The sequence below is a fragment of the Lampetra planeri genome, chromosome 6 (genome assembly GCF_965212315.1).
Source record: "Lampetra planeri chromosome 6, kcLamPlan1.2.h2, whole genome shotgun sequence".
NCBI classification, from domain to species: Eukaryota; Metazoa; Chordata; class Hyperoartia; order Petromyzontiformes; family Petromyzontidae; genus Lampetra; species Lampetra planeri.
Window position 1 is genome coordinate 6853017 of NC_136112.1, and position 244145 is coordinate 7097161.

The 244145-nt window shown below is 44.9% G+C and overlaps 5 protein-coding genes across 13 annotated transcripts; 1 reads left to right on the forward strand and 4 right to left on the reverse strand.

The window, feature by feature from the left end:
* Positions 1–1642: 1642 nt before the first annotated feature.
* LOC144719464 (dual specificity protein phosphatase 14-like) lies at positions 1643–14730 on the forward strand. Its single transcript, XM_078595394.1, has 3 exons — positions 1643–1941; positions 9485–9659; positions 13589–14730. The coding sequence occupies exons 2-3, from the start codon at positions 9535–9537 to the stop codon at positions 14073–14075; spliced, it is 612 nt and encodes a 203-aa protein (XP_078451520.1). The 5' UTR covers positions 1643–1941; positions 9485–9534; the 3' UTR covers positions 14076–14730.
* Positions 14731–29125: 14395 nt separating this feature from the next.
* SYNRG (synergin gamma) lies at positions 29126–57871 on the reverse strand. 8 transcript variants are annotated; one of them, XM_078595398.1, is made up of 25 exons: positions 57742–57871; positions 54342–54379; positions 53478–53635; positions 52794–52903; positions 51841–51967; positions 50970–51072; positions 49824–50243; positions 49502–49591; positions 45186–45382; positions 44281–44592; positions 43829–43941; positions 42647–42780; positions 41730–41792; positions 39021–39443; positions 38725–38885; positions 38181–38619; positions 36777–36919; positions 35598–35783; positions 34875–35046; positions 34068–34234; positions 33897–33950; positions 33424–33520; positions 32054–32214; positions 30944–31054; positions 29126–30542 (listed from the first exon to the last, which is right to left on the reverse strand). In XM_078595398.1, exons 1-25 carry the CDS (start codon positions 57807–57809, stop codon positions 30411–30413), a joined length of 4179 nt encoding a protein of 1392 aa, XP_078451524.1. In that variant the 5' UTR covers positions 57810–57871; the 3' UTR covers positions 29126–30410. The 8 variants fall into 8 exon arrangements, with proteins under 8 accessions (XP_078451524.1, XP_078451525.1, XP_078451521.1 ...); XM_078595399.1 differs by having other exon boundaries at positions 32066–32214; positions 49502–49594; XM_078595395.1 differs by having other exon boundaries at positions 49502–49594.
* Positions 57872–83056: 25185 nt separating this feature from the next.
* On the reverse strand, positions 83057–86749 carry LOC144719674 (interleukin-17F-like). The gene is made up of 2 exons (XM_078595809.1): positions 86335–86749; positions 83057–83316 (listed from the first exon to the last, which is right to left on the reverse strand). The coding sequence occupies exons 1-2, from the start codon at positions 86490–86492 to the stop codon at positions 83073–83075; spliced, it is 402 nt and encodes a 133-aa protein (XP_078451935.1). The 5' UTR covers positions 86493–86749; the 3' UTR covers positions 83057–83072.
* Positions 86750–94007: 7258 nt separating this feature from the next.
* On the reverse strand, positions 94008–141952 carry LOC144719466 (nitric oxide synthase 1-like). The gene is made up of 26 exons (XM_078595404.1): positions 140739–141952; positions 139995–140117; positions 136246–136403; positions 133782–133944; positions 130150–130241; positions 128484–128625; positions 124697–124836; positions 122761–122935; positions 118853–118954; positions 118282–118476; positions 116367–116452; positions 114641–114785; positions 113982–114086; positions 112433–112491; positions 111249–111365; positions 109550–109724; positions 108703–108841; positions 106905–106983; positions 105610–105803; positions 104073–104242; positions 103470–103680; positions 100744–100831; positions 100268–100389; positions 99506–99654; positions 97197–97391; positions 94008–94395 (listed from the first exon to the last, which is right to left on the reverse strand). The coding sequence occupies exons 1-26, from the start codon at positions 141207–141209 to the stop codon at positions 94306–94308; spliced, it is 3885 nt and encodes a 1294-aa protein (XP_078451530.1). The 5' UTR covers positions 141210–141952; the 3' UTR covers positions 94008–94305.
* A 5729-nt stretch (positions 141953–147681) lies between these two features.
* On the reverse strand, positions 147682–198726 carry LOC144719467 (kinase suppressor of Ras 2-like). Of its 2 annotated transcripts, none has more exons than XM_078595406.1 (22): positions 197277–198726; positions 181495–181635; positions 177501–177654; positions 176166–176515; positions 170818–170954; positions 169480–169661; positions 168148–168217; positions 167654–167737; positions 166870–166931; positions 165041–165141; positions 164013–164199; positions 163346–163384; positions 162399–162465; positions 162245–162299; positions 160313–160501; positions 157459–157640; positions 156258–156354; positions 155535–155668; positions 154978–155109; positions 154123–154252; positions 152750–152883; positions 147682–150839 (listed from the first exon to the last, which is right to left on the reverse strand). In XM_078595406.1, exons 1-22 carry the CDS (start codon positions 197439–197441, stop codon positions 150833–150835), a joined length of 2799 nt encoding a protein of 932 aa, XP_078451532.1. In that variant the 5' UTR covers positions 197442–198726; the 3' UTR covers positions 147682–150832. The 2 variants fall into 2 exon arrangements, with proteins under 2 accessions (XP_078451532.1, XP_078451531.1); XM_078595405.1 differs by having other exon boundaries at positions 163346–163387.
* Positions 198727–244145: the final 45419 nt, after the last annotated feature.

Consider the following 244145-nt stretch of genomic DNA (forward strand, 5'->3'; position numbering starts at 1 on the left):
AACCAAATTTTGCTAAGGGCCCCCAAAGGTCTAGGGCCGGTTCTGATTCTGACGTAACAAGCGGACTCCACTGAGCTATAAATGCATGTATGTTGAACTTCTTTCGCACCGTACGTAGCCTACCGTGGTAACCGGGAGGTGTGGGGGAATGGCAACAAACTAAACACAAGAAATTCGTTTTCAATTCATAGGTTCCAGTGGCTTCCTAATAAATACAATATTCTGATAAAACGAGCAGTCTATTCCACTCAGCTATCACAAGACTCAACGCGTACTCTGGTGGAACAAGCCGACTCCGCTCAGCTACCTCGGATGCAATGGAATGGCTCACAACATCCAACATACAATTGTAGCCTGGTGTTTTTTTCCAAATCCCATACGAAAGAAAGTGAATCCATTATTAAAACGGGCAGACTATCTGTAAATATAAACAAACGTTTACATTAAACATTGACTAAAATATACACCAAGTTCAAACAAGCACTGCACTTAATTCTAGATTTGAAGCTTTCGTCACTGCAATGATTCATATTCTTAGGTTTTTTCGGTAAAGTCACGTAGGTAAAAACATTAAAAAGTAAAATTAAATAAAAAATAAAAATCACGACGTATCAAGAACAGCTGTCGTGGCTGTGACGGTACCACCTGAAGACGGAAGCTTGTGTGGCCTCCGAAACGTCGTGATTTTATTTTACTTTTTAATGTTTTTACCTACGTGACTTTACCGAAAAAACCTAAGAATAAGCACCGAACTAACAATCGTATTGCATAACTACAAGTCAGCATAGAGGAGACACTTTCAAAATTACTGCACAGCACACATAATTGGCTGTTAAATGTTAAACATAAATTACCAAACCGTGTGTCGATCGAACAACTAGCATACCCGTGGATTTACACATCTGGACGGGACAGGCTGGAGTGGCGGTGGATTTAAGAAACTTGCTCATCACTTCAACTGCATGGGAAGTCATAAATAATTGCACCACGTCATTAGCCCTTGTTTCTGTGTAGACAGGCAAACGAGCAATTTTTGTAAAAGTATATTTTTTTAGTGGTCCAGGGACTTAAGACCCTCGGCTTAAACCGTGACGAGGCAAGCCCGCCGAGAGCTACCAGTGGGTTTCGCTTACATTTCCATTCCGAGACACTCGTAGCTAACTGGACCAAACAAACCGTGTTAAGTATTCTACACACCGAGCCGTGTGCTATTATATCTGAACTCGCCCCACCTATCATTGCCGACGTTTAGCCAAATGGAATCGGGGGGGGGGGTGTCGGTGTCTATCCCCTGATACTGGCACACGCTCGCACGGTTGGCAACCAGGTGGGTGGGCAAATTGCAACTTGGTAGTGAATTTCCATTTGGCCAGCGTGTAGCTTGCGTGTGTACGTGTGTTGCTAAGAAGACGGCGTGAATGAGCCGACGTGTGTTGCCAAGGGGGGGGGGGAAGTGCAAGTGGCGGGCTCGGGGGGGGAGGGAGATCGAGAGAGAGAGGGAGAGGGGACGATCGCTGAGAACGCAAAACAGACGCACGGACGCACGCACGCACAACCGCGTCAAGGCACACGGGGTGGGGCGCGCGCCACGATTAGAGGGCATAGCCGCCGTCGGGCAAACATCACCACAAACCACCACCAGCACCACCACTAAATACCATCATCTCCATCCTCCATATCCCATCGCCCATCACTCTCCATCCGGCGGAACGGCGCATTCGCCCGGCGTGCGTGAGACGCGTGCGTCCGTGCGCCCGTCACCAGGGACACGGCAGTCAACAGAGCCGCGCGCTGGGATTGTCATCCGTGTCGCTCGGTTCGCCTCTCCTCCTCCCCCCATTCATCCACCCACCCACCGCACTCGTCAACCCAGCCTCGGCTGCAGTCGAACTGTGGTGGCTGCGTAACCGTCAAGTGGCCCGGGCAAGCGCAGTGATTCAGGTAAGAAGATTTTGCGGCGTTGTGTACAAGGTTATTGTTCTTCTTGGTTCCTTTCGGTAAAGTCACGTAGAATGGTCTTTCCGACAGACCTGAGGACGGCTGCTTGCGTTGTGGCCGTAAACGTCGTGAGAATTATTTTATTATGTTTTATTTTATTTATTTTATTATTTCCCTTCTACGTGACTTTACCGAAAGAACCAAGAAGATGAATCCCTGCAGTCACGAAAGCTTTAAATCGAAATTTAATGTTATTGTTGTTATTATTATTATTGTTGAATGGAACGTTGAGATTGGCCGTGCCTGTCTGTGCCCATCACGAGCGGGAGGTGATATCTGAACCGGTCCTGGCCTCCACCCCGTGTGTGTTGAACTTCTTTCGCACCGTACGGAGCCAACCGTGATAATCTCCTTCAGCAACTCACGCCGATCAGCGTGGTGAATATATTCTTAGGTTTTTTCGGTAAAGTCACGTAGGTAAAACATTAAAATTATTAAAAATAAAATAAAAATCACGACGTTTCGGAGGCAACACAAGCTTCCGTCTTCAGGTGGAACCGTCACAGCCACGACAGCTGTATCATATATCTGTATCATGTATCATATACAGCTGTCGTGGCTGTGACGGTTCCACCTGAAGACGGAAGCTTGCGTTGCCTCCGAAACGTCGTGATTTTTATTTTATTTTACTTTTATTAATTTTAATGTTTTACCTACGTGACTTTACCGAAAAAAACCTAAGAATATGAATCCTTGCAGTCACGAAAGCTTCAAATCTAGAATCAGCGTGGTGAAGAATGGTCAAAAACCATCATGACTGGCACTTTGGCGAGGCCCTTCATCCAACAGTGGATTGACAGGTTTTTTTTTTATGCCGTATATATACTTTTAAAAAATTACCAATACGCCTTTTTGAGTATAAGAAACTGCAATAAAATGTACATTCCTTAACAAGTCATGGGATACACTCACACAAAATGTAGGCCTATTCTATGAATACATGCAGGCGTGGTATTAGCATTAGTCCAGCTTCGGACAGGGAATGCAAATCTAGATAGGCGTGTGAACGTGCCTTGTAATACAATACATACATTCTGGCGTGGAGACAAAGCGCGCATGTTATTACGCAGTTTACGCTGAACTCCACAGTTTCGGGTTTGGCGCAATCAGCTCCATTTCTGTTCGTGTGCCGTTTCTTCTTTTGCTCACACGCACGCCGTGATGTGGCCCGGCGGTCGATAATACAGTGTGTGTGTGTCCAGACAACTCGCTGCTCCAGCACCTACACATGGGGAGCTACATCTCGGTAGTGGTGTCCCATCTGACAATATTCCCCCGGGGTCTTAGAAATATGGGATTTACACCGCTTAGCTCAGGGACGTAAACGAGGAGATGGACCACCACCCCAGTTATTTGCCCGTCCCCGACACCCACCGTGAATTTTCCTGGCACGACAACTGAACAATCCTTGGACGGTGCAATCGGAAACCGGAGCGACCAAGAGTATTTCACGGGGCCCCTTTGTCAATAACCCTCCTGAATGTTGGCCACCGAAAAACTTGTGGTCTTGGTGGGGGGAGGGGGTGTTTGGCCATACTTCACCATACTGGTCTGTGTGGGTTGGTGATGGGGGTTGGTGACGGGGGGTGGACCCTGAGCCAGATTTCACTGACAACTGATGTTAGCCGCGACTAGGAAACACAAGAAAGAAATGCAGGTAGTCGAGTACGTAGCGCAGCACACTGACCACCACTCCACCACCGCATCGATGGACACTCGCTCCCAAGTGTCATCGCTGTCTCTGAAATCGCTTTTGTGTTCATCCCAGACGCTCACCGTGTCCCTAAAAACCTTCTAGCTTTACACATAAATTATTCACAAAGGTGAACGGATCGTACGCGGTTATCAGGTTTCCAGCTTATTTGTGTTTTGGTTTTATTTCAAACTAGTTCATGAAGCCTGTCTTTTTGCCAGGCAAACGTTTGCAATGCATATAGTAATGAACCTATGATGTTTTTAAAATGTTATCGACGATCGGACACTAATGTGTATTTTTCCCATAAAAAATAATTGTTGACGACTTGATTCAACTTGTTATATTTAAAGACGTATCCACCGGAAACCGCTCAGATTCCATTCTTTTTTTATGAGAAAGAACAAACATCAATTAGCTTAATAGTCTATGGGGGGAAGCTCCTATATTTTACCGCTTTCGAATTATTCAGATTTGAACATGGTAAAATGTGTATTTTTTTTGTTAAAATCCGCTTAAATCCTAAATATAAAAAAAGATGGAACAATGTTTCTCGCTTTAATTGTATTTGCTGTTTAATGCTCTATCAAACTACAAAACCCGCAATATTATATTTTGAACGGTTTCTGAATGACATGCACAAACATGTTTATGGGGAACTTAAAATCGAGATTTGGGGGCCTTCAAATGAAAAATCTCTGATTTTCAGATTATTCCTGTTCTTTGTGTCCTAAAAGCTGCCTATGTACCAAATTTCAGCTTTCTACATTGTCGGGAAGTACCGTAGAGGTTTTTGAGACATACAGATGAAGTTATTTATTTATATACATAGATGACACCAACTTATTCATTCAAAGGTCTTTCATTTAGGGACATCTGAAAAATATATAACATATATACAGGGCATGTGCATTTTATATTTTTGTAAACATTAGAGACATTTTTAGATACGAGATTTCGTTCATTGCGCGTGCCATGCTCGCAATATGATAAGCGCTCCTGCCTATTTGATACCAATGTTTATTTCGTCATTTATCTTCCAGGATTGCTGGTACTGTATTCCCTTTTGCAATAAAAGAATGTTTTTCCTTCTTAAAATGATCACAGAGTCTCAAGGCTCTTTTCAGGAGTCCTGCATTGGGTTGTTTGGCAAATGCCACTCAACGAGCGTTTTGTATGTCGGAGGAAAATAACATCCGCCATGAAAACTCACGCATACGAGGGAGTAACGACTCAAAGGCCCACGCATACGGATTCACAAAACCATTTGCTATGCTGCCATCTCCCTTCCACCTCTCAGTGCGGTTGCTACAGGTCTTGATTTTCAATAAATCGTCTTTTTAGGCGGATGTCCTGGGTCATATGCAAAAGTGTGCCTGCGACATTACAAGGCCCGATTTCTGTCAGTTGTGAAATAATATAATGCGCCACTCATGACAACGCATCAACATTTAGTTCTCCCCTCTTCTGGTAACGTGAGCTTTCAATCTCCCCATTAATTTCCCTGGGTCTCTTATTTTTTTGCACCTCAGGAGTTGGCAACCCACCCTTTCAACTCGACGGTTATGGGAGTCTCAACATTATACTTGACCTTTTTATTTCTAAAAATATTTTACTTGCAAGGGTTTCCAGATTTTCAACGGTGATCCACCAATCCTTGCCTCCAAAGCGCTAATCACTCTCAGAGAGAGGGAGAAATGAGTCGTGGAAAAAATAAATCACAGACGAGCGGCAAAGGTAGCCAAGACCCGGCACCAACTATTGTCCGAACTGTGTGGTCCTATATTGGGGATGTTTGGCCACATCCAAAAATAAGTGTGCCACCACGCTTAGTTTCAACCAAACCTTCCCCTGTGGTCCGGCACGGCTCTAGCGCCTTGCAGAGTGAAATTGACGAATAACATAATTTGCCTCCGATTGCAGCCTCGCGGTGAAGAGTGGCAGTTCCGCCCACACAAAACGTGACATGTTGCAAAGGTGCTGACGCCATAGGCACCAGCGCTCTCGCGCGCAGCCCCAATTATAAATCAGCGTGGCTGAGGAGCGCTAGAGCGGAACGTTAATAACTGCAGCCCGCCGCTCTGTGGCCTCCGAGGCTATGCCACGCGACCGCGTGATGGAGGTGTCTGGGTCTCTCTGGCCGAAATAACCATATGGACCTTGTACAATGGGTGGTTGAACAATCCGTACGCCCGGTGTAGAAAGCAATGACTGACCTTGATGGGAGAAAAAAAAACCAGCCCACGTATCTCGACATAATTCCCTTGAAGTGCAGTGCACTCGGTCCGTTGATGTTCAAAGGCTTTCATTGCCACAAGAAATAATGAGTTGTCAGGAGTTATTTTATTATTTTCCGATCCAGATTTCTATGCAAGCTTTTTTCCCCTCCACATTTCAGTTCCCATAAAAACTAAATTACGTTTTTAAACACCTAATAAAATAAAGTAAAAATACATTTATTATTTTCATTTTTTTAAATTTCCTATTTCCGTGACTTTACCGAAAGAACCAAGAATATGAATTCCTGCAGTCACGAAAGTTAAGTCAAAACCTCTAAATTAATGACAATTGTATAATATATCGATGTTAAATTTGGTAATTAAATCAATAATTCCCATGCATAAGTGGAGGGGGGGGGTAGAAACAGAGCATTTTGTTCGGAATTGTCGATGTACTTGCTTCTGATGTGAGAAAAATATAAATAATGAATAAAAACATTTACTTACATTTTTAACTGATTTTTTGTTTTGTAGAACCACACCTTCGAGGTTGGGTCATGGAATTGTCAAACTCAATGGCCCATCGTAGCCATGGGATACAATGTGTAGAATGAGCCAGCTTGTGTGTGTATTCGTTAAGTATGCCCGTTGTTGATTCAGTGCTGCAGGATCAACCGAAAACAAACCGACTGTGGACGTGCAGTAGCTTTCCAAGTTCTCTCGCACAAAGCAAGGGGCCACACAAACGTAGACGGACGGAAGTGCAGAACACACATCCTCTGTGTTAGCTGACATTGACGTCCTGATAAACAATGCCTGCCGATGCCAAACGAGTCACGTTCAAGGACATGTCGGCCTATGCTAGTGCTATATGAAGGTATACCGCCCTGAAATATCTTGCTGACGCCACTGCCGATGGTAGGCCCCTCCACTACGAGGAGCTCGAGAGGGACCCCCTGTGTGGGATATTTTGGCTAACTCTTCCACCCACTTTTTGACGCAATCGACTGTCAAAATCATATCCTGGCACCACCGTCGAAATGGCGGGTGCGTCTACTGAGATCGGATAACAGCCGAAACGTATTTAAAACACGACGTGCAGCTAAAAACGGGCAGCGACTTTCATTGTTGCTCCCACCGACGGCATTCACTATGGTCATCGATATTGTTCTGCTGCGGTGCGATTTAACGCGGAGCTCTGCATCATGACACATGCCGGGTGTGCATGCAGCTGCCTCGCGATTATTTATAGGTGTGTGCTAGAGTGCGGTTTGCTGACGCTCACTTTCTGGGACCGTGAGCACTGCATGGGGGCGCCGCGGCGCCGCGGTGGCGAGATGTTAACTACCTCGCCTGGTACACAAGAGGTTGTGGGTTCGATCCCGACCCCTGACCCCTGACGTCTGTATATTTGAAATTTGCATGTTCTCCCCGTGGTCGCGTGGATTTTTCTCCGGGTCCCCCGGGTTTTCCCTCCACATTTAAAAACATGCGTTTGGAGTATTTGGTTGAAAAAATGTCCACCTGATAAGCCACTTAGTCGAGCTATCATTTGTGGCCTAATCGCTTCTGAAAATAGCTATATAGCTATATAGCTCAGTGGGCCTTATTAATAAAATAAAAAATAGTTTAATGTAGCATGTACGGATGAGGCTGCCTCTTACGAGCCTGCATCATTCCCAATTTTCATGGCTGGCCTTTGGGCGTTTACTAAATGTGAATTATAAAAATAAGGAACAGTCACTTAGTCAATCCACAATCATGTGGGCTGTTTGACCATACTTCACCACACTGGTCAGTGTGGGTTGGTGGAGGCAGGCAGCATAGAAGTGGGAGCAAGGGAGGCTTGGCTACACCTGCAATAATAATTATTTAATAAACATATCGTGTTGTATATTACAACGTAAAATACAATAACGTTATAATACATCAACATAATTTAGGTTTTGTAGGTCAGGCGTAGCCCAGGTACCAGTTCAGAGACCACTCGCCCACTAAAGTTGGCCTGGAATCGAACTTCGAGTTCACATAGCAAAGTGCGTGAACCTTTCGGCGCCATGAACGTGCTTAAAACCCTCCAGACGCGCGCTCCCACCGACTGGTGACACTCCACCCAGACCCAGCCACGTGACAGAAGAGAAGCAAATATTTACGATGATGACCTCATCTCAACAGCGAGCCTGCACCCAGTGACGTCATTCACCGGCACACCCAGATAAATACGTATACCCCAACAGTAATAATTCATAGGTGTGTGTCTATGTAATACGAACAATCTAGATTTGAAGCTTTCGTGACTGCAATGATTCATATTCTTAGGTTTTTTTTTCGGTAAAGTCACGTATGTGACGTCACGTATGTGACTTTACCGAAAAAAAAACCTAAGAATATGAATCCTTGCAGTCACGAAAGCTTCACGTATGTGACTTTACCGCAAAAAAACCTAAAAATATGAATCCTTGCAGTCACGAAAGCTTCACGTATGTGACTTTACCGCAAAAAAACCTAAAAATATGAATCCTTGCAGTCACGAAAGCTTCACGTATGCGACTTTACCGCAAAAAAAAACCTTAGAATATGAATCCTTGCAGTCACGAAAGCTTCACGTATGTGACTTTACCGCAAAAAACCTTAGAATATGAATCCTTGCAGTCACGAAAGCTTCACGTATGTGACTTTACCGAAAAAAAAACTAAGAATATGAATCCTTGCAGTCACGAAAGCTTCACGTATGTGACTTTACCGGAAAAAAAACCTAAAAATATGAATCCTTGCAGTCACGAAAGCTTCACGTATGTGACTTTACCGAAAAAAAAAAACCTAAGCATATGAATCCTTGCAGTCACGAAAGCTTCAAGTATGTGACTTTACCGAAAAAAAAACCTAAGAATATGAATCCTTGCAGTCACAAAAGCTTCACGTATGTGACTTTACCGAAAAAAAAACTAAGAATATGAATCCTTGCAGTCACGAAAGCTTCACGTATGTGACTTTACCGCAAAAAAAAAACTAAGAATATGATACGAACATCTCAAAAAGTGGTGCATGACGGACAATGGTCATCTAAAAAATGCGAGGGGCGGGGCGGGGGGGGACAATTGTCCACCCCCACACTCCCTTCCCGAGTGATGCCTCTGATGTCATTTGTTGAGAATATGACCTCGAAACAGCTGCGATGCCTCGTAACTCAAAATGGCAAACGCCATTGGTTTAATTGAAACGGCAGATCCACAGGAGCATTTTAAACCGGGGGCGTCATCCGTAAATCTCCTGCAAAGAGGAGGGGGGAGGGGGGGGTCCCGTGCCGTCCAGCCACTCAGCCGACCTGGAGCCTCGAAACCCGGTGCGCCCCGCAGCTCAATTGCAAGCCTCCCAAGGGCACGCGGACCGAATATCATCCGGCAGCCCATCTCATGGTGTGGCCCACCCGCGTTTAAATCACGCGAGGCATTAAACATCCCTGCACCCTTTTTTGTTGTTGACGCGCGCACCTAGGAGCTTGGACAACAGCTGACCGCTTTATGGCGTACGGATGAGAATAGATGTAGATGAATAAATATGTATTCGCCGACAGGTCACACAATGCTCTGCGGGGGAGTGGAGTGAAACAGCCGGCTCCTGCCGATGTTACATTGGCGCCTCGGCGGCTCGGCATCGCATCGGGAAAGAGAAGTGAAGCTTCGGCAACGACACAGCATGGCGAGCCTACCGAGCATTGCACAGATCACACCGAACCTCTACCTGAGCAAGTAAGTTGTTGGTGTGTTGCACAAAGACCCAAGACCCCCCACCCCCCCTAACCCATATAGGCTTAACAGACTGTTGGGGCAAGTGCTGTTTAGCGAGCACGGCACGCGACGGGGTGGGTGGGCCAGCACCACGCCCGGCCGCCTTTGTCTTCCCAGTGGCGATGTTTACACATCGCAACCAGATACTCGTTTGAGACCGAGTTGACCGAGGGGGTGGTTGGAGGCAGGACAGTTGCGCTCCCGCTCCCCACACACGCCGCTCGGGCAACCCTGTAAGATGACCTTGTTTAAGGGGTGCGGGGGGAGGGGTACAAACACTCAAGGGGGTTTGACACGATGTTAAACAGACTTCGTGTAACGCTGAACAGAATGGGTGACGCTAAAATCTGCCTTTGACTCTTGTGGATTCTGCCCCAGCTCACCCCCACCAATCTCCCCAGTGTATTTGCTGAAAGGCTGCGTGCCCATCGCTTAAATTGTTCGACATTTTAACATTTTGTACCAACAATTTATTGACTCGACGATCACAATTTAGCATTGGAGCTGAGCTTTTGGCAGTTGGGGGGGGGTGGGTTGGGGGGGGGGAGTGGTAGCTTCAACCCCCCCCCCCCACCGAAGCGAAGGGGCCGACTTCGGGGACGATTTAACGAACGCATGATCACCAGGTTGTACGCTTACTTGATCTAAAGACGGAAACATCACCGACTGCGGTCAGTGTGGAAGAGATCAGTACATCCCGATCTCTAACGCATTTGGGGGATGGGGGGGACGGCACTTGGGTGGATCCGCTGGATTTTTTGCGCATTCCGCGAGGAATGGACCCCGGGCGTTCACAACTCGCTCTCGGAAGAGCCTTCATGTCCTTGCCAAGTCCGCGTTTAAATCAGGACTCCGATCAATCGTGGCTTGGCGTCGTGCACATTTTGCATTTCCCGTCAGCGAGCCGGGGAGCGGTGGGGGCGGTTGGGCCGGGCGTGGTGGCACTGGCCTGCAATTCAGCGTTTTGGGAAAAAGTGACGAAGAACGTCGATGGGGTTTTAGGTTTATTTGGAAAACCCCAAAACGTTTGCTTGTTGTCAGTGTCGACGGAGAGATTGGTCCCCTGTTTACTCAGTGGTTCTTCAACCAGGGGGGGGGGGGGGTTTACACGGACCCCCTGGTAGAAACGTGGCAATAATCCCAGCGGGTGCGTGAGGTGATTTTCTAAACGTGTGAAATGATACGATACGTGAGAGTCATCGGTGAATAATCCTGGATGAATCTGCCAACATGAAATGACTACGATAACATTTTAATCCATATGTTAACCTAGCACAATATAAAATACCTCTAACAGACTAATTGATAGTAAACCATTTTGGTTTCGTAGAGTAACTAGTGAGCGTGAACACATCACATCACGCATGCACAGCGTCCGTTGAATGTTGTTTTATTCGCTTGCAGTTACTAGCAAGTCAGGATCCCTCACAAAATGGACAACTGGTTAAAATGTTGATGATCATCGATTGCACATTTATTTCTCAGAACCATGCTGGGTCAGGCAAGGAGGTTTACTCGGTTGAAACAAAATTTAACGAAGGGGGTACAGTAGCCAACAAAAGGTTGAGAACCACCGCTGTAATTAACCCGCTGGTGGGTTAATTAATTTCCACCCCCCCCCCCCCACATTACGAGGGCACGTCTCACTTCACCACCGTCGCCTCGATCTTCCCTTTCATCGCCTCGTTCTCTGCCGTCTTCTCCTGCCCTTTCTACCCCCCCCCCCTTCCACGCTCGTCCCCATTCCCTTGCTCAGCTCCATGGCTCCTCCTTCCTCCTTCCCCTTCACCTGATGACGGAGACTTGTGTTGCCTCCGAAACGTCGTGATTTTTATTTTTATTTTGTTTTATTTTACTTTCATTAATTTTAATGTTTTACCTACGTGACTTTACCGAAAAAACCTAAGAATATGAATCATTGCAGTCACGAAAGCTTCAAATCTAAAACGTGGCAATGGCGAGATGGCGGCACCGTACAGCAAGCAAGAATTATAATTCATCAGACTCTCATGTCTCGCTTTCATTCTTTCCAGATACTTTAGTTTGATGTCCTCTAACAAGAGAAAAAAATTTACCTTAAAAAAAGGAACTGGCCAAATAGAATGGGCCAAATAAAATAAATGTAAGTGTTCTTCATTAATTTTCAGATGGGATGGGGGGGGGCACTTTTGACGATAAGACATCAGCAGTGTGAGGACCGCTACACATTTTAAACCATTGGAGTTTGACAGCACGATGGAGTGGTTTGCACATTCGTGCATTGTCGGGAGCCACACGTCAGGGCCCGCACTAAAGGCCACCAGGGCCCTGCCAGTGGCCCGAGGGCCTTGCAATGAAGAACCCTGCGTTAGCGTATTATCATTGTTCAGGCAGCTCAAAGCCAAAAAATATAAAACTAAGCAGCTGAGCATCGCAGTACTGTATTAGGGCCGGCCGCGGTCTCACGCCCGCGCCTGGAGTTTTGCGGAAAAGGAGTTTGCAGAGCGCGGAGATGCACGAGTCACTTCGGAACATTCCCACTGCTGCTGGAAAGCAGCCGCAAGTGAGAGGACGGCGAGGGCCACGGTCTGCGGCCTGCCGGCCTCTCGCGAAGGGAGTGGCCGCTCCCTTAACACGCGACCGGGCATCGACCGCCCGAATCCACACATTCCGCCCCACGTGACAGATCGCCCAGACGCAATTACAGCAGCAGCAGCACTCTTCATAATTGCGTCAATTTCTCTCGATGAAATCTTTATGGTTTTTGTTTTACATTATCCCAGAGATTCCATGGCCGGTGATTTATGAGCTGTCTTATTTGAATTCTTTTTTTTTAGAAGGGGATTTGTTTTGGGGTTAAGAAAATAAAAATTGTTTCATAGGGGTGTTGCCGGATTTTGTTTTTTTAAATGAGAATAAAAAAAAACACAGCATGTTCTGGATAAAGCGTATTCCTACGAGAGGGGCCGTTAAGGCAATTACACTGACAACACCAAACTCATTAAAATAGCTTTCAAGAGTAGGCTACACGTCCAATGTGGCGTCATTACTCATTACGCACTCGGTAATGCTGCCATTTCACTATAAATAACGTTCACGCTCTCAGGCTACAACTGCACGACAACATCGCATCAGTGTTAACTCCCACTCAGAATACGATTAGCGGCGGAGGAGTGGAGTGGCGATTGCCGAGGTAACGAGATCGGTGCGCTTTAAATACATATCGCATGTGCTTGCACTGGTGTAGAGCGTGCTGATTTTTTTTTTATGTCATTTTATGAAATGCAAATTGAGTTGAAATGTGTATGCAGCACATATGGATTATATATAAGACACACACATTAATTGCCTTGATTAATGCTATGAGTGTGCACTCAGATTTTTTTATATTGCTTAAATGTGCTGTATAATTCACTTACATAATCGCAGTCATGTTATTTGTCTATGGCCAACGTCTGGCACAAGTGTTGCTGTGAATTAATTGTTTCCCTCCATCGCCTCCTCTCTCCCCAATCCCTGTGTTGCACCGACATTTGCTTGCACGCGCGCATGGCCCACGATCACTCACTTCAACACTGGATCCTCCCTGCCATCATCTCCGCCACTCCCTGCCATCATCACCACCACCACCACCACCCACTCCCTGCCATCGCCACCATTTCCTCCCTGCTTCCATCACCGTCATGACCCGGCCACCACCATCTCCTCCCTGACATTAATACCACCGTGCCGTCACCAACCACTGCTTACCACCATCATCCACTTCCTGTCACCACGGCTGGCATGACCACCACCACTGCCTGACACCCATCACGCACCACCACCACCACAACCTATTCCCTGCCACAATGCGCTTCCTCTCTACCACAACCACCACCACCACCACCACCCAAACAAAACTAAACAATCAGTGGGCGCTGCGCGTCCAACGCGAGCCTACTGCGCGCGCGGGGCATCACGTGCGTGGTGAACGCGTCGCTCGAGGTGGCGGACGCACGCCTGCCGGGCGTGCGCTACGTGCGCGTGCCCGTGCCCGACTGCCCGCACGCGCCCATCAGCCGCTACTTCGACCCGGTGGCAGAGCGCATCGCGGGCGAGGCGAGGCGCGGCGGCCGCACGCTCGTGCACTGCGCGGCCGGCGTGAGCCGCTCCGCGTCGCTCTGCATCGCCTACCTGATGCGCGGCGAGGGCCTCGTGCTGCGAGACGCGTTCCGCTGGGTGCGGGCGCGCCGGCCCGCCGTGTGCCCCAACTCGGGCTTCTGGCGGCAGCTCATCCGCTACGAGCGCGAACTGTTCGGCCGCTGCAGCGTGCGGCTCGTGCACCTGCCCGCGGGCTGCGAGGCGGCAGACCTGTGCGGCAGGGGCGTCCAGCAAGTCATTCGCCTGCAGGAGATCTGAAGCGGTCCGTGCGTTCAGCCGGTCGGGTCGCGCGGTTCGTTTGCCGTTGCGTGGCTGGAGGCGCGCAGGCAGAAGAGGCTTGCGAGGGTTGCGAGGTCGCAGCCTCTCCGCCGCTGGTTAGCCTTATATAGCGTAGAGACGTGAGTGCCGTCACTGATCGTGCGCGCACGCACACGCACCGTACGTGGCCCTGTGTTGGCCGAGGTTTAATTTTTGATTTATGGGTCTAGACCCTTCCAGAGGTTGTGTTCAAGATTAGATTGAGACTGTGTGGGGGCCCAATAGAGATGCTACCCTCCAACAATGGAGAATAAGTTTCGGTGAGTCTGATGTCCCCCCCCCACCCACCCCGCTGATCGTAATTTTGGATTTAGGGTGAGGTGTAGGTGTACTCATATACCGAGTTCTCACGCCTTCCAACAGGATTTCGGAATTGAAATACATTCTGACAGTTTTTAAAGAACAAAGTCACGTAAAACGGCAAGTCAGAGGCGTTGTTTGATCTGCATGGCTGGCGAGACGATTGCTTTTGGGAGTCTGGAGAGAGGGTGGGGGCTCTCCACTGAAGTCGATGCCCACTTGAGAGTCAACAGTACATACAATTATAAACAGAAAAGGGTCTCTGTCGCCCGTCAATAATAAAAAAATGACGACGTCTTGGTCCTCTGATGTATATTTGGGTTGTACCGCGCGCTGTTTTCAAGGAACTCTCCAAAACGAATTCTCGTTCGTGAAAGAAGCTCGCAGCACGTGGAGCGAAAACGTCGTGCGTAACGCCGGACAGCGCACGTTCCGACCCGAACACGCATCTCGGGGCTAGGCGGCAACAACGGCGAAAAACTTAGCGCCAGTCACCATTTGGTTCATCGGCCTATTGGTCTCCGGGATTAAATATTTTTCGAGATGGAATGTTTTCCACCAGTCAAACTCTGGACCAGGTTTGGACTTTCAGACTCGTAGAACCGTGGTCTGTTACGCAAGAGTTTGCCTGCTGAAAAACATTCGTTGGGAGGTCGTCGTAGAAATGGCGAAACGAAATGCAAGTTTATTTTTCTTGCCCGCGAAAGAGACCCATGTGTGTTTATTATTTTACTACCCCACACTCCACCAAGGTGGCATGTATAACATATTGTGTATCAATTTATAGCTGCATAAAATGTAACGACACACTTTTACGGAATAACTTACAACCTACAAATAAATGCTTCATTGTAAAGCATATACGGATTACTGAGTGTTATTCAAGAATAAAATAATGACACTTTATCAATTATTATAACAGTATTAGAAACAACAATACAGTACAGGTACAATATTTAGATTTGAAGTATCGTTACTTTGATTTTTTTGCTAAATTATTCCAAGATAATATACAGTACATATATTGAAACAATCCTTTGTGATAAGTTGAGTGTTTAAACATTGGTGGAGTGGATCTCAACGTTTGAAATTGCATTTTTAATCAACACCGAGTCACGAACTGATAAGCATGATGCTCAAAGATCTCAGAAACTCTAAGGGGGCATGAATTTTACTCTTTTTTTTAGTCAATGATCCACAACCCCAAATCAGCCAAGGTACATAAAACACCCCTTCAATGTTGCATATTTCCCTGAGACTACCCATAACAGAATGCTGCTGCAATTATTATTCGAGTAAAAACAAAACGCAGTGGAGTTGCTCAGACATCGAAGATGGTCAGCGTGCCGAGCTGATGACTTTTTTTGCACAACGTATTGAATTTTATTTTCGCACTTAATTTGGCCGACTTCTTGTCGAGAATGTCGATTATTGATCCCGACGGTCTTGCGACAAACATTACTGTCATATGCACAGTGGGTGAAAGGGATTTCAGAGGGAACTTTGTGATATCCGCTTTCGTGGTCCATTCTCTACTCCGCACGAGATCCAAGTGGCTTCAATCTCATGACATGGGTGCCGATTGTACAATCAGCATACAGGACACTTAGCAGTAGTGTACTTGGGTGTCACAGCCAAATTAGCCGAATTTATTTATAATACGCATTTTAAGGTTATCCCTGCTTCATTGAACAATCGATATGAGCAATAAATAAAGCACCCCCCGCCCCCCACAAACACGTCTCTTGTACGTATATCACACACGGATGCGAGGCTACGGCGGAAAACGGCAGAATTGCTTTTCGTGAAAGTTTTCAAAACGTCGGCCCCCAAAGCCCTCCAACCAGAGCGGCGGTCAGCAACAGAGAGCGTGCAATGATCGTGGCATAGCGGTTACACACGCGTTTCTTGAGCCGAGAGCAAGCTTAGCATGGGAGGAACTTGGGGGGGGGGGGGGGGTAATGGATAATTAATTTGATGAATTTCGATTTAAAGCTTTCGTGACTGCAGGGATTCATCTTCTTGGTTCTTTCGGTAAAGTCACGTATTTTATTAAGTAAAATTTTTTTATTATTTTATTATTTCCATTCTACGTGACTTTACCGAAAGAACCAAGAAGATAATTTGATGAAGTTTCAAAGCCGAGCAGCGCTGGGCACGGCCGCCCCCCCCATGGACGGTCTTGATGCTTGGAAAAAAGGAAAACAAACTTGTGACTTAAAACTTTCGTGACTGCAGGAATTCATATTCTTTGGTTCTTTCGGTAAAGTCACGTAGATAGAAAAATAATAAAAAATAAAGTGAATAAAAGAAATACTGTAGCCTGGTTCTTAATCGGAATGAGTGTACTGGCAGTCTATAATGTAGACTGTAGCAATGGCTATTAAGCTGGGTGAGTGTACTGACAGTCTATAATGTAGCCTGTAGCCTGAAAAATTACATTATTCTCATATGCAAAGTGCCTGAAAAAAAATCATAATTTATTTTTCAGGCTACAGTCTACATTATAAACTGCCAGTACACTCACTCCAACTAAGAACCAGACTACATTATTATTTATATATTTTATTTTTCTATCAACGTGACTCTACCGAAAGAACCAAAAAATAAGACAAGATTGGTTGTCTTGCAAATGTGGTGGTTGGACAAAGTGTGGCTGAGAGAAAACGTCTCGTTAGAAATAAACTCCTTAAAAAAAGTTTTTTTCTTTTAAACAACGCTTGTTATTCACAACTTCGTTTAACGTGGATGGTGCCTGGAACTCGTTCACACAGAGCAAGCGCGTCTGAGACACGTGGCGCCTGCTTCTTGGGCGAGGCGATTCGAGAGTTTAGGGACCAGAGTGTTTTTGACCTACACACAAATATATATAAATAATAAGGCGTCCATACAAAATGTTAATTGCTTTAAAGTAGCGAATTAATTGATTAATTGATGCCGATTTTTTTTAATACAGACATGATTTGTCACCGGATCTGAGTAAGTGTGCAAAATGTGGAATTGATTGGACAAAGGGAAGTGGACGAGATTTTGATGACAAGATTTGACCCAGACTAACAGAGGAGTCAAGTTCAGTAAAACCGTTGAAAAAAGGGGCTTTTTTGGGACACGGGTGGAAGTATAAAGATGTTGACGCTGACGGCTACAAAAGACGAGGTCGTATTAATAAAAGCGCCTGATAAGGAGGCGCCTCGACAAAGGCAAGATACAGATTGATACGATATCAGTGATCACTTCCTTAAAAGAGAAATCAGTTATTTTACACAGTACTGTATTGTACAAGATGGTCCAGATGTCTTGCGACTCCCATTTAATGCTGTAAAACTTAATCATTTTTTAAAGTAAGGTTTATTTGAAACATAAATTAAAAAAATATATTTTAGGGGCAATTAATTGGGGGTGAGAAGACAATTGCACCACTCTGTACATCAAAGACAAAGATGCCCCGTATAGCCTATAGAGGCTGTAGGGGCAAGTGCTATTAGCGAGTATCTATGAAGAACGGCATGGCACACGAGGCTGAGTCGACCTAGGGGGGGCCCGGGACCGGTTCAAATAAATGTCACCGGGTGTTGGCCGTGAGCGGGAATCGAACCCAGGTCGCCAGGTTCGTAGCGTAGCGCAGCGCGCTAACCGCTACACTACCGCTCCCCACACTCTGTACATCACCACCCCAACCACCACCACCACCATATCTCAAATACAACGTTAAATGATTAAATCTGTATTCTTTTGAAGAAAGGAGGATTTCTCCACAAATATGGCTGTCGCCTGATGAAGCTAGTTGTAATTACTGGCGAAACGTCGTACTCAGATTGTAAATGTTGTGGCTTGGCTCTCCAACACACTGGTGTGCTGTACTGGTGACGAATTGTCACGTTCTGTTTACGTGACAAGCCTTACTAGTTGGCTGTGTCGGGTGGTGGCGGGTTTAACGACACATTTATATATTTACGCGATCTAACCCCAAAAAAACCACCTGTATTATGGATATTGGTCGCGAAAGCCTACGCGTTAAACTGACGTATGCACCACGTTTGTTGAACTTCTTTCGCACCGCACGTGGCCAACAGCGCCAATCGTGGAGGTGCGGGATGAGAAGCGCAGTGATTACATTGGAATCGCACCGTATGATACGTAATTAATGAGCGAATTAACATTTTACCTTAAATCACACCAAAGCGCGGTTATAATTACTGACAACTCCATCACAGTAGGCAAGCAATGCTGGGCTCAACGTTGACATGTGGATTGGATTCGTTGGAACAACGTTGAATCAACGTTCCATCTTTATATAAAAAAAATCGCAAATCTGTCCGTCTGTCTGTGTGTGTGTCTGTGTGTCGCCGGACCATACGCAGTTTCATTGGACGGCGGTTGCCCCTGGCAACGGGTAGCGACGCATTCGCTGCCGGGTGGACGACATTTTTAATTCCCGTTAAAAATGTGCGCACGCATTAACACGCGACTCTGAGGTAAATTCATCAAAGTTTCACGTCCTCTTCACTCCCCTCCCACCCCAATGTGTGCAATTACTATTATAGGGTCGGTAGATAATAAAATTATAGCGATTACACACTATTATTGTAGCGCGGGGGGGAGGGGGGAACGGCACCCGTACCCAGCCTCAGCCGGGTGGGCTATTTAGGCGAGGCCGGAGGCTCTGCACGGTACTAGGCCTCGACACCCACCACGCGACTCTGAGGTAAATTCATCAAAGTTTCACGTCCTCTTCACTCCCCCCCCCACCACAATGTGTGCAATTACTATTATAGGGTCGGTAGATAATAAAATTATAGCGATTACACAGTATTATTGTAGCGCGGGGGGGGGGGTAACGGCCCCGGTACCCAGCCTCAGCCGGGTGGGCAATCTAGGCGAGGCCGGAGGCTCTGCACGGTACTAGGCCTCGACACCCCACCCGTGTCAAGCGACGACTTTGTGGTATAAACTCGATATACCCAGCGTTGCCCGGGGGGAAAATACATTTAAAATCTTATGAAAACTTTCAAACATTACATACCAATGAAAAAACAACTGTGTAATTACTTTTAAACCCGACGCGCCAAGAATCGATTCTCTGAATCGCGCAAAGGAATCGAAGGTTGTAGATTCCTTTAGATTCGGACGATTCCCGTTTACTATAAGTTGGTTAAAGTCGATATAAACTGCTACGAACGGGAAATATCCGGCATTGACCGGGGCAAAAATGTAATTAAAAACTCCTGAAAAAAAAAATAACAATGAAAATGAAACTCTATCATTCAAAATGTAAACCCCCAACATGCCAGGAATCGATTATTTGAATCGCAAAAAGGACTAATCGAAGGTTGTAAATTACTTTAGGATCGCGCTTCCTGTTTAATATAAGTTGGTTATAGAGTTGATATAAACTGCTACGAATGGGAAATATCCGGCGTTGACTGGGGCAAAAATATAATGGTGAGGGCGGTTGTGAGTGGCGATTGTGAGTGGTGATTAGTGAGTGGTGAGGGGAGGTTGAGTGGTGAGGGTGAGTGGTGAGGGTGAGTGGTGAGGGTGAGTGGTGAGGGTGAGTGGTGAGGGTGTGATTGGTGAGGATGAGTGGTGAGGGAGAGTGGTGAGGGAGAGTGGTGAGGGAGAGTGGTGAGGGAGAGTGGTGAGGGAGAGTGGTGAGGGAGAGTGGTGAGGGAGAGTGGTGAGGGTGAATGGTGAGTGTTGAGGGTGAGTGGTCAGTGGTGATTGGTGAGGGTGTGATTGGTGAGGATGAGTGGTGAGGGAGAGTGGTGAGGGAGAGTGGTGAGGGAGAGTGGTGAGGGAGAGTGGTGAGGGAGAGTGGTGAGGGAGAGTGGTGAGGGTGAATGGTGAGGGTGAGTGGTGAGTATGTATTTAAGGTTATTAAGAAATATATGTTTCACCCGGGCAACGCCGGGTACTACTGCTAGTATATATATATGGGATTATGCCTTACTTTGGTGAAGTATGGTCAAACACCCCCCCCCCCCCACCCTCCACCATGACTGGCCCTATATTGTACCATAATAACACTCACCACCAACAATATCGCCATCACCATACCCCCGGGGATTACGATGGGAAACGACAGGAGGGCTTCACGAACTCCACTGCCCGCGTTCTCCCAAAGTCAACAGCACGGTTGGCTACGTATGGTGCGAAAGAAGCTCAACATACGGTACAGTACACAGCAACAGATCTCCGTTCCCAAGTAACAAACGAAACATCGTCATGGTTTACACTATGAGATCTCATAGTGTAAATGCTTACCCCGAGCTCTCAATACTCTGATATTGCACTGTGTTTGAGTTGTACGCCTTCTGGTGTCATCTGGTCCAACACCAATGGGGACTAGGCTCTAAAGAAAGCCGTCTCGGGTGTGGACCAATCAACTTCAAGGACAGTGCATATTATTATCATTATCAGAGTTGCTTCTTTTTGTTTGCTTTTTTGACTACTTGTGTTGTGGTTATTGCAAACATGATGCCTTGAATAAAGGTGTCAGTTTTGTACCAGTTTAAAAGGGTAAAAACCTACTACTTTATCGTCACGGTTATTGGTAAACACGCCACGTGATGCACGAGAGCCGATGAGTACACTGTGTAACAAAAAATAGATTTTTTGTTCCTGGGTAGTAAGTGTTATTTTATAATTGCATATGCCTCAAAAGTACAGAAAATGGCTATTATTCCCCACAAACGTTGCTTTTATGACCAGGACATAAAAGCACAGTTAATAATGCACTCCATTAATAACACTGTGTAATTAAAAAAAAATTGTTCCTGGGTAGTAAGTGTTATTTTCTAATTACATATGCCTCAAAAGTACAGAAATGGCTATTATTGCCCACGAACTTTCCTTTTGTGACCAGGACAGTGATATTTTGAAATTTACCTATTTTCAATGAGAAAACGCGGTGTGCATTTGTGTCATTCCTTCACATAAAGTCCTGGTCACAAAAACAAAGTTTGTGGGGAATCATAGCCATTTTCTATACTTTTGAGGCATGAGCAATTAGAAAATAACACTACCCAGGAACAAAACTCGTGTTACATAGTGACGTATCAATACATCGGTTTGAGCGCGTGGGGAGCGGTGGCGCAGTGGTTCGCGCATTTACGATACGAACCACGCGATGTCGATTCCCGGTCACGGCCAACGCCAGTGACGATTATCTCAACCAGTCCAGTTCCTCCCCATAGCGCGACTCGGCCTCAAACTGAATACCTGGCGCGGGGTGTACATCGTCAGCATTGGGGAGACAAAGGCGGCCGGGCGTGGTTGCTGGCCATCATCCCCCTCGTGTAGCATCCCGGCCTTTTTAGGTACTCGCTAGCAGCACTTTACCCACAACAGCCTCTTCAGGCCAGGGCCGGATTAAGAGTTTGTAGGTCCCTGGGTTCCAGGCACTGTGAGGCCCCCGTTAATATTTTCAAAAGTAACACAAAGTTAAATAAAAATAAAATGTATTTTTTACAAGGCTAACAACAAATAAAATTAACATTTTCTCCTCGCTGACTCGTTGCCCAGGCGTTCCCAAACTCCAGTCTCGCCAAGTTCACCAATTTTCGATTTAAATACACATTAGGGAACGTCGTTACGCGCTGCCCGCGCCTGATTGTTGTGAAACGCGTTTCACGTGCAGTGGCCCAAGGGAGCACTGATTAAATCGAGTCACCTGTCACAATTTACATAACATGAATCAGCGCTGCCTTCATTGTCCAGGACCCACGCGTACACCCACGATCTCGAAATAAGGCTGCATTTGCACCTGATTCCAAATCTGGCATCAGTTTTTGTCTATCACATCAGGTTTTTGAGATATCAAATATTGCATTTTCAATAAAAACTGCAGAAGAAAAAATATTAAATAAATGTGGATATCTACATTAAATGATATTATAAACACACTATCCTATAAATACAGCACCATATTTTAACACTAAAGCAGTCACTGACTCGCAACAACTTGCAATCATAAGTGACAGAGTTAATTTCGGGTAAAATAAATGAAAATGGGGTATGCCGATAGCAAATCTGAGATCAGATTTGGAATCAGCACACTGAAATTAGTTTAAAACAGCTGCAAAAGTCCAGGCCAGAAAGAAATGTTTTTTTTGTTGACCAGTGTTATCACGGTTGGCTACGTACTATGTGTAAGAAGTCCAACCATACATATATTACTGTGTCGCCTGGACCAGGGCTGGATTAAGGCGTGGGGGCTTTAGGAGCTGTAGCCCAGGGTCCTTTGTCAGCTGGAGGGCTTCCAGAGATTAAGTGAAAAGTTAGTTCATTTGTGAACGCTGAATTTTATTTGTTGCTAGCCTTGTAAAAATACATTAAATTTTTCTTTAACTTTGTTTTCCTTTTGAAAATATTACTGGGGGCCTCACAGTGCCTGGAGCCCAGGGACCTACAAACTCTTAATCCGGCCCTGGCCTGGACAGGCTGTTGTGGGTAAAGTGCTGCTAGCGAGCACCTAAGAAGGCCGGCATGGTACACGAGGGGGGTGATGGCCAGCAACCACGCCCGGCCGCCTTTGTCTCCCCAATGCTGACGATGTACACCCCCAGGTATTCAGTTTGAGGCCGAGTCGACCTAGGGGAGGCCCAGGGCCGGTTCAGATAATCGTCACTGGCGTTGGCTGTGAGCGGGAGTCGAACCCGGGTCGTCAGGTTCATATCGCAGCAGTCACACACACACACACATAACTACCGCATTATAAGACGCAGCCCCCTCCACCCTACCCAACTTTTGTTTTAGAATACGGAGAGTGCGTTATATAATCCGTGGATTGAGTACTACTGAACATGACGGACGTACGAGTATGATTACTGAATATTATGGTATGCTTATTAGATTACTAAACGTAATTATAGTAATTGGATTCACTTTAGACGGCATTGCGATGTAATTTACCTGCCGTGTCCTGCAGGCTACCTTATTATGTGATCCAGTTGCCGCTGCTTCATCAGTGAAGTGAACGTATATACATCAATTAACAGGATAATTAAATGTAGCAGGGTTTAATTACTGCCACTCAGAGGAAATGATTTTGTATTTTTTTAATTAACTTCTTACTTTACGGAATACGTTGTTATTCAACGTACAGGTGTGAGTGCCTACGGGGGCAATGGTAACAATTTAAAAAAAATATATAATTGTGACAATAGGGTGGATTAATTGACCCACTATCAAGCAAGGGTGTACCCCAGCCGTGGTCGCATTTAATACGCCACGGTGGCTAGGAGATGTTACCTCCCTCGCCTGGTATGAAGGAGGTCGTGGGTTAGATCCCAACCCTGACGCCTGCTGCCTGTTTATTTGGAGTTCGCGTGTCTCTCTCCTCGTGGTCGTGTGGATTTTTTTTGCCTCCACATTTAGTATTTGGCCGTTTTATATTTCCACGCGATAAGCCACTTCGTTGAGCTATCAGTTGTGTCCAGCTCCCCTTGTGGAAAAAAATGTAAACTTACACAGCTCAGTGGGGCTTTACTCGGTATGATACAAATAAAACATAGTTTAGTTTAATACCAGACTCCAGCTGCTAGACTTGTATAGCCACTCCAATTCGGAGGGAGTAACAACAATGAATGAAGTAATCAATCGATAAATATTGATTATTATGATCACGATGCACAGTTGTAAATAGCAACGTGGGCGGGGGGGGTGATGGGGTGGGGGGCGATTAGAGGATGGGGGGGGGTCAAGAAATGGGTGCGTGGGGGGGGTGACTAGGTGGGGGGGGGGGGCACAGGAGAGGGGCACAATCCGGGGTGGGAGGGGGGAGATGTTGGGGTCTCGAGGGGCACCGCTCAGCCACGGGCACTTAATCTCGGAGTTACAAAGACAAAGGTCCCCCGTGAAATTTGAACAGACTGTTGGGGCACGTTCTGTTAGCGGCACGGCACACGAGGGTTTGCCAGCACCATGCCCGGTTGCCTTTGTCTCCCGATAATATACGGTGTTTGACTGTTTGTTGACCATTGCACAGAGCTCACAACTCGCACAGCTGAGTGCACACGAGGCCGCGTGACTGCCGCTGAGCCCAGCAAGGTTGGATCCACATACATTCATCAGTCATCATTATCAGCCATCATCATCCTCCCCCCCCCCAAGCCGTCGCCACCCGTCACGGGTTTTTGCGATGCAACAATCCACCGAGAAGCAGCTGGACACGAGCTCGTTCCATCGCTTTATCTCCCTCGGTGGCACGTTTTCTCGGACGCGTTTCATCCACCCATCGTTCCCTGCATTCCCATCGCCCGCATTCACATGGCAATCACGTCTACACGCCGCACTGCAGCACAGATCACGCCACGGCTCGCGCAAATTCATTTTGCCTCCCGACGGCGAGCGCGATTGCGTTGTCACGAGTAACAACAATAGCAATGATGATGGTGATGATGCGTCAACAATGAACGCGTCCGTGAGCACGTGTGAATCGCGGAGATGGAGCGATGGAATCCAGCTCGTGTACACGTGGCGGGTATATAGATTGTCGCATGGCAGAACCGTGGGAGATGGCGATGCATTGGCGATGGATTGAGCGTGGCTGTTGATGAAGAACACCCGTGTCATTCATGTACCGACGCAGGAGAGATTCAAACTCATGAACAGTTAAGGGCCAGCCACCCGACCCCACTCCACCACCTGTGGCCTATTCGTTGCTCTGCAGCCACACACGTTGTTGGTTCCATCTCTGCGTGATCCGTCAACCCCACGTCCCACGTTAACGTATAAGCTCATAGGCGTGCACGACTCTTAAGCCGCATTTGACATTGCAATGCAACTTTTGTCCCGAAATAATTCGCTGTGGTCCATATAATTGTGGCATCCCGCACATTGATATTTTACTTTGAAAATCTCAACAAAATATAGATTTTTTCTTCTTTTTTTTTAGAGCAACACATCTTTGAAAATGTTCAACCCCAATTTACTAGTGTTCGCATCAGTTAGCATGTTTTGCTGGCAGTACAAGGTGAGGCCGTTAATCTCACGGCCGGCATTGATCAATGTGATCGTTTGGATGTCCTTGGCACATCATTGTTCAATTGTATGCATGTAACTCACATTAGCTTCCATGGCTTTCTGGATTTGGAAAAATGTATGTACCGTAGTTTAAACGTATACCAACCCATTAGTTACATTACACTAATAACGATTATTTGCCATTTGGTTTGTTATTAGTTGGTTGCTGCCAGAGCTACATTTTTCAGAATATATTATGGGTTGCTGGTAGATTGTAGTAGGCAATTTAAACGTACTGTATACCCTGGAAGCGTATTATTAAGTAACTAGGTTGTTTGGGGGTGCCTGTGGTGCCCCTCAAACCCATTTACGGCCTTCGGCCAGGAAAGTCACAACATTTGCACATGAACGACGCATTCACGCAAGCACCCGATGCTCCGTTTTGAAGTTTTGAAATGAAACATCTTTGAATTTAATGTTTTGAATTCGAGAATGTTATTTCTTCATTAAAAGCTTATATCATTTTACATCTGGAAGACTTCATTGAAAATGACATTTCGTGTGAATTGTCTCTCGTCGTTAAGTAAGATGGCCTTGCTGGAGGTTCGGTTCGATGCGGACTTTCACCTGGTTGGGATTGCGGGATCGAGATAAGGCGACAGAGCTGCTGGCCGTGCGAAAAGACCGTCGTCTGCAGATCTATGCCAACGTAATCGAACGTCTGTCCCTGCGACTTGTTGATTGTGATAGTGGCATATGCGGGGATAATGGGAAATTGTCGTCGTCGAAAAACAAATGGTAAAGTCGTGTCCGGTGGTGGCCAAGTCGATTCTGGGAATGGATTCTGTGAATCAAAACCACATCGCCTCGTTCACTCTCTCTCAAGCGTTCATCACAGATAAAGTTGGGCTTTATATTATTAATACATCTTACAATTTTGTATAGAGGAGATACACACTAATGAACTGATGACTAATCGATTATATAATGACAATACCCCTCCCCCGCCAACGGATCTCTGCACCTGATTGGGTTCAGTGATGACCGTCGTCCTGCTGCTGCTCTATTTAAGACCAGAAGCAGGTGGATTGCTTCACGATTCTCGCAAATTGCCTGATGATGCTGGATGTAATTACCAGCGAAACGTCGTACTATTCAAATTGTAAATGTTGTGGATTTACTCTCCAACACACCGGTGGGCTGAAGTAGTCACTAACTGGCGTTTTGTTGACGTGACAAATCCCTGACCAATTGGCTGTTGGGTGGTGGAGGGTTACGACACATGTATACTTACGCGATCTAACCCAAAAACCTTTGAGTAGTGTATACCCATTTGTTCCATCCATGATGACCAATATTGATATATACTGGATGTGGTGTGCCGGGTGCCTAATTATTTCCCGGATCACTGACTCAGCGGAAAGGTTCGGCTGAAATTAAGCGCCGATTACTGCCCACTGGATGTAAGTCGAGACAATTCTAAAGTGCAGTCATTCAGCTTCTCGGTAGCAAATGTCAAATTCTCGGCCGAACATTAGATTTGTACACATAGGCAACAGTGACTTGCGAAGGCTTGTCGCCACATGAATGTCAATATTGCAATGAGTTGAATGCAGCTGTGACAGTGTGATGCTATTCAACAGATGGCTTGCTCATTTACAAAACGCGTGGGGGGTTGACGTTTGCGTGGGCCCATGACAAGGATTAACAAATCGGAGCAGACAAACACATTCCTGCGGAGGGAGCTGGTAGGAACGTTGGGTTGCTCGGTCAATGGCCAGGGTCAACGGCGGCGTGGTGTATTCCGCAAATATGCCCGACTGTGAGAGCGGGCACAAGCCGGCGTGAGTAGGTTAAACGTTGAGTTTTATAAGGGCACCACGGGGTGACCAGCCCCTCCCCAGCCAGCCCCACGCCTCCCACCCAGCCCCTCCCTCCCCCCCTCCCCTCCCTACCCAGCCCCACCCCTCCCATTTTTGGATGCACGACGGACGGACACAATAATCCCCTGTTGGCTGGTGGAACCACGTAGTTCCTACCAGTAAGATAGTTTGCTTACCCATGCACGTGTTGTGTGGCAGGGTATTGTTCACATCACGCATGTTCAAAAGGTTTTCCATTGTGCCAACATTTGGTTATGATACAACACTTGTAATCGAATTAATTATAAAACCTCTAATGATCGAGAAGGGCTGGAGGAAACACATTTACACATTTGATTTAAAGAAAAATTACAGCGCCTCGGTATGTATTTTTTTTACTCTGGACAAATTAAGATTCTAAATAGTTTTAAGTACCGTATCAAGTATTTACAAACATATATACAGATGTCCACTCTGGACTGACACTGAAGCCAATAGAAAACAAAGCATGCCGACAGTTCCTCTTGTATATCCTTAGTACAACTGGTACTTTCAACATAAGAGCAAACAATTCCGCATAGTACTATATATCTCATGACCAATTCAATCAAGGAAGCTCGTCGCCTGCTTATTGCTCTCCCTGGGATATATTACATCCGTCTGTCGCTTGCAGAACACCGCTGTTCACAGAAACTCCAAACCCCCAAAGCAAATCCTTTGTAACTTACAACAGCTTACCAATTACTAGTATTAAGTTTGTGGACAAATGTGTAATTACGCCCATGTGCTTACTTGTTTGTGTGTACATGTCTCGGTACAGCATAATCTCCTAACAATGCAGATACCATCATTGGACTAAATGCAAGCTTGTTTCGCAATACAAAGCAGAGGTTTGTTTGGTATCCACATTCATTCGCCATTAGGTGGCCTTGTAAGCCAACACCCACGGATTAATAATGCATTACCATCGAGTGAAAGGTGACATTGCAATAATATTCTAGTATCAAGGCATTCAACCCATTAATGTTTTATTGCATTTGTTCTCATCAACGGTATATGCGACCTTAATGGATGTGCGCCATCATTTACTTGCGAGCGTGTTCATTCCTGTGCGGATGGTGTCATGGTGAATGCAACTGGACTTGCACTCCAGAGGTCGCTAGTCTTTGATTCGATATACCAGGGTGACGGCTGAAACAATGGGCAAGTTTGTTAAACCCCCCTCGCCTCTGTCCACACAGCAGTAAAAAATGGGTGCGCCAGTTTAGTCAATTTGACGGTCGCATTTGGTGGGGTAAAGTGTGGTTTAAGCACTTTAAACTATACAATTCAACATGTTTTTTTATTTTACAAGGTAAGGCCCATTGAACTATATAGCTAATTTTCAGAAGTGACCTGGCCACAAATTATAGCTCTACGAAGTGGGTTATGTGGAAATTTATAGCAGCCAAATACTCTAAAAGCATGTTTCTAAATGTGGAGGGGAAAACCGGAGGTCCCAGAGATGGACACATGCATGCCATTGTATAACCCGATTTGCACACACGTGAGACGAGTTGAAAAACTATTTTAAATTATCACAATACAGTACACGGTAACACCAGTGTTTAAAATGTTCAACGTTCAAGCGCACGTGAACACACAGGAATGGAAGCAAGGTTCTTGCATGGTGTTGATGTGCATTTGATTAAGTGCACACTCCACGTGGGTACGTGGTTGAATTTACAGTAACTAATACTCGAGAGAAGTACAGCCTTGTCTGCAGGAAACAAGTCAATGTTAAAAGTATTTGAAAGCAGCCTACACCGAGGTACAAGAACGCACATGGCATTTATGCAGGAAAGAAAATACTATTGCAAATCATACCATCAAACACCCATTTATTTGAAGATTCCTAAAGCAGAGGTAACACATTCACAGCTGTGGACCAAAACAAATTATTTTAGAGAGATGAAAACGCATCACAGTACGATTCACGGAATGTCATAAAATGAAAACCGTAATATACGGCAGTCAAGGACTATACATACACGTTCAAGTAAGCACACACCTTACAAATAAACATATCAACCAACCTTACTGCCGCAATGTGCTGATGTTAATGCATAACTATTTATAACATACCAATATTTACATAAATATGGTCGCTCTTATAAAGATGCAACTGATAATGCGGTGTGGTGCGCAGTGTCGATAAAATTTGGTCTATATTTAATGAGGCCAAAATATAAAGCTTAAAATATCGAGAAACACAATACATCAGACGTCAGAATACACACTACTGGACTAAATTCTCAGAAAAATAATGCAAGTATATTATAATTTTACAGATATACAAATACGCACAGTGAACCAAGATGGGTGCAATTCATTTTTTTTATATCGTTAATTTGGCTTTCCTGAATGTTTTTTCTCTCAAAACATTCATCCAGCGTAGCTACTTAAAGCCAACGATTGTCTGTAAAGGCTAGTTTGATCCTTAAAAAAATGTGGACAGTATCATTGATGTAGCACACGATACAATGCTCTTGTGAAATGTCTAAAAATATCTTTGATGGCAAATATTAAGAACAATGACGCGTAACACTCCATATTCAGTCAGAGAGAAGGCATATTTTACATTGTACCTTCAATAGTGCACACATGGCTGGAGAAAAAGCACAACCTCATGATTGGGATAACCATAATAAGCAAAACCAACAATTTTGCCATGACCAAAAAAACCAAACACAAATACATCGCAATTTAAGCAGAGATTGCCAGCGACGGGAATAAAATGCAAAAGATCAAAAACAATTCCTGCATTTCAGTGGGGAACACGATACTTATGAACATCTGTGTTTGTTTCTGTGTACTCGTCGCTGGGTGCAAACACAGCAGATTACTTATCGTGTGCTTGCACACTGCTATATATCATACATTTTTACGTTTTGTATAACGCCGTTTAAAATGCGTGAAAACAGCATTTCATACCGATTAGTATCTGTGTGTGTGCGCGTATACACAGTTATGTGCTCTATTCCCAATTATTGCTATTGCACCAATCGCACGGACGTACAAGTGACCTTCGTAACAAGACCTTGCAGGGCACCAGCAGCGCCTGCACAGCTGCCGTTTTGACCGAAGGCGGCCGCCGCCGCTGCTGCTGTCACAGCAACTCGGGAAGGCTCAGTCCGGGTGGTTTGGGCTCCACGCAGTTGATCCAGAAGTTGGCGCAGCTGGCGTGGTACTGGTGGCCCCCGTACACCAGCTTGTAGCTGTCCAACTCGGCATCAAATGCCTGTTTGTTAAATACAAAAATCAAGATAGAGCGTCATCTGCACACCTGGCATTATCACCAACACCACTTTTTATTTAATTTAATTAATAGCAATATTGTATACAGACATATATGAGGACGTGAATAACTCTCAATTCATACGTTTTTCTAACAAATGTGAAGGTTCATCAGCAGAAACGTTGATAGGAATATAATAAATGCAACCATCTCATCGGCCATAAATTCTCACTCGTAAGGAAAATGCAAGAAAATAAAACAGGCCCACGCTATGTGCAGAAACTTGACAAGTACGTGGGGTCAAGTTGACAGGAGCGATGTCATGCTGCATTTAAAAGCAGTGGGAATATTGACTGCAAGATATAATGTCCTAAGACAAGTGATTGAAAACAAGGCTGACTGACCTTGCTGCGAGCCTCTACATTGAGCAGGCACACGCCACATGCCAGTTGCTTGGCATTCCTCGTCCCCGCCCTCAGAACGCAGGATGAGAAGTCCAACGCGCTTTCGTCTGGCTGTTGAGAGAGTGAGAATGAAACACGCACCGTTTTCGGGGACACACACACACACAAAGTCCAGGGCAGCGATTTCATTTGGACAAACAAATGTGCGTTGCGTGCCGCATCTCAATAGGCTCGCAAACATTTTATTCCGGAGAATTAAGAACGGTACACGTATGAATGTCATGGTGGAGATGACGTGGAGAAAATAGATGAGAGGAAGCAACAGGGCGAATCTGTGATGCGTGAATTCGGTGAAGACGAAATTGATTACAGTATATATGATGAATGGATTGAATGAATGGGGAATGAGTAATAACCATATGATGGTAATATGAAGAGGGAACAGTAACGGTGGTGGTGAGAGGAGATTAAGGGGCCGTGGGGTGAGATCGGGAAAATAAGGGAGCTTTGAGTGAGGAGCAGAAACTAGAGAGCGACCAAAACGATGGGTAGATAATTATTCCTTACCTTCTTTTTATTGACGATCAAATCCCATGTGTGCAGTGGAAAAACAAAGCATATACTACAATATAATACTGTTGCGTGGTTTGCAATTGATATACTTGATAAAATCTAATTCATTGCTGGATATGAGTTTTCATTACTGAGTAGTATGCTCGTTAAAAATATTCTGCCCCCAATGAGTGACATTACAAAATGTTTAAAGATTGAGCGATGTTGATCGAGCACACACTCACCGATGCTACTGGCCAACATAGCTAATGCGTAACGCTCATCCTTGCCCATTTGTGTGCGTGTACGTGTCAAAAGTCAGTTAACCAATAACACATTGGTCAACCCTTGACCTGTTGCCAGCAAGCATTCGACACGTCACGTGGCCTCAACTTGCATCTAGCCTGCGACAACGTCCTGTGGTTACGTCACCGTCGCCCGAGCAGTCAATTGCCGGCCGCTGTTTGCACGCATAACCGTGTCCACAGGGCATGCGTCGGGACAGGAGTGTGCGCGTGATACCCGCATGCAGATGAGGGGCGGGTTTGTGTGGCTTACCAGGAGACTCACCGTGGCGGTACTCAAGGACAGAAAAGCCATGAGGTTGTGCCACACCAGCTCGATCTCCTTGAGAAGGCCCTGCAGCTCCCCGCTGCACACCGCCGCCGCCTTGATGCCGAGCTCGACCCGCTTGGCGACGCGGTAAACTTCCACAACGCCTGGCAAAGCGACGTGCGCGGCAAAACACATTCAACTCTGCTGGCTCTCTCATTACAGTTGTTTAATATTCCGAAAAAAAGTAGACAATACAAAAATCATCCGAATCATTGAGAAATGCACGGGAGGAAATTGTTGTGTCCTACGTACTGTGGTTGAAATGGCAGATGGCCAGAAAGGGGGAAGTGTAAAAATGGACTAGCGGTTATCGTACAGCATCCCAGAGTGGGGTGGTGCAACGGCGAGGGAGGATGGGGATGGTTGGTGCTGATGGTTTGAGATTGCACACCAAATGTATAAAATTCAGAACAGGAAGGATTCAAAATGAGCATTAAAAATGTCTCCGAGGAAGAGAAAAGACATTTTAAAAATATTCATAATGTAAGTATATTCGTATGTTTTAGTTTTACTTCTTTAATTAAAAGTGCCTAAATGTGCATAAATGCGTTGAGATAAATGCTGTATGCTCCAAACATCCCAACTTCTCACAATCTGAACTGCATAAAATTCGAATTGACTTGTTTTTACTCTCTATTTAGAAATGTTAATAATCATTACATTTAAAAGCAAACTGACAGATCATATCTTGTTAATAAATCCTTCCAATATCATAGTTGTGTGCGAGCACTCAGATGCTACAATACGCACTTTTCTGGCTGGATGCAAAACAATAAATGCAGTGTTTTGTTATAGCAAGCACTGAGTGCACCGAGTGCTTGCTATAACAAAAAACTCGGTTGTCAATAACACTACATTCGTCAGGAACAAATATAATTGGCTTTATTTTGGACAATGACCCTTCATACCATTGCCTGAAACGTCACCATTTTGTTTTCCTTTTAAGGCCACCGTTATTGATGAATGTGTTTGGATACTCTTAGTTCTTTCGTTAAAGTCACGTAGGTAAAAAATGAAATTAAAATTAATAAAAAATAAAAACAATAAAATCACGACGTTTCGGAGGCAACACAAGCTTCCGTCTTCAGGTGAAACTGTCACAGCAAAAAATCTGTATCAAGTGGAGAGAAGTCCCAAGTGGTACGACCTTATTGTTTTTATTTTTTTATTAATTTTCATTTCATTTTTCACCTACGTGACTTTACCGAAAGAACTAAAGAGTATGAATCCTTGTAGTCACGAAAGCTTCAAATCTAGAATTTATGTTTGTTAATTGTGAACCACTGCTACGGTTGTAGGTGCTCGAAGCTGACCTGTCAGATACTCCATGCCTTGCTCAGACTGGATGACTTCCGTGCACACTGCAGAACTGCTGATGCCATTCAGCACAGTGTTGGCTTTCTTAATCACCTGCCAAATACACAGCAAGGCAGCTGGGTAAGATGCAACAGCTGCAACTTAAAACAGTACTTCGGAACATTTTGTGCCAACACATCGTATTTAAATAGACTTCTGAAAGTGCCCACATTAAACGACATTTTCTTTTGAGTTTTTGAAGTGAGGAAGATCTGACTGAGACAATTTGAACAGTAATATTCTTCGTTCATATTTTAGTTTCACTTAAGAAAGTAATGTGCTTGAAAATGACAATTTCTTCAATGACTATAATCATACTAAAGCATTTAGGTTTTAAGCAGCAATGTCAGCAGATTCCAGCTTGGCGAAGCCTTCACATTCAGCATCGTGACAACCGTGGCCGATGATGATAAACACAAAGCAGCCCTACCTCTTTCGCACTCTTAAGGCACCGCCGCCACTCGTATGCGTAACGTTCACTCTCCTGCGAAGAGGTGCAACGGCAAAAAAAAAACCGCGTCAGCTTTTCAAAAACAGTGACGTTCCTGGTGAACATTGAACAAATACGTTGGCGGTGCAGGGACAGAGAGGTCACTTTTACCTCCACCTCCCCTGTGAGGTCCTTGTATTTGTCGCGGATGATGGGAAACGCTGGTTTTTCACTGAGCGTGTTGGAGCGTTCGCGTGGCATCGGCTGTGGCTCAGGGGCAGCTGGGATATGCCCTTCCTTCTCATCCAGACTCAGGCTGCGCTTGTGTGTGGCACCAGCTGTCGTAGTATTTTGCCAAATGACACAAAAATTAAGAACGTGAGGGTACTAAAACGTAAACGGTGCTTTGAACGCTGCTGAACAGTAAGTCGCTGAAGCTTAAAAAAAAAAGATATCTGGCAGACAGAGAGCCATGAGGAACTTTCACAATTATTTTTGTTTAATAGCTGGGTAGAAATAACTTGTTGGGCAAACTTAGACATCAGCTTTAAAATTATATTGTCAGCAGCAGAAACTCTTGAAAGTGGCATCTATATAATGAACCGATTTTAGTGATGAGTCTGCATATGGTACCATTCCTATATGTATTTAAAACTAAAATTTGCATCTATTCTTTATAACAGGCTTCTTCTTTCATTTGGCATGTAAGCAACAGTTTGTACAGATTAAATGTTAAGGTCCTTCAACCAATCCAAGGCGGCAGTGGATGCTGTATGGATTGCAGCGATACCGCCAGGATGTGCATGGATGTCGCACTCATCGGTGATGTGTTATATGGTTTGGGCTTTACCAGTCACATGTTTATAACAATTAATCACTTGCTCATCTCTGAAATACAACAAAAAAAAACGGGGCATCGAGGCCACCCTGTCAAGTCAGAGCGAGGCATTTGAGCTGTAGGGGAACTTCACCGCCTACCTTGCACAGCCAGGTCGAAGGTCTCCAGCTCGCTACGGATCATCTCCTCGCTTGACCGCACGCGGAGCTGACCGGCAACAGCCAGGAAGTCAAATCTGCTGGCGCGGCGGCCTTCCTCCTTCACGCCATCCTCCAGCTGAGTAGTAGGGGCACCTGCCTTCTTGCCTTCCTGCTTCATCATTATCAGCAAAAAACATGTTCAGTTAAGAGCCTCAAAAGCATCAGCGATATGCAACCAAATGTAAAATTGAATACTATGGTAGTAGGCAACAATGATGATTAATAAAGTTATCGAAAGCTAAGAGATAAGAAAAATAGCTTTCAGGAAATATTTCTATTTGAGGCAGAACAATTTTATAACATTGGGAGGTATGGCTGATTATAAGGGAGCAGAGGTAAAAGGCCTAAATACATGATACTAGTGAGTCTACAAAATGGTAAGGACATCTTCAGCATATTTTACACGTGTAAACAAGTATATATAAATAAAATAAATTCCAGCCATCTCAACCCACCAATGGTTGAAGGTCTCCCCTCGGCATATCAGTCATGTATTTTTTTACTTTGCTGATCAATGTGAGGTATATTGTTCTTGAAAAAAAAAAAACTGATGCAGGAAAGAATGACCCGATGTAGCTGATCACCTCCAGACAGAGCACTGGGCCTGGGATAAGTGAGCCTATTCGGTGCAAGTGACAGCTTTGGAGCGTTGCGTAAACACACCGTGCTCGCAAAGTCTCCAAACTCGTCCTCAGCACCGACTGGCTCCGTGACGGTCACCGTCTCTCCAGCGCCACACGCTGATGGGAGGCTCTCATTGCTGCTGGCGGTATGCAGCGCCACGCCAGTGCGCGTGGGCTTCTCTGCCCCCATAAAAAACTGGGGCTGAGCCTTCCGCCCCTCGGGTCGCTGAAAAGGAACAACACGATTAGCGTGTTTGGCTACGTATGGTGCGAAAGATGTTCAACATGCATGTGAACATGTCGTGCACATGTCACCAATAGCTATAGATAAAATAAAACACTGACAAGGTTTTCGATTTAAAGCTTTCGTGACTGCAGGGATTCATCTTCTTGGTTCTTTCGGTAAAGTCACGTAGAATATAATATTATTTTATTTGTTATTTGATTATTTTATTATTTCCATTCTACATGACTTTACCGAAAGAACCAAGAAGACTGCCAAGATTCTGAGCCTTTGTGTTGAAATTATAAAATAGCAGGCTTTTAGGTTTGTTTTAAGTCACTATCCGTGGATTGCTGTTGACCCTGGCAAATGGAAAATTGGCACCATCCTTTTATGAAATTAAATGGGCAGATAATAATGGATGTAAAGTCTGTGTAAGGTCTTGTGACAGCAGCTGGATGTAAATCCTGAGTAGAGACATGATATTCTACAACCACATAGTTTGGCTGTTAAAATGTTGGAAATCAATCGTTATTAATGGCAGAGGTGGGACAAAGTCATTGTTATGCAAGTCCAAGTCGAGTCGCAAGTCATCAAATTCATGACTCGAGTCTGACTCGAGTCCAAGTCACATGACTCGAGTCCACATCTCATAGGTGGGACAAAGTCATTGTTATGCAAGTCCAAGTCGAGTCGCAAGTCATCAAATTCATGACTCGAGTCTGACTCGAGTCCAAGTCACATGACTCGAGTCCACATCTCTGATTAATGGGCACTGGGCTGTGAGTGGCATTTGGAGGATGGTTAAAGATAGCTGCAAGGCCAGAAATAGCAAAGAACAGATTGCCTTTTTTAAGTTGGGGAATTTGTGATGAGTAAACAACACGTGATATTGCATTTTCTGCTGACGTTTAAAAAACAAAAACACGCTTCAGTAATCGATAAAAATGTTTCTTGACGATCAGTGTTTTTTACGCGAGCACCCACCAACCCTACCTCAATTTTTTGTGCGTGCGTCTTGTGCCGGCTGTGTGTGGTCACATCCTGGTGCTCAGACCAGTCATAGCCAGTCAGGCTGCTGGTCCCAGACGATTCACCGCCAAAGCTCCCAAACGGATCAAACCGCATCTCCTCCAGATCTGTGTACAATGTTCACACGTCAGATCATTTAGAGTCTACAGAGATACAGTATAATGGTTAAAAATAGCAACATCTTTGCTGTTATTGTATATTTAGCAAAGGAATCCTCACAATATTTATACTGCTAAGTGCATAACACATTAGATTTGTACTATTAGTTTTTTTTCGGTAAAGTCACGTAGGTAAAAAATAAAATTAATAAAAGTAAAATAAAAATCACGACGTTTCGGAGGCAACACAAGCTTCCTTCTTCAGGTGGAACACTCACAGCACGATTACTTGATACAGCAATCGTGCTGTGACTGTTCCACCTGAAGACGGAAGCTTGTGTTGCCTCCGAAACGTCGTAATTTTTATTTTACTTTTATTAATTTTAATTTAATTTTTTACCTACGTGACTTTACCGAAAAAACCTAAGAGTATGAATCCTTGCAGTCACGAAAGCTTCAAATCTAGACATTAGATTTGACCAGGTTGGTCAGGTCAGAGTGCCGAGCCGCCGCCGCTGAGATGCTGGGTTCGAATCCAGGGAGCCGCCCATGAAACTGGACTGAAGTGTCGTCAGTTCATAGTCTCTGCCTCGCCATCAATTAGACAAAAAGACATCAAATTTAATTTGGTTCTGCAACTTAATCTGGATAAATTCCAAGTTTGGAGAATTCAAATATCAGTTTGATTGTCTTGTGATGGAAATTACTCTCACATGACAAAAGTGAATGGAGAAGTGCTGCCCTCTATTGTGTAGATCAGGTCACTTTAAGGGATTTCAGAGGTAATCATCCAATATCTGGTTCTGTGGGCACTTCTCTAACATGCATTGCACTTCTTGACATTACACTGACATCACAATTTGGAAAAAATTGGGGAGAAAGTAATGTGTACTGTATTACGTTCATATATTGATGGTGTATGCTGAAAACACAAGTTATTTTTCAACATTCTGTACACAAAGTGCATTCAAATGTAAATAAATCACGTAAAAATGTCACCTGGCTGCTCAAATTAAAATAGTTTTACCTCCTAAGTCTTGCACAAACAAACTAAACGCTAATAGAGTAAAAATGTGCCAACACCATAATCTGTTAATTGAAATTCAAGCTGAAAAATATGGTCAAATAAAAGCTGTTACCAAATGTCCATGTACTCTCGGCAGGCTGTAATGAGCCACAACCTGTAATGAGCCACAGAACGGTGGTTTAATTTTAGTTTCCGATGTCATATCAACAGTATAAATTGGCGCACAGAGTGATCCCCCGTTACCCGTTGAGCTCTGCATCTGCTGGCCGGGGTTGACCGTGGCTGGCAGGTCGAGCGAGCTGTCCGACGTCACGTGGCGCAGGTCAGCCAGCGAGCCTGACGCACGGGGCTCGGAAGACGACAGGGAGGCCACGTCATCCGAGTCGTCGCGCCCGGCCAGGACACCCGCCAATGGCGGCAGCTCCAGCGACTTCACCGAACCGCTGTCCTCCCGCAGGCACAGACGCGCCATGCTGCCGCCTCCAACCAGCGCGGGGGCAGAGGACGTGGCAGGTGGCACCGCGGCCGCCGACGAGACGGACAAAGCGTCGTCAGAGTCGTCACGTCCCACCGACGGCAGCTCCAGAGACTTCACGGAGCCGGTGTCCTCCCGCATGTTGAAACGCAATGCCACCGGAGTTCCGAACGGCTTGCTGGACTGTGTGGCATCAGGCAGTGGACCCTAAGCAAGTGAGTAATTGTAACACAGTTTCGATTTTAAATACAGAACAAATTGAAACTACGAAACAAAGTTGTTGCGATGGCCGACGCACTTGAAAATACTTGCCTGCATGTCTGAAAATTCGTATTCTTCACTGCCCACCATGGCAATGCCGAGTGACTCTTTAGTTGGGTCCTCCACAGATTGAGGTGTGTCCTGGGCGAGCTGCCTGAAAATGCTATACTTGTCTTCAGCTTCACCCTGCCTGGGAAGCACCTCCCGGAAATCTTAATTGTTGTAATATAAAAACAAACATGACTTGTAGCATATACTCATCATAGAAACACTGAAAAAATATATAGTGCAATGAGCCATACAAAGCAAAAAATGGATAGTGCAATGGACAAAAGCTACATAATTACCTTTAAAAGCTGCGAACGAACTTTCCTCCTGAATTTGTTCATTGCCGCGAAAGGCAGAAAAAGACGTGAAGTCGGCAAAACCATCGCTCGACGCCTTGGTGGAACCGTCTTTCACTTCGGATATAAGAGGGGGCGTGGCAGTGTCCGAACGATGTCCAACACCACTAGCAGAATGTGACACCTGACTTGGGGGAAAAGTGGAAAAACCTGACATTTGTGGTGCATCCCACACTGGTCTTGTGGGCGGTGACTCTTGGAAGCAGTCAGCGGTCAGGCTGCCACCCTTCGCAGCTGAGACCGCGGCTGGCGTTATCCTCGATGGTGGAGGATTGATGGATGAAGGAGGGGCATCTACAACGCCATGGAAATCGGCAAAGTCTTCTGAATTGGCAGTGGGCACTGCTGTCACAACCGGGTCTTCACCTTCACAGCAAAATGACAAAATATCACTGCGGTGACGACGTATTACTGCCAGCTAGTGATATGCAAGCACAAATTGTAGGTATTGAATATATGCCAATACAATAATGAAATTGACCTTTCAGGATAAATAACTTTTTTTTTCAGAATTTTAATTCTGAAAAATGTTACGACAATAATCATGTTTACCATTATTAATAAAAATGAGCCTTTATATTTAATAGGCTTTCTTTAACCTGTATATAGTTGAAAAAGCAGGAACATATTACCGTATGAAGTAATATCATTGTAACATTACATGAAACTGGACAATTATAATATGAATTAAAGTTTAAATATTATAGACTCAATTGCCAGCTTGCTGAAAGACATTTTGCCACATTTTTCAGAAATAAGCCATGCCGATTCCACAAACGGAACAACTTTTCACCAAAAAATAAATCATTCCAGATAACGTCCATCAACAAGACAGGAATTGGACTATATATTGAATCAAAACATATCTGCAATGATCATATGATCAAAATGCATTGAGTAAACCATGCAGAACGGCAAAAGTCACGTGCAAGGAAAACAGATAAAGGCATGCAAAAGTTTAGAAGTTGTTACTGACCTGACGCTACAACTGCATTCAGTGCCAGTTTATGTTCGCATTTATGTCGGCAGAAACAGAGAGTTTGTTAATCCAATCGAAGTGTAGACGCATTCCCGGGTTACTGCCCAAGCCTGCATTGAGCTGCCCTCTGCTGCTGAATTGTCCAAAAGTGTGCAAGCACCTTGTGTCGTGTGTTGGCGCTTTCAGAGTTTACACGTCTAGATAATGTTCGTGATATAGTTCTTTTAAAAACTTGATTGGCGCTTACGCATTACGGAATACCTAGCATCTAAATTTGGTCTCTGCAGCACATTTCATGGAAACACATCACTGAAGCACATCAGATGTTTTCAACTCCCCTTGATGTTTAGTAAGAATGGTTGTTGTATTCTCACAGTTAGAGTGTTGTATATGAGCAGTTTAAATGTGACTGGAAGGTACATGTTCAGGGTTTCATAAACTATGGACAGGTGCTGTGTATTAACCATTGCTCGAAACGCTTTTAGTAAATAAATTAAGACTTCAAAAGCAAAGAAGCACAGAGGATAACTAAACGAACAAGCAATATTACCAGTAGCTGTACTTAAATGGCACTTAGAAAGTAAATAATTAAAAAATGAAGTACAAAAAAGGTCCTTTGAATGCATCTCATGTGTATATGTCCACCGCATGCGTTAGGAATGCCGTTAGTATCCCAACCACCAAAGCCAGAAAGAAATGAAAATACAATAAAACAAAATAAATCAGCATGACTGTTATTTCATTCAGCAAGATTTTGATTGGATAAAGATCAGTTTATTTACTTCAACAATGCATTTTGATACAGAATAAGTTAGTGACAACTAATATTAAATCAACAGTGTAAACAGTAAGTCAAAGCACAAAAACACAAACGATAACAGATAACAGACCTATAGGGTTAAACATAAATATGATAGTATATAACCGACACGAATTCGCAGTGATATGCATTGGCCATTCACAACAAAAAGTCTGAAATTGATATATTAAGCCAATGAAATTGTCAAAACAAGACGATGTTAGTCCGTGTGAAGTATAGGACAGCCTGCGTGTTTATTCCTTCATCTAGCAAAATATTATTTAAATAAGCTGTGGTGCAGGATTGCGTTGAGCACTTCAGAATTATCAGGCATGCTACATCCATTAGCAACAGAGTTTTGTTTGTAACAAAACCGAAGAGTGGCCTATGAAATAACTCAAAACAATAAGCGTTGGGTTTTTTTCAAAAGGGACTCTTTAGATGCTTAATGGCAATATTCAATTTCTGCAAACTGTTTTTTTTTAGACTTGTTGTGACACATCAGTGGTTTTATACGCAAAGGCAGAAGTGTCGTAGCTTTAAATAGCCGACTCAAAAGCAGGGGAGAACAAACACTTGGCTGTATCCAGAAAAATCAAAGCACTGAGAATGCTTCACCGAATACTTTCGGCGAAGTTTGTTTTATTCATTATAGCGTGTGCTGGTTTTTTTTCTCTTTACTTTTTGTTTCGGTAAACTTTGTTCACTTGGTAATCCTATTTATTCATTACCGTGCCTTGCAAGAAAAAAACATTTCTGTTTTCTCCAACTATGTTTTCAATGTTTGCATCTCATTAAAACTGTACTGAATGTTCTGGACAGCACTTCCATAAATTTGTACACCCCTACTCTTGAGCGATTCACCAGTACACACTTGCATTCGCTGCAGCTGCTGAAGCCTCCAGGGAGCGGAAAACGCTGTATTTATCTGACGGGTCTGCAACGCACAATTGCAGGCAAATCACTTAGCATTTACAGGCGCAGCTGCATTGCGGCAATTTAATTTAAAATACAGCAATTACCTGTACGTTTTAAGCGCAAAAGCAGCATTACCACAACCGCCGATGCTGCGTTCCCATGACCACTTAATATTGGGCCGGCACTGTTCACGAAATAAGCAAGTGGGCCAAGCTCACAAAACTGCTTTTTGTGTTTAGTTTGTTGTCCTTCTCCCGCACCTCCGATTCGCACAGTTGGCTACGTACGGTGCGAAAGAAGTTCAACGTACCTACATACAAGCCCGGATTCCAAGTGCAGCCTTACCCAGCCAAGAAAGCAGTAACATGGCCACATGGTCCTCTCCTACTGGGTTGAGTTAAGTGGCTTTACCAAATATGTCACGTGCTTTCAGCCACAACGCTCTTGGAAAACGCTGTGGAGTACCGGGGTCAACAGATAAGAGATGCGAGCCATGATTTGGTGTCTCTCACTTAGAATCAGGCACAGAATATTTATTTATACTGGAGGAATCCGATGAGATATGAAGCTCTTTTTCACAAACGTCAAGGATATGTTTGATTTTTTACACAAAATATTTACAGATATTAGCTTAAGATGATGTAGCTTGCCCAAGTATATGTTAACACTTGTTCAAATTGAAGAAAACAATATTATTGTTTCCCCCTGCCCATGGTTCAACCATGCTTTCTCTTCTCTTGGAACACAATTGGACCATTCCTGGGCCAATGAACCCATTTACCAGTGGTCATGGAAACGTAGCACAGCTCTACCCAAAGGAGAAATAGGCAGGCTGGAGGGAATATGAGAAGATCGGTGTCTTTGACTCGGTACCTGGAGGGGGTTCAGGCACCTCTTTGGGGCTGTCTTCTATCTCGCGGAACACGGCGTACTTGTCAGAGCCTGACAGCACGGGGACTGCTGACGCAGGCACTGAGCTGGGTACCATCGGCGTGGCCCAGGATGCCCTGCAAGGACACAGTCAACCATCTTGGCTCCTCATCCAAAGCTGAGCAGCGTTAAAACATTGTTTAACTTTGGAGTACATTCTCTCAGTCAGAGTACACCACCATCATGTATTTGATACAAATGGATTGAAATAAATTCAACCAGATTTAAACAAAAATGGTGCCCTGCAAGGACACAGTCAACCGTCTGGCTCCTCATCCAAAGCTGAGCAGCGTTTAAACATTGTTTACTTTGGAGTACATTCTCTCAGTCATTCAGAGTACACCACCGTCATGTCTTTCATACAAATGGATTGAAATAAAATAAACCATATTTAAACAAAAATGGTGGTAGAGCGACGGCGTAGTGGTTGACACACTGTTTTTTGTGAACCTACCGACCACAGTTTTATTCCCAGTCACGGCTAACATCAGTGGCAAGTGATATCTAAACAGGATCTGGGCTCCCCCCTTCACCAACCTGCACTGATCAGCATGGTAAAGTATGGTCCAAGAACAGCCATGACCGACATTGTGTGAGGAGGAAAGCCTTCATCCAACAGTGGATTGACAAAGCGCTGTAAATAATCATTGTATCATCATTGATGTTTAAAACGATGAGTGTTTATCATTTGCAAATCAAATTACCAAATGGTAATCATATTTCGATTTAAAGCTTTCGTGACTGCAGGGATTCATCTTCTTAGTTCTTTCGGTAAATTCACGTAGAAGGGAAATAATAAAATAATAAAAATAAAACATAATAAAATAATTCTCACGACGTTTCAGCCACAACGCAAGCAGCCGTCCTCAGGTGAAGAACAGGTCTGTCAGAAAGGCAGCGTCTGAAATCAGACGCTGTCTTTCTGACAGACCTGTTCTTCACCTGAGGACGGCTGCTTGCTGTCTTTCTGACAGACCTGTTCTTCACCTGAGGACGGCTGCTTGCGTTGTGGCAGAAACGTCGTGAGAATTATTTTATTGTTTATTTGTATTATTTTATTATTTCCATTCTACGTGACTTTACCGAAAGAACCAAGAAGAGGTAATCATATTATGAGAAGCTTACCGAGTATCTGCTGGTATCTGGGGTCCAGCTGCCTGGAAGTCTCCGAATCCTTCAGGGGATGAAGCTGAAGCAGACTGGAAATCCTGGAAATCATCAATCTCAGTGGAAGTAACCTGCAAGGGAAGAGCATTCATTCATTCTTGCAACAACAAGATGACAAGGCTGGGTCAGTTGCCAGCACCAGCGATATTAGTAGACATTTATGTTAGTGCTGTTGTGTAAGATGCGCCCGGCTGGGAAATATGTAATGAAATTAGCCTCTTCAAGTATGAAATCTTATATTCTCATTTTTGTTGCAGGAAAACATTTAAACTAAAAAGTTTAACAATTATCATGCAAGTGACTTAATGACACAAGTGCATCATACTCTGCGAGCGCTCAACAGTTTAAAGGTATAGAAACTCAAGGATGCACAGCTGAGATTAATCAACCGTATGTTCACCGAGTCGTACCTGCATTCCAGCAAAGGAACCAATGACTGAAGGGGCAGAAGACATTGTTGAGGAGTTGGGAAGGGGACCGCTGGCACCGACGGACATGTGAGCGGGGCTGTGTGTGTCCGAGAGGGGCAAGGCGGTCCCTCCACTCGTTGACCGGCCAGTGATGGTGACCAGCTGTGGAGTCAAGCCTTGTGTAGAGGAGACACTCGCGTGAGCTGGGCTGGGAGTGGCCTGCATTCCTGTGGAGGCTGGGATGTTGAGCGTTGGGACAGGAGGTGTTGGGAATTGGCCCAGACTCTCCAAACTGACCATAGATGCCCCTCTCTTCCAACAAATGCACAAAACAAAAACAAGAACATTAAGTATTTGCATTGTGTAACACAAACAACAATCTTGATTTGAAGCTTTCGTGACTGCAGAAATCCATACTCTTTGGCTCTTTCTGTAAAGTCACGTGGGTATAAAATATTTTATTTTATATTTTTATACCTACTTGCCTTTACCGAAAGAACCAAAAAGTACATAAACAACATGCATGCTGAAGTGACAGGTAGCTCCTACCGAGCCTGCTTCACCGAGGACTGGGTTCAATCTCTGATTTCAACTACTAGTGGTTAACTTGATTTCTCCCACACATCAAGTTGACGGTCTCAGCCAAGTCACCAATGATGGCACAAAAATAATTTAACATTTTGGTTTGTCATTAAATTCGGTTTGATATGCGACACTCTTTTCAGCTAATAAATAAATATATCTAATATAAAAGATGTGACTTCTGTGATGTCATCGTTTGGGCCCATTCTCCGTCACATGGTGGTGCACTCAGCTTGTAGGCAGAGTTCTGATTGGAAAGTTACTTGTCTCATGTCACCGACAGCACAACTGGAATATAAATTGCCAGAAAAAAAATTGTGTACCTGAGAAATCGCGACGAGGGCTAGCACCATGTACAGCTCTTCTTTGGAAAGCTGCCCAGGCAAAGTACGGTTGGCCAGGGCCCATATGTGACCCAGCGTTTCACGAGGAAGCCCAGACGACAACAGGATTGGGTACAGCTTCGATGTGTCGATTCCCGCTGGACACATACTGCTCTCCAGCACTTTTCTGTACACGTCTGTAACAAAAAGGCACATTCCCTAAGTAAACATGTAGGGAATATTCATGAGTATCTTTAAACCTTGAATAGCATTCAGCACATTAGAGAGTAGATGTATGGCTCTTTTGTCAATCCACTGATGGATGAGGGCCTGCCTCTGCCATGTGGGTCATGGGTGTTATTTTACCAAAGTTTACTGTGCAGGTCATTGCAGTTTGAAGGTGGGGAGCATAAATATAATACGATGGATTGTCTGCACTGCACTCTGCTGCCCACAATATAGCCTGTTGTGTATGTACCCCCTTTTTAATTTTTTTAATATTATTATTTTTAAGAATTATTCTGCCAACAGATATATTATATCGTTTTTAATAGACACGGGGCAACGTGGAACGAACACGCCCCCACACTTCCACAGATGCGCGCATACCTCATTTCAAAGGAAAGAGGGCATGAAAGAGGTCAATCAAGGTCATAAAAACTCCCCGAATTTCACACAAAAGGAACAAGGGAGGGGGGAATGGCAGGCGGGGGGTTGGAATGACACCCTCTCGAAAAAAAACCTTGCAGGGCCGGGCACCACGGAGGAATATATAATTATATTCTTAACAAAGGAAACAACATTGACGATAAAAAAACACAGACGGGTTTTGAACCATGTTAGATAAACAATTACCAACTTAGCCATGAAGAGTAAGCAAACAGTATCCATCCTTACTCAAATTGGAAAACAGACTACAGTCTACACCAGAGTCGCGATTCATCAATTGTTAATTAAATACGGACATTACTTACCTTAAATAATTTCTACGCGGCCGGGCCGAAGCACCAAAGAATAATTATGACTTGAGTCACCCCAAAACAAAATTCCTAGACGGGATACCAAATTAAATAATCACGAAGTCAAATAATAAGTACGGAATTAAAGAAGAAGAGGAATCAAGGGCGGATAAGGCTCTCAAAATTAACCAAACACAACACCCATGGGAAGCGAGCAACACGACCGTCTTTGTCTTTCCGAGAGGATCTCCACACACAGGCACAAAAGCGAGGAAATGACACCCATAAAGGGGGCAATGGCTCAAAGGAAATTAACACGCTCTCGGAAATAAATAAATAAGCGCATGCGCCGGGTGCTTCCACCGTGGAAACAACCGTCTTTGTCTTCCCACAACACGGACAGCAAAAATTGCACACGCAAGGAAATAACATTTCCATGAGAGATCGGGTCACGATGAAACATCGGGAACACGGTTTCGGCATAACTGGGGCATAATGGAAATAAGTCGCATTTCAACTTCCAAACCAAAACAACTTAAGCTGTGTGAGACAAAAGATATGATCCCGAGCAAGGGAGGGAATAATTAAGCTCGCTTAACGCGTAGGTTTTCGCGACAAATATTATTCAGTAACAAAAACATGGATTCGAATATTTCTTTATATATATATAACTCGACGCGAATCATCGGTCTGGCTAATGGATAACTTCGGTGGCGCCGTCACGAGGCCCCCACCCCCCCCCTTCCAGAACGACACACAGCTGTGTCTTCAAAGCTAATAAACACACGGACAAACACGCACGCGAAACACACGGACGGACATGCACACACACACACACACGGATGCAGATGGTCCCACCCACAGGAAGGTTTTATGACAGACTTTGAACAACTCGGGAAACTGAGTGGATTTTCTCAATATAAACCGAAGGAAAATCCATCCAAAGTATATCGCCAGGGGCTCTGAGCCCACCTCGTCAAGGGCTCCGGCTTCAACAAAGATCATCCGGGCCACGGGCCCCACCACAGATCGCCAGGGCTCTGAGCCCCATCTCGTCGCCAGGGCTTCGACTCCACCACAGATCGTCAAGAAGTTTTTCGTCATCCAGAATGACGAGGTTCGCGGGTTAGCGACGTGCCGCTACAAGCCGAGGTCTGCACCAACTGAGAAGAATCGCTACCCTGAGTCGCCGAGCTGCGAGTGAAGCCAACAAAGACGCCAACGTCCACCCTGCCACGAACGAAGCATCGCTCCTCGTCAGAGTGACGACCAGCGAACAACCCGCAGGAAAGGCGGAGATCGCTGAACGCGCGCCACCGAGCGCCACCCAGCGCCAGCAGAGCTGCGCCACCGAGCGCCACCGTGCGCCACCGTGCGCCACCGTGCGCCACTGTGCGCCAACAAGCGACACCCAGCGCCACCGAGCGACACGAGCGACCGAGCATCTTCAAGGACAGCATCGTGCCAACTCGTCATCCAGCGGTAGAGAGAGAGAGAGAGCGCACAAGCCGAGCGACACGCTGAGCGAGGGAGCAGCAGGTGCTCGCGGCGGCCACGCCCAAGCCAGCGGAAACTTCTGGCCGCTGTTCGTATCCTCCCACACCACACAAGCTAACGACACAATTCATATTACGAGGGGACAACGCACACACAGCACGCACACGAATAAGAAAAATTGTTATTGCGTTTCAGAAAGGGTTGCCATTTCGAGGTGGTGCGTTCAATATCAACTGATCGTGCAAAGCAGTTGCTGCCGTCGAGTTACATGAATAAGAAATGTTTTAGTCATTCATTTTCGTTAACTGCATAATTTCGCCAATGAATAAAAATGTTGAGTCATTCATATTAGGTAATTGCATAACCTCGTAATTGCATAAGGATTTTAGTTATTCATATTAATCGAATGCATAGTATCGCAAATGCATATGAGTTTGGTTATTCATGAATTATTGACGCATGTTTGACCTGCATGATAGAATGTCACATGCTTGTTAGAATAAAATTGCTTAACACCAACTGTTCGAGTGCTTCTTTCCAAGTCCATGCAAAACTATCTTATTCATAAGAGCTGTTGCCTGTGATGAGATCTGACACTGGTGACCTTAAAATAATATAAACACACTAAGATAATCGGTAAACGTCTAATCGATGATAATCGTGTTATCCTGATTGATATAACTCTGGATAAACGAAGCTAAGCCTAATTATCACAACTGCTCACATTAACATCATCGCATAAATTACTACGATTATCTCAGCGATTATCATAATTTATGCATATAATTACTCACACCATCATAATTTATGCATGTTAATACACACATTAACATAATTAATGCGATTTGCGCATTTTTCGGAAAATTATTAATTTTTATTATTTTCATCAAAATTTCATAACCCGACACATACAACAAGCCCTGCATCCTATTCACTTTAAGATGTTTTTTATTTCATGTTTTTGTTTTTTGTTGTTGCGGTTGCACCCGATTCAAGAACCGAATGGCTCACAGGGCTATACCTAATAAATGAAACTTGAAACTTGAACGATTTGTTGTTTATGGTGAATAACCATCCAAGCACTATCCAGGCTAAATTCTACTGAGCTTCTTAGAACTAACCAGATCAGTTGTATTCCCGGTGATTTGGTCATATATTCTAGTGCATATCGATAGTGTACCTAACATATTGCTATTTGCCATAATAAAATGGACATTTGAGCATACAGCACAAACATTCTACCTAATGTTTTAAGCATATCGAAGTTCCGATGTATTTTCACACTGGCCAAGTATTACGATGCAGAAAATGGCAGTGTGCTAATATAAGCAGCCAGGGAGTTACCGACATGTTGTTTTGTACAATATTTATTGTTAAATTTCACAGATTAAAGAGTGTTGTTCACACTACAGTAAGTCCTCTCTTAACGCGGTAGATGCGCTCCTGAAAAGTACCGCATTAAGCAAAAAACTCGCTGGCCGAAAACAATTTCCCCATAAATAGAACGATACATTTTGGCGAGATACGATGTACGCACACACAATAAGATGGTTACTCTACCATTTCCGCGTACTGTATAATACCATTCAGCCGCACAGCTTAAGTAGTTCATCGTCGACCGCTCAGAAACCATGTTATAACAGGTCACGCTCCGCGTTATAACGGGGCACACGGTCCACATTATTATGGAGCACGTTCTGTGTTATAACGACGTGTGTTTTGCGTTGTGCGAACATGTTCCCTAATAGTGAAAACGCATTGTACGAACAAGCGATAAGTGACGACTTACCGCACTGACATTTACGACTGCTACATACCGACATTCGGGGCACAAAAATGCATTGCAAAATGTAGACATACCGGGAACTAGGCTGTCACTGAACAGCCAGGCAGGTAGCAAAGGTTGTAGGGTGTCCTGCGTTGAAAAGCTTGGAGCTACTGATGTTGGCACTGCTAAAATAGAAGACAGATACTCACACTTATGAATAACCTTCACAGCACTTAACAAATGCGATGACAAAATAAAAACGGAATATGTTGATTCTGTAGCGTCACCATTCCAGCAAAAGACAATGTTTAAAACATGCTCCATTTTCATACTGAAACACATGCCGGGTGATGTGTATGCCTGTACGTTAATTTGGCATGCAAAAATATGAAATCTAAGCTGCTCAAGATTTACCTTGGGCAGTGGGGTGTATAGAAGGTGGTGCTGATATTGGGCGATTGGAATCGTTAAAGGAATGTGAAGAAGCACTGAGACTATAGGATTGGGTTGAGGAGGGAGGTGGCAAAGAAGCGTCAGAGACCGCAGGGACACCGTGGTTGGGATAATGGATGGAAGTCTCGGCAGAGATGGTCGGGATGGAAGCGATAGGGCCCGGTGAGAAATCTGCGAAATCCCCTGTAGCAGCTGGTGCCAGAGAAACTGCCTTAGGAGGCGGTAATGAGGTGGAAAAGTGAGAAGGGAAAGAACCATGCATAGAAGTGCCACCACCAAATGCTGAGGACGGGGTAGGGTTCTGGGAGGGGATAAGAATCTGGGATGGGCGACCAGGGCTGGAGGCTGGAGGGTGTGAGGGTTGAGGCTGCTTGGGAACATCTGGAGGCAAACACAATACCAAAATGACAAACAAGGAAAACCACACTGCAACAAAAAAAAACAAATGACAGTGAAACCTGCGTGCAATAACTGCTGGAAATCATCACAAGTTGAACATTTATCAACATCTTTTTATACGCATATTAACAAGACATTTTCATAATATATAGAAAATGAAAAATACAGTTGAAATATGGGTATATAAAGGTGCCAACAGATTTCACTGTAACAACATATCAACAGAATGCGCACACGTGGTATAATTCTGCTTATACAAAATACTAAGATGTCCTGAAGGTTGGTAAAACTTAGTAAGCAATTTCTACACTTTTATTTACGTATTATTTCACTGGCAATTCTGGTGAACTAGGTATGTATTTATAAATGACAGAATATAACTTGTGCGCATTGAGCCACAGCAAACAGACTGGAATACTGACCTTGTGACCCAAATAAAAATATAAAACCACTGCAATATAGCTCAACTATCTTTTTTTTACAAAGAATCCTATTCATACATAATACTGTAAAGGTTCTCAAATATCTAACAAAACTATTATCAGATGACTTCGAAAACTCTTAACGTTACATGGTTTGTAATTATGTTTTGGAGTGACATTAAGCTTTTTGCAGTGATCAAATTACCTTTAAAAAGGTCACCGTTTATGGTGGTGCACATGTACAAAAGTCAAACATCAATAAGGGAGAGGGGTAATGCGTTCACACCGGTCTTGTGAGGAGTAGAAGGGTGCTGGATTTTTGCCTGCCGCGTGAAGCCGGCAATGTTGCCCATTATGGCCTCCAAGGCATCATCACGCTTGTCAACTGCCTATCATTGCATTAAATACAAAAAACGTTTCACAAAGGTGCAATTATTCAGCAAGGGTGCTCTTAGAGAACCAACATATACAAGTACTTCAATAGTAGTGTATCCATGTGTGGACAAATGAATCTATTCATAACTCTTTTTTTTTTCGGGAAAGTCACGTAGGTAAAAATAATAAAAATGAAAACAACTAAATACAACCACTAATTAAATAAATACAATTATGAGAACTAAAGATTTTTATTTTAAATTTTTTATTGATTTAATTTGTGATTTAATTTAGTTTTTTTTTTACCTATGTGACTTTAAAGGAAAAAAACAATCCTTGCAGTCACGAAAACTTCAAATCTAGAATCTATTCCTTCTGCATGGAAAACTTGCTCAAATTATTCCGGCAACGCATCGGTAATGTTTCGGTCATGAGGCAGATTCCAAACAGGATAAAAACAATTGTCCAATATTTTCATGAAACTCACGAGGACATTATGATCAATTGTATTATTGTATACCAACAACAGCAACGAGTGCCTTCGATTACCTTTGGCATGTGAGTATTCAAATAGCTATTTTAGGCCTCTGACCTACAAATTAGCATAACATGAAATAAAGCAACCACAAAAATAAAAGATGGAACACAACTCTGAACTGAAATAGACACCAATTGACACAAAATTCCAAGATTAAACATTCTCCACTGACATAATTATCTATACCATGATACATAGAATGGCCCAGCCATGTGTGATACATGAAGCTAAAATCTCTGAATACCTTGAGCTTGGAGCTGCTCATCAGCCGCAATTTGTGTTTCTGCTCTTCAAACTGTCTTCTCTTCCTATCCTGTTCTTCCCTCTTTCTTTGTTCTTTCATCATCCGTTGCTGCTCCTCTGCCAGCTTCCTTTCACCCAGTGAAAGAAACGTGAAATTGTAAACAACCACAAGAAATTAACGGCATCACATCAATCAGAATTTATTTTTCAAGAAGTGATATTTTTGTGCCAAGCAGTGATATTTTGGCAAGCCAGTTGAATTTTCAAAAGGACGCCGATTTCAATAATGAGAACAAAAAAATCATGCAAAGAGATTTCATCACGTTCGATGGGCTTGCCTTGACAAAATGGAATTACAAGAACTTTAAAAACAAGTTACATATTTTCTCAAGCATGGTATTGGAATGTATTTGGAGAAAATAAAGCTTATGGCTAAGTACTCTTAGTTTTTTCGGTAAAGTCACGTAGGTAAAAAAATGAAATAAAAATAAATAAAAATAAAATAATAAAAATCACGACGTTTCGGAGGCAACACAAGTCTCCGTCATCAGGTGGGACCGTCACAGCCAGATTTGCTGTATCAAGTGAGGCAGAGATTTCAAGATGCAAGTTCTTAAATACAAGTTAAGGGGGAGGGGGGGGGAGCTTATCAGAATGTGGCTACCACACTTATCAGAATGTGGCTACCACATTCTGATAAACTTGTATTTAAGAACTTGCATCCTGGAATCCCTGCCTCACTTGATACAGCAAATCTGGCTGTGACGGTCCCACCTGATGACGGAGACTTGTGTTGCCTCCAAAACGTCGTGAGTTTCATTATTTTATTTTTATTAATTTTAATTTAATTGTTTTACCTACGTGACTTTACCGAAAAAACTAAGAGTATGAATCCTTGCAGTCACGAAAGCTTCAAATCTAGAACTTATGGCTAAGTGTCCGTACAGCACTTACTGTTGGCTCACGGCATAAGTGGGCTGAGACGACCGGATTTGATAAAAGGGTTGCTGCTGGGTAAGGAACTGCATGCCTCCTGACTGGACCATGCCCATGGGAATCCCACCCTGATTCCATAGAGCACACAAGGACATGACATCACAGACACTAGTTAATAAAATAACAGTTTCTTCCAGTCAGTATTGTTTAATTTATTTACATGCTATTGTGCTTTTCAAATATATCTTCAGACGAAAAGGTTACAATTAAAAGTCACATGCTTAGCACAACAAATTATTTTCGTTAGTGTAAAAAAGTAGCTAAGTAATGAATTCGTTTACAACCACAAAGTTTTGGAGAATTTTAACAAGCGCTTTCAACCATCAGAAGCATGAAAGAGTAGAGATGAAATGACAGGCAGACAGATGGCCGGGAGACATAATACAGTACATCCCATTTTTACCATCGTAAATAACAATTGCTCCTGTGAATAGACAAAACGTATAAAGCATTTCACAAACCAATCTGTTACTCACAGTGCAATCTGACGATTATAATTTAACTGTATTTTAAATAAACACGCAATCAAAATGTATTGCAATGGATTTGATATTCATGCTTATATAACAGTTCAATTACAACGTAACATGAATGCTAGCACGATTTTCGCCGTCTTTAATCTGACAGTGCAGCCGTTGGTACCTGCATGCATACAGCTCCTTGCGGGGACATATGCGGAGCCATTTGTCCCCCGTAGGCCATTCCCATTCCTCCCATCATGCCTGCCTGCATCTGCACACCTGGAGGCATCATATAGCCTCCTCCTTGTGATGGCTGCAAGCCAGGCCCTACACCTGGGGCTTGGATGAGCAGGGTGTTTGTGAGAGAGGGGGTTAAATTGGAACAACACAGCAGTAACAATAAGAGTGAGATGACTGGCAAGCAGTAATACAGTAATCCCTCGCCACTTCGCGGTTCAAGTTTCGCGGCCTCAGTGCATCGCGGATTTTTCGAACTGATTTAAAGGCCTCATTATACCTGTGCAGTAACACCATCATCATCATCATCATTCATCATCACATTCATCGAACTGCACAGGTCTGTCATCGTCGTCATTTTCATCGTCATTGTCATCGTCGTCGTCGTCATTACTGGAGTCAAGTCTCAAGATACTACTGTCATTGGTGAGTGTAGAACACCATAATACGTATCGTATGAGAGAGAGAGTGAATGTATAATATTAAGGTTTTATAATTAAATATATTTAAGTAAAATATATATATAAAGTATAAATATACATATTTTAAACATTCTGGTACCCACACACACATATACGGAAATTCCTAGGGGGCCAATACTACTTCCCCATTAACCGCGATAAACGAGGGATCACTGTATTACATTTTTATAGGTGTCAGAGTTAGGTTTTAAAGTTATTGCCTATTTTTTTGCTTTTCTGCATTTATTACCAGTGGTGCTTAAATAGCAAATTTCACACTTTATTATGTTATATATGTATATATTGTTCAAGGTGGTACATGTCAATTAAAGCATCAAACAACATACCTTGTGTTGATCCCATTCCTCCAACAGGAAACATGAAGCTAAAATAAAACACATTAAATTTTCATTAGCAATCTATCACACACATACAGCATGTACTGAACACAGCAGTCGATGTACATTTATTATAATTCGAGAGAACTGTACTCCCAATATTAGTTGCAAACGTATTTTATAACATGCTACACGTTACTCATCAATCTCAATAACTTTTCACTCAGTCAAAGAGAGTGACCTTGTGAGTGAAATGTAACAATTTCCTGGATAAACGACAGCCAAGTTGACACGTACCCACACAAGGTGCAGGATTTCCAAGTATGGGGAGGTTAGGGTTGGAGGGGTAGGAATCAGACCATGGCTCAATTATAATTACAATAGTAGCTGAAATTACATTTACAATTTTACAGTGTGATTTTAATTTATTACGAAGTACCCAATTGCAATTGTATTTGACTCCAAGTATTGTAGGAACACAAACGATGAAATTTCAAGTCGAGCTGATTAGGTAGTGGGGATTCAGCAAAAGCCTAATGTTATACGGAATTAAATGAAAATGCACAAAACAAAATCCCCATTAAGTTTAATACGAAATGGCCAGCAATGGGATGGGCAGCTGTAAAAACTGAAATAAATGCACTTTAACATTCCCATCTGCGAATGTCCAAAGACATCTATTTTACAATGTTCTTAAAATGTAATTCCAAGAACCATTAATATGATTTTCATTTAAATTAATTAAAGCTTACTTCACGTTAATTGTATTGAGTTTTTATTTTAATGACCATTAATGGGTAATGTAACAACTCTCTCGCCACCATTGTCAAGACGCAAAACATGTGCAACATAGACGTCTCACTCTAAGTTTGGTAATGTCCGAGTGGCGACATGACATTGAGTTCCATGATTTCACAGTTCCATGATTTTGGAAGTACAGTACATGTCAGACACTTTTAAAGATGTGGCCAATCACAAGTAAAATTAGGAAGTGGCTTCTTACTTGGTTAAGAATTTCACCCAGTTAGGCCTGCGGATATAATTTGTTTACCTTTCTCCACAATGACGCTCGTGATTATGTTAAATATTATGTAATTTTAAGTCAAATTAGGACGCGTATCAAAAACAGACGGTCCTTGCCTGTAACATCGGCAGTTCACCAGCACACATTCAAGCAAGCCTAACTCTGCTGATGGGACACTGAATAGCAAAATCTGTCCAGAGTTTGCCTTTCTTGACTCAATTATTTTGAAATTATGCACTCCCACAAGGCCGTGCGTCCAATCCGTGTTTACGTGGCGATGGCTATATCAAGGAAAGAGTCTGCTTATTTGTTATTTATAAAATATCATGTTGTGGATGCACTCAGGCGGTCTCCTGTTTTAGGTCAAGCTGCGGTCGTGACAGAGCATTCTGTTTCAAATGTTAAATCATTAACATATTCCAAGAAAAAGCCATAGTTGACTGAGGTTGCCTCATTTTCAGAACTGCCAGCGTTAATAAATACAGCATCAACTCTTATTACCACACTTACAATGGCCTCGTTACGGGGTGACATCGACTCTTCAGTCAAGCATCAGATCGTCTAGGGGTGGCATGAGATTGCCTCTGGCATCAGGCATGAGACCACCTCATCATACCAGAGGCGTGAGTCTGCTGCCTAGTGGAGGAGTGAGACCACCACCTCATCTACTAGAGGCGTGAGACCGCCACCTCATCTACTAGAGGTGTGAGACCACCACCTCATCTACTAGAGGTGTGGGACCACCACCTCATCTACTAGAGGCGTGAGACCACCACCTCATCTACTAGAGGTGTGAGACCACTACCACATCTACTAGAGGAGACCACCACCTCATCTACTAGAGGAGTGAGACCACCACCTCATCTACTAAAGGTGTGAGACCACCACCTCATCTACTAGAGGAGTGAGACCACCACCTCATCTACTAGAGGCACGAGACCACCACCTCATCTACTAGAGGAGTGAGACCACCACCTCATCTACTAGAGGCGTGAGACCACCACCTCATCTACTAGAGGCGTGAGACCACCACCTCATCTACTAGAGGAGTGAGACCACCACCTCATCTACTAGGTGTGAGACCACCACCTCATCTACTAGAGGAGTGAGACCACCACCTCATCTACTACAGGAGTGAGACCACCACCTCATCTACTACAGGAGTGAGACCACCACCTCATCTACTAGAGGAGTGAGACCACCACCTCATCTACTAGAGGCGTGAGACCACCTCATCTACTAGAGGAGTGAGACCACCACCTCATCTACTAGAGGAGTGAGACCACCACCTCATCTACTAGAGGAGTGAGACCACCACCTCATCTACTAGAGGCGTGAGACCACCACCTCATCTACTAGAGGAGTGAGACCACCACCTCATCTACTAGAGGAGTGAGACCACCACCTCTTCTACTAGAGGCGTGAGACCACCACCTCATCTACTAGAGGAGTGAGACCACCACCTCATCTACTAGAGGCGTGAGACCACCACCTCATCTACTAGAGGAGTGAGACCACCACCTCATCTACTAAAGGAGTGAGACCACCACCTCATCTACTAGAGGAGTGAGACCACCACCTCATCTACTAGAGGTGTGAGACCACCACCTCATCTACTAGAGGAGTGAGACCACCACCTCATCTACTAGAGGAGTGAGACCACCACCTCATCTACTAGAGGTGTGAGACCACCACCTCATCTACTAGAGGAGTGAGACCACCACCTCATCTACTACAGGAGTGAGACCACCACCTCATCACACCAGAGGAGTGAGACCACCACCTCATCTACTAGAGGAGTGAGACCACCACCTCATCTACTAGAGGCGTGAGACCACCACCTCATCTACTAGAGGCGTGAGACCACCACCTCATCTACTAGAGGCGTGAGACCACCACCTCATCTACTAGAGGCGTGAGACCACCACCTCATCTACTAGAGGCGTGAGACCACCACCTCATCTACTAGAGGCGTGAGACCACCACCTCATCTACTAGAGGCGTGAGACCACCACCTCATCTACTAGAGGCGTGAGATTGCGGAAATCGTTCGCTGACACTCCGCACAACAAATCGGCGGAAGCGAACGCCGCTTTGAGTTGGCGAGGGGTCTCCTCCTCCCCCTCCTCACGGCCCAACGGGGCCCACAATTGCGACATCTTATATACATCTAAAACATCATCATCCTCCTCCTCCTCCCTCGATGAATAATTCACGTGGACGGAGGAAATCCGCGCAGGCACCGGCGGCGCGAGGGGGGGGGAAGAAAAGGCCACGCAGCGAGGCGGGTTTATACGACGACGACGACGTTTCTAGCCTCGGCCATTCACAAGTTCACTCGCTCTCGTGTCCGTCTCTCTCTCTCCGTGTGTCTCCGTCTCTTACTTTCCTCCTCCGCCTCCTCCGGCGCCGCCGCCGCCACCAACGCCGCCCGAGCCGCCTTGATACGCCATGTTTTCGCCGGCCCCCCGTGCGATCAGATTACCTAGTGCGGATAGGCGCGGCCGTTTCGTTGCAGGGAGCGGTGGGTGGAGGGGGGGGCAGCTCGTGTGCGCGCGCTTATCCGTAGTGGGAGTTATAATGGGAGGGGCGGGGCGGGGAGTGACGTCACGCGGCAGGGGGGTGGTGGGGGGTCTTCCCCTTCGGGAAGATGCCATGTCACGCGTGAATATTTTATTTTTAAAGAAACAAAATATAATGGGACCTATTCTTTGGGTCTTTCGGTAAAGTCGCGTAGATAGGTTCAAAGAAAATAATAATAATAAAAAATTACGACGTTTCGTCATCAGGAAGTGGGACCTACCTCATGGGACCTCCCTTGCCAAGGTTTTAACATTTTTCTGCCAATAAAACAGGCTTTAAGATGTTAAAACACGTAACGAAAACCTTTTGCAAGGAATCAAGTCTGCATTAACCACATATACTTATGGTGAACATGCAGACAAATAAATAAAATAAATAAAATACATAAATTTTTTATTTAGCTAAAAAAAAATGTCACTAGAAGACACACTCCCTTGAGATGGAACGAACGCATCAACGTTTGCAATCATCAGAATATGTATTTATACTGGAGGAATCCGATGAGCTATAAAGCTCTTTTTTATAACAGATATCCAGTATTTTCATGTGTGTCCAGTACCCTGTGTGCCAAGTTTACAATTGACGGGGGTGGCAATTGACACAAAGGGGTCGTCCATAAATGACGTCACGCGATTTTGGACGATTTTTGACCCCCCCCCCCTTGTCACACGGCGTCACAAAAAGTCAGACCCCCCCTCAAATATGACGTCACAAAGCTCTGCCCCCCCCCCCCCCCAAATAAAACATGTTTCAAATCGCTTTAAACTATTGTCATTGTAGTGCGTATTTTATGTGGCGCTGCACTCTGATGTTGTAGGAGTGTTGTTATAACAATTAGTGTTGTTATAACAATTCTATATTTCTTTAAAGTTGCGCATTTTTATGTGACGTCACATTTCTCAAACCCCCCCCCCCCCCCTCGTCACACAACGTCACAAATGTCTGACCCCCCCCCCCCCCCCCTAGGTGCGTCACGTCATTTATGGACGGCCTCAAAGACAAATATCACCCATGTAGCCTTAGCAGACTATACTCTCTGGCTCTTTCGGTAAAGCCACGTAGATAGAAGAAAAATAATAAAAGAAAACACAACGTTTCGGTCGCAACACAAGCGTCCGTCTTCAGGTGAGAAAAAATGATCTGCTGTTGTGGCTTTATATAGGCACGGGAGGGGGGGGGGGGGAGTTTAGCTGTGCTCTGCCCATTCGTGGATACGACGCAAACCAACTGGGATCTCCAAGTCCTGGGGGTCTTGGCACCATATAGACTGGCGCCAAATGCCTCCACGGGGTTTTCTCCCATTTATTTCATGTACGGTCATGAACCTCCCATAGAGATTCTAGATTTGAAGCTTTCGTGACTGCAAGGATTCATACTCTTAGTTCTTTCGGTAGAAGTCACGTAGGTACAAAAATGAAATTAAAATTAATAAAAATAAAACAATGAAAATCATGACATTTCGGAGGCAACACAAGCTTCCGTCTTCAGGTGAAACCGTCACAGCAAAATATCTGTACCTTGTATAGTGGTTGAGCCCCCTACAGGTGTGTCTGATCGGCCCGCGTCTTTGCAAGCCACGCTCGACCGATTTCTCGAAGCGTGGACGGCGGCAATGGCGAGCACCGCAAAAGCACATGCCACTAAGGAGCGAAATACACTGCGATGAGTTCACACACTTCCCTGGGCAGAAAGCGAATGGTAGCTTCTGCAATCTCTCATTTACTTGATACAGCTGTCGTGGCTGTGACGGTACCACCTGAAGACGGAAGCTTGTGTTGCCTCCGAAACGTCGTGATTTTTATTTTATTTTACTTTTTAATGTTTTACGTGACTTTACCGAAAAAACCTAAGAATATGAATCACTGCAGTCACGAAAGCTTCAAATCTAGAATTAATTGCATGCAGGTCCCATCATGTACCTCTCCCAAATTGAATCGGCTGTGGCAGGGCCCATTTAATATTATCGAGGTGAATCGGCCACAATGTGTGCGTTTACAGTTGGGACGTTGGCATTGGTATGTTCACCCGTCGAGCCTCAAATCTTAACTTCATCATCATCATCATCCATGCACCTCATCTCCACTCCATGCCCTGTTCTGCTGGAGTCTGGGGTGTCGGACAAGCCACAGCAGCCGCCCGGAGCACCTATGTCACCTGTGCATGCATACGCTGGTCCAGCAATGAGGACCCGTGCAAGATGTGCGCGGTTGCACTAAACGCTGCTCCTGGATGGAGCAGGGAGTTGTTGCAACTTGTTGTTCTCAGTCTTGTTTTTTCTTGGTTCTTTCGCTAAAGTCACGTAGAATGGAAATAATAAAAAAATAAAAATAAAACATAATAAAATAATTCTCACGACGTTTCGGCCACAACGCAAGCAGCCGCCCTCAGGTGAAGAACAGGTCTGTCGGAAAGACAGCGTCATTCAGATTCGGGTAAGTAGTCAAACACGGTCGAACAGCCCACGCACGGGACTCTCCTGAAACATTGTCTTGGAGGCTAAGTGAGGCTTTGCAGAGTCTTCTCGACAGACCTGCTCTCCACCTGAGGACGGCTGCTTGCGTTGTGGCCGAAACGTCGTGAGAATTTTTTAATTATGTAGTATTTTTATTATTTTATTATTTCCCTTCTACGTGACTTTACCGAAAGAACCAAGAAGATGAATCCCTGCAGTCACGAAAGCTTTAAATCGAAACTCAGCCTTGTTGTTGATGTTTGACTGTAGGATGTGCATAATCCGTGCACCGAAAATACACTCACATCGCATTATAATTTATTTACACATACACGGACAAAAGGTCAGGTTTGTTCATGTTAATGTATATTTCCATAGTTGGACACATAAGCACATTGTTGGGCCAAACCACAAGGGGCTCACGTGAGAACACGGAAACATGAGGCCATTGTGACGTCATCACTTAATGTTGGTGGCGTTCCGCTCGGCTTCCCGTGGTTTGTTTGATTGTCATTCTCTCCCCTGGTGTTAGCCGGGACAGTTCTTTTTCTAAGGGGGTTGGGGGTGATGTAAAGACCAAAAACAACAAACAACTTACCTGACATGGTGCGCGTGCAGACGCGGACAGCCAGGAAGCAACTTGAGGCCTCTGATTGGTGCGGGAAGGCCTGAAAGAGGGTTGGCTGGAGGCAGAAATTGAAGTGATCGGAGGAGACATACAAACGTAGAAGGAAAGAAATGAGGGTTGAATGACGGGGGGAAGAGTTAACAACTGTTGAAGAAGGAGGGCGGGGATTGGCTGAGGGAAATAGGGTGATCGAACCTTCGAGAAAGGGGGCTTGAGGGACGTAAAAGGAGATAGCACAAGGGGAAGGAACGTTTGGAGAGAAGAAGAAGTTCGGGATTAAAGAAGAGTGTTCGTTTTAAAGCTTTCGTGACTGCAGGGATTCATCTTCTTGATTCTTTCGGTAAAGTCACGTAGAATGGAAATAATAAAATAATAAAAATGAAACATAATAAAATAATTCTCACGACGTTTCGGTCACAACGCAAGCAGCCGACTCTGTCTACTCGACAGACCTGCTCTCCACCTGAGGACGGCTGCTTGCGTTGTGGCCGAAACGTCGTGAGAATTATTTTATAATGTTTTATTTTTATTATTTTATTATTTCCATTCTACGTGACTTTACCGAAAGAACCAAGAAGATAGAGTGTTCGTGTCCACCAATAAAGGCTCTTACTAAAGCGAAGAGCGTGTGTCAGTCGTCATTGCAACTTTTTGGAAATGGAGAAGGCTGTTTATTGTTTCACATGGTGCTAACCCGTGCAATCACCATGGCCAAGCTTGAACCCTGCTTAGCTTCTGAGATCAGACACATTGCGAGTGATTTGGTTATAGGTAAATCTGTGTAAATGTGCGTTGTTTAACCAGGCAAGACCCCAATAAATTCATAATCTAAAACTACCCCAATTTCTGGTGAGGTGACAGGCCCTTTCTTCCATAAGCCCTGCTAATTTCAATAGTAAACAAATATTCGGTGATACAGTACTGCATTGGCAGTATGCAAACCTTCGATTAGCATTGTTGCTTACGCATAGTGCAAAGGAAGTTCAAATACATATAAACATACATGCCAAGTCTCAACGATTGCCCCTGGTTTTACACAGTTTTGAGCGTTTCACGGCTGTGCAAAGGAATCTCACTTTTTTGTTGTTGTGTACCTGAATACAATGCACTAAACCCGATTTCTTGTAGTGAATCGGCAGCTGCCGATGGTTGGAGTCGTATATAAGGGTTACCCAAAGGTTGTGTCTTTACTGACATTTTCTATTTAAAAAAACAGCAGGAAATGAATAACTATCCAAGGATATTAGTATTGTTACTTCAACCCACATTTAATAAAGAGGTGTACTTAAACTAAACAATGTATATTTCACCAGGTAAGGTCCACTCAGCTATACTATAGAAAGTTTTGCAAAAGCAACCTGGCCACAAATGATATCCCAATGAAGTAACGTATTATGGGAAGATTTATAGCAGCCAAATACTCTAAACGTTCTTAAAGTTGCACCTAAATAACATAATTGAGAGATGTCCATATTGTGGTAAATTTTGTTCACAGGTGATAGTGTTAAATTATTATCCCGATAAATACGTGCATTTGCCAGCCCTTATAATTTGCAAGATAAAATTTTTTCTGATTTTTAAAAAATGTATCAAATATGTACACCCTATTTCTGTAACAATTGAGTGAAATCTATAATTGCTCAATAAGATGCTGTTGGATGCCCTATGTCTGTAAGATCAATCAGCCAATCGACAAAAGACATGTGTACGTGGACAGATGAATGGAAGTATGTTTAATTAATTATATACCCATTTTGTTCTTCAATAACGTGCAATAAGTTCTTACGAAATTATGTTTTTGGTGCTGAACAGGGGCCGTGTTTTCAAAAAGGGGTGCTCTTGCCAATAACATCTGAAAACCCAGATGTATTTCATGAACAAACATTACTGCTGATAAGACCCAAAAGGTGAAAACCGGTCCAGAGTTTGCTCACTTAAACATTCTGCTGGATAAAATAAGCTAAACATGTCAGTGGGCTGAAGGACTAAACATATACAGAATGTTTTATGTGGAGAGACAAATATATATATCCATTCTTCACCTGAAGACGGCTGTTTGCGTTGTGGCCGAAACGTCGTGAGAATTATTTTATTATGTTTTATTTTTATTATTTTATTACTTCCCTTCTACGTGACTTTACCGAAAGAACCAAGAAGATGAATCTCTGCAAGTCACGAAAGCTTTAAATCGAAATGTATATTTGTTTAATTAAACCTTGCTTTTAAATTGGGTTGCTTTTAAAAGTTCATTGACCTTGCTGTACAGGCACGCATTTTAGGAAATAATTTACCTTAAAGCGCTTCTAATTACTATGACGCAGGAAAATCATTGGATAATTACGTGTTTCCACGTAGAGACTGTGCCAGCTTTGGTGCCAGAGGGTTATCTTGCAGACAGCGAAAGCAGGGTGGACGCAAAGTCTACAACCACAAATGGCAACTAAAATTCTTAATTGCTACCTCCAAGCAGGGAACATGTAAGCGCAGCCATCCGTATCATGACCTGCATTCTTGTGGCCACGAATAGAGAATTCCTAAAACCTCAAAAGCCAAAATATCCTCCGTTTGTTTCTTTCCTTGCCTAATTTTGTTGAAGTCACGTCTGCCCATAATTGCATTCAGAGGTGTGGTCAGGTCTTTGAGGGCCTTGGGTGGTGGAAAAATCCACAAGAAAGCTCCCCCACCACCTCATCGTGGCCCATGAGGGCTCTGGCTTATGTGGGCAGCAATGCGGTGGATTGTGTTAACTTACACGCGGATCTGCCCTCACCTTGCCCTTTTAGTGCCTCAATTACAAAGCCCAGAAATATTATTTGCAAAAATGATACGAGATAACTAATTCAGACTTATTTAGCTTGATATTATAGTTTTGCAATTTTAGAGTGTCATTGTTAGTAAGCGGCAACAAAACAAAAAACTGAAGTAATTTATGATTGCTATTTTAAGATGATAAACTATGAGGAAATAGGTTTGCTAATGGCCAATCAATGTTTATTTATTTGCACTATGCGCAGTGTTCAAATGCAAAACACGTTATACACACATATTCACATACTGTACATACACGTAGAAGACATTGAACCACATACGATGCATTACATATTCGTAGCTATGTTACGTAATCTAAAGTTTGGATAACCTCAATCACCATCTTCAAAATCCTTCTGGGACCCGCCCCTACCTCCCATTCTCCTCTGATCTAACTCTATCCCCCTCCACATTCTCCTCTCACTTTACTCCCCTCCACACACTCTCCTCTGATCTAACTCTACTCCTCTTCACACAAACTTTCCTCCCTCTCGAAGAAGCGTGGAGAGATACACACTGGAAATTACACCGAGACAGAAAGTAACACACGTAACTCTATCAGAGAATAAATGCTAATTTTAGACATGTTGAATGTGCGTAAAAGTAATTGGGCTAGGGTAGGACACATTATTGGTTCTTTCGGTAAAGTCACGTAGATAGAAAATAAAAATAAAATAAATTACAAATAAAAGCACTTCATTAATTTTATTTTTTATCTACGCACAGAAAGAACCAATAATATGAATTCCCGCAGTCACGAAAGTTTTAAGTCAAAATTTTAGAGTAGGACATTTTGTCCGAAGGGATGGTGGCCAATGAAAAAGATTGGGAACACGTCTGAGAGAGGATGACCACAGCGAAAGTGGAGCGATGAAATCATCGCATGCGCCGGAACAAGATGGGATCATGGCATTACCAGCACGTCAAGGATGACGACAAAGCGGTGTGGCCTTTGTCCAGCAGTGGCTTGACCGCATCTGTTCATGATAATGGAGGTGACAACAACAATAAAAACCCCATACGGTTTTTCAGCTTAGTTTGGGATTTACGATATCAAATTACTGTAATAATTTGCTTATATCGTCTGCACGTGGCGAGCAAATATCATAGGAAGCTAGCCTTAACGGATTCCATACAAGTGTAAATTCGCATGCAAATCTGCAATTTACTCCCCCCCCCCCACCACCCCGCCAAAGAAACTGTAATTAACGTGCACATGTTTCGAGCGTGACCGCAAAATGATTCCTCACGACTATTATAATCGTCGCCCTGGAAAGGCGCTGCTGCTATAAGAGCGCTCCTGGCTCTTTGGGCTCCTGCACAAAAAGGCTGCCAATGTTCCGCAGCCCAAATTTCACAGCAACCACGCTGCGGCCGTCGGCCTTGACGAAAGTCAACGTCCATGATGTGCACGTTGTTCATTTCGGCGGTCCTCCTGTCGCTCATATGCCTCAGCATCGGCATGAGCAGCCGGAGGGCACACACCAGCCCTCAAGTGGGCGTCCCTGCCAAGGTCCTCCCTGGGTTGGGTGTGCAGACGCAGGAGCTCTTGCCGAAGGCTCCTGAAGACGCCGAAGGCTCCTTCGCCATGGGCCACGGTGCCTGCGCATTGGAGGTGAGCGTACAACCTGCAACGGTGGGCTCTGAGATGTTAACTACCTCGCCTGGTACACAGGAGGGCGTGAATTCGATCCCGACCCTGACGCCTGCTGCTGTATATTTGGAGTTTGCGTGTCGCTCTCTCTCTCATCATCATCACGTTGGCTATGAGATGTTAACTACCTCGCCTGGTACACAGGAGGGCGTGGGTTCGATCCCGACCCTGACGCCTGCTGCTGTATATTTGGAGTTTGCGTGTGTTTCTCTCTCATCATCATCACGTTGGCTAGGAGATGTTAACTATCTCGCCTGGTACACAGGAGGGCGTCGGTTCGATCCCGACCCTGACGCCTGCTGCTGTATATTTGAAGTTTGCGTGTGTTTCTCTCTCATCATCATCACGTTGGCTAGGAGATGTTAACTACCTCGTCTGGAACACAGGAGGGCGTGGGTTCGATCCCGACCCTGACGCCTGCTGCTATATATTTGGAGTTTGCGTGTGTTTCTCTCTCATCATGATCACGTTGGCTAGGAGATGTTAACTACGTCGCCTGACACACAGGAGGGCGTGGGTTCGATCCCGACCCTGACGCCTGCTGCTGTATATTTGGAGTTTGCGTGTCTCTCTCTCTCTCATCATCATCACGTTGGCTATGATATGTTAACTACCTCGCCTGGTACACAGGAGGGCGTGGGTTCGATCCCGACCCTGACGCCTGCTGCTGTATATTTGGAGTTTGCGTGTGTTTCTCTCTCATCATCATTACGTTGGCTAGGAGATGTTAACTATCTCGCCTGGTACACAGGAGGGCGTCGGTTCGATCCCGACCCTGACGCCTGCTGCTGTATATTTGGAGTTTGCGTGTGTTTCTCTCTCATCATCATCACGTTGGCTAGGAGATGTTAACTACCTCGCCTGGTACACAGGAGGGCGTGGGTTCGATCCCGACCCTGACGCCTGCTGCTATATATTTGGAGTTTGCGTGTGTTTCTCTCTCATCATCATCACGTTGGCTAGGATATGTTAACTACCTCGCCTGGCACACAGGAGGGCGTGGGTTCGATCCCGACCCTGACGCCTGCTGCTGTATATTTGGAGTTTGCGTGTCTCTCTCTCTCTCATCATCATCACGTTGGCTATGATATGTTAACTACCTCGCCTGGTACACAGGAGGGCGTGGGTTCGATCCCGACCCTGACGCCTGCTGCTGAATATTTGGAGTTTGCGTGTGTTTCTCTCTCATCATCATCACGTTGGCTAGGAGATGTTAACTATCTCGCCTGGTACACAGGAGGGCGTCGGTTCGATCCCGACCCTGACGCCTGCTGCTGTATATTTGGAGTTTGCGTGTGTTTCTCTCTCATCATCATCACGTTGGCTAGGAGATGTTAACTACCTCGCCTGGTACACAGGAGGGCGTGGGTTCGATCCCGACCCTGACGCCTGCTGCTATATATTTGGAGTTTGCGTGTGTTTCTCTCTCATCATCATCACGTTGGCTATGAGATGTTAACTACCTCGCCTGTACACAGGAGGGCGTGGGTTCGATCCCGACCCTGACGCCTGCTGCTGTACATTTGGAGTTTGTGTGTGTCTCTCTCTCATGATCATCACGTTGGCTAGGAGATGTTAACTACCTCGCCTGGTACACAGGAGGGCGTGGGTTCGATCCCGATCCTGACGCCTGCTGCTGTATATTTGGAGTTTGCGTGTCTCTCTCATCATCATCACGTTGGCTATGAGATATTAACTACCTCGCCTGGTACACAGGAGGGCGTGGGTTCGATCCCGACCCTGACGCCTGCTGCTGTATATTTGGAGTTTGCGTGTCTCTCTCATGATCATCACGTTGGCTATGAGATGTTAACTACCTCGCCTGGTACACAGGGGGGCGTGGGTTCGATCCCGACCCTGACGCCTGCTGCTGTATATTTGGAGTTTGCGTGTCTCTCTCTCTCTCATCATCATCACGTTGGCTATGAGATGTTAACTACCTCGCCTGGTACACAGGGGGGCGTGGGTTCGATCCCGACCCTGACGCCTGCTGCTGTATATTTGGAGTTTGCGTGTCTCTCTCTCTCATCATCACGTTGGCTATGAGATGTTAACTACCTCGCCTGGTACGCAGGATGACGTGGGTTCGATCCCGACCCTCACGCCTGCTGCTGTATATATTTGGAGTTTGCGTGTCTCTCTTCGTGGTCGTGTCGATGTTTCTCCGGGTCCTCTGGTTGTTATTTTTCTCTCCACATTTAGAATCAACATGCGTTTCGAGTATTTATTTGGCTGCTATTAATTTTCACGTGAACACGCCACACACTTCGTTTGCTGCGCTATCATTTTTGATGGCCATGTCGCTTCTGAAAAAAAGAAAGTTACATAGCTCAGTGGACCTTGCCTGGTAACAAAAAAAAAATGATAATTGTTTTTTTTACCCTTCTATCTGGCAACAAAACTGACACCTTTTTACAAGGAGTCATGTTTGCATAGACCGCAATACCTGCAGTCATAATACAAACAAAAGACACAACTCTGATAATGTGCACTGTCCTTGAAGTTGATTGGTCCACACCCGAGACAGCTTTCCTTAGAGCCTAGTCAACTTCAAGGACAGTGCACATTATCAGAGTTATGTTCTTTTGTTTGTATTATGACTGCAGGTATTGCGGTCTATGCAAACATGACTCCTTGTAAAAAGGTGTCAGTTTTGTTGCCAGATAGAAGGGTAAAAAACAATTATCATTTTTTTACTGGCAAATGAGGTTCCCATAGTGAAAAAAAAAAATGTTTAACACGTAGTAGGCGTTCGCGACCAATATTATCCATAATAGAGGGTTTTTTTGAATTAGATCGCTGTCGCCTGATGATGCTAGTTGTGATTAAATGGAGCGAGAAAGACGTGAAGTGTCAATCTTGATTTGAAGCTTTCGTGACTGCAGGAATCCATACATTTTATATCTACGTGACCTTACCGAAAGAACCAAAGATTAGGACGTTAAAGTGTCGTTGTATTTGCCACGTAATTAAATATTCTGCTTCATTTGTTTCGCCCCCACCCCACCCGACCCGACCCCCCCCCGAAAAAAGAGATTTAGGGCTTCGGAAACAAGCCGACGGCACGGCCACAGGACCGAGCGGGCAAACTTGGAAGCGTTCAATCGAGCGTGCCCGTTGTATGAGCGACAGGCACAAGGCGTAAGCTCCCGTCGCCCGCCTGTGCCCGAACCACTGATGCCCGACGAGAATTGGCAGAAGCCCCATCGCCGCTTGCGCCACGTGAAGGCACTGGCCAGCAGTCAAAAGGCATTGAGCAAACAGTCGCCAACATCGCCACAAGTTCGTCGCCGTGCCAAGAGATTTATTTACCCAGGCACTTTGTGGTGTGGGCCAGGGACCAATGCAAACTCATTCGATGAGCTCGGTGGGTACTCATCGCAGCATTGCCATACGCGCATCGGCCTATGCTTTTATTGAATGTTTCATGATCATCATCGTCTGTCATTTCCGTAAGCTAATTAACGACGAATTGGGAGCAACGAATGTGTGCAATTCTTCAGCGATTATCGCGGCTTTGCTCAATCTCAACCTGTTCTCTCCTGGGTGTCTTACCACCGCGCCAATTCGCCCGGGTTCTTGTCATCCCCTACCTCCTGTTTCCTTCCACGCCAAAGTGTGGATTCCCACCCGGTATCATCCCCTACTGTGTCTGAACCACTGCAGTCTCCTTGTCTGGACTTTGTCTGACAAGGTTATATTGACTCCTATGTTCATCATGTCTCCAACATCACCTCCTGGTTGTCTATTGAGGTGCGTGCCATCATGCCAGTTGGATGGGAGATGATGCTAAATCTCTTTTGGATGCACACATGTTGAACTTTTTTGCCGCACCGTACGTAGCCAACCGCACTAATCGGAGGTGTGGGGGATGGACAACGAACTAAACATAAGCTTCGATTTAAAGCTTTCGTGACTGCAGGGATTCATCTTCTTGGGTCTTTCGGTAAAGAGACGTAGAATGGAAATAATAAAATAATAAAAATAAAACATAATTAAATAATTCTCACGACGTTTCGGCCACAACGCAAGCAGCCGTCCTCAGGTGAAGAACAGCTCTGACTCTGTCTTCTCGACAGACCTGTTCTTCACCTGAGGACGGCTGCTTGCGTTGTGGCCGAAACGTGAGAATAATTTTATAATGTTTTATTTTTATTATTTTATTATTTCCATTCTACGTGACTTTACCGAAAGAACCAAGAATATAAACATAAGCTATCCATATACAGAGCCGTTTCCAGATGATTACGACTGTACGCGACACCGTAGAGTCGTAATAATCTGAGCCACTTCCCTGCGTGCACCGCAATCAGGTGCCTTGTTGGCCTGACAAGTCTTTTTTTAAAGCACATCCTGTTCAGCGTCTCTGCCACGTGGTGGCACTGTGGCACAGCTACACTGAACTTGCAGAGCAGAAATATTACAATCATCCAGACCGGCCTTGCTGTGCCATACTGCCACCACCACTGAACTTGCAGGGCAGAAATATAACAATCGTCCAGACCGGCCTTGCTGTGCCACACTGCCACCACCACTGAACTTGCAGGGCAGAAATATAACAATCATCCAGACCGGCCTTGGGAAGTAATGAAGTCGTAGATTTGAAGCTTTCGTGACTACAATGATTCATATTCTAAGGTTTTCGGTAAAGTCACGTAGGTAAAAAATTTAAATGAAAATTTATAAAAGTGAAATAAAAATAAAATAATTTTAATTAAAAAAATTTACCTACGTGACTTTACCGAAAACCTTAGAATAAGTAATGAAGTATTACGTCTCTCTGTAACTTGATGAGAACGTTGCAGGGTCAAGGAAAATTGTCGAGATATTGCATACAATATTTACACAGAATCTAAAAAACAATGCTAATCGATATCGCCAAATCTTTAGCTTTCACTTTTTTGTGCTCACCCCACTATCCTTCCCACCATTTCTCAGAGGGCGAAACTCACCCACAATCTCACTTTCTGACCACATTAAAACTCGAGAGCTCTGAAGGAGCCGCGAAGGTCATATCCTCGTTGAACTTGACATTATATTCTTTGGTTCTTTCGGTAAAGTCACGTAGATAAATAAAAATAAAGTGAATAAAAAATAAAATAATAATAAACAAAAAAACACTAATGTAGACCTGGTTCTTAACCTTGGTGAGTGTACATGCAGTCTATAATGTAGACTGTAGCCTGGTTATTAAATTTGGTGAGTGTACTGGCAGTCTATAATGTAGACTGTAGCAATGGTTATTAAGCTAAATGAGTGCACTGGCAGTCTATAATGTAGACTGTAGCCTGGTTCTTAACCTTGGTGAGTGTACAGGCAGTCTATAATGTAGAGTAGACTGTAGCCTGGTTATTAAGCTGGGTGAGCGTATTGGCACTCTATAATGTAGACTGTAGCCTGGTTTTTAAGCTTGGTGAGCGCATTCGCAGTCTATAATGTGGACTGTAGCAATGGTTATTAAACTGAGTGAGCGTACTGGCAGTCTATAATGTAGACTGTAGCAATGGTTCTCAACCTGAGTGAGCGTACTGGCAGTAAAAAATACAAAATTAAATTGACAGTTTCTGCACCATGCTCGCAGAGACATCTTTCTTTAGTGACAGTCGTATTTTTCAACGGGCGTGTCATAAACTGTTTAAACTCGGTGTAAATGCGGCTATAGCTAAAACCGTGCATGGACGTGTGCATATTATTATTGACCCCTATTTACCCTATACCATTCCCCGGTTGACAGGCTCCTACAAAAAGACCGACATCTGCTGCCGGGAGCATGACCATTGCCCCCACTCCATCGGCAGTTTTGAGCATAAATACGGCTACAACAACATCGGATGGCATACCATCTCCCACTGCGACTGCGATAACAAGTACTTGAGCCATTGTTGCAGCAAACATAACACGAGTCGTCATCAGCCACCGCTTGTTCTGTATTTTGCTAAATGTTGCCTTTTTAAAATTAAATATTTAGTTAAATATTTAGTTCGGAGTGCGCCCCTGGTGCGTGGAATGAAATGGAGTTCCCCTTTTTCAAATTCACCCCCTTTTTAAAATCCAAGGCATTGGATCCTCTGACCTGTGGGTGTCTGGTGCAATTGCACTGCCTGCACACTGAACAGCTTTGCCACTGGACATCCCTGTGCATGGTCACTTAACTTTATTTTTTACGTAAAATGTTTTTTTAAGTCACTCATACGTTCCGTGAAATTCTGAACAGCTGGACATCTTATGATCAAAGTCTTTAAAATCATCATCATAAAATATACCACAATCATTTCAATGTCCTCCACGGCCACTCGGAATTTAAAATCTGGTGTCGTTAATGCCAGTGGCGTCCCGTGATTCGTGCAAGGTGAATTAACCCACTTCCAATGCCACGAGCAGTGTGGCTTCATGGTGAGCGCCGTCTCTTTCAGATGGGCTCACGCCAGCCCACGCACCTTCCCCAGGAGGAACTGGTCTGGTGGGAGCCCACGCTCTGGGGCCCTAATTATTTAGAATATCTTGACTTGAAGTTTAGAATATGTAGCACAATTTTCATTCACTCTCTCAGAGATAGGGAGTGATTAGGAGGTGCGGAAAACAACAAGCAAGCTACATTAGGATGTTTGGCGACCAAACATTGCCGTTTGAATTGCAGTCGTCAATTAATCCACCGCACGCGTTGTCACCCGAGACTGGAAAACCCAAGAAGGAGTTTGTAGCTTCCCCGAACTGGAGCTACTCTCCACCGTTGTTTTAAGTCTCAAGTAACCTTTGACAGCTGCAGTGCAGCGATTTCAATATTTCACTACGAACTCAGTGTTCTGAGTTCAATTCCAACCCATGGCCAACATCAGTGACACGTGATATACGAACTTATCGTGGGCACCCCCCCCCCCCCACACCTTCATCGGCGTACACTGAACCAACGTGGTGAAGTATGCAATGCAGCGCCTTTATCTTTCTACGGTTTACTAATCTAACCTTAAATTCTAGATTTGAAGCTTTCGTGACTGCAAGGATTCATATTCTTAGTTCTTTCGGTAAAGTCACGTAGGTAAAAAAATGAAATTAAAATTAATACAAAATAAAACAATAAAAAATCACGACGTTTCGGAGGCAACACAAGTCTCCGTCATCAGGTGGGACCGTCACAGCCAGATTTTGCTGTATCAAGTAATCTAACCTTGCTAACCTTGCTCCCTGCCAGATTCAGGAATTGCATGAAAGAGTCAAATGACACGGCGGCATGGGACGTTGGTCGGACGTATTTCAGCATCGTCGGAGTTCCCTGCTTCACCCTGCGCGAGGACGAGGCCTGCGTAGATTGGTCTTGGTGGGCCGGGTAAGTCGGCGGTAGAGTTACAACAACAGTAAGCAGCCCTGCAATCGCCTTGCTCACGACACTGCTGGCGAAAGGGCCTGCACTAAGGAAGGCAATCGACAGAGGACGGTTTATGTAATGGTTGGCCTACTCTTCCACACTGGCAAGATGTCCTGGGAGAGGTGAGAGTAGCCACACGTTAACCCCGAGCACACGCAGCGTTATTTCAGCTGGAAAGTCCCCCTTGAGCTGAGCAGCTGTGTCACTCTGGACGACCACAGCCCCAAGACGTTGTGGTGGTGCGGGTAGCTGCGGGGACAATGCAGGGTGGAAATGTGCGGACTGATTTTAAGGCAAAACCAAAAGTGTTTAACATCAAAACCACGCCAAAATTGTACTGCGATCAGGATAGACGGTGAATGGTGCTTAAAAACTGTCAAAATTCCCGTTACAGAGTTACGTAAAATGAACCGTTTAGAAAGCATCTGACATTATGGAGCTAAGCTACGGCATTCGCAAATGTATAGCAGAAGTAACCTGCCGATTGACTAACTTAATTGTGGTGCACACATTTTTACTGCTGCATGGATAGAGGTGGAGGCGAGGGGGGGATTTGAGAAACCTGCACCATTGTTTCAGTAGAAAGACACATATCCCCTGTATAGCCTTAACATACGATTGGGACAAGTGCTGTTAGCGAGCACCTATGAAGGCCGGCACGGCACACGAGGGGGTGGGTGGCCAACACCACGCACGGCCGCCTCTGTCTCCCTAGTGGTGATGTTCACACACCGCACCAGCTACTCTTTGAGACTGAGTCGACCTAGGGGAGGCCCAGGACCGGTTCAAATAATCGTCACCGGTGTTGGCCGTGAGCGGGAATCGAACTCTGGTCGCCGGGTTCGTAGCACAGCGCGCTAACTGCTCCACATCGTTAAATACACCCCTCCTCTGTGACACTTCTCAACCTTCCCAAGCATCCTCAGCCATACAGCAAGTGTTCTTACCATTGTGGTGGCGCGTAAGGCGAATGTACTGTCAATGTGAATACAATTAAACCTGAGACCAGAGTGAGGTACGTGGAATTAGGGTTGGTGTGCAATTATGCATTACCGCTGTAAGTAAAATATAATGATTGTTTATGGAAATTAGTGAGATTAAAACCTGAATGGGGGGAATAAAACGTTCGAAAGTTTAATTGCATATGTGAGTCATTCCATGTTGTGTTTTCCCCTCGAAGATGTCTCAAGTACGAGCGGACGATGATGGCAATAATCCAAGAGCAGGGGCCTTTTGATGAAGTACCACCAGCTTCCAATGCCACTGAAGTCCCAAAGGAGGAAGTGGAACGACAGGAGACCACCACGTCCGCACCTTCTCGAGGGAGTGCCATCAGTGGGACAACCACAGGACCTCCGGTGTCCACATCAACATCTCTTCAAAGTCCAAATGTCAATTCTTCATTCACCGCTCACACAGCGCTTAGCGACATCCTGAGCACTCTCTCGACCACACGCAGCCCTGGCGTGTCCAGCAGAGGTCCTTCTGGAGGTGATGGCAGGAAATGGAAGAAGTTCTGGAGAAAATACTGCTCGGAGCAGAGTAAAGAGAAAGATCTGAGCGACGAGAGAGCAGTTCACTGCAAAGCTCTTAAGGGCAGGCTACATCGCTATAATAGCGTGGAAGCGGCGGAGCGCCTGGCCAACGCCAGTGGTGTCGTGGCCACAGTGAACGGGCGAAGCTCGGCAGACGGAGACATTTCGAAGCGCGTGTTGACAATGGTGGCGTTGCAGCAGACGCAACAAAGCAATGTATCCGACACGGAAGAACGTGCGTTTTCAGAGAATGGCAACGCGCACGCCGACTCTGCGCTAATGCCGACTTCGCTTGCACCTGCAAACAATAACGCAACAGCGCACGCGGGCAAGGAGCAGGTGAACGCCTGGCGGCAGCACGCTGCTCTGGATCTCTTGTGGACCAAAGCCAACCGGCCACGGAAGACGACGGGACGAACGAATGGGAAGCGGCAAAAGAGTCCGGCGAAAGGGACGGCCACGGAAAACTCCGCTCTCCACAAGGGAGGCGTCGTTGACAGAATCCCCTCGCTGACAACCGCAGGGGTGACCACCGATCCTGCCTTGAGCACCGCCGAGCCCGCGTTTACCGCCGCGTGCGCGGTTGTCACCGACGGCGTTCTGGCTCCCGATGCCTTTAATGACATTTTAAAACGGTCCGCGGCGAGGAAAGGCGACGGTAAGCGTCAGCAAACGGGGGGAAAGAGAGACGCGGAAAAGGACGAGGAGAACACCCGGAGGCTTGTCGCCGGGTACGCGGAGAGCGTGTCCGAAGTCTTCTCTGGCCTCGTGAAGAGACTGAACCACGACGCGAAGAAACCGCACGCATCGCGAAGGAGGGGCCGCGTGTCTGACCGGGGCAGCGCGGCAGCGCCGAAGCGAGGCCATTCGGACGAGAAGTGGCGGGTGTGGAATAGTTCTCGAGGCAGACACCCGTCCGGGCAGGCGCTCGCCCTTGGTCAGCGGCCCTTGGTTGAGGCTCGACGAGCGCGCGAAGGAACCTGGTTGGCCCTGGTGGAAAGGCGACTCGGGGGGTGCCAGCCGCCGGCTGTCGTGAAGCGAAGTCCCCGCGTGGAGAGTCGTCGACGGGGACGTGACGAACGCGTCGGGAGGAAAGTCCCGCTTCTCGAAATGTTCGCGTTTTACGCTAAGGCATACGAGCTCAGCGAGCAGTGAACGATGCCGTTTTGTGCAATGGTGATCGCCTGCCGTGCGGCTGGCTACTCGAGTTCACTGAAATCGCAACGCGTCCTCGTATTTCTTAAACGCGGGCAGGGCGATGCAACATTCAGGCGAGTTGGCACGGCAGATTCGCGTATGTTGGTCTCGGCAGAACGTACCATCCGCTCCTCTCGACAATGTGACACATTACGCATGCCCAGAGGTGATAAGAAATTAATACGTGAATGATAAACCCTCGAACTGGCAATAGCGGTAAAAACAAAATGCAATGCTGGTTTCTGATCAAGCCACTCATCCTTTCGTTGCAACTGAACCAATATTGGAAAACTCAAATGTATCATGACGGGGACGGGTGCGGGAGGGGCCGAGTGGCGACGAGCATCACGGTACGACCGCTATCGACTGCCCACAAAGCGACAGGTATTTTCACTGACCCCCCCCCCCCCATAGGGATGAACGGCCTCTATTTGAACTCACGACCTGCCGATCGCAAAAAACACTCACACACCGCGACCACTGTGCCACAAAGCCCCCGTGGCACACGATAGCGACGGGAATTAATCAGCGCTTCCAATTAAAAAAACGGAACAGTTGCAGGCGATGTGATCCAAAGCTTGCTGCGTTGACGCTCAATCCAATCGATGTATACACACACGCGCGCGCGCGCGCGCATATCGTTCCGTCGTTTGCGAGGTGTAAATTGGATAATTAGTTTGAGAATCGTAATTAGAGTTTGTATTATGCACGCGCGTGCCGATGTATTGCGCAGGATGCACAGAGGTCCGGGGAGTGGTGGTGGAGCGGTTAGCGCGCTGCGCTCCGAACCCCGGCTACCCGAGTTCGATTTCCCCGCTCACGGCCAACACCGGCGACGATTATCTGAACCGGTCCGGGGTCTGCCCTAAGCCGACTCGGCCTCGTATGTGTAGTTCGTGCGGTGTGTGAACATCGCCACTTGGGGAGACAAAGGCGGTCGGGCGTGGTGCTGGGTGCTCGCTAACGGCGCTGGCCACAAAAGTGTGTTGAGTCTATACGGGGGATTTTTGTCTTTTGTATGCGCAGCTGCACAGAGCTGTAATTAGCATGGTGTAAATGCGCTGAATGTTCATTTTTAAAGGAGTTATGGCATACCACACACACCTGAGAGGACTACTTCATGCATCCCTTTTGGCTTTGGTCGTTAAGTAAAAGTACAGAGTCACCAATTACAATTTTCCCCATTAAGTCACTGGCGAGAGTAAATATGTCCTACAGGAACCGTCGTCGTTGTTGTTGCGTGGGAAATCCCACGGAATAAACTGGCTGCGTTGTCATCTGCCTGATTGTGTCGACGCGACAATTGTTTATTTCTCTCTCGCAGGACAATAAAAGTACGAACCTAACAGCCTCGTTGCTACGCAGAAACACGCGGTGCTTCCGAAGAGAGCACAAAGCCGCCTGATGGCGTTCGTAAAGATTGTTAACATCTCGTTTACATCTGTGACGTGTGTTTGCAGGCATCATAAATCTCACCCACGCTCGCAAATCGTCACGTTTATATTTAATCTTCGAATTAGAAAATTGCTCTATGAAACAACAACAAAAGACGTAAGTGAAAATATTTCGGAGAAAATAAGCGAGCGCTTGCGAATATTTTAACGATTCTAGATTTGAAGCTTTCGTGACTGCAAGTATTCATATTCTTAAGTTTTTTCGGTAAAGTCACGTAGGTAAAAAATTAAAATTAATAATATATTCTTAGGTTTTTTCGGTAAAGTCACGTAGGTAAAAAAATAAAATTAATAAAAGTAATACATTTTAATTTTTTACCTACGTGACTTTACCGAAAAAACCTAAGAATATGAATATTTTAATGACCCAGTTTGCCGAAAAATATCGTACGTGACCCAAGACCTTTGAATCATCAATCCCTGTGCAACATTTGGCTTTTTGTTGTTGTTTTACACGGCGTAATTCTTTATAGGATTGTGACTACGTGCTCCAACATGACTTATGGAAGAGTATGCACGTATTACAACGAACAGCTCCTTTTGTTCATCCACCGAATAGATTAAACTGTCTCACCACGCCGAGCGCGAGTCGTGGGGGTTAAATGACAACACCTCGCCATGCTGACCAGAGTGGGTTGGTAAAGGCGGGGAGCGTAGTACAATACAACAGTTGATGTTGCCCCACTGGCGTAGCCTTACAGCAGCCTCCCAGCACCTGTTTTGTGCAAAAGTGATCGCCCATCCAAGCGCTATCCAGGCTCAACGCCTGCTGAGCTTCTCAGTTCTGATTGATACGGGGGCGCGTGCAAGGTGCATCTAGCATGGGCATAGACGAGTATGCAATACACGTGTGGAAATAAATAATGATACTAATATATGCGAAATATTTACATTTTCAAATTTTACTTGTATGTTGCAATTCCTACCATACTCTTAACAGTTCTCTACAGGATGACAAAGAATGATTTAATGCCATTGCGCTTTTTCGTCCATTATGCTGTGCGGAAAATAAAAAAAAAAGTCTGACAAAGATGCCATGCTGCCTTTAGCTTAAGGCTCTCAATGCATTCGATGTTATTGATTGTCGACTTTTGCTGGCCCAACATATCGGGTTTTCTTTTGCCTATACCTGTGTATTAGTTCAACTGATACACGGCCTTGCGGGCTCTGAAGAATACAATGTTTGACCATACTTCACATTTGAAGCTGGAGAATAGCTACAGTTGTTTTTTTCCGGGTTATAGTTGGAGCTTACACAGACAGAAGAGGTGGATACATATTGGATTTAGAATGCTTCATTGGTCATGCTGCAATGTTAGGTTGTTTGTGTGCACGTGTCTACGTCACAGAAGTGTAACGATATTTAAACAGATCTCTTAATATCGATTGTAAAGCTCACGAAGTGTGCATCGAATTGAGTATGTAGCGGACAATGTTTTTTTTATTTGTCTAATGGATTCACTTGTTCCCTCCATCCACTAGAGGCCGCTACAGTGCATTCTAATACATTGCCAGTATAAAAGTAAATAATTGGTTAGAGGTGACCAGGTAGTTTCAAAGTCAGAGCACTGAGCTGGCATTGCTGAGTTGAACTCGAGGCAGAATCCGCTCGTGAGTAGACAAGTGCTGCCATTTGATTGTCTCAACCGATCCACCAATGACTGCTTACAAAAGAAGATCAGATACAAAAACGTGGATTCTGCACATCGTTTTGTGCAATTTCAGCTACCAGAATTAAAATATCAGTTGCTGATGGGTGGGAAAGTCTACTGCGTGGGCCAGGCAGTGATCTCAGAGGATGCTTTGTGGTATCCACTTCCACGGGCCCTTTTTTGACACGAAGGACCACACCGCTCTGCGAGAGATCCGAATGGATGGATGCTTCTTCTTCTCATGGCGTGACGCCGATAAACAAAAACGAGATGAAAGTGGGACAAGTGTCAAATAAAAATTAAGGAAGATTATTTCACCCAGTCGCAACCCCAAATTATCACAATGCATTGAGTCGCACGGGAGTGACGTTGCAGACTTGCAAGGAAAAATACGACCCTTCAAGGACTTATACACAGAATACCAATTACCCGCTTCGCAATATTTTACGTATGCCCAACTCACAGCGGCCTTACTGGATAAGGAACTCTCTCTAAACCTTACAGCCCCCCAAAACAATCGAGTGGTGCACGGACCACGAACAAATAAACACGCTTTCAGTCAGCTATGCTCTGCGAACCAAACAAGCCTCTGTGCCACGACCAAAAACTTGGTGTTCTCTCAATGATGTCCCCATAAGAAGTGCCAAAAGAGACAACATCTGGGCTAATATGCGAAAACATCTCCACTCAGCCCCCCTCAGAGAAACCCAATTTAGACTTCTCCATGGCTATTACTTAACTAACCAAAGAAGACCCAAATTTGATGAAACAACCTCCCCCAATTGCCTACGATGCCACCCGGCACCCCTCAAACATACAGACATGCCTTTTGGGAATGTCCAGACATGAACACGTTGTTGTTTTTTTTCTTCAAATGATCACTTTGCCACTTTAACCACATTCACAAAACAAGCATCTCACCAGAAACGTACTTGTTGGGATTGAAACCTCAAGGCCTTTCTCGGGAGGCAAATGCATTTCGATTTAAAGCTTTCGTGACTGCAGGGATTCATCTTCTTGGTTCTTTCGGTAAAATCACGTAGAATGGGAATAATAAAATAATAAAAATAAAACATAGACAGTCTTCTTGACAGACCTGTTCTCCACCTGCGGACGGCTGCTTGCGTTGTGGCCGAAACGTCGTGAGAATTATTTTAGTATGTTTTCTTTCTATTATTTTATTATTTCCATTCTACGTGACTTTACCGAAAGAACCAAGAAGAGGCAAATACATTGTTACAAATGTTAAATGGCATGGCAAACCGCACCATTATAGCCAACTGGAAGGAGTATGCTCCCCCAACACTGCCGGAATGGGCCAATAAATTGTAAAACAAAAACAAATGCCGCTCTAGAACATCTAAGTGCCAAACTCAGGGGCAGGGAGGAAGCTTCCCACAAAACATGGAGCCCCTTCACTACCCCTCCTCCAGTGAGCATTGATTGTTAATATAATTTATTTGGGCATTTAGACACTCCCCCCCTCCCTCCCTCCCTTTTGTTCTTCTTCTCCTACAGGAGAATCAGAGGTTAGGAAGACACCATGGTTGGAGAGTTTATTGAAACAGTTTATTGAAACATTCGGTTTAGACAGGCCTCCATAGCAACGTAACCCGTAGTGTGTTTGTGCTGGTGTCAACCCCCTTCCATAACCGCTGCGTTGTGTATGTTGCACACTCGAAAATAAGGATGTGGGCAGGTGCTCCAAATCGAGGGCAAACACATTTATTGCGGTAATCTGTAAAATGCAACAGCACGTGTGTCACACACAGACGTTTCCAACCGAGTCGCCATTAACCACGTGACTGATGTACAGGTCAGGTTACTCAATAACTCCGCCAGTCACCTACAGGCCCGACTCAGTATCGCATGCTGGTGTACACACGTGCGTTGATGTGCTGCGCAGCACGTAAGAACCTTCACAAAACCACACTTTACTCCATTGCTGCACGATGAAATAATGAAAAGAGTGGCCCATTCCTAATGTGCCACATGTACCTGAATCTTTCTGTTAATGAAATACTTTGAGAAAATTTTATATAAATATGAACAAACGTAAACGTTGACATGCCATGTGGTGCTATGAAAACTCGTGACAATTCTTCAAGATGAAAAATAATAGCTTGCGGTAGTTTTGCGTTAAAACAGCAAACGTTACCAGCAATCCCCCGCACCTTTGATTAAGCCAGGTCGGCTACGTACGGTGCAAAGGAAATTCAACATGCATACCATTCACTTACACTGACTAAACATTAAAATAAATACAATACGTTTAAATATATAATTATCATCAGCAGTTTGTGCAATTGTATGTAATACTTATTACCAAACTGACATGTCATAAAAGTAAACCGGTTACTTTAACATTATTACAGTCTTACATGCTATATACATATGTACTACAAAATGTTACTCTTAATTTACTAACAAAACAATCTTTATTTCAACGCATATTTGCGAAAACAACAAACTGCATATGTTTCCCATTGCGTTGTTCAGTAAATGGCTCGGCTGCAAAGCTACCCATTCATTGAGATCATAGCTTAGAAAAAATAAACTATACTTGCTGGAAAACTACCATCATGGTGATATTGACAAACTGCAATTTTTGGCCCCAAAAAACGCAATTGTTAGCTGTCACAAGGCAATATATAATACAAGTAGCCTTTTGCCCGTCCAAGGACGGGTGTATTGCAGTACATCTGAAACTTGCAAGCGCAAAGCAGACCACGACGTGATATATTTATTGCATCCATTCGCGTGCAATTTGTAAGGGCACGGTGACACAGACCTATTTTGTTGATGACAGACCCATCAACTGATTGATTGGCTTTGGAGAAAAATATGACCCAAGTTGCAATTAATTCTAGATTTGAAGCTTTCGTGACTGCAATGATTCATATTCTCAGGTTTTTTCGGTAAAGTCACGTAGGTAAAAACATTAAAATTAATGAAAGTAAAATAAAACAAAACAAAATAAAATTCACGACGTTTCGGAGGCAACACAAGTCTCCGTCATCAGGTGGGACCGTCACAGCCGAATTAGCTGCATCAAGTGAAGCAATGATTCAAGATGTAATCCCTTATAAGCAAGTTGAAGGGAGGTGGAGAGGGGTGGGGGGAGAGCTTATCAGGCTGTGGTAGCCAATGAATGGAAACGTATCGGGAGGGAGGAGGAGCGGTGATCAAAGACTGCACGCAGTGCTCAACACAATGAATGGAGACGTGTCGGGACGGAGGGCGAGCGGCGATCAAAGACTGCACGCAGTGCTCAACACAATGAATGGAGACGCGCCGGGACGGAGGGCGAGCGGTGATCAAAGACATCACGTAGTGCTCAACACAATGAATGGAAACGTGGCGAGCGGTGATCAAAGAACAATGAAGAGATTACTGTTAAACACTGTGGATGTTAACACTCGGTGAAGTAAATTAAAATAGTGCCTGTCAGATAAGATGGTCCAAAAAGTGTAATTAAGTCTTTTTTGCGTGGTTAATAACATCTTTCCAGTGATTACTGAGTTTGTACCCATCATCACGGTTGAAATTATGTTGCAATTGTTTAAGCAAACAACCCATGGGCCGATTTCAATATTCTGGGTCTCATCAGCAGTCAAATGTTATTGGATTACCAACATATATTATTGGCTAGAGCACTCCGTCCGTCTAAACCAGTGGTTCTTAACCTCAACTGCAGCCTTTCCACCCCTTTGGTTCTCAATCGTAAAAAAGAATAATGTTAATGAATACATAGGTTATTTAGTCATCTGATTGAATTTTTCCCATCCCACACATAGGTTTGATGAAAAATGTTTTTGATGATTTACCTTCTAAACAAAATCTGGCCATGTGACATACCCCCAGGGGCTGCGTCCACCCCAGGTGAAGAAGAAGCACAGCTCTAAACCGTGGGACCCTGATCAACGCAAAAAAAAATCAGTTTTAGTTAGTTTTTATTATAAATTATTCAGTGTTGAAGCAGTCATCTGATGACGATCTTATCTTATGTTGTATTCAAAGTGTGCCTTTGTTCAAGGCACTTAATATAATTAAAAAACTGTATGAGCTAAAATTATTTAGATGGGTGGGGTACGTAGTTTGTTAGGAAATGGTAGGGGAGGAACGGGAAGAAGTGGAGGGGCGAGGGGAGGGAATTGGAATAGAATGGGCAACAGAGAAGAGTTGAGGCTTTCAAAGGGAGGCACAGAAGAAGGCTAAAGAGAGGCACTGCTTAGCGTACAGACGAAGTTGATTTCAGTGGAGGGGGTGCAATGAGAGAGGACGACCCGAAACAAGCTTGGGCACAGGAAGAATGAGGGACAGAGAGACAGAGAGAGAGACAGACACACGAATAATGACATGGACGACGACGACGACGACGACGAGGACATCAGCAGCTATCGTCCCGCACGCACACGCACGCCACGGCGATGGTGTGCGTGTCGGGCACCAGCACGGTCTCGCCCCGAGGGCCCAGTCCCCTACGCAGCACCGCCACGGCCTGGGTCACGGGGACGCTGCGGAGTCTCGGGACGTCCCCCGCTCGTGACCCGCGCGCCGACACCGCGCAGCCGTCGAGGCGGCACACGGCCTCGTGCAGGGTCGCAGGGTACCGCTCGGGGTCGTGGTCCACTCTGCAACGACGCCAACAGGGGTCGAACATATTTCTTAGGTGTTTTTTCGGTAATGTCACGTAGGTAAAATTTTTTTAAATTCATAAAAGTAAGATAAAAATAAAATAAAAATCACGACTTGGTTCTTTCGGTAAAGTCACGTAGAAGGGAAATAATAAAATAATAAAAATAAAACATAATAAAATAATTCTCACGGCGTTTCGGCCACAACGCAAGCAGCCGTCCTCAGGTGAAGACCAGATCTGTCGGGGAGACAGCGTCTGAATGTACCGAAAGAACCAAGAAGATGAATCCCTGCAGTCACGAAAGCTTTAAATCGAAAAATAATAATCACGTCTTTTCGGAGGCAACACAAGCTTCCGTCTTCAGGTGGAACCGTCACAGCCACGACAGCTGTATCAAGTGAGAGAAATTCCAAGAAAACAGTCCTTGTATAGATACTGGTTGAGGGTTGGAGGAGCCAAGGTATGCCCTGAATATTATTTTTGTGAGGTTCGAACTTGATACAGCTATCGTGCTGTGACTGTTCCACCTGAAGACGGAAGCTTGTGTTGCCTCCGAAACGTCGTGATTTTTATTTTATTTTTATTTTACTTTTATAAATTAATTTTTTTAACCTACGTGACTTTACCGATTAAACCTAAGAATATGAATAAGGTTCGAACAGGTCACGCGGCTGATAGCTGCCGGCCCCTGTGGGTATCTTTGCTCACGCCGGCTGCTGCTGGTGGTGGTGGTGCTGGTGGTGGTGGTGCTGGTGGTGGTGGTGGTGGTGCTGGTGGTGCTGGTGGTGCTGGTGGTGGTGGTGAAATCGCCTAGCGCTGGAGGGAGCTCTGAAGGGCGCCTTCTAGAGGGTGTTTTTAGCCTACTCTTCCGTGCAGGCCATGTGTGCTGGAGGAGGTGGGAGTGCCCACCTCTTCTTGAGTTTCATAATCGTGGACGCTTTGGACCAGGGACTGGTAACGTAAAACACTTCAAGGGAAATCTTCCCTCGAAGAGTATAATTTAAATGTAGGGAATTTTTTTTTAACGCAAAGGTGTCTTATGCAACTGGCCACAGGTATGCACGGTCCATCCCTAACTGATCCCATAAACATCCCTTTTCATTCCACTCCTGCTCTCGAATGAGCCTGGTTCTGGGGTGAGTTTTATAATCTTACGGGAGACACCAAGTGGCTCCTATTACTGTAATGTTAGAGTGAAACTACATTTAGAATTTTTACTTAAAACTTTCGTGACTGCAGGAATTTATATTCTATGTTTTTTTCGGTAAAGTCACGTAGATAGAAAAAATAATAACAATAAAATAAAAAGTGAATAAAAATATCACGACGTTTCGATCGCAACACAAGCGGTCGGCTCCCTGTTCCTGATGGTGTGTTTGAAAGTAGTTTTATGAAGGTAATGAATTTCAGATCATCTTGTACTTTCATACATAGCTGTTTGCAGAGCTGCTTTAAAACCCCCATAACTCTGAAAGAAAGTGGAAAAATATCTATGTATGTTGAACTCCTTTCGCACCGCACGTAGCCAACCGTGCTAATAGGAGGTGCGGTGGAAGGGCAACAAACGAAACACAAAAAGCAGTTCTAAATTAAACGAGTTTTCAATCTAGATTTAAAAGTGCATAGCTCCAGTGGCTTCCTAATATTGGGAGGAAGAACGTTCCAGACGGCCGCAAAAGCGCATCTGAATAATAGTCATAATAAAAGCTCACTCGCCGTTTCCGTTTTTTTTTCTCCCATTCACAAGAAACGTCAGCAGCAGCAGTGGAACGACCGCTTTGGTTTCGGTTCAAGAATAGTGCCGTCATCGCAATTGTTCCATTGAATTTGCATGCACAGTAAAACAAGTCCTTTGCGACTCGAGAGGCAAAGTGCACATACCAATCCGCGCTTTTATCAGCCGCGCAAAGGTGGGACGTTGCACTTTACAGCCTCGACCTTACATTTGCATTGATTTGCATGATACCCGCAGCGGCGACTCGGTATGGCTCGTGACGAAGGAGCAATGGGCTGGGAAACAATTCAAGCAGATGACTGAATAAGTGTGTCTCGTAACAGCAGAGCTGTTAAAAAAAAATCCTCTTATCTGGGACCATTATGGTACCATAAATAACGGGATCAATGTATGACACCGCTCCTCTCATCCATGATTAAACAAAAGCACTGATAACAGGACGAATATCGACTGAGTCACCGCAGCAGACGAGAGGAGTTGAGTGAATGCACTAATCCGACAGGCCGCGATATTGCAGGTAACAGGGAACGGATAAGAGGAGGCTTCATTGTGGACAACGGGTGAAACCCAAAAGAATTTTCTGTCATCAGCATCCTATCTACGGTGGGCTCTGGCGCGTGTAACGTACCGTCAAACAAATCCAACTGCATTGCCTCCGTTTACGTGACAACCCTTACCAGTTGGCTGTGTCGTGTGGTGGCGGGTTTTAACGACACATTTATATATTTACGCGATTTAACCCAACAAACCCTCTATTATGGATGCATTGCCTCCGCTGAACATGACTTGGCACATACTCTTAGTTCTTTCGGTAAAGTCACGTAGGTAAAAAATGAAATTAAAATTAATAAAAATAAAACAATATTAATTTTAATTTCAGTTTTTACCTACGTGACTTTACCGAAAGAACTAAGAGTATGAATCCTTGCAGTCACGAAAGCTTCAAATCTAGAATTACTTGGCACAGCTACGTGGGATTTAACAAACATCCACTTTGGCTTGCATCGATGCTTGTGCACGGAGCTGCCTCCTTTGGCTAGTTGGACACGTCTCATTGTCTGCTCTCCCACCCGCGTGCTCTCGGGTTGTGACCGCGTATTGCCCAGCACGATGCCCGTCGCTTCGCTCGACGCGCTCGGAACCTCTTTAGGAAGCGCGCAGCACAAACCGGTGCGAGGCGAGGCACAAGCGGCGCAATCGGCATCGTCTGCCAAAGCCACCGCCGATTGCAGCGAGCCACACGGGCGCGGCTTGCGCGTGCCCTGGGGGATTTGTCACCTGTGATCCCACGGGGAGATGCTCCGGTCGCTCAGGGCTTCCGAGTCGTCGCACTCCTCCGAGTCCCTGGCGAGCCTCCTCACGGAGCGCTGGATCCTCGACAGCAGGCCGCTGGCGGCTCGGTGCTCGCCCCTGGCCGCGGGGAGGACCGGTGCCATCGGAACGCCCGAGCTGCCCGCCGCCGCCGCCGCCGCCACCAACAGCGCTGCTAGTGCCGTGCAAGCCAGTGCCAAGTGCTGCGCTCACGCCCAAGGGCAGACACCGCCGCTATTTCAAGCGCACTGCACAAATGACCGCGCGCTCCACAATAAAAGTGGCGTTGGCAGCTTGACAGCCACAACGCGCTGCATGGCGCGCGGGTGCGAGGCAGTGGAATGCAGCTCGTCTGGAATTGCACAGCTGGTTACTTATTTGAGAGTTTTGAAGCACAAGTGTGTGCGCGCGTGTGTGGCAACGATCAATATAACATGTTTGAATCTGTTAACTCTGAAAAAGATTTAATGTAACCATCCGATAATTGCTGGAATGCAAATGCGGTCCACCAGATATATATATACTTTTTCTGCCATTTGTCAGGTGGATGAACGCACGTGACGATGCCATTGAAAACCGGCAATTTAAATTTGTCCGTGGAGCGAACGGCGTTATTTAAACAGCAATGTACAAACGCCACTAATTTCACCGCATCCAAACTCACACATCCAACCGCACCGTGCCACGAAACATTTACCTCGTCGAAACGTTACCGATAGAGTCACGGAATCGATCAAAACCATCAGGAGTTAAGCAACCAAACAATTTAAACATAATTAAGATCACATCACAAGCACACACCTGCATTTTTGGAAGAAGACCGGTGGTAGAGATGACTTCAGGTTTTCGGCAATGCACCTTGGCTCTCCTAAAATCTGTCATTTGAAGATTGAAGCTGCTGCTTTATATACAAATGTCCTAAATATGGCTGGAAATTCCACACACCGTTCTGTTTTTTTACATCAGCACCTGCACGGTTTGAAGAAGACGTCACACCCCAGTCACCTTCCTGTTCTATACCGACTGATGTTATCTTTTTATTGTTCACTTTACGTTGGGCGACCCATCGCAAGGAAGAGTTTTTATCGCAGGCTGCTGAATATCGGCCAACATTGCTTCAGCAACTCCAACGATGCCTCTACGTTGGAGCGATGAGAAATATCATTCATTGTGGGGGAAATTAATGTGGGGACAATGAATGCTACTTCGAGGAGTGTCACATAAAAGAAAAAAAACGTTTGTTGCTCATCAAGGAAAACATCAACTTCAGCTTCACGAGTACGTATGCGAATATGAATTCAAATTTAAATCACGCTTTCCCATAATGAACTGTCTTGGTGTACATATACAGCTCGGCATTGTTATTCTGATGATGATGATCGTCTTCTCTCAATTTCACCATGGCAACAATGCTGTTGAGTTTTTTTTCATTTTGTATACACATCGTACGCATTTGAAGCCGTTCAATACGTTTACAAACCTGATTTGCACGTTCAATCACTCTTGTTCTTCACGTGCATTTAGTTGTTCTAGGTTGGCAAACTTGACCCATACACGGATTCATGTTACGGGGATCAACGTTGCACCAAACATTTCCATTGAATCACTGATTGTTCTGTCCCAGACAAATCCAACAACCATATTCTTTAGTCCTTTCGGTAACGTCACGTGGATAGAAAATAAAAAAATATAATAAAAAATAGAATTACATTTTATCTCCGCCTGATGACGACCGCTTGTATTGCGATCGAAACGTCGTGAGTTTTTGGATTTTATTACTTTTATTTGTTATTATTTTATTTTATTATTTATCTATCTACGAAAGCACCAAAGAATATGAATTCCTGCAATCATGAAAATTTTAAATAAAATTTTTAATCCAACAAGCAATTGGCCTTCAATGCCAAACGTGATGCTTGCATTATCTCGGCCTGTGTTGGAGTATGGCCGTGAGAGATTTGTGAAGATGGACACGTATTCATATTATTTTCTAAACAGTATAAACGTACTATGTTTGGAAGGTATGACTGGCATATAGGCGCAATTATGTTTAGAAGTAAATGTTGTATTTTTTTGGTATAGTTTTCTGGCTTTTTTGTTCATGAGAAAAAAATTTATCCTTCATACATTTTATAGACAGACTATTAAGTACAGCATTTCAATAAATATGTTTTTCTTGCCAAATATGGACAACTAGGCTCTCAAAAAGAAGAGGACAGCCTAACTTTACAACGATGTATTTGCTGTTGCTGGGAGCAGGAGACGAATTTTATTCTAAGTAAACAGTGATCAGGACAATACAAAAGTCGATTGCAACGTTTTCCCGCTTACTTTTGATTGGATAAGGCTGGAAATAAAAAAAAAGATATAACCAACAAACAAAAAGTTTCAAAATTAAACGTAGCAAAAAAATTCCACTACGCAAAGACCAATCATTTAATGTGCCCAATGCTATCTCGTGCGTCATTGAGACAAATTTGTGGCATCTTACAAACGTCATCTCTCACCATAAAATAAAATAAAAACGGTGTAATGTCACGTCACAAATTGGTTAGTTACCATTAAAATAAAACACATGTTGAACGCAACTTTAATTACGCGTTTTGTTTTATTATAACATGGCCATATACCAGAACATAAACAAACATATATTTTTAGAATACACAAACGAGTTCATCTAATACTTTTTATGTTTTAAAATTCCAGTTAACTACAACACGGGGAGATAGCAGTCAACAGTATGCGGTGGTAGGAATTTCACGAGGATCAAATTACCCAGTTATATGCGCCTGCTATCTTTCGATCTTAGAAGCTAAGCAGGGTCGAGCCTGGATAGTGCTTAAATGGGCAGCCGAACGTGCATAACATGTGTTATAGGCTGCGGGGAATAGATGGTATTGTGTCTCAAATCATTGATCCCACTTCTATGCTGCCTAGTTTCATAAACTCATACTGACTGGCATGATGAAGTACAGTCAAACAGCCTCCATACGACTGACATGGCATGGGACATGCCTTCATCCAGCAGTGGAGTGACAATGGACTCTACGTGTACCTGTACTGTGGCATTTCGTGGACAAAGCTGAACTTAAATTTCGATTTAAAGCTTTCGTGACTGCAGGGATTCATCTTCTTGGTTCTTCAACCCAGCTTAAATATACGCTCCAAGCCTGGGGTGTTTCATTCAGACGCTGTCTTCCCGACAGACCTGGTCTTCACCTGAGGACGGCTTCTTGCGTTGTGGCCAAAACGTCGTGAGAATTATTTTATTATGTTTTATTTTTATTATTTTATTATTTCCCTTCTACGTGACTTTACCGAAAGAACCAAGAAGATGAAAGCTGAACTTCATTTCACCCTATGACTGTTACAAAAGTGCTGTTGGAGATATCCAGGAGAGCAGGAGTTTGGACACACGTGGGGTGGTCGAAAGCAGCCCTTTGTGTTCACTTTCACTCAGACAGTCAACTAAAGTCAGTGCTTCTCTCCACTTTGTCCCTCTTCGTGATGAGCTGGCTACGCGAATCAAAGCCGCGCAATAACGCTTCGTCAACACGTGCTGCAAAGGAACGCATGTCATTGCGGGTAACCTGCCATCCTTGTAGATTAAAAAAAAAGTATTACTGGATACAACAAAAAAATTAGTAATCACAGCTCGGGCAGGACTCGTGACCAGGAGGGATGATGGCCTTTAGTCGAGACTAATGATGGAGTTGTTGTTGTTAGTATTGTTTATTGTGATTCCGATGTTTAGCCAGCAAAGCCTCACCGAGTCTCAGAAGGGTCCTGTTACGTGCTTTGCAGTACCGGGCGATGTTGCTATGTATACAAATACATACATACTGTCGATAAAAATGTGTATATCAGTGACTGGAATGAGGCCAAATTTACCGTGGAGATAAGAAATAGATGACCTCTGAGCGGTCATATCAATTTGTGATGAATCCACGTGGGTTTCGAATTTGAGCTTTCATAAGTGCCGACTCAACACTGAGAAAACATGTTTGCTCCCAAGGCACCCAGCCGTCTACGATATTTAATACATGCTTCAAGATGCAGAGTCTCATTGGCAAGTTTCGATTAAGCAAATAATTAACGATACATTCTGCAGATGTATATTAAATTATCTTCAATGTGATATCACACGTAATATTCTTTATGCACCTGAAACCTATCCAATCATTGAGCACGTTTTTTGCGACTATTATATTGTAGTTAATTGGGTTAAATTTAACCTCTCAGACGATTGTAATGGGAGGCAAAAGGTGTGGGGGGGGGAAGATGTGATAATGAAATAGTAAGATATTTAAACATTTATCACAACTGAATGAAGAGTACTAAGCCACATCACTAAACATGTATTTGTGTTGCAATAATGTTTCCCTCGCTTTAAGCGGTAGTAGTAGATGCGTTCAAAGAAAAGGGCACACGAAGCAAATTCGCACGAAGAAACAGCTGCCTGCCGATTAGCGAACTCAAAAGCAGGAAAAGATAAAGATCCCCCGTATAGTCTTAATAGACTGTTGGGGCAAGTGCTGTTAGTCAGCACCTATGAAGGCCGGCACGGCACACGAGGGGATGGGTGGCCACAACCACGCCCGGCCGCCTTTGTCTCCCCGGTGGAGATGGTTACACACCGCAGCTACTCATTTAAGGCTGAGTAGACCTCGGGGAAGCCCAGGACCGGTTCAGATAATCTTCACAGGTGGTGGCCGTGAACGGGAATCGAACCCGAATAGCCGAGTACGTAGCGCAGTGCGCTAACCGCTACACCACCGCTCCCAACTTTGTAGGGAACACAAAAAAAGACAAAGATCCCTCGTATAACCTTAACAGACTGTAGGGGCAAGTGCTGTTAGCGAGCACCTATGAAGGCCGGAACGGTACACGAGGGGGTGGGTGGCCAGCACCACGCCCGACCGCCTTTGTCTCCCCAGTGGCGATGTTTACACACCGCACCAGGTACTCATTTAAGGCTGAGTCGTAGGGAACACAGGACACACAGTCACACACAACGTTGTCCCACGTCTGACCGCATAGCCGCATGTATAGCGAAATCAAACCGCGTAACGTAGCGACTTTTGGGTAGAAATATGTTAAAAAGCGCGACATCGCACAAACCGAACCCGCGTCGCGCGAGGGAAACCTGTACATGCTGGGATAGGGACCTCTACAGGAGCGCACGAGTGAAAGATGTAGGTAGAGCATCGCAAACACAGAAGCGCCATTCAAACAGACCATCGACTAACGACTACACGTGGGAATCTGGTTTGATCACAGGAGGTCTGTCCAGATTCAAACACAGGATGTCAGCAGTGCCAGCCGCAGTGCTTTGTTCAACTCAGTCACTCAACCACCTCTGGTATGGTGCAATCATGCACGTATGCTTCCGATTGCATGTAACAAAATCAAACCCTGTCAATAAATTGGGGACTTATACAAACACAACACAGTGACGAAATAACTTACAAGAAAGCGTGCTTTCCCATTGTGTGTCTTTGTAGCAATGATCATTGTACGCACGTTCAACGTATCGCCATGAACGAGAGGAACTGCCTATAAAACGGAGACAAATAAACAATAAAACTTTACTGGGTTAGGGGACGGTGCTGTAATATGTGCCGATATGTCAATGACGCATTTGGTTTCTATAATGCAATCATTCTGATGAAACCAATGGGAAATAGTTCACATTACAACATTTTTTTCCCAAATGACAGTCATATTTGCTGGAACATGGAGACTTTCATCCAGCAGAGGATTGACACAGATTTGCAAGTCGTTTTAGTTATTAATTTTTAAAGCTTAAATGCAGCGTAGCTGAAGAAGCGCCGTGAGGGTTATTGTGATGTTTTAAATGCCTAGTTTGATACAATTCAACAGTATGGAGACCTCGTTATGAACTGTGCACAGATTGAAATCTGAACATTTAATACTACTCTTCACTGATTATTGCGAAGAGGTGAATACAATACAATCTCGTTCAGAAGAATCAGTCGAAGAACACTTTATCTCGAGGCCATGTGGTTGTTCTGGAAAAGTGTTACATGATGATGATGATAATGATTATGACGTGAAAAAAGATTTTGAATGTAAAAGAGGTTACCAAATATCTTTGTGGGAAGTATTTCAAGGGGAGAGTATGTATGTATGTATGTAGAACTTCTTTCACACCGTACGTAGCCAATGCAGTAAGGCAGGATGCCGATGATGTCATATATAATGGACCTACATTATTTTGAGGAATTAAAAGAATGACAAACACGACGCATGAACGGCACAAGGAGATTGTCAGCCTTCCGCACGAAGATGACGGACATATGATGATAACAACAGTGATAACGAAATATCACGTGTCTTTTTTTGCAACAATGACCCCCCCCCCCAATGAATCGCACATAACGCGGTGTTGACAGCTCAATTTGTACAGCCAAGCAGTGTTTTGACCAGGGGAAATAACTATCCACAGGTGCCGAATCTTCGAATGTCAACTGGCCATTAAACATCCTGTAACGTTGTTCGCAGGAATTTGCCATTGACGTTGTCCGAAGGCAAAATTATAACTTAAACGTCTTAGACTTGCACAGCAATGGTTACTCATCTCTTTTCTCTCTTTGCCAGGGATTAATGTCAGTGATCTAACACATGGAACGAATAATTTTTGAGTGGTTTTGTGGAGGATCATGGATAATCAATTATTAATGAACAAACAGAAAGTCCATCTTTCGATGTAAAATATTTAACTTTTTTGTCATAAATAGGCAAACTTCGGGCTGGATGGAAAATACTTAATCTTATTTGAAATAAAAGCTAAAGGAGATATTTTATATATTCAGTAGTAAATTTTGCCTTGCAATTTAGAAGGGAGAGATGCACTTGCTGACAATATTATAAAATATTTTGTATTAGTAAATTCCCATTTTTCAAATTATGATTTTTAAACAACTTCTTCAGTCAACAGCAGATGGTCGTAGCGATGTATATCAAAGAGTGAAATGCAATAACAGTAATTTGGAAGTTAATAGGAATATTTTAGAGTTAAATGTAATAATAAGGCATTCCTCCAACAGTAGATATACAAAGGCATGCACATTAATTTATTTAAATACTACTAAGATTTAAATCTCAGACATTTAACGAGTAATGTAAAGGTCTCTGTTGTTAAAAAAAAACTTGTTAGTCAGCAGACAAGCCATGCCTGAGACGTCACCCACTAGGAGTGTGAAGTTGATTTACACAGACGAGTGGAATAAATTCACGGATTTAAATTTCGATTTAAAGCTTTCGTGACTGCAGGGATTCATCTTCTTGGTTCTTTCTTCCACCTCCAACCCAGCTTATATATAAGCTCCTAGCTTGGTAGTGTCTCATTCTTCACCTGAAGACGGCTGCTTGCGTTGTAGCCGAAACGTCGTGAGAATTATTTCATTTTATTATGTTTTATTTTTATTATTTTATTACTTCCCTTCTACGTGACTTTACCGAAAGAACCAAGAAGATAAATTCACGGATGTTGACGATCATTTATTTACACCTGCCCCGGATCAACCGGGAGTCTGCACACGTTGTCTGTGCTAAACAAGTCACCTTGAGGAATCTTCAACGAAGCCAGCCCAAAGCAAACACACAGCACCAAACAATGAGACAGAAGGGAGTGTTTATTGTCGTTCGTAATCGTTAATGCCATGCATGCCGTGGCATTACTTTTCTAACACAATATTGTGCGAGCACAACGTAACAATATGACTTCGCATGCCAAACAATTGTACACGAGATGGTAGCAATGCAGCCTGGTTACACTGCCAATCAGACATAAAACACAAACATCACAAAGCAAACGTTACCAATTTTGTTTCCAACAGCTAACCCAGTCAGGATTCATCCATTCAATTCACCACAGTTAATAGTTGTCACTGCATTTCATTTTTGTTTCATTGATCACTTAGTTCCCGGAGTATATCCTGGGTTGGAACTATCAAGCGAAGAATACTTTGCTCCAAAGATGTCTTCGTGGTATCGATTATTGTCCTGAAAAACAAAACGAGAAGAACGTCTGGTAAGTGACCATTCGGTTTGCGCATGCATCAATGAGGCCCTCTGTTGGCCACTCGGGCGCTATGTTAAAAAAAATACGTGAACTGCAGTAGGCTTAAAGCAGGGGTGGGGAACCTTTTTTTCTGCCAAGAGCCATTTGGATATTTATAACATCATTCGCGGGCCATAAGAAATGATCAACTGAAAAATTAGCCTGTTATATTTGGTCAAACATTTAATTAACTCACCCCTAATGTGATGGCTGGAACTGCTTCTCTTTCGTGAGGCGTGTGATGTTAGCTGGTATTGATGATTTTGCTACTCGCAACTGCTTTTCCAGGTTTGCTCCTAGATTTATTGAATTTCGAGTCCCGCCTGCGGTTGCCTTGACAGGGCCAGACCAGATGATTTCGCGGGGCCTTACACGGCCCGCGGGCCGGACGTTCCCCACCCCCGGCTTAAAGCAACGCTTCTCAACTCTAGCTCTCACGAATCCCACGGTTCAGCTTTGTGAGATTACCAACCACGAATACGAATAGAAAAGGCCGGTAAATCACAAATAGGTGGACCGTCGTGGTTCTCAAGGATCGGAGTTGAGAAATAAATCACACGTGCTTGTGTTGCGCCTTGCACGCTCTAGCCCTCATCGTGAAACACTGTTGGAGTTCATGCCGTGGCATTTTATACTAAAAAAACACACGTGTTTTGTTACAGAGAAACTAGGCGCATATTTAACCCCCTCAATAAACTGAGACTGAGAATTTTGTTGGGCAGCTACGTTCTCGAACGCGAAGTGATATGTAGTGACATTGCCTGAAGTTCCTTATGTAGTCGTAGTAATAGAAGGTAGTAAAGGTGCAGCCCTGCAATTCCTTGAGCACACAACTGACGGCGGAAGAGCCTCCACTAGAGGGAGCCCTAGAGAGGGTGTTTTGGCCTACTCTTACACTCCGGCCACATGTCTTATAAGAGGTGGAAGCACCCACACTTCACCGCACCAAGGTGGAAGCACCCACACTTTACCCCACCAAGGTGGAAGCACCCACACTTCACCCCAGCACATGATACCTGCTGATTGACCAACCGGTGGCTCGAGGAATCTGCCCATTGTTTCAACTGCCGCGACTGGCGAATGAATCGCACTGGCGACCTCTGCATCGCAAATCCGGTTCACTAACCATTGCACCACACGCAGCATCCTAGATAGTAATACGTCTTCATTATAAACACCAGAGCCTGTTGGCTTCGTTAAGAGAGACTTGGGTCCCAAAAGCGACAGTGCACATGCGATAAATGGTCTGAAACAACAAAATATAGGGTTCGAATAATGATCAATATGTAAAAAAACATTAATCATAAGTGCATTATTGATACATGAATTGCATATGACACATCAATATGTATCACATATCAACATTTAAACATGCACTGCTGATGCATAACTTGAATGAAATACGTTGGAGTGGTCATGTGAAATGTTATGATTTAAACATGTATTACTATGAAACATATTACAATGCCGATTTAAAGCTTTCGTGACTACAGGGATTCATCTTCTTGGTTCTTTCGGTAAAGTCACGTAGAAGGGAAATAATAAAATAATAAAAATAAAACATAATAAAATAATTCTCACGACGTTTCGGCCACAACGCAAGCAGCCGTCCTCAGGTGAAGAACAGGTCTGTCGGAAAGACAGCGTTGTGGCTGAAACGTCGTGAGAATTATTTTTTATTTGTTATTATTTTATTATTTTATTATTTCCCTTCTACGTGACTTTACCGAAAGAACCCAGTAGAAAATATTACAATGCATCTAACGCTATTACCGCTTTGGATACAACTAATGAATAATGAATAATCACGACTGTCACAACCATATGACCACTATTACAATGAACTAATTGCACGGCTATTGTACAAGCCAATTATACTTATAGTACGGCGTACAATACAAGGTATTAAATGGTCACTTCAACGCATGTAACGATGCATCGATCCACCAAATGTAAATGATGACGATAAAGGGGTTGAATCACCCGTGTGAAAATAAATCATTTACAAAATAAGCAAGCTACATGATCATGTCCACATCTAGGCTAAAATGAATGAACATAACTACCAACAATACAAAAAACAGTTAGGCACAATACAAATGAGATGGTAAAAGTGAAACCAAAAATAATCGATTACTGCGTCGAATCACAATTCCAAAATCACGACAATTTATTGAACTTCTGGGAGAGTGAATTTCGTTACATGACTAACCTCCATCATAATCGTCAGAAATCCAATTAAGTGGGAGATGCCTTTGTGAGTCTACGTCTGTGCGTGTGTATGTGCAGTAGCGCACCGGTTTACGTGCTACGCTATGAACCTGGCCACCTCCAGTTCCCGGTCCTGGGCCTCCCCTAGGTCGACTCAGCCTCAAATGAGTACCTAGTGCGGTGTGTAGTAAAACATCGCCACTGTGGAGACAAAGACCGCCGGGCGTGGTGCTGGCCACCCCCCCCACCCACACCCCTTCCCGTGTGCCGCGCCAGCCTTCAAAGGTGCTCGCAAACAGCACTCGCCCTAATAGTCTGTTAAAGGCTACACGGGGGATTCATCTTCTTGATTCTTTCGGTAAAGTCACGTAGAAGGGAAATAATAAAATAACAAAAATAAAGCATAATAAAATAATTAGTTTTTCCCTTCTACGTGACTTTACCGAAATAACCAAGAAGATGAATCCCTGCAGTCACGAACGCTTTAAATCGAAATTTACACGGGGGATCTTTTGCCTTTTGTGACCATCACCTTCATGGTGCTGAGCAGCTGGGCGGCTTGCTGAGGGCTCAGGCCCCTGGTGCGCCCCAGCACCTCCTGGAGCGCCGTCTGCACGCCCTGCGCCATGGTGACGTCACCGCACACGTACACGTGGCCGCCGACGTCGCTCAGCACCATGGACAGCTCCTCACCGAGTTCCTCCAGCACCACGTCCTGCACGTAGCGCTGCCGGGTGCGAATATGACCGAGCGCCTTGAGAGCCTTGGAACTAGGGCTGAACTCATATTCTTAGGGTTTTTTCGGTAAAGTCACGTTGGTAAAAAATTGAAATTAATAAAAGTAAAATAAAATAAAAATCACGACCTGAAGACGGAAGCTTGTGTTGCCTCCGAAACGTCGAGTCATCGCAAAAAAATCGCAGCCTTTGCGATTTGCTGATCGCATTGTTTCAAATTGCGATTTCCATTTGAAATCTATTAATTGTTCAGCCCTACTGAGAACACTTCGAGTCTTCTGGCTTCACGCGTGGAGCATGAACCTCACACAGCCGGTTTCATACCCACTGAGCTATCGGCGGTGGCTCGTCAACGGATGTAGGGCGGTGTTTGAGAATGAGTGGTCCGTAGAAGTAGATGTTCCAGAACCTCTTCCGATATTTCCCCCCCATCCTGATTGTACTATTGGCATCATGCCTTCAGATGAAGAATTCATCCGGTATTTTTAGGGGAAATAATGAGAACGGTCCTCAGAAGCAGATGTCATAGAATTACTTCCGAGATCGCTGCAAGTGACCACTATGGGGCAGCACTTTTCCATATGCACTGTTATAGATAAAGGTTCATCACGTGATAGTAAATGCAATATTTATAATTCTCATCACCTACATTTAGCAAGTTGCAAGGTCGGTCCCGTTCACCGCCGATTCTCAGAACGCGCAAGAGGTTCAGCGTTAATTTTATTTAGTGAGGTATAGCGCCGTTATTTTTAAAGACATTGTACTCACCGCAGAGAACTGTAGCGACACGACCACACTCTGTGATAGCTGGCGCCAAACTGTGCCACACGCCCCACCCACGTGGCCATGTGGGAGCCTCGGTATCGATAAAATTATTTTATTTTAGTTTTTGTTCTGGTTACGTTTCTATGGCGTACACGTGCATCATCAAAACGGAAAAGTGCAGAATCAAATTAAAAGCGATCGTGGTGCTGAGCAGCACTGACCGCTGAACCACTTGACCATCAGAACACTCTTAACCCTTGGGCTTTATTTGCTCCGTTTTTTTTTCAAAACTGTATTCTAATCTTGCTGTCGGCATCACATCATGGCACAAAGTATAAATTCGAAATGCTCGCAGAATAGTCCACTTGATGAAGCATATTTCACGGAACTACATCTGAGCTCCCTTCGTGTGACATATTTTATCCACTCAAGGGGGGGGGGGGGGGTGAACTTTTTCACATTCCATTCCCAACTGCAGAGATGTGCCTCTGGAATGGCGGTCAATGCAATATTTCACATTTTCAGAAGTGGCACTTAGCCAAATTAAGCGAAAAATGGAATATCGCGAGAAGCTTTTAATAATCACTCATTGGTACATCACAACTCACTGCACATGAGAATCCGGTTTAAACACGGGTGACTGAAACACAGATTCAAAGCCAGAACCTCAGTTGTGCCAGCTCAGCACTTTGACCCCTGAATCAGCCGTTAGCTTCGAGGTTTTCAGCTTTATTTGGAATCACAGGACATGCTCCGAGCGACATGATGTAAAGTCACGTGCAGGGCCTCTGTTTCCTCTACGTTTTGAAAAACACAGCATGACACCAGTATGATGTAAAGCTGTAATTTTTCAGGATCCTATTTTTTAACAGTATGAGGTAAGGACTGGTGCATGTATGAATTTATAAACTCCTGCAAAGCAACTGTGAACATTACTGTAGACTAACAGACAATTAGGCATTAATCACATTAGACGTGTTTCAAACATGGGCGAAGAAAGGTTTAGCGAAGTCTTGTTTTTTCATAACTAAAATTGTCATGCATTCAATAACCATCAGTGAAAACACATTTATTTATAACTGCTTTTCTTGTTTAATTGTCCCTAGTTTTATTTACCTTACCCCGCACCTCCGATTAGCACGGTTAGCTACGTACGGTGTGAAAGAAGTTCAACGTATGGACAAACACAACTGGTTTGAAGACGTTTGTTAATTTTCGTCCTACTTTCGTAGGCGTCTTTCCGCGTGCACACACTTTGATTCCGTTTTGTGGTCAACTGCCTCATTCTTAACGCTACATCTCAAATGCCAAAAGTGGTTTTGGTGAATGTGCATCTTGCCTTGGGACAGCCTGGCTGCCTAGAGTAGGCCACATGAGCAGACTTGAGGACGCCCTTCTGCAGGGCATCTTTAATCTCCTCCTTGTAGATGTGGTCGTGAGATTCACTCCGACAGCCAAACACGAGCACCATTGCGGGTGAAGGAACCCCTGTAGGCACCACGGATGGAAGGAAACGTAAACATTCGTGCGTGTGTGTGCATGCACGCACGTGCGCAAACAGCAGTGGAGCGTTAGTGTAGTGGTTAGCGCACTCTGCTACGAAGCCATCAACCCGAGTTCGATTCCCGCTCACAACCAAAGCAGTAGCAAATATTTGAACCGGTCCAGTGCCGTCACGAGGTTGACTCAGCCTTAAATTAGTAACTAGTGCGGCGTGTAAACATCATAATTAAAAGGAATAAAATGCTGTGAGCGAGCACCTACGAATGCCGGAACGGCACATGAGGGGGTTGGGGGCCAGCACCACACCTGGCCGCCTTTGTCTCCCGCTGTGGCAATGTTTATACATCGCATCGGGTACTCATTTGAGGCTGAGTCGACCTAGAGGAGGCCCAGGACCGGTTCAGATAATCGTGACTGGTGTTGGTCGTGAATGGGAAATGAAATCGGATTGTCGGCTTCGTAGCGCAGGGCGCTAACCCCACATACGCATGTGAATGAGTGAATGCATTTGTATGTGGGTACGCTGTTCATGTTCAAGCCATTGGAGTTTATAGAAAAGTGACACGTGAGGATTTGTGAGATCTTAACGCACACATACCGGTTGTTTGCATGTCGAACAATCTCTGTTGCCAAAAGCCCCGGAAAGGTGCGATGCCTGTGCCTGGGCCAATCAGAATGCATGGGAGGGAGGGGTCAGAGGGCAAGTGAAACCCAGGTGCTCTGTGCAGAGGAAAAAAACACACACACACACACGAGAAAAACATAAATCCACAATTAAGTCATCGACACTTAAACTTGACCCTGAAAACTTTTCACAGGCTCCCACAAGGCAATGCGGGAGGGCGTGTGGCACAGTTTGGCGATGGCTATCAGAGTGTGGTCGTGTCGCTACAGTTTTCTGCGGTGAGTACAATGGCTTTAGAAACAACGGCGCTACGCCTCTCCAAATATAACTCACACGGAGCCGCTTGCACGTTCCGAGATTCAGAGACGTTAACCCCAATGGCCAACACTCATTGTCAAACCGATCTGACCCCAATGAGGAAGCACGGCCGGCGTGTGAGAGTCACTCACGCTCGCACGAAGCAGGGCACCTCTTCTCCGTGCCCGACGGCCTCGAGCCAGGTCGAGCAAATGCCGTTGCGCACCGGTCCATCCCCGCCTGGGAGCCACATGAACATTGATCACATTTCGATTTAAAGCTTTCGTGACTGCAGGGATTCATCTTCTTGGTTCTTTCGGTAAAGTCACGTAGAAGGAAAATAACAACGCAAGCAGCCGTCCTCAGGTGAGGACGGCTGCTTGCGTTGTAGCCGAAACGTCGTGAGAATTATTTTATTATTTTTAAATTTTTATTATTTTCCTTCTACGTGACTTTACCGAAAGAACCAAGAAGTTTGATCACATTTCTAACAGCGCCTCAAGAGCAAATACCGCTTCACAGTGGGCGAAGCACAATGCCGTAGCGCTACAATGAACCCGACGCTGTAGTGCGATTTTATCCTCGGAGCCACGGCGCTGCAAAGTCGATTGTGATCAGTTATGCGCCGAGGATTTCGACAGTTTTGTTCAGTTGATCGATCAGCAGGTGGTGAAACAGAGTGTGGGTACTTCACACGTCTTCAGAGCCGTCGGGCCAACGTGGAAGAGTAGGCCAAGATATGTTCGAGAGGGGATTCTGAGAGATACGTCTAGTCGAGAACCATCCACCAGCAGCGGATCAAGAAAGCAATTGCAGGGCTGCACCTTTACCTTTACACTTTTTTTGTCGTGGTCAATTTCTTGGGCTCTATTACATAAATATGGTGGCCCTTCTTACAAGACATACCCACCACGAATCAGCAGCTTATTATGCTGATTACATCCTTGCTGAGGGTGATATTGGCATGTAAAAATAAATATTGATTGATTGATTATCTAGCCACCCCCCCCCCACCCCCAGTTACCCCTAGCGCAGCATCACACGCGAGGAACTGAGATAATTGCTTTCTGCTACAACTATTTCCGTGATGTCCAAGTGGCCGCGCAGTCGATCGTCAATCGTCAAAGTGATCGATGACTTAAACAACTTAAACAACAACCAGACAGCCCAGCTCTGCTTTACTCACAAAATTGTAACGGTGGCGACTACCAATGAAACTGCCCCAGAGCAATGGCTGCCACCTGCTCTCTAATTTTTTACACAACACTCGTTACTTGTCAAATTTTAAATAACATTTGGCCACGCAAGCTTTAAACAACTGCCTCCGCAGCCGTAACCTGCGTCGCGTAAAATCGCGCGCAATTAAAATGTGCAAGCGCAAATGAAGCATGCCGTATAAATATGTCAAATGTGGAGCGCCCAAGCGTGGAGAGCTGCGAGCTCATGGTTCTGCAACCAAATCTGTGACATATCCTCGACGTCTACGCATGGCAACAACATTGCGGACGTTGAGCCGGCGTTGACGGAGCGAATATGCTACACGAGGGGATTGCGTACGATTGCTGCGTACTCCCTCCGTGTCGTCTCATCTGCCATGCTGAACTAAACTATTTGAGTTTAACACGTAGGCTTTCGCGACCAATAAACTATTTGATTTTACGACGAAAGGACCACTGAGCTACACAGCTCTTACACCTTTGGAACCTCATTTGCCAGTAAAAAAAAATATGATAATTGTTATTTTTTTGCATTATCACTGCAGGTATTGTGGTCTATGCAAACATGACTCCTTGTAAAAAAGGTGTCAGTTTTGTTGCCAGATAGAAGGGTAAAAAAACAATTATCATACACAGCTCTTTTTCAGGAGCGACCTGGCCACGAATGATAGTTCAATGAAGTGGCTCATCACGTGGACTATTAATAGCAGCTAAATACTCTTAAACGCATATTTCTAAACGTCGAGGGGAAAACCAGAGGACCCGGAGAAAAATCCACGCGAACATGCAAACTCAAAGTATACAGGCGTCCTGGTCAGAATCGAAGCCACAACCTCCTGCATACTAGGCAAGGTAGTTATCACTGCGCTGCAGTATCGAGATAATTTATATAGCACCTTTATCCAAGACGCATTACAATAATCATACAATTGTACATTCGGTGTGTGCCATAGGAGTGCTGTAAGTGTATTTTTAGGATGCTCTGGAAGATCAGTGAGGGGGCAGTGAATGTTTCTCAGGGGGAGTCGTAGGGCTAGCGAGGGGTTGCAGCAGGGGTGTCATAATTATCAGTCGTAATCTATTCACTGCTGGACGGACCTTCTGGGAATATTTGCAGCTACAAATCAATACAATCAGCAGTGGAAGATTTTACAGGTTTGAGAAATTGCCTGTATTCATAGCACGTAATAGTGTGGTTATATGACAATAATGTAATAATAATGTAGATTAAGGTAAAGGTGCAGCCCTGCAATTGCTTGCTCATCCCACTGCTCGTGGAAGGGCCTCCACTAAGAGGTGGCTCGAGACGCTATTTCTTCCTCCTCCTCTTCCAGGCTGCCTAGATGTTTTGGAAAAGGTGGGAATATCCACACCGCGCGTGACTTACCGTTTGACTCACGGTGGTGCATCCATTTAAATCACTGGGTGGACAGAGGCGGGGGAATTTAATTCACTTGCCCCTTTTGTTCCAACTTCCGCACTGGACGGGCGACTTCTGGATCGCAAGTCCAGCGTGCAAACAATTTCACCAGGGCAGCGATATCATAATAACATAATATTAACAATAACATCAGTAATATAGTGGCCCCCCTCGTGGTCCTGATTATGAACAAACGATTGTCGAGTGACATGGGGATACGCCGCACCACTCACTCCCTCACCTCGCGTGCGGTATTTCACCACGGCGACGGTGAGGTGAATCTGCCTCGGGTACAAGTGCGGAGACGAACTGATGGAATAGTAGCGCGGCTGCAGCAAAGGCAGCTGGGTAATCAGGAGGCAAGCTGGGACACGGACGGATGGGAACTGGTCCAGGGCCTCCGGGATGGTGCAATTTCCCTCGCGTCGCCACGTCTCGTATTCCGGTCCTCCCTTTGGATTCGCACAGCACAACAATGTGGTCAGTGCACGTGTGACTTACACCTACATTAAAAACAACACTACTGCTTTAAATAAAACGTGTTAAATACGTGTGTATTTTTTCACAAATAATTATCTGTGCGTCTACATTCTGGCAGGTTTTTACGATACGCGAAACAAATTATTGATTCAACTCGGGCGATCTGCAAATAAAATCAAGAGTCAACGTCACAATGTCATCTTTTACGCACGGGTTTTTATCGTCCACCGTTGCGCCAAGAGGGATTTCGTTTGCACGGCATTGTTTTTTTCGTCGCTTGCGTAACACAACCTTGGACGTTTGGAATCCAGCCTTGCGTCAAACGCGCGAGCGACAGCGGACGCTAAGCAACGGAGAGCCTCACCTTGCCAAGCTGCAACAGGGAGTCCCGGTCGGTCACATCGGCCGCCAGAGAGGCCAGCTGCTGCAGGAAGCGAGCGCTGGGTGGAGAGCTGATGTCCAGGAAGCGCGAGAGAGCGTCCGAGATGGTGCAGGGAGGCAGCCTCGAGACCTCGACCCACTTTGTGACCGTTCCTTGGTAAAAAAAAAAAGTAGAATTAAATTTTTTTTACAATAGTATTAATTAAATGAATACATTTGAAAAAACAAATTTGAAAAAAAAAACATTTGAAAAAAAAAACATTAAAAAAAACGCATGCGCTCACTCGTCAAGAGTTTTATGAGCGCGTTTCGAAGAAAGGACGTGAGCTGCGGATATTTGTTTGCGGACGAAGGACGCTGTAAAAATGAGTGGGGAGATTTATTTGACTCTGCATGCTCTGAGCAAGCGTGGATGTAGTCGTGGTGAATTATTAACCAAAGCAGCTTCCTGTGTTGGGTAAGTCGTGCAATTATTGGTGCAAATGTATCATGAGGATAGTGCTACATTGGTATTATTATTATTTTTGTTATTAGCAGTGTTGCAAGTGTGGTAGTCACACTCGTTCAATAAAGTTAGTTTCTGGCGCATGTTTATCAGAGTGTTCATTTGAACCTTATGGCGGTCCCGGATAAACGGAAGTCAAAATCGTAATTCATGTATTTATTTTGGCGACTCCATCCCACCGCGCACATAAACGCCGCGACCCACCTGGCGCGGATCGTTCTGTCGTCGTGTCGTCCAAGCGCAGCAGCGAGGACGAATGCGCAGAAAAAACTAAACTTTGAAACTCTGATTAGCGCATCGTGTAGAGCTCGTCGAGAGGAATAGATTGCCGTGTCGTTCGCCTTCAGCAGACATACAATGACGTCGCAACGCAGTTTATGCAAGAGCTGGGGGCTTATGGTACCCCGGGGTCCCGCCATAGGGTTCGTTTGTCAAGCAGTATTTTTGTTTTGCTGGCCGCTGAAAGATTTCAGAATTAGCCAATGGCAGGGTCCTCGAGCTTGCATTCAGGAGGGTAGCAGATTTGGCACGGGCACCTCCCCCAGTAAACACGCCGACGTTGGGCCAACATCGCCATGTGGCTGGGAAGCAACATTAGCCAAGCATTGGCCCAAAGTTCCACGTCCAGCGCGCTGCTGCGGGAAAACATTCACTGTTCCCTCTCACCTTACCTCTCCGCATGCTCATGCGCGTCTTTCACACGCGTACGTCTGCAACAAACGTGGGCCGAGGCATCTTGGTATCACGTGAGCAGCTCCTCACATCGCAGCCACTCCAGAGCTTGACATTTGCTGCCCCCTCCCGAGTTACAACAATCTGCCGCTGCCCTGGGCAAATGCCCACGTTGCTTACGCCAACAGCCAGTGCTGCCAGCGCTTGCCTTAACCTCTTAGCAGGCAGGTGTTTGGCTGCTAAGAGAGTCCACAGTGCAGCTACACCCGCTGTTCGCACTACCGCCCCCCCACCGCTCCTGCACTCGCAACAGCCTCCAAATGAACGGTGGCACGCGGCTTACCCGTCGGCGTCGTCGTCTCTTCCAGACACTCGACCCTCACCACCTGCTCGGCTTGAGCGGTGCCCTCGATCCGTCTCATCAGCCGGCGCACCAGGGCGGCTGCATTGGCCGGGAAGATGCCCACGTGGTCGCCCGGCCGGTAGCGCAGCTCGCGCTGCTCGAGAGTGTCCAGTCGGATCAGCACGGTGCGGCGTCTGCGGGGGGGGGGGGGGGGGCGGGCGGGGGGGGGGGGCGGGGGGGGGAATTAGCCATCGAGGGTACAACGGTGTCTACGCAAAATAACGTGGGTGGACGTACCGTGCCACGTCAACATTGAGGGATTATTATTATTGTGGAGGGACTGAAACAGGTGAACTTTTTCCACAAATCTGGCTGTCGCCTGATGAAGCTGCTTGTAATAACTGGTGAAACGTCGTTATTCGGATTGTAAATGTTGTGGATTGGCTCTCCAACGCACCGGTGTGCTGTACTAGTATACTACACTATACACTACAATACACTACACTATACACTACACTATACACTACACTATACACTACACTATATACTACACTATGCACGACACTATACACTACACTACACACTAGTGCTGTACTAGTGACGAATTGGCCACGTTCTGTTTACGCGACAACCCTCACTAGTTGGCTGTGTCGGGTGGTGGCGGGTTTAACGACACATTTATATATTTACGCGATCCAACCCCAAAAAAACCTCTTTTATGGATGATATTGGTCGCGAAAGCCTGCGTGTTAAACAAAAAAATGTTGTTGAAATGTTTTTGTTGGTTGGGATAATTGCACTCCAGAAGATCAAAACGAGTCCCGTAATTTGAGGGACACGATGGTGCTAAGGGATGCTGCCTAGTGCTGCTGTCATCTGTGTCCATCTCCACGCTGCACAGAAACGTCACGTGCAACGCAGCCCCAGTCGCGTGTTGCAAGCTGTAAATGGGCTTGATTTGATCTTTGGAAAATTAACGGGGTCTTGTTTAAAGATAACGAATACCAACAAATCGCCCCACCCATGAATTAGCTTTGTATCTCAAGCACAACGGTGTAAGCGCGATGCTAAACCCCACGTGCGTGGGAAAAGTGGAGTGAACATGTGTTGCGATCACTCCGTACAAAACGACGCGTGAATCTTCAACTGCCGAAAAGATCCCACGATTATTGCATGGGGGAAGCTGCGGCTTTCCGAGTCTTGAGCGCGGCTCGTGAATGCAGATGATGTGTGTGGATCGTGAGTGCGGATCCTTGAGTGTGGCTGCGATGTTGCGGAGGTGCTGCTCAAATTACCCCGAGTCTGGACTTTGGAGGTTCTGGCGAGACAGCAGTTTGGCTCCGACGACTTTCTTCCTGTGCGTGCAGGTGTAGCCTGAAAAGCCAGCACGTGCCACATGCGGTTTCTGTCACACTGCTTTTTTGCGTTCAGTTTGTTGTCCTTGCCCGCGGCTCCGATTAGCAGGGTTCGCTACGTACGGACACGTTGCGCGAGTGCGCGGTCCGATTAACGCCACGGGGGCTTTAGGGGACTGCAGCCGAGGGCCACGACTTTCGTGGAGCCCTCGAAGATAAATCAGAATCAAAAATCTTTGAGACTGGAGGAATCCGACGAGCTATGAAGATCTTTTTCAGCAGGGGCAGTAGGAAAGTTACAACATTACAAAAACCGAGTGCAAAGCATTAGGAATGGTAAGCAAGCCACTAAAACTGAATAAATGAAATTAAAATTAAAGTATATAAGTACGAAATATATCGGTAGCAACGACACAGCCCTGCAATTGCTTGCTCACACCACTGCTGTCAGAAGGGCCTTCCGCTAGACGGAGCTCTACAGAGGCCCTCTAAGTGTTCTTGGTTCTTTCGGTAAAGTCACGTAGAAGGGAAATAATACAATAATAAAATAAAACATAATAAAATAATTCTCACGACGTTTCGGCCACAACGCAAGCAGCCGTCCTCAGATGAAGAACAGAGCTGTCGGAAAGACAGCATCCTAATGAACACCGCTAAGCTTGGCAGCGTATTTTAAGTTGGGTATGTCAAGGCGCTCTCCTCATCCCACCCAAAAGCGTGGAGAGGCCGTTATCCAGCAGTGGCTTGACTAAAGGCGTACAAATAAACGATTGTTCACTTAACGTTATAGTTTGTTGTGATATAGTGACTCGCAGGCAGGTTTACTCTCTTCAACGAGTTGAGACAATGGACAAGTCAACGTTTGCTCTTGATAGGCTCTGTTTGAAACTAGGGTCACAGTAATGTGAGCCGTGGTAAAATTATAAAAAATTAACCCGTAAAAACAAAGTTTTTCACTATAAATCCTTTATATGCGTGGCGGCTAGAGTCCTCTCGTCCTCTGGCTTGAGATGGCTGCCACCTATGGGTCAGATGATTGCCTGCCACCATTAAGCAATTGGTAATTTTCACGAAAATTAATTGTCACGCACAACGAGTCTGTGTGCAAAATGTCAGCTCGATTGGATCACGGGAAGTGGGTTAAAAAACGACCGAAAGATTTGCACGGTCGTAAGCGCGCAAGCAAGTGAACTTAATATAAAGGATTTAAAAACCCATTTGCCTAGGCCTCTGCGATAAAATGGTAGTTCTGAGTGGGCAAGTTTGCCTTCTATATCCTGTGGGCTGCAAGGCCATGGGTAAGCCACCCGTGACCCACACAGCCCAAAGGTCCATGCAGTTTCTCGCCATATTTAACAAACTTAATTTGGAGCTTTCGTGACTGCAGGAATTACTCTTTGGTTCTTTCGGTAAAGTCACGTATAAAGATAAAATAATAAATTGAATACTAGCATACGACGTTTCGATTGCAACACAATCAATCATCATCAGGTATAAATGAAATAGAAACACAAATCTAGTATACTTAGAAATGTAATGTAATACAACAGAGAGTCGGATAACATAACATATTTACCAACTCTACTGGACATTTGTGACACTGCTGGGCATCTGCGAAGAAAGAGCTTTATAACTCATCGGATTCCTCCAGCATAACCATCGATTCTGATTCTGATTTCTGAACCGACGGTTCGACCGAATATCCGTTATAGTGGGAATTCGTCTCGAGAGCGCGAACCTTGCTCGAGGGAGAGGCGGGACGAGACGGGCACGAGACGATATCGCTCCGGCTTGAAGTCGCTCTCAGCGTACAGCAGCGTGGCGCTCGCTTGCTCCAGGTTCACGTCCTCCCGCACGCAGAAGACATCGCACGCCGCCTGCGCACAACCGAATCGCAACCGGACGCGACATCGAGCGAGCGGCCCAGCGACTGCCCCTCATGCTGGCCAGTGGACTTTCGCTGTCAGAGTTGTTATATTTTCCAGATTTTTTACTGCTTTTTCCTGCACCTCTGATGAGCACGGCTGACTATGTACGGCGAGAAAGAAGTTCAACATACATACATAAACTGAAAGCCGGTGCAGGTAACATGGGGCGCCGCGGTGGCGAGATGTTAACTCCCTCGTCTGGTATGCAGGGGCCAGTGGGTTCGATCCCGACCCTGAAGCCTGCTGTATATTTGGAGCCGGCATGTTCTCTCTCCCCGTGGTCACATGGATTTTGTTTTCTCCAGGTCCTCCGGTTTTTTCCCCCCACATATAGAAACATGCGCTAAAGAGTTTTGGCTGCGATAAATTTCCACGTGATAACCCACTCTGATGAGCTATCATTTGTGGCCACGTCGTTTAAAAAAAGAAAAAGTGACATAGCTCAATGGACCGTACCTGGTGAAATAAAATAAACACTTGCTAATTTAAGTTTATAGTTTAGTTTACTTGAAGGCAAATGGCGAAGTTACAGATCCAAAGAAGAAGAGAGAACGCATCGCCACCGAGCACATTCAGCGGGCATGCAGCGGCAGCATTGGGCAGCATTGGGCAGCATCGGGCAACGGGCAGTGGGAGGGGGGAGGTGCAAGTGTCGACCTCAAAGGCCCCGCGCGCCCACGAGCGGAAGGCTTCCTCCTGTCCACACAGCTCGTCCCCCTCTCCTCGAGCCATGATGCGCTCGCCACCCAGAGTGCCCAGCATCCCGTCCAGGGCCCGGGCAAACGCACACAGCCTGGGGTAGGCGCTGGAGCCCAGACCGAACACCGAAAACCTGCACGCAAGCAAGCAATGAGACGTGGATTATATGGGGCTTTAAGGAACACGCCAATCGGCTGGAATTCTCGTCTGGCAACAGGGAATCCCTACAGTTAGTTGTGTTTATTTCTCTCTCTTGTGTAGAGGTAAAGGAGCAGCAGCCCGCAGTCGCTTGCTCACACCACTGCTGATGGAAGGGCCTCTCCAACGGGTATTTTAGCCTCCTCTTCAACGTTGGCCAGACATCTCGGAAGGAGTGCGAGCAGCGACACTTGAAAAACAGAATTGTGAAATCCACAAGAGAATCGTCCAATGATCAACTCCGATTAGCACGGTTGGCTACGTACGATGTGAAAGTTAGTTGAACATACATACAATTATGCAGTTTGCAGCACCACCAGTGTTCATTTATAGTGTCTAAGGTTACCATGGGTGTGCCTGTTGGTCACTGCCTGGACCTTATTGGTAAACCCTCTTTCCTACATCCTAAAGGTTCTTAGCACTCTTAACATAGACTTAACATACGGACAGAATGTGGCCCTACGAATTGACATGACCATTCGTTTGCTCTGCATTATTCGCTCGTAAATAGCACATTTCGTGGATAATGATATTGGCCTACGAAAACCTATCCTTTAAATGAATGACCTGAAATAAATACGCTCAATTTTGACTTAAAGCTGCAGGAATTCATATTCTTGGGTCTTTCGGTAAAGTCACGTTATTTTTTCTTATTTTCTTTGAACCTATCTAGGTGACTTTACCGAAAAACCCAATAATATAAATACGCTATTAAGACACATGGACATTATCTCATCACCTTCTCTCTCATCACTCTATCTCATCACTTCCTTTATTTCTCTCTCTCGAAGCAGCCGTGCAGAGTTCTAGACGCCATTCGCGAACAGCCAAAATCGCGGTTAGCAAGTCCGTGAGCAACGAGGCAATACCGCAGCGGCACTTTTTAAATCCTTTATATTAAGTTCACTTGCTTGCGTGCTTGCGTGCTTGCTTGCTTGCTTACGACCGTGCAAATCTTTCGGTCGTTTTTTAACCCACTTCTCGTGATCCAATCGAGCTGACATTTTGCACACAGACTCGTTGTGCGTGACAATTTGTTTTCGTGAAAATTTTTCTCCAAAATTTTACACTGTTTAGGGACATTTTTTAAAATATTTAATTACCAATTGCTTAATGGTGCCAGACAATCATGTGACCCATAGGTGGCAGCCATCTCAAGCCAGAGGACGAGAGGACTCTAGCCGCCCGTTTCATGATGACGCAAATGTTGACTAACCACATGGCATGAAATCCCTGCCCCCACGCTGTACAATGGAGACTATTTATAGAGCAGTTAAATTGAAGCCGCCAGGTTCTTGAAAGTGGTAAAACGGGTCAAAACCAATGCCACGCATATAAAGGATTTATAGTGAAAAACGGGTTAATTGTTTTTGTTTCATTAATTGCACTGCTGGCACGCCCATGAAGACGAACCCCCCCCCCACCCCGCCCCGGGGCCAGGGTCCCGACCGCAGCCCACCTGACATTTGCCAGTGGTTCCGCGCTCTCCAGCGTGTTGCTGCGAAGGAGTGCGCCTTCCGTGAAGGCCACGCGTGGGTGCTCCAGTTGCGGGGGAACGCGACTCACCTTGAATCCTCTGCAGAAAGAGAAACCCCGAGCTTTGATGCGACGCTTTTGAACAAAAAAAAAAACCTGAAAGGCCGACACGGCGTGAGCGAGGGTTGGGGATGCGGGGCGGAGAGACACCGGCCGTACACACAATTCTGGTCATTTTGATTGAAAAGGTCGGAGAGTAGTGCACGATATTTTTTATGAGACGCGTGATTTAAAATTCTCGGATGTGGGAGGGATGCATTCATGCAGGTACTGTATACGTGCAAGGTTACCGCAGAGGTAAATGTGATTCATACTTCACGACCGTACAGATTTTTACTTTACACTCATTTCCCCCCCCCCCTTTGTTTTATCAATGTCGAGAGATTCAAGTGCATCTCATTATTTTTTTGAATTGACGCACAGTCAAGGTAATATATACCATGGAAAGCCTTGCAAAGATACACTGTTTTAATTCACGCGCCATTTATTTACCCCAGAAGATTTTTTTCTGAGTTTCACAATTTGAATTCACACACAATCATCATAATGGTAATTCATTTACCGAATAAAGCCTCACCGAGTCTCAAGTGATACATTTTCTCGAAGGGCCTAATTAGATGTTTGCTAATTCAGTATTTTTTTTCTCATTAATTTCTGTTGCAAGCAACTCGGATTCGTGGAAGAGTAACACGTGTACACGCGGTAATACCCAAATAGCCCACTTGATGTGGAGCGTGTTAAAAAAAAAACATCTCAACGTGAATTCGACCTTGGGTTCCACTCTTGGTTGCAGTCACACCTTACAATGAGTAGAGGAGATCCGGGGGAATGTTTTACAAACGAAAACTCACATTTATCTATGACAGTGCGTTCAAACATATCTAAATAGGTATCGTTTTGGGCAATGCCTCTTCTGCATAGGACATAGAGGAATGAAGGGTCAATGGCAACTTTTTGGTCGAATTATACATATCCTTTAAGGCTGTGTTATGAGTGCACGAATCGAGATAGTTGTTTGCGCTGTGCGCACCATTGCCAATGCAGTATCAGCGTGTAATCCGATCAATATTGAGCAAGCGCTGTTGAGGAAGAAGATGCAGAACTCACTGCTCCTCAGCGTGGCTCGACAAAGGATGCTGCATCTCCAACAGCGACAGCCAAAACTTCTGCAGTCCGAACAACGGTATGTGGATAGAAACAGCAAGATGTTGTTAAAAAAAGGCTTCCTTCGTGAGGCACAATCTAGGCAGCATACGCTATTTACGCCATTGTTGATTATTATGCTGTATTCATAATATAGGTCTTTGGGTCAGATCACGTTATTTATAAATGTGTCGTAACCCTCCACCACCCGACACAGCCAATCAGTAAAAAATGTGTCACTTTTTCAAAGGACAAAATAATTCACTTCTTTAGCCCACCGGTGCGCTGAAGAGAGATTCAGCAGCATTTTTTAATTTGAGTATGACGTTTCGCTGATAGTTAAAATCAGCTTCATCGGGCAAGAATGGTGAAGCTCTCCTATTGCTTCCGGTCTTAAATAGAGCAGCATCAGGGTGACGTCATCATTTAATTCAATTCAATCTGATTGGCCGTGTCGGGTGGTGGAGGGTTACGACACATTTATAAATAACGCGATCTGACCCAAAAACCTATATTATGAATAATATTGGTCGCGAAAGCCTACGTGTTAAATGATTATGCTGTATGTATGTTGAACTTCTTTCGCACCGTATGTAGCCAGCCGTGCTCATTAGGTTGTTTTGCTTGTTATCTTGAAACAGACACCTTTCATCCCAAGAGGCTCGCACGTGCAGCGCTTTGTCAATTGACTACTGGATGAAGGCCTCTCCACACCACGTGGGTTTGTGGGGGTGACTTGGCCATCCTTCACCAGGCTGGTCAGTAGGAGTTGTGAAGTCGAGTAACATGGATGTGGTGAGTAGGGGGGGGGGTATACAGCACAGAACAATGGATTTGCTGTCTTTGCTCTCTGCTGCCCACCACTGTAGCTCCGCAGCCTATAACACCTGGTGGCCAACAATCCGAGCATGGTTGAGATAGATTTCCTGCTCTTAGTTTTTTCGGTAAAGTCACATAGGTAAAAAATGAAATAAAAATTAATAAAAATAAAATAATAAAAAATCACGACGTTTCGGAGGCAACACAAGTCTCCGTCATCAGGTGGGACCGTCACAGCCAGATTTGCTGTATCAAGTGAGTGCTGTATCAAGTGAGGCCTCACTTGATACAGCAAATCTGGCTGTGACGGTCCCACCTGATGACGGAGACTTGTGTTGCCTCCGAAACGTCGTGATTTTTTATTATTTTATTTTTATTAATTTTAATTTCATTTTTTTACCTACGTGACTTTACCGAAAAAACTATGAGTATGAATCCTTGCAGTCACGAAAGCTTCAAATCTAGAACTGATTTCCTGCTTCGCTTCCAAGATCTGACAGAGCGCATTGCATTCTGCATTCTGCATTGCGTTCTGGGTGATTTAGTTCAATAGTTCTGACTTGGCAATAAATAAAGCCAATGTGTCCATCGATCGACCTACGGACTGCTTGGCCCAATTACGGCCGTGCTCAAAATAATTTCCGACTGACGCCGGCGGCAAAACGCGAAACTTCTGAAAAGCGTTCAGTCAAACCTGGCCGTTCTCGGGCGGGTCCCCGTTTCCGAACGTGCTGGTCACCAACAGCACCAGGGCCTCGTGCTCCAGGTGTACGACGTCGTAGTCCTGCATGCACACCACCTGGCACCAACGCGGCCGCACAACGCGGTCCGTGAGCCGAGCGGGCTGCTCGCTGGCAAATACTACCAGTGCCCACCGTGGGAAATGATCTACCAGGGGCGATGTTCACCATGGGCAGTGTTCATCACCACGGGCAGGCGTGGATCGTTTACATGAAAAATGGTGCTTCATTGAAGCAACTAGTCCAGTAATGGGAATGTGGAATTTTTACATGTGGCTCAGAAAAAAAAAAAAATCTACATTTGTCTACCTTTTTAGTTGTACCAATGGCTGTTTACATATTCTAATTTAAAACATTATTATACTTGATTTACATCAGAAGCCAACAAATAAAAAAAATATGAATTTTGTGACGTTGACATGGGTGACACATTCTTATGCAATACAAGCCAGGTAAATTAGATTACTAAACAAATATTCAAGGGATTTTATGAAAAACAGATTATACTAATTCCCCACTTAGGAACTATCTTATCATTAACCTTCGGGGCGAGCGGTGGGTATTTTTATCGAGTGGTGTGCCATAAAACACCTACGTACGTGTATTTTCTAACCTTTGCATCAAAGGCGTGCTTGAAAATTTCACACAGAGAGTTAGCGAAGGCCTGGGACTTCCCCGTCTCGGTGGCGTAGAGGATGATGGCTCTGACGCGGCGAGCCATGGCCTTGCCCATGAGCTGAGCAGAAAACTTCACAGCCCTGCAGCGCCACACGACACGTGCATCCACACTTCACTTCGCAACATATACCGCCACGTGTCACCGTTACTGACGAATTGGGGTGTTACACGAAACGTTGGGATGACGTTCCTTGAGTTGCGTCGCAGTATCGTGAGAGGAATGGTGGTGGTTTGGGGAGGCCTTCATCCAGCAGTGGATTGACCGTGGCTGATGAAGAGCTCTATTTTTTCTCTCCACCTTGCCCCTCTCTCGAAGCATTGCAATCCATATTTGAAATCTTTCCCTTCCACCCCGCCTCTTTCACAGCATTCCCAGTTTAACCGCCTGCTCCTTCCATCGCCCCTCTGAGCTTTTATTTGTTACCTTATCTTATTATAATTTTATATAGCGCCTTAATCTTATATATTCATAATTTTATACAGCGCCTTGGCGAAGGCGCTGAACAAAGAATTAGCTATTAGTGCAGCAGAAGTGTGATGAAATGAGTTCATGAGAAGGATGGTAGTACATGAGTATGATGGTGCCTGAAATAAACGATGATGAGAGTGACAATGAGTGGTCCATGACGAGGGAGTGTGATGATGAATGGGTAGACAAATTGGGAAAGGGGATGGTGGTGTTAGTGATGGGGAAGGGAGTGGGAAAAGGTGGGGGTTGGGTAAGCGAGGGAAAATAAGAGAGTTTTAAGGGAAAAACGAAGCTGTCTCCTGGTGAAAAATGAAAATAGTTTTTACCATATCTGGCAACAAAACAGGTGTAAAGATATATTCAAACACCAAATAAAAACCCTTTGCAAGGCATCAAGTCTGCATTACCCACACGTACTTGGGGCAAAAATATACAAACAAACATGCTCTAATAATATCATAACATCATCAATTTGGATACTGACAAAAAGGTCCCATATATATAAGCTGTTCCCTCTCCGGAGCCTGCTTGTCGCACCCTGCGTGGCGTGTACAGCTGTTTTCTAGCAGGGGTTTGGCTGCATCCTCTTTACGGATGTCTCTGCATATTTGTGAGATTAATTGATTTTTTTTTTACACTGATTGTACCGCAGAGCATTACCTAAATTAAAACACGACAGAACTTATGACGATCTCATCCGCCTAATTGCATGGATGTTACTGATATTGTGAATTCTACGGCAGCTGCTGCTAATGGTGTCAATGACTGTGAAGATCGTGAAGGTGATGTCATTCAGGGTCATCATGACAAACATTATCAGCCAAAGCTATAGGCGAGAGGGGCAGTTAATCTTGGGTGGGAATGGCACATTATTTAAAGCATTTGATTGATATAATGTATAAACACGTTTAGTAAAACTCACTGTATGCATTCTAGATTTGAAGCTTTTGTGACTGCAATGATCCATACTCTTAGGTTTTTTCGGTAAAGTCACGTAGGTAAAAAAATAAAATTAAAATTAATAAAAGTAAAATAAAAAATAAAATAAAAATCACGACGTTTCGGAGGCAACACAAGCTTCCCTAACCCTGTATGCACATAACAACATTTATCATAGCGGTTGTATTAATATATTATGCCGGTTTGTGATCATAAAATTCGCGATTTAAAGATAGGGATGCAGAGTACTCACTTGGCAAGCTTTTTAAATCCGATCTGCTTTCGCCTTGTCCCGGTCTCAGTCCCGTTATTCCAGTTACAGCTCTTCCACGCCTCTGGCTGCGATTGACAAAGAAAACATTTTACACAAACACTCACAGCCAGCCAGCCAGCCCCATGTAATAATGGGACGCCTGGCTTCGAGGAACAAGACACACATGTTTTACAAACATTACAATAAAAAAAACCTGTTACTTGACAGCTATGAATCCTGTAAAACTGCGTACGTTTTCAACAGATTCGCATTATCGGTGTTTGCATAATAGCCCACGCGTCTCACAATATGTTTTCTTGATTAAAATTAATTCAATGGAAAGAATCAATCTCGGGTTATAGGGTTCGTTTCTCAGTGTGCAAGGCAATGCACCGCTAAAACCTCGTCAATCTTTTAAATGGAAATGACCGTATGCTTCAGATTATAATATTAACGTTTCGTCTGTAATTTAGGGGTGCACCCTATAATGCGGAACACGTGTGCGTACGTGTGTGTACATGTGGAGGGATGCAGGCAAGGCCGATGAGTCAGATGCCATCTATGACCTCCTGTCACAGGTGCTAGCTAAAGTGGCTCTTTGGGATAGAGTCATCTTGTTGGGTGGCTTCAGTGCCCGAGTTGGTCATGATGCTGGCACCTGATCTGGAGTGATTGGAAGGCATGGGCCAGATCAACTCAATGACAACGGTAGGAGGCTGCTAGATTTTTGTGCTGTTCCAGCATCGGCGCATCCACACAACATCATGGATGCATGCCGGGTCCAAGCAAGAACATCTGCTGGACTACATAGTGACAGAACAGTGGATGCGGTCCCATGTCCTTGACACCAGAACCTACCGTGGAGCTGATCTGCCCACTGACCATCGACTTGTCATCTGTAAGATGCGCCTGCCATTCTTTCACTCCGGTGGTGGGTGTACACCCAGAACCTCATTCAAACCCATAATTGCATGGTCTCAGCTAGCTGATCAAAGTTGCAAGTGAGAATTTCATCATCGATTGCGGCTGGGGTTGGCATAGTCCCCCACTCCTCTTGATGTCGAGGAGAAATGGGTGACATTTAGGATTGTGGCTCATGCAGCTGCAATGGCTGAATTGGGTACATGGTCCAGACCTCCCCAGATACCCTGGTTGACAAGAGGAGGTGTTTAGGCTGGCTGAGAAAAATTGGCAGGCCCACTCTCATCGTCTACAGCATCCCACATCAGAGAATAAGGAGGCTTACCACAGCTTTCGCTCGGAGGTTCGGAGAGCCATGAGGCGCTGAAAGGATGGGTGGTGGTCACGGGGGGAGATGGCGTCTGCCTCAATGGCCCGCGATCATAAATCGCTCTTTAACTCCATATCACAAGCGTACGTAATGACGTCACCGCCACTTGGTGGTTAATGGCGGTTGTTGTTGTTGTACATGTGAAGAGATTTGTCAAAATTTTTATAAACATTCCAAATCATTTTCGGCTGGAGCTTGTGAGCAATGCCGCGCATCTCATCCAGGGAGTGATAATGCCTTTTGTTGTTGTTGGGTTCCACCGCGGCTAAGGTGAGATGTTACCTAACAGGGCGCCACGGTTGCAAGATGTTAACTACCCCGCCTGGTATACAGGAAGTCGTGGGTTCCATTCCAACCCTGACGCCTGTATATTTGGAGTTTGCGTCTCTCTCCCCATGGTCAAGTGGATTTTTTGTCCGGGTCCTCTGGTTCTTCCCTTACATTTATAATTAACATGGGTTTACAGTATTTGACTACTATACATTTCCACGTGATAAGCCCCTTCGTTGAGCTACCATTTTTTCAGCTCTCTTCTGAAAAAGAGCCATATAGCTCAGTGAGCCTTGGTCAAACACAATAAATAGTCAATATTAAGGTTGCGGAGTCTGGGCCCCATCGCCACACCTGGTGGAAGAAGGCCGGCGTGAGGATGTAGTTGAGCATCTCCTGGTGGAAGACGGGGGTGAGCGAGCCAGAAATAGGGGGCACGATCCACACCCAGTCGGCCGGGCAGCCACCCCGAACGCGGCCCTCCGTCTCTAGGTGCTTCATGAACGAGTCAGTCACCGAGTGATGGTCCACGATTGTGACTCGGTCCAACTGCGACATCGCGAACAGCCACCCCATAATAACAATACATTCATCACGGATTATTGATAATCACAACAATAATAATCTTACAATATCACAATTTACAGAGAATCATTGCTGGAAATTCCAGATGGAAGCGCACAGAGGCACGGAAGACAACAGACGAATGGGAAGGCAGCCAGAAACGGAACCAACAATTTCCCAAGCTTCGTGGCCCTACAACGGGATATTTGGGATCAACTCCGTTAAAGAGATGGAGTGATGACGTTATCTCAAGTGCAAGAACGAGATGGATGATTCCATCACAATCATGATGATGGGTTTATCATGGCTGATGATGGTGATGACAAATCAGAGGCTAATCTTTGCTTCGCTTCGTTAAAACCTGGAAACTGTGCAGGACGGCGATATTGATTTCCACCAACGCTTGGTCCTTCCACAACGAGGAGACGTTTCTGATGTCCAGCCCCATCCTGACGGCCACCGCCTGGGATGCAGAGAAGCGACAGTCAAAACCCCTCGGGGGAGAGAAAAGTGGCCCAGCAGCCCAAAAGAATTCGCCTTCAGAAAACACAAAAATCCGTAAAATGGTTCGTGCAATACAATAGCCACCAGTGTTCCTGGTGTGAGAACAAATTATTTTGTAAAAATAAATTATGTGGTTGGTGTTATTTTTTTAAACGTGAACCCAATAGACCACACGAGCGGGGGGAAGAATACATGAAAAAAAAGTGAAAGAAAAAGAATTCGTTCAAATTTTAACCCTGTGCTGACACTCAAATACGTTGCCTATACCTCGACTCTCACCGTGTTAAGCGTTGGTGAAAGCAACTTCCGAGTAAATCCACTCTTTCACGTCACTCGAAGAGCTGATAGATGCATTCACACAGAAATTATGGGAGATCTGTAATAACACTGTGCAACAATTTTTTTTATTTTTTGTTCCTGGGTAGTGTTATTTCCTAATTGCTTATGCCTCAAAAGTATAGAAAATGGCTAATATTCCCCACAAACTTTGATTTTGTGACCAGGACAGTGATATTTTGAAATGTACCTATTTTCAATGAAAAAACGTGTGCTTTTGTGTCATTCCTTCACACAATGTCCTGGTCACAAAAGCAAAGTTTGTGGGGAATAATAGCCATTTTGTATACTTTTTAGGCATAAAAATAACACTTACTACCCAGGGACAAAAATCGTGTTACATAGTGTAATGTATGGGAAATGGTGTTCATTTGGTAGGGAGTCGAGGATTGTGATTCAACATTGGCTGTGCTGGCGGAGGCATGCATGAACAGCTGTCGCTGTGACAGCAAACTGAAAAGTTGGAAACCGCGATCCCATCACTGCCTTTCCTGACATTCGAATAATAGGGAGAAACAAACTTTAATTAAAAAAACCTCGCTGCCGTGAAATAACAATGGGTGCATTGCCTAGACGTAACCATGCACCCCGAATAAAATGCAGCACCGTGAGCGATAACTGTAAAAAGAAAAAGGTTAAAAACTACGGAAAAAGAAACTGCGGCCTTTCAAAAAATCACACGAGGTCTGTCGGGTCGTAGGGATATCTGTGGACGGCACATAGTAAACATACCCTTCTGGTTACGCTGCCTGCGTTAGGGTGTACGGTTGAGAAACACTTTACCGGGTAGTTACTTTAATGAAGGTAGAACCTGAAAACGTGGGGGGGGGGTTCCATAGCCAATACAATGATCCGTGTTCGCTTTTGGGTTGGGCCACCTCGTACTTGAACATTATTGTCATTAATCCCTCCGCCACCCGACAAGATTGTCACATTCACAAAGATATTATTTTATCCGTGCCACTGCATCGATCAAAGTCCGACGCACAAAGCCCCTCGCCGGTGTCGTGAGACGTTCAGTCGTGAAAAGTCTCAAGCCATCGGCGCGAAGCTTTATCGGTCTGTGTTTGATCCATACGGCGGCACGTATCAAATAATATTTTTGCGAACGTGACAATCTGGTCGGCAAAATTTGAACGAAACGACTGTATTATGCGGCCGAACCTTAAAAGCAAATACGAATCAAAACGCAGGGGTCATTTGAGTAAAGATGCGCGTCGCGAACTCCATTAAGGTACGAGGCCTATTATGTGGCTTAGATAAATTAGCCGTAACCTTCCTCTGTGCTCTCGAAGGGGGGGGGGGGGGGGTCCATTCAGCCATTGATAGCATTCATCGAAAACCTCTTGAAAATATTTCATACAAAGCTGCTGTGCGTGTGCAAGCGCACAAAAAAACTCGATATCACGGAAGAACGTTTTCATGAATAAAACACACAAATCATGGTCAGTGGACATATTGTGAGGTCGAATAGCTAGCCTACAATATGAAGGTAATTGGTAATACTAATAATAACATAAGTGCTTCCGTCAATTCTCATGGTCATGATTGTGGGTTGTGCGTGCGCATGCTTGCATCATTTGGTATCGAGGCCTTTGTATAATTGGACAAGGTCAATGATGCAGTATGTATTGCCTTCAAACACAGCCCTTGTTTTATGCACAAGCCGTGCAGCTGTGTTTTTATTATGAGATCAGATGCGCCGGCTGAATTTTGAGTATACATGCTAAACTTGTATTCATCACCTGAAAACACACACACACGCCACGGTGGCGAGATGTTAACTCCCTCGCCTGGTATACAGGAGGTCGTGTGTTCCATCCCGACCCTGACGCCTGCTGTATATTTGGAGTTTGCGTGTCTCTCTCTCCCCGTGGTCGCGTGGTTTTTTCTCCGGGTCCTCCGGTTTTTCCCTCCACATTTAGAAACATGAATTTAGAGTATTAGGCTGCTAGACATTTCCACGTGATAAGCCATTTCGTTCAGCTATCGTCTGTGGCTAGGTGGCCTCTCTAAAAGAGCTACATAGCTCAGTGGGCCTTAACTTGTACAATAAAAAGTTGGTGAAAAAAATTATGTAACGATAACATAGGTAGATGTAAAGGTGCGGTCTCGCAAATGTCTCAGTCATCCTATTAGGTATAGCCCTGTGAGCCATTCGGCTCTTGGATCGGGTGCAACCGCAACAAACAAAAAACTAAAACATGAACAAAAAACATCTTAAAGTGAATATGTGACTAAGTGCAAACAGAAAATCCAAGAAAAGACAGCAAAATATTGCAGAAAAAAAATAACCGTACACCAATGCATGCGCTGTCGGAATGACCTCCACTAGCAGCCCCTTCTTGAGGATATTTTTGGCCTACTCTTCCATGCTGGCCAGACGAGAGCAGCCACCGAAAATGAGCAAGTGCAGAATCACTGAATCGGAATTGATAGCTTGAAAGCATTTAGCGTGGGGCCCTTGAAAGTGCGCGCCCGGAGCATTTGCTGCTTTTGCTACTAGGATAATCTGGCACTGCTCCGAGCTATGATCAGGCCGACCCTCACCCCTATCTCTACCCCAACCCCTATCTCTACCCTTACCCCCATCTCTACCGCTACCCCCAACACCTCCCTAATCTCTCCCACCCGTCCTCCTGTCACCACAACTGCACCACCACTTTTACCAACCCCCACTCAACTCTTTATCTAAACCACTATCATATCATGCAAATGCTGTCGCTGTTGTCAAAGCGCTTGAGAACAAGGCGCTGCATACATCTACGTGAGATAACAACGTCGCTATGCGCTCCCCTCTAAGATTGAATTGAATTACATGCAGCACTTCGGAAAATAATTGGATAAAGGAAATCGGAGGACGCAGTGGCACGGACGTGAGAGAGGGACGGGAGACATGAAGGTGGCAGAAACGGATGGGGGGGGGGGGGCGGCAGAGAAGGGGGGGGCAGAGAGGGGGGGTAGAGAGATGTGGGGGGCCGGGTGAGGAAGGAGATTTCGAAAAGTGTATTTGTTTTAGCCATGTTTGTTTGTTGTAGTACAGAGTTAGACTGATGGCCTTAATCTAAGTTGTCTTATGGTTGTTGTTGTTGTTGTTTGACTTGCATCCCACTGGAATTTTTGCACACAGCGTTGGTGTACGGTGATTTTTTTCTGCAATATTTTGCTGTCTTTTCTTGGATTTTCTGTTTGCGCTCACACATATTCACTTCAAGATGTTTTTTGTTCATGTTTTTGTTTTTTCTTTGTTGCGGTTGTACCCGATTCAAGAGCCGAATGGCTCACAGGGCTATACCTAATAAATGAACTTGAACTTGAAGAGAGGGGGTGGAAGAGAGGAGGAGGGGGGGATGGCAGAGATGGGGGGGGGGGGAGACAGAGAGAGGTGGGGGGCGGGCGGCAGAGAGAGGGGGATGGGGGGGGGGGCACCTCCAGGACGTCGTAGCGGCCGGAGTCGCAGAGGTCCCGCACGCCGATCTCGGTGCCCACGTACCACCCGCTGAACGGGCAGGCGGGGAACTCGAGGCCGCCCATCTCCAGCAGCATGGAAGAGACGGCGGGGAGTGCGTACCAGCGCAGGCCCAGCTCCGCGAACCACTCCAGCCTGCTCGCTCGCGCCACGCATCGCACCAACAGCATCGCACCAACAGCATCGCACCAACAGCATCACACCCCGGCCACCAATCAGACCGCACCGTCCACCACTGCCACCGTACTGCTCACCGCACTACATCCACATCACACCGCCACCAACACCACGGCACTGTGCACCACCACACCACACTGCGCCCCACACCACCTATGCACTCACATCACACCGCCACCAACACCACCGCACCGCGCACCACACGCCACACACCACACCACCGCCACACTCACATCACACCGCCACACTCACATCACACCGCCACCAAAGCCTGCAACATCTACGGTTGCCACCTCCGAGGTACGATTATAATTCAACAACAAAAAACACAGTGACATTATTGCGCCCGGGACAGAGAGCGGTTCTTTTAACGTTGCGGCAAAGACTTGCAAATGCATCTGGAGAGCTACTTCAAAGAAGAAGAGGAGGATCCTGAGAAAACCGGGACAGGTGGCAACCGGTGGCGCAATCACGACATTATCAGCTCAGGGGGGGTGGGGCAATTGGTCAGGTGAGAGCCCCAAATATTTGATTTGTCCCACAAGGGTCGCACCTCGAGGCAAATTGCACATCGCGGCTCCTCTCGCCTAAACACATCGTTACGCTCACGGTCTCGAACATTTCAGAATCATAATATTTATCCATGCCAGAGGAATTCCAGGAGTTTTTGTTCTTTTTACACATATCTCATGGGCCCCCAACTCGTCGATTTGGTCACCAGGGGGGGCAATGCACCCCCTTGCCTGCCCCCCCCCCCCCCCACGCTCGTTACGCTACTAGCGGCAAACCCTAGAATAATGAAGCCCTGCCGAGGACCGACACGTGCACGGTTTTTCTTCCTTGGCTATCATGCAACCACTGTCAAATGCAAATTAATAGGTTCAACGTGGAATACTATTTAAACATTAATCTCAGATGAAATATTTGTATGACGATACAAAAAAAGTGTTCTTGTTTTTTTTTCATCGACAATTTTTTTCTCGCCCGCGGTTCCCCCACTGTTTAATTGAGCGAATGTTCTCACCCTTGCGAACGGGAAGTCATCGTCTCAATTGGCTCTCTGCTCCAGGCTCTGAATAAAGCATCTGGCCGGTTGACGCATTGTGAGTTCAAGGCTCTCGGCGTGCCGGGGCATGGCGTGTGGCTGCTGCTGTTGCTGCTGCTGTTGCTGCTACTGCTGCTGCTACTGCTGCTGTTACTACTGATACTGCTGCTGTTACTGCGGTCACTACTGCCGTTACTACTGCTACTGCTGCTGTTTCTACTGCTACTGCTGATATTACTATTGCTGTTACTGCTGTTACTGCCGTTACTACTGCTACTGCTGCTACTACTACTGCTACTACTGCTACTGCTGATATTACTACTGCTGCTATTGCTGTTACTGCTGTTACTGCTGTCACTACTGCTGTTACTACTTCTCCTGCTGCTGTTACTACTTCTACTGCTGCTGTTACTACTGCTGCTGTTGCTATTACTGCTGTTACTGCTGTCACTACTGCTGCTACTACTTCTACTGCTGCTGTTACTACTGCTGCTGTTGCTGCTACTGCTGCTGTTACTACTGCTGCTGCTACTGCTGTTGCTGCTACTGCTGCTGCTACTGTTGCTACAACTGCTGTTGCTGCTACTGCTACAACTGGTGCTGCTGTTGTTACTGCTGCTGCTGTTGTTACTGCTGCTGCTGCACGATGAGTCAGGGAAGGAGGCTCTGCACACCTGGGGTGGCGCAGAGGCACCTGCAGCACCATCTCCGCAGGGATCTCAAAGAGCTCGGGTTTGGAGCTGCCCGCCTGCAGTACCAGCGGCAGGAGGTCAAACCGACCGCCCGGGCCCCTCCAACCCAGCCGCGAGCAAATCTGCAGCAGCAGCAGCAGCAGAAACAAGATCAAGAAGATTGATTACAGGATGAGAGCTCCGTTGAATCATCATACCATCGACTCTCGGCGAAACGGGGACCGTGAAGGAGATGTATCGATTTCCACCGTGCGTCTCTCACGCAGCGTTATACTTTATGACATTCTGGCAAAAAAAAAAAGCATTGCCAAGCTGCGTCGTGTACAAAATGATGTTGGCACGTGTCGCGTCAGGCACTGCAAGATCCGACCGTGTCCGTCCGGTGCTCGCCCGTGCTGCGTTGGCTTTCGGTTGCCAAACGAATAAGTTATAACAAGGCCGCACACAAAGTGCTCGCCACAAACGAACCGCAGTACTTTGCTGATTTCGTCAAGAAGCATAAACCGTCACGCGAACTCCGGCCATCCTGGCAAACAGCTTTTGGCTGCAAGCCGTCTGGAACGAAGACGGCGACTGCATCGCGCGCTTTCAGATGCGCTTCTGCGGCCGTCTGGAACGCTCTTCCTTCCGAGATATTAGGAAGCCACCTGGAGCTCTGCACGTTTAATTCTAGAACATTTTTTTGCTTGTGTTTAGATTGTTGTCTTTTCCCCGCACGCACATAAGATTAGGGGCCGTCCATAAATGACGTCAAGCACCTATGGGGGGGGGGGGGGGGGGTCAAACATTTTTGACGATGTGTGACGATGGGGGGGGGGGGGGGGTTGAGAAACGTGACGTCACATCAAAATGCGCAACTTTAAATAAATATAGACAACACGTTCTACTTAATTAAATAGACTTTTTAATAAATGGTTTCTCCTACAACATCAGAGTGCAGCGCCACACTAAATACACACTACAATGACAATAGTTTCATGCGATTTGAAGCATGTTTTATTTTGGGGGGGGGGGCAGAGCTTTGTGACGTCATATTTGAGGGGGGGTCTGACTTTTTGTGACGCCGTGTGACGAATGGTGGGGGGGGGGGGTCGAAATTCGTCCAAAATCGCGTCACGTCATTTATGGACGGCACCTTATCACGGCTGGCTAACGTACGGTGCGAAATAAGTTCAACATCCGTACATACTTTAACGCTGTGGAGGAGGGAACAATGAGATTGGTGCGCGTGCATCAAGCGAGATGGAGTGTCACTTTACGGGACTGTGACCGTGTGGTGGAGGGGCCTTCATCCGGCAGATGATAAACAGTGACTGGTGATGATGATTTCAATCGTTTAATACAGCACGAGCACGATGAAAAATATTTCATCGTGCTCATAGCAATGGACGCACAACTATAATAATATGGTTTTCACCCTTTATTCTGGCAACAAAACTGAAACCTTTTTACAAGGAATCACGTGTGCATTAACCACAATACTTGTGGTCAAAATGCAAACAAAAAACACACTCTGATAATATATGGCATTGTCCTTGAAACTGATTGGTCCACACCAGAGACGGCTTTCTTTTGAGCCTCGTCTCAATTGGTGCTGGACCAGAGGACGCTAAAAGGCATACAGCTCAAAGACAATGCACTATCAGAGTAATGAGGGCTCGGGGTGAGCATCTACATCATTAGACCTCCTTTGCCAGTACCAAAATATAATAATAAAGGAAAAAACCGTAGGGAAAAAACCCATATTATTATATTTTGGTACTGGCAAAGGAGGTCTAATGGTGACTCACAACTACTTTAATGTGGGGGGGGGGGGGGGGGAATCTTAATTTGGAGCTTTCGTGACTGCAGGAATTATTCTTTGGTTCTTTCGGTAAAGTCACGTATAAAGATAAAATAATATATTAAATAATAGCATACGACGTTTCGATTGCAACACAAGCAATCATCATCAGGTATAAATGAAATAGCAACAAAAATCTAACCAGAAAACTATAGACAGACATATAAGCAGACAGATATCACCAAGATACATAGAGAGAAATACGTAATCGACCAGGCTATGCGTTAATTGTGTGTTGACCGACTCTCTGTGTTGTATTACATAACATTTCGATATTTTGCTAGGGTTATTTAATTTAGTGTGTTCTTTCTCCCTCTCTCCTAATGTTCAAGCTTGCGTACTTTACCACGCGTCGCCGTACTCATTGACATGTTAGATTTTTTCTCTAAACCCCTCCCCCTCTCTCTCCGCACCCGCCCCCCCTCTGTCTATTTAAGGGGGGGGGGGACAAAACAGTTCAGCGCAAACGTCAATGTCAAACAAGCGCGCGGCTTCCACCTGCAAGCGTGGACTCGCTTGGGCAGCAGCTGGAACGACTCACAGCTGGCGTTTGCATCATTGACATCATCGGGGGATGATCAACGTGCTGTGTTCACGCACCGATTGTGACAAGCAGAGCTGCGTGTGTAGCAAACAAAACAACTACTTTGTGCGAATGTCGTGGGGTCTGTTTACTTGGATAAGTGTGCCCCAGTGATTTCTATGTAATCCAACTGAATTGTAATACGTGTTATATATATATATATCTTTTTTTTTTACTGGTATGTTTTAACAATGCAAATGTATCTTCCTTGAGACACTTTCATGAATCGACGTAATAATCTAACCTATAAAGATTTTTTAAAAAAACTAGATATTATAGAAGACTGTAATTACTCGGGGCAGGTACATATTAATTAAAGGGCAGCCGATTCCTCCGGATCCGGTGAATGTTGCTCACTTGCCCTCCCCCACCTTAGGTCAAAGTTCATATATTTGTCCAAAGGTCAAAATCAATTTCGTAGGTCCTGGTTTATTCTGGTCAGAACGCCCTCTGCACGATGAGAGACAACGAAAGTAAAACGCTGTGACCGTCAAATGACAATTACGTTTATCATGTATACGATAAAAGGTTAAGGTGCAGCCCCTGCAATTCCTTGCTCTTCCCAATACTGCCAGAAGGGCTTCCATTCGAGGGAGTTCTACAGAGCCCCTTGAGAGGGTCTTTAACATCCACGCTGGTCAGACCTCTTGGAAGAAGGCAGGATTTCACCCCACACTTTACCCCACCTCACACGACCTCCCAAATAGACAAACTGTGGTGCCCCCAAGGGGCCGTCTATAAATGACGTCACGCGATTTTGGACGATTTTTGACCCCCCCACCTCGTCACACGGCGTCACAAAAAGTCAGACCCCCCCCTCAAATATGACGTCACAAAGCTCTCCCCCCCCCAAAAAAAAAAAACATGCTTCAAATCGCTTTAAACTATTGTCATAGTAGTGTTTATTTAATGTGGCGCTGCCCTCTGATGTGGTAGGAGAAAACATTTATTAAAAAAGTCTATTTAATTAAGTAGAACGTGTTGTCTATATTTATTTAAAGTTGCGCATTTTGATGTGACGTCACATTTCTCAACCCCCCCCCCCCCCACACACCTTCGTCACACATCGTCACAAATGTCTGACCCCCACCCCCCCCCCACACAGGTGCGTGACGTCATTTATGGACAGCCCCCAAGTATTCTGCAGCGACGGGGAGACTCAAGAAACGTGCCCACTCTTTCAGATATACGCATGCCACGTGCGTGCTTTCAATCAATCGATCAAAACTGACGATCACCCAATTTAAGCAACAGCACGCCGCGGTCACAACGCCGCTTGCACTGCCACGCACGTGAACGCGCGGATAACAAAACAAAAAGCAAAGCAGCGTTACTCCGTGCACCTCCGTGAATTCGACATTGGCCGGATCGCCGGTGACGGAGCCGCCCTCCCTTTGGTAGCCGGCGTAGCTGATCAGCTGGCTGTTCCATATGCGGAAGTCGGTTCCCGGACCCGTGCGTGCAGGGAAGATGGTGATGGCCGACCTGTGACATGGAAGGTCCAGGAACAGATCTCATTCAGACTCTGCAGCACGCACGGAACACCGCCAGCGGTGTGAACGTGAACGGGACTCGTAGCTGGGGGGTGGGGGGGGGAGTTGGCACGGTTCCCCGGTTCAAAGAATGCAATGACCCCACCACCCCATCCACCCCACCACTCCATCCCAATTTCCCCCCACTTTTTTGTAAACCCAGTAACCTGGGCCCCCTCCAGCTAATAAGCCCCGGTGCAGTTGCACCGCCCGGCGCACTCGATGGCCGTGGGACTGATCAGAACAACAACAACAGCAACAGCGTACGTCATCAACAGTCTGCAATGCAACGCGATGTGTGAAAGTAATTTTTTGTTTTGTTAGGATGACGTAAGGATAATAATAATAAAATAAAGAAGTAAAATCCCATTACTAAACCTTTGATGCCACTATAATACTCCTCGCTCCTAGGTTTTTTTTTAATCCTCATGAAAGGGACTTCAGTTTCGAACGGGACTTCAGGTTACCTTGGTCGGGACTGCGTTTCCCAGATTAAAAGTCACGACTATGTGCGCGCGAGGCTCGAACGCAAGGAGCGTTTAAGAGTGTTTAAGTAGCGAGGATGAACGATGGCATGAACGATCACGTTCCCAATCAACATTTCTGTCCCGGCTGTCCGAGCACACTCGCATTTGGTATGCGCCCACTAAGATAAACACATTGGCCACCGTCCTTTAAAAAAAATAATCATCCCATTTTTTGACTTGAGTCTCAAGAATGTTTCCACCTCTGATGCTCGCTCTTCCCGACCACCCCCACACCCCTCTACGCATCGACTCCCAGGGAGAAGAGAGACTTTCATCCCACTCCGTGTACTCTATCACATATTGAACAGAGGCTCGGATGATCTGTGATTAACAGTGGCACTGCTCTCGCACGCTCTGTATGTTTCATACGTCCCGCTAAGACTTCAAAGAGCGCACCTTGCAGGATGAATTCCCGTCAAGACTTTTCCCCTTAGATGCACGAGGAATAGCATGAACACACAGATCCCAAGAACGTTTAAAAGAATGTGCGTTCAATTTCAGTATAATAATGCAGGCACCAATAGCAGGAGACTAGAAAATGATGCAAATTGTAATATATATTTACAAGAGACAATGCATGTCTTCGGTTTAAACGAGCTCTTCACGAGAACACAACACAATCAATAAAAACGTCAAATCTTCTACAACACCATTCCGGATTTTGGAGGTGATATGTGACTTGGCTTCCGAAAAAAGCATTTCAAAACAACCGTGTCGTACAATCATGCACAGCAGATGGACAAAAACAAATAGAAACGTATGGGGGTGCGTAGGATGGAAATTATGTAAATGAAGGTCAATATGAAAATTATATAGGGAGTATGGGTCTGACAGACATGGTAGGCAAGCAGACAGCCAGCTGAACATCAGAGATGAACACGCAAAATTACAACAATGTCATCGGAATGGAAATTGGGACGTGACATTTAAACCAAGGACCATCGGCTCACCTGAGGTTTCCACGATTGGTGGCATACTTGATGTGGTTACAGATATAGTTGAACATCTCATGCGCGGCATTGCAACACCGGGCGTCAAACACCTGTCAATTTAAAATGTGTGACAATTAGAAGGATTTGAGTGACCCCCCAGATCTCGTTATTATCGTCATCATTGTCATCTTCGTCGTCGTCATCATCATCAGCATCATGTGTGTTCTTGATTTGAAGCTTTCGTGACTGCAGGAATCTATACTCTTTGGTTCTTTCGGTAAAGTCGCGTAGATGGAAAAAATAATTAAAGAACACGACGTTTCGGTCGCAACACCGTCATCAGGTGAGAAAGAATGATCGGCAGATGATCATCAGATCATTCTTTCTCACCTGAAGACGGATGCTTGTGTTGCGACCGAAAAGTCGTGTTCTTTTATTATTTTTTCAATCTACGTGACTTTACCGAAAGAACCAAAGAGTAGCATGTGTGTTGTCATCGCTCTGGCTAACTCTAGTCTCCACCAATTCACGTGTACAGAGGAAACGCTCCTCGATAACTATCTCACTGTGTTGGTTGGCAGTGGGGAAAAGTTTGCAATTTTAGTCAATGGAAATGTTATCTTTATAATCCCGTAAACAACAACACACAAACAGGCCAATCTCAAAATACACCCGGACAGTTCAAATTCAATGACACTTTCGCAAATGTGTGTGCACGTTTTAGTTTAACATTAATCTTGAAAAGAAAAAAAAGATCCACGTATGTTCGTTTCATTTCAAAATAACTCGTTGCCCATTCTATCTACTTATTGTTATTCCACACGTGCACTAGGGAGGCAAAGGAGCTGCAGCAATGGAGAGAGAGAGAGAGAGAAAAAAAACTAAACTTGTGACGTCGCGAAAGTTCCAAAGACGAGAATATCCGTGAATCAAGAACACTTTGACACATTCGGACGATGACTCACAAACGCCGTTCGAAATGCAGAAACTGCCGGTGACCTTCAGTCACGATTTTTTTGTATTTTTTAAAACAATTTTCATCGGCAACGGCGCTGGAGACTGCAAAAGGATCAGGATGTAGGCTTCCTTCAGAAGCAACCTTTAACAACATTAATAATGTTTGGTGATAGCAGCCTTGCGTCCGTTGGGATGGTGAGATCTCACCACTTATTGGGACTGCAAATGGAGATGACCCCGGAATGTGTCATCATGAACTCGTCTTCGCACGAGGTTGGGGGACAAAAAAAATAACACGGTAGACAGGAAGCAAGAAAATGTGTGAGAGCAAACGTCAGTCCAAAATCGCCATCCGAGCTATGGCAGCCGGGTCACTCCCTGCCAATTCAAGGCAAGCCGACGCTGTTGCTGCTGCTGCTGCTACTGATCATTATGATACAAACAAACAAACAAAAATTAACCCGTAAAAACAAAGTTTTTCACTATAAATCCTTTATATGCGTGGCATCGGTTTTATTTTATTATTCATTTATGTTTTTCTTGAGTAAGAGTTTCATTTTTATCACATTGGTATTTTAAATTAAATATGAAAAAAAAATGTTCCTTAAAAGTGGAAAATTTTGGAAATTTATTTTCACGAAAATAAATTGTCACGCACAAGGAGTCTGTGTGCAAAATGTCAGCTCGATTGGATCACGGGAAGTGGGTTAAAAAACGACCGAAAGATTTGCACGGTCGTAAGCGCGCAAGCAAGCAAGCGAACTTAATATAAAGGATTTAAAAAGAAAATGGTGATGCTACATCGGCAGGTGGTGCACACGAACAAACCAACAAACAACTCAGCGCGTTAATCAGTAACACTGCCGTCAAATACATTTGCAGTGTATGTAAAATCGGTGACGTTTCGGACAATTGCCCTTCTGCTGTGCGGGGAGGGGGGATATCTAAAAGGCGACGATTTTGGTATTGATCCTTTTGCATGAAAAAGGTGCATTGCCCGAAACATTGGCAGTTATATATTATCACATTTCAGGGTAGTATTATGAACAAATATGTGGAGTTTCTGATTATACCGGGGCGTCCATCAATGTATTAAACGTTATTGTTTGAGCTATGTTGATGGTTAAAAAAATAACGGATGATGGCAGTATAAAAGTTTAACTCGGTGAGTTTCAATCACAACAAACTTCCACAATGGCATTGGTGACTCACAGGTGATGGAGATGTGAGCGTCCCCCAAGTGTTTGGCAACATCTTGGCCTTGATTATGTCGAATGCTGCTGTTACGTGCCTTTACAAATCACTCGAGATTGTCAGTAAAAACGTGTTTTGAGCACGTAAGGAATATGTTGCCAACACTTAAACCACAGTGGAAATCTGCCGTCCGATCGCAATTATGTCAAATCGGATTCGACTTTCATGAACGTCGTGTAATTTCGCTTGAACTGGAAACTCGAACAGCGGCGTTGTACAGAAATGAATGCTGCACGACCATTAACCAAAATAGCCCTGACACTCAAACACCACCCCGCTCTCCTCTGTGATCTCCCATACCCCTGGCGTGTTGCCAACTTTGTGATTTTGTCACCGATCTTTTTTTCTAGGGACTCTTTTGGGTTTTTCCGGCAAGAAAATATTGTCAAAGTGACAAGCAACATATCTCGAGACTGTCTGGGACAAGTTCATCATGGTGCAAGGTTCGGAGCGATTTCACCTTTTTTTTTGTTTAAGGATCTTGCAGCAGTTTACAAACGTTAAAACTTAGAACATTCTGTCGTGACATTTTCCCGACTTTAGAAGTTCTATCCCAGGGGTCAGTTTTTTTTGGGTTAGATCGCGTCAATAAATAAATGTGTCGTTAAAACCCGCCACCACCCGACACAGCCAACTAGTAAGGGTTGTCACGTAAACAGAACGTGGCCAATTCGTCACTAGTACAGCACTAACCGGTGTGTTGGAGAGCCAAGCCACAACATTTACCATCTGAGTACGACGTTTCGCCAGTAATTACAACTAGCTTCATCAGGCGATAGCCAGATTTGGCTGTGTCGGGTGGAGGCAACACATTTATATATTTACGCGATCTAACCCAAAAAACCTCTATCATGGATGATATTGGTCGCGAAAGCCTCAATATTTCGAGAGCGGCAATGCACGTGGTGAATGAGAGATGGTGGTCACCCTTCATAAGTAACGTCACGAAGCGATCGTTAAAGAGCGAAGTGGCATGTGGCTCTGGTGCCGCAGGTTGCCGACCGGTAGACATCGAGTGACTTCTTGAAGTTCGTTCCGGCGACTTTTCCGAATCGATTTGGAGTTTATTATCTACCCGTGAAAAATAATTTGTTTGGGGGGAAGGGGGGTGGTGGGAGGTTAGATTCGCGTAAATATAAATGTGTCGTTAACCCGCCACCACTCGACGCCGCCGACTTAGTAAGGTTTGTCACGTAGACAAAACGTGCCAATTAGTTACTACCAGCGGTGTGCTGGAAGGTGAACCCCACAAAGTTGACAATTTGAGTCCCACGTGTCGCTGGTGATTACAACCAGCTGGGTCTCGCGAATGCCGACGACGATGGTGGTGGCGAGGGGGGGCGAGGGGGGGGGCGAGGGGGGGGCGAGGGGGGGGGCAAGGGGGGGGGGGTGAGAGGGGGGGGCGAGGGGGGTGGCCAGGTAGCTTTAGCACCCCGCACCTGCAGCTTGGCCCACTGGATGCGTCCCACGCAGCGAGACGCGTTCCTCCACGCGGTCTTGGCCCCGAATACGAGCTCGGTGTCGTGCAGGCGGTAGGCGGACGTGAGCTCCACCTCGCGCCGAACCTCCTCCAGCCGCTCCAGGTGAGCGGGCGAGCCCAGCCTGCCAGACCCACGGGGAGCGTCAGGCGTGAGCACCGCGGGGTGGGGGGGGGGGTGGTGGCGAGGGGGGGCGAGGGGGGGGGGGCGAGGGGGGGGGGCGAGGGGGGTTGTGGTGGCGAGGGGGGGGGGCGAGGGGGGGCGAGTGGGGTGGCGAGGGGGGTTGTGGTGGCGAGGGGGGGGCGAGGGGGTGGTGGCGAGGGGGTGGGCGAGGGGGGGGCGAGGGGGGGGGGCGAGGGGGGTGGCGAGGGGGGTTGTGGTGGCGAGGGGGGGGCGAGGGGGTGGTGGTGGCGAGGGGAGGGCGAGGGGGGGCGAGGGGGGGTGGCGAGGGGGGTTGTGGTGGCGAGGGGGGGAAGGGGGGGTGGTGGTGGCGAGGGGGGGTGGTGGTGAGGGGGGGGGGTGGCGAGGGGGGGCGAGGGGTGGTGGCAAGGGGGGGGCAAGGGGGGGCGAGGGGGGGGCGAGGGGGTGGTGGAGCCTCAGAGCTCCTTCTCAAAGTGACCTCCGGAGTGAGCGGGAGGAGGGGTTAAAGGAGGATTGAGGAATATTGTGTTTGCCAAAAGGCGCTTTATTAATCCAAAATAGAATAAACTATTGACTGTAGATGATAATTTGTCAATTTATTTTTATATTTGGTGAATTTTTCGTTTGCGAATATATATATATTTTCTATTTTACCTGTTTTGTCGTCTTGTTTGATTTTTTTTTAAACATATATTTGATATTCGAAGAGATACGTGTAAAATGAAACCGCGTATTGTTGATAATTAAACTGATTAAAATCAAACATGCAATAGGTAGTTGTTGTTGTTGTTGCAGCAGTTGTGCTGTATCGCAGCTCTCCGATGTGTTTGCTGGTCGTACCGCGTGTCCTTCGCCTTGATGTCCAACGTTTCGCGCCCACGCTTACGACCGTTAGACACCTCGTTTAGCGAGTCGTGCAATATTCCTTTAGGGCCCCTACTGTTCTCCTTCACTGCAATGCTGACGTTTCTGCCTTTATTTTGTTGTTTTGTTGTTAAAACATAATAAAAAAAAATTATTATGTTTTATTTTTATTATTTTATAATTTCCCTTCTACGTGACTTTACCGAAAGAACCAAGAAGATGTGTTGTTGCTGTTTGTTGTTGTTGTTTGTTGCTGTGCTCACGCCGCACCACGGATCTCGAGTGTAAAATAGCCAGGGTGCAACTGGCTAAACGAGATCATCATCCGTGGTAACAAATCTAAATAAACTTAAACGTTCTGGGAGCTTCCTTCAGAAATCTCCGTTCCGACTGTTGTTGTCGTTGTTGTTGTTGTTTTTCTACTGCAGGGGTTCGTCAGCGGACAACAACAATACCACCTCGCTCGGCAAATGTGCGCTTGTTCCCGTGACATCGTTCGCGTTGAGGTGTGAAAGATTTTGTTTTTTTATTTTGCCGAGCGTGCTGCCGAAAGAAAGGAGAGAGTAAAGCAAGGCAATGAGTGGGATGCGTCGGTGGTTGTGGGAATGCACCCGAGCGGGAGGGGGGGGTGTCGACTGTGGAGGTTTGGAGATGGAGGGATTAAGTGAGGGGTGGGGAACCTTTTTTTCTGCCAAGGGCCATTTGGATATTTATAACATCATTCGCGTGCCATACAAAATGATCAACTAAAAAATTAGCCTGTTATAATTGGTCAAACATTTAATTAACTCACCCCTAACGTGATGGCTGGAACTGCTTTTCTTTGGTGAGGCGTGTGATGATGTTAGCTGGTATTGATAATGTTGCTATTCGCAACTGCTTTTCCAGGTTTGCTACTAAATGTATTGAATTTCGAGTCGCGCCTGGGGTTGCCTTGGCAGGGCCACACCAAATGATTTTGCGGGCCTTATACGGCCCGCGGGCCGGACGTTCCCCACCACTGAATTAAATAAACTCGTGTGCAGGTGCTGGGGAGGATTGCTCGCGACATCACAGGACTGTAGGGGAGGAGATGGTGCAGCCTTCTTGGGGAGGTCTACGATCGTAATGATGATGAAAGTAATCAGATTAAAATAACACTGATGTGTGTGTATTTGAGTCGATCTCCCCCGCAATGGAAATTTAGAATGAATGAAATATCGAATTCTTACACAGATATATACTACACTTATATACAGTGTGGTGTATGAAGACAAAGGTCCCCCGTATAGACTTAACAGTCTGTTGGGGCAAGTGCTGTTAGCAAGCACCTATGAAGGCCACCACCACGCCCGGCCGCCTTTGTCTCCCCACGGGGCGCGCATCTTTTATGGGCAAGCAGTATCGACTGACGGGGGGGGGGGGGTGGGGGGGGGCACACCGCTTGATGGAGGAGTAGTACTGAGAGAGGAACTCCGTGGCGAGGCCGAGGAGCTCCGGTGCCGGCCGGGGAGCCTCTCGTGGGACGCGCACGATCTGCTCCGGATACATCACCGAGCTGTGGCAGGCCCACTCCCCGCACGGCACGCGCCACATCGCCTGCGAGAAACAAAGTGTCCAGCAGCGGAGGAATAATGGGGACACTACAAAAAAAAGGGTCCATAAGAAGTTTTTGTTTGGGTTAGATCGCGTAAATATATAAACGTGTCGTTGAAACCCGCCGCCACCCGACACGGCCAACTAGTAAGGGTCGTCACGTAAGCAGAACGTGCCAATTCGTCACTAATACAGCACTAGTGTGTAGTTTATAGTGTAGTGTATAGTGTAGTGTATAGTAGTGTATAGTGTAGTATACTAGTACAGCACTAGTGTGTAGTTTATAGTGTAGTGTATAGTGTAGTGTATAGTAGTGTATAGTGTAGTATACTAGTACAGCACTAGTGTGTAGTGTATAGTGTAGTGTATAGTGTAGTGTATAGTAGTGTATAGTGTAGTATACTAGTACAGCACTAGTGTGTAGTTTATAGTGTAGTGTATAGTGTAGTGTATAGTAGTGTATAGTGTAGTATACTAGTAAAGCACTAGTGTGTAGTGTATAGTGTAGTGTATAGTGTAGTGTATAGTAGTGTATAGTGTAGTATACTAGTACAGCAACACCGGTGTGTTGGAGAGCCAAGCCACAACATTTACAATCTGAGTACGACGTTTCGCCAGTAATTACAACTAGCTTCATCAGGCGATAGCCAGATTTGGTTGTGTCGGGTGGTGGCGGGTTTTAACGACACATTTATATATTTATGCGATCTAACCCAAAAAACCTCGATTATGGATAATATTGATCGCGAAAGCCTACTACGTGTTAAACCAAAAAAATTAAGGGTGCAGGTGCGCCGCTGTTGTTCTCCTTGCTCATGCCGCTGCTGATGTGAGCGCCTGCACTGGAAGGAGTTCTCGAGATGTTCCGCAGAGGGTATTTTTGTGTATTTGTTTGCCTATTCTTCCACACTTGCCACGAGTCCCTGGAGAAAGCGGTATTACCCACACTTTGCCGCACCGCACACGACTCGCCGATAGTCGAAACTGCGACGCACCCATTAGCACTGCTGGGTCGACAAGTGGCGAGGGGGAATGAAAATAAACTTGCGCCAGCGTTTCAATTGGCACGTCGGTCGGGAGATCTTTGGACTGCACGTAGAGTGTGCCACAACCATCAATACAGCACGGCAGCATCCCAGGAGGCGGAGAGGGAGGGGAAGTGTGTTTATTCACTTGTTATCCGTCGTGCGCTAAAACTTCGATTTAAAGCTTTCATGACTGCAGGGATTCATCTTCTTGGTTCTTTCGGTAAAGTCACGTAGAATGGAAATAATAAAGTAATAAAAATAAAACATAATAAAATAATTTTCACGACGTTTCGGCCACAACGCAAGCAGCCGTCCTCAGGTGAAGGCCAGGTATGACGGGGAGACAGCGTCTGACCTGGTCTTCACCTGAGGACGGCTGCTCGCGTTGTGGCCGAAACGTCGTGAGAATTATTTTATTGTGTTTTATTTTATTATTTTATTATTTCCATTCTACGTGACTTTACCGAAAGAACCAAGAAGACGTCGTGCGCTTGTTATCGTTTTTGGCAGCCCTGGGGCGGCTCGTGAGAGGGCCACGGTAATCTGGCCACGACAGCGGTCATAACGTGGATCTCGAGAATCGGTTTGACGGAGAGCTCTCTGCGCTCCCGACGGGCCCCACGTGGTTACAGCGGTGAGCGGCGGTCCGCCTCGTGGTAATTATCTCCGTTTTGGGTTCCCGCATATTTTGCACCGGTGAAACGTGATGGAGGGATCAGTGCAGAGCACACTCATCAGCTGGGCTTTGTGTGATGTGATTTCTTTGAAAGTTTCGTTTTGACATTTAAATATTTTACATCGCGCTTTCATTTTGACAGATTAAACATTTCTCAATTCGATGATGATTTAAGGAACTGGATTTTACGTTTTGCAAAAAGAGAAGGGTGACAACCGTTCAGGAATTGATGGTGAGCTGAAGTTTGTTCACACATAGGTCATGGTTTATTTTACAAACCATACTTTTAATCCACTCATTTAATGATCAGTTTATGAATACAATGCACATGGTTGTGTGTATGCTAGGTCGATCTCAACATGAGTACCTGATGTATCGCAGTGTCCAATATATATGTGTAAGAATGAGATATTTAATTCATTATAAATTCGCAATGCGGGGAGCGTTAGCGCACTGTGCCATGCACCTGGCCATCTGAGTTCAATTCCCAACGGTGGTTAACGTCGGTGGTGGCAGGCGGTGTTTGCGACTGGTTCAGGGCTCCCTTTCACAACCCGCATTGACCAGCATAGTTGTGGTCAATCCCATGAAGGCCTTCATCCAGCAGCGGGTTGACAAGGACTCAAAAGTACTGTGACTCATTTACAGACATTTTTGTTCACGCCGTCATTAGTAATAATAAGTAACACTGGTCAACAAATTTTTTTTTGTCTGGCCTGGACTTTTGCAGCTGTTTTAGACTAATTTCAGGGTGCTGATTCCAAATCTGATCTCAGATTTGCTCTATCACATCTCATTTTTATGCTATCGGCATACCCCATTTTCATTGATTATACCAGAAATTAACTCTGTCACTTATGATTGCAAGTTGTTGCGAGTCAGTGACTGATTTAGTGTTAAAATATGGTGCTGTATTTTAGGATAGTGTGTTTATAATATCATTTTATGTAGATATACACATTTATTAAAAAAATATATTCTGCAGTTTTTATTGACAATTCAATATTTGATATCTCAAAAACCTGATGTGATAGACAACAACTGATGCCAGATTTGAAATCATCACCCCAAAATTACATTAAACCCGTTGGAATACCTTATGCCAGAAAAAGTGTGTTGACCAGTGTTATCATTGACAGTCCTTTGTCTCGCAATTTCCGGACAAAGGCCTCGCCACGCTATGCCAGTCAGGGGGGTGGTTATTTGACCATATTTCACCACTCTGTTCGGTGCTGGTTTGTGAAAAGGGGGGGGCGGGGGACCCAGAACTGCACTGGATCTCACTCCCCCCTGATGTTAACCGTGGCCGGGAATCAAACTCGGGTTGTTAAAGTTCACAGCGCAGTGCCGGTTCATAGCGCCACCGTGCACCGCGTAAATTATTCCCACATTAATTTGCATTATTCTGTCAAAATTAATATAAAGTTGTACGTGAATACTTAAGTACTCAAGACAAGCCATACGAAAACCGCAGACTTTTCTCAAATCACGTGCCCTTAAAACAACCTATTGCTTTGTCTCCTGGGTTTTTAATGTTTTAATTTCACCATCAAATGACATTTAGCGCTCCTCTATATGCACCGGCAATTTTTTTTTTATATATACCGACAGCGTTAAAACAAACACAATCCACCCGCATTTAAAATTAAACCCTCACACAGCACAGCACTTACATACGCGTCTCAATTATCGCTCGCATTAATAACTTATACATTAATTCTAGATTTGAGGCTTTCGTGACTGCAAGGATTCATACTCTTTGGTTTTTTTTTATCAGTAAAGTCACTTATACATTGCTCCGCTGCCATTACTTTTAAGCAATCACTGCGGGTTTTGAATTAACTCCCCACTGAAAATGGAAATATATAAAACGTGGTGGATGTGACTTGCCCCGAGAGCAGAGAGATGCAGCGTGTCAGGAAGCACGGAGCCGGATTCCCGGTTGCGTAATTTGACGTGGCCGCACGGCGCTTTGGGAAGGGCCTTGGGTGGACCCAGCGTCAGCTTCTCCGGCTGTCACGAGAGAGTTGCCATCAACAGCGGGCATCGCGCAACGCAAGGGGGAGGGGGGGGGGGGCACGTAGCCTTGGGCGCAGTTCACAAGTGTCCGTTGGAGGACACGATGAGTGAAGGTAATGTAACATTTTAAAAAACGAAAAATTGCTATTAAAAACTGATCGCGCGCGCCGCGCGTCATTTGTCGAGATGATGATTATTATTAAGAGCGGTAATGGTAATCAAAGATCGTATCGTTGAACGCGTGAAGGACACATCGATTGAAATTAATAAGAACACTTAAATATTCACTTAACTATAAATACAAAAAATAATTAAATATTGACTGAAAGCTTTCGTGACTGCAGGAATTCACATTCACTTAGATAGGTTCAAAGAAAATAAAAAAAAAATTGTCCAAACATTCCAATGCAGGAGCCTCCAGCTAAGGTTTGGTGAGACTCGTCGAGTCTTTCCTGAACACAGAATTGACCTTCGGGGCTAATGAATCACATGCAGTGCACGTCAAGACCAGTCTCGTTGAAGATACTGCAACACTCGCGGTAATTATTATCAAGCGTAGACACACAACAATGAAAAATAATGTTCGCGACCGTGACATTATAAATGAGCGCTTACCTGTCGCGTTGCCTGCAGCACGTGTAAATCTTCCACCTCGTTCCCCCCGCTGTTGCGACGTTCTCTCTTCATTTCGTTGTTCATTTCTGCAATTTCCATCTCTCGGCACATCTCCAAGTCAGACCTTTCGTCCGTGCCTCGGGGTGACGAACATGCGGATCTATCGAGCGGCTCAACTCGCCCCAAGTCCCCTCCGTCGGGTCCCTTCTCTTGTTCCCACTCTGCCACTCGGGGCGGCTCGTTGCTCTCTTCCAACGTCGTCGCTTCAAGAATCGTGCCCAACTCCTCGCGTTCGGTTCCATCGTCTTCAGAGAGAGCGTTGCGCATTTCGCCGTGACTCTCCTTTTCTGGTTCCATTGTTTTGCAATTTTTTTCCAAAATCCGTTCGATTAACCCATGCCCTTCAGTCTCCCCCTGTTCAATGCCTTCCCCGTCAACATCTGCTCGAGGTGTCGTCTCAACATCTTCCATCGCTCCGTGTTCCTTGCCGCTTCGCTAGACTCCCGGCGAGCATGGGACCCCGGTCCGCTTGCCGATGATCTTCTCGCAGGAACGAGAGGGCAGACCCTGGCGCTGCGCTCTGCCGCGATAGAAGCGAGACGATGCCTTCACCTCCCTCCGTCTGCTTGTTAACCCCTTCAGTTCCAGCACTGCGATTTGTGGAGCTAATTCTTCATAGGGATATGCTCCACGTATATATATACACACACACATATATATATTTCCAGTTTAACACGTAGGCTTTCGCGACCAATGTTATCCAATAGAGTTTTTTTTTTCGGGTAAGGTCGCGTAAATATAAATGTGTCGTGAAACCCACCACCACCCGACAGGCAATTAGTAATGTTAGTTACTAGTGAAATTAGTAACGAATTGGCATGTTTTGTTTACGGGTCAAACCTTACCAGTTGGCTGTGTCGGGTGGTGGCGAGTTTAACGACACATTTTATATTTACGTGATCTAACCCCCCAAAAACGTATATTATGGACATATATATACAGTTTTAAGATTTCAGTTTACGTAATGGTGATATATAATGAAAATATTTTTTTTCGAATCCTCGTTGATGACAGTAACACATCACAATGTGTCGATGAACAATCAATTGGGGCGAATTCACTTAAATTTAAATTACTTCAGCTGCGATCTTAATATTTGAACAACATTTAGCGAAAGTCCACGATGTTTCTAGAACACATACAAGGCTAATAAATACAAATTGCGAAGGCAGTGTTTTCCAAATTCCATTTCCGCGTTTGCGAATTTGCTTCCCCCTCAAATACAAATTAACGCGTTGCACGCTGCACGCGCCCGATGCTTAGTAAACACGCCCCACGTTAAGCAATTAACGCCTCCCGCGTTAAAAGAGCCGATAAAAATTAACATTGGAATCTCATTGTGCGTGCCTTTGTATTTCGTGACCACGTGTTCCGCGTGACGCAGACAGCGTCCGTTGCTTAGCGCGGCACGTGGGACGTTTAACAACCATCGGACGCGTGCAGCGTTAATTTGAACTTGGGATAAATTGGTAAACGCGGAAAGACGGAGCGTGGTTGGTGGGGGATCCAGAGAGTTTGGGAAATCCTGTTGGAAGGAAGAAACTGCTTCACTCAGCGCAATCGGCTACACAAACGCACCGCAAATTTTGGAATTACCTTCTTTCTTGGTCTAAATACGAGCCTTTGAGAAAGCATCACGAGAGAATGTGTTTAGACTTCATCAGGCGAGGCTAAAGCAGTTTTAGTAGAAGTTAAATAATTTCTATTGAAATTGAAACTCCCATAAATTAGCATTATTAATTATTCCTTCTCGTAAAAACTAAGAATCGATATGCTGACACAAAATGTGGTCCTAACTAATGGCTGAGCCCAGCGTCCAGAATCCAAGACCCTAACGTCTGGAAACACAACCGCAATTAATTAAAAAAAGATCTCAAGAACATTACAGGACTTTCAAACAGACGCAATGACCTTTTGCTGTGCACTTGTTATAAACACATCAAATTAGATCAAAATCATAATTAAATAAGCAATGGCCTTTTAATAATAACAAAGGAATTATGCTATTAAAACATTGCCTGAGAGTTTTACGTATCTGCTAAAATTAAGTGCTATGAAGCCAGTGACCTGCATTTGATTCCCAATTCATGGCTACCATCAGTGGTAAGCGATAGCTGAACCAGCCCTGGGTCACGACAACCCCCGTGACCTACAACACCACGGGGAGACCTTCATCCAGCAGTGGACTGACAAAGGGCTGTACAACATAATTATTATCTAAATTAATGTGTTATAATATAGTGACTCACAATTACGCCACTGTCTCGATTTGAGATGCTGTGAATGGGTAAATATTTTCACTTTACAGGATCAGACACCAAGGCTCTGTTTGAAACAAAGGTCACACACTGCTATATCCCGAGGTGAAAAATGTGAAACCCATTTGCCTAGGCATCTGCTTTAAAATGGTAGTTTTGAGTGGGCAAGTTTTCCTTTTGTACCCTATGAGCCACCCGTGACCCACGCAGCCCGGAGTATCACGCAGCATATTACCATATTAACCAACTCACAGTTTTATTGAAAACAGAATTAATCATGAGGAGTGCAAAAAGAGATGGCGCAGGACAGGGCACCATGGACAAGGCTGGCAAGGACAGCGGACCCCACACGAGTGGGACAAACGCGTGGAAGAAAAAGAAGAAGAATGAATAATGCATTCACAGCACCATATTTCAGTGCATTTAGGTTGGTTGCCAAATGAAAATGGATTGCGTGTGACTCACAAAGGACACAATTAGGGGTAGTGATTCGATTTAAGAATATTTTTTTTCTCTCGTGGTAAATGTCTCGGCCTCTTTAGGACCGTGCAATTTACCCCAAACAATTACATACTTCAGATACAAATCGATCATTGATGATTCTTAACATGCACGATATGAAGTAATCATCAAACGGATGGATTTCTTAATCACTACATTCCTGGCGAATGACACCCACAAAGGGTGTATTGACAAGTCATACGCATGACTTGAGTGGAACTATTTGGATGGATATAACAATTTTATTTGTCTCATTTAAGGAGTGATCTGTAGTGCAGCATGGACAATTGCCAACCGATGAAGTGTCCAAACACACCTTTGGAAATAGGCTATATTAGTTTGTTCAAGATTAAAATGACACTTAATAATTAACATGCCTTTGATGGGGGCCTACCCACGCCGTGTTATTCATGGGGGTTGTTTGGCCACATCGCATTCCGCTGGTCAGTTCCGTGTGGATCGGTGAAGGGGAAGTAGGAGGTCCAGGTTAGGTTCTGACATCATTCGCCACTGATGTAAACCCGTGGCCAGGGATGTCACCCAAGTCGCTGGGTACATACGAAGTCTGGGAATCATGGCACCACCGCTCCATCCCCAGATATCCACGAAATGTCTCGATCAAATAAAAAATGTAAAATGCAAGTCCCTGCAGTGTAGATAGCAAGGAAGTGTTTATTAGCAATGCTTACTTGCAACTCGGAACGAATTGGTATGGCTCTGCTTTAGTTCTGCCATACTTTTTTTTATTGAAATGAAAGTAATCATCTCCAATTACCAATCTGTTCTCACGCTCTATAATTATATTTTTATACGGCTCTCACAAACACAAGTCGTAGGATAAGCGCAAGAAAACGCGGCTAATTTTAATGCGATTTTTACTTTAGGTTGTTTTCAAAGCAGTCGCTAAAAAACCCCCTGCACATTCAACCGCACAGATACACTTGATATTCCTCGGTGTGGTGGTCATCTGTAATTATCGTGATTTGCACGAGCCCGTGGCGAGTACGCTGCAGGAGAGAAGAGATAATGTGTCCTCATGGGCATTAATAATCTCACGTAAAATTACACGGTGCAACAATCCATCATTGTGTACCATGGCTTTATGGAATGATAGAAGGTAGCAAGCACAGTCAAAGCAGTTCCACTCGTGAAACATTGTTAGCAACGGGCATTTTAAAATAACGTTATTGCCCTGCTTTGAACATGCTACACAAGACGGCCGGCGTGCAATACCTAATATGATGTGCGTATGCGCCAGTATTGAGGCGCTTGAGATTTTAATGTCAGCAAAAAACACGGTCGAGTTTTTGCTTGGGAATACATCTTTAGCGTGTCATGCTCTAGGCGTGTGTATATAATAGTATATAACAGAGTGCTTTGCCAATCGGCTGCTGGATGAAGGGCTCCCTGCGCTATGTTCAGTGTGTAATCGTGTTCGTTTGACCATACTTCACCATACTCTTAGTAATTTCGGTAAAGTCACGTAGGTAAAAAATGAAATTTAAATTAATAAAAATAAAACAATAAAATCACGACGTTTCGGAGGCAACACAAGTCTCCGTCATCAGGTGACTTTACCGAAAGAACTAAGAGTATGAATCCTTGCAGTCACGAAAGCTTCAAATCTAGAATTAATACTTCACCATGTTGGTAACTGTGGGCTAGTAAAACGCTCGGGACCCAGCGCCAATTTAGATATCACTCACCAGGGATGTTAATGGTGGCCAGGGATTCAGGTCATCAGGTCTTCTTCTAAATACAGGCAAGCCTTCCTTTAACCAGCAACGGATAAACAATGCCAACTGATGATCTACTTTACCGAGACAAAAGCCCAAACGCATTCAATGTATTGCCATTGCATCCTTGCTAAGTTTACGTTAGAGATGAATGGCAAACATTCCGTGTTATTACTTGTATGGTAAATATGAAATAAAATTACTTTTTATTAACCACAGTGGGAATTTGTTTTGTCGAAACGTGTATACGTAACCTAATATATAATAACGGCATATTACACGCTACACAGATTACTATATCACAATCATAGCTCCTAAATTGCTATCATTATTAAGTGCTTCGTTAATTGCTGCATCCCGAACAACAGAGGAGTGTAAGCCTATTTGAATGCACAAACTACAATGAATCACGCGCACACACGATCGCTGAAGAATGACAATTAAATTGAACAACAACTGGTTCGGAGTGAAAATAACCTTGTCAGACAAAGTCAAGGCAAGAAGAACCTCGCAGTGGCTCAGAAAATCCGCGTTCTTAGCGTCGCGCACAAACGTGGAAGTAAACAGGGAGTAGGGGATGGCAAGCCGTGTCAGCCCATACGGTTTTCCCGTATTCGTGTACAGGGAAATTGAGTTTTCAGGTCCATACGGCGTACAGCCGTTTCAATACGGGCAACAACAAAAACCGCATGTTTTGTAAAATTTTTAGCGTTTCTCCCTTGTGATGGGACTTTGTAGGATTAGCGTTCTGATGTATAAGGGGCACGGGGTGACCAATGAGGTCTGAATTGGTCTGTAATAAGGTAGGACACTGACAAGGGGCTGACAGCTATGGGATGGCAAGAATCCCAGGTGGATCGGCGCAGCGGTCCGAGATAGGGAAGAGAACGGGCTCGCTCAAGGATGAGACGCGTGGCGTAAATTATCCAGATCTCATCGTGGCTAATGAGCTAACGGAAAGGGGACAGAATGTTAGAATGACGAGATTCGGCGTACTGCGTTTACATATGCTGTGGCAATTAAAGTTGCACTTTAGATATTGTCGTAAATGTGAACAGACATTTAGTTATTAGTGTGGCATTCATCAAACAACAACAACAAAGTAAATGGATGAGCTCGCAGTGAGCGTTTGTTGAATAGAAATGGAAGCTCTGTCATCTCTACCACCCTAATCCAGCAGTTGATTTACAACAGGGCTATACGAGTCCATATGAAATATCGAGGATATCTCCAGCAAAAGCTCAGTGGGGAAAACGATTCAGTCTCCCGCTAAGCTCAAGAGATTGTGCAACAGAGATGTAGTGCAACACACGAATGTGACGAACAAACACTCACCCAAGTTAAAGTGGGGACGCGTCGTACGGCTTCTCCATCTCGCTCTTGCCACGCGACACATTCGATCGGGGCATTGCAGCGGACGCCTGCTACGGGCACTATATAGTGGCCAGCCGTCCAGTGACGCCACTCGATAAAGGGGGCGACACTGTAAGTCACACCCAGCTTTGATTTGTTATTCACGATGTTTACTCACCTTTTGTGCGGTGAAATTTGGTTGTGTGGCGAAGGATAAGTTATGCCCCAGAGTTGTGTTCATCACTACGCTTCATTGCATTTAAGTTGTACCGGGTGGGTAATTGCAATATGTGCTCAAAGATAACATAAATGCGTTTGTTTGGAGGTAATGAGTGGAAAAGGCTTTTTTTTGCTGCTGGAAATGCTATTACAAAGTGAAACGAATGGCTTGGGAAAATTTAAAGGTACCGTGTAAATTCAACGCATGGGAGTATTCAATCAATTTATGCTTTAAATTAAAAAAAATCAGTATCGTCCAAGCCAGTTTTTTTTCCTTGCGCAGGACTGACCCAGAGAGAGAGAGAGAGGACCTTCCTGGCTCCAGGGCATGCATCTCTCGCAAGCGCTCATCCAAAGACAATTTCATAATTGTGGATAATTTTGTAAATTTGCACATGGCACTGGCTTATAATGGCTTCTTCTGCACGAAGCAATTTACATCTACACAAAATGTGGTGTTGTGTTTGAAAAAATATATAACATTGTTATATCACTATTGAGATGAAATTTTATTCAAAGTTGCAAAGCAGGAACGCAACATGAAAGTCACCACGAATAACTTATCAAACAATAAGTCTAAATGAGTTACGTTTTGCAGATTTTTCTTTCCAAGTCAATGTGAATCTGTGTCGCGTTTAAGGGTGCGAAAGATGCCACCTACATTATGGTGTGATGAGCTGCACAAATGTTATGTCCGTGAAGACAAATGCTTACAAACATTTGAAGGTGTGTGAATTGGTTGGAAGTTAAATTCCGATAATGAATGCTAACAACTGCCTTGCCTCGAGCTTTCAAGAAGTAAAGGTTGGGTCAAGATTTCGGATGCAAACTTTATTTAATGTAAACAATGACAGGTCCAGTGAACACAAGGGCTTCAATAACAATAACGGCACATGCTGGAAACATTGATCAAATGCATCACCAAACACACCTGAAAATAACAAATACGACAGCAGCGACACAAATGCAAGGACATGACGACCCTATAAATATCTCTTAACTTAATATGGTAAACCAAACAACGCACGTATAGAAAATATTATAAACTTTGTTTTATACAAAATGTACAGTTGATGTAAAAGATTCAGATGGTGAGATAGTCACACCTCCCCAACTCAAACTGTCAACTTTGTCCTAATGTGAATGCACAATTAAGACTCCGAAAGAAGTTCACAGCTTTAGTACATTAGTGCCAATATCATGGCATCAAGCTAGAATTAAAAACGTGCAACGTGATAGTTTAAATACGGGACCCAGTTACACTCAGCTCCAGTAACAAAATAAATACAGTAAATGTTAAGAAAGGCGAGCTGTTAACGCATTTAAGATCCACAAATGAATACCAGAGTACGGTTAAAGTTAACAAAAAATATCGGCCAATAATGTCAATTTCAGTAATATATTGTTTATCTCAGTTCAACAAAAAAATTGTAAGCATCTGGAATGTTAAATTACACTGTCAGTTATTTATAGATAAGTAAATATGAAGAAATGGATTCGATTCATTATATGATTTCAATGAAGTGCTTTTTAAACGGTGAACAATTGAAAATCGAATGGAAGCAATTTTGGGCCACTTATTCAATTGTGGAAAATGTATGTGACGTCTCTGTGATCCGTTTAAACTGCATGCAGGAGAAAGTCACATTTGCTCCATACTGAAACTTTTCACGTCTTATATACAAACAAAATGGCAACCAACAAAACGCGTTTTTTTCTTTCAAAATGTACACGAGTTTATCCAATTTTAAATATACGCCATTGTACATCTTGTCTTTGCCATCAAATGGTACGTACAAATTGTTCACAACACAACTCTTCTTTGCAGTGACCCAGACACATTCAGTTTATGCTACGACACTACTTACATTTCTCTTCCCGCTCACACCCCAACCTATTTAGATTTTCTTTTTAAAAAAAGACACGGTTTAAAATTAACATTGCAGTTATCTCGTTCTGCAATTTAAACAAAACCATGCTAATAGTTTGGTCCCACTCAAAGTTGGAATAACAGATCTCATTGTACATGAAATTAAACTCAAGCCTTGAGCCTATATCATTATGCTAAGACATACACCCACCCTTTTGTTTTTACTTCATATAACATTTCAAATACATTTCCATATTGCTGATTTTTATCGCAGCCCTATAGGATCAAGCATCTCGTATAGAATCTTTTCTCAACGCAAAACGCCACATTTTTTTTCCTGCGCAATGCCACTGCACCACTGCAAAGGAAATAACCTAGGGGACAGTTAACATGCACACACAAGATCTTAACACAGTTTCACAGTAACAATTGCTATGTTATAGTGCAACATTGCTCTGCTACATTTACTTAGATTTTTTTTCTTTAAACAGAGCATAAACCACTATAGTCATACCTATCCATTGTGACGGCTTTTAATCATGATGAACGCTTGCATGAAAGGAAGCCACTGATAAAAAAAAATGTATAGCATTTGGCTGGCCACTGCGATTTGTCTGCAATCAATAATGAAAAATGGCACGTTTTTTTAAAATCTTAAATCAAACACATGATAGAATATTACACCTTTGTATATATATTTTTTACTAAATGCAATGTAGTGGAAACTAGTCAAAGGCATCAATGTCTGTGTAGATATTTGGCACTAGCTACAAACATGATTCTCGAGTGATACAAATGCATTGTGAAAAATAAACTATGTGCTGCCTCAGTAGTTTTGGATGCAGAAGCGATGTTTTTTTTCTTTTTAAAGAGTGATCACCTTCCAACACCAGTCTTTTCAGCCAAACAGTGTGCGTATCACGGCGCAGTTCATGTGCCCGAGCTTCGTGTCAACACACGCGGACGTTGAAACTCACCGTGCAGAAATGGTTGGGGATTTTAATGAAGCCAGTCATTTCGAAGCCAGCAGCTGTACTTTCTGCATATTAATCTCCCCGGAGATTGCGTTAACGGAATGCTTTTGACGTGTTCTGTAGTCGATTGTACTCAATAGTAAACCCGACGGCTCCACAGAGGCCACACGGCCAAACATGTATTCTTTTCGTGAAAAGGAAATGCGTTGTGACAGAAATATATATTTTAAAACCTTTCCGCGGTATTTTGTGGCATTGCATGGCAACAATCTTGTGCTTGGAGCCACAAGTCATCTTCCAAAAGCGCAGTGGTTTCTCCAGTGAAACAGACAAGTTAATTCCGAGTTGTTCACGAGTTCGACTTGCTTGTTGCTCATATACTGATTTAGACTTCCCTGTGCCTTGTTTCACGTGACCCAGATCATGCTTCTCTGTCACAGAAAGCCTCGTGTTGTACTTGAAGTAGCAGACGAATGGTCTCTGTAAACTTAACCGAATTAATGTCGCTGTTCCGAACAACAAATTCACAAGTAAATCTGTATTTCCATCGATTTCATCAATAATTATCTGTTCCTGCAGTACTTTTCAGAGTCTGTAACAGCCATGAATGCGTGTATAACATATTTTTAGTTGAGCAGTTCGCTTGAAAACATTTGTTTCTTCTCGTGGAAACTTCATAATTGGGCAAGCAGAGCTTTTCCCCGGTGCAACAGCTTTTGGTTAATCTCTAAGCTATAAGTATTCAACAAGCTCGGAGGTTACTGAAGAACCACACGCATAAATTACAGCGAGGACAAAATGTGTGGGCGGAGGTGCAGGGATATCAGTAAATACGCTCGCTTTCGCCATGAGAGAAACAGCACGGGAATTGAAAAAGGAATATGCAAGATAATGACAAAGCACTGCCAGCTCGATGCAGAACAGCATACTTGCACATGCTTGAGTAACTTGCTTTGTTGTATTAGTATCTTCCAACAAGGGTGTTTTTTTTTTTACACGTTACACGTAAGTTATTTGTATGCATGTCTGTACATTTCCCCCACACCTCCCACATTTATTAAGTTTTGTCATTGTGGTCCGTTTGAGTAATCGCCATGACACCTGCTCCTGAAGCAGCGAGATGCTATAATCTGCAATGGAAAAACAAGAACGTTAGATCAGGGGGAACAAAATTAAACTCCAGCATATAAATGTGATGAAGCTGCATTTCGTGAGTTTTATTAACAACAAACAACAATAACGTAATTCTGAAAGGTACCGTTGTTGGCATTCCAGCAGTATTCAGAGGCTTATGTATGCGACTCAACTTGGGTTGTTCTAATTGAAGTGACATTGCACAGTATAATATGTTTAAATGCTCTTTACATGGTTATTAGACAACTAATACTGGTAGGAACGAAGTGAACCAGCCTACAATAGATTATATCGTCCGTCCGTCCGATGTCCGATTAGGTGTAGCAACAACGCCCCCTACTGCAAACACTTGGCAGGACCCTACAAAAACCTTTACACTCAGTGAGGCTTTCCTGGCTAAACAAGTGTAACATTCCCTTATAATTCCCTGAGATAGTTTTTTAATTCCCTGAGATAGTTTTTAATTAAAACATTTAAATTAAAAATTAACTCATTCCCTGAGATAGTTTTTAATTAAAACATTTACATTAAAAATTAACTCACAACGGCCTAAAGCCTACAGCTAGGCCTAAAGCCTAGAACTAGGCCTCAAACTCGCCCTTCGTATCGTATTTGTTCGTTCCTACCAGCCCACCTCGCAGGGACCTGTTATTCAGTAAGAGCAACTGGAGCAGGTTGTGACATAAGTGGGTCCCAAGGTTGCGGGAATTTATCTTTCCGGGGCGCGCATCTCCAGAGATATCTTCAACATGAGAGAGATGTTGTCGCAAAGCTGTGCGCTACCAGTGTCAGAGAACGGGCCGCAGAAGAATGTATCACAGACCTGCTTCTCAACCACTCTGCACGTGACCTCTTATGCACGTAAGAGAGTAGTGTTCATCACATAAGTCACAATTAGATACATATATTTTTTATTCTCAGAGAGAATAATTTAACCAATTTATGTGCAAAACCCGAATTTAATATAGCAGTTGTGTGTGTGTGCAGTTATCGGTGCTTGAGACCACCAACTCTGCTACACTTGAGAACTCGGTTTATTACCTTTCCTATACTTTGCACCCCTCTCGTATTTTTGTATTATTTGTTGTAGTAACGTTCTGACCCGCCCCCTATTGGACATCTGTGAAAAATAGATTTACAGCTCATTGGACTCCTGCAGTATAAATAAATATTCTGATCCTGATATGAATGGACATCTTCCTGCTTTGGAACCTAGCAGTGCCATCTCAGCACGCTGAATCACCGGGTCACTTCATCGATGCTCATGATTTAAAAGTGAATTACATTCCTTTGCATTATGCCGAGTATTGGCAGACAGCTTATTTTTAATAAAAAAAAAATCGGATTTACCTGCCAAAAGAGCACCAGCCAGACCAGTTACCAAGTCATTTTTAGTTTCCTGCGTGATGAAGAAAAATGCTTGAAACTGAGAGTGCTATGTATATGAATAGTCCGTTAATCAATCCACTGCTAGATGAGGGCATGCAGGTGGCAAACGTTACTTGAACAAACCTCACCATGCTTGTCAGTGCAGATTGAAGATGGGGAGGGGGGATATAGATCAACAATGGATATTGATGCATTACCCTCAACTTTCCACAAACCTACTGCACCTGTTTTATGCACAGTGGTCAACCCATCCAATCGCTTGCCAGGCTCAACCCTTCTTAGCTTCGTAGGTCTGACCGGATTTGGTACATTCTGGATGATTTGGTCAGAGGCAAGTGTGCTGCAAACCAAAACACTTCTCAACAATATTTCAAGATGTTTTGCCACTGTTCTTATGCTTGCCACGCGCAAAAGTTTCAGTCGTCCGTCAAACAAGTGAAAAGGCAGGACAGTTTTTGACAATAGAGCTATTGCATTTCAACTGCCAGCATCCACACACACACAGTCAAGAACTCACTCTGCAGACTTCCAAAAGTGGCAGGGATGCGAGCGGCGGCGATTCAGTTTGGGAAGTTTTTCAATCATTTCCATCAGCTGCGTGAAGGTTGGTCTCTCCTCTGGGTCGTTGGACCAACATGCCAAGATAATGTCCTGAAAAATACACGCACACACACACATACACGGGTTTAGACACATTCATTCTGCTGAACCTACCTTCATCATAAACAAGTCTTTTAATAGGCAGACAATGAAATTACCTTTGCCTGACAAATGGTTTTTAATACACATTTCTTGCATTATAAGGATATGTAGAATAATATCGCATACAACGATTGCACATTTTAAAAAGAGTTACATTAAATGTGATGATATATTACATATGCAAATATACAATTATCCTATACATTGGAGCCACGGATTACACATTTGCATGATAATGGAAATTGTTACTCTAGCAACCACCAAACATAAGCGCCAGTAATGACTTGCAATACCCTGGGTTCAGCACCATATACTGGAGTCAGGATTACGATTTGACAAAATTACCCATGCTGCTGGTTTTGCCAATTTAAATTACCTCTTGCAGAGATAAAAACAAATATTCATATATTGTTAACGGGTGCTGAATAATATGTTGAGCAAGAAAAATACAACGGGAGCATAGGTCACGAGCGCACATTTTAGTTTTACATTATTTACTATCTAAGGGACTTTCTCACATCTGTTTTACTCAGGCAAGTAACCAATTGACAAAATGCATTTACATCCGAGTTAAGTTATTTCACGGTTCAAATTCAGCCTAAAGGTTTCTAACAATGCGCCTGCATTAAATGATTACATTGGCCAATGTAATTCCAGGCGACTAGCCCAAAACTCAAATGCTATGGCCATATTCTTAGGATTGATCACATTCACGAAAGTTCCCTTGTTAAATATGAACTGGTGATTTCTTACCGACAGGTCAGGGACTGGCACGGCCATACACCTCTGGGGCAAATCAGAGGAAATCTATGGGGTAAATTGCTTAAAGCTGCAGTTGAGTGGCAACTAGGACCACGGTTCGATTCCCAACTGAGGTGTCTTTCTGCGTGGAGTTTGTATGTTTTCTCACTGTTCTGCATGGGTTTCCTCTGTGTTCTGCGGTTTCATCCCATAGCTAAAAATAAATATACAATGGAACTGGTGTTGGACAAACGTCCCAATGCAAAAAATTCTCGACTAATCACTCAATTGCAATTACACGATCAACATCACCCCCTCCTGCAAAAACTTGACAGGACCCAAACCCTGAAAAAAGTGTCTGGAGACTCGGTGTGGCTTTCCTGGGTAAAGGAGCCATCACAAATAATAAAACAACAAAAACATCTCCAAGTGGAAAGTGTCACGTACCAAGATCTCCTTCACCATGCTGACAGGCGTAGGGTCTGGCTTCAACCCATTGCCCACTTGCCAGATGATAGCCTCTGCGGGCTGCCCATGAAAAGGCCAGTCGCGTGCCTGCAGCTCATACCAAATCGTTCTGCAACAGACGAGAGCATTTACATCAAGTGTTAAGATGTCATTGTTTGCACATTTAGTGGACCATGATTTAAATTTACTGTATATTATTAATCACGTGACAAAATATGACCAGGCTGCAGTGTCTCCCACCAATGTGGCCTCTAAATGCTTTACTTATCAACTTGTTCCGTAATAACACGTCAAATTATGAAGACTGCCGCAGGCTATTTCTGGACTAAGAACACATTCCTGCGGAGGGAGCTGGTAGGAACGTTGGGTTGCTCGGTCAATGGCCAGGGTCAACGGCAGCGTGGTGTATTCCGCAAATATGCCCGACTGTGAGGGCGGGCACAAGCCGCGTGAGTAGGTTAAACGTTGCGTTTTATAAGGGCACCACGGGGTGACCAGCCCCTCCCCACCCAGCCCCACCCCTCCCCACCCAGCCCCACCCCCCACCCAGCCCCACCCCTCCCACCCCCCATCCAGCCCCACCCTCCCGACCCAGCCCCTTCCCACCCTCCCCACCCTCCTCACCCAGCCCCTCCCCACCCTCCCCACCCAGCCCCTCCCCACCCAGCCCCTCCCTCCCCACCCAGCCCCTCCCTGCACGACGGACGGACACAATAATCCCCTGTGGGCTGGTGGAACCAGTGGGTTCCTACCAGTATAAAAAATTGACTAAGATAATCTCTCTAGAATACTGTGGATGCAATCAGCACAGCCTCAAAGCTTAAGAGAGCGCACCCAAAGGCGTAGACATCGGCAGGCTTGGAGAAGGGAAGCTTGTCTGCATCGATGGCTGGAGAGAGCACGCGGATGATCTCTGGCGACAGGTAGCAGAGCCAGCCGTGCGGGATCTTCAGTTCGCTATCCCTCCTGTTTTCACAAAGCACAGCAGTGGGCACCAACGTCGTCAGCTAGGCATTCTTTATTTATGAATGTCATAATTAGTATCGTGATGCTTGCAGCCGCTCGTGATGAAACTTTAAACGTGTTAAATAGTGTGAAGTGTTCTATGTTGTTGAGCAAATCTGACGTATAAAAGCAATCGCCACGGAATTATCTTACATTGTCAGGGACGAGTGAATCTGAAGTGTTACTATTGTAGCTAACACGTGTGGTTAAACTTATTATGAAAGTGCATTAATTAATACACATTAATACATTATACACTGCCCTTGTAAAATTATTCATATGTTGGTGGCATATGAACAGGTTTAGTAATGAAGACCACAGGGATATAAGTCTGATGTATAATTTAGCAGATGCAAATCATGGTAAGTTATATCGTGACGACGTACCTGCCATCCTGCATGACCCCGGATATACTGAAGAGCCCAAAGTCTGTTATCACCACTTTTCCATTGTCATAGAAAATGTTCTTGGACTTTAGATCTTTATGGATAATCCCTTTGGCGTGCAGGTACCCGAGTCCCTGTAAAACGAAAACACACTTGGAATGGAATCAAGCTAAAAAGGAATTCTAAACGTCTTGAGAGTTATCAGAAAAGAAGGTTCAAGATTTCAAGTTGTTATCCTTTGTCGGGATTTGCAATTCAGTCCATTAAATGTCTTTGCTATTTTAGATAAAACATTTTAAACTGTCATAAGGCGTGCAACGATTTAACTCATCGATTCAAATGAATTCCTATACTCACCAAAAATACATTACACTTTGTGTGAGAAGCACTTATTTCTGTTAAAAAATATACTGTTACCTACACATTAATGAACAACAACAAGAACCTACAAAACACAAGAGACATAAAACAACCCGATAATATAATTTATTCTAGATTGCAAATCACGACAATTTTTTCAAATCGCGAGGCAGCTGAATCATTGCATGCCTAGTCAGCCATGATCTATCCACTGCTGGAATAATAATTTCCCACGCAGTTACCATCTCTCAGTAGCCACCTACAAATGCCAGTGTGCAAAACAGTTGTAAGTAACAATGTAGTGTGCCGCAGTGAAATCTTCTTGGAAAAAGTGGAAAAAAAAACAACAACACATGCCCCTACCTTGGCAATCTCCTGCGCAATTTGCCGAATCTTGTTGATGTCCAGGTTGGTTTTTGAATCTCGTACGTAAGAGTACAATGTCCTTCCTTTACACAAGCTGGTGGTTGGGGAGTGGGTGAATTAAAATCATAGCATTAAGTTTCTGTACTGATTTAAACAGTTTCGGAGCACATCATTACCGTTTTAAATGTCATTGGCCTTATAGCAATAGCTGATTAATCTATTCACAGCACTGTTGTGAAAATGTTCTGGTCTTAGTCTTTCCACTTATTGGTTTCATAATTAGACATTTCCAACAATGGTGGTTAATGAATGAGTAGCAACAATAAGATAATATTTTTAGGTACGTTGCCCACAGCCACAACTTCCCAAAAGAAATCTACACAATCAACCAAGGCTATTCACCGCGACGTTAGGAGATATTTTCCCCTCCAAGGATTGCATTGGAATTACTGATATCCGTTGCAATTTTCAGAAACCACCTTCCAAAATAATTGTCAACTTCTTGGTTCTTTCGGTAAAGTCACGTCGAAGGGAAGTAATAAAATAATAAAAATAAAACATGATAAATTATTGTTGTATTACTTCCCTTCGACGTGACTTTACCAAAAGAACCAAGAAGATGAATCCCTGCAGTCACGAAAGCTTTAAATCGAAATTTTATTGTCAACTTGTTGAAACGCGTCGCACAGCGTTCGCTCGCTCTCCAAGAGAGATCGACTCGGGAGGAGCGAGGAACCGCGTACGGGCTGTGAGCGGTGAAGGCAGCTACGCGGCCGCGATTCGGCGCCAACGCCGCTGCGAAAAAGCCTCGGTCAGAGTTTATGTCCTTGCATCACAGATGCAAAAAGACCAGATAATACGTCTACGTGAAAGTGACCTAAATTGTTCTTCTTCTTGGTTCTTTCGGTAAAGTCACGTAGAAGGAAAATAATAAAATAATAAAAATAAAACATAGTAAAATAATTCTCACGACGTTTCGGCCACAACGCAAGCAGCCGTCTTCAGGTGGAGAATAGGTCTGTCGAGAATTATTTTGTTATGTTTTATTTTTATTATTTTATTATTTTCCTTCTAAATTACTTTACCGAAAGAACCAAGAAGATGAATCCCTGCAGTCACGAAAGCTTTAAATCGAAATTTGACCTAAATTTATTAACCCCCCCCCCGCCCGCCTCCCCACACACATTGTGTCCCGCACCTCGTGACGATAGCCAGGTGTGGGGGGTTCATGCAGGCTCCCATGAACAGCACCACGTTCTCGTGCCGCGTCTGCCGGTAGGCCATCACCTCCCGCTTGAAGAGCTTCACAAACGCCTCGTTGTCTCGCTCCATCTCGATGAGGCGGATGGCCACTTGGCCGTGCCAGCGCCCACGGTAAACCTGCGACAGAGCACAGAAAACAGCTTGTTGGCATGTTGCTGTGTTTGCTTTGTGACCTTTTAAAAAAATGTTTAGTCAAGTCCTGATTATCCGAGTTATTCGAAGGGAAGGGTAGCCCCGGATTAAGACAAAAACACGTGTAATATGACGTTTCGATCGCAACACAAGCGGTCGTCATCCTGATGACGACCGCTTGTGTTGCGATCGAAATGTCGTAGTTTTTTGCTATTTTCTTTGAACCTATCTACGTGACTTTACCGAAAGACCCAAAGAATATGAATTCCTGCAGTCACGAAAGCTTTAAGTCAAGACTGAACGTATAATACAAAATACAGTAAAACCTTGGATTGCGAGTAACTTGGTCTGCAAGTGTTTTGCAAGACGAGCAATTTTTTAAAATAAATATTAATTTGATAAACCAGCGAGGTCTTGCATTACGAGTAGTACGTATACGCTTTGTCTGCCGAGCGTCACGTGATCACAACTGATATGCGAGTGCTTTGGATTACAAACACGTTTCCGGAACGAATTATGCTCGCAATCCAAGGTTTTACTGTATATGGAATATATACGTATAAAAATTAAGATTATGAAAAGTGTATGCGTTGTTTACCTACATAGAATGTGGACGAAAAGGTAGAATTTGTCACTTGTTTTCATTGTTTCGTGAAGTAATCAGTTTACTTTCCGACAGCTACTATGACGTTATCCATTGCAATTCACAAGTAATCATGTCACGTTATAGATATATTCAATGTTATCATAGATTGGCCTGTATTCTATACACCTTGCTGCTACATTTAAGAGAATATTGTTAGCTAAGTTGTAAATCGCTTGCTGAATGAGGGCCTCCGAATTGGCACGGTTAGCTATTTACGGTAGCGATAGAAGTTAAATATACATAGAAGAATTTACTTGGCCATGCTTGACCGGTGGTCAATGCGGGTTGAGGAAGGCGGGGAGGCATAGATGGGGAAGCACAATGTAGCAGAGGACAGTATATGTGTCATATATATTCTGCACATTAATGCAGCCAAAAATTAAGTATTGTAAATCAAGTATTACATGTCCTAGGGAAAAGGTGAAAGTTCCATAACTACTGTTGTTGCAAAAATGAGTCGTAAAACAATCATGGGGCAAGATTGCATCCAAATATTAATGTAAACATGTATTGGTTAGTAATGTATTTAATGACATTCCTCACATTAGCGTTCCAAAATGGAATTTGATTGTTTTTGTTTACGTTATTCAGGCATTGATGGAAATTCGTAAATGCATTTACTATGAGCACTTTGCAAATCAATTATCATCATCATCACCACTTTAATATGGGTTTCTGAAAAGTTATCGTAAAATAATTGACAGTCATCATTTGCACAGTAATTGGATGCATAAAGAAATCAAAGCATGAAGAGCACAAAGTTACAAAAATAGAATGTGAAACATCTACCCCAAGGCTGACAGTGATAAAAGCAAATGTTTTAAATTGCGGTTATTCATGCATTTAAGTGTCCATATTCACATTTTGTATGTAATTATGTTGTCTTTTCCTTTGGGGAGCAATAGCAAAGTGGTTGGTGCACACTTCGCTACTAACCCAGCGAACATAATTCCATCCTTGTTCAGTTAACAGCGGTGAAAAATATCTTCAGAATCAGAATATTGTTTTATACTGGCGGAATCTGAAGAGCTATGAAGCTCAACTCAGCCTTAAAGGAATACTGGTGCAGTTTGTAAACATCAGCGCACTGGCGAGACATTGGTGGAGAGGCATAATGTGAATCTTGGCACACGACATGACAACCTCACTTGACATGGGGTGGGGGGTGCAGTGTAACTGAAGTCACTTCTCAAGTCCTGGGCATTATCCTTACAGTTACGAGTCACACGTGTCTACAGCCATGGGAGAGGGTTGCACCCAAAGACTTGTATGCTGGTGCTATGTAGATTGTTACATTGCAGGACCATGATAAAGGGTGAAGGCTTAGGGAGCAGGTTTCCATCCAGGGGCGCTGTGGTGGCGAGATGTTAACTACCTCGCCTAATACGCACGAGGTCGTGGGTTCGATTTCGACCTTGATAGCTGTATATTTGGAGTTTGCATGTTCTCCCCATGGTCGTGTGGATTTTTCTCCTGGTCCTCCAGTTCTTCCCTCCACATTTATAAACATGTGTTTAGAGTATTTGGCTGATATAAAATGTCACACGATGAGCCACTTCGGTGAGCTATCATTTATGGCCAGGTCAGTTCTGAAAGAAGAGCTATCCAGCTCAGTGGGCCTTACCTGGTAAAATTAAAAGTTTATCTTCTTGGTTCTTTCGGTAAAGTCACGTAGAAGGGAAATAAAAAATAATTAAATAAAAACATCATAAAATAATTCTCACGACGTTTCGGCCACAACGCAAGCAGCCGTCCTCAGGTGAATAACAGGTCTGTCGAGAAGACAGAGTCAGGCCTGTTCTTCACCTGAGGACGGCTGCTTGCGTTGTGGCCGAAACGTCGTGAGAATTATTTTATTATGTTTTTTTAATTTATTCTTTTTTTATTTCCTTTCTACGTGACTTTACCGAAAGAACCAAGAATATGAATCCCTGCAGTCACGAAAGCTTTAAATCGAAAATTAAAAGTTTAGTTCAGATCATGACTGATGATGGTCACATTTTCGACTTACTTTGCCAAAGCGTCCACGGCCGATGAGCTCATCGACGGCGAGCTGCTCGTAAGGGATGTCCCACTCTTGCAGGAAGATGGTGGTCTGGCTCTGCTTGCGGGGCAGGTTGCGGAGCGACAGGGCGTCCGGGAGGTCCTCCAGGTCATCCTCCTCATCCGACAGTGGCTCTGGATCAGGACTCGCCTCAATCTGCCAGTGGCCACGTTCACGGAGACGCGTTGCAGAGAAAACGGCCGATCCCATCGACGATTAATCACGTACAAGTGTGAAAGATGTAATAAAAAAAATTACGGAGTTTTATGGGCATAAAGTTCAAGGCATTGTCGGTGAATGTTACACACGTTGTGTACATTTTACTGGACAGCACCTTGAGTCAATCTACAGCTGGATGAGGGTCTCCTAACACCACATGAGTCATGGGGTTATTTGACCGTACATCACCACACTGGTCAGTGCGGATGGATGAAGGCAGCATAGACGTTGTAGCATGGTATAGCACAACAATGGATTTTGTGGCACTACCCTCTGCTTGCAACGTGGCCCCACAGCAACCTACAGCGCCTGCTTTATTTATGGTGGTCGCCCATCCAAACACTCTCCAGAGTTAACCCTGTTTCACTTCTGGCTGATTTGGTCATAAAAAAATAAGAATTTTAATGTACACCTACTGGATACTGCCTGAAAATTAAGTTGTAATGAATTATCTTCTGCGAGGAAAGGTTGTTTCCCAGATTGCTAGCTCTGATATATTATGATACATTAATAATCAATAACGCTATGTTAATGGACAGCAGTAAATTACATTCGGCTCATGCTAAACACGAGAGTTAGAGAAAGTTGAAGTCTTATTATGGCAAGACAGACAAAATAACAAGACAAAATAATGTTTTTCTACAAAAACGTTTACATTCTATAACTAACTTATGGATGAGTCTCCAACCTGGCTATGCCTATGGAAGAGCCATTGAGTAGACTGTACTGCCACCTTGTGGAAATGTTTAAATGCATACGGTTCTATCAAAACAAGTCAAGTCAAAGTGATTTCATGGTCATATAAGCCTTGAGGTGTTGTTTCATCACCTGTTTACAGCCCTGAATCAGTGGTGGAAATTCCAAATTTCCTTGGCAGGAACTAGTCTATCCACAGGACAATTACTGCTGACATCACCACAAAGTGGTACTCATCAATACCAGAGGGATGATGGGCTGAGTCAATCTCCAACCAGGATTTGAACTTGTAAACCTTCTATTTGTGAGCCACTCACGTCTACAAAACTGCTGGACATGTTGGGATTTAAGGACAAAACTGCACTCTTTTTTCCCCAACATGTTCTTTTCACAGGCTATCTGGCCGCTTAACGCTATATAGAAATACTAAACACGCAAACAGATAAATTAAAAGTAATATTTATAAACACAGGCCAAAACCACGGTGGACAAACATACAAAATGTCACAATGTTGTAATTGCAATGCAACAGATGTCTAATTTGTATATTCTGTAAATGATTCTAGATTTGAAGCTTTCGTGACTGCAAGGATTCATATTCGTAGGTTTTTTCGGTAAAGTCACGTAGGTAAAAAATTAAAATTAATAAAAGTAAAATTAAAATTAAATAATATTTTATTTTACTTTTATTAATTTTTTTTTTTTACCTACGTGACTTTAATAAAAGTAAAATAAAAATAAAATAATATTCTATTTTTATTTTACTTTTATTAATTTAAATGTTTTACCTACGTGACTTTACCGAAAAAACCTAAAAATATTCTGTAAATGATTCAAAAAGCTCTGCAAGCGTGGCAGATAATTCAGCTTGTAACTGGGGGGGCTTCCCTTTCTTGTTAAAGCTCACATGACACACCGATAATAGCCCTGCCACTTTGCGATGCAGAGATGAGAAAGGGTGATAAAGAATGAAGTGGCTCATACCTCAAGTATTGGCAGAGTTCCAGGTAAAGGAGGTGGAATCTGATTTTCATTTGACCTACAAAACAAATGCAAAAATGTCATATTCCCAGCGAAAGTTTCAAAGCAAAAGGCCCCAAAAAGATTAACATTATGTCGTTGTATTCTGGATACATACTCATTGTCAGAGTTGACTGGATGAAGGATCACTTGTGGAGTTTTCTTGTGAATCTCAGGAGACACATCTATCCAAATTTAAACAAAAAGATCAGCTTTGTTACGATTTATCATCAGTGTATGAGTGGACGGGAGGATGGTAACACTTGTGAAAAAAAAAATAACAACGGCATGGACCTATTAAGCTGTTATTTAGTGACATTGATATAACTGCATATTTTTATGTTCTGTTCATAAATCCTGTGCATCATGACTTTTGTGACGAGAAAAATATCGCACATTTCAAATGATAACTTTAAGTTATCGCAAAGCTGTGATGAAACAGAATTTTTTGGTGAACGTCACATAACCTATTGTCACGTAAAACATCTTCACCACCACGATGGAGATTCTTAACTCAGGTCACATGGTGTGTGATGTATTGCGTGTGTGTGCGTGCTCATAGGATGGGTCCAATTCTTACCTAAACTACACTTAAACTAAGAACATACAAGGACAAGAAAAGAACACACTTTATCTTTATGGGCAATACATTAAAATTATCATTAAAGTCATGATTATGGCATCAATAGTTCTCACAAAATGCTTCAGCAACTTAAGTCGTAAAAAAAAATACACTTTCATTATACTTTTCTAGGTCCCCCCCCCCCCCGCCTTCTCTCATGAACTCTGAGTTGAAAAAGAAAAAAACATTTCAGGTATTGCCTCGTTCCTTCTGTCCATAAAATCAGGTCTTGTATCACAGTTATGGAAATGTCTCCATTTCATCGATTAATCTTCCTCTTGACATCACTTAATTGACGCTGAAGGTGCTGTTACGTCTTGTTACGTATGCTCAGCAATGCTGTGTAACCCCAGCCTTACTCTGTATGCCTAAGACTGTGAACCTACGTTTTTATTTATGGATTTTCTGTAAAAGACTTTTAAAAAATTTGCAAATTAACTTACCTGGGAATACAAATTGCTGCTTGTGTTGAAAGCAGTGCGCTGCTGATGTGAGAAACAGCAGTAAATACAGACACAAACAAAGAGTTAGCATACACCTGTGGATCGAAACAGCAGGTGAACGTATGCTCAGTATTCAATGGATGTATGCAATTTGGTAAGTGAGATTAGTGTGATAGAGACACAGTGTAAGCAGGAGACATGAGTAGAGACAAGGAGAAAGAAAGTCAAGAGAGACAGTGTGTATAAAGCAAGTGGCCTCACTTAGGATGTGAGATATGGGGTAAGTGAGAAGGGGCAAGCGAGACACAGGCCGAGATCGAAGAGGACAGCAACAATGGCAATTAGGCGAAGACACAACGATGAAAAGCAACAATGATAGTAATGGTAAAGTGGTCAGAAAAGGAGGCATGGCAGTTGGCAGGGGTTAAGTAGAATACAGATCACGGTATTAGCCACGAGTGGAATTTATGGCAAGTGGTCATTTAATCACCATAATTTATACTGCTAGAGTAAAAAGAAAATGCAAACAACAAAATCTGCCAATGGCTGACATTCAAGTAGTCGAGGTTTGCCAATACTTTGATCATTTGCCGGAGAATGGAGGAAAACAAGAGTGCTTAGAGGGCACAACGCAGAGCGGATGATGGGCGCGTGTGCGTGGAGCTACCGGCGAAGTTGAAGTGCGGTTTGGCGTGGCGCACGGCTTGTGGTGACGGGTGGAGGCAGGGAGAGGGCGGCGTGGCGCTCGGGGGGTTGGAGATGAGGTGTGGAGCCGGTGAGGAGGGCGTGGATGAGGTGGTGCTTGATGGGTTACTGCTGGAGTCCGGCTGGTAAGGCACCGAAATCTGGTCCTGCTTTAAAAACGAAAGTGTAAATGCAAAAAAGATTTACGTTAATCTACGTGTTGCCAAATGCAGTGGGTAACCTTGCTGTGGCACCCGTTACTGTTGACATTAACAATGGAAACAAGATGCACCACCATGCAAATGAACAAAGATTTGGCAGTCCGTGCCTGGGAGCTTCAAGTTTACCCTCCCCGACTCCTTGTGTAATACACGACACACCTATTCACCAAGTTGAAGAACACGTGCAAATACAGCTAAATGCAAAGATGTGTTATCAAAATAACAAATATAAACGATGACTAATCTGCGACTGTATTACTTAAGGCTACTTTCTTGAACGTTGTAAGGCATTTATTCAGACTGTGAAATGATAATGCCTTCACACATTTCATACACAGAAAAAGCAAGTTTTTTTTCACAGTTTTTTTGCTGCACCAAAGCTGTCCAGAAAACACATTTTAACCAAATAATTTCAACTCTGCAGATAAGGCTACTATGACAACATCAGCAAAAGTTTACAATGTTGGAGTAAAGGTAAAAGGTGTAGCCTGGGCTGCAATTTCTTGCCCATGGCACTGCTGGTGGAAGGGTCTCTAATAAAGAGAGCTCCTGAAAGGCCCTCTAGATGGTGTCTGGCCTACTCTTCCATGCTGGCAAGAAGTCTAGGAAATGGTGGGAGTATTCACTACACGTAACGTGCTGTTCGACTGTCGAGAACCCATTTATACACCGAGGTGGACTGAGGAGTGAATGATTAAAAAAACTTGCCCATGGTTTCAACTACCGCGCCAGGACATGGAACTGGCGACTCCCCTAGATGTATGTCAGAGATGTTAAAAAATAATGGTACCTTCTCTCTGGGCAGAGTCTTGCTCTGATGCAAGTCAACCATGCGATGGGGACGTCTGTTGTTCATGTCGCAGGGCACAGACTCTGTGCGCTTTAAACCCGCTGCACGCATCACGAGAAAAAAAGGTCATATTTATTTCATGATAAAATGAATATGGTTAATTAATGTGGTGTTTTTGCTGCCGTGGTAAATCACGACAATGAATGTGCTTTGCGAAACTATATTTAAAACATTTGCTATATTTATTGATTAAAACAGGTTTTAAAAAAAAAATTCAAACCTGTTACATATTGTCTGACTACAAACCAATCGCAAAGAAACGGTAAAATAAAGACCTTGCACACTGCACGCTAATGTAAAATAAGTCAAGGGAAGGTTTCTCATGGAAACATTGAGCTAAAAAACTAGCCCTGGTTGCTAAGGATTATCTGGCGCTGATAACAAAGGACCATTAGTGCCCTGTGCTGACCTAATGCAGCCATTTTGTCGATGTTGCGATATTGAGTTGTGCAATGAGCCTAAAACAATATTAATGTTTTGTTTTATACAGCGGCATCATTCATGCAAATTGCATCTCACAATTGCTGAGAAACCACAGCCAAGCTGGAAGGAAACCATGTGGTGAACCAGTGCCAAGAAATCCCCAAACTCTGCAGTTCTCTAGATATGAAGATGTTTTCAACAAATTAATGAGTGTTGATATATGTAGAAGAAAACCAGAGCACCTGGAGAAAAACCATGCACACGAGGGGTAAAAAGTAAAATTGCATCTCTGCGAGATGAAATGTGCATGAACACTATATAAAACTAAACATTATTCTTATTATGATATGTTTATTGCACAAGTGATTGCAATGTCAACAAAATGGCTGTCAGGTCAGCATAGGGCACCAATACAAAAAGCAAAGATGATATTAGTCTGCACTTTGCTGTATCTCCTTCATCTGACCAGCCAGTTCATAATAAAGGTTTTTGGGTTAGATCGCGTTAAATGTAAATGTGTCATTAATCCACAACCATCCGACGCAGCTAATTATTAAGGTGTGTCACGTGAACAAAACGTGCCAATCAGCTATTACTTCAGCACATCGGTTCGATGGCGAGTAAACCAATAGCATTTACAATTGAGTAGGGGTATGGCACCTCGACGCCCATGGGAAGGGAGTTTCACATTTGTGCGGTGATCCACCAGCCCTTGCCTCCCCAGTGCTGGATTACAATCGCATGCCGCGCACCACCGCTAAAGGGTTTACATTTAGTGATAGGTTGTTACCCTTTAAACTGGTACAAAAACTGACACCTTTATACAAGGCATCATGTTTGCAATAACCACAACACAAGCAGTCAAATTGCAAACAAAAATAAACAACTCTGATGATGATAATGATATGCACTGTCCGTGAAGTTAATTGGTCCACACCCGAGACAGCTTTTCTTAGAGCCTAGTCTCACATGGTGTTGGACCAGATGACGCCAAAAGGCGCACAACTCATCTGGTCCAACACCAATGGAGACTAGGCTCTAAGAAAAGCTGTCTCGGGTGTGGGCCTATCAACTTCAAGGACAATGCATATCATTATCATTATCAGAGTTGTTTCTTTTTGTTTGCAATTTGACTGCTTGTGTTGTGGTTATTGCAAACATAATGCCTTGTATAAAGGTGTCAGTTTTTGTACCAGTTTAAAGGGTAAAAACCTATCACTATATTTTGCCACTGGTAAAGAGGTCTCATAGTGGGTTTACATTTGTTTATGTTATGGTTTAACAAAGTGCTTTTACTACTGTACTTGTTTTTCGACCTGTAGAGTTTCAGAAAGCTTCCCACTTACGGCGTATAAATAGGAGACGACACGGAGGCGCTTCCTTTGTGCACTTGTTGTGACATTTTAACCTGCATTAAAACAACAAACAGGATTTGATTAAAATAGTTTAGTAGGAACGTGGATTGTAAATAACTGTTTGACAAGTCCACACATTTTTATTTTTACCAAACCAAAAATAGGGAAGGGAAATTGCGACAACCACAACATTCTTGAATATATTCAGAAATAGCCGACTTTTTGGATATAAATGCACCCCGCTTGGTAACAAGGCCATGTGTCCTTGCCTCAGAAGTTGCCTTATTCCTTCCCCTACCAGTAAAATGTAAGAATGTGTTTCTTATACCATAACTGTGCTTATACATGGTATCCATATATACAGTTATAGTTTCTACTGTACTATACAATATAATGTGAAGAATATATGAACGAACTACTGAGCCAAACAAAAATGTGGATGCGTTATAGATTTTTACTGATTTTATCTCCAAAATGTTCATGAAATCCAGTTTCATGTTTTAGAACTTGTCAAAACATGAAGAAATGAATTCCATACAAAACATGATGTATTAAATGTTTACCTGAAGAAACATTTACACAGTGTAATTTTACACACGTGTTAAAGTTTGAGCGCTCTACCCCCCACCCCCCTTTATGTACCCGCGGCTTCGGAAACAACACAAACCTTCTCCACAAGTCGAAACATTACCTCACGTAAAATATGAAAGCATATGTATGGATGTATGTAAAGTAAATGAACATGTTCTGCTGCGATTAAAATCGTTCCACTCACTTGCAGTTTTTACATTTAACGCCAAACAGCATTCCCTTCGCACACACCATGCAGGTCTGTGACATCCAGTATTTGGTCGAAAATCTACCAAGAAATGCAAACAAATGCAGCATTTACCAGTCGACCTAGATAGCAGAGCATTTCTACAGTATCACCAATACATGTTAAACCTGTTGTTGTTGAACTTCTTTCGCAGCGTACGTAGCCAGCCGTACTAATCGGAAGTGCGGTAAATTACTGGTGCATATTATTATTTTGCAATGTTTTCAAATAATTGTAATGGAGAAGATTTAATGACTCAATATATCAATACAACACTTTTTTGCTCCTTTAACAATGAGCCAAAAATAAACATACAAGGAGGTTAAACCTGTATGAATTCTTACTGCTGGATTGTTTTAGAACTATATCTAAATCAAGGAGAAATTGGGATTGGTTGAAAACATGTAAAAACAGCGGTGTTATTTCACTATCTACAAAGTGAGACTGCAAACCTGTGTTTTATTGAGTTTCCAAAGTCCCTGCGTGCATTCTGGGGAGACCATCGCGGTACCGTCAGTGTGTCTGGGTACAGAAACGGGGGTGGGGAACATGATTCTTAAGCCAATGATAATATACCGTAAAACTCGACAACCAAAAGATGACACAAACATCTTTTGGGAGGTTATGACTGGTTGTCAAGTCAGAAATATTGCTTGCTCAACAACCCAGTATTATGACGAGCAAAACACACACGAAATCTATCTACACCTAAGCACATATGATGAAAGAACAATGATATCTTCGCCATCATTCAATCGATTTGAAAACTAAAAACGTATTACCCAAGACGAGTATGATAAAAATGTAAGTGATATGAAGTATAATTTGGATCAAAAGTATGAAAACTACATGAACAAACATGTTATATTCATGTTAATTTAATGGCCACCACACGTAAATATTCAGTCAAAACAAAGTGACGGCTGCAACATGTCACGATCATTCGTATTTCAATTCAGTCGGGAAGTTATTGTCAACTATAGCCAGAGCATAGCCAATAGACGTGTCTACACAAGGCAATTAATATAAAACTACACGAGTGCAACTCTAATAGCATCGACTCTGAGCCAAGTAGAGACTGGCTGTAGCTCGCTAATGAATCTGAATGTCAAAAAAGCACCAGACATGCAGTTGCCCAGTTAGAGCACCATAATAAAAACTCAATTTGGAGACAACATGAATTTAAGTTGTTTCACATTCTGCACCAAAGTACACTTAAAAAAAGTAAACAAAATAATCAAATGGCGTAAGTATATCATGATTTGGTCACCAAAAAATCAATATTGTCAGTATTCAGGGCCCGCAATTCCATTAAAGAATCGTTTGTCTTTTCAAAATAATTATTATGGTCTCGTTTGTATTGTTTCTCATTTCCCCTGTGCCTATTGTACAGCTTTGTTTGCCTCACGAGCCCAAAATGCATCACTGCTTTGTGCAGATTTTACAAAGTGAATAATTAATTCTGGCAAGCATGCCTCAACGCACGTTACTAAGAGGTGAAGCATCTATCGATTTAAAGCTTTCGTGACTGCAGGGATTCATCTTCTTGGTTCTTTCGGTAAAGTCACGTAGAAGGGAAATAATAAAATAATAAAAATTTTACATAAGCAGCAGCCGTCCTCAGGTGACGGCTGCTTGCGTTGTGGCCGAAACGTCGTGAGAATTATTTTATTATGTAAAATTTTTATTATTTCCATTCTACGCGACTTTACCGAAAGAACCAAGAAGAAGGTGAAGCATCGTTACGCGGATAAAACAGTAATATTCGGACTGAGTGGCCTTACTCTGGGGAGGATCATCGGAGATGGGTGGGGTGGTGGGCGTGTAAGGAGCGCAGCCACAAGCCTGGCGTGCCAGTCGCTCTGCAGGGTTTATCGGAACACGGGGATGCATGGGCAAGTTTTCGCAGCTCCCCGCTCCACCCTGAATTGCCGGGTTCAGGAAAGGGCGCGCCTTCTTGGAACCTCTGATAGTGTTGGTGGGGGAAGGGAGGGAAGGAGACAAGTAGATGCGCATGGAAAGGAGGAATGGAAGAATTTGACATTCTTTGTCACGCGAATACAAGCCAAGCAATGAGCAACACAGCTTGTTTTTTTGTATTCTTTCACAACGCATTTCACACCGCAGTAATCGTATACTTTTTATCAGTAAATGCACACGCTAGCCTGTTACCACAAAAGTCACCTTAAATATATTTAACACTACAACTGGGTATGTGTGTGCTGGACACATGTTAAAACACCTTCTAACAAAAAAATATCACTGAAGTAGTCTATTTTAAATAACTCTACGTCAATTAAATGAACCCGTGCTGCCCTCTAGTGCTGATGTGGCTGTATAATCTAGCAACAGTTTTCGCAAAAGCAATACAAAATATAAAACCAGCACACAATACTCGCGTGGCCTCAGGATACAATAACCACAAACTATTACGTAACACCTACCACAACAAGGTGTACCCAGCGGAAACGCTGATCTGGTAAAACCAGCTCATGAACTAAAACACTTTCGTAATGCTGCAATTATGTAACATTAATAATTATGGATCTTCAAAAACATGTTATTTTAAAGAATATACAATTCACATGTGTACGCTAAATCTGGAGTAGAGCAGAAAAAACATTCATAATAGTTTTTTTTTGTTAGATCGCGTAAATATGAATGTGTTGTTAAAACCGTCACCACCCGACAGCCAATTAGTAAGGTTTGTCACGTAAACAGAACGTGCCAATTCGTTACTAGTACAGCACATTTTTACTACAAAATGAATAGCTGCAAGGTTTGGAAAGCTGTATCACATTTGATTTCACTGTATCTTTAAAAAAGAGATTGCAAGCACATTGTTTTTGTACACTGGAGGCATAAAACTGAAATGTAAATTTTACATTTAAAATATACAAGGCTGAATTTAACAAGATGTATTTAAATACTGTAACAATTAACCAAACTGTGCTTATTAGCCTGATATTCGATGGGGGGCGGACACTTTCAATTATGGTAGCGCACCATCTCCAGTGATGCATACTGTTGGCATGAAAAAGCTGGGCGCACACAAAGCAAATCCCCGCGCAAGAGATGATGGCGGCGGCGGCAGTAGCAGCACCACCAGCAAGACGGCTTACCGCATGTTGGCCACGTCCTCTATCCGGTTCGCGAGCTGAGACTCGTGCGACTTGCTGCGATGCAAGGTCTGGAAGCCGGGGAGGAGGTGCACCAGCTTGCGTGACACCGGCGGCGGGGGTGTGCCGGGTGGCCGCATCTTCAAATCAAATCACCTTAAGTTAAATCACTCGGCAAGCGGTGCGGCACAAGCGTCACTAAAGAGCTTTGGGAGACTTTGTGCCTCGCCTGCCAATGCTTGCTAATAAAAGCACAGACGTACAGACGTTACCAGTAGAGCTTTGTTTTAAGCACATTTTCTCGTCAAAAGAGATGAAGGGGGAGACTAGCGACAGAGAGGAGTAGCTTCAAAAATGTATACACACATTTCTGGAAGAACAAGGTATTAACACGTAGACTGAACATGAAAGTTGTGAGTAGAATGGTATTCCCAACAGCACTGCACAGAAATTTATCTTTGGCAATTAATAAAAAAAAACAGATGCAGCAAGGATAGAATCGCTCGAGTTGCAATGATAAAAGTGAAAATTCTCCATTCCCCAGAATGGAAAGATGGCCCAATTAGTCAGTCATGGAAGAGTTACAAAGAATTACAAATATAACACTGGTCAACACACTTTTTCTGGCATAAGGTATTCCAACGGTTTCAAGGTAATTTTGGGGTGTTGATTCCAAATCTGGCATCAGTTTTTGTCTATCACATCAGGTATTTGAGATATCAAATATTGCATTTTCAATAAAAACTGCAGAAGAAAAATATTAAATAAATGTGTATATCTACGTAAAATTATATTATAAACACTATCCTAAAAATACAGCACCATATTTTAACACTAAAGCAGTCACTGACTCGCAACAACTTGCAATCATAAGTGAGAGTTAATTTCAGGTAAAATCAATGAAAATGGGGTATGCGGATAGCATAAAAATGAGATGTGATAGAGCAAATCTGAGATCAGATTTGTAATCAGCACACTGAAATTAGTCTAAAACAGCTGCAAAAGTCCAGGCCAGAAAAAAACGTTTTTTTTGTTGACCAGTGTAATCTAAAATACTTAAGGATATGCAACATGGAAGGATGAGCGACTGAGGACATTGACAATACGGAGCAGTTGTCGCAGTGGTTTCCTAGAAAAGATGTGTGATGGACAGAGTATGTATATTAAATCAAATACCGTAGCCATTCCAGAAGATGGGTAGCATGAGTAGGGTGTTCACTTAAACGGGGGAGACTAAAGGGGATATGGTCTCGTGTTGCAGGATCCTTAATGTAGCACAACTAACTGGGCACATTATGGAAGAGAATATCACACCCACAAGAGGATTGTGGGACCCCCCCCCCCACCCGTGTTAATCATAGCATCATGAAAGTCATGAGTCTACAGTTGTGACAACAATACCACAACGGGGCAGCAGGACCCTGGGTAATCATAGCATCACCAAAGGCAGACGAACCACGAGAAGTATCAGGGTAGTGCAGTGTTCTTCATTGCAAGGCCCGCGGGCCACTGCTGGGCCCCTGGTGGCCTTTGGTTCGGCCCCCGACAAAACACAATGTGAAAACACCCCATCATGCCGTCAAAACCAATGGTGGGCCTCACAATGATGTGTCTTATCGGCCAAAGTGCCCGCCCCTCCCCCCTCTAAAAATTCGTGAAGAACTCTGGGGTAAATTTCGATTTAAAGCTTTCGTGACTGCAGGGATTCATCTTCTTGGTTCTTTCGGTAAAGTCACGTAGAAGGGAAATAATAAAATAATAAAAATAAAACATAATAAAATAATTCTCACGACGTTTCGGCCACAACGCAAGCAGCCATCCTCAGGTGAAGACCAGGTCTGTTTACGTGACTTTACCGAAAGAACCAAGAACTCTGGGGTAGTGGGACCTGGGCAATCAAAGCATTACGAGCAGCCAATGGCATTCACAAACATCAGGAGAGGAATAGCTACTGCTCAGTAATCTACCATTCAACAAACCACCAGGGACTGGAGAAAATACATCAACATAAGGTTTGATACGTGTATAATATGAGAATATCCGGCTCACTGACGTATCACACCTTGTCATGGTGATTGGCTCTGCCGGTCCTGGTTTACAGCCAATGGGGGGAATCCTGGGGGCATGGCCCTGACGTGATGGAAGGGTGACAACTATGGAGATTGGTTCTGCTGGCTTTGGCCTCAGCCAATGGGGAGATGAGTCAGGGGCGTGGTCCCGGGAGCTGACGAGGGAGCCTGGAAGATTCGACGCAGGCTAACGAGGATTGGCTGAAGCGTACCACGTGACCCGGGGATTAAATAGGGCTAGAGAAAAATGACACGTGGTCAGAACGGGAACCAACGGAGGAAGGAGCCACGCGAGAGCGGGGCTCCGAGTTGCCACGTGGCAGTGCGTCTCTCTCGGTCTATCTGTGCCTTCACGTTGTCTACCAGCAGCGTGAAGTAGATGTAACCCAAAGTGAATAAAAGACGGATTCCAGAAGTCGTCTCAAAGAGTCTTATTACACGTGGAAAAACTAGAGGGAAATATGTCTCGAGTATTCCAGGAAAGTGTTCCCGAGAGTTTTGCTGAATGGGATGAAAGAACGAGCGCATTTAAGTGTCAGGCGCCAAACCCAATTAAGGAAATATATCCAATGTGGGTTTAGAGCAGACAGAGGCAAGCAATAGAGAATTTTTCTTCTTGGTTCTTTCGGTAAAGTCACGTAGAAGGGAAGTAATAAAATAATAAAAATAAAACATAATAAAACAATTCTCACGACGTTTCGGCCACAACGCAAGCAGCCATCCTCAGGCGAAGAATGAAACACCCCAAGCTTGGAGCGTATATTTAAGCTGGGTTAGAGGGGGGGGAGGTGGGAAGAAGAGCGCCTAAACAAAATAATTTGCATATCAAGAGGAATTCAGCATATGGAAAATGCGTAGGAGGTGGGCGGGGGGGGTTCCAAATCAATACTATGCCCGTGCATTATGCAGGATTAGCAGCATCAAAGGGGGGGGGGGGGGGAAGTGGGGGAGCATTAACAAAGGAAAGGAATGTTAATAGTATGTAGCTGTAGTTACTAAACAACCACGTAAAAAACTACAGTATAAACTGCATGACAAACTAAAGTATAAACTACATAGCATCATCAGTAAACTTACTATACTCTACAATAAGCTGAGTTACTAACAGTAAGTAATACATGAAAAATTCTACGTTGTAAAAAATTATATAATATGCTTCCATCTAAACTTTATTCTCTTACATCACACGCGTCTATACCGTACTATATACTTCCATAGGCAAAACCAACATTAAATTACATACTGTATTGCTATGGAACCCCCCCCGCCCACCTCCTACGCATTTTCCATATGCTGAATTCCTCTTGATATGCAAATTATTTTGTTTAGGCGCTCTTCTTCCCACCTCCCCCCCCTCTAACCCAGCTTAAATATACGCTCCAAGCTTGGGGTGTTTCATTCTTCGCCTGAGGATGGCTGCTTGCGTTGTGGCCGAAACGTCGTGAGAATTGTTTTATTATGTTTTATTTTTATTATTTTATTACTTCCCTTCTACGTGACTTTACCGAAAGAACCAAGAAGATGAATCCCTGCAGTCACGAAAGCTTTAAATCGAAAAATAGAGAATTTATTTAGCAGACTTTAATCGTGACTTGTTTGCCGAGAAACCCCATGAGAATCGCGAGATCATTATGTTATTATACATAAGAAAAGCAGACTGTTTAAGAATGTGTATGACTCCAAGGGAATGTGTGGGTGGGGTCAGCGAAGAAATAAAAATTATTTTGGTGGACCGGTGTTCATCTAGTGTGGATTATGTCATCCACTGTGTTCAATGCTGTGCTGCTCAAACATGTGCTCACTAACCCTGTGGATAGCACAAAGACAAGCAAATATTTCAAGAATCGTAATGGATCATTTGCAATTGAGGAAATTAGCGTGCACGGATGATTGCAGGTTTGTTAGAGAGGACCTTGGCTGTGTCATTGAAGCTTTAAACAGTTTTACCGAGGCTGCACACAAGGCTCTTGATTTGAACTTCCCAAAAACAAAATTGTTGGCAGTGCATAGCAATGGAATATTGTGCACACACCCTCCTTATTGCAGGTGTCAGTAGAAAGCAAAGTGTTTTTTACGTATTATGCAAACATAAAAATGTTTACAGCTATTATTAGTTGTATAGAACCACCTATTTCTGACTGAAAGTCACTCTTTTCTCACAATGGCGGTTTGTCATTACACCTCAATCCCACATCAAGTGTTCCCTTGGCATCCATTGATATTTTTTGACATCCATTTACAGTTTTGTAGCCATACACAATCGCAACAAATGCAACCTCGCACGGTCGGGTAGTTCATCAGGCATGCAAGGCTTCGTCCCACTCACTACTTGATCAACAGTTACGATTCGGGGTTGCGAATCAATTATTTTTTTGTTACGTCGCAGTGAGCGTCGCACCAGTGCTGACTGCAGGGTGTCAAGTGAATCATCTGCATACAGTATGTGAGAAGAGATCAATCTTACACGCACGATTTTATTAAGATCAGGATGTCATCAAGCCACTGATGTTACCGCACCTCACCAATGCTTTCTACCCTGTCAGATACTGCTGTAGAATCCAAGATACCTCCACGATCTGCCCCAATCCTACCATCTGTCATAAGTATACAAATCAAGTGTACTTGATGAATAAATGAATCGTTACATACCTAATAACCAATCGACCCAAAATCAGACAAATCAAATGAACGTTAACTATCTCGGTCATCATTTAACACTTCTAACCCATCAACCAATTACGCGTCACCCCTCTATCTCATCTTACACACAACCACATCAGAACATCGACAGACTGCTGCGCACATCTCCTTCATGAATGGAAGATCAAAGACACAAGCCACAGGAGAGCGTCTGTGGCCATGCAACCAAAATTATGACCATATAGTAAACCACTACAATCCCAGCTCCTTCAATGGACGAATAACAAAACTACACGAACTCTCTCCTAAGGCGCTCTCATGGCTAGCAGAGCTCGACACAGGCCTCTAGCTCCTCAGCATATTGCCATACACAAGAATAGAGTAGAATCTAACACAACAACAACCACCATTCACCACTAATTGGCGGTGATGTCACGACAGCGTTTGTGCCAGGCTATGTGCACTTTAAGGCCATGTGAAGTGTCGAAAGCCCGCTGGCAGGAGGTCACAGGGCAGACCCAGGTGCCATGGGTTGACGGACTGAGATGACTGGCAGTCGTACACACAAACACACGTGCACACAGTTCAGAGCACAGTCGCCTTTAACGTGCACTAAGAACAAATATAAAAACTGACACTTACATTCCTCGCCTTCGACCTCTTGTTCTTCACGCCTAGGGGTGGCGGAGGGGTCGCGGGCGTTGCCGGCGTGGACGACGAGGGCGGCGTGGCCATGGTGTCGCTGAGCGGTGGAGTTTCTGGCGGCGTGGGCGTGGGCAGGCGGCGGCCCCGCATCAGGCTGGGTGAGGACGGCAAGGAGGCAAGCGAGTCGCCCTGCCCGCAGTCGTCATGGATGCCCGAGTCCGAGGCCGGCAGGGGCGGCAGTTCGCCGCGCGACGATCGCTGAGATCCCTCGGGGGAGGAACCCGAAGTTGTGGGAGATTCCTTCGCGGGCCAAGAGATTACCCACTCCTGCTTGGAGTCGCTGCCGCCTTGAAAGGAAATGTTTAAACAAAAATAAACCAGACCGCGTCAGACAAATACAGGTACAAGGTGGCCGCAAATTGCAGCTCCACCATTTAACAGTCCTTGTGTTAACTGCAGAGGCAACACCTTGGACAAGTTAGTCGTGCAGCTTAAAAGTACAAGACCCTTTGAGGTCATTAAGTGCCCAATAATTATTCTCAAACATTACGACTGAATCTGCCGGGCCAATTCAAATGCACGAAAAAAAATCTCAAGGGCACTTATAGTTTGTTGAGCATAAAAACAGCTAAATATTCAGAACATAATGGCAGTGTTGCTCCCATTCTGCCAACATGCGAATACGACTCCAATTTTCACACTGTCCCGTGCCTTACCGGTTTTACTTGCCAATGACGACTTTTGTTTTGAAAAAAGAAAATGCACGTCGACATTTATTCGGAAATGATATACACACTGCAATTGTAAGAATTCACATTTCCAAAATTACAACTATAATTTTAGATGCAAGTTTTAACTACATGGTGTCCTTTTACACTGTGCACCTGCATTAACACAATAAAGTGCATGCCCCGTATGTTGTGGGTTTCATTAAAAGTTATACTGGTTAATAGAGATTGAAAATCTTCATGTTGAACATGAACATTTGCTTAGTTTATCTTGCAAAGTTTGCAGCTGTATAATAAACTGGCAACAGAGGAATGTCACAAACAGGCTGATTTTAGAACCAATAAAACTTAGCTGACGTTTATTACATAACAAATCCTTTAATGCTCCTTGCTTCACTTGGCAGGACATTTAACTGGACTCCATCAAAACATTACAAGATAATTCAAAAGCTGCTACGATATAAATGAGTCATCATAAAACATATGCAAACTGCCACAGACAGAAGGTTCTAACATTCCACGTTCTTTTTTGGCGCAAAGCGCCATAAAAGGCAAAGCAAAAGCCAGCATGTGACAAACACACATAGTGGGTGGCTCAAATTACCACACTGGTGGGCATTGCGTAGACAAGTGAGGGCAGCAATCAGCCTGGCGCACTCTTCCATACTGCCTCCGCACGTCTTCACAGTCTCCCGCACTTCTTCCTCTGTCATGGGTAGGAGGCACTCCAGAGAAAGGTCTCCTTCAGACAATAGTTCCTGCAACGAAAGGTCCCCCCCAACAGTGTTTCTCAGATGGCATGCTCAATAATGGGTTTCCTTGCATAGAAACAAAAACATGTTGATGTAAACAAAAATGTTTGACTAATGTAGGATCTATATGCGACTTCATTTCAGGACACTTTACAGGAACCGCATATATTTTAAAGACTAATTACACATGATCAAGAGTGGATTGTAATGTGTTTAAAGGAAACAAGAATGGGCTACCTTTAAAAAAAAATACGTGTGCGCGTTATCAAGTTTTCCAAGTTGCACATGCATACTTTAGTTCGTGTTCCCAGTTCTGTGCTTTCTGGATGTGTTTATCAATGCTGTCGTTTAATGCGGAAGCCAAACGAAACAGGAAAAGTGTACGTGCACACAAACATGTTATACTGTAACAAATATTTCCTGGAAACAATGCCTACCTGCTCTAACAACGGAAGCATCTGTAAACAGCGTAGGACTGCAGATATCAACTGTAGAAATAACCGAATAATCTATTGACTATTGGCGTCAATGACACAATTCAACCATTAGCATGAAACGTTCCATATCATTTGCGTGCTTAATTCCACATTTCGATGCAAGAGGCTCAAACTTGTTGTGAGTGCAGAATATAATCGCTGAGATCACACCACCATCGTAATCATCATTTATCACCATCACAATGCAGCGGTCACCGCGTCATGCTGGGGGAGCTGTGCTTCGATGAGTTTCCTGCAATTTGGCAGCTGGATGCCCTGTGTCCACCATTTTATAATGAATGGCAATTAATCGATAAGAAAAAACATATATGAATAAAAAAGAACCGATTTACCATTTTAGTCAGCAAACCACTTTAGCACGAAAACCATGTTTATATTGCACTGTGCGTCACTGTCAAAATGGGCAAATACTGGCGGCACTCAACCAATGCATTATGCACTTGAAGAATAGTTATACATAAAGCCGTTGCACCAGTGTAAAAGGGGGCTGCTTTAGGAACAACGCAGTGAAGACACATTGAGCAAGGAGATCGTGGTGGCAAGGTTTGATGCAGCAAGATGCACCGTGCCCCACATTCCCCAAAGTTCTGCTTTTCATAGTTGCAGAAGTGTAAATATTTCCCAGCATAAACAAAAATAGCAATTGCAGATTTACCCTGAGAGCGTGTAATTGATTTCTGGAGTCCCACTTTCAACTAGCGGTGTGTTTGAAACCTCTGGGAATCCTGTATTGTGCAACAGCAACCAAAGTATGCTTTCACATTACTTAGCATTCTGCTCATTTCAAGTGTCTTCTTTACTTCTCAATTACACAGCTTCAGTGCCTTATACTTAACAATACATAGCAATGCTTTCAATGTGCATTCTACAATTATTACAGCAAAATCACAGTCGCTAATGTTATATAATTTAAAGGTGGTGTATCTGCAGTTAACCAACTCTCAGACCAAGCAATTGAATGGGTAAATACAACCAAATCTCTAATAGTCTCTCTATACAAGCCACACAAAAGAAGAACACATGGCAAATGACGCGTCGAGTTTATGTTGGGAGCAACTCAGGGCAATGATGCTCCCACGTCTATGCTCCACACCCTTCACCGCAGTGCGAAGAAATATGGGCAAATAACTTCCAAGACCAACGCGGCACGAGGCCCTCATCCAGCAGTGGATTGACCAATGGGCTGTCATATGTATATTTTGCGGTGGCACTGCGTGCTGTGATCCTGGCTGAGTTCAATTCCTAGACATGCCTAAAATCAGTGATGTCTGAACTGGTGTCTTAGCCGCCCCCCGCTTCACCAACACATGGTCAAACAACCCCAATGATTAATACAATATGGGAAGGCCTTCATCCAGCAGTGTACTGACAAAGACTGTTAAGTTATTAAAAATGATTTGATTTGTTATATGATGCATGTTATGGTATTGATTAGAACTAGCTTTGCTCTCGCCACTAAGTGCCTCAGTCTTGCAATAACCACTCGCCTGACACGCATCACTCACTTTACACTGAGCTAATGCTCACCAGACACTAAACATCTCACAGTCCGCAGACGCTCACCACTCAAACACTCAGCGCATTCACCACTCACCTGACACTCACCAGACATTCACTACTCATCATGATTCGCGGGGGTGGTAACATGGTTTAGAAGTAGAAGTGTTCAAGGTTTGAATCCAATGGCTGCGGGTGTACTAACCATACAAAAATACTCACCATCTGCTTTATCACAGGAGAAGTTAGAGATCCCGTGACGTTCATTCACAAGAGTAGACCATTGTGCGATGGCGTCATGGAGCAAATATGCCAAATCACAAACATCACCTACAAATTACTCAATTGGGATTATACATAGAATGATCCCCTACTGGCAGACGTGTGCACAGCTGTCACTGGGGTGCCCGAGACTAGACCACATTGTAAATATCCATCTTACTGGAAGACCACAGATTTTTGGAAATGATTGCTTCATGTTTCTGGCTGCCTTCCAATTTGACTGTGGTTTCCTGTCCGAAGGGGCGCGATGGACCGAATGGACGCCTCTCGTTTTACTCCTTTCCGATGTTCTGATGAGGGGGCCAACACTGGGAAGCATGACATAAACAATTTACATTTCCCACTTCACATCAGCAGTTGCCCAAACAATGCATTATATTGCCCACTTCACAAAAGTGTGGATCACGTGACCTTCAATGATGACAGATCGACACTGGGGAACATTATGATTGGTCAGTGAGGACGGATTGACACCAAGGAATGTTCTGATTGGTCACTGATAATGGCCGCACGGACACTGGATGGACAGTGGCATTTTAATACATACATACTTGTATCAGAGGTTAAATTTGATGCAATGATTTGTCTTTTTTTTTAAGTCTATCCGTTTTGATCATGTTTGTATCATTTATCGTTGCCTTGTTTATACAGGGTTCTTCACTACCTTAGGCTAACTTTAACATGATCATAGAATTATCATAAACTGGAAATGAGACTGATATGCACAAATCTATGCATTTTAATCAATGAATCGATGCATTGTTAGACGCCTAAGTATAGAACTGGATTTGAGCAGCGGCCGAATACCTGGAAGAGTGATCCATGCTCTGCCAACTCCGGACAACTGGACCACGGATAAACAAAGTTCTAGTCTATTGTATTGTATTGTCTTGTTTTTGTGAGCATTTGGCTGCCAAGAACTTACCATATTGTTCATTTTTCATTCCCAAAAGCACGTGATGTGCTCATCACCGAAAACTACCTTCACAATGCCTGCCACGTGCAATTGTGCATTTTAAATATGACCGCAAATGCGATTACAATTAAACCCGATTGTTCACTTAGTTTGTTTCACAAGTGTTTGACACTGCATCACAGTACAACAATGCCTTTATTCATCTTCAGCTTTTAATACATGTATTTGTACTTGAAAACCTCATTGAGTCTCAAGACTTTTTTAGAAGGATCCTGTGAAGTTTTGCACTCACGGGTGATGTTCCTATGTGTTTTCCAATTCAATGATATGTCGGAATTGCTTTGACAATTTGTACCGTGACAGTGGCACGTATGGCCAACTCTTTTTGAATATCACAAGGTTTTTTTTTACGTTCACTGCGAAGCACACAAAGATAACAACACGCAAAAGGCGTGATCACAAACAGCAGGAAGTGATGTAAAATGAGGTTCACAGCACGTATATTTTTTTTACATATACATAGTTCATACACTCACAGTATTAACCAGGGCACACCCTGGGGTTCTAACCGCGAACCTCTGCACCCAGCCAGCAACAGACGTGCTCGCACTCGGCCATGTCACAGCCCCAATCAATGGTAGGCACTCCCTTTACCTGCATGACGTGACCGTGCAGTCCCACAATTCGCAGCCAGTGGTGGAGACTTGGGAACTCCTCCAGCCGAGGGTCTCTTTCTGCGCTGGAGATGCTCTGCTTGCAGCACAGCTGCCGACTGAAGTACTTCACCAGCTTTCCCTGAAAAAGTAACCAACACACATATATACGCAAATACGTCAAAATACAATTGGAACAATGTTGAATGAGTGCGGCAATTATACGAAAGCATTTCACATACATACACCTACTTTTTTAGGAGGCATTTTTGTCTGTGCTGTAATACTGTACCGGGGACAAACAGTTTGAAAATCTTTTTTTTTGGCCTCCCAAAAATAAAATCCGACAAAAACACCATAAATCACAGCGTCCGCTGAGTAAGGGACTTACTCGCTTTCCGTTTCCTGCTAGTTGTTTATTTTAGCCGATTGTTTTCCTGACCGTAAGGAAATGAGCTCAGAGAGATTCTCTGGGGCCTAGAAGCCACTGAATGCATTTTTTCCCAGTGCTGCATAGCACAGCGCTGTCAAATCATCACTGTTAGAAGCCCAAACGCAAATGGGAAAATCAAAAACTGTACAATGATACCAGCAAGTGTCCTTTCAAGGCAATGTCCTTGCATTGAAGTTACACCACAATATATTGTCAGAAGATAGTGGTAACAATTTAAATGTAGGTGTAATTGAATACTTTGTCACATGGAAGAAAAAGGTAACATGAAGTGGACAAAATAAGTAGCTAAAAATACAAGAGTTCCAGGTAACAAAACAATGTTTTGAGCATTTTAAAGTGAGAGAGGCAAAAACCATTACATCATATAAAGCAAAGATACTCACTGAAATATTTTAACTAATACGAAGGTACACATTCACGTTTTTACTCGATGTTAAAAATACTAAATTAAGTTTATAATGTTATTCAAGGACATTTATTTCATGAAACACTACAAAAATTCCAAGCCAAAACGTGAAAATACGTGCACTGATAAACAACAAATTATGTACATGCTGAATTATGAACTAAATTATTTTTCTTTCAGCAGGTAAGGCCCACTGAGCTTTAGAGCTCTTTTTCAGAAGCGACCTGGCCACAAATGATATGTCAGTGAAGTGGCTTATCATGTGGAAATTGAAAGTCGCCAAACAAATACTCTAAACGCATATGGATACTAAATGTGGAGGGAAAAACCGGAGGACTTGGTAAAAAAATCCATGCGACTACGGGGAGAACATGCAAACTTCAAATATGCATAACATATTTAATTTACAACATATACGCTCCAAGATGTTCATAGGTGCTGGCGAAAAGGCCTCTCACTAGAGCAGGGGTCGGCAACATGCGGCTCCTTATGGACTGCTTTGTCACGTAATGTGTGCATGTATGTATTCGCGTGCATTGCGGCTCTTGAAATTTTGAGCTTTGGTAACAGTGGAAGTACCTGAACTTTAACCCACCGTGGAAAAACTGCTAAACAACTAACTGCGCAATACCCATTTATATTGCTAGCAGTATCTGGTGGGCAGTATCTGATACATCAGGTGAACATAAGAGGCTTTTTTAGATCGGTCTGGCTACATCAAGATCTACTTTGAGATGAGGTAAAAAAAAAAGCCTCAGCTCATGTGTCCTCAACACATGACTTTCTAACAGCGCTGCTTAATGAGTAACAAGCTTGTGGTATAGTCACTCCTCCACTTTTGAAAAACTTGCATGCAAAGTCAAACTAAGGAACTGGCAGGGCAGCACATCATAAGGATTATATAGGGGCTTGTTTAGAGGCTTCAATTTCCATGAAGTCAAATTTAATTTGCATTTGAATGGAAAAAAGGATGGGTAAGACCCTTCCCACTTGTTTCCATGAAAACAAGAGATAAAGGTCACATCTATTTTCATCAGCAACACGAGTTGTTTTCCAAGTCCCACCAGAAAGTCAGATCAGTTGCAGTGAATAAAGCATTACTGTTTTAATTACATTCCACCTCTAATGTGGACATGTTGTAAACTGAAATCTTTAATTTACAGACTTTGTAAAAATTATTCGAAAAACAATAAATTGTTCCTACAACAGCTAGGTAGTTGGGTAATTACAAGGTTAGGGTTTGAACGTTTAGGGAAAATTTGTAACATATTGAGTCATAACAATATCTATACAATGAAGACCAATTTGAATAATTGGAACAAATATGCTATTTAATGAAGACTCGTGACATTAACATGTCTATCAAAAAGTGCAGTACTATATGAGGTTCATTTTGTGGTGCCACTGTGCCATGATGATAACTATACTACCCGGTTTTCAGGTCGTGACTTCTATCCTGACCCTGAATATTGGAGTTCGCATGTTCTCCCCGTGGTCACGCGTATTTTTCTCCTGGATCCTTCAGTTTTTCACTCCATATTTAGAAACAGGCTTTAAAGAGTAGTTTGATACTATACATTTCCACATTGTAAGCCACTCTCTTGAGCTATCATTTGTGGCCACATCACTTCTGAAAAAAAGAGCTATACGGATCAGTGAACCTTACCTGGTCAAATAAAAATAGTTAGTTTAGAACCGATTTCATCGCTTCATATCCTAGGTAGATGTTGTGTTGCAGGCAGTCCGTTACGTGTATTTATGTATATATGTATGTTGAACTTCTTTCTGGTAAAGAGCCATATAGCTCAATGGACCTTACCTGGTAAAATACAAATTACAGTAAAACCTTGGATTGCGAACATAATTCGTTCTGGAAACGTGTTTGTAATCCAAAGCACTCGTATATCAGTTGCGATCAAGTGACGCTCGGCAGACAAAGCGTATACGGACTACTCGTATTGCAAGACCTCGTTCGTTTATCAAATTAAAATTTATTTTAAATTTTAGCTCGTCTTGCAAAACACTCGCAGACCAAGTTACTCGCAATCCAAGGTTTTACTGTAGTTCAATTAGTAGTTTGGTCATTTAAAGGCATACGTCAGGTTTGATATATTTTTCTTGGAAGAATCTGGAATGGTTAGGTTGATAATCAGGAGATATATTATGAAACATCAGGTGCTCAAACACATATAATTAATTATTTAAGATTTACAATTATACAACAGTTTGAGCTCCATAAATATAATTATACACACAAACACTTTGCATTTTATTGTAGGGTTTTAATTTGTCAAAACCAGAGGTCGGCAACTAAAATACCAAGAAGAGCCATTTTGTTTCGAATTTGGTACAAAACTCAATATTTCAAGAGCCGCAATGCATGTGAATACATACACACACACATTACGTCACGAAGCAGTCTGTAAAGAGCCACATGCGGATTCGGAGCCGTAGGTTGCCGACCCCTGGTCTAAACCTTCATACGTCTACTGGTGGATGGCACCTTACTGAAACTAGAGAGTCCCAGATTCTAGATTTGAAGCTTTCGTGACTGCAAGGATTCATACTCGTAGGTTTTTTCGGTAAAGTCACGTAGGTAAAAAATAATAATAAAATAATAATAAATGAAACAAACATAGACGTAACTTCAGCCGTGATGATGGGTACAAATTGAGCAATCATTGGAAATATGTTATTAACCATGTAAAAAAGATTTAACTACGCATATTTGTACCATCTTATTTGACAGGCACTAGCCTATTTTACCGAGTTGTTGACATCCCCAGCGTTTAACAGTGCTGCTATTTTGGTTTAGGCAGCCAACATCGGCCGTAACCCCGTGGAGGTTCTTCACTTGTACCTTCCCTTCTAGCCCTGCCCCCCTTCCCTTCTAGCCCCGCCCCCTTCCATTCTAGCCCCGCCCCCAACCCTCCCAGTCCCTGACTGCCACATTTAGATAAGCTCCTCCCCCCTCCCCTTAACCAGTATTTAAGATCTTGTCTCTTGGATTTCTCTTCACTTGATACAGTAAATTTAGCTGTGATGGTCCCACCTGAAGACGGAGACTTGTGTTGCCTCTGAAACGTTGTGATTTAATGTAGTTATTTTCATTTATTATTATATTATTATTATTATTTTTTACCTACGTGACTTTACCGAAAAAAAAAACTAAGAGTATAGTCCCAGACGTTCAACAACATCTCAGATGTTAATCATTTCAAACGCTTCTGTGATGTGCTGCTCTAGCTGTCCAGCAGATTACTCAAAACTCAGTAGAAAAATCCAAGATACTGTACATAAGCAATATGTTACCAGCAGTTCCACCACAGTGCAAACGGTCTAATGAGAATTCATTAATGATGGATGATAATGTTACGAACACGTTGTATAGTCGTGTCCCTCTGTGTATGCTCTCTTAATCTACTGTTTGTTCACAAGCCTGAAATCCTTAGGTGACTTTTAATCCTTGGACAATATGCTACTGCATTTGGATGGAGGCGTTACTGACTGCTTTTGTAGCCATGGCACTCTCCACAGCCACTTTCCATCATGCATGCGTTTACAAATTCCTGTATACAAATTCACAGCTGTCCTACAAACAACCACACAGAGCTGTCCAATACATTAATAATGACTCGCTGTTACAGTATTCGTAAACAAATCTCAGGCCCAACATCTGCGGCAGAGTATGTTTTTCTCAATTAATTGATAAACCACTGACAGTGATGTCCATTCCATGTAATGTGATACCTTCCGACATCTATAAGCCACTTGGTGCCATTCGGCTGTCATCACCTCTAATGGTCAGCCAGAGTGGGAGTCATCGTAAATAAAAGGTCTTTCCGACGTAAAATGATAGGAGTAAAACTTTCATAAACATCCATACTGTTGTTTGTCCCACTCTGACTCTATACAGTAAATTTATTTATACTAAATTACGGCCCTTAATTGATTCACTGGTGAATACTAAACTATTTTATTTTACCAGGTGAGGCTCACTGAGCTATATAGCTCTTTTTCAGAAGCAACCTGGCCACAAAAGATTGCTCAACAAAGTGGCTTATGTGGAAATTTATAGCAGTAAAATACTGTAAACGCATGTTGATTTTAAATGAGGGAAAAATTGCAGGACCCGGGAAAAAAATACACGCGACCACGGGGAGAACATGCAAACTCTAAATATACAGGCATCAAGGGTTGGGATCGAACCCATGACCTCCTGCATACTAGGCGCGGTAATTAACATATCGCCACGGCGGCGCCTCTGCGTTGAAGAGCCTCTCCACACATCTCGTCAGTAATAAGGTTTACTTGAGCATATTTTACCACGCTGAATAGTCCAGGATTGGGTAAGGGAGAAGGCCGTCCAGGGCGAGTTAAATATCACTTGCCACAGATGTAAGCCATGGTCAGGAATCCAACTCGGATTGCTGGGATCATAGCACAATGCACTAACTCTGCGCCCCGTCGCTCCATGCCAAACAGAAAATGTCATTGGACCTCCCTTGCCAGTATCAAAATCGAGAATATTTTTATTGCCAGAAAGGGGTAAAACATATTCTTATATATGTGTAGTAGGTTCAACTGAGTCGCATACGTGCTCTTGGAGGCAACACATGTATTTAACACCAACACACGGGGAAACGGCCCCTTAACAGAATAACAACCTATGGTGGTGACCACCAGGCTAACTACACAAATTACAACGAAACTAGCTACTTCGGACAGGGACCACAGCCTGGTTCCAGGTCCACGTGTTGGAGACTCGGAGAACGTTGTCGAAGGTTTCTTCAGGATGAACAACGCCAGCCCCTCTGGTTGACCCGGCTTATATTCTCTGCGGCGTGGCTGGCTGCGCCCTTGGCCACAACCACCTTCCAGAACCCTCTAGCAGGATCTCGACCCGGACCACGTGACCACCCCTAGCCCCCACTTGAGGCCCCTTTGTAGACTTAACCGGTCACGTGTCCTCTCGGGTCAACCAGAGTGCATGGCCTTCAGTAACCCTTTCCCGACGGCCAGCACTCTCACCCCCGATCCTCTAGGGTTGGCATTGCACGCCGAGCGTGATGCTATCCAGCGCTATCAATCAGCGCTGACCAAGCCCCTCTAGGGCCGGTACGACACCCACATCATAGCGGGGTCCGCAATGTCGTTACATCACATGCCGTGCCTCTCGAGGGCCGGCACTGTACAATGACATCCCGCGATGTCACTACATCACCCCCCCTACGTAGCACTCAGCCGTCCCGGCTGTCAACCTCCCCATTCAACAAACAATTAAAACAAACAAAACCCCTATGTGTGCCTCAACAAATAAATACCCCAACCCACCTTAACAATATATACACTATATGCAAATGTACAGTAACTAACAGGAAAAGGGGACAAGAGTACAGAAAAACAATAGTCAACCAAGGAAGAGAGAGAAAAAATATAAAACGCAGTAAAACGCGAATACTCGGGACCCCCTCCATCAGCAGCATCTCCCACCCTCACCGTGTAACAATACCTGCAAGCACAATAAAGGCTAGGTTAAGACAATAACCAATACGGCCTGCCGAGCGCGACAACCAACTGACAGTGTGGGAGCATGTGTATATGGGGATCACAAAAACCGAAGAGTCTTTGATCGAGTTATTGTGGACAGGTGGGCTCGCTCTCCCTGGAGGTCCTGGGGGGAATCTGCAAATGTCCTGTCGAACCCGGCTCCTCACGAACAGCAGTTGGCCGGGCAGACGGGTCTTCCTCTCCCGAATCCAGTGGAGACGGCGCCGGTGGCGGCTTGGGGGACGTTAAACGCACTGAACCTGAGGACGGGATCACCCTGCTTTAAGGACCTGAATGAATGGTTCCTGGTCATTGGATACCAAATTCAAGGCACCTACAAACATCAACCGACGAATAGCTTTATTTGGGGGGCCCAAAAGGATCCCTCCCGCAGACGCCTCCTGGTCGAGCGGCTTGCGCAATTGTAAGGGAACCAACATTTGAGTGCCAGGGGGAATCTTCACGGTCTTACTCATAAGTGCTTGCACGGTAACGTTGGCCATGTACGATCGAGTGGGAGAAGGCAAATAGGCCATTCGACGGTCCGATGGAAACTCAAGGCACGCAAAACATCAGTCCCGAGCAAACAAGGAATAGCAAGGATTGTTTAAACCAGAACTGGTCCCGACAATTTGATATCTACAATGCATACCTCTACTGTTATTTTCCCAATGATGCCCAATGAGCCGCTGTTTGTGGCAAAGCACGGAGCCCCGACGGGACATAGCGTACGACATATAGGGGTAAGATGTTAAAAATCAACTCAGAAATGACAGTTGCTGACGCACCAGTATCAACGAGCATTCTGATTTCAACCCCATCTATCAATCCGATAACAGCAGATGAACCTGCAGTTGTGGAAACCACTCTATGGGCCAACTGCAACCACTGACCCGGTCGGAGTGGCCAGTCAACCTGAGAAAAGTCCGAACCCTCACGCACCGACGCACGACGGGAATGAAAACCGGCCCAACGAGATGAATGAGGTGGATTAAGGGGCCGAGTGTGTGATGTGCCGCGACTCGCCTTCGGGTGTAGTGGAGTGGAGGACGGTCGGGCGGATGACAGCGCCCCGAGACGTGTCCCGGTAGGCCGCTGTTGTAGCACATGACGAGCCCGCTCCCAGGACGAGAAGATGTCTTCTGCCGTCGTTGTTGCTCATCCCGTCGCACCATGCCGTCCCCTTGCCAGCCTCCGCCTTGGGTCGATGCGCAGGCTTGGACGGGTTCCACGTCTTCGAGTGTATTACGCGCCTCACGAGGCGCGGTACACGCCGCCAACCCCTTATGGCATTGCAAGAGCTGGTGCGCCTGGATGCATCTTGCAACCTTGATAGAAGACAATCTTCTTCGTCGACAACCGGCATGACGACATTGAGGTCCTTAGCCAAAGCTAGCAATCTCTCGAGGACCAGCGAGTCGACTCCGTCGTGGTCCATCTTCGGAAAGGCAGCTTTTGCTAGCGCCAAAAGTGTGCTATGGAAGGCGAGGGGCGTCTCGGCCTCCCCCCTCCTCTACGCAGTGAGCTTATTGCGCACATTTGACGGCAGTTCGTAGATTGTCGCCATTTGGTCAAAGGCTTGATGCAGCATGGCCCTGTCCAATGGCGGGATGGTGAAAAACGCCGCCAAGGTGTCGTCATCAAATCCGACGCCAAGCTATAGCTTGGTTGTTCAGTGCGATGCTCCGCCGACGGCACCTCGCTTCATTTCTCCGGGATCGCGATCCCCGGGGCTATTTGAAGAACTTTGCCTTCGTCGTCCTCGTCGTCCTGGTTCGTTGTCTGCGTCGTGTAAACATAACCTAACGTCGTCTATGTAACTAGTAAAATAACGTTTGGTCACTTCCGACACCAGTTGTAGTAGGTTCAACCGAGTCGCAGACATGCTCTTGGAGGCAACACATTTATTTAACACCAACACACGGGGTAACTGCCCCTTAACAGAATAACAACCTATGGTGGTGACCACCAGGCTAACTACACAAATTACAACGAAACTAGCTACTTCGGACCGGGACCACAGCCTGGTTCCAGGTCCACGTGTTGGAGACTCGGAGAACGTTGTCGAAGGTTTCTCCAGGATGAACAACGCCATCCCCTCTGGTGGACCCGGCTTATATTCTCTGAGGCGTGGCTGGCTCCGCCCTTGGCCACGACCACCTTCCAGAACCCTCTAGCAGGATCTCGACCCGGACCACGTGACCACCCCTAGCCCCCACTTGAGGCCCCTTTGTAGACTTAACCGGTCACATGTCCTCTCGAGTCAACCAGAGTGCATGGCCTTCGGTAACCCCTTCCCTACAGCTAGAACTCTCACACCCGATCCTCTAGGGCTGGCATTGCACGCCGAGCGTGATGCCATCCAGTGCTATCAATCAGCGCTGACCGAGCCCCTCTAGGGCCGGTACTACACCCACATCATAATGGTGTCCGCGATGTCGTTACATCGTACGCCGTGCCTCTCTAGGACCGGCACTGTACAGTGACATCCCGCGATGTCACTACATATGTAATAAATAAGTCACAATGTATTTGGACGTGTCTTAATTTTTTGTAGATTATTCTTCGAGTACCATTTAAATGTGAGTCTGGGCATATTTGGGTTTTTTTCTGCCAATAACGAACTGGGTGTTTTTCTTTATTAATTAAAGTTATTTTGTTTAACCAGGTGAGATCTGAAGAGACGAAGGATTGTCTCATTTGCAAGTGATATGGGTCACCAAAATGACAAAAGAAAAAAAAATGTCGTATTTGGGGGTTAACGTAAGATGCAACGTACAGGAGAAACCCTAATTAGGTCGGATAAGCACTTGTTGTTATTTTCTATGCAAAAAAAAACACGAGCGAAGGGAATGCTCATTGTAAAGACAGCAGCAACTTGCTGCTTGATAGCAACGTTGTCGTGGCAACAATGACGCAATGTTTATTGAAAATATTCTGAAAGGTAGTGGAAGGATTAGAAAAAAACGACTTGTACCTAATACTAACCTTTACTGTATGTTGATTTTAAGTCACACATACCGAACAAAAAAATGAAGGGCTTTAATTTTAACATATTGAGTAGAAAATATGAACTTCAACACGCAGAATATGTATAAACAGTATTTAGAATAATGCAAGCAATGACATGCTACTGAAGCAGTATTTATGAATGTTGTTCGCCTGTATTTCACATTTTGTATTATTGAAACAGCTACCAAACCTAATGTACAATTCATAAATTAGTATGCTACCGGAGCTAACTAAAATGCACAGGGTGTTACGGCTTTGTCATGAGTGGACACTGAATTGCATGTATGTTTGAACCTGCATTTAAATTGTTGCGTGCCACATGCATAACGTGTTTTGAGAATTACGCAGGGAAATACAAAAAATAAACAAAGGTTGAAAGCAGACACCTAATATATAGTACCGTACTCAGGCCAACGTAAACGGACTAAAATAACAATACGGTATATTACCATTAATTGGAAATATTAGGTAAAAATATTCCAACAAAGTTTATTTCCTTATGCTGCCAAGTTCTTCATTTTTTTATTCCTAAATTGATCATATTACCTAAAAGTGTGAAATCTGCACAACCACTGTAACAATTACCAATGTGAGATATTTCAAGTGTCGTTATTTTTACCTTGACGAGACATTAATATAATTGCGACCCAATACAGTACCATGTAAAAACCGTATTCTCCGTTATTGTGCCACATTCTAATACGTGTAATGTGGTCAACATTTGGTCATGCAAGGTTTTCCATGAAGATGTGCCATTAAACTGTGCCATTACATTCAAAACTCCTCATCAATATCAGCCATGGCCAATCCACTGCTTTGCTTGTAGGCATTTGCTAAGCCGCCACCACATGAAGCAGATGATTAGTTCTGGATACAAGTGCATTTGCAAATGTGATTAGTAACTTTCATCCTTACCCAAAGTATCGATGGTTCAATTTCAACGTGCAATTTTATTGAGGGACTGTGTGTTGTCTTTGTGAAGTCTGGGATTGTTTTTGCTGTTGTTTTTTCTGCCTTGCGTAAGCTTGGGAATTGGTGTACTTGTGCAATTGCAACTTATATACTTAAATCTATTTTACGTATTTAATTTGTGATTTGCTTACCTTTGCTATACTTTGGAAACCCTTCGTGTTTTTGTATTGTTTGTCATTGTAAGTTTTTGACTGGCACCCCACTGGACATCTGTGAAAAAGAGCTTCATAGCTCATGGGATTTCTCCAGAATAAATACAAATTCTACATCTGATCCTGACCTCACGCTCCTGCAATGTAACAATAAACTTGGCAACTGGACATGAACTGGCACCACAGTAGTAAGATGTTAAATACCTCGGCTAGTATACAGGTCGTGGGTTCGATTCCAGCCCTGGCGCCTGCATATTTGGAGTTTGCATGTTCTCCCTGTGGGCACGTGTATTTTTCTCCGTGTCCTCGGTTTTCCGTCCACATTTAGAATCAACATGCGATTACAGTATGTGGCTGCTATATATTTCCGCACGATGATATGCCACTTCGTTGAGCTATCATTTGTGGCCAAGTCACTTCTGAAAAAGAGCTGTGTAGCTCAGTGAGCCTTACCTGGTAAATTAAAAAAACAGTTAGTTTAGAGCTGATTTCATTGCTCCATATTCTAGGTAGACGTGGTTTTGTAGGCGGTCCACGACTTGTATGTATATTGAACTTCTTTCACATCACACGTAGCATCGGCCATGCACACAAGATTGTTATTTGCTAGATGTATGTTAACTACCGGTCTGTATTTAACCAGGTAAGAGGAAATCCAAAAAACATCATTCACAATGTGTTCATGGAATTTACCCAAAAGGTTATATACATTAATATTTGTTTTAAATTGTAATATTCCCTTCTGAAATTTGAGCTACAGAATTAGCAACCGAGGGATACATGTTAATTTAATTGACATTACATTAATACAGTACAAGTGAATGTAAAAATAACGAAATCAGCTGATACCCAAACAACCATTGTACTGGAACTAGAAGACAATGGGTTTCATGCACCAGACCTTGGACCAATTGCAATTGTGTAACGTGTAATGAATTGCAACCCACGGTAATTGTAATTTCGGTTAAAGCTGCTTGTAATTACAATTTATGCACTGTAAACTGTACCTGACCACAGATCTACCATGTACCTCATATGAATACTATACAGTACAGTACTGAAATTGCATTGAAGGCGCCCTCTCGTGCTAAGTAGGGTAATTGAAGCCTGCTCTGTCAAGTTCATTGCACACGGCACATTGTTTTACTGCAAACGCTCTTGCGTAATAAACTCAAAAGCAATAACAAATTGCTGCTTTATCGGAGATTGCTACACTGACAGTTGCTTTCAATAGCTTCTACAATTTGCTCTCGACAAAGGGAAAAATGATAATTCCAAAGATAAACCCTTTCCAGCCAGTGGTATTAGCAGCTTGGAAAGACCAGTGCGCACTGTGTACATTCCATAAAGTGTATTTTTCCTACAAAGCAACATTTGCCGAAACATCACCATTGCAGAATTCATGCTTTTGCTGCCTTTATTTTAAACGAGTTATTAAAATTTACTCTCAACGCAACAACCTAACTGCCAGTCGTTCAAGTCAGCTTATTTAGGGTAAAGCTATAAGGAGCTCGTGTTTTCAATGGCGAATTGAATTGGTATAACTTAACTCCTCTTGCAGTAAATTTGTTTTTATGGAATGACAATGAACTAACCATACGATGAAGCAAGTCAGTAGGGTGAGCACAAACTAAGCAAAAACAATGCTTGCTTACAAATAATCTTCAATCACTGGGACGGGGAAAGAAAAAAAAGAGGTCTTGGTCACACTGAAAATACAAAAGTATACTAATCCCAGTTTTTATAGTAGGCCAGTAATAACAATGTCTGAGGACCTTAAATGGAAACGTACTGCATTAAGGTAAATAAAAGCACCGCATTCAAATCCAAGTGATAAAAGCAAAGTGAGAGTACAAATAGTAACACACACGTAATATTCTGTACAGTACAGTGCTATACATTGCATATCTGGACAAATCTGGAAGAAAACATTCGATACTGCATGGCAATATTAATGTGCTTCATAAACAGATTTGCTACATACTGCATTTTAATAAGTAAATGTGTTAACTACTAATTTTACTCGTAATTAATTTCTAATAAATCCTGGAATAAGAGGGACCTGTGACATCAGGAAATATAGGTAAGTATACCAATTGAGAAATTGGATGTATTTCTTTGTTTAAAAACTATGGCACCGTGAGATAAAATTAAAACCTAAAGTGTAGAGGAAGATCTTCACGTAAATGTAAGTAAAACGATTGAAAAGAGTCAATATACTGTATGGACTTGATGTTGACCTCGGATGCTCTACAAGCTCTGATGATCTAATGATATAATATTGAAAAAAATGTTAAATTATGGATTTCAGGCAATACTTAAAGCAGGTATATTTTTGAACCGATAGAATTTCCTAATTTCAAGCCTGCTTGGTGTCCATTGTAGACCATTAATTGCCAGTATGTGTGCTACTTTGAAAATCGTAAATTTCTTCTCATCAGCATCTTTTCCTCTTAAATGAGTATCAATTTAATTAATACATTCGTGATGGCCAAAATATGAAGCTATTCACCTATGTGAATTACAATAGTATAATTGCCCTTGCCAACATAATATATATCATTAAATGTTATTTGGCTTTTGAGCTCCTGTATCTTAATATTTCAATAAAGCATAGTATACAATACAAGTGGGTATTGTACTAAAAATGGTGCCGATGGGTCGTGTTAAACCGATATTGTACGCAACCATTTGCAATAAATTGTGCAATGTGCTTTGCCAGTGTACTATTTTACTCTGTACACTACTACACTGCATTTCCCTTTAGGAAAGGGCCTTGGTGCATTGTCTGGAAAAAGAGAGATTCCTGAGATAAAATGATGCATTCAAATTGAAAAATTGCACATACTGTCCTGAAGAAAACTTACCGATGAAAGGCCCATTTATTGCACAAGGGCATGCTTTGCATTGTAAATTTCTAACTAAAATTAGTTAAATGCTACACATTCATAAAACTGCACAAACTCTTCGCTTGTATGTCCTTAGCCTAATGGAATTACACGATTTTAGCAGGAGGGGTCTGCATGGAATTTTTGACCAATTCCCCACTGAGTATCAGAGAAATACAGAGTACCCAGAAAAGCAATGTTTACAATGGGAAAACACCTAAAAATCCCAATCGACATTCAACCCACTGTGATGCCATCCACTGGTTTACCTGCAGGCCTGCAGGTGAGTATCTGCCAAATTATGTTTGTACGATTCACCAACCCTGGCTCCAAAGTAATAGGTAAGCACTACCATGCTTGGCAGGTGGATACCCATTGCGATTCATAAGATGATGGAAGCCTGGTTGATAGCTCCATGAAGAGGAGAAAGTTTTGATTCAAATCGAGAAAATTAGTTGGGTAAAGAAAGCATAAGGGGGAAGGTCTAGACGAGGTTACAGAGGAGAAATGTCCCATGTGATTAATCCAGAAAAAGCTAAATGTGTGGATTGGACACATTCTCAGAGGTGGAAGCTTGACAGACGAAGTTCTGGAAAGATGTTGAGGCCAATATCATGAGACCTCCTTTTCCATTATTAAATTATAATAGGTTTTTTTCCCCCTTTCTGGCAATAAAACAGGTGTTAAGATATTCAAACACCAAATTGAAACCTTTGCAAGGAATCATGTCTGCATTAACCACATATATGTGTGGTGACAATGCACATATTGTCAAAGCATGTTTTTTTTGTTTGCATTTTCACCACGTGTATATGTGGTTAATGCAGACATGATTCCTTGCAAAGGTTTCAGTTTGGTGTTTAAAACATCTTAACACCTGTTTTATTGCCAGAAAGGGGAAAACCCCTATTATAATGTTGAGGCCAAGTAGATTAAAACTAAAATGCTGCTTGACGACTTCATTTTTACATCGAGTAAAATGAAGGCTGCTCAAGATCGTACAGAATAGAAATAGTTCGAGCTAAAGACCTGCCATTGGGCACTAGACTAAAGAAGAACACGTGTCCCTCGATCCATTGGTTACACCAAGATGGACTGACCCAGCATGCCTAAATAAAATTCTGCCAACATGTCAATTGAACCCGGCGTGTTTATTAGAATGTTGAAAAAATAATAATTTCTCAACTTAATTTGTAACGTGCACTCTCTTTATCGAATACAGTACTGTTCATCTTCATGTATTAGACTCGATTCCTTATGTTGGCGTGATGTATGAAATAAAAAAATAATCTGCGTTAAACGAACAATGGGGTCAACGGTGGGAATTTGAGTGGGAGAACAGTGGATGTGCCCGTATATCTACAGATACAAGGTCGACCGCCGCATGAACAACACTGTCTGGTGGTGGGACTCACCATGATTTCTGGCAAAAAACTGCTGCCAGGCCAAAGCCAGGTTGACACAAAGGCCTACACAACTTTTGGGGAGTCTTATTAGCACCTGCTAAGGCATTGATGACAAAAAAAGCTGGTGGCATGTCCATCCATCGCACAAATCCACCCACCTCCATTCCCCCAGTGACTGATTTATATGACCACACACTGCAGAAGGAACTCATTTATGTTTGAGTTGACCTTGGGGAGGCCCATTGGGAGGCTAGAAAAGGCAATTTGGCACCTGGTTATGAATGTTCAGTCGTTTGCCAACGTATACCTCCGTGTTTAAAGGGTTAGCATGTTACACATGTTACACAGTGGCGAGTTCAGGTAGTACATCTGCCAAGTCACCTTCGCCTACCAACAATAATGATCTCGCCTTAACGCCCGTGTCTGCAGCATAACCCCCACAGGTGTTAGGTTGCTTTCACAATTCCAACGTGCCACCATTTCCAAGTGCACCTAGACTGTCACAAAAAACAACAACATAGTAGGGAACGTCACGTCCACCAAACCAAATCACGTCCGCTGTTCCAGATTTCTTCACATGACCAGATATCAAACGCATCCCGAGGTGGGGCCACCCAGACCCCCAGAGGAATCGAAGCAAGGTGCCAGGGTACGGGCACACACCAGCGCTAAGGAAGACGACACAATCACAATCGAAAACAAGCAGGTGGCACGTCAACAGCAAGCGATCTGTGCCTGCCTCGCTGCACCACCATCTCCAAAGGTCCATGGGACCCCGAGACTTTGAGAAGACGGCTGTCAAAACGCACCCTTGCTGCTGCTGCTGCTCCAACGACGTGCACACAAGAACGACAGCAACATCAACAACGACGAGACTTTACCGATAGAACCAACAAAGAATAAACACGGAGGACGACGACGACACCGACCGGACTCGACTGACCTCCAGGGTCCGCATCTCCTTCTGCGTGAGGTCGTTGCTGGTGGCACACTTGGTCCTCAAACCCTCGAGGCTGGCGAGGCTGATCTCAATCATGTTCTGCAGCAGCTCGCATTGCTCCAAGGCGGCTGCTGCTGCTGCTGCGATGCCTCCTCCTACTCCTTCCATTGCGCTACGGGTCTAACCTATTCTTCCTGCTCCTTGCTTCTCTTATCCTCGTCGTCTTCACCGGTGACGACGAGCGCTCGGTCGGTCGGTCGGTCGCGGTGTTAGATAGGGAGCAAGGCAGGGAGATTGATAAAGACCACCCCACCGCTACAAAACCATGCAAATCGCTGCTCTCTCTCTCTCTCACACTGTATTTGTATCGAGAAAAAAACCGGAGGAAAAATGAGAGAATAAAACAAATTGCAATTTGCTAAATGTTTTTTTTGGGGATTTCCACTAAACCGAATTGGTGGTGATTCGTGTAACCACGTTGGTGAAATCTATTTTTCGTTTGCTGTTATATATTTCTACCAGGCTAGCCGCAATAACAATAGACAACAATGAGAATTGCAAATGGATTATAAATAGCAGTCACCACGTCAGAGGTGGAAAATAAAAAATAAAGTATATGATTGAAACGAGATTTTGTATTGGTGGGGAATAGATAACAAAATTTGTAACAATATGAATTATTATTACTAAATTTATGGGCTATATTGTATATACCATAAATTAGATCCAGGTAATTATATTTAATGTATACTATGACTGTTTACTGTAATGAGTATATCCATGATTGCATTTTAAATAGAGCTATTATGTATTAAGAATAGAATTACCAATATATCACTATTTAAAATTTTCACGACTGCCACTCTATTCGGAATGTTATTAGTACCTGTATTAAAAATTTGCAATACTATGTGTATTACGTACTAATTAATTTACTGTTTATTTTATCATTGATTTCGCTGTATTATAATAAAAAAACTACAATATTTTACTGCATTTTATATCGGCAGCCCTCCCGTAAAAAATACAGCTATCATTTAGTCAAATAAAATAAGTTAATTCGTCACAATTAGTGGTACTGATCCCTCGTTAATTTAACACTTTAATTGTAATCAGCACATTATCATTATTAGCGCATTAATCCCTACAATAGCCCCTGCACTGTATTACCACCATCACAATATTTACCAATACCACTGCACTAGCATCACCACCACCACCAAACCACCGTTGCTATTGTTGCTGCTCCCTATTTATTTTTTCTTACTCCCCTAGCTGCCGCTGCTGTATTCTTGTTTCTATTGTTGTTATTATTATTGGTATTAGCGACCGTGCCCTCCGTCGCTCAGAAGACGCATGCTCGCTGCTCCAGTCGGGCACTCGGTCGCATGCAGCTCGGCCGGGCTGCAGCCACAGCCGCGGGCCGCTGACATGGCCGAGTGGCAGCAGCAGCAGCGGCACCCGCAGCAGCAGCAGCAGTAGCCGCACGCCCCGCCCACTCAGCAGCCACAGCAACAGGAGCCGCACCCCCCCCCAACCCCCCCCCCCTAAACTCTCTCCCCACCCAACTCCCCCCCCCACCCCCAAATATCTCCCTCCCACCAACCCCCCCCCCACCACCACCAACTCCCCCCCCCCACTCCTAACTCCTCCGTCCACACCTTAGCTCCGCCCACGTATCTAACAGGCGCGAAACGCCCCGCCCCCTATCACCCCCCCCCCCTCCTCTTTAGCTCTGCCCACGTGCCCAGCAGCAGCAGCCTCAGCCTGGCTAGCTCCACCCCCACCAAGCAGTCGCATCCCCCCCACCCACCCTCAATGCCCCCACTCCGGTCAAACCCGGTTTCATACTTCCTAGTGCGCATTGGTGTGTGTTTGGGAGGGGGGGCAAAATGGGGGGGGGGCAAAATGGGGGGGGGGTGCGTTGGAAGCGGGTGGGCGGAGAGGAAGGCGGGGTAGTAGAGGCGTGGCGTCAGCATCAGGCATTTGGACCAATCGGATCGCGCGCTGTTGGCTCGCGCGCTGAGCTGGTGGGAGTGAGCGGGCACGCACGTGACCGCGGGGGCGCTGTGACGTACACGCCCCTCCCCCTCAACCCACACCGCCCCCCTCCCAATCCACCCCCTCCCCCTTCCCAACCCACCCCCCCAGCCGCTTATCCGCTCTGCGAAATCTACCGCATGCGAGATCTCGCGAGGTTTCAAAGCCGGCTTTGCGCATTGGTCTCGCTGTTGTGTTCTCGCGAGACTTGGGCAAGGTCCCGCCTTGTGGCCGCTTTGTGTGCGAAATGAAAATAAAATAAAACTCAATACCCAGGGCACGACGCTCCGTCATCATGTGGACATGCGTTGTGCCCTTTCTCACTCGAGATGCGTTGTCCACCCCAATGCAGGATGCGTTCCTTTTAACGGAATTGTGATTGTACTTCGTTCATCATCAGCCATGGTTAAGTCTATTGCCTAACAATGACTACTAATTTCACACGTTCCATTCCTTACCACGTGTTAACGGTTCCATCTTTCTCTTTAAATCGCATTGCCATTTTGATGTATTATACAGTCATGAATTGGGCTGCAAAGGCAATGCACCAAAATGTTGTACTACACTTCTGTGCTCCCCTAAGACATGCCCCCCACCCACCCACCACCACGTCCACCAACCCACACTTAACCAGCGTGGTGAAGTATGGTCACTGACCCCTACGACCCCTGCGGTGTAGGGAGGCCCTCATCCAGCAGTGGATTAACAAGCACCTGTCGTTACCGAATTGACGTGGGTGGGCTTTGCCTGCGTTGTCAGACTTTGCTACATTATACAACAATGACAACTAAATCGAAAAAAAGCCTTAAGCCTACTTGAAAATCTGTCAATTTAAGGCAAACAGAAGGCAGAAATTCGCCTTACAGGTCTCATCGCTTGAATTGGCGAAACGTTCCCTTTTGAAAAATGCTATGAGATTATCTGTCCTTGACAATATTGTATTACAATATGATACCTCCTTTACCAGTAGCAAAATATAGTGATAGGTTTTTACCCTTTTATCTGGTACAAAAACTGACACCTTTATACAAGGGGTCATATTTGCAATAACCACAACACAAGCAGTCAAAATGCAAACAAAAAAAAACAACTCTGATCATGATAATGATATGCACTGTCCTTGAAGTTGATTGGTCCACACCCGAGACAGCTTTTCTTAGAGCCTAGTCTCCATTGGTGTTGGACCAGATGACGCCAAAAGGTGTACAACTCAAAAACAGTGCACTATCAGAGTATTGAGAGCTCAGGGTAAGCATTTACACTATGAGACCTCCTTTACTAGTGTAGTGGTGATACACGCTGGGTGTATATGTCGTGTGCCAGCGCGTATGTACGGGTGTGTGTGTGGTGACGCGCGCTGACGGGGAGGAGCAGGCGTCAGTGCGCGGGTGGGGGTAGTGCTGCTGATTGGCTGTGTGCCGGTGACGCGCCCAGAGGGAGTGATCGGGTAGCAGCGCGGTGTGATTGGTCGGGGAGTGGAAACACGCGCTGAGCGGAACCGGATCGTAGGGATAGCGCGTGGGGATTGGGTAACTGAGGAGCGGTGCCGACGTTGAGGTCCGCATCCGCTCCGTCTCCCGGGAAGAAGAGGTATATAAGGTGATGCAGAGAGGAGCAGGGGGCAGAAGTGGAACCATCTAAGAATGAAGACGAAGGTGCAGAGATAGAGCCCGGAGAGGAGAGTAATGGAGAGTAGAGGAGAGTAATGGAGAATAGAGGAGAGTAAGGTATAAGTGTGTAGCCAGCGAGAGAGAACGGTCTACACGAGCTGAGTAATGTATAGTGTGTAGCCAGAGAGAGAGAACGGTCTACACGAGCTGAGTAATGTATAGTGTGTAGCCAGAGAGAGAGAACGGTCTACACGAGCTGAGTAATGTATAGTGTGTAGCCAGAGAGAGAGAACGGTCTACACGAGACGAGTATGCATACGGTGTAGCCAGAGAGAGAGGAAGGTCTACACGAGCCGAGTATGCATACGGTGTAGCCAGAGAGAGAGATGCAAAGTCTACACGAGGCGAGTGGAGAGTGTAGCAGAGGCGCAGAGTCTACACGAGGCGAGAGAGGAGTGTAGCCGAGGCGCGGAGTCTACACGAGGCACAGAGAGCCAGCAGCACAGAATCCAGAGAGTCAAGAGAAGCGTAGGGTGAAGAGAAGAGGTCACGAGTTGTACCGTTGTATGGTGACCGCATTGTGAAGAAGAGAGGCCACGCGTTGTATTGTTACAAGTCAAGATTTAATAAAAGAAGTGTGTTCCCGTCAAGGAGTTTCCTGCCGTCATTTTCCAATACTTCATCTGGCGTCAGAAGTGAAACGGGCTTCCAAGTATGGAGACAAGGAAGACCCGTAGGACCCACGGGATTGACCGCGAGGAAGACCTGGACGACTCGGGGCCGCTGGTGGCGGGGGGTGAGGAAGAGGACTTGCCCACGCTGCAGGGTCCGTCGACGGCGCCGGCCGAGCGATCGGGGACCGACGCCGGGCTTCGTGAGGCGCACTCCCGACTGGCGGAGCTGCTGCTCGCCGCCGCGTCCATCTTGGCGGAGATCAGCTCGTCGGGAGGAGCGGGGACGGTGGGGGACATTTTACAAGGTCGCCCCGCAGATTCCCGCCAAAACGAATGGGGGATTCCCGCCATTGCGCCTGGGCCTACTTTTGGCGGGAACGGCGAGCGCCACGTGGTGGTGGGTTCCCAAGCGCGCGCATCGACGTCATCAGCGCGCGAGGGGGTCCGCCATCTTACGTCTGCTGCTGGAGCCGCCATCTTAGACACCGACGGACAGGCGGAGAGGAACCACGAGGCGGATGACTTCATTTTTCAGCAGCGCCTGCCCACGTTGTCAGCCTTCAAGGCGGAAGGCGGAGACTGGGGCCAATTTCAGCGAAGGTTTTTGGCGCATCAAGAGATGTCAGCGTGGTCCGATGCTACGGCGCTGCGGGCATTGCCCGCCATGCTGGACGACGATGCGCTCGCGGCCTTCAGGGCTGCACGGAAGTCGGACCGCTCCACGCTGAAGGATGCGCTGGGTTTGTTGGCCAGGGTCTACGGACCTCCCTCTACGTGCCGCCATCAGTTCTACGCAAGACGGAAAGCGGCCACGGAGACCGCGCTGGCCTATCGCACGGCGTTGCTGGCTCTTGCTGATGCTGCGTTCCCTCGGATGGACGAGGAGGGCCAAGACGCGATGGTTTTGGAGCAGCTGCTCAAGTTGGCGCAGGACCTGGGGGTCCCTATCAACACAGCTGACGAGATTGATATTTCTTCTTTGAGAGTCGCCACGAGTATTCAAGCACACGAGGCCCTACAACGGAAGCAAGGCGTTGGTTGCAACGCTGCTGTCGTCGCAGCCCCGGGTGTGGTGGTCGCCGAACCCCAAGTCGTCAGCCCACGAGAGGAGGCGTTCGCCACGGGACGACCAGGGGACTGGAGGCCGGAGGCCCGGTCGCCTCTGCGATCGGGCCGAAAGTCGGAGCAACCAAGATCTACTCCGACCCTCGTCACGTGCTATAACTGCGGCCTCCGGGGCCACGTGGCGTCCGGGTGCCGCGCTCCGCGGCAGCGCGCCATGGGAGCTCGGCTGGACGACGACCGAGAGCCCAAGTCATCTCTACAATCCCCGGCAAGTCGCGGCACCTCACACGCTCGGCCTGTTTATTCGGCACACATGGGACGCCGCGTTGCGGCGGAGGAGGGCCGGTTAAGGTTCGGGGATTCGGTTCGGCGAGGGGGGTTCGGCCGGGACCAGGGAGACATTGAATGGGCGGAATTGGGGCATAGAATTGTGGCTGCTTCGGCGGGTTCGTCCGTTGTTACGGGATCTATTGATGGGGTTGAGATTAGGGTGTTAGTGGACACGGGGGCATCGGCAACTATTATATCGGACCTCATTTATAATATTCTTCCAGTCCAATGTCGTCCGCTGCTTCCAGTGGATGTGCCATTTTACGCCGCTAATGGGGGATCGTTGGGCATTATCGGTCAGGTTAGGGCGTCCATTTGCATTGGAGATATCAAATTGTCGGGACCCGTTTTCGTTTCGTCTTCTTTGGCAGTTCCGTGTCTTTTGGGCACTGATTTTTTGGCTAAAATGCCTATTAAAATTCTTATCGATCAACGATGCATTGAACTGCCATCGGGTCGCCGGATTTCATTTTTGACGGGCCCTACTGACATTCGGACGGCGTGCGCTACGATACAAGCGGTGGCGACGCAGACAGTGCAAGTGCCCCCGGGTTCACAGATGTTGATTCCCCTCCGGTTGCGGAAACCATGGGTGAGGGAGGCTTCGGGACAGAGTATGCTTTTGGGTCCTTCTAACAAGGCTGTCGGGGGTCTTGATTTATCGGTGGCTCACACTTTGGTGCGGGCTGACAGGGATCCGTTTGTGATGGTTTTGAACGCGGGGTCGCGACCAGCTGTCATTCCGCAGGGCACCGTGCTGGCTCACGCGGCGCAGGTCCCTGGGGATGATGGGTTGGTTGCGCAGGTGGGCTCGAGCCCCGCGCGGAACGTTGAGCCAAGGGAAGACCTTGAGTGGGTCCATTCGCTATGTGCCGCCTCGGACGATTTGTCGGCGGCGCAGTTGGGTGCGCTGCGCGAGTTGCTCATTGAATTCTCTGATGTATTCAGTAAACATAAGTATGACATTGGGTGCACGGATTTGTTGCACCATCACATTGAAACGGGCGATGCGGCGCCGGTCAGGCTAAATCCCTTCCGACTGAGTCCCGTGGAGAAGGAACATGTTCAGTCGGCTGTTAACGATATGCTAGAAGCCGATATTATTTCGCCCTCCTCTAGCCCGTGGGGAGCGCCTATTGTGCTGGTTAAGAAGCAGGACGGGTCCCTGCGATTCTGCGTTGATTTCCGTCGCCTGAATAAGATCTCTGTGGCTGACGCGTATCCGCTCCCCAGGATGGATGAGTCCCTCGATGCATTGTCTGGTGCGCGATATTTTTCGACTCTTGATTTGTTATCGGGGTTTTGGCAGTTGCCGCTCGACGAAGAGTCGAAACCTAAGACAGCATTTCGGACTCCAGGGGGGCTGTTCCAGTTTAACCGGTTACCCATGGGACTTCACTCCTCTCCAGCGACGTTTCAGCGACTTATGGAGCTGGTTTTGTCGGGCTTGCAGTGGGATACATGCTTGATTTATATGGACGATGTCATTGTTTTCAGTAAAACGTTTGAAGAACACCTCCGGCGATTGAGAGGGGTGTTCTTGCGAATGCGATCGGCTAAGTTGAAATTTAAACCGGCCAAATGTCACCTCCTTCGTAGGTCCGTTAGATACTTGGGTCACATTGTCGATTCTTCGGGGATCTCCACCGATCCCGCGAAGACGGATTGTGTCGGTTCGTGGCCGACACCTACGTCCGTTTCCGACGTGCGTAGTTTCATCGGGTTTGCTTCTTATTATCGGCGGTTCGTTGAACACTTCGCCACTATTGCAAAACCCTTGCACGCTCTAACGGCGAAGGGAGTGAAGTTCAAATGGGGACCGGAGGAGGAGGCCGCGTTTCGCTCCCTCCGGGACGCCTTGGTGGGTGCCCCACCCTTGTGTTATCCCGATTTTGCCAGTCCCTTTTTGCTGGACACGGATGCTAGCAACACGGGCATTGGGGGGGTGCTATCCCAAGTCGTTGGGGGTGTCGAAAGAGTTGTCGCCTACGGTAGTAGGGTGTTGTCTCCGGCGGAGCAGCGCTACTGTGTCACCCGTCGCGAGCTGCTTGCCATTGTTTTTTTTGTGCAGCAGTTTAGGCCATATCTCTATGGTCGTCACTTTACAGTCCGAACGGACCACGCGGCGCTACAGTATTCATTGAGGGTCGCCCAGCCCTCGGGCCAGTTGTCACGTTGGTTGGAAGTCCTCCAGGACTATCAGTTTACGACTACGTACCGTAAGGGGTTGCGACACACTAATGCCGATTGCTTGTCGCGGTTGTTGCCTTGTGATGAATGCGCGTGTTTGTCGGGATCGGCGCGCTGTAAACCGACGCTTGCGGGGGTGATGGGGGCACTGGCTGCGACAGCGGGCGCACCGATCGGGGATGATTCCACTGCCTCTCAGGGTCGGGACTCGCTGCTCTCGCTGTCGCTCAGCGAATGGGGCCGCCTCCAGATGGCGGACAGCTCGCTGCTAGCATTGCGCCGCAAGGTTGGGGGTCCCGAGGGGGACCAGGAGCGTACCGGCTCCTATGTACTTGAGCAGGGCGTGTTATTGAGATGGGACAGTTTGTCCCGGCGGAACGCACTCGTGGTGCCTTCCGCTGTGAGGGGGAGGGTTGTCTTGGCGGCACACGAACGCCTCTTGCACTTGGGAGTTAACAAGACGCTTGCCCTGCTTCAGCGTGACTATTACTGGCCGGGAATGGGAAGTGATGTGGTACATATTCTGAAGGGGTGCGTTGAGTGCGCCAGGCGTAAACCACCGGCCGTGGCAGCTAATCCACCGCTGCAATCTATTCAGGTCTCGCGTACCAACGAGCTCGTTGCACTCGATATTTTGGGGCCCTTCCCAGTCACGCCGAGAGGGAATAAATATTTGTTAGTGGGGGTCGAATACTTTACCCGATGGCCTATGGCGTGGCCTCTCGCTAACCAGTCGGCAGCGGCTGTGACGGATGCCTTCGTCCAGGGCTATGTCCTGGACAAGGGGGCTCCCGAACGCCTGCTGACCGACCAAGGTAAAAAATTTTCGAGTAAATTGTTGCAAGAGGTGTGCGATCTGTTGGGTACCAAGAAGGTGCGTACCTCCCCGTACCACCCGCAGACTGACGGGATGGTGGAGAGACTCCACAAAACTTTGACTTCCATGCTGTGCCAGCAGGTGTGCGAGGCACATGTAGATTGGGACCTGCAGGTCCCGGGAGTCCTTGCCGCGTATAGAATGGCCCCCCATGCAGCTACGGGGTTTTCCCCATTCTATTTGATGTACGGTCGGGAAGCTGACCCGCCAATGGAAACGCAACTTGGCCTGTCCGCTCCACGAACTAATTCTAATTTGGCAGAACATATTAAGTTTAATATTCACAAGCTGACAGAGGCGAGGGAGGCCGCACGGCTTAATTCGCGGGCTCGCCAAATTGCTAATGAACGGTTGCGGGCACGGAAGGTGTCCATGCACGAATGGAAACCAGGTGACAGGGCCTGGCTGCATTGCCCTCAGGCACCCTTGGCTACGTCGCCTAAATTGTTGAGACCGTGGAGGGGACCCGTGGAGGTCGTGCGCGTTGCACGGCCCCAGTGCGTTCAGATAAAGTGGGGAAAGCGCCGTTGGTACGTTCACCCCTCCCGACTGAAACCGTTCTCGCCTCCATATGGCCTCCCCTTGTGTCGTGATGGCCGGGCGTGTGACGTGACTGGCGACCCAGAGGGGGAAATGTCTCTGCCTGATCCACACGTATTTTCGCCTGATCTGCTCCCAGGTGTCTCGGAACTGACAGCTGCCGATCACCGGCGGCCGGATCTCCGCGGCGGGGCCGGCCCTTTCAGGCCCGTCCCGCGCCGTCTGGAGCAGCCGGAACCGCCGGACGGTCGTCAGTGTCCCGCCCCATACGATGGACCAGCCAGACGGACTCGCGCCAGGTCGTGCTACTTTGCATGACCTGCCTCGTGAGGAGTCGGGGCAGTTGGAGCGCCTCGTCACTGCGTGTAGCCGCAGGGACGTGGGGCGCGTTCGTTTCGAATTTGCTCGTATCGTGTTATTGTTGACTTTTCGTGTTCATTGTCAATCTGTACATAGTTATTCTTGTTGTTGTTGTTGTTGTGTTATGTTACGGGGCACACTCGGGGGGTTACGGGGTTTTTTTTTGTTGGTTGTCGTTTTATCGTCGCGGTTGGTTGTTGTTAGCAGCCGGGCCGGCTGCGAGCTATGTGGGAGGGGGTGATGTAGTGGTGATACGCGCTGGGTGTATATGTCGTGTGCCAGCGCGTATTTACGGGTGTGTGTGTGGTGACGCGCGCTGACGGGGAGGAGCAGGCGTCAGTGCGCGGGTGGGGGTAGTGCTGCTGATTGGCTGTGTGCCGGTGACGCGCCCAGAGGGAGTGATCGGGTAGCAGCGCGGTGTGATTGGTCGGGGAGTGGAAACACGCGCTGAGCGGAACCGGATCGTAGGGATAGCGCGTGGGGATTGGGTAACTGAGGAGCGGTGCCGACGTTGAGGTCCGCATCCGCTCCGTCTCCCGGGAAGAAGAGGTATATAAGGTGATGCAGAGAGGAGCAGGGGGCAGAAGTGGAACCATCTAAGAATGAAGACGAAGGTGCAGAGATAGAGCCCGGAGAGGAGAGTAATGGAGAGTAGAGGAGAGTAATGGAGAATAGAGGAGAGTAAGGTATAAGTGTGTAGCCAGCGAGAGAGAACGGTCTACACGAGCTGAGTAATGTATAGTGTGTAGCCAGAGAGAGAGAACGGTCTACACGAGCTGAGTAATGTATAGTGTGTAGCCAGAGAGAGAGAACGGTCTACACGAGCTGAGTAATGTATAGTGTGTAGCCAGAGAGAGAGAACGATCTACACGAGACGAGTATGCATACGGTGTAGCCAGAGAGAGAGGAAGGTCTACACGAGCCGAGTATGCATACGGTGTAGCCAGAGAGAGAGATGCAAAGTCTACACGAGGCGAGTGGAGAGTGTAGCAGAGGCGCAGAGTCTACACGAGGCGAGAGAGGAGTGTAGCCGAGGCGCGGAGTCTACACGAGGCACAGAGAGCCAGCAGCACAGAATCCAGAGAGTCAAGAGAAGCGTAGGGTGAAGAGAAGAGGTCACGAGTTGTACCATTGTATGGTGACCGCATTGTGAAGAAGAGAGGCCACGCGTTGTATTGTTACAAGTCAAGATTTAATAAAAGAAGTGTGTTCCCGTCAAGGAGTTTCCTGCCGTCATTTTCCAATACTTCACTAGTATCAAAATATAGTAATAGGTCTTTACCCTTTTATCTGGTACAAAAACTGACACCTTTATACAAGGGTTCATATTTGCAATAACCACAACACAAGCAGTCAAAATGCGAACAAAAAGAAACAATTCTGATAATGATATGCACTGTCCTTGAAGTTGATTGGTCCACACCCGAGACAGCTTTTCTTCGAGCCTCGTCATCTGTCTCGGGTGTGGACCAATCAACTTCAAAGACAGTGCATATCATTATCATGATCAGAGTTGTTTCTTTTTGTTTGCATTTTGACTGCTTGTGTTGTGGTTATTGCAAATATGACCCCTTGTATAAAGGTGTCAGTTTTTGTACCAGATGAAAGGATAAAAACCTATTACAATAATATTGTATTAGCTCACTATTGTCTGATTGGGCTTCCAAAATTATGCGGATTGTACGGCGATTCAACACTTTACACAACATACATCCAACGTTAGGATTCTCTGGGATTCAGAGTTCATAAGGTTCGCTACACACGGGCTGGAGAAAATGTGTGTTTGATCCCTCGTGTTTGTCATCATAAACATAATATCCACTTCTGGGTGAAGGCCTCTTCCCCCCAAGTCGGAGGCCATCCCATACGATGGCACAATCCTCCTCAATCCGGCACATGAGCTGATCCCATTGCTCTATCTCTGGCAGAGATCTTCGGGAGGGTGTGTATCCATTGGCTGCCGTTATGTAAACAGTCTCGTCCATCTCACATCATCTCTTCCAGCCTCCAATGTGCGTGTGTCCTCTGATGTCATCTTTCAATCTCTCAGTGTACCGGAGTTCCAGACATCTTCCCATGCTTCTTTGAATACGTTTCAGCCTTTGTTACGTTGTCTTTGTTTGTGTCCATGTTTCTGAACTTGATTTGGAGCTTTCGTGACTGCAGGAATTGTTTTTTGGTTCTTTCGGTAAAGGGGCCGTCCATAAATGACGTCACGCACCGAGGGGGGTCAGACATTTGTGACGATGTATGACGATGGGGGGTTGAGAAATTTGACGTCACATCAAAATGCGCAACTTTAAATAAATGTTAAATAAAATTGTTATAACAACACTAATTTAGAAAAATTTTCATGATTAATTATTTACTAAGGTTACCTTTTTTTAATCCTTTATATTAAGTTCGCGTGCTTGCTTGCGTGCTTGCTTGCTTAGGACCGTGCAAATCTTTCGGTCGTTTTTTAACCCACTTCCCGTGATCCAATCGAGCTGACATTTTCCACACAGACTCGTTGTGCCAGACAATTATTGTTTGTGAAAAAAAATTCCCAAAATTTTACACTTTTTAGGCAAAAAAAATGATTTTACATATATTCAAATAGAACGCATTCATGACTTTGGCTGAACGTCAGAGTGTAAAAGCCCAGAGCGTAACCCCTCCACAGGCCGTGGCGGAGTAGCGCAATTGGTAGCGCCCTCGCTTCCCATGCCAAAGGTCGCGGGATCGATCCCCGCGTCCTCCACAGGCGAATATATTTTTAAATCCTTTATATTAAGTTCGCTTGCTTGCTTAGGACCGTGCAAATCTTTCGCTCGTTTTTTAACCCACTTCCCGTGATCCAATCGAGCTGACATTTTCCACACAGACTCGTTGTGTGTGACAATTAATTTTCGTGAAAAAAAATCCAAAATTTTACACTGTTTAGGGAAAACAAATTAAATATTTAATTACCAATTGCTTAATGGTGGCAGACAATCATCTGACGCATAGGTGGCAGCCATCTCAAGCCAGAGGACGAGAGGACTCTAGCCGCCACGCATATAAAGGATTTATAGTGAAAAACTTTGTTTTTACGGGTTTACTTGTTTAATCCATGAAGGAGCATTTTGCTTCTCAATGGGAGAATGGAGAAGCATACATTTTGTAATTTTTTTTAACGATTGTTATGAAACATTTTGATTCTAATGATTCTACCAGGGCTTTTCATTCTGTGATATGAATATGTGATTATTATAATTGTACTCTCCATTTTGCTTCGTTCTACTACAAAGTTTCAAGTATTTTTTTATAGTTATAATTACTTTTAATATTTTATAATAATAAGATAATTTCAATATAATATTCTGAACATCTGCAGTTTTAGTTAGACGTTAAATATTTTCGAGTGAATTCTATGCTAAATTTCTGATTTCCAACGCCTTTTTAATACGCGTTTTCTCCTACAACATCAGAGTGCAGCGCCACATTAAATACGCACTACAATGACGATAGTTTAAAGTGATTTGAAGCATGTTTTATTTTCAAAATGGAAATATGGGCAGAGCTTTGTGACGTCATATTTGAGGGGGGGTCTGACTATTTGTGACGCTGTGTGACGAGGGGGGTAAAAAATCGGCGAAAATCGCGTGACGTCATTTATGGACGGCCCTAAAGTCACGTAGAAAGAAAATAAATTATTTAATCCGTGTTTCTGCTTTAAAACTTTTTTTCAGGCGAGTTTTCCAAAACCACTCCATCCTGATATTTGCATTTTCATTATTTGAATCCTAATCCCATTTCAGTAATTACCCGAGGCATACAAATGATCTGCTGTTTTGCAGCTGTGTCCGAACAACATTTTGGGTTATATAATTTGTTGTACATTTGTTTTGGTCATTTATCTTGAGCCCTTTCCTAAATGATTAAATAATTTCCAATCGCTCATTTCCATTGGTTGTTATGTTTAATTTGCCATAAAAAAATCCGAGATTGTTTATAATTTGCCAATTTATTTCTACAATACATTTTTTGACATATTTTCAAAGTCACTCTAAGAGGCTTGGTGACAGTGTGTCCCCTTATTTAAATGGGAGTAGTTATACAGTCTCAATGTAGCTTTAACACCTCTTCATGGTTTATAACGGTTATCTAGATTGTATATTTTTATTCATGTATGGGGACGTGGATGACTGCATCAGTTTCCACTGAAACACTTTTTTTGCAATCTCCAAAGCCAAGCCTGAAATTAATTTGTCTTCTAGGATCTGATTCACAGTATGTGGTTAATGAATAAAAAAAACCTTTCCTAAATCCAACTTGTTCACACAGTGGGTTGGCCTCCTAATGGTCCAAGATGCAGTTCCCTAAGATATTTGTGAACAATTTAAAATTGTATTGGAGGCTAATCGGTCTACCTTTTCAAATCAGTTTTCCTTTGTAAATGCAGGACTTTAGTATTCCAGGATTGAGGGTTTGTTTTTATTTCTGCATAAACATTTTTGTTTAAATAGTTGGTCTCTATTCTTTGATGATGTCACACTTATTCCATCTGGTCCTTTTGCACACTATGAAGGGCAGTGTTTATGGTTTGGCTCCTGGGATATATTTGCAAAAAATTGTTTAACGTTACATTAATGTTTCATCTTGCTCTAAGGGCTACCAGCTGCGATTTACCAATCATCAATGTTGTGTTTGTGCTGCTTTCTTGCTGCAATTGTTTATGACATCTTGCATCACTTTAATGTTGTGTTTTATGATTTATCTTCTAATATTTAAAACGGGTTTACAGAGTGTTGTGTGTTCTAGTCTTTTGTTTGACATTTAAACTTTTTTTTACATTTTCCTTGTGCTTTTTTTTCAAAAAACTTGTTCTGGTTGGTTGTTATATCTCCCCACTTTCAATGTTTAGTCCATTACAATTCTATTTATTTAAATATTTGTAGTGGTCACGTTAATTATTTTCGATTTTCTACGAAATGGAACCTTTTCCTTAGAATCAGTCTAAGTTTTATCTGCGACCACTTCTGGTGTTGAATTTGATGAGGGCGGAGACAACTCGGTCGTTTTGGGGTAGTGAGAATAAAGTTAATTTAATTTCTAATACAGTATCTCCATTTTGACGTGTACATAACCTACACTTATTTTTGAAAGATGTCTTAATTTCTGCTGGGTGCAAACTCCATTAGACTCTCTCCTCTTTCGTTTTTCTCTTAAAACGCAAACTTTACCCGTCATTCTCTCATCTCTGCTCCTTTTACCTACCTTTGCATCGAAGTCTGCCATTTTGATGGTGTCGTGTCCTTTGTCATAATTTAATGCTCTAATATATTTGGTAACAGTGTGGTTTTCCGGGTTTGGGCAGCGGCTGCGTGCAGATCGTTCAGGTTGTGTGTCGCACGTGCTGTGGGGCACGTAGAAACTTGGGACAATAAATAGAAAAGATCCTCATCACACAAACGCAACGAGATTGCAGGTGTCTGTAAAAAGTTACGTGCTTTAACATTTGGTCTGCTTTTTACATCATCACGGATCCCGGTTGGAATATGCATTTGTATCTATTTGAGAGCTTGAATGTTATCTGGGCAATTCTATTTGAAGCACTGCGCTCATGGATCTTAAAACACAAAATGTTTAATTCCCAGAGAAACCAAGTGTCCCACTCCTCCCATAACAAAAAACTAAGAATCCCACTCCTCTGTAATTACTGTCAACTCTCCGTCCACATGGAAAAGATTGCCACTTCTTCTTATTCTTTGGTATGGCATTGTTGGGGATTGCAACAGATGACAAATTGATGTCGAGATTTCATATACACTCGACTGATTCAGGAGTAGCCGTGTGGATTTGTTTCAGATCGTCGTTGAATGATCTGATTGGGGCAGTCGTTCACGATATGTTGCACGGTCTGAGATGTCGCGCCACGTTCACAACCTGGACTCGTTCATTTCCCATCTAAGGCGCATCGTGTTTACGCCCTTTGATTCGCAACAACCTCCTGGTCACCATTGGAACCTCATTTTCCAGTAGAAAAATATGATCATTGTTTTTTTACCCTTTTATCTGGCAACAAAACTGACACCTTTTATAAATGCTTACCCCGAGCACTCATACTCTGATGGTGCATTGTCTTTGAGTTGTGCGCCTTTTGGCATCATCTGGTCCAACACCATGTGAGACTAGGCTCTTAGGAAAGCTGTCTCGGGTGTGGACCAATCAACTTCAAGGACAGTGCATACATTATCAGAGTTGTGTTTTTTGTTTGCATTATGACTGCAGGAGTTGTGGTCTATGCAAACATGACTCCTTGTAAAAAAAGGTGTCAGTTTTGTTGCCAGATAAAAGGGTAACAAGTAAACCCGTAAAAACAAAGTTTTTCACTATAAATCCTTTATATACGTGGCGGCTAGAGTCCTCTCGTCGTATGGCTTGAGATGGCTGCCACCTATGCGTCAGATGATTGTCTGCCACCATTAAGCAATTGGTAATTAAATATTTAATTTGTTTTCCCTAAACAGTGTAAAATTTTGGATTTTTTTTCACGAAAATTAATTGTCACACACAACGAGTCTGTGTGGAAAATGTCAGCTCGATTGGATCACGGGAAGTGGGTTAAAAAACGACCGAAAGATTTGCACGGTCCTAAGCAAGCAAGCAAGCACGCAAGCAAGCAAGCAAGCACGCGAACTTAATATAAAGGATTTAAAAAAACAATTATCAAACCTCCTTGTCCTTCACACTTAACGCCGTGGCTTGTGGATCCACAGCTGCTGGGTACTGGGCTCGTGGTTTAAGTGTGGCAGCAATTGACTTGCACCTCATGACGAGGGCTTTCACCAGGATCAAAATGACACTCCGGTTTAATACCTTGATGTGGAAATTAGCCTTATGAAACGCTTAGCCACCCAAAACAGGAGTTAAGCTCTGCCATCTAACCTCGCTTCGTGACAACATTTTCCAACTACAGTACGGTAATCATTAAGACTGTGATAATTGTGTAAGATATGCAAATGTGAATCGGATAGGGAAATCATGTACTTCACCCTTATCGGCTCACGAGCACTGCAATAGACAGGGAATACCACTGATTGTAACATTCCCACCCTCTGCGTGTTGTCTCCACAAGCATATCCAACAGATGTGTGTGTACAAGGGCAATGGTCAATTTCATTTCTAATATATCTCAACTTTGGATAGTGTCCATTTTCTGTACTTGATTTGACAAAAGGTGTTCGTGACCTCCGCATTTCTGCTGGGTGCAAACTCCATTGGACACTCTCCTCTCTCGTTTCACTCTCCGATGCAACATTTACCCATAACCCCCTCGTCCCTGCTTGTTTTAGCTACGTTTGCATTGAAGTCTCCCGCTACAGGTCGGACTCGAGCATGGATTTTCACAAGCTGGGATGCTGTGAATTTCACGGGTTTTACACACCGCACATGTGAAATACTGGGTCGTAATGATTAATTTCCCACGCGATTCAATGAATTGTCGCAACACATAGTTTTGATTTGATTCAGGAATCAATTCCTTATTTTAACATTGTTGTAAATGTAACCTCTAGTGGCTGGCTAAGTCACGTGAACTCATTACAGCGTGCACGTAAAAAAAATCCCATCGATTCTTAGAGGTGCAATTCAGTGCAAGTATTGTGAACTTAAACATCGATATTAACATGTGAATTCGTTACACCCAAAGTGCATATGCCCATGTGTTCTGCTGTAGTTGCTTCCCATTAGCATATACCGTAATGATTAATTTCCCACGCGATTCAATGAATTGTCGCAACACATAGTTTTGATTTGATTCAGGAATCAATTCCTTATTTTAACATTGTTATAAATGTAGAAACCTCTAGTCGCTGGCTAAGTCACGTGAACTCATTACAGCGTGCACGTAAAAAAAACCCCCATTGATTCTTAGAGGTGCAATTCAGTGCAAGTATTGTGAACTTAAACGTCGATATTAAAAAGTGAATTCGTTACACCCAAAGTGCATATGCCCATGTGTTCCGCTGTAGTTGATTACCATTAGCATATACTGTAGCGTGAGCATAAATATTTAAAAAATAATATTCTCATTGATGCCTCGGGGGTTATTACCATCCTTAATGCTACAGATTTGAGGCAGCTTAAGTGAAGAAAATATTCCACTGTATCACTCAACCATGACTCACAAATTAGCAATGCACTATGGTACTTGTAGATTGTAAAAAAAATAAGTTAAAACAGAGACTTTGTTAAAGGAAGGTTGTCTATCTTCGTTAACAAAAAAAGGGTTCGCTTTCCGACATTTACCATTTAAATAATGCACATTTTGTTGAAAGAATTTCCTGGAAAATATGCCTCTTTGGATTTCTTTGAATTGTTAACCACAAAGATGCTGTGATCAGATGGTTTCCAACGTCTCCTGCCAATTACTGTTATACACTATTATATAATTGTTATATATGTACTTTCTTGTAATGTTTTCTATATATTACAGTAATAATAATTGTTTTTAATATAATAAGGCATTTCCTGCGGGTAGATTTTATGTATTTATGGAACTCATAGCCATATTTTAAAAAATAAACTTAAAATTCGTTTCACAGAGAGCTAACTTCCTACACATAGAACTGGCCTCTTACGCTCTTCAAGATGTTGTTTAAACATACTTTTAACATATTACTCTTAAAAGTTCCAATACTGTACAGCATCGTAGAGACACATTTTAAAATGTGTATTTCTGATTATAATTTATACATATGCTTTACTGCCATTTACAGACATTGTGTAATCAATTCACAGATCCATATATTTATACTTGTGTAGTGGTGGTGTTGACGCGCGCCGACAGTGAGAGATCACGGGGCGGCGCGGGGTGCGTGGTTGTGCGCGCTGACACAAGGGGGGGAAATAGGATCGTGGGCAGCGCGCATTGATTGGTCAACTGGGGTGGGTGCTCTCAGCGACGTCCGCATGAAGGACTATAAAGGGGGACGCGCGGGAGCACTCGGGGAGTTGTTAACCAGTCGAAGACCGAAGACGGAGTTCAAGAGGTAGGGCCCTGAGACCCCTAGTCCCGCTGTCCTTGTGAGGGCCGGGGCCCTGTGTGGCTCGGAGGCGAGACTGTGGGACCCGTGGTCTGACGTCCATGTGGGCCGAGACTGTGGGACCCAGAGTCGAGACGGACACCCCGGCTGGGTGTGTTCCGAGAGGCTACGGGGCGTAAGAGCCCGTGTGGGTGTAGCCAGGGGAACCCCGTGGGTTAAGGCTGGAGTTAGCCACCCGTGTAATATAAGTTGGTGTTAATAAAAGAGTGTGCTACCCGTAAGGTCGTCTCCCGCCAAGTTCTTACATTACAACTGGCGTCAGAAGTAAACCTGTCTTCAAAAGGATGGATACTAGGAAGACTACCCGTACCCACGAGCGAGATCGGGAAGACGACGGCGTACCGGAGCCACAAACCTCGGAAGGCGAGGACGAGGAGTTGCCGCCGATGCAGCACTTCGCGGCGATGGCCGACGCTCCGCTCGCCTCCGACACCGGCCTACAGGATGCACACTCCCGCCTGGCGGAGTTGCTGCTCGCCGCCGCTTCAATTTTGGCAGAAATCACCATTTCAGCAGGCGGGAGGACGACTACGAGGTTGGAGGAGGGAGCGCGACCGGAGGGATCCCGCCAGAATGCGCTTCGCGCCGAAAGTTTTGAAATTGGCGCCATTTTTGAGGGTCCACCATCGGTTGGCGGGAAGCGTGGACACCACGTGGTCGGAGACCTCCACTCTGCACAGCCCGCGTCATCGGCGCGCGCCAGAGCTCTCCACCATGCGCCTGCCGACGGAGCCGACATTTTCGTCAACCACAGCGGCGCACGGGAAAAGCATTCTTCGGAGGACGACGACCAGGTCTTCCAGCAACGACTGCCCGCGCTGACGGCGTTCAAGGCAGACGGGGGCGACTGGGGGGCCTTCCAACGAAGGTTCCTCGCACATCAAGAAATGTCGGGGTGGTCCGACACCACTGCCCTACGCGCGCTGCCAGCGACGCTCGACGACGACGCGCTTGCGGCCTTCACATCCGCCCCAAGGTCGTCCCGCTCAACGCTCCAGGCCGCGCTACATTTAATGGCTAAGGTGTTCGGACCGCCCTCGACCTGTCGCCACCAGTTCTACGAACGGCGCAAGATGGTTGGAGAAACTACGCTCGCCTATCGCACGGCGCTGCTCGCCCTGGCGGACGCCGCTTTTCCTCGCATGGACAAGGAGGGGAAGGACGCCATGGTGACAGAGCAGCTGCTGGCATTGGCTCACGACCTGGGAGTCCCCATCAATACGGCGGACGAAATGGACATCTGCTCCTTGGGGATTGCTACAAGTATTCACGCACACGAGGTCCTCAAGCGCAAGCGGACGGTCGTCTGTGCATCAGCGGGGATCGCGGCACCTGCCGCGATGGTCGCCGAGCCTCAGACTGCTACGGCTCGGGAGGAGGCCTTCACCGTGTTGAGACCGGGGGAGTGGAGATCGGGAGGTCGTTCGCCCACACGTTCGTCCCGCAAGCTGGAGCAACCGAAACCTACGACGTCCCTCGTCATGTGTTACAACTGCGGCCTTCGGGGTCACGTCGCGTCCGGGTGCCGGGCTCCGCGTCAGCGCGCCACGGGACCACGTCCGGACGACGACCAAGGCCCCAAGTCGTCCCAGCTAACCCCGGCAAGTCGCGGCACCCCACACGCTTGGTCCACATACACGGCACACTCGGGTCGCCGCTTCGCGGTGGGGGGACCGCGTATGGGTACCGGGGATTCGGTTCGGCGAGGGGGGTTCGTACACGGCCCGAAAGCAGTCGAATGGTCCGAATTGACCCACAGGATAGTGGCTGCGTCGGCCGGGTCGTCCATGGTAACGGGTTTTATTGACGGGGTTGAGGTCCGGGTGCTGGTGGACACGGGTGCATCAGCCACTATCATTTCGGACCTTATTTATAACATCCTCCCCGTCCAATGTCGACCCCTTTTGCCGGTGGACGTACCATTTTACGCGGCGAACGGGGGATCTTTGGGAATCATCGAACAGATTCGGGCGACTATTTGTATTGGCGATATCAAATTGGCGGGTCCTATTTTTGTATCATCATCTCTGGCAGTTCCTTGTTTACTGGGTACGGACTTTCTGGCTAAAATGCCCATTAAAATTCTCGTCGATCAGGCCTGCATTGAGCTTCCATCGGGACGGCGGGTTGCATTTTTGACGAGTCCTACAAAAATACGCACGGTTTGTGCAACGGTTCAGGCGCTGGCAACTCAGACTGTACGGGTGCCCCCGGGATCGCAAATGTTGGTACCCCTTCGATTGAGAAAACCCCTCGGGGTGGATGCGGCGGAACAGGGTGTTCTGTTGGGGCCGTCAAACAGAGCTGTTGGGGGCCTCGACTTAGCGGTAGCTCAGACCATGGTGCGGGCGGACAGGGAGCCGTTCGTTATGGTTCTGAATACGGGGTCGCGGCCAGCCGTAATTACACAGGGCACGGTGCTGGCTCACGCGGCGCCGCTACCCGTCGATGAACAGCTCGTTGCACACGTGGATTCTGGCCTCGATACGCATCCTCCATTTGAGGAGGGGACAGAGTGGTTGGACTCGTTGTGTGCTGGGTCTAGTAACTTGTCTAGTGTGCAGTTGGGAGCGTTGAGGGGCCTGCTACTCGAATTCGCTGACGTGTTTAGCAGACACAAGTACGATATTGGTTGCACAGACCTGTTGCGCCACCACATAGCGACGGGTGACGCGGCCCCTATTCGGCAGAATCCCTTCCGGCCCAGCCCAGCCGAGAAGGAGCATGTGCAGTCGGCTGTTAATGACATGTTGGCGGCCGACATCATTTCGCCCTCTTCCAGTCCGTGGGGTGCTCCCATCGTCCTTGTTAAAAAACAGGACGGGTCTTTGCGGTTCTGTGTGGATTTCCGCCGCCTAAACAAAATCTCAATGGCCGACGCGTATCCACTCCCCAGGATGGATGAGTCGCTGGATGCCTTGGCGGGAGCACAGTTTTTTTCGACGCTTGACCTGCTTTCGGGATTTTGGCAATTGCCCCTCGATGACGAATCGAAACCAAAGACCGCTTTCCGGACACCAGGAGGCCTATTTGAATTCAATCGATTGCCCATGGACTTACATTCCGCTCCCGCCACGTTCCAGAGGCTCATGGAATTGGTTTTGTCAGGACTCCAATGGGACACCTGTTTGATTTACCTCGATGATATCATCGTTTTCAGCCGGACTTTCGAGGAGCACCTCCAGCGACTGAGAGCGGTGTTCCTCAGGATACGTTCCGCTAAATTAAAATTTAAACCGGCTAAATGTTACCTGCTTCGGGAATCGGTCAGGTACTTGGGGCATATCGTTGGCCGTTCAGGGATCTCTACAGACCCTGCTAAGACGCACTGCGTCAGCTCATGGCCAACGCCAACCTCAGTCACTGAAGTCCGCAGCTTCATAGGATTCGCCTCCTACTACCGCCGTTTTGTCGAACATTTTGCCACCATAGCCAGGCCCCTACACGCTTTGACGGCTAAAGGAGTAAGGTTTCACTGGGGGCCGGAAGAGGAGGCTGCGTTCTGCTCCCTTCGAGACGCCTTGGTGCGGGCTCCCCCCTTGTGTTACCCCGATTTCACGCAACCGTTCCTGCTTGACACGGATGCCAGTAACACGGGTATCAGGGGAGTGCTCTCACAGGTGGTCGGGGGGGTTGAACGGGTGGTCGCCTACGGTAGCAGAGTTTTGTCACCTGCGGAACAACGCTACTGTGTAACACGTCGTGAATTGCTAGCGATCGTTTTTTTTATACAGCAATTCAGGCCGTATCTCTACGGCCGTCATTTTACTGTTCGTACGGACCACGCGGCTCTCCAATACGCTATGCGGGTGGCGCAACCCTCCGGCCAATTGTCCCGATGGCTGGAGGTCCTCCAAGACTACCAATTCACGACGATTTACCGTAAGGGATTGCGGCACTCGAATGCGGATGCCTTGTCGCGATTGCCGCCTCACTCGGAATGCGCATGTCTTCTGGGATCGGCGCGGTGTAAACCCCCTGTCGCCGACCCCGCGGAAGTTTTGCTCGCCGCCACTGACGCTCCGGGGGTCGACGCGCCCGCCGCTCCCACGGGGAGGGACCCGTTACTCGCGTTGCCTCTTATCGAGTGGGGCCGTCTCCAAATGGCCGACAGCTCCCTACTCACGCTGCGTCGGAAGGCTGACGCTCCCGGGGGGGGGGAGACGCGGGTCGGTTCCTGGGTGGTCAGACAGGGCCTCCTCTTGAAGTGGGACAATATGTCACGGCGTCATACGCTCGTTGTGCCATTTGCTATGCGGGGTAGGGTCGTTCTGGCTGCTCACGAACGACTCATGCATTTGGGATTTCACAAAACACTCGCCCTAATCCAACGGGACTATTATTGGCCGGGTATGGGCAACGACGTGGCAAACATCCTTAAGGGATGTGTGGGGTGCGCCCAAAGGAAACCGCCACCAATAGCGGCTAATCCACTGCTACAATCCATTCAGGTTTCGCGCACGAACGAACTGGTTGCGCTCGACATCTTGGGGCCCTTTCCCGCTACACCTAGGGGTAATAAGTACCTGCTGGTTGGCGTAGAATACTTCACCCGATGGCCCATGGCATGGCCACTCGCCAACCAGTCGGCTGCGGCAGTGGCGGACGCCTTTGTCCAGGGCTATGTTTTGGACAAAGGCGCCCCCGAACGCTTGCTGACGGACCAAGGGAAGAATTTTTCGAGCGTTTTGTTGTGCGAGGTGTGCGACCTGTTGGGTACAAAGAAAGTGCGTACCTCCCCGTACCACCCGCAGACTGATGGAATGGTTGAACGTCTGAACAGGACGATTACTTCTATGCTGTGCCAACAGGTCTGCAACGATCAGGTTGATTGGGACTTACAGGTACCTGGGGTACTCGCGGCCTATCGAATGGCCCCTCATGCGGCGACGGGGTTTTCCCCATTTTTTCTCATGTATGGGCGGGAGGCCAATCCGGCCATGGATGTCCAACTGGGGATTTCCCAGCCACGTGCGAAATCTAAATTGGCCGTCCACATCAAATTTAATATCGCCAAGCTGGCTGAAGCGCGAGAGGCTGCGAGGTTGAATTCAAGGTCTCGCCAGATCGCGAACGAAACATTGCATGCACGTAAGGTGTATACGCACGATTGGAAGCCAGGCGATAAGGCCTGGCTGCACTGCCCACATGCACCGTTGGCTACGTCCCCTAAATTGTTGAGACCATGGAGGGGACCGGTGGAAATCGTGCGTATCGCACGACCCCAGAGTATCCAGATTAAATGGGAAAAACGCCGTTGGTACGTACACCCCTCCCGGCTGAAACCCTTCGCGGCACCGCAGGGTCTCCCTTTGTGCCGTAACAACCGAGCGTGTGATGTGGCCGTCGACTCGGGGAGGGATGTGTCGCAGTCTGATCCTCACGTGTCTCCACCTGACCCACTCCCAGGTGTCTCGGACCTGACGGCGGTTGACCTTCGTGAACCGGAACCCCGAGGCACGCGCGGATCTCCGATGCCTGGCCCGTGCCTTCCTGGACTGCTGGCACCACCGGACGGTCAACCGCGTCTGGTGCCGTACGACGGACCGGCCAGGCGGACTCGTGCTAAGACACAACACTTTTCATGAAGAAAAAAAAAAAACCGAGATTGCAGCTCGCCGCCGCGTCCCCCTTCTGCCCGGTGTAATGGCCCGTTCAAGGGGCGCTCGGAAATGAAGGGACGCTGCACGAGTCATTTTTTTTTGCATACACATTTATTGTTGTCGCTCGCCACGTTGTACATATTGTTCTTGTTGTGTTGTGTTGTTGTTGTTGCTTGTGTTACGGGGCACACACGGGGGTGGGGGGGTAATAAAATGTTTTATAGCAGCCGGGTCGGCTGCGAGCTATGTGGTAGGGGGTGATGTAGTGGTGGTGTTGACGCGCGCCGACAGTGAGAGATCACGGGGCGGCGCGGGGTGCGTGGTTGTGCGCGCTGACACAAAGGGGGGAAATAGGATCGTGGGCAGCGCGCAGTGATTGGTCAACTGGGGTGGGTGCTCTCAGCGACGTCCGCATGAAGGACTATAAAGGGGGACGCGCGGGAGCACTCGGGGAGTTGTTAACCAGTCGAAGACCGAAGACGGAGTTCAAGAGGTAGGGCCCTGAGACCCCTAGTCCCGCTGTCCTTGTGAGGGCCGGGGCCCTGTGTGGCTCGGAGGCGAGACTGTGGGACCCGTGGTCTGACGTCCATGTGGGCCGAGACTGTGGGACCCAGAGTCGAGACGGACACCCCGGCTGGGTGTGTTCCGAGAGGCTACGGGGCGTAAGAGCCCGTGTGGGTGTAGCCAGGGGAACCCCGTGGGTTAAGGCTGGAGTTAGCCACCCGTGTAATATAAGTTGGTGTTAATAAAAGAGTGTGCTACCCGTAAGGTCGTCTCCCGCCAAGTTCTTACATTACACTTGCAAGGTATAATGGTTGTATCAACATTTATACACATCGTTCATATGCGGCTTCTCATATCTGATCAAGTAAAATCACGCAGAGGGAATACTAAGAGTTAAAAAAAATCCAGCCACAACTATAAATTCCAGCATACGTCATGCAAATTTTTGTTGTTGTTGAGGTTTCTTCATGTTCCTCCCTTGTTTTTCGTGAAATCAGCTCTCTATCGTAATTCAAAACAACTTTTTAAATATTGTAATGTGTCTATTAATCTTGGCTCACCTGACGTCAATGGAAACCGTGCACACTATCACAGAGGACTTAGGTCGGAGAACTGAGCCAAAAATTAAGTTTTGCAATTTTGGATTGCTTTCAGACGTGTGTATGTGTGGGAATCCCTCCTCATGGAAAGTCCACGTTATGCTGTTTAAACTCTCAGAAATCTAATACACCTCTCAATCATAACATCACTCACGTTGGGAATTTTACAGTTATTTTAGATGACTTGTTTTTCTGGCCCACATTTCTGGGTCCATGTTGTGCAGCATGATGGTCCCCACGAGTCTGGAAACCGAGGGGAAGACCTAAGACCAGATAAACTATTAAAATTATGATTTTTAAAATAATTTTATTTGATAAGTGACCTGGCCACAAATAATAGCTCAACGGTGTGGCTTATCACGTGGAAAATTAAATTTCTAAATGTGGAGAGAACATTTAAACTCCAAATATATAGGTGTCAGGGTCAGGATCGAATCAGGGCCCTCCTGAATACAAGGTGAGGTAGTTAAACCTCGCCACTATGGCAGGTAACCCTGGCAGATGGTTTTGTATACAATCTACAGCAGCTGCAGGATCAGGCAGCGGGGTCGAAAGCGCTGGTAAGGTGATTGCATCTACGGCTTTGTCCATGAGCAAAGCCTCGCATGAATTCCAGGAAAAGTGTACAAAGTACTTTACTTTGTAGTCATATGTGTAACATGGGTTAATGGGGAATGTTAATTACGTAACACGTTTAAGACATTTACAGATAAATTGTTTGATAGTACACCCTCTAGCTACAAAAGTGTTTAACAACATAACCTTTAGAAATAGGTTTTTACCCTTTTAACTGGTACAAAATCTGACACCTTTATACAAGGCATCATGTTTGCAATAACCTCAACACAAGAAGTCAAAATGCAAACAAAAAGATACACCAATGGAGACTAGGCTCTAAAGAAAGCTGTCTCGGGTGTGGACCAATCAACTTCAAGGACAGTGCATATCATTATCATCATCAGAGTTGTTTCTTTTTGTTTGCATTTTGACTTCTTGTGTTGAGGTTATTGCAAACATGATGCCTTGTATAAAGGTGTCAGATTTTGTACCAGTGAAAAGGGTAAAAACCTATTACTATATTTTGCCACAGGTAAAGGAGATCTCATAACATAACCTTTATCTGTATGGCAGAAGTGAACATATTTAATAATTTACTTGCAAACTTTTGTAGAAAGGAAAGATGTCTCCTATGAATAAATAATGCCCTTCGTTTATTCAGGAAAGCCTTGAGACTCGTGGGATGTTTGGCCAATTCCATTAATGAGAGAGGAAACCAAAGTACCTGCAAACAATCCACCCAACAGGAAAACGACGAAAGGGCTGCACAGATGATTAAATTCGTTGCTGTACTACCATCTCCTGGTCACCTCACAACCCACACATGTTACAGTACCCCCAGGCAGTCGTACATGCAAACATTAACCAGGCTCTACCATAAAATCCTCCTTGACAACAGTACTTCTGTGATCTGATGAGGTGCATTGAAGGTATTTTTACATCCTTGAAGAATAAATGTAGAAAATAAAGAATGAACTTAAAAGTATATTAAATCGTGACTTAAAGCTTTCGTGACTGCAGGAATTCATATTCTTTGGGTCTTTCGGTAAAGCCACGTAGATAGGAAAAATAAAATAAAAGTATATTGTTTAACACATAGGCTTTCGCGACCAATACTTAAGGTTTTGGGGTTAGATTGCGTAAAGATAAATTGTTAACCCACCACCACCATCCGACGCAGCAATTCAGTAAGGTTTGTCATGTAAACAAAACGTGCAAATAAGTTACGACTTTAGCACACCGATGCATTGCAAAGTAAACCCACAACATTTACCATTTAATTACGACGTTTCGCTGGTGATTACAACCAGCCTCATCTGGCGAATATTCCCGACAATAATTCTGAATGGTGAACGTATTTTCATTGAACATTTAAACGGTGAACGTGGTTAGGAAAATGTATGTGCTCTCGTATGTCCGAAAAGTATTGACCGACAGAAAGAGAAACAAGTATTCACACACAAAAACGTAACACACTCTGCGATGGCTCTCGTTTACAGCGCATACACATGATTACAAAACCGTGTGATTGTGCTTTCTCTCTTGTATATAACGCGAGAGATATCAGCGCTTGCTTACCCTACTTGTTACGGAACAATCTTAGATAACTAATCTATCAGTGAGTAAATAAAACAATGGGCACCGTTGCGTACACACACCTGTCAATCAATTTCGGTTTGTCTTTTCAATGGTTCATTCAACGACGAGCTTAAGATATACTCATTTTTAAATGTTACCGTGACACCGAACACAAAGTGTACGTTTACATGTAAAGTATATCATTGCGAGATAAACGTTAACATTGTTGATACATTTAATTCATGTGCAATACAGCATGTAATAATTTTAAGCTAAATATTTAAAGTAAAATTGGTGGACTGTATTTAATAACTGATAATAATGTACTGCTAAAATAATTAGTCCACTGCTAGATGCATATTTCCTAATGCCGTCTTGTTTGACCATACTTCACCAAGCTGCTCAGTTCTAGTAGATACACTGCTCCAACCCAGTGGTTTATTGAGATAATTATCGATTTACCTGTATACTATTAACCATTCACAAATTCGCTTAATTGTCCACATATTTTTAGATTTATTTTGCTACTCAAAACCTTAATTGTGGACTAAAATGTTGATGTTTAATGCATATAAGCGGGTGAGCAATTTTAAGTTTCCGACCACAGCAAATGTCTTCAATGAACACCAGAGGGAGCTGTGTGTCCTCAATGCTACCATATCGCAGCATCCCAGAAACGCAATGAAGCTCAAGTTATCTCGGCCAATTATATATATTTTTTTGACAGCCCATTGTAAATGTGAAGTCTGGTCGAACGACCTCATTGACTGACATGGCGTGGGAAGTCCTTAATCCAGCAGTGGATTACGGTGAGTTTAAAAACTATACAAAACTTTGGTTAGGTTCAATTGTTGCTGTAGATGTATTCACATTCTCAAAAGTTATTTGTATTTGATGTCCAAGGATTTTTCCACAAATTATTAAATTCACCTTTTTGTTGGTAGTGGTGATTCTGAAGAGACTACTCGAACGATATAAACTTTCCCATTTATGGTCTTCTCGCATAGATGCGGTACTTAAAAGTGATTCCCTTGCAGTCGATCTTGCAAACGAGATCCGGATCTCACCAATGGGCTCTCACATAGTTTTAATAGGAACAGAACTAATCCAATGGGGATTCAGTACAGGAAAAATAATAGTGCGTTTTTTTTACGTTGTGAATTATTCAAATATGCAAGCAAATACAGCTGTATCAGGTCATTCTCTCATACAATAAACATTAGTTTTAGATACTCTTTGGTTCTTTCGGTAAAGGCACGTAGGTATAAAATAAATAACGACGTTTCGGGCGCAACACAAGCGTCCATCATCAGGTGTGTTGCGCCTGAAACGTCGTGATTTATTTTATTTTATACCTACGTGACTCTACCGAAAGAACCAAAGAGTATGGATTCCTGCAGTCACGAAGGCTTAAAATCAAGATTCGTTTTAGATTTTTACAAAAATACGTACTGTAGTTAACATGGTAAAATCTTTGCAAGATGCAAAGGGTTTGTTTCGTCAACCCTTGTTATGCAATATAATACTTTATAGTAATGTTACGTGGAAAGCTAAAGTAGACGTATAATTTTGGCTTGTTGACTTTGAATAAGAAGGTGAAAAACGGACTGATTTAACACGAATTAGCACTCGTCATCATACCCCACATTATACATCAATTCTGATATGCATACAGAGAATTTAAAACATCACACAACATCCAAATGATATACGTCCCGAAGAAGTCACAATAACCGGAACGTCAGGACAATCCTTTAATCTGAAGTGACAATAAAACACACGCACCTGTTGATTAATATTTGTAATCAACATATGTTATTTCTGCATTCGCTAGTAATACACGGATGGATCAGGGGCTCCACATCATACGGGTCGCGAGATTATTTAACCATACTTCACCCCGCTGATCAGCACAGGTTGGTGAAGGCAGTGCATCGATGGTGGGAGCATCGTGCATTACAAAGGGTATCGATACACTGCCCTCTTCTGCCTATGACGTAGCCCCACAAGCAGCCTATACCACCTGTATTTTTTCCATGGTCGTCGAAGACAGCTATTTAAATGACAACTTGCGCATGAGCGTTGAAAAACTGTGGATGCAATTCGATTGGCTTACGGCACGGTGGCGAGATTTGAACTACCTCGCCTGGTGTACAGGAGGTCGTTCGAACCCCACCACTGACGAAGCCTGTTTCGTTGGAGTTTGCGTGGTCTCTCCCTTCTCCCGTGGTCACGTGGACTTTTCTCCGGCGTCCTCCGGTTTATCCCCCTTCCACATTTTCGAATCAACACGCGTTTAGAGTGCTTCACTGCATGCTACTATAAATTTCCACGTGATAAGGCACTTCGTTGAGCTATAATGTGTATGATTTGTGACCAAGTCGCTTCTGCAAAAATATCTATATAGTTCAGTGGGCCTTATCTGGTCAAATAAAAAACGAAGTTTATAGTTGAACAAAAAAAATGCCACTTCCGTGATGCAGTCTTACAATATTGTGGCGCAAGGTTTTAAAAGGAGGATATTATCCGAGCAGACATTGAATGAAAGTTTAGCAAATGAGCCGTGTAGGCTCCACTTTTGTAAGGCGTACCTTGACCAGGAGTGCTTGCCGTTAAAACACTCGGCTGTTCCGGAAAGCGTTCTACTTACTAAGCGTGGCCTTTGTGTTGCCATTGACATGCAGCTGGTGTACAGGATATCCACAATATGCCGGTCACCCACCGTTTAAGCCTCAGGTCGTGTTCGGTTTACCCGTGTTTGTTCAACCAGCACGTGTGCTGCAGGTGCTCGGTGGATAGATTCTTGGCGGCATCGTGAGAGACGGTGACGGCTTGCAGAGAGAGGCCTTCATTCAGCCGTGGATCGGTCACGGTTTATGATGTCTGTTCTCTTTGTTACAGGTCGTATCATATCGGATAATGAACAAGTAAAATGCCACGAAGAATGTGGTGGATGGTTTACCCTTTGTCATGCGAGTAATGGTGAAACGCACTGGTTTTCCTGAGTAAATTGTGACTCAAAGTGAATTCTGTGATTGATGTGACGGTGTGACGTTTTTGCACGTGATTCATCATAGTTCGTTTTGCAATGCAGCATATTTCAGGCCAAATCACCCCTGAATGTGCGCTCGATTGCTTTAGATCTCGGAAGCTAAGCTGGTCTCAGCCTGATTCCAACGTGGATGGATTCCCACCGAGGCGTGCATGGTGTTGCAGGCTTGCGCTGTATGGTGGGCAGGAGATGAGTGTTGAACATCACCCCCTCGTATGCGTGGGTTGTCTCCGGGAACTCCAGTTGCCACCACCCACGCGCCAACCATTCGTGAAAGTAAATTTCGATTTAAAGCTTTCGTGACTGCAGGGATTCATCTTCTTGGTTATTTCGGTAAAGTCACGTAGAAGGGAAATAATAAAATAATAAAAATAAAACATAATAAAATACAATTCTCACGACGTTTCGGCCACAGCGCAAGCAGCCGTCCTCAGATGAGGAAGAGGTCTGTCGGAGAGACAACGTCATTCAGATTCGGGTAAGTAGTCAAACATGGTCGAACAGCCCACGCATGCGACTCTCCTGAAAAATTGTCTTGGAGGCTAAGTGAGGCTTTTCTGTTTTCTACTGACGTTTTTTTTTCATTCACATCATGTTACTTGTTATTTTCATTCAATCATATTGTATTAATAATTAAGAGGGTGGTAAAATAACATTGTACAGAGATCCCATATTGCACGTTGAAGAAAAACAACAATGACAGGGAGGCTATATTTGTGTTCTAGATTTGTGTTCTAGATTAGATTTGAAGCTTTTGTGACTGCAAGGAATCATACTCTTAGGTTTTTTTCGGTAAAGTGACTTTACCGAAAAAAACCTAAGACTATATTTGTGTGTTTGTTGTGTATTCAAACGCCATCTAATTTTAAAGGCGTCTGTGCCTTTGTCCAGACTGCTAGTGGGATCGATCCTGTCGAAATGTTAACGCGCTGCTAACCCAGCGACCCGAGTTCGATTCCCACTCACGCCCACCAACACCAGTGGCGATTATTATCTGAACCGGTCCTGGGTCTCCCCGTGGTCGACTCGATTTTTGCACACAGCGTTGGTGTACGGTGTTATTTCTGCAATATTTTGCTGTCTTTTCTTGGATTTTTTGTTTGCACTTAGTCACATATTCACTTTAAGATGTTTTTTGTTCATGTTTTTTTTTGTTTGTTGCGGTTGCACCCGATTCAAGAGCCGAATGGCTCACAGGGCTATACTTAATAAATGAACTAATAACTAAATGAGTACAATACCTTGTGCGTCGTGTCAACATCGCTACTAGGGAGACAAAGGCGGACGGGCGGGCGTGGTACTGGCCACCCACCCCCTCGAGTGCCGTTGCCAAAGAGTCTGTCAAGGTGTTGGGGGGGGGGGAGCGGGGGCGATCTTCCGCAACTCATACAGACTGTGACAGGTTTCACCCGTCCCCACGAGGGTTCATGCACACGGGCTGTTTAGACGCTCGTCCGATTGCGTTAGCGCGCACGCCTGCCAAAGCGCACGCGTGTGCACACGTCGCTCAGAATTATCGGGGTCTTTTGTTGTTGTTGTTGTTGTTTTGTTTTTGCTTTTGCTGGGGGCCCTTGTGAACAGCGGTCGAGGAACGCGCGAGCCCCGGGGGCCAATGCGCATCACTTCGTTTTGCGGGTCACTGACACAAGAGGGCCCCCCGTGGCGTGAGGCGGTGGGGCTCAAATCGCCAAAAAAGACAAAGATCCCCCGTGAAACAGACTGTAGCGGCAAGTGCTGTTAGCGAGCACCTATAAAGGCCGGCACGGCACACGAGGGGGTGGGTGGCCAGTAACCACGCCCGGCCGCCTTTGTCTCCCTAGTGGCGATGTTTACTACACACCGCACCAGGTACTCATTTGAGGCTGAGTCGACCTAGGAGAGAGGCCCAGGACCGGTTCAGATAATCGTCAGTGGGTGTTGGCCGTGAACGGGAATCGAACTCGTGTAGCCAGTCTTAATTTTAGAACTCGTGTAGCCAGGTTCGTAGCGCAGCGCGCTAACCGCTACACGACCGCTCCCCACCATCACCATACCCACCCACTCACCACACCCACCCACTCATCCACCCACTCACTCACCACACCCACTCACTCATCCACCCACTCATCCACCCACTCACCACACCCACCCACTCCCCCACTCACCACACCCACCTACTCACCACACCCACTCACTCACCCACCCACTCACCACACTCATCCACTCACCACACCCACCTATTCACCACCCACTCACCACACCCACTCACCACACCCACCCACTCACCACACCCACTCACTCATCCACCCACTCACCACACCCACTCAACACATCCACCCACTCACTCACCCACTCAACCACTCACCACACCCACACTCACCACATCCACCCACCTACTCACCACACCCACCCACCCACCCACTCACCACACCCACCCACTCACCCACTCACTACACCCACCACTCACCCACTCACCACATCCACCCAATCACCCACTCACGCACCCACTCACAACATCCACTCACTCACCCACTCACCACACCCACCCACTCACCACACCCACTCACCACAAGTCAAGAAGTCGTGCACGCTACATGTAGCCACAATCATCTTTAACGCTGCATTGTAGTCGTGGTGATGATGATGACGACGGCGATAATAGTAATAACAAAGAACGCCATTAATTTTGACTTAAAACGTATCCTACATTAACATTAGCTGCTCCGCCCATCTAGAAACCTTCATAAACCGCTTGCCCTCGGAGGCTAACCTCCCTGTTCCTGATGACGACCGCTTGTGTTGCGATCGAAACGTCGTGATATTTCTACTCACTTTATTTTGTATTATTTTATTGTAAAAAAATATACATCTACGTGACTTTACCGAAAGAACCGTAGGATATGAACGCCATCAAATGTTTGCAGGAGAGCCACGCGGAGTCGCGATCATCTCTGTCGCGTAAGAGCCCATAAATTGTTGGTGTGTTTAGCCACTTTCACGAATATGTTTTAGTACGTGGTGGGAAAGTGGAGTAGCCAGAGAGAATGCAGATCTGTTGAGGCTTCAGCTGACGAAGAGTCAAGAACCCATCGCTATCTTCGGGACAATTCTTGAACGCGGCACACGAGTACAAACGACGACTACTTCACACGCCTTTTCTAAAGACGTAAAGTTGCATTCACCCATATCGCGTGTACACAACAGCCTCTTTAACGCCCCCCTTTAAAGCGTTTGGTCTGTTCGACTCAGATCTCTCCTTCTTCTTTCTCCGGGGGGACCGTTGCCCTGATCGGAACCTTCGAATCATTCATCGTCGCGCTTGTGTGGAGGGCTTCGCGCCGCGATAAATGTCAAAGCAGATGCGAGTGAATTCAGGAGGCGTTCCCGAATCATCACCCCGCGCCACGCGGTGTCTCCACGCGGGGCAGCCGCATGCATCTGCGGTGTCTGCATTGCCCGACAGCCCTGCAACCAAGCAGAAACAAATGTCAACACTTTCGTTACGCGTCGGTATTCTTGAGTCGTTGTCCGCTTGTTTTGCTAAAAAAATTTTTTAACCTGAGCTTACCAGTGGGCATTTAGCCCTGGCAATTGTCCACGAAAGGATAATCTGTTTGTTTACTTTGATTGGAAGCTGAACTTGAAAGCGGAGCATTACAGGCTACTTAGTAAACTATGTTTATTTTCATGACTTTGCAATTGCTTAATTTTAAATTCTAGATTTGAAGCTTTCGTGACTGCGATGATTCATATTCTTGGGTTTTTTCGGTAAAGTCATGTAGGTAAAAAATTTAAATTAATAAAAGTTATATTATATTTTTTTATTTGCTTAATTTTAAGTCCGTTCGAATGAATGCTACTGCTGCACGCCTTTTCGCACGGCACATGAACGTAGCGGTGTTTTTGTTAGCGTGCAAACTTTTGAAAAACGATGAGATGCGCGCACAGCAATTGTATCCTCATGGCGGGACCCCGGGGTCCCGAATAAACGAAAGTAAAAATCGTAATTGATTCATGTATCTTCTTGGTTCTTTCGGTAAAGTCACGTAGAATGGAAATAATAAAAGAATAAAAATAAAACATAATAAAATAAATATGTTTCATGTTTATTATTTGATTACATAATAAAATAGTAATGTTTTATTTTCATTATTTTATTATTTCCATTCTACGCGACTTTATCGAAAGAACCAAGAAGATGAATTCCTGCAGTCACGAAATCTTTAAATTTATTAATGTATATTTGGCGACTCCGTCCCACCGCGCACATGAACGCCGCGACCCGCCTGGCGCGGATCATTGTGCTGTTGTCACGTCGTGTCCAAGCGCAGCAGCAGCGAGGACGAACGCGCAGAAGAGCTGAACAAGCGAATGCTGCACTCCACGCTCGGGTATGGGCAGGATCACAAGTCTTATCCAAAGCTGCTCAAACTGCATACACGACTTAAGTCCTCTATTTGTCATCACGGTATGCGTAACACAGTGAAACTGCTGTCTTATCGATTTAAAGCTTTTGTGACTGCAGGGATTCATCTTCTTGGTTCTTTCGGTAAAGTCACGTAGAATGGAAATAGTAAAATAATAAATCATAAATAATGTATTATGGTTTATTATTTTTTATTTTTTTATTTCCATTCTACGTGACTTTACCGAAAGAACCAAGAAGATGCTCTCTTATCGTCATTATTATTTGTGACCTACCAATGTCTTCAGCCAGGATCAATCGATGACAATCCTATTACCTGCAGATATTTAATAAATGAGCTGCGTTGCACCGTTAATTCCTCCTGTTTGATAATGCTTCGATTGTCCGTATGCATCTGTGCAGATACGTTTTTTTGCGGTTAAGCCATAGTCCCCACATACCGCTCGTATCAATGCGGATAAGAGGTGCGGCGACCCACTACTCTGTAGAGTAACATTTGTATAAACGTTTGTTACAATATGAACAGCGCATTGAAAACGCGTACTATTCTATGTACTGTTTACAAAGTGCGTTCACAAATCCACACCGAGAAACACGATGATTGACAGAGGGGTGTAAATTATTTTTTCGATAGTGTATTTAAATAGAGGTACTGCAGGTAAGTAGTTTTCAGTTTAAAAGGCATCGTTTAACAAGGCAAACACTTGCCACCATCCTTCAAAACGCATTGCTGAAAAAGAGCAGCGTTTTTGTTTACATTATAATATCATGTTTACGCGAGAGCCGGGGACCTAAGGGACCACGTGGTCCCGCCATGAGTTTCAATTATCGTGCGAACCTGAGTCATTGCGGTGTCATTTGAGTACCAGATAATGCCTCGTTAAAGATCCAGGACGATTCATATTCTTAGGTTTTTTTCGGTAAAGTCACGTAGGTAAAAAATTAAAATTAAAATTAATAAAAGTAAAATAAAATAAAAATCACGACGTTTCGGAGGCAACACAAGCTACGTGACTTTACCGAAAAAACCTAAGAATATGAATCCTTGCAGTCACGAAAGCTTCAAATCTAGAATCCAGGACGATTTGTCACGGTAAGCCACGCGCGGTGGTGGCGGCCTGTCTCCTGTTCATCACGATGATGTAATGGTGTCAATCTTCACATTTCTCTCTGGTGGGGGGAGGGGAAAGTCAATCCACAGGATAGGCGGTGCTCAATTCATCTGGCCCCTGAGAGGGGTGACGTTGTCGAGTCGACCTCAACTGGGGTTCAAACTCGCAACCGAGATCAACTGGGATTTTGAGTCACGCGATCTAACCACTGTACTGTTAACAACAACAACATTGCTGAAAAGTGGAAAATTCGACGAAAAATGGGCCCTGGTGAATGATCTCATTGTGGAACCAATAAAAGAGGGAGAGAGAGAAGCAGTCCAGGCCGTTATTGTAGTTGGCCAATGCTGTTGGAACTGTGCACTCCCAGAGTTGCCCTGGGGCCGAAGAGCTGTGGAAAGGAAACTTTAATTTTACGCGGAGATGCATATACATGGAGGGGCTGTATCGCCTGCGTTGCTATATTGTAGGATTTAAGTATCCACGAGAAGGCTTATTCTCGTGACTGGTAGGCTAGTCAGTCGATAAGGGCTAGAGAGTGTGAAATAAATGGTGTAGGCCAATTGGTTTCAAAGACAATGCATTTTTTAAATTATATTATCAGAGCGTGTTTGTATGCAAGTTTGTCACAAGTAGGTGTGGTTAACGCGGACTTGATTCTTTGCAAAAGGTATCTATTTGGTGTCTTTGACATATTAACACCTGTTTTGTTTCCAGAAAGGGTAACACCTATTCTTCTTTTTCATAGTTTGATACTGGCAAACAAGGTCCCATGATAAATTCTGGTTGGCTAGTGTGCTCCACTCTGAAACCACTTGCTCCTCCTCCCCATTGTTTCATATGATCATTCTAGTTTTTTGCCACTTTTTTTTCCAGGAGTTTAGAGTAAATAAGTGTAATAATAACAACAACAACAACCATAATAATGTAAAGCTTTTTGTCAATCAATTTCTGGACAAAGACCTCCCCGCGCCGCGTCAGTCACGGAGGCTGTTTGACAGAGTCAGAAGTTTATTTCCCGAGCATGTTGAACTTCTTTCGCACCGTACGTAGCCCAACCGTGATAATCGGAGGTCGCGTTGAGCTAGGAAGCTCTCTTTCAAAGGGCGACTCGGCCGGCGGACAACATCAAAGGCATTCCACAATTACAATTCTGTACTTGACCGTGCCGGGCAGTCAGTGTCGGTAGGCGTTGAAGGGGGTGGAGGAGAAAGGCGATGGGTGGGAGTCGGACCATCACATTCCAGTGATGGAGCGAGCGCAGTGCCGAATATTGGGCCTCTCGCGACCCGCTCCTCCCACGCTTGCCCCGGTGCCAGTTGCCAATTTTTTTTTCTTCTTCTTCTTCTTCATAATTATCGTTTTATTATTAAACACGAGCCCTGGACAGAGCACGGACGACAAGCCCGAGGCCAGGTGCCCACGGAGAAAGGGGAACGTGATGGTGATTGGGCTCATTGCCCTACTAACGTAGGGGCATTGTTCAGGAACGTGGTATTTTAAGGGGAGGGGAAGATTAGTGAAGGGGAGTGGGGGGGGAGCCAGGGTCCAGCTGCCAAATATAACCATTACCAAGGCCGTAATTTTAATATAAATTGGGGACACACATCCCCCCCAATATTCAAATATGCTCAAAATGTCCCCCCCACCCCCAATATATTGCTATAAAATATATTTCTGTTTATATGATTCTGGTTATAGTTGTACTTTATTAATCCCTAATCTCTGCCATTACATACAATGAAACAAGAAAAGGTAAAAAAGAAAAAAACGGAGCAATGTAATACAATACACTATTTGACATTATTGTAAAAAATAAGTAAAAAGTCCATCTAATGTGTGAGTGAATTTTTGAATATTTTAGGCAAGAAATGGCAGGAAATTAGTTTTCCAATTTAGATTTTTTTTTTTTCTGGAGGGGGACCCCCAGACCCCCTGGAAGATTCGGTCCCCCCCAATGTTGACTCCATGGCTACGGCCTTGACCATTCCACAAGCTTGACAGTTTTAGTAACATTTAAAGCATTGTTTAAGACCGGCATGGATGATGATGATGACGACTTTGTTGAGAGGAGGAAGGTGCAGTCTACACCCGAAATGACAAGTTTGTTCGTTGGTTACTCAAAGCGTAGCTGTCGAGAAGTGTGCAGGCGGTACAACTGCACTGCCCCCCCCCCTCCACCACCACGGACTAGAGGGGCCCAGGTGTCAGACTACGAAGAGGAGAGGGGGGGGCGGGCATTGGACAGGCAGCCCACATTTAAATCCTTGCGCAAAAGCCCATGGTAACGCCACCGTGCAAATGGGATGTGGGTTCTGTTTGCATATTTATTTCGTGACAAAGATCTATTGCTAAAGTGTCTGGTAAAAAAAAGTACGGTGCTACATTTGTATTATTTTCAGTAGTCTTATATCTCTAAAGTTTACTTAAACATTCACAATTGGATAAGGCATGGCTCTATTGTTCCTTAAGTAGTTTAAAAAATAATAATTAGCTAATGAATGTGGTAATGTAGAATCGGATGCCCTTCCATGCTTGTTCCGGCCAACGAAGCGTTCCTGTTCCTTCTTGCTGTAACGATACACGTCGCTGATTCTCCTCCAGCAGCACAAAGCAAAGCGCGCATTGCTTGAAATCAATTGCGCTCAAATGTGGCCTGGAAAATGCCGGATCTGCAGCGTATCCTTTTGTGCCCGCTTAATGCACCAATTGAATTACAGTGCGATGAAACGATGGTGTTCTCTGTGATCTGCATTCATAACGGCTGAAAGGAATATCCCAGGAGGAAGTCGAGTCGTCTCCGTGTCATTCAACGTGTGTGTGTGTGTGTGACAGCGCGACTAAGTGCAAACGAGGAGTCTCCGAGGACCCAGCTAGTTTAAAAGACGTTCGTTGTGTGAAAAATAAAATAAAAATGTTTTTACCCTTTCTGGAAATAAAAAAAAACAGGTGTCAAGATTTCGATTTAAAGCTTTCGTGACTGCAGGGATTCATCTTCTTGGTTCTTTCGGTAAAGTCACGTAGAAGGGAAGTAATAAAATAATAAAAATAAAACATAATAAAATAAAATATGTTATATTATTTTATTTTATTATGTTTTTAATAAAATAAAATATGTTATATTATTTTATTTTATTATGTTTTTTTTATTATTTTATTACTTCCCTTCTACGTGACTTTACCGAAAGAACCAAGAAGAGGTGTCAAGATGTTCAAACACCAAATAGAATCGTTTTGCAAGGAATCGAGTCTGCATTAACCACACAGTTCCCGTGGTCAACATGCAAACAAACATGCTCTGATAAGAATGATGATGCAATGTCTTTGAGTGCTGGACTCAGCTATTGACCCTCCTCCCATACTTGCGTTGTCTTTGTCCTGTTCGTCTTTTTGGCATTCTCTGGTCTGACACCGGTGAGACTCGGCCATAAAGAAAGCTGTCTCTGGTGTAGGCCAATCAGTATCAAAGACAATGAGTACATTATCATCAGAGCGTGCATGTTTGACACAAGTGCGTGTGGTTAACGCGGACTTTATTCCTTGCAAAAGGATTTTAATTTGGTGTTTGAATATCTTAACATCTGTGTTATTGCCAGAAACCGTATTTTTCATGGTTTGATCCTGGCAAAAAGAGGTCTCATGACGTTCACTGTGTTTGAACTTTATATTGCCCAAACGCTCTCGCTACAAAACTGCGTGTGCTGGAGCACACTCGCCACGGTGTGTGCTCTTGTTGTCCCACTCGCACCTCCGCTTAGTGCGGTTGGCTACGTACGGTGCAAAAGAAGTTCAACATACAGTACACACATACACAAGATGAAGAGCGCGCGAAGAAGCGTGGAGAGGCGCGTGTTTGCAATTACACTGAGAGACAGAGGGACACACGGAGCGGACAATATACCCAAGGGAGAGACGTCATATTGACCGTGACAAAAACAAAGTAAGTGGGCTTGGGCTGGCTGGAGGCGTCGCTGGAAGGGACGATGTCCGGTGGTCCAGACTAGCGACGGAGTGGTCGACAAAGGAGGGGACACACGCGAAGACGTCGACTGTGGAGATCGGAGCGACGAGATCTGTTCGTGCGCAGCAGGAGCGAACGCGGTTGATTTTTTTCCGCACCGCAAGATTGCGAGAGATGGCGACAACCTGGGGAGACTTAAATCCAGCAGCACGTAGCTCATGGTCAATGCTCGACAAACCAGAAACAAACCAAGTGATTTATTTTTTCGAATTCGGCAATAAACTCAATATTTCAAGAGGCGCAATGTACGTGAATGCGAGACGGTGGTTCTTAATTTTTTTTAAAACGTCACAAAGCGGTCCTCAAAGTGGCGCACGCGGCTCCGGAAGCAGCAGGTTGCCGATCTCGGCCCATGGTTATTGATAATGAAATCGGACCCATCCTAAACGCAGTACAAAATGAGGGGACAGGCGCATTGAGAAAATTCGATGGAATTTTTTTGTAATACAAATTCATAGGTGGCACACAACACAAGCAGACAAAATGTCAAAATCTCTGTGTACTCAGCATGTGGGTATTTATTTTTTATTTTACTTTTATTAATTTAAATTTTTATTTTTTACCTACGTGACTTTACCTAAAAAAACCTAAGAATGTGAATCCTTGCAGTCACGAAAGCTTCAAATCTAGAACTGTCATGCGAGTCATCTACCAATACTTCCACTTGCAAAATGAACAGCAAACACGCCACACTTCTGTTGAATAGCTTGACATGTTTTATCTCTGACTCGTTAAGTCCACAGTTGTCTCCTGGCTGGCCTACATCATGATCTTATTCGAATTTATATAGCGCCTTGCACAAGACGCTGAACAGAGACGTAACTATTTGTACAGCAGAATAGTGTGATGATGAGATGACTTGATGAGAGGGATGGTAGGACATGAATATGATGATATGATTACCAGCCATGGCCAATCAACTGCTCCCACCTCCCAAGATCCCACGGTGTCACAATCCACCCAACAACTGTGCACACGCTCATGGGATCGCTCCATCTACCTGGTGGACGTCCTCTCAGATGCATTCCATTCCTTGCCTGCCGCCCTCTCACTGGTCTTGATCAACGGCCATTATCGCTGCTTGCGACGTGTTCTGCCCAAAGCCGCACTAATATATATTAAAGTTAGGCCAGTCTAATATTCTGATTATTCTTTGGTACGTGTCATATGTGTTCACTGATCACCACCTCATGTGTTATAATGGCATACGTGCATTTACAGGGAATAGGCAAATTATAAACAAATGAGTAATAGGTGCAATATTACATCTACATTTTACTCAATTGAATGACCATACTCTATATATTTACAAATTGACAAAACAATTCTGGACCACTGAGGTATATATATACAAATATTTATCGTATCATAATTTACAGTGCATCGTCGGTCGACTCCTGGATGAATGCCTCCTCCATATGTGGGTTGTTGACCATACTTCACCACGCTGGTCAATGCAGATTGGTGAAGTGGGGGCCCTCGAACTGGGTCAGATGTGACTTGCCACTGATGTTAGCCGTGGCCGGGAATCAAACTCAGGTGACTTGGGTTTATAGCACAGCGGCAGCATGGTACAAATTCTTACACTTAGCAGGATCTCGTTCGTGTTATGCATGCGTAGACGTGCACAATTTCTGTGTAAACATTCAGTGGAAATCTCACGCAATGCTCTCTGCATTTAATGTTTTTTTTATTTTATATAAATACTTTTGCAGCCAACGTGCTACCTGTGGTGTGCAGGTTTAATGACTGGTATCGCTCGCCAATTATGTCAGCCCTGGCCGCAATTCCAACCCACGTGACCGAGTGGGTTGGATTTCAGCGCAGTGCGCTAACCGCTGCACCACCACTCCACCCATAAAAATAATATTTACGTGCAGGAAGATACGTGAGTACTTAGAACACATTTTTTATTAAATTCTTCTTCTTAGTCTTCAATCTTGACTTAAAGCTTCCGTGACTGCAGGAATTCATATTATTGGGTCTTTCGGTAAAATCACGTAGATAGGTTCAAAGAAAAAAAAATAACAAAAACCACGACGTCGTCTTCAGGAAAAGGGGGGGGGGAGTCGGGGGAAGGGGCGGAGGCGCTTGCGTTGCGATCGAAACGTCGTAGTTTTTTGTTATTTTTTTTAACCTATCTACGTGACTTTACCGAAAGACCCAATCATATTCTTCTTCCTTTTTCGTGTGGTGTTTGAAAAAGAAAGCGCCAGGCTGCAATTGTATTTGAATGTTGTGAGCCATTCCACGACAGCTGAGTGGAGTTGGGTGGCCAGAACCACGCCCGGCCGCCTTTGTATCTCAAGTGGGGATGTTTGCACACCACACCGAGTACTAATTTGAGGCTGAGTCGACCCAGGGGAGGCCCAGTACCGGCTTAGCAATGGTCACCAGTGTTGGTGGCCGTGAGCGGGAATCGAACTCGGGTCGCCGGGTTCGTAGCCCAGAACGCCAAACGCTACGCCACCGCTCCCCAACACACAAAGACAAAGATCGCCCATATAGCCTGTACCAGACTGTAGGGGCAAGTGCTGTTAGCGAGCACCTATGAAGGCCGGCACGGCACACGAGGGGGGTGGGTGGCCAGCACCACGCCCGGCCGCCTTTGTCTCCCCAGTGGCGATGATTTTTACACACCGCACCCAGGCACTCATTTGAGGCTGAGTCGACCTAGGGGAGGCCCAGGACCGGCTTATCAATCGTCACCGGGTCGCCAGGTTCGTAGCGCAGCGCGCTAACCACTACACCACCGCTCCCCACACACACACACACATGCGCACATACAAATATCCACGCCACCTTCCACGCGTTGTTGTTGTTGGGACACCGTTGAGAGAGCAGTACCCACTGTCGTATACACGGAGAGAAAACCCGGCCGTTCCTTCGCCGTCGTGATTAAGTAGAAATTGTATTCATAATAATTCAATTCATAATTCCCCGTGCCATTGTGCGTATACTTACGTAGCAACCTACACACGGCCAGCAAATCCGCCAGGAATGTGCAATTCGTAAGATCCAATAAGCTTTACAACAGGGTTCATTTAAAACTGTAGGATTTGTTTCGCTTCCCTTACAGGATTAATACAATTTTCATTGCAGTATTATATTTATTTAATGCCAAGAATGTGTTGTGAAAGTATAAAACGCAGCAAATGGAGTGCGCGTATATAAGCTTCGTGTACATCGAATGTTCGAGGCCACAGCATCTGGAGACAACCGTTCGACTCGTCGACGCGACTAATATTAATTATTGCGGCGAGGAGAGACGGCACTTAGATCGACGAACATCTCCCACGTCGCCGCTAATTATAATTGTTTAGCACACCGGAAGGTCGCAACCGGTCCAAAGTTCGCGCATTGAAACAATTTCTGTGCTGGTGATCCTCGAGTTTGCGAGGCCAATAAAAGGACGCTATACATTAGCACAAGATAGTTTAAAGGTGGAGATAGGGGACGGAAGGTGATTTATTATGTTTTAGATTCGTGCTCTTGTTTGGACGCGTTCCGACTGTAATTATTGCAAAAGCATTTAATTATTATATAACATTACATAATATTAATATTATATTTAATTATTGACGGCCTTTTGCCAATCCGCTACCGGATTATGGCCGTGTCGGTCATGGGAGGTTTTGACCATACTTCACAAAGTTGGTTCAGTGCCACCCAGCACAAGTCTCGTGTGTGTGTGTGTTTAAATAATAACAACGGTGGTTGAAGCAGGATGCTGACGTTAGACCGGGAATAGCACAGCAAGCAGTATTCGTTGGGTCTTTCGGTAAAGTCACGTAGATAGTTTCAAAGATCGAACGTCGTCGTTTTTTGTTATTTTATTTGAACCTATCTCCGTGACTTTACCGAAAGACCCGAAGAATATGAATTCCTGCAGTCACGAAAGCTTTAAGTTAAGACAGCAAGCAGTGTTCTAACCACCGCGCCACCGCTACCAACCCCTCTCCATACCACCACCCACAGGCTGCAGCATGGAGACCGTGCAGGAGAAATTTCAAATGTGGGCGGGAAACATAAGCGCTGCATTACGGCGACAAAACGCATTGATATACAAAGTGAAACAAATGCTGTACTGACGAGAGGTGTGGTCATATGATCTGTCAAACTAAAAACTATTTTTTCAGAAGCGACTTGGTCACAAATGATGGCTCAACGAAGCGGCTTATCACGTGGACATTTGTCGTAGCCAAATACTCTAAACGCGTGTCAATTCTAAATGTGGAGGCAAAGACCTAAGGACCCGGAGAAAAATCCACGCGACCACGGGGAGAGAGACACGCAAACTCCAAATAGACAGGCAGCAGGCGTCAGGGTTAGGTTCGAAGCCACGACCTCCTGCATACCCGGCGAGGGAGTTAACATCTCGCTACCGCGGAGCCCCAAATATAGTATGACCTTAAACATATTCAATATAATTTGGGGCTGGAAGGGGTGGAGTGCTGGGACCAGTATTTTTTTTATTGGAGCGGAGAGGAGGCGATACCAGAGGTTGAAAACCCACTGGCATAGAAGCATTGTCGGTTGACTGTAATGCGCGCGTTGCTGTCAACGTGAACGCGCGCACACGAAGAAGCAACAGGAGAGATTTGAAAAATCTCCTCCTAATCATCATCATCATCAGCGAGGCGATGCGCTCACGTGCCCCCCGCGCGCGGTGAAGCGACACAACAACGCCGCATCGTTTCAACTTCATTTTGCAATCGTTTCAATCCGGGGTGTCGCCAAGGAAACCTGTTAAATGTTCTCCAACGCGACACTCATCCCGCGTGCCCTTTTGTTGCGCGCTTTTCCTTTAAATAAAAAAAAACATGCAACGCAGGCGCGCTGCGCGAAACGCGGAGCGCGGATTCGAGGTGCGCGACGGAGCACGGAGTGCCCTTTAACGGGACGAGCAGCCGCCGCGTTCTGGAAAACGGGGTCCAAAGCGAGCGCCTGTAGCAGCGATCCCTTAAAACGCAAACATCAGGGCTTTATTTCTCATATATTATGTTTTTACAGCTCCCCCCCCCCCCCAAAAAAAAAAACTACCTTAACCCACAAGGACATTGCTCCTGACGTAGGGCAGAAATGTTTTCCAGTGTTGACATCTTCGACTGATGTTAAGCCATGGATATGTCTAATTATTAGCGCTTTGGAAAACGCGTTTAAAGCGACTGTAGCAGAGACTCGTGTATGTCCACTCTTACGTCTGACTTGAAAGACGTATCCAATCAGACCTTCATTTTCGCATGGAACATTTTCCGGGGCGACCAACCTCCAAATCTATCGGACGGCTTTCCCACATTTTTTCTAGATTTGAAGCTTTCGTGACTGCAAGGATTCATATTCTTAGGTTTTTTCGGTAAAGTCACGTAGGTAAAACATTAAAAATAATAAAAGTAAAATAAAATAAAAATAAAATAAAAATCACGACGTTTCGGAGGCAACACAAGCTTCCGTCTTCAGGTGGAACCGTCACAGCCACGACAGCTGTATCAAGTAAAAAAAAAATATATATATTTTTCCACATTTTCTCGACAATGGGCGAAATATTTGACGTGTCTCAGATAACTCCGTCTGAAATTGCTCCCTGGGCATGTCTATAGTTTGTTCCCTCGTTTCTCCTTCGTCACCCTCGCCTAATCACTGCATCATATAATCTTTTAGGCCATGGAAATAATTGCCCGCAATTCTTGCCAACCTAGAGAATACAAAGCCGTGCGGATTGGTGATCGACCACCACCAGGGCCTGCGAGGAAATGGCAATGCTGAGTGTCACAACCCTCTCGTATACCTGGTGTGGGTTTGTCAGAATCGGAATATTTAGTTATGCTGAAGTAACCCGATGAGCCACGGAGATACTTTTTCACAGTAGAATGAACATCTGTGAAATGGAATGAAATAGTCAATCTTGATTTGAAGCTTTCGTGACTGCGGGAATCCATACTCTTTGGTTCTTTCGGTAAAGTCACGTAGGTAAAAAATAAATACAATAAATTACGACGTTTCGGGCGCAACACAAGCGTCCGAAACGTCGTGATTTATTTTATTTTATACCTACGTGACTTTACCGATATAACCAAAGAGTATGGAATGAAATGGCTTTTATATGAGCCCTGCCATAATATTGTAATAATTCATAACCAAATAATTTGAGCTGGGCTAACCGGTGGGCTAAAGTAGTGAACTTTTTGTCTTTTGTAAACGTGACACATCTTTTGCTGATTGGCCGTGTCGGGTGGTGGAGGGTTACGACACATTTATGAATAACGCGATCTAACCCAAAAACCTTTATTATCAATAATATTGGTCGTGGAAGCCTACGTGTTAAAGTATTACGTGTGTAAAACATTTTTTTATGTTAGACTTATATAGGTTAGATTCGTAACCCGATATAGCTGTCTTTATTTGCCTTCTATGGGCTTTAACATCCCACTCCACAGGAGACACATCACTGAGTTCACTGGCAACGGGGATCATTATCCGTGCACACATGAAGCCAAACACCGGTGAATGGGGTTAGCCAAACACGGCTAAGGAGAACCCTCGTGAAATGAGAGAGAGATCGTGCGGCAAATATATGAAACGTGTCATAAAAAAGCGAAGATAATAGCTAAACAAATGTAAGATCTAGTTAAATTGAACCCTGTTGGCACAACATTCCCGGTTGTGGTGTGTGATGCAGACAA

What these genes read in the sequence shown, in the direction of transcription:
- LOC144719464 (XM_078595394.1), top strand. Translation starts at nt 9,535, where the DNA reads ATGTTACATTGGCGCCTCGGCGGCTCGGCATCGCATCGGGAAAGAGAA. An exon ending in CCGAACCTCTACCTGAGCAA is followed by an intron (nt 9,660 to 13,588) that starts GTAAGTTGTTGG and finishes CTAAACAATCAG; the next exon opens with TGGGCGCTGCGCGTCCAACG.
- SYNRG (XM_078595395.1), bottom strand. Translation starts at nt 57,809, where the DNA reads ATGGCGTATCAAGGCGGCTCGGGCGGCGTTGGTGGCGGCGGCGGCGCC. An exon ending in AGCAGCTGCAGCGAATGCAA is followed by an intron (nt 39,444 to 41,729) that starts GTGTGTACTGGT and finishes TTTGCTGTGAAG; the next exon opens with GTGAAGACCCGGTTGTGACA. An exon ending in ACGAATTTTCAGACATGCAG is followed by an intron (nt 38,620 to 38,724) that starts GCAAGTATTTTC and finishes TCACTTGCTTAG; the next exon opens with GGTCCACTGCCTGATGCCAC.
- LOC144719674 (XM_078595809.1), bottom strand. Translation starts at nt 86,492, where the DNA reads ATGGCACCGGTCCTCCCCGCGGCCAGGGGCGAGCACCGAGCCGCCAGC. An exon ending in ATCTCCCCGTGGGATCACAG is followed by an intron (nt 83,317 to 86,334) that starts GTGACAAATCCC and finishes GCGTCGTTGCAG; the next exon opens with AGTGGACCACGACCCCGAGC.
- LOC144719467 (XM_078595405.1), bottom strand. Translation starts at nt 197,441, where the DNA reads ATGGAAGGAGTAGGAGGAGGCATCGCAGCAGCAGCAGCAGCCGCCTTG. An exon ending in GCCGTGGACGCTTTGGCAAA is followed by an intron (nt 157,641 to 160,312) that starts GTAAGTCGAAAA and finishes GCTCTGTCGCAG; the next exon opens with GTTTACCGTGGGCGCTGGCA. An exon ending in TTGCGCAGGAGATTGCCAAG is followed by an intron (nt 155,669 to 156,257) that starts GTAGGGGCATGT and finishes TTCGTTTTACAG; the next exon opens with GGACTCGGGTACCTGCACGC.
- LOC144719466 (XM_078595404.1), bottom strand. Translation starts at nt 141,209, where the DNA reads ATGGAAGATGTTGAGACGACACCTCGAGCAGATGTTGACGGGGAAGGC. An exon ending in TACTACTCCTCCATCAAGCG is followed by an intron (nt 133,945 to 136,245) that starts GTGTGCCCCCCC and finishes TGGGTCTGGCAG; the next exon opens with GCTGGGCTCGCCCGCTCACC. An exon ending in CCAATGTCGAATTCACGGAG is followed by an intron (nt 124,837 to 128,483) that starts GTGCACGGAGTA and finishes CTGCTGCTGCAG; the next exon opens with ATTTGCTCGCGGCTGGGTTG.